The following is a 288358-nucleotide window of genomic DNA, read 5'->3' as shown; positions in this document are numbered from 1 at the left end:
CCCATCTCCCATCATCCATTTACTGCCTCCCCTCTTCTTTGCCCTACTTCCCTTTTCCTTCACCTCCCCCTCTCTTCTTCTCGCTTCTCCCCTTTTCCTCCTACCCTTCCCCTCTTCTCCGTCACCTGCCCCTCTAGTCCTTCACCTCCCCTCTTCTTCCCGCTTCTCCCCTCTCCCTTCACCTATCCTTCCCGCTTCTCCCCTCTCCCTTCACCTATCCTTCCCGCTTCTCCCCTCTCCTTCCCGCTTTTCCCCTCTTCCTTCACCTCCTCCCCCCCGCTTTTCCCCTCTTCCTTCACCTTCTCCCCCTCTTCTTTCCCCCACTTCCTCCCCTCATCTTTCCCTTTTCCTTGACCTCCTCCCCTCTCCCTTGACCTCTCCCTCTTCTTCCCGCTTCTCCCCTCTTCCTTCACCTCCTCCCCCACTTCCCTCACCTCCTCCCCCCTTCTTCCCGTTTCTCCCCTCTTCCTTCACCTCCTCCCCTCTTCCTCCTCCTCCCCTCCACTCCCTGCTTCTCCCCTTTTCCTCCTTCCCCTCTCCCCTTCCTGCTTCTACCCTCTTTCCGCTTCTCTCTTCCATCACCTCCTCCCCTCTTCTGTCCGCTTCTCCCCTTTTCCCCCACGTCCCTTCACCTCCTCCAATTTTCTCCCCTTTTCCTCCTCCCCTCTTCCTCCTTCCCCTCTCTTCTTCTCGCTTCTCCCCTTTTCCTCCTACCCTTCCCTTCCCCTCTTCTCCTTCTCCGTCACCTCCCCCTCACCTCTCCCTCTTCTGCCCGCTTTTCCCCTCTTCCCTCACCTCCTCCCCTTTTCCTCCCCCCCCTTCCTTCACCTCCTGCCCTCTTCTTCCCCCCACTTCCCTCACCTCCTCCCCCTCTCCCCTTCCTGCTTCTACCCTCTTTTCCGCTTCTCTCTTCCATCACCTCCTCCCCTCTTCGGTCCGCTTCTCCCCTTTTCCCCCACGTCCCTTCACCTCCTCCCATTTTCTCCCCTTTTCCTCCTCCCCTCTTCCTCCTTCCCCTCTCTTCTTCTCGCTTCTCCCCTTTTCCTCCTACCCTTCCCTTCCCCTCTTCTCCTTCTCCTCCCCCTCACCTCTCCCTCTTCTGCCCGCTTTTCCCCTCTTCCTTCACCTCCTCCCCCACTTCCCTCACCTCCTCCCCTTTTCCTCCCCCCCTTCCTTCACCTCCTGCCCTCTTCTTCCCCCCACTTCCCTCACCTCCTCCCCCTCTCCCCTTCCTGCTTCTACCCTCTTTTCCGCTTCTCTCTTCCATCACCTCCTCCCCTCTTCTGTCCGCTTCTCCCCTTTTCCCCCACGTCCCTTCACCTCCTCCCATTTTCTCCCCTTTTCCTCCTCCACCTCTTCTTCCCTTTTCCTTCACCTCCCCCTCTCTTCTTCTCACCTTTTCCTCCTACCCTTCCCCTCTTCTCCCCTTTTCCGTCACCTTCCCGCTTTTCCCCCTCTTCCTTCACCTCTTCTTTCCCCCACTTCCTCCCCTCATCTTTCCCTTGACCTCCTCCCCTCTCCCTTCACCTCTCCCTCTTCTTCCCGCTTCTCCCCTCTTCCTTCACCTCCTCCCCCACTTCCATCTTCCTTCACCTCCCCCTCTCTTCTTCTCGCTTCTCCCCTATTCCTCCTACCCTTCCCCTCTTCTCCTTCTCCGTCACCTGCCCCTCTAGTCCTTCACCTCCCCTCTTCTTCCCGCTTCTCCCCTCTCCCTTCACCTATCCTTCCCGCTTCTCCCCTCTCCCTTCACCTATCCTTCCCGCTTCTCCCCTCTCCCTTCACCTATCCTTCCCGCTTCTCCCCTCTCCTTCCCGCTTTTCCCCTCTTCCTTCACCTCCTCCCCCCCGCTTTTCCCCTCTTCCTTCCCCCACTTCCTCCCCTCATCTTTCCCTTTTCCTTGACCTCCTCCCCTCTCCCTTGACCTCTCCCTCTTCTTCCCGCTTTTCCCCTCTTCCTTCACCTCCTCCCCCACTTCCATCTTCCTTCACCTCCTCCCCCACTTCCCTCACCTCCTCCCCCCTTCTTCCCGTTTCTCCCCTCTTCCTTCACCTCCTCCCCTCCACTCCCTGCTTCTCCCCTTTTCCTCCTTCCCCTCTCCCCTTCTACCCTCTTTCCGCTTCTCTATTCCATCACCTCCTCCCCTCTTCTGTCCGCTTCTCCCCTTTTCCCCCACGTCCCTTCACCTCCTCCCATTTTCTCCCCTTTTCCTCCTCCCCTCTTCCTCCTTCCCCTCTCTTCTTCTCGCTTCTCCCCTTTTCCTCCTACCCTTCCCTTCCCCTCTTCTCCTTCTCCGTCACCTCCCCCTCACCTCTCCCTCTTCTGCCCGCTTTTCCCCTCTTCCTTCACCTCCTCCCCCACTTCCCTCACCTCCTCCCCTTTTCCTCCCCCCCTTCCTTCACCTCCTGCCCTCTTCTTCCCCCCACTTCCCTCACCTCCTCCCCTTTTCCTCCCCCCCTTCCTTCACCTCCTGCCCTCTTCTTCCCCCCACTTCCCTCACCTCCTCCCCTTTTCCTCCCCCCCTTCCTTCACCTCCTGCCCTCTTCTTCCCCCCACCTCCTCCCCCTCTCCCCTTCCTGCTTCTACCCTCTTTTCCGCTTCTCTCTTCCATCACCTCCTCCCCTCTTCTGTCCGCTTCTCCCCTTTTCCCCCACGTCCCTTCACCTCCTCCCATTTTCTCCCCTTTTCCTCCTCCCCTCTTCCTCCTTCCCCTCTCTTCTTCTCGCTTCTCCCCTTTTCCTCCTACCCTTCCCTTCCCCTCTACTCCTTCTCCGTCACCTCCCCCTCACCTCTCCCTCTTCTGCCCGCTTTTCCCCTCTTCCTTCACCTCCTCCCCCACTTCCCTCACCTCCTCCCCCCCTTCCTTCACCTCCTGCCCTCTTCTTCCCCCCACTTCCCTCACCTCCTCCCCCTCCTGCTTCTACCCTCTTTTTCGCTTCTCTCTTCCATCACCTCCTCCCCTCTTCTGTCCGCTTCTCCCCTTTTCCCCCACGTCCCTTCACCTCCTCCCATTTTCCCCCTTTTTCCTCCTCCACCTCTTCTTCCCTTTTCCTTCACCTCCCCCTCTCGTCCTTCACCTCCCCTCTTCCCGTTTCTCCCCTCACCTCCTCCCCTCTTCCTCCTCCTCCCCTCCCTGCTTCTCCCATTTTCCTCCTCCCCCTCTCCCCTTCCTGCTTCTACCCTCTTTCCGCTTCTCTCTTCCATCACCTCCTCCCCTCTTCTGTCCGCTTCTCCCCTACGTCCCGTCACCTCCTCCCATTTTCTCCCCTTTTCCTCCTCCCCTCTTCCTCCACCTCCTTCCCCTCTTCTTCCCGTTTCTCCCCTCCCCCTCTCTTTTTGCCGCTTCTCCCCTCTTCCTTCACCTCCCCCCTTCTTCCCGTTTCTTCCCTCTTCCTTCACCTCCTCCCATCTACTTCCCTTTTCCCCACTCATATCCGGGAAGTGCCGATTACAAAGGATATCAACAAGTCCTATGAGCTGAAACTGAATAAATCCATTTCTAGGGGCAGTGATAGTAATTTATTTCTGAGCAGCACCTCTCACAATCTACAAATGCATTAATAATAGTAGTATAAGTTACAGAAACAGTGGTATTCAACAGCAGAATAAATACATTGGGAACAAAGACATGAAACTAAGGATTCCTATTCCATCCACATTCCGCAGTGAAGCTCTCATCTCAGAAATGTAAAGCCCCCCATTTTCCTGTGGGAGCTCGCACTTATATAGGATCAACAGTTCCATACAGGCTAAGAAACAAGATCCACCTGTATGGCTGCGCAACAGATGCTAGATAGAAATTGCTCAGTCTTTTTTTTTTTTCCTCTACACATTTCCATTACTTTGCCTGCTTCATTATTCCAGCATTATAGTGGGTGGAATACAACGAGCAGTGTTAAAACCAGTGCAGGCTTCTAAGGATTGCAAACCAGGGCAATCAACTGAATCTGTGTATGTACTGAATCAGAAATCAAGTCATCACACCACTATTGTCCTCCTGTCCTTAAAGTGACAGACCATAAGATGTTTCTAAAATCTGTATTTAAACAGGTTATGGTCAAACACCAAACAAGAGATTCTGCCACCAAAACAATATTCGGTAACAGATGCAGTGAGGCCTGCTGGCTCCCTGCCCGTATCAGACCCCCTCTAAAGCCTCCTGAGGGGGCATTTAATGGAACAACAGCTGTGCCGATGCTATTTCTCATTTAACTCACTTAGAGGCTGCCTTCTTATCACAGCCTGAGAACAAAACCACCAGGTCGCCCTTCCAGCGCTTCCTCCTTTCTCTACAGCTCCCTAAAGTGATTGTAAACTTTTAAAATTAAATTGCAGTTCCAGAGAATTGCTCTGAGAATTTGATCGAAGCCCCCGCTAGAAAGCAAATCTGCCAGTTTCCTTGGAACACAGCTCCCCCCGGCCGGCCACTATCCCAGTACACAGGCAGCTAAGGAACACTGAGCACTTTTCACACATAATCATACACACGCCCAAGAGGGCACTCTAATATAATTAGGTACAAACCAATTATTCAAGCAATCAGTCTCAGTTTGATGATGTGTCAACACTCCTCGTCAGTCCTATTTCCCAAACTGTTCTGGAGCTGCATCACTAATTTTGTATTCATACCCAGCACCCATAAAATTGTATACTCTTTCCTCAATTTTAATCGTGATAGTCTCTACAATCAAGAGCGAGGAAACTGTTGACAAGAGGTCAGAAGTCAACTTAGGAAATATTGCAACTGTGTGAATTTAAATGAGCCACGCTGCTGGCTATCCTCCCACAGTAAATGCCTAAAATGGTATACTTAAGTGTATATTGCCGCCTTATCAAAGCGGGAGAGAAGGCTGAATCTATAAGCAGGGGCAGAAACTTGGGAGACAAAAATAGACATTGTAAGTCCTCGGAAAGTAGAAATGAACTGCAGGTGATATATTGTAATGTACCGGTCAGCGAGACAATTTTTTTTCGAAAACAGAAGAGCAGGTGCATGAGCCAAGAACCCAATACATTGTTTTTAAGACTTTTTGGGAGTGTTTAAAATTAATGTTTAATATTTTTTGAGAACGATAATAGGGATGATGTGGCCCTGTGAGGCTTACAACAACACACAAAATGACAATGAAATTACATGAAACGCCATACAAAAATAATAAAAATGAAGGGATTTTAATAAAGACACATACACTAATTAAATAGTTATCAAAAAGGCCTAAATAAAAAAAGAAAACACTGATCCCTGACAATATGCAGCAGTCCCATCTCTAAATGGCTCCCTCCTGCTGAAAGCAGCGCATTACGCACAAAGACCAGGAGCTACTTGTTGAGTAATTAGTAGCTTCACTTGGGCAGAGCTGGAGACAACAAAAGGGGAGGTGTGCCAAACAGTGCAGTAACATACGCCTGTGACATGCAAAGTATCTAAAAATGTAGAGACAGTATCATTGCCTCAGCTGAAAACTTTTCAAGCTGATGATGTAATCAAACTTCATACATATGATTGAATTCTTTGAGCTTTTCAACTATGTTACAGTCCCCCCAGTAAAAAAGATCTGGTTGTCTGAGGCCGCTAATTGAGGGACTACAAAATACACTGCAACTTCACAAAAAGGTACAATGTAAGTGGGCCTTGGGTTTTTTAACACCCCCACAAAACAGAAGCTCAATGGGAGTCAAAGGGCAGAGGGGTAATGAAGGGCCTGAAGACAAATGTCTTTTCAAAACACCCACTAGCTGAGGGCTTTATTCAAAAAACAAATCACAGATAGCCAACTGATGGTGTTGACTCTCTCAATACACACAACCAACTCGAAAGAACAGCGCCCCACCTCCCTATATAACCTCCCAGCCCAGCTGATTGTCAACAGCCATCAGGTGAGGAAGAACATCACAGGTGCAGTCAATAGCTTCTAACGAGGAAGGAAACCTGTGACCCAGTTTTTATTCAGACTGCCATCCAAATCTGTTTTTCCCCAAATTCGACAAATTCAAAGTGACCAGATACGATCTACCTGTCCGTATTGACATAGTCTGATCAACATTGATTTCTATGGTAACAGGTTGCACCGAAAAAAAATACAACAGCAAAATGGATGACAGAGAACTTTGTCTATTTCTGATGCAAACAATTTCACGGAGCAGTCTGTCCGTGGGCTTGTTTTACTACGTTTGTTTGGATTTTTGCTGTCTTCTTTCACTGACCAAAGTTAACTTCCGGCTTGCTGGATCTACGTCATTGTTGTGACTGTCAATGGTGTCGTGTTGCGAGTGACGCAGAAGACACATTGAAGCGACCAAGACTTTCAGATTGAGTCGGATCCGCAGGAATCAGATTTAAATTGTGTTCGAAAACACCTGCATATGTGGTTTGAATCAGATTTGGAAAAATCCGATCTCATGTGACTTTTTGTGTCCAGACTGTCAAAAAAAAAAAACTGCATGCAAGCTGGATGCGCTAAAGATTTGGAGGTGCAACGTGATCAAGGCTTTAGTGTTCTACTACAAATTCACCAATAAAATAGTAGCACATGTGAATAGAAAACATAGTTCCGTTTAAAACAAAAGTTTGTCAATCCTCAAAACGTTTTAGTGTTGACACCAGATCAAAAATAGGGTGGTTTTACCCCAGGGTAGAAGCATTGTGTGATACTGTTGCTATTGAGTGAGAAGGTACGTGATGGGATGACACCTTGAAACATTTGGTAATACTGTATTGAATGAGAAGGTAAAGGCCTACTGCTTTTTCATTTTCCTGAACAGGATTGAGGTCAGTGGTCAGCTGTCAGCAGATAAGGGTCTTGCTGACGGATAGGGGATAAAGCTATGAAAGGGAGTTAGGCAGCCAAACACTTTTTTTAGCATGAACAGCATTCCAATGTTATTCTTCCTTACATTTGTGTGTTTCAGCCTCTCAGTTTAAATCTGAGGATCCGGTGCAATGTCAGTTGGTCTGTACTTTTTTTTTAATCGTCATTTAATATATTTATTGCAGCAGCACATACTTTTTGTTTGGCGTCTTGGCTCTGACCTTATCCCCCCTCCAGGCTTATTGACATGCACAAATGTAAGGAGCCTACTGCTGGTTGTTGGCGGGGTGGTGGCTCTGAGCAAGAGTGCAGTACTGGGGCCGTATTCACAAAGACTCCAAAGTACTAAAAGTTGTGTCAAAAAATAGTGTCAAAATTCTAAGAAAATTCATACAATCTGGATGTTTTTTACAATTTCCCCTCAAAGTTCAGAATCAATCCTTGGAAAGATAAAAGTTATTCACAAAGTGTCTTTGCCCTTAAGAGAGCTCCTAAGGTGTCAAACTGTAAAGAGTAGTGAGGAGGACACTGAAGAGTAGTTTTGACTCCTAGTTGGGCAGAACAGTCACGAATGAATTGTGCAGACGTTTCAATCGGTCTATGATGGGGTTTTTTTTAGTTCACAGTGAGACATGCGTCTCTGTTTCTCTTCATGTGGTCCACAGGTGTATCAGATCACTAATTAAGACTCTTAACCTCCTGATGTAACGACGAGCATGTAAAGAAGCTGCTGCAGAAGTGGGCGTGTGATTTCAAACATCTTGTAGACTATATGCTTTTGAAATACGTCTTAAAAAGAAACACACAGATGCTAATTTCATAGTGTTATTAATTACACAATGTCTGAAAAGATTCTATAATTAACTTTTTAAGCTACATTTTTTTGTTGATAAACCAATCACAGCTTCTTAAAAAATGTGTCATGGTCACCCCCGCTTCCTCACTGAGATAAAAGTTTCTGTCCATTCCTTGCTGCAGTGTTGATATATTTGGATAAGGATTCTCATAATTGTGAATACGGACCCAGTTGCTCACAGGAGTGCATTTTTTTCAGCCTCAGATGGACTTTGTCCTAATGAGCCATTGATAGGATGCCAACAAGCTAAACAAAGATGTTGAACTTTGACCTGCAATGATCAACAACAACATTGTGTTGGCATAGTAATGTCAAAATGTTTACATGTAATGTTAGCATGCTTACATTTAGCTCAAGCATGTCTTCGTACAGCTGCTTCTATGGCTGTCTTGTTTTAATTGGATGTAAATATTGTCTTAATAACTTACAACATAACTTACATTAGTTGAAACCCTGAGTATTACACAAGTAAGTGAATTTGACCTGCTTCCTCTACGCGACCTCATCTGGCCGTTATATCTAGCAAACATACTATTCGCAAGTGACTCCAACTAATGATGAAAGCATTCCAGCAAGCTATGTAACCTTTCCTTTGCATGCTGTCTAGCTAGGAAGTTATTAGCCCTGAAATAGGTTGCTTTGGAAATCTTTTTTCAAAGCGTCCTGCTTCTTCAAGCATCACATAACTCACCTGTCCTGATTTGGGAGGTATAAGATCTTTAAATAAAGTTGTGCATAAAATCAGTCAAACATAAACCTTCGAAAAAGCAGCTAAAGTAAGCTTGTTGGGGTTGGCTTGCTAACTTTTTTTCAAATGAAGCACAGAACATGGTGACACTTCCACTAGAACAAAGATTCTTGGTTCTGTTTTGGTACCAGCCAGCAGTCTAGCCTTGTTTTCAACAACACAGCCACCTCTTTAAATCAACAACTGTCAAGTTGGGTTGCATGCAGTCACTGCAGCTCCATGTTTTTGTGTCTTGTCAAGAAACACCAGCATTGCCATTCTTTTGAACTGACAAGAGCACACGATTTTTGCTCATCGCTTTGGAACTGTTCTGGGGAGTCAAAGAACCTAGACGACATCAAAAAGCCTCTCTAAGACTTTACCATAGGGGCTTTTTGTGCCTGATTTCTATATCACTTTGTTTTTTTTCTTAACTGTACGCTTAACTTAAGGCCCATTTTCCAGTAAATAATGATGAGGGGGAAGACAAATGATCACAGAACGTATACTGCAGAACATGAAGGTTTTTAAAAGACCAATTATAAGGCAAAACTTTCCATCTGTATTTTGCTCATGAACTATTACAATTCCTAGAATAGAAGGTGATAAATCTAAAACCGACAGTGAGATCTCATTGACATGCCACAGCAGCAGTACAGGTGAAATACAGTTCCTCCCCAGCCACTTTACACCACATTCGATGGCCTCACTTTCACTTTGAGTGGTGCAACCCCCTGCATCACCCATAACCCCCCCTGACACACACACACACATATCCATGCACACACTAACTCAGGCCATCTCATAACCCATGCCCCTCTTGCCATTTCTCATTCCATTAAACCCTGAATTATTCAAAGCAGATGAAATTGATTTCTTGATAGTTTAATCGCAAATCAAAACCGAACCTTGGGCCCAGTTCATTCCCCCAGGGCAATTTTTGACAATCAAATATTCATGGAGAAATGAAATGTTAGCAGATCATTTCTGCTTCTGGCTGATTAGGCAGACACAATGAAATTCAGATGGAGAAAAAAGGAGGCATGGAATTAATTTATGCCAATATGCCGTGGAAAAATAGAAAATGAGATAAGATTTTCAGACTTGATTCGGAGATCCAGGGAGAGCCCCCTCATAGAAGGCTTGGACCTCTCTGTTACATCCAGCCAATCTGCTGCATAGAGTGGCTCAACACTAGATCAAGTTGTAAAACCAATATTTGATTTGATTTAAAATAAAACCTTAAGCTTTTGTCAAATAGATGACGAGAAAGAGATGAAGAAAAAACATACTCAGTGAATTAGTGTGAACTGTTACATCTTAGACAGTGAAGTGCTTAATAATGAGAAACAGGAAAATATTCAGCACCTTCTTTGTGGATCCCTTAAGAGTTTCCCTTTGACCTGCCACTGACCCCAGTCCTAACCCCAACTCCAGGATTAAACCACATGTGACTCAAACCTCCATACATTATTCACCATGGTCTGTTGGCTACACAAAGCCATTCAAATAAAGATGAGGAATGATAAAACTCCACTTTCACTTGTATTTCAATTGCATGAAGTGAAGTGGCTTTTTAGACTGATTCAAGAGGCTATCTTACTTTTTACCTAATTCACAAAAAAACGTTACTGTGTAAAAAGTGATCAGACCTTCCCAGCTGACATTTGGACAGTTTTTCTTTCCTCGACGTGTCAAAATATTCTGTTAAACAAGTCAATGGTCAGCCCTTGTGCTTCCCTGTAAACAGTTTGTCAAATGAAGCTGAATTGCACTAAAATCCTTCCTGATTTAAAAATCTATTGTGTGACTCAAAAACGGAAACTGTTTAAATTTGCACAGTGATTGTCTGGCCTTAGAAATTCTGGTATAGGATTTTCTTTGAACTGGCTCGCTTCCTCCTTCTGTTTCCAATTGTTTCCAGGCTAAGCTAACTGACTGAATGAGGAAGCATCCTGCAAAAGCATGAGAGTAAAGTTAGAGGTGCCCTGAAGGGGCGACTGGTGAGAGAAAATAAACCAGAGTAAATAGCTATAAATATAGATTGTATGGTTAGATAACTTATGCAATGTGCGGTAAAATGGTCTGTTTTTTTTAGTCACTACATAGAAAGAGAAGACTGAGAGTTGTTGCAACTCCTCAAAAAGGCTCTACAATCCTTTTACTCCCTTCTACTCTTTTTAGCTGTGTGAGCGCTGTTTGTTTTTGCATTTTTAATAATCAAAAGCAAGTATCGGTCAAGGATAAAGGTGCATAATCTGCATTTCCTTTTTTTCCTCAGTGCATCAACACATGAACCCCTAATGTACAATACAGACACAAACTAACTATTCCCATCAAAAGAAGAGGTGTGAATGGGACTACAGTGGCTCACTGTGTGTCCCTCATTCAAAAGGCAGTTACAACATGTCAAAATGTCCTTTGGCAAGACACGAAACACCAAAAGTTATCCCACAATCTGGGTCTCTAATGTTGTCACCACAATTTGGGATTTTCACCAGTGATGCAGTTAATGTGTATGAATGAAATTAGTTAATAGTGATGGACAATTTAAATGGTAAATGGACTTGAGCTTACTACTGGACTTCTGACCACACAAAGCACTGCATGCAAAGCAACCACTGATGGCAGTGGTTGCTATGTACCCCATGGAGTTCCAGCAACCTTATGCACAGTATTCTGGCACTACTACCCCCCGAAATTGCTGACGCCCAGCCACCACCATCAAACTGTGTCGTCCCCGCAACCACAGCCGTCTTCATTCATGCATCTACTGCTCTGACCTCCACCTCAGCGGCAAGGAAGTGTAGAGGAATACAAAAGATAAATCCTGCCTGCATGGTATCCCATATCCCTCTCTTTGTAAAGCATCTATGTATTTTCTTGACAGTAATTGCAGTTGCTGCTGTGACAGAGTAATTTCCTGCAAAGGATTAAAAAAAGTATGACAGATAGACAGATATTAAACCTATCTGTCTGTCTATCTATCACATTTGTTATGAATTTGCACTATACAAATAATGATTGATTGATTGATTGATTGATTGACTGGAAAAAGTGCTAGAAGAAGCTCAAGTCCATTTATCATTTAGCAATATATGGCAAAAATGGCCATTTGTTTTGCAGATATGAGTGAAACAAACATTAATGTGTTCAAGAAGTATTCGAATTCAGTAAAATTGCATCAACTGACTATAGCCTACAACATTTTCTTTAAGTTTATCAACTTCTCAGAGTATTTATGAGTGCAGTTTAAGATTGTCAACAGTTAGTTTGAGATTCAAGTCTCATATAGTTTGGGCATGAATAAAAGGGAAGACTTGAATAAGACACACCACTATTTTTATGTGATCGTAAAAGATGATTACAGATACTGAAAAATATGTTTAATTTTTACAGGAAAAAAAAAATCAGTGAAAGGTGTGTTAAAACCCCTCCTCATGAGGGCCCAGCTGTCTTAATGTTCTCTCAGGGAAGCCTCTCTTTATCAGACTCTAAAAACCTCTACGCCCCCTCACATCCCCCCCTCCCTGTGTTCATCGCTGAAGGTTATGAAAAGAAAAGACTCTTTTAGCGGACCTCAAGTTAGACTTACTTTGTTATAGCTTCTTCTCTCTGCGTGAAGTTAAGCACCACTTTCTTGGACAAAGTAAAGTATATCAACATTGCAGATTCCAATCCCAGAGTGAACATCCTTTTTAAATCGGTATGTGTGTTGTCCAAGGCCAGACACAGAGGGTGTTTCAGTATGACTCATCCCTTGATAACAGTAGGTGCAGATGTTCAGAGTTATTTTGTATGGATTGAGGGCGGACAATTTTTGTTTTCCTTTAGAGAACAACCATCTCATCTTGTGAAATCAGTATAAGACCTTTAACCACAAAGAAGAATAATAAAAGCTGTGGTATTCAGAAATTGTTAAGATGCATAGATTTACAATTTCTTTAAACTTTCCTTTTTTCATTGCTCATCCTTCTGTTCAATTATGTAATGAAAAACATTTCAAATAATTAACAATTTAACAATTAAATTCCCGATGAAATAAAAGTTACATCATTCTTCAAAATGATGAATCATTTGCTTGACTTTTTAAAGGGCTAACAAGAATGCAATTACAATTTTCACTGCTTATCGAATGAATGAATTACCTGTCCATTAGCAAACAAAAAGGAAGCCAGATAAAGCTGGAAGTCCCCTCTAAGGTGTGATCCATAAAAGATAAGTACATTTGAGAATCCAGGAATAAGTCTTTGTTGGCGTCAAGAATTCTTTCTTCAGGTATTAGTGGAAATTGAGATAGAGTGATAAAGTTGATGAACAGGGCTACAGAGAATAAAAGGACAAGATCAAACGGCATCACAGGGAATGAGGAAATGAGGAGGAATTTTTAATACAACTCTGTGTGCAGCGTGGCTAATTCACTCGCAATCTTTCTCTGCATAAAGCAGCTCGATCTTTTTTAAAAAGGGGGGGGGGCTGTATCTTTTCAAACCGAAGTACGACATACTCACACTGACATGGAAGAACAGTAACATCAGATATGTTGGTCTGACAGATTGCATTACCGCGTAGAACATACTTCAGCCCAGCTGCTTCCTGCAACATCCCTCTCTCCTATACCAGAGGGGTTTTGTTACAAGATTTACAGTCTCAAGATAATTGCAATAATCCTTATCATTTATGATAACAGTATCTTTTGGGGTTTCCGTTTGGGGAAGTCACAAAACTCTATAATAGCCATTGTTGTTTTTCTTACAGAACATCTCATCATATAGAAACATACTTCTATTTAAAACATTTTTCTTCTAAAGCATTACAACAAATGATTTAAATAATAAAAGTAACCTCTTATACTATGTAAAACCCCTTCAATAATTACAGTATTTAATTAACAGTGTACCATTTCCCCTCCCACTAAGGCTTCTGTGTTGTAAGGCCCTTCAATAATGCAGGAATCCACAGGACCTGTAGGGTTAGGCCATGCAATGCCTATGGGATCATGACATGCATTAAAGGTAATAAGCTATCTCAATGTGCCCTCTCCAAGGTCAACATACTGTATCATGCAACAGCAAATAGGCTGAAATGAGCAATAGCACTTGAGACTTTTAAGTTCCTCCCAGTGCTTTGTAGGATGAGAATTCATTATTAATAGTGTGTCCCACATGGGAACTTTCTTTTATGCAGTACGTACTGTATGTGCATTCCTCCTGCTGCACCTATGCACAGTGCAGGAGTAGAAGCAGCAGCAGCAGCAGCAGCAGCAGCGCAGTGTGATATGAATGCACTTGAGACTGTGTATTCTACTCTCGAGCACCAGGGGCTATGTCTCATACTACCATACTAGCATACACGAGACACGCTCTGGGTGCATAATTCTCTATTTGCATAATTTATTAATGCTTTGAGTTTACGAAATTCATATTTTCTAATATGGCACAAGAAAGCTTGTAGTCCACTTTATAAACGGGGAAATAACATTTGTTCTGCTCAATCAAGAGAATTTCTGAGAAAACAAAAGTGTTTTTTTAACAGCTTAGGTGCCACAATGCTGTCCAAACTGCCTTTAGCGCCTGGCAAAGGACTTACAACCAGCTGTTAAAGTTCTCAACAACAAACATCATTTGCTCATATTCTGTCCAAGGTTACAGAAGTGCTTGCGTTTGTGGAAAGTGTTTCACGAGGCCCTAACAACCGATTGAGTCAAAGCCAAAGCCACAAACACACCTGTGGGCTGCAGGCCAGCGCCATTCTGCTGTTCATTATCAAGAAGGTACAGTGCTGTCTTTTATTACGCTTGTGTTTTGTGCAGGAACTTTATGATGCACCATGGAAAAGAGGCTTTTGTCACTGTTATGGCTGATACTCCACTGCCATCAAGTGGAGCTTCGGGAGACTGCGTGCAAAGACAAACATGCTGGGTGTGTTTGCTCCAGCTTAAACAAGTTGATCCTGAGTAAAACAAAAAACGATAGGAGTTAAGGCGTTGTTCACAGAAACCTTTGATTGGCAGACTATTAGATTAAATAAGACATAAGATATACAATTATAATTAAATCATACAACTCACTGCTGATAAAATGATCCACCTGTGTCTGTTCTTTAACTAACTTCCATCAGGATTCATCTGAAATCCATAGTTGAGTGCTGTAAAGGTGTGTAACTTTCGTCTGGATTCACCTGACCGCTCCATTGCCTGTCCAGCTGTGAGCATCAACCCAAAGATTTTCCTTTTTTGCTGCTCACAGCTGTTAGATGAATGGCGCTGTAATTTCTAAATTGGGACACATCTGGTTTTGGAATATCGCTGACCTTTAGGTGAACCAAAGTTCCCCAGAGGAAGAACTATTCAAATTCAATCTTTTAGAAGGGGGAAGGCATTGTTTTGGTGCAGTCATATTAGATTTTTTTTTTTATCCTCCACTATCTAGAATTTATCAGGAGAAAGCAGTTCCCTAACCGTAACCCAGTTCTAAATGATGAAATCTGTAAAAACCGTTTCAGTCCGACAGGAGATGCAATGGCGACAGGGATGAGAAAAAGGTCAGATCAGCTCCTCAAACCTCGAAACATGAGGAGCTGCTTAATTCTATTTCAGATAAAACAAACGTTTAGACACAGTGAGTAGCTAGCAAATCCCAGTATCTGTGGCAACACATTGATAACAAAGTGAGGATGTGATATGAGGAGGTGTTTCTGATGTGATAGAGCAAAACAGGACATGCAGGATTTGGGGGGGGGTTTAAGCACAGATGGATATTCAGGCAAGTACGAAAAAAAGAAAAGGAGTGTCTCTCAATTCCAGACATGGAGAGTCACTGTCCTATGTGTCCCTCTTTCATCACAGCTAATTCAAATGAATAGGTAGTTGTTAGGCTTCGTGATGAGCTAAACATTTAAATCAGATGTGCTGGAAAATATAAACATATAACATGCAGCCCAACGGGTTCCCAGGTCCCAGATTGAGGACCACTGCTTAAGGAGTTGAAATAATTTTGTGTACCAAGTGAACACGATGTTTGTGCTATTATCTGGAGCATAACTGTGGTGTAAGTTCTCTCAGGTGAGTGTAGTTCCAAAACACAGATTGGGTTACAGCAGGTGACAATAGCAGGTGGAAATATTAAGAAAAAGCAACATGAGTTGCTTTTTTTTTTTTTTTTTTTTAATGAAAAGAAATTCACGCACCACTTTGCTTTCTTGAATGGGCTGAAATGATGCAATAATATTTAGCTGTATCTTATACAGAGGCTCCTCGAGTCAGGAGGCGTGGGTTTGAATCCGACCTGTGGCTCCTTCAGAGCATGCCACTGCATTACAATCTACTGTCCTGCCTCTCCTATTAAGGCATTGAAGCCCACAAATAACACTAACACCAAAACAAGATTTGTGTTCTATTACATTTTGAGCTCTGCCTTTAAAATTGTTCATGTGTTGTTGTATTCAACTAATTTAAAGCCAGTCGATGGTCTTACATAGAACATGGCTGGTTTGAATAATTTTGCTGTTTTGATTTCTACTACAATTGAGGCTGCAGATATGTTTCATATCTATATGACATACATTATTTATTAGATACAGTACATTATGCATCATACATTAGTGAACTTACAAACGCTTAGACCTCTGGGGAGTTTTGTTTCACGCAGCACACTCCACGTTTTCTTTGCTCATCTCATGAACTTCATAGCGGCACATGCAGGATATGTGTATAGTACAAAGGTAAAAGAGAATGCATATTTACGAGTTTATTAAAGGTTATCTCCTATAGAAGCTCATCAACATATGAAAGCTTGTTACTGGAGCACTTTAGTTTTTAATGAGTGTCTCTATGGATATAACATCCCTTGTTTTATTTCATGCATGAACAACGTCACAATGACACAATTACCTTCGCTTTCTTTGTGTTTGGACACCTGGTTAGTTTTTCAGGATATCACTTTTCCTTTCATCGTTTTGGTTATTAAAAAATGGACATGAAGAAATTTAATAAGATGTCAGAACATCTTTGGCTGTCTTCCTTTTTGCTCTGCCTACATTATTTTTATACTTTCACATTATAATTCAAGTCTTGAGATCTTTTTCAAAAGTGACTTGAATATGTGCTATTTTTCATAAATCCCTCTCCATGGAAACAATATTGTTTTTTCTCATTCAAAATCCATTGTTGTGAATATATTTAAACACAGGTATGTTTGCTCTTTTTTGTTCAAACTAAAAGTTCTTTATTTAAGGTTAAAGATATGTTTAAAGGATACTATTAATATTTAAGATTTGTTTGATTGAAATACATCAGGGGTCTCCAACAGGTAGCTTGGGAGCAGGTTTTTAGTAACTTGCCTATATGTTTACTGACTGTAAACATTTTTTTAAAAATAAATCCGATGACAGTAAATGCACTTCTTCATGGCAGAGTAAGAAGTGTAAAATATTCATGTTTTTGTCTTGGACTTTGATGTGAATTTAAGATTATTGATAAGCATTGGCTTATTGCAATTTCACACATGTACAATCACTTTCTGAATTCAGCTGATGTGTGCTATGTAAATACATCCAAGCGATGTGATGCAACTAGCTCTTGGCCACTTTTATTTATTCAAAGGAGCCTCTCAGATGAAGAAAGGTTGGAGACCCCTGATATAAAAGAATGGTGGACAAATGCCGAATATAGTGCATTGGGATTTCCATATTGGGTATGTAAAAAATAAAAATAAAAAAAAACTTTTCCATACATTTATGTGCACAAATCGCGATGTGCTATATGTAGATGAGGTTTATAAATAGGCTCTGGAAGCAGTTTGGGCACAAATATGGCCCTGTACATGACTTAAAGGGGATGAAACAGCCTGAGCTTATGTGTACCAGATAAGTGAGGAAAGACAGGTTGGCATTCTGGTACTGCTTCTTCACCCTGCTGCAACTTCTACAACTGAAGAGTCTCAGGTGTCCCTGCCGCTGCCTTGACCCATACTGAGGACATCTAAAGGCCCCCTGGCACAAACTACAGGAGCTAAGACCCTCAGCTGTTATCTCTACACTACTCCCGCTCGAGCCTGGGATTGCAGTGGTAGAAACATGGCAGTAAGCACACACATCTCTCGCTCCAACACCCCCATTGAGCCAGCTGCAAAGAAAAGATTTAATATTCTTGATCTTGATTTCACTAATCTTTAAAAAGAAGCCACTCAGCTATTGTGGTAGTGCAACAGTGCAAATCTCACCAGTCAATCTTGATTCCCCAGATCCTATTCAGCTAAAAAATGATGTGCAGGCAGTCACTACTTCGTTCAGTCTGCTGAATGTAACATGCCATGCACTGATTATATCTGTCAGACTGCAGTGATCATCACTAAGCTTTACATTTTTATGACAGAATCATATCAGGAGATCTTAGATTTGAGGTTTCCTAACCTCCGGGTAGAAATTGATTACATTTCATGTGAGCATGAAAAGCCGCCTCCAAGGATTTAAAACTCTCTTGACAGAAGTAAGAAATCACAACGTACAATAACCTTTATATACAATGTCTCATATTTCTAAGAAGTTGTGATTATTCAAAACTCTTTTTAATACATTCTGATTCAAATTGTAATATATTTATACATATTTATTTATACACAAACAGAGACTGCCTCTGTTACAGGTATAGAGAGAAAAAATCTATTTGACATGCCACTTGCTACATTAGAGAATTAATATGTTTGTTATACATTTTTGAATGTCTCTGTGCATTCGCATTATATTACTGCTTTTCATCGGTAAATCTTAAGTTACTTTTTTCTTTTTCTCCTGGGAGCTCCTGAGCTCTCATGTTTTGTAGGTTCCTCTGGATCTTTGGTGGACGGCCTGCCCCTGCACGTCCCTATCATTCTTCCTGCATCTTATCCCATCTCCTTCTCATGTGTTTATCCTGGTGCAGTTTTGGTAGATTGCTGTTCATCATGAGTCTGGTTTTGCCTGAGATTTCTGCCTTTAAAAGGAAGTTTTTTTCTTGACACCGTGACTTTTCTTCAATGTTGTGAGTTTGGCCAATATCTAAATTTGTCTGGGAAACATGTCATCCTAAATTGCCAAACATAAGCAGATGCAGGTGTTTGAACGTCTTCTTTAAATATCCACATGACCATACACAACCCAAACATTCACTCCTGCTGTAGGGCTGCATCTGTGTGTGATATAAAGCTCCAACCACCTCAACTTTGTGAAAGTGGACGACACCCTCCCTAAACAGGAAAGGTCGGGGTTTGATCCCCAGCTCCTGAAAGCCACATGTTTCCTTGGGCAAGACACGTAACCTCTCACTGCTTCAGCAGCAGCATAAATGTGCATGAATTAATTAGTTAATACTAATGAATATGTTGCATAGCAGCCTCTGCCATCAGTGTGTGTGGTCTGCGGTGTAAAAGCGCTTTGAGTTGTCAGAAGACTAGAAAAGCGCTGCACAAGTCCATTCATCAGATTTACTTCTGAGATTGGTTGGGTTGTAAAATAATAACCTCATTACTAAATGTATCTTAATGCAATCAGTAGACACCGAAAATAAACAAAGAAAAGATGACAGAAATGGTCTGCATTCAGGAAAGCATAACAAGTTCTCAATACATTTGTTGCTTTGACTCATCAAAGCGCCCAAGCGGCCACCCTTCCTCTCACAGTGAGGAGAAGTCCTCCCTTCTCTTCCCACAAGAGGGTGCTCCTCCCTCATCCTTTCCAGCTCTACAACAAGTCAAACAGCAGAAATGATGATGGAAGTCCTTCAGGGTCCTATCTGCAGTGAGCATAGGGTGGTAATAGGGTTACATTGTACATTTTGCTGCTCTATCCCCGCAAGCTTACATCAGCCTCTCTCATCATTCTTCGTAAAATAAGAATCCTAATCGTTCTGACAGCAGAAATAAAATCTGGGCTTTGAAGATTGTATTTCCCCCCAAAAAAAATGAAATAGAGTTTTGGCCTTGAAGATACAATATATATTCATTTATTTTCAAGCATAAAAAAAGTGACTGAGGCGTTTGGAATTGATATTAAAACTGCAGAAGTATTTAAGCAGCTATTACAGCATTTACTTAAGAGCTTCTGATTCTCAGAAAAATTTACCTCTTTTGAAATCCATTAAATAGATCAATGTCTGAACAATCTAAATTGCGAAATTCATTGATAGTCATTCAGTAGTTTAAAAAACAGAATGCAACTATTCGATTTTTTTTAATTTATTTTTTTATGATTCACATTTTATTATCATAGCATCGCCGGACCCCTCCAAAAAAGAAAGGAAGCATTCCATCTAAATGTAACCATTAACTGATTGTCTGCCACCGTGCAGGTCCACACAGCAGCAAGAGGTGGAAGAGAAAACTTCTTGTGTAATTGATGAGGTTATTGATGTGTGAGGTTATAAATTCAGTATTTCTCTTCTTTATCATTTTGTTCTATTACAAGTTTTTTTTTTCTTTTTCCTGTTTGCAATTTTTTTTTTTTTCACGTGACATTTTGCTTTTCATTCAAATAGTGCCATAATAGGAATCCTATGGCTTGTTACTGCATGCATACAGGACATATCTGTATAGATTAAAAACACAATAACCAACTTCCTCTATTGGACATTAAAAACACATGCAGTTGTAATTTACCAATGCATTTGGATAGTTTGATAGATAGTTTGGATATGTAAGTGTTAATGGGTATAACATTTGATGTTACATTTCATGTAAACACACACTTATTGCAATTATTAAGCAAGTACAAAAGCAAATAAAAGTTAGTTGCCAAGTTAGTCTTGTGCTTTATGAACTTTTGTCCTGAATTGAACATTGGTTTTGTTTGGCGAGCTCTGCAGGGAACACCCAACATTTTATGAATGTTGTGACAACTGTAAAACATATAATTATGCATGCTCCACGTGCAACTTTTTGAAGTCATGTCAAAGCTCGCAGCGCAAAGTAGGGCAATCTTGAGCCCTCTAGCATCATGCGGCAATTAGCACAGAGCACATGATAGCACAAATAATAAACATGATAATAATAACTATAAAAACAGCTCTCCCATAATATAACTCTCTAAACGTCTATAAAAGTCCAAATGAAAAAGCATTGTTTTGTACAAAAAGCTATGAGACAGCTCCCTGCAGTATAAAAACAATCAGCTCAGCTAACATATACTCATAAAGTGTTATTGACACATTAGTGGCATTAAGTGATGGGACGTGTTTATGAGGCATAAGGAGTGGGTGAATTATAACTGATGCACACAAACTGTCTTCTTAAGAGCAGAGTCACTAGCTTTTCCCAAATGAATAGACTTATTCAAAAGTAAGCTTTCAGTGTAGTTATGAGCAGTAAACCTACACACTAAAGTCCTGCAGTTGGTGTGCGCTTCTCGTGATGAGACCAGGGGGATATTGCATGAAGCAGGGTTAAACTGAATACTCTCTTATTTCGATAAGCCTGGCTCATTTAAGTGGGAGTTTTGTTCCATCAAAGTCATCTATATGAGTCCTCACTGAGTTACCATGGCAACTTATGCTGGTGTGGACCAGACTAACTGTCGAACTGTGTCGCTGTGTCAATGACTGTTCCGCCAGGTAAGTTCCCACGGTAACATCATTCATAAAGTTACATGATTAAAAAAGATCATAAATCTCCAGTCTCAGCTTTGTTCAAAATCAATCACGACTAAAAATCTTAATTGTGTTGCAAAAGTCACACATCTAATGAAACTACACGAGGACATTTTTAATTTTAAAAAGGTAAAACAAATGTAATTTTATTACAAGCCTTATAAACAATTCACATCTCACAAGGACCCACTCTACTCTGTCTCTGATTGGCTGGTGAAACAAGAGAGACGGGCAGACAGATGAACAGAGAGACCAAACAGAGAATGAAAGAAAGAAAACACTATTTTCCTGCCTCCATTGCATCTCCTTATTATTCTGAAAAATATTATGGCAGTAAAATTGCCATTTTATCGTAGTTACTGACCACTGTGTAGTTCAACATTTACGTAATTTGACACAAACACAGACGCTATAGGGCTTATTAACAACCCAACACTTACGTCTAATACATACGTCATTTGGTATCCTTCTGTGCAGCTGTAACAGAGGGCTGCCTTTATTCTATGATTTACATTGAAAAAGGCTTTTATTCCTTTAAGTGTCCATTTGCTTTTGAATGGTGCATGTCTAGTTTTTTATTGTAGGCAATACTTAGATATTGACATTTGTAGGGGTTTCTATCTATCTATCTATCTATCTATCTATCTATCTATCTATCTATCTATCTATCTATCTATCTATCTATCTATCTATCTATCTATCTATCTATCTATCTATCTATCTATCTATCTATCTATCTATCTATCTATCTATCTATCTATCTATCTATCTATCTATCTATCTATCTATCTATCTATCTATCTATCTATCTATCTGTCTGTCTGTCTGTCTGTCTGTCTGTCTGTCTGTCTTTTTTCACAATGACATCTCCCTATTATGACCATTTTAAACAAAAAATAGATTTAAAAACATGAGATCAATTTTGTACATTTACAAGAATAAAGGCCTACATTTACTAGTTTGATCTCAAAATGTTGTCGTACATGATTATTTTCCCCTCTGTGTCAGTCATTTTATCGTCTTTCCATTCATTCATTTATTTGGACTTCATGTTAACCTTGGGTGAGTGCACAAAGCGAGCCTATGCAAGCCTGTCTTGAGTCAGCCCAGACTGATAAAGGCTGGACTGCATTCATTCAGTCAGTCTAAAAACACTGACTCTACTTTAAAAGCTGCTACTACAGACAGACAGACAGACAGACAGACAGACAGACAGACAGACAGACAGACAGACAGACAGACAGACAGACAGACAGACAGACAGACAGATATGCAGGCAGCCAGAAAGAGGTGCAAGTAGACAGTCAGTCAGTCAGACACACAAACAGACGATCAGACAAACTCAGAATTACGATACGTACTCTATGACTTCATGTGATGAGCTCATTGAACATCTGCATGGAGAAGACAGCAGTCAATGAGTATGTACTGTATCATGCCTATTAGCAGCACTTTCTCTGGGGGGACTGACTGGAAGATATCCCTATAGACCCATTTAAGGTATTACTCTAGCCTATTCACTGCTGGTAATAGCATGTTTTTAAGGTAATAGTTTGAAATGTATATGGGGGTGGATTTAAGATAAAGTCTTAACAACTATCATACAACAAATGTTAATGACTTGTTTAAACTAACTGACTTGTCCAAAGCTTGGGTTGCATGTCCTTAAATTGAAAAAGACAATCCCCCTCTTTCAAATTCCTCGTATATTTACTTGTGATATATTCAATAAGCTTTTTATTCCCAAATGTGTTGGCATACACGTTATCATGGTTTACACTTTAAGAACCTGTTTTCTGCATTACATAAGTGGAAACAGTTGATTTGAGTATAATACAGGTTGTTTATTCAGAACATGTCCTATACAAAACACACACGAGTAGTTTAAAACAACACCAAATAAGGATGATCCCTTTACATGTAAACAAATGACCTATATGATTGTATCATTTTAGTGTTTGTTGAAAGACGGTGAACTCTTTAGCACAGTTTAGATAGTTTAGAGCAGCTGGAGAGCAGACAGAACGGTAAGCTAAGACTGCCGACAGAACTGGTGACAGCAGAGGAAGGTATGTGCAAAGACTTACTCATCGCTCACCTCGCCTCGGCTCACCTCAGCTCACCTCGCCTGGGAAAGTCTGCATGAAAGTCACATCAGATTGTTGGCATCCACCTCTGTAAACAAGGAACTCCTTTATGACTTGTTTTTTTTCTAAATAGAATCTAAAAACTTAATGAATACGTATAAACTTAAAGCTTATTAGGTAATGCATATTTATTATTGAGTCACAATACAAATATTAGTTGTTGTGATTAACAGATTGGCTTTGGTGTTTGAATTAGTCAATTTTGCACAAACATTAGCATGCTTTAATTAATTATTATCACAGTTTACAGCAATACAATATGATTGTTGAATGTTTGTGTAATTGCTGTCTAACAACATTTATTATGAATAGTAATTTTCCTGCTTGTTGAAGTCACAGCTGAAGCCAAAACTGTGCAGGGCTACTTAGTTGACGGCCCAAACGTTTACGAAAGTCTTTACTGAATAGAACGTGACTGTTTGAGCTTGCTATTATTTAGACAGCCCTTGGCTGTTCCTTGAATGACATTCTTCGGAAATCTCAGCCTGCTGAAGGAGATCCAACAGTTAAACTGAAATGATTTGTTATGACAGCCCAGGGTAGCGTGATGGAAACTCCCAGACTCGTCTCAGCTTGAACACGGATCCTGTAATTTACACATTTTCACTTTGCCAGATAAGCCATGTTGATTCTGAAATCTACACTATCACACACATAAACAATGAGGTGTTAGTGTATCTTAGGTGGTAGAGCAGGAGCCCAGTATACAGGAGCAAGGTTCATTGTGCATTAGCAACAGGTCTGACACATGATCTCTGTCCTCTGATTCAAATCAAGCCCACTCTCTTCTTCCCACATTGTCTTTCTCCAGCTGTCTTATCTTGTGGAGGCTAAACGCTTTCTTTTCGATGTCCCAATAGGTCTTTAAACAGATACTATAGGACTAAGGACAATGGGACACCTATTGACGTGCAGAGTAGTTGGCACAAACCGCTGCACCCAATTTTTTTATTTTTTTTGTTTTACTTATGATAATAATTGGTCTCCCCACACCTAACCTAACAGAACTCAGCGACAGGCCCATAACACGCCTTGCAGCCTCAATAGAAAAGTACATCACACATGTACTAAAAATCCACCTCATCCCACACGCCTCAGGACGGACGTACAGAGCCCTGAGGGGCATCAAGGCTCACCTTGGGAAAAGCGTGATCCCTGCGGTTTTTAGCTGCACTAAACAAAAGGCCTCGTTGAACAGGCCAGAGTGGAATCTTCTTTGATTGTTGTTTAACTTTCTTAGTTCTAAACATTGTGTTTTGTCTATGAACTGTTCTTTGGCTGGAATTGTATTCTCTTATGTGCAGCGGGCACGGATGGCAAGTGCAGCCTTGTGCTGTGCTCATGTAGGCACATCGCAGATGCGCTCTAGTGCCACGAACAAATAGACAATGAATGAGTTAAGAGTGGTGCGCATTGACCAGCGCATCCTATCAGACAGGTCATTTATACCTGCCCCATGGCAGAGATTACGTCTGTAGAAATAACTTCATAAAAATTATTAATCTTGTCTCCGATGATCCTGGGTGCCAATGTAATATAGCTTAATATTCATTTTAATTATCTTTACTGTCTTGAACATTGAAGTTCTGATCAGTCTGTCTTCACAGTTTCCTCTGTTTCAAAGGACGTTCGTTAGAAAAGCTTGTATGTTTTGTGTCCTTCTGATTGGAATAAGCTTTGTTCCTTTTCATCATTTTACTGATTTAAAACAAGTTTGTTTTCTTATCTTTAAAATGATTGTGTATGCTTTCAGGAATGTCAGCACTGTTTCTCTGTGTATCGACTAAACCCCTCCCCTCTCATGGTGTCTCGTCTAGAGCTGTAACAGTTGTTGTAGTTTTAATGTTGTATCTGTTCTCTGTTGCATACATACTTTGCTTTTGTCTGTTTTGTCCTTACATTACTGTGTTGTACTTATGTCTTTGTAAATGTTTTCTGGGACCCCATGAAAATGAGGCGATACACATCACGGCGCTTCTCCTAATATATAATAAATTTTATATTAATGTGCCGCTTCAGTGTAAATCAGTGCAGAGGACAACTATAAAAGATGTATACCAATCTCAAATTTCAAAGTGGTTTAAGTCCTGCCATCCAAGTCTTTTCAATGTAGAATTGAAAACCATTGAGGAGTTTATTTCCAAACTGGTGGCCTGTGGTTTACAAGGAGAAGTTTCAGAGATGACAAACTGACACAGGAGTGAAAGCACACAGACACTAAAGCTATAGGACTGATTGTATACAGGTGTGACAAACAAGGCACTGGTGAAACTGGTGAGGACAATCAAAATGGGGGAAAATAAGACAACGCAAGGAAGTCATACAAGAAACACGAAAAAACTACAAAATAAAACAGAACACCCTGAATGATAAACTTGGAAATAAAGCAATACAAAATACACACAAGGGAAACAAACAACACAAAGGATATAGAAGAAAAAAACAAAACAGAAACTAATCTAGAGAATCTAATACAAAATAAAATCAAAACTCATGACAGTGTGTCAGCACATGTGTAAAACATTAGGTTGCAGACATGAACATCCACAGTTTGACCTTTCCTTATTTTTTGAATATATTTGTTGAACCCTGCCATATAATCCTGTCTCTGGGTGACAGTTAAGATGAATAACACACAGTCCAGTCATTCTCTTAATCACAAAATAAGATCCTATGCCAAAGTAAATAAAAAAAACATTCTATTGTCAAGGGAGGAAGATTAAAAAGGTACAATTTCCTGTAGTTTAAATTTCACTTTGAATCAAAATTCAGGACTTTTCCTTGTTCAAGTCTTCACTTTCTATCTGGGGTTTAATCTACACAGTTTACATGATTTGAACCTGTTATTCAGTGAATAAAACAAGTGTTACTTCCGGAAACATCCTTTCCCTCCTGAGCAAAAGTTCTTCAGGGGCAGGAACAAAGTAGTTTCACTCCATTGGCTGAACTCTGCTGACATGCAAATATGGTGTGAAAGAAGGTTCAGCCTCCAGCTTACACCCTGCACATAAACTCCAGTGAGAGAGTGGAGACAGCTCAGACCTGCAACCCTTTCCTTGCTTCAGAAAACAATTTAATTAGATATGAAGAGCATCATGAAGAGCACTTACTAATTGGAAGGACTTGACGTTCAGTTCAAAGGCTTTTTTTCACATTAAATCTACATCTTGCTCGTAGATTATTCTGATTTTGCTGTTGCAATCTAGCAAAAACTACAGACGCCGTAAAATCTTCAGTCTGAAAATGAGCTTTACGAGGTAAGTCACTGTGCTTAAACTGTTTTAACTGTATTTCTACCTGTGCTGTTGGTTTAACAAAACACCTCCCTCAAAATGGCAAAACAGTATATATTCATGTCTTATAGTAGCAATAACTGCATGCTTGAATGTTGCTATTGTATTCTTTGGCATGCATTTAACGCCACTATTTCTCCTTTCGCAGAGTTCTCAGTGTCCTTGGGAGTCACCCCCAGCCAGCAATGATACCTGTTGACCTCGCCCTGTGCTCGAGTCAGCGTCAACCGCTGTATGAACTGCTGTCCAATGTGTCTCTGAAACTGCCACAGCAAAACTGTCAGAGTCTGCAGAGGACTATCAGCCGCCGCTCCCCTTCTCATCGTTACTCCTCGCTGCCCTCGTCTCCTGTGTCCTGTGGGCCTCGGAGCTGTTTCCGCAAAGACAGCAGCGGTCAGACCAAGAAGCGTGTAGTGTTTGCAGATGCTAAAGGATTGTCCCTCACCGCTGTGCGCATGTTTATCCCTGACTCCTCTATCCCTACTCCTACTCTGGTGATGAAACCTGTCCCGGTCAGATTTTATGGTCAACAGTCGTCCATAAACAAACTGCAGCTGCAGTCCATCTCAAACAAAGTGCAGCAGCAGTCCATTTTGAACAAACTGCAGCAGCAGTCCATCTCAAACAAACTACAGCAGCAGTCCATCTCAAACAAACTGCAGCCACAGCGCCACAAGTTGAGGCTGGGTTTCCCTCAGCCAGTTCTAGACATTTCTCTGGCACGTCTGCGAGAGATGCGCGTACAGTTGGAAAGCTGCAACATTTCAGAAAAAACCTTAAATGGCAGAGTGCGTGTCTCTCATGTCAGTACTGAAAAGGCTGTGCATGTACGGGTGACCTTTGACTCTTGGAGGAGCCATCATGATGTCCCCTGCACGTTCCTGCAGCAGCAGCGATTTGGCGGTTCGGAGGTGGATGTGTTTGCCTTTGAGTTAAACTTACCAAAGAACATAGATCCAGAGGAAAGAATCGAGTTCTGTGTGTCACTTAAAACTGGAGCTGGAGCAACAACACACTGGGATGACAACAATGGACAGAACTACACAATTAATGTGGAAAAGGACAATACTAACCTGGCTACCGCCAACTTCTTTTACCCTACGCTTTCAAAGTATCAACCAGCATCTTGGTCCTCACGTGTCCCGCAGTTTGCAAAAACATGCTGATCCCTGGTACTTTCAGAGTAACTTATCAAGCAGGGTCAAAGCGGACTAGACTATGTTCAGTTTGGAAGTGTATGTCCAAATGTTGTGAACAGAGCCATTTGAATATGTGAATACTATGAAACCATTAATCAATCATTTTATAAAGATAGAGCTTTTTTTTTTTCCTAAAGCATGAAATGTATGAACTTTAGAAATGTGGGTGAAACATTTCACCCACCTGAGCACAACTATCCTGCTAAAATGTGAATTAATATACTGCAATAAAGACCTGATTAAACATTTTAATTGAAAAACAAACATACCTTTTCATTATTTATTTGTTTCACTCTGTAGAAGTTAAATCATTAATAATGTGCAAATGTACAAACGCAGGTCAGCTTTTTTGAAAGTAAAACGTGTGACACAAAATCCCAGATTAAGATACAGAGGGCCTTGCAGGGAAAGTGTAAAAGGAGCCATGTGTTATTGAGAGGGAACACATGCATCAGCACACAAAGAGACCTTTTTATCCAAAGAACCTTTTGAACTGTAGCCTGTAACCTATTTTCTCCAAGCACAGAGAAAACATGAAACAATGATCTATACTTATGATGTACTTTCAGACATTAATAGCTCAGACTCAGATTTCCGGTGTCTTTTCACCAGGTATGTCATACATACCAGACAGATCAAGTCAACAAACACATGATTTGCATATAGACACTCCGGAATAACACGTTGGGAGTTGTTACACCTTGTTCTGAACATGATCAGTTTGGCAAAATAGAGTGTAACCATGGCAGCATCAAGGCTGGCATGTGCTTTGGAGAACACATAGGCATGTGCTTACAGGCAAGGGTGGAGTCAAGGTTGGATACTGTCGGACAAGATGTTAAAATCACTGTCTGCCTCCCATTTCCCACACCTTGTGAGTCACGTTTCAGTTACACTTGTTCTTTCTTTTTTTCATGCTTGTCTCCTCCCTGGAACACTGCCCAATTCAAATTGCGAACTAGTGGCATCAACTTTAGCATTCAATGTGAGCCGATGGCACATGTGGCAAGTCTACATGGCTTTTAGCCAAAAGGTCCCACGTGTTTATGACTCTCAACAATGTTTGACTTCTGTTAAAAAGTATTCGATTCCTCTTCCTCTTAGCAGCACCTGAATGTTGAGCAATACAGAACCTTGGAACAAGACACGAAACCACAACTACAAGAAGCTGTTTACACCTGAGAGTAGGCCTACAAACTATACAAACTATACAAGGCCTATACAAACTCCTTCCAATCTAAATTCCATATGTGCAATATTTAAAACTGTTTTGTTTGAACAATTTAGTTTTCGTCATGAGAAACTTCAACCCAAACTTTAACGAACGCTTTAACAATAGTAATGCGGCCTACATTTGAATGTTTAACTTTGTGAGATGATAAAGGGACAATCAAATTACGCTTGAATTGTTTGGTACATTTTATTCAGGACAACTACATGGCAGCATTCCAACAATCATAACAAACAGAAACGTTACAATAGCAGTTCAAGAGGCCCATTGTCAGCTAATCGTCAGGGTGTATACCACAGTGGTGTAATGTACATCACTGGAATCAAGGAAGGAAAATTCATATCAAGGCCATCTTTCCCACTTTCCTTGATCCCTGGTTACTTTTTTACTGTCCTATGTAATTTAAATACCCCCAAAAGTGAATGACTATGAGAGATCATAAAAGACTCAAAGGGAAAGAGTAACTCAAATTTCATTTTATTTTTTTTAATTTGATGCAGCAGCTGTGATATATAAAGTGTGTCTCTATTACATAATGGTTAGCAGGATACGAATAGGTACAAAATTTGGAAATTTCAGTCCAGTTCATCCCTATATAACTCCACCCTCGTAACACAACAAATGTATTTCGAAAATAGATTTTGTGTGAATTCTGTGAGTGAGTGTGTTTGGAATGAGCCTAACAGAGTTTTGTGGTTAACTTCAGAAACTGTCCTTTGTAATAATAAGTTGAGCTGAGGTAACATGCTTTAACAATTGCAAAAGCAAGCAGATTATGAATCATTTTTGTAACTGCATTTAGACATGATGTCATCCTGCTAACAGGGATGACAGATCAGACAAGACTAACGTGGGTTAAAGCAAGACACTGAAGAAAACTAAAACCTTTTGCAATGTTGTGTGGAACACTGAAAGACCTGGGGCAAAAAAAAAAAAAATGCAATGACTTTTTAAAAAAAATTTAGCTCATCTAGTCAGTGTTTGTGTGTGGAACAGCAAAATGCTTTTTTTTTTTTTTTTTTTTTAGCAGGCAACATAGAGAATATTTAATTTTATTTCCTTTTTATTCTTCCAGCAGCAGTCACAGGTGGTGAGTGACCAGCTGCCAACTACCAACAGACCGGAGCTCAGTGTGAGTGCTGATGCTTGGTATGTTTAAACAATAGCCTGAAGACAGAGCCAATGCACCAAAGCCACAGCTGCAATTACCAGTACACAGAGATTCTGGGAGCTAACAGTAATGGCTAGATGAAAACAAATACATTAGGCTGAAGTGACCAGATTAATTTTATTCTGGTGCCAAATAATCTCAAAGTAACAAAGATCTATCCTCCAACTATAGGGCCTTGATCATTTTGTATAAGTATGAGAGAGGGCCTTTTTCAAACCAACCCCTACACACTCCCCCTCCGTGATGTCACACTCGCAAATGAATGAAGTCCCCTCCATCCAGGTGTAGGGTAGAAATACAGCCACAGGCTTTGGGACAAACTTCGCTCTCTCAGGTGGAAACAGGAAGTGTGTGTTACCATGGTTACTCAGCGGCATCCTGGGGGAAAGGCTTATTATTAATGTATGTAATACATTCTGTAAAAGTCTTTATGTAGATTATTTTTCTCTTGTAAATTTATATTAGCGTAGACTTATAGCAAAACGATCAGATGGAGCCCACATTCTTTATTGTAATTTATAATTTAATGTTTAGTGAATTTATTATAATATCAAAGAACAGGTTGTCTTAAATGAAAGCACAGACAAGGAGACTGTAAATGAACATCACAGCTGCAAGACGTTTATTTTTTTGTTGTAGCCGAAATTAAGTTTTACAAAGAAATCAAAAGTAGAACAATGATAAATAAATAACAGTGAGAAGTTGTCTGCAACACAATATAATTTTCTTTAGTTTTTGTGGACGCGCAAACGGAGGGGTAGTGGGTAGGGCTAGGATGTAGTGGACGGTTTGAAAAAGACCCATAGAGTAAGACATACTGGAAGTGTAAAACTGTGTTGTACTGAAGCCATGAAAAATGTGTTGTCTTTTCTGAAAGATTTCGTTTTCTGAAAATAGTCTCACTTACTTCCTGTTATCAGTGAAAGCATTTGGTGAAAACATTTTGCAAGATTGTCTTTGTTGTTATAATCCTCTGACCACATGAGACTAACAAACAAGCTGTTTTTTTTAAATTGATGGAAGTTTTCCACTATTCTTTGAGGTTGTTTTTAATTTCTACAAACACCTACATTAACAGTCAAACAGCATTTTTTTAGAGAACATGTTTTTACCATATTATATTGTACTTTTAATGTTTTTTCTCCAGTTCCTCTCACACAGATCAACACTATTATATTTATGTTTCAATCTGTACATTAAGAAACATGTATGACTATGCTTACAAATATATATATATATATATATATATATATATATATATATATATATATATATATATATATATATTTTTTTTTTTTTTTTTTTTTTTTTTTTTTTTTTCCCCACCTGTTCATTAAAGGTCCAATATTTAAGATATCTACTGAATTATGACTTTACTTTCTCATCAGACACTAAAAAAACATGCTGAAATGCTGACTTCTACATCAAGAACACAGCAGCCAGTATGCTCTTCTCAAAGTTTCGATTTAGGAATGCTTGGTTTTTTGTTTTGACCAGAGACGGTAGGCGGGTTTAAGGCACCCTCACACAGCTGTTCAAGTCGTTTTTGTCCCTCGGTTTGCAAGGCACAACAACAACAACAACACAATCAGGTGTTACAGAAATAAAAACTGGCAAATGAACTGATTCAGATATAACTGATTCTACCCAACCTGATAAGGCTCTGCATTTTTGTAATAACCTCCAGAAACATGGTCCCAGAAAGGATCGAGTGCAGAAAGGTTTCAAGGCCGATACAGAGCTAGTTAAACAAAGAGGCTTCTGTGTCAGCAACATGGCAACTTGTGTGCACGTTGACTAATGAGTAGTGGGTGATGGGAGAATTTGGTCTACAGCCCCCATTTTAAACACTAGGTGTCACAATTACAAGTCACTCCTTTAAACATAAATAAACAGAGAAAACTTCAGGCTCAGGAAATTCACCAAAAGATTTCTTTTGTTTTGGTCTTGCTGACCTCTCATGGTTTCAACACTATTTGAATTATGGCATGCTTTGTGTTTTTATGAATTGTGTGATTATCGTATGACAAGCAACATATACTGTGGTTGTAAACATGCAGGATAAATATCCAAGTGAATTCTCAGATAACAGCAATGACATAAATCCAAGTGTATTTATATTTGGTGGAATATTTCTGTCTATTAAATAAAATGTAATATTTCTGCCTATTAAATAAAATGACACCTGAAATAACATTTAACAACCTGCAATGTTAATATGTGTTTTGTGTTACAATGTATATCACTTTCTTGTCTTTAAATGTATAATCATCTTAGCACATGTTTTACAGTTCAAAGCATAGTTCCATACTGTAGACCAAGATAGAACAGGTATTGTGGTGCCCTCTTGTGAATTTGAGTGAGTTACCTTTGTATAATAAGTCATCAGTGAAGAGCGAGTGAAAATTGTGTTTATTATTACAATTTTGAAACAAACATGAATACTGTTACACATTGAGGTAATAATGGAATGTAAGCCAATGAGTCGTCAACAAATTGACACTGTGTGTTCAATTATTTTTAACCAAATATCTTTACAACCAATTAAATGGTTTGTTTTTTGTTTTTGTTTACTGACATTGGTCACTGGGCAGATGTTCATGCTCTGGGATCCAAGGACTTTTGGCGAAACACTCGGCAGCCTTTCTGTCACACTCGCAGATGAACATCTCACATTCATCATTCTTGTCTGAAGAAGATAATAAAAGAGGTCTCTGTGACAACAATTCCTGGGAACTAGCAGCATCAATAGTATTATAACATAAGAAGTCTTATCAAATTGTAAATGTAATTAAATGGACCCTCGATGACATTAATCTACGACAGTACTCACAGTGTAGGAATGCTTGCATTTTATCAGCAGCTTACTAAGTACTTACTGCCACAGGTGACCTTCTTGTTTGCCTCGTCACAGCTGTAGTGGTACAACTCGGTGTAAGGATTGTCAAGGATGGGCCAGCACTCGGAGTGCTGCATGGCAGCATTGTAACACAGATCATGCACCTCACAGCACCTATGGGTCAAAACAAGACAACATATAAATAAATGTTTTTTTTTTATCCCTTCAATTTAGCAAGCTTATGAACTGAATTATGACCTATCCAGATCATCCACAGGTGTGCCAGAGCCTCCCTTCCCACAGAAGCAGCCATAGTCAGCGTAGTCTAGTACAGGCCAGCTGTCAGGCATCACACACAGGATCATGTTTCTGAACTGGTTGAGTGCTTTGTAGTCTAAGGACTGGGCTGAAGTAAGAGAAAGACACAATGAGTAAGCGCCACACGTGCAGATGCAGAATAGTCCTGGTCAAGCCACAGTACTGTATACTCACAAAGAGTGAGGCTTAAAGCCACGAGAAGAAGAGTCTGGAGGGTTTTCATCGTGTCAGTTGGAAGGCCGGTCGCAGAGTAGCACTCCCTCTGATATCCTATTCTTTTTATATATCAAGTCAGAGACCTTGGGACTTCCCTCAACAGCTGATTATACCGCTAAAGGTCACAAGACTCATAATGTACAAACTTTGAGATTATTGCAGGGACCTGCATATGTAAAACCAGGGAGTGATTCCCACACTTTGGGAACATCTGAGAGCTCTGTGAACCCTGTGCCCTGTTGTTAACATGTTTGATTTTCCCCTGTAGAGTTACTCAACCCTGGAGATAAGGATCCAAGCTAGGTCTGTAACACAACGATTAAAAAAAGATTGATTTTAAAACAGCTATGATTTCAATTCCTTTTTTCTTTGACTTGTGTTCTATGTTTTGATGTGGAAAATTCTTCACTGATCTGCACAGAGCCTCATCTTCTAACATCAGCAGCTGAAGTCTTTTTCCCTTTTGAGGAAGATTGGAATACCTTACCAGAAATTTGAGGCTATTATATGCCTACATTTCTGAATGCAATGTTCAACAATCTCATGGCTGTTTTTTTTCTGCATGTTTTTACTAAAGTATGGATGTATTCATATTTTTTGGGTTTTGGTTATTGATAGGATCACCTGGTATTATTTGAATGTGATTGAATGCAAAATGGCCTCTTCAAATGCAACCAACAGCTTGATTTGATACATTTAGTTGATTAAATGGTAATGTGGACTTTTCAGATGGAGGAGTGCCTACTGGGCCTACAGTTTGCACTGGTCATGACTTGAACCTTGGTTGTAGCACTCCACCCGTTCTAAATCTGTGCTGATCTTGTCTTCTTGTTAAAACGCCCTTGTCTTGGTCATGACTTGTTTTGATGGTGTGGACAACAAAACTAACTGTAAAGCTTGTTTGTCCACATTGTAGCATTTGGGTACACTCAACGATCCACTATGAAAATGCAAATAGTAACCTGCAAGTAAGCTTTTTTTCTGTTCAACAAAGACATGGTTATAAGAACTAAGGAAGACTGAGTCTGCTCTAAATCACATTTATTTCATGAAGTGTATCACCACGACATGTGACGTTTGATACCACATTTCAACAAATAAACGCTTCAAAGGAAAATACCCCAACATTTGTAAAGAGGCAGACAAATCCCGGATCTAAATGGTGGCGATTTTACAAAACATGTAGGGAGCACAGTTCTCACACGTTAAACATCAGCATGAAGGTGAATGTCTTAGATTTACCTTCACATCTGGAAATTCAGTACAGTTGTTTTGTTATTTTCTCTCAGACATGACTGTTACTATATGATTGTATGTCGTTTCATGGAATCATTCATATGGGTCAAACATTACCTGGATTCAACGTACCCGTAAATTTTGTGAAATACATGACAAATTTAATAACGATGCTTTGAAAATTATCTCGTGTAGTGCGGTTAAAAAGGTGTGAATTATTTTTCGCTGAAAATACTCAGAATGTTTTTCTTCTCATCAGGGTACTTGAAGATAAATTGTTAAAAATGTTATTTCCAAGGAGCTTCATGTATATATTGAGTGCCCCATGTACTGAGGCTGTAGTCCTTAATGCATTAGTCTGACCTCGGCCTTTTCCTCCCAACATTTCCTGTTTCTTTTCAGCTGTCCTTAACAATAAAAGCAAAAATGGCCCCAAAATACTACTTTTTTTTTTTTTTTTAACGGTTAAAGGATTTGTTATAAACCCTGACGTTTATGATGCTTGATCTTAAAATTGATTGGTACAGACTAAACGGGTTTTGATGTCACTGCAGGAAGCACTAAGGTGAGTCCATGTGAAGTAGCGAGCCCTTGCCTTACAGACTCCTGTGTCGGAGAATGATGCTGATAAACACAAACATATACGATACCTAAAGTCATTTATTTTCTGTTGACCTGCAGAGTTGAAGGTTGATTTAAAAAAAAACCCACACATGTTCATTTTTAAAAGAATTTTAATACAAATGTTTCTCCAAACAAAAAAAGCCTACTTAGACATTAGAATGTTAGAATGATCAACAACATTTGAAATGATACTGCACTTCATTTGAAATACAAATATTCAAGCATAAATACATCCTTACTATAATATTATGACCAAACAGAAGAAGTTGTCTTTTCAGTGAGGAGACTGTCATCCTCTACTGGCCTGTAACTCACAACAAAAAATAGATTAGAATAACTTCTTAATTCTTCTAAATCTTAAATGACACTTTGATGTAAATAGCTGCTACATGTCCCAGCTTTAACTGAAACTAATACAACCCGTCAGACTTCATGAAATGCACACACAGACAGAAACTAATAAAGAAATAAAGTCTACAGCAGAACAGCTCTGACGCGTGATCCCATGATGGTCCTTTCAGGTTTTAAGTCTTCAAACTTTTTTTCCATACTAAATCCTTGGACACTTTCTCTCTGCTTTGCATCTGTTTTTCATCAATCAATCTAGAAAATCTCCAGCACTGCAATCAAGACTAACAACATCGTATGTCTCCCCCACTGACGCCGAACTGACCCAACCATCTATGACTATATTTTTGAAACGCAGGGACTCAAATGGAAAAAGGAAGATTGTGTTTCTGAAATACGATGTCAGTGTAAAGACCACGTGACCTGCTTGGACGATTAAAAGGGTGAGATTTACTCATTGTCGTGATTTGAGCGTACATACATTGTATGCATATTCTTCGAAATAAATGTGATCATTGTCATGCACAACCTATAAAATTATTATTTAGTAAAAGGCAAATTTATTGAAAAGGGAAACAAGGTTGTGTTTTTGATCTTAACATAGGCTTTTGTTAAATCAAAGAATGTGCGACATGTTAAAAATAAATACAGCAGAAATCGAGCGTATTCGGTAAATGTCCCTCTGAGTCATGACTGTCTACAGCGACTGAGAAGTGTGAGTCCTGCCAGCTGTACTGTTGTCAGCGCTCTGTTTGCAGCATGTTTACATGGATGGATAGAAGCTGTTTCAGTCAAGGACTACAGAAAAATGGACGCTTATTTGGATGTGACTAAAGTGTTTAGATCACAGCCGCTCCCTGTCAATTCATGTGCAATGTGAAGCTACGAGTTAACCAAAGTGTGCTAACATTAGCCTGCCAACACGACAGTGCAGGCCACAGGTGACTGCAGCACGAGTAAAGAACATTTTTATCTGCCGCTTGCGCCTTAATTTCGCGTTCAAATTGATCACGCCTTTGTGTGCACGCGAGTGGAGATCTACTGGATCTAAAAAAAGAAGTCGCACATCCTTCCTTTAACCCACACCATCCACATGCTCGGACATGTTTCCCTCTCAAGTCTTGAATGGAATGGTCATGGTAGGAAAAACTGCATCATAAGGTGCATAATAAAGTGTGTTTGACACTAAAACGAATCACATCATCAAAGACTGCAGAATTCAAATAAACATCACTCAATACTTCACAAAGGATATACATGTTCTATTGTGCGCTCTGTGACTATAAATAAACATTTCTCAAGATAATCAGTGAAGAACTACTGCAGTGCAATTTTTTTTTTTTTTTTCTTTCTTTGACCTTCATATTTACCTTCATGATTGTACCGCTGCCATGTTGCCTTCATCATGGAAATTCATGATTGGACAACTTTCAGTCAATCCTCTTCACAACATGTCTGATTTCGTCTCAGACATAGATCACCGCCCTATTATAACAGCCTTTATCTCTAATAAGCAGTGTTGTTGTAAATGGCAATCAGCGAGTGAATAAAGGCAGGTTACAAAGGATTGGGTTAACTGAGTGGCATTTATCCTCCTAAAGGCGTGTATAGTAACTGGATATACACTGAGTGTACAAAATCTCAGAGCTTCTTAACAGTGTGACAACGTTTGGGATTCCCGTTATGATCACATCTGGCCTTCTCAAGTTTGGATAAAGATAGTCAGATTCCTGGACATGGTGTAGTAAAACAAACAAACAAACAAACAAACAAAAAACGCAATTTGAATGAGCTCTACAAGCAGATTTGATCCCCTCCAGGTCAAGGTGTGGATCCAGCAGGTCTAAGATTCACCTGCTCCGTCCATGTTCAGGAGGAAACGGGCCGAGCTCATGTGTTGTACACTCAGTGTACAGTTAACAAACTTGAACATACAGGTCTGTCCTCGCTCAGATGGGCTTGTATAATAACGTGGTCACATACTTCTTCTTGTAGCGATGCGTCGCACTGAGCACCATCACTCCGTCCTGTGAGAGAAAATGGGAACACACGGGACAATATGACTTACAGCAAACAGACAAGTGGGCCACTGGCAACAATGGTATCAGTCGAACCATGTGCAGTAAACATAATGTCAGCCTGAGAGATTAGAGGGAGGGCCATGCGCTAATCTCTACAAATGTGCTCCAGCTCCACCCGCGGATCCTCGACAACATAATGTTCCTCTACTTTATCCCCCTTTAGAAAAACATGTCAGCTGCAACGTCTGCAAGAACAACCGTTCAGCAGCTCTGAACGAAAACATGTATCACATCCAGTGTTTTAAAGCCACTTATTGAAGCAAATCTTTTATTTCCAGTATGATTTACGACCTGTTAAAAACTCCTCATAGGACTGACTTCAAATTATCTTCCAACAGACTTCAGCAGCAAACAAGGACTTCAGTTTTGTGTCCCCCGTGTCTTCTTTAAGAAACATTTGAGATTAGTATAAAGTGTTGAATGAAAACAATATGTCAGGCTTTAATAATTGTTCTTTAAGAGAACCGTTGACATACTTTGAACACATCACTTACAGCAGGGCTTTTATTTTGAAGCTACAGAAGGTGAGCCGTTATTGTGGATGTTAGCATCTCCTTTTTCTTTGTTCAGAAAATCACTGACTGTAAAATATGTAGATCCCCTGTGCTTTGAAGCTCCATTTATTTTGCTCTACTCTGATGTCCACGCCCACGGGTGTGACTTCAGGATTTTGATTAATAACACCAGATGAAGTGTAAAGTACCTCATGAAGAGCCCGCTCGGCCCTGAAAAGCTGCGTTCTTTAAACGCTCAGAAGCAAATAACTGAGTATATCTTCAGGTGCCGGGGCGTTGCGAGTGTTTGTGCATCATCCCCATGTGTCTACAGAGCAAGCTACACCTTTAAGCACTGACTCATGCTGCTCATAGTTTGACTCAGCTGTTCAATAACTAGAAGAATTAATCCATCTTTTTTTCCCCCTTGGAACACAAAGTTGTGTTCTGAAATTTCCAGATTTCGTCCAGATTTGATCAATAAATAGAGTTTGAATACGGAGTACATGCAGCTGTTCTGTGTGTAGAGCCTTAATCAACGTCTACTCGCAATTTTTTTTTGTTTTTGTTTTAAATGACATCTGTTTCCTGTTTAACTTTAAATCACAGCTATGAAGCCCACATGTATTTACCTTTGTACCATCACAGGGAGGGACACCCAGCAGAGTCAATAACTGGCCATCTGAGCGGTTACAAAACGGCATGGAAAATAATGCGTCTTGTTTACATGGAAATCCAAGTGTGTACTCTTCCCACAGGTTTTTTTTTTTTTATCTGACACTGCAGTTGCTATTAATATATCACACTGACTGTTTTTCCACAAACAATGTGTGGAAAGGAGGCAATCATCCTGACTTCAGCTCCCCTTTCGCCAGCTTGTTATCATTGTCTGTGCGACGCAGACGTAATATGCTCTGCGAGTCGTGTGAAAGTTTCCGAGCAGCTGCAGCGGCTCACAGTTTGTAATGAAAGTGCTAACAAAGCTGGACATTTCTCAAGAGTCACCAGCGAAAGTTTTCGCACATCTCGCCAGCCCACATGGCACTCCCACCGTTTCTTTGTGGCGTTATGCAGTCAGTGCGGGGGGGGGGGGCCTTACCTTAATGGAGAGAGCGTAGAGGTGGTTTAGCATGACGTGGTTGGGCTCAGGGAGTAATGCAGGGTCACACTGTGAAGGTGGAAAAGAAAGTCTTTGCATATAGTAATATGTATAATAATCTGAATGAATTGCGTCACAGCTACTTACAGAAATGCCGGTGTCTTTGTTGAGGATGACCTGCAGCAGGTGAGGTGGGAGTATGGGTGGAGACTTAAATTTCTCTTCTTGCTTAGGAACATAAGCGTCCTGATGATAAGGCCCAGGAGGGGAGCTGGAGAGGTCTGATGACAAGGAGGACAGGCAAGAACGTTCGACTGAGGCAAAACATCCCAAACAACATTTTCAAATATCTCCATAGACCTGTTTTAAAATCAACACCTAAAATCTCAACGATTCAACACGGTGTGACCTGGGGGTTTAAATACTAAGAGAACATCCTTCAGCGTGTTTCTGAGCATCTTACAATGACACTGCATTACAAATCAGATGGTTGGGAAATTGAGGGTTGTTGGTTCAATTCAGAGGTTGGACCAAAATATGGAAGTTGATCCAGTAGCTGGAGCAACAGCAGCAACACGCTGTCATCTCAGTGGTAATGGTAAATGGACTTGAGCTGGTGACTAATCTGTGAAAGGTACTCTATAAATAAACGTTACTTACTTACTTACTCACTTACTTACTCAACCGCATGTCACACCTACCCATTCACACGCTTTGTATATGTATATTGACGATCAGAATTAATCCCATTCAAACACCCTGACGCAGCCCAAGGACACATCAGACATGTTGCTCACAAGAGCTGGGGATCGAACCCTCGACCTTCCGTTTAAGAGACTCTACCAACTGAGCCACAGCTGCCCCATGTCCCAACTTAAACGTCTCGACAGGTCCTAGTGTGTGCGGGTGTGTGGTACAGGCCGACTGTGTGTGTGTGTGTGTGTGTGTGTGTGAGAAGCACGTCTCTCAATAAACACAGCGTCAACCAGAATTTCCCCTCGAGGATTAATAAAATATGTGAAGAAAAACAAACGAGTTACCTGACATGTCGGAGCACTTCTGAGAGTCGACCATGAGAGCATCGAACACCTCAAAGTCAGTGTTCCTCACCTGGATGATATTGTTTACCGTCCCCAACTGGTTTGTTACAACGGGCTGTGAGAAAACATACATTCGTTAACATAAAGGCAGAACATTTGAGAAACCAAACGATTCACTCATCGTACAAGGAAAAAGTAGTGTCCCATCAAGCAACGTACATGTGAACAACGATCACACCGAGAAAAAAATAAAATAATAATAATAAATAACATTAAAACATTTAGAGTCTTTTGTTACAAATGTCCCCATTAAATTGTGAAGTTAACTAAATGTGATGAGCATCTTAAAGCCTTTGGGAGTTAACAAACTAACACTTGAAATCTAAACATGCATATATGAACAAAAGTGGAGGAACTTCCTATTTGATCCCACCCAGTCTTGACATAATTCCCAGTTACATGGAGAGCTGACCACACAGCTTAGTGTCAGAGCCATATCTAACCTCGGCAGGGTCGTGGGTCCACTGGCCATCCACGTAGAACTTGTACTGGTGCTCCCCTTCAGGTAGATCCACGATCGCAACAAAGGTGTTCTGACTTTGAGAGATGACATGGGAGAGCATTCGGCACAAAGGTGAGTTAACGCAGTGCTTCTCTATGAGCCTTTGACCTCATCACCTAAATGCATGCCGAAAACCTCACTCACACACACTTGGGCTTTTAATAAAAACATAAAAGAACAGATGCATGTGAGTTGTATTTGTCTACAAATGGAACGGTAAAGTATTAGTATGAAGTAGCTAGACATCTCTATAACAAACAAACAGTGACACTGCACTGATAAAAAGCCACAACCACATAGTTCAGCATCCTCTAACCTTCTTGTTAGTGGAATCTTGTTGGCCCAGTTGTTGAAGGATCCAGAGAGGAAGACCTCTTTTCCATCTCCTGTCCAGCGAAATACTGTCGGCCGGTCTAAAGTTGGCCCTTTGTCATCAGCTTCCAAGTCTTGCTGCCATGCAAGGAACTCTTCTTTCTCTGAAGGAGCCTAAAATATCCATGCAACAACAACAATTATTTAACCCTTTGTGTGAAGATGAAGAGGCAGGAATGTGTAGGTAAATAATGACCTTGACATGAGACAGTAGAAGAACTGACCTTCATGTCTTCAGAATGAAACATATCTGCATCCTCTGGGCTGTCCATCAGGATCTTTGGCCTCTCTCCCTCTTTGTTTCCTCGGCTATCCCTCCTCTGGGCCTTCTCTCCTTGGCCCATGGCAGCCCTCTCACTGCTTGTATTCCCCATGGTGTTGTCTTCTTGTACACTAGTACAAGGTCAATGGAAGAAGGAGGCCAACCAGAAACTTAAAAAAAAAACACACTTCACAGTATCTGACATTTTACCAATAAGGTCATTAATCATTACTAGCTGCTACAGACAACAACAGTTCTTGTGAAAAGACCTCGTCACTCCGATAAGAGCAAAGTCTTAGCCCACGGCACAGACACTAACATTCCTCACTACAATGATTAACAATGAGTGCAGAAGAGGAGTAGGTTCACTAAGTGCAAACAGAAGGGGTTAGATCCATGATGAAAGGCATGAAAATACATTTACTCCACACATACTTCAGTATGTGTTTATGTACTATCCTAACATATGGAATTCAAACAGTACAGTCTATGTTAGACAGTGAACAAATGCAACTTCAGTCAGGGTCAATTCATTCAGCAAGAAGTATCGTTTCCAGAAATAGCCAGAGGGGGACGTATTATGAAGTGCAAAGCTGCCAACAACTTTATATAAACTTTATTTACGCTGTCACATAAGCTGACATTACCTGTCAAAGAAAGTGACCCTCCATCCCAGGCTAACGTTACGTTAGCTCACCTTAAAACTTGACGTTTGCGATAATAAGCTTTATTTCAGACTCTTTTGAGGTTGTATCTTGATTCAAGTAAGTGGATGGAAACTAATTTAATATATGACTTTAATTGCAGCCATTTGTACCTGAGTACTATAAAATAAGACTACATTTTTACCAAAGCTACAGCGTAAGGTAGCAGCTAGCATCACTGTGTCGTATAGCCGATTGGAGGTCTTGTTAACTAAACAAATGACTGCAACATTTAAGAACTACAACTCAAGCAGTAAACATACAGACTAAAACAGACTTCTGTAGCAGTCTTACTGTTACCTGGGGATATTTTACAGTCACAGCTGTCCGTGTTGTCGGCTCAGGAACCCCATGTAATGAACAGAAAACAAAACATATCGTCATGCAAAACAAACCCGCCCCCGGTTCGCGCACGCGCAGTAGATGTGGTGAGATCTCAACAGAACGTCACTTCAAAGCACCTGAATAAACCACGATAAATTTCTCACTTTATCGCCACATAATCATTAATAAGCGTGTTGACTTGTAGTATTATGAAAATTTGTATTATATATGAGGTCCTCTGTTATGGGAGATGTAATGTTACTTATTTAACACTAGATGGAAGCGTGAGTCAAGAACAGTGAGATATAGATTACTGTAGGTATAGACTGGAGGACAACAACATGAAGCTGTACAAGCCTACTTGTGAGATTAAATTGTGATTAAGTTAGATGCATTCTTGTTTCAGTAAAATGTGTTGAATTCGAATTCATATAGTTTACTTTTCAAAGCTGTTAACATAAGTTGTCTTTGTATTCTATAGACCAATTTAGTAGCCTACAAAGACTGACATAGCCTAATTTGTATCCAGCTAAATAGCCCAGGCTCATATAGTTTAGGCCTGGGCCCATATATTTGGCATAGGGCAATGAAATAATTGTGGAAACACATAGGCCTTACAGTAACCTAGGCCTTGGCCCTTGATTATCATATATTAGCCTATTCAAATTCAGATTGTCAATTTACACAATTTAAGTTTCTTGACAGTACTGTTCATTTGTGTTATGTTTTATTTAAGGCAGACATTCTTTTATATGCATAAACCAACGTGGCATGAAACCATTTCCGATTAATATGAAGTGTAAAGTAAAGTGCACCTTCAAAAAACATACTGCATCATGGGTCGAGTTGGTAACAAGGAAGTTTTTGTCCTTTTGTTCCAAAAGTCATGTCAACAGTTGATAGAAGCTGATAGAAAAAAAAGCACAATAGATCTTGTAGTTGTCAGTGTGTAATTTTATTTTGTAGTTGTTGCTCTATTTTTTTTTTTTTCCAGATTTTTGGCTCTTCCCAATCTCTCGCTTTCTTCATCTCCCACTTCTCAGCCCAGCCAGCCGCAGATGCTGCTCACAATGCACATGGTTCTATTCAACTCTGTGTTAAAAAAAAGTTGTTTCTTACTGTTTCCAAATGTTATCAAGTGCTTGCTCATGGTTTATGTTGTGTCTCTGTCATTTTTGTTCAGAGATTTCTTTACCTGTTTATATCTCAAAATGAAATAACTGATTGATTGATTTGCGCAGAACTTCTAGTAAGTCTGCTCATCAAAGGGTCATATGCAGTGCAATGCATTTAACAACCTGCCTATTTCAGGTCATCTTCAAGGCTACAATGTGTTTACCTCAAGTGTTGTAATGCCTCAATTATAAAGCTCTATATGTGAAATGATGCAGCAAATCACAACTCATCATGATAATCAGTTCATTGCGATAAGTGCCAGACCTCATAGAGCTGTTGTCTTAACTGTTGTTCCAAGCAGCACTGCTCATGGTCCAATGGCCAGTTTATAATCTTAATATCAATCGTAAGAAAGGTGCAGGTAATTATAAGCATTATCCCCTACTATCTTCCAATCTAGTTGTACGTGTTCATCAGATAAATGACCCAAAATTCAGAATATCAGAGCTCTGCAAGAGACACACCCAATGGAGTCAGCAATAATGAATGTCATTAGTACAACTGTGCTGGACTAGTTTGAGATATATCGTCTTTGTCAATGTATATATTACTTAACATTTTCAATTTCTTACTCATTCAAAACAGGCAGAGCATTTAGGTACTTTGAAAGGTATTTGTTTTATTTATTTTTTGTTACACAGCTTTTATCAGCTGCTCTGATAGTTTTGGTAACTTGTATTTCCAGAGTCTTTAGGTTTTTCATATTGAGGGATACAGTTCAGCACCTTGCAACTGCAAGCAATTTACTGTTAGCAGACCTATGATCACCTGCACCACATGCTGAAGAAAATCTTTTCATCTGTGTTGTGTCCCTTTGCAACCATTTCTTAACTCGAGCAATTATTTCAACTCAAACTTGCACACAGATTTAATGGAGCTAATGATGTGACCTCCTAACAGCACTCAAAAGCCTCCAGACACAGAGGGGCAGCGGCTGCTGGAGGTTTTGGAACATAACGAGGAGCTACATTAAAAAAGTGTCCAGCAGAGATGAAGGTTAGATTTTACTGGACCATTTAAACCAGAAGGATCTAAAGTTAATAGGGATCTATTAGCAGGAATGACACAGCAGACACAGCCCCACATTATAAGCATTGTCACAGTTGATTGCTGTACACAGATTCTGCCACACACTGGGTGTTCAATTACAGAGATTTAATTTATCCCTTCACAGCCTTTATGCCTTGTAATAACAATCTAACATTGTTGGTATCTCTTCTGATGACATCTTTTAAAAAGGAAAACTTGAATTTTAATGTGTGATGCAACAATTTACACATGTATGTTTTCATGCAGATAAGAGAAAGCCAATCATTTCAAAAGAGCACCACTATATTTCATCAAATTCAAGTTTTAAAAAACAGAAACCAGACCATGACGACTGTCCAAGAACCAGACGCCTGTAATGGCTCACATCAGCTTAGGAGACTGAGTGGGCTCCAGTGAAGGAGTAAGCCTGGCGGGTGGAGGTGGGATGTGATGTTTGTGCCTGTACTTGTGGGTGGATTTAAAAATGGATTCGGTATACAGAGTTGGATGGTATGACAGGTTGGTTGTCCTCATGAACTGAAGATCTAATGGCAATGAAAGAACAAAGAGTGAGAGGGGGCTGGGTAATCCCTGATTATGGATCTTTCTAAGACATTAAACTCTCCCTTTCTTTTGTTTCATCGACTAAACTACTATACTCTCTTTCCTCCCATTCATGTCTATCTATACCCGTGTAGATTTATTCTAATATGAAACTTTGACCACTCTTAAGGGGGAAAAAAGCTGTAGCTAAATTCTAAACACATCTCTTACAGTCTTGTCAAAACTCCTGTGTTGGCTTACAGACCTCATGATGAACTCCAGGATGTGAGTGATGTGCTAACACTTTATCTTGGCTCCATTCTGACACCACCACCCAAGAGCAATAACCACTCTGCCACTGTTGTTTACCAATTCCTCTTCCTGCTGAGTGAAGCCATCACAGACACTGCATCACACCTCAGCCAGCAGCTGGCCTTGATATACTCTCTGTAGAACATGCCAGATAACCTTTACTCTGAGCTCCTCTGGATTACACAGGGGGGATGATGACTCAGACTCACACTTGTTGCCTTGGCACTCTAATATGATCACATCTGTGCATGCAACACACTCAAACACACCTGTATGTGTGCACTTCTTTCTCTGTTAAAGAAAACAGTGTAAAGCTGTGTTAGTGATAAAATGGTGACATCATGGAAAAGGACTACGTTTCATCAGGGCATAAGGGATACATTCTGCTTCTTCCTGTGTTTTTTTATGTTTTATAAAGACCATGAACATGAATGTAAGTCGTTCTACATTGCAACACAACCTGTATCCCCAAGCCCATTGTTTTCTAATGAAGACGCAAACATTATCGCAAGAAACTTAGAACATTTGTATTAATTTTATAAAGGCCCAGTTCTGTAGTACAAAAACAGACAGTCATTTTGCACTCTGTTTGTGGCAGATTAATTCTCATCAATTGCCCAAATGAATGTTCAGCTTCTTGTTTATGTGTGTATAAATGCTTTAAACTGACCTGACTAGAATCTTAGTAATAACATGTCATCCGTTGAAACATTATCTGGGGTTAATCAAAGTGTTAATTGCATGTAACATAAAAATTACTGTCTCAGACTTTTGCTTATTGATAAAATGTGATAAGATTTATTCATTGTCATTTTTTATTATCATGTTTTTTTGGGTTTTTTTTTTCCACTTCAGCTTTAAAGAGCCTTCAAGTACATCTTGAACACAAAGCCATCTATTATGCAGCTCTAAAGGTGCATTTTAGCTGGGTTTTTATCTACAAGTTTCATATTGCTTGATTGCAACTTGGAACCAAGGATCTTAGGCTGCCCCACTGCCCAGAGATCTTCTGGGATGGTTGCAGTGGGCCAGTTGACAACCCTACAGCTGACCCACTGCAACCATCAGAGGTGCGGCAGAAATGCCTTGGAGGTGACGAATACCTGTGCTTCCATCCAACTCCCTGTGTAACCTGTCAGTATTTTCTATGGATAATCCCTAAATGAAATGGAAGAACATGTTTGGTTAGTTTCTCTAATCCTGCCATCAAATTGAGTCATATTCATCACTGCAGCTTAACTCCTTGTTTGTACAGCACAAAGTTACATAAAAACTGTGCTCCAGTAAATGGTGAATGGACTTGAACTTGCATAACATTTTTTTAGTCGTCTGATTATTACACCGCAGGTCACACCTACAGTACCAATTCATGCCCATCCACACGCTGATGACAGAGGTTTCTGAGTAAAGTGACCAGTAGTAACTAATAGTTATTCATACAAACATGTTCACCACCAACAAAGCAGCTGGAGAAACTTGAGGTTGTTGGGCGGTATAAGGTCTTTTTCATGAACTGATTCTCTCAAAAGACACGAAGGCTGCATCTCAGGGCTTACAACTATCTTTCTCCAAGTGATTTCTAAGGTTACTTGGGCGGAACAACCTTGGGCTAATTCAGAGCTCAAGTTGTACATTTGACTCAGAATTTTAAGTAGCAATTAGCCGACTCAAGATCACCATCGTTGAATCTGTTACGTAACAATGACATAACATCCTCATCTAAACCCTATTCTGGAGGTAATTAAAGTGTTTAAGTTACATGTACCATAAAAATTACTTTCTGAGACTTTAGCTTAATGAGAAAATGTGTTATGATTTATTCATTGTCATTTTTTATTATTGTGGGTTTTTTTTGCCACTTCAGCTTTAAACGGCTTCCACGTACATCTTGAAAACATAATCTATTATGTAGCTTCAATTGCACATTTTAGCTAGGTCTTCATCTACAAGTTTCACATTGCTTGATTGCAACTTGGATCTACGGATTGTAGGGCAAGCCCCAGGGAGAGGTAGGGAGATGTCCCTGCTGCTGCCCCACTGCACAGAGATGTTCCGTGACCGTTGCAGTGGGCAAACTGACGACTCTACGGCTGGCTCACTGCAATCATCAGAGGTCAGAATCAGTTTTATTGCCAAGTACATTTACATTTACAAGGAATTTGTGTTGGTGTACTGGTGCTAAGAAAAGAAAACAAGTCTAAAATAACAAGTACTTACTTAGAAGCAATTACCAATATATAAAACAGAATTCCAAAAATGTCAAATACGAAGAAAAAATAAAAAACACAAAATGTAATAAAAAACACAAAATGTACAGAGGGTGCATGAGAGAAAATATATTTAAAGTCCTATATAACCATTTAACAAATTACTGTAATGTTAGGCCAATGTGCCTCTTCCGTATATCCTTATATGGGCCTCTTCCTTTTGCTCTAAACTTGCAGCATAGACTCTCTATTGTCTTCTCCAGGTGCAACAATTCAAGGACACTTTCTTTATCAGAAACTAACACACGAACATCACCCCACCTCTGCTAAAACTTCTGCTGACACAGCACACCAACATTTTAGCGGAGGCACCTTACTACTCCATATAATCCTGTGATTTCTGACATTCCTTGTTTACTCTCTGGTTTTGGTAGCTGACGTGCGATTCAGCGAGGTAGACCCTCAGCTGAGACAACGCCCTCAGTATCTGCATTGTATTTCCTTGCTTCATTAAACTTTCTGGTTTGTTCAATTTGAACCTTGAGTCTCTTCGCTCCCTTCTCTAAGAAAACCAACATGCACAAGGTGACTTAAAAAACCCTGAACAGTCCAGTGGGCTTTAATGTAACGTGTAAAGAAACAGTTTCAGCCTTTACATGACTGTGATGATTCCCCATTGGGGATCAATAAAGTTATATCCTATCCTTCTGACTGTGGGGCTGATGAGAGTCTGTGTTATGTGGGAGAGGAGGGAGGGCAGGGATATTGTTCATGGGGCTAATAGCTAAGGTGAAGAAACTGTTTTTGTGGCGAGATGTTTTAGTCCTCATGGACCGCAGCTTCTTACCAGAGGAGAGAGTCTTAAACAGTCCATGTGCAGGGTGAGAGGGGTCAGCTACAATCTTACCTGCACGCCTCAGGGTCCTGGAAGTGTACAGGCTGTGGAGAGACGGTAGATTGCAGCCGATCACTTTCTCTGCAGGGCGAATGACACATTAAGGCCTGCACTTTCCAATTGCTGTGGTTCCAGCGTACTACTGTAGGTGCGACAGAAAAGCCTTGGAGGTGACGAATACCTGTGCTTCCATCCCACTTTCTTTGTAACCTGTCAATATTTTCTATGGTTAATACAGAAATAGAAATTAGAATAGAAATTCATGTTCAGTTAGTTTCTCTAATCCTGCCATCAAACTGAGTCATACTCACCATGGCAGCTTAATTCATTGTTTGTACAAAACAAAGTTACATAATAACTGTGTCCTCAGGTAAATGGTCGATGGACTTGAACTTGCATAATAACGCTTTTCTAGTCTTCTGACTACTACACCGCAGGTCACACCTCCCAATTCACGCCCATCCACACTCTGATGACAGAGGTTTCTATGTAAAGTGACCACCTGAAGTAACTAATCCATTAAAACACATACGCAACCAACAAAGCAGTTGAAGAAACTTGGGGTTGTTGGGCGATATCATGATCTGATTGTCTCAAAAGACATGAAGGCTGCATCTCAGGGCTTACAACTCAATCTTTCTCATCAGCAAAGTCAGTTGTGAGGCTACTTAGGTGGGACAGCCTTGGACTAATTTAGAGCTCAAGTTTCACATTTGACTTAAAATTTCAAGTAGCAATTAGCTGACTCAGAATCACCATCATTGAATCTGTTATGTAATAATGACATAACATCCTCATGTATTCTGGGGTTAATTATAGTGTTTACGTTACATGGAACTGAAACATTACTTTTTCAGACTTAATGACAAAATGTGTTAATGTGATTTATTCGTTGTCATGTTTTTATTATTGTGGGTTTTTTTTCCATTTCAGCTTTAAACAGCCTCCAGGTACATCTTGAACACAAAGCCATCTATTATGCAGCTCTAAAGGTGCATTTTAGCTGGGTTTTATCTACAAGTTTCATATTGCTTGATTGCAACTTGGAACCAAGGATCTTAGGCTGCCCCACTGCCCAGAGATCTTCTGGGATGGTTGCAGTGGGCCAGTTGACAACCCTACAGCTGACCCACTGCAACCATCAGAGGTGCAACAGAAATGCCTTGGAGGTGACGAATACCTGTGCTTCCATCCAACTCCCTGTGTAACCTGTCAGTATTTTCTATGGATAATCTCTAAATGAAATGGAAGAACATGTTTGGTTAGTTTCTCTAATCCTGCCATCAAATTGAGTCATACTCATCACTGCAGCTTAACTCCTTGTTTGTACAAAACAAAGTTACATAAAAACTGTGCTCTCATAAATGGTCAATGGACTTGAAATTGCATAACACTTTTCTAGTCGTCTGACAACTACCGGTACATTGTGGGTCACATCTACCAATTCACGCCCATCCACACACTGATGACAGAGGTCTCTAGGTAAAGTGACCAGTAGTAACTAATTAATACAAACAGATAGAAACTTGGGGACATATTGGACATGTGGGTGCCGGAGCTAAGGATGGAAACGCAGACCTTCCACTGTAGGAGACGACCGACTCTACTTACTGAGCTGTGGAACAGTTCATGGTAAATTATATGGCAACTTTCTAGTCTTCAACCACCCAAAGAAGTTTAATCTACATATAAACAATTAAACACACAATCATGTTGTAGGAGCAATTTTAGGAACCTGTATATTGTCCAAGGACAGCTTAATAATTGCTAGATATATCACTTATTGTATGAAATTGTTCTGTTTTGCCTTAAACAACATATTTTAAAGACTGAAAAGGAATGGTGCAAAAGGTGACTGAAACAAAAAATGCACTTAACACAAACTTGTTTGCTCCTTGAATACCTCAATCTTGACGCAAAAGGATTCATAAAGATTTTTTTTTTTTGACAGAAGAAACATACATAATGTAATTACTTGTGTTGCTTTACGTGTAGCTATTTTATATTCAAAAGACATAGATAAAACCTTTAATTGGCACCTTAAACTAGCAAAGCTGCTTTATTTTCAGCACTTTTTGAATGTTATGTTTTAGCACTTCGAAGCGAGTCATATGGGAGATATAAGCTGATTGTCTCAAAAGACATGAAGGCTGCATCTCAGGGCTTACAACTATCTTTCTCATCCGCATCACAGGGCTTACTTATCTTTACCATCAGCTAAGTCATTTGTGAGGCTACTTGGGGCGGGACAACCTTGGACTAATTCAGAGCTCAAGTTTCACATTTGACTCAGAATTTAAAGTAGCAATTAGCCGGGTCAAGATCACCATCATTGAATCTGTTATGAAACAATTACATAACATCCTCATCTAAACCATTTCCCTCCCACACACACTCCCTCATCCTTTGTGTCTTTTTATCTCTATTTCCTGTTTTGCTTCTGTGAGTCTTTATCTTTCCACAGCATGTCTCTGTCTCCCCCCCTCCATACTGTTGACCTTCAGTTAAACATTCAGGGGGATACTGGACTCAGCAGGGGCTATTTCTGGTTTTACTTACAGATAAAAAAGGAAACACAAGCTTCGGGGCACTAACATGCTTCATAGCTACGGTGTCTGACTACTACAAGTATTCCATTTTACTTCTGAAAGCCTGGCAAGCCTTTGGAGGATGAGTCTTTCAAACCACTATTTCTGTTACTCCCTGCATAACTGAAGAATGAGGATGACCTTTTGGGTGGTATGAGAGACAATCCTTTTCATTTTCCTGATCGGCAGGTGCTGTAATTCAGTGAGAGCCAAGGTTCCATCATATACGTTTAAAGCATACTCTCATCTGACTGTGCCACAACCCTCTTGACACCTACACTGTACTGTATGCCTATTCCGTTTTATAAAGGTAATTTATTCAGTAAAAGCCTTTAAATATTGAAGAACTTTTATTATGTGTATTATAAAGTACTTTGATGGGTTTCTTTTCTGCCTCAGTAACTAAAAGATTATTGGTGTGGGATCTATTAACTTCACTAGTTTTAAATAAAGTAAATGTAATACTGTTTTTTTTCTGCATGATTAATTGACTATCTCCTATCACAGAGTTATGGTTAGTTTTTTCAAGTCTTCCAATCAAACATGGTAACTGTACAGTCTAACATATGGACCATATGCATTTCAGTGATAATGATTGCATATTTTAAAAATGTCCTTTTTCCCCAGTCTCATTTAGTCTCATACAAATTCCATTTTTTTCCCTATTTATCCTTGTGGATTTGCATCATTGGTCTTGTTTGACCTCAAACTCAAGTTAAAACAACCTTTAGATCTCACTTTTTCATTTATTTATCTCATTGTCTTTCTAAAAGAACACCCGCAGGATGACTACAAAGATCCTTAACAGCTGATAAGATGTTAAGCAGACAATAAAACAAGAGTTTTTAAAGATCAATAATTTGTAATATGTCAGACTTCATTTTTGGTCATAATTATTGGGGCATGACCAAGTTACACATAGAGGTGTGGAATATAGTCATCATTTGACTAAACCACTAGTTTAATTAGCTATGCAGGAGTCCAACAGATATGGATATGTTTATAGTTTAAAACTGTTAAAAGAAAAACCTTTAAGAAACTAGTTTTAGTAAACCATCTCCAAATAAATAGGCTTGTGCCATGTAGAAATGCGTTGGCAAGAAATAATTATGGGCTCTATGTTAAAGAGCACATATTATAGCTCTTTTCCACCTTTTCAAACAGTCACCCTGTGGTCTAAATGACACATCTGTGCTGTGCGTTGATCAAAATATAGCATGAATAAAGAACCAGAGGAGGTTTGTGACCCTTTATGAACCACATCTCTCAGGACACTTCGTTTTGGTGTGTCTCTTTAAATGCAATGAAGCTACTCAGGTTACCTTAATAAATCACTGAGAAAGTGGATGATCATTTTTACCATCAATCTCAATTAAATCATTGTATATGCCAGTTTTCATACATTTTCAAATATTTTTCTCATTCTGTCTATATAACACAGATATATTCATATAATTATTGCCTTTTGGGATTTATTTCAACCATATTGAACATAGCGACTGAATGTTTAAACCTTGAAATGAATTTGTTTATTTGTTGATTGTCAGTTGAATTAGAAAAAACAATGAAAGGAGAAATAACACACAACACAATTCTCTTGAAGGAGAGTAAATGCCATGCATTTATTTCAGCACTGTGACATATCCTTCAGACCATCATCAAACATGTCATGAACATCATTCATACACATCATGGCGGAGCCTTCAATACAACTCATCAGCTGTTACAGTATGCTTCCAGTGATTCTATGAGCAGGTGATGTGCCTTTCACTTGTATAGACTTCCAGTCACAATTCTTAAACAGTGCTTCAGTATATATCAACAAAAGGCATGTGTTTGCACCACATTGTCCACTGCCCTTCAGTATATCATTAAAGTGATTATGTCCATCTACAGCTCATTCCCTCAGTGCAAATAATGACACCAGAACCAGAGGGTGGATGTTTCCACCTTGTCTATGTGCAGCTCTGAGTACAACAGGGACAAAATGTACTATATGGCAGTATATATACACACATCGATTAATGGGTTAGCTTTCATTAACATTCACTTCACATCCCTTCTTACAGTTAGTACTTTAGAGGAACACATATTCTTAAATGAGAATGGGAAGAAAGGAATATATCAGTGGATACAGGAATACATACTGCTTTTAATGCATTAGGATAATTTATACTAGGATGAATTGCAGTTCTTATAATATGTACGCGGACAGCTTTCATTCCTGTTTGGTATATGCTCTGATAATGGCAGCTGCAGGGTTCATCTCCTCCCGAAAGCCTATCCATGTTTCAAACAGTACAAATAATGACTTTACATGTGCCTCTGTGTAGTGTGAATAACCACTTAGAATGCAAATAACACAATCCCATTACAGCAGCATGTAATTATAATTAAGACAAGATGAGGCCAAAAGGAATGAATGCTGGAAATAATAAAGTGCCACATGAATGTACCCATATAGAGAGGTGTGTAATGAAGTCAGAGGGGCACAGAGTGCAGTATTTGTTGTTACTGAAAATACAGAGTTTCAATTTGTCTGATCGTGTGCATGATTTTTGTTCTCAAAACTCTTCAAACTGACTGACTATTCATGAGTAGGTGGTTGTCTTCCTTTGCTTCCTATCTCTCTCGTGTTTGTTGGAAGTCGTCAGATTTCGAGTTTGGTCCTGTGACAGCTGCTGTCACTTGCGTGTCAGTCAGCGTGTGTGTGTGTGTGTGTGTGTGTGTGTGTGTGTGTGTGTGTTGTAAGTGTTGTGGGTTTTTAGGTAACGCAGAGGAGGAGAGATTCTGTCGATGGCTTGATCTGCTGTCTCTCAGTGCTTCATCCGGTTCCTTCAGTTGCCGTCACTACGTCACCGTGCAATCACGTATACCTTCCTCCACTCTTCTGTAGACTGTATAGGGCTCACCCTCTATCTCTCTCCTTCTCTCTGCTGGGTGTAGTAGAGGCTCCTGGACTATAGAGGCAGACGGATGTGCATGGCAGAACTATTGGGCCTCGCAGCCACAATATAGATGGCGCTCTCCCTTAAAAAGTCTGCCCAGGTCACTGGCCTGTCGAATATAAAGAAGTTTTTACTTGCAAGTGAAAAACACTTTTGGCAATTGACTTAAAAAAGGATAGGGACAAGGTTGTAAAGTGAGGACAATAAAACACAAAAAAATATTAAAAAGGAAAGGCTATGACTTGTTTAACAACAGTTTGAAGTTTTTCTATATTTTTTCTTCTATGCCTAAGCCTTCTATGGGCTATTCCTCTGTGGGTTAGAGCTCTATTGTGTTGAATACACCATTAAAAATTCATCAATGAGCCACAGTTGGCCCTTTGTGACTTGTTCCTAAATGACAATAAAAACTGCAGCTGAATAATACGAGTTAATTGTGTATACCTTACTCCCCCCCCCCCAGATATGTGTATTTATCAAAGGCTGAAAAATGTAACAAACAACAAACGTTACTGTTTACTATTGCTGGCCTATTTCAAAGCATGTTAATGCTAATTAGTATTCAACTTACAATAATAAGACTCTCTTGTGTAGCTTTCTGTAATTGTGGTTCCCTGTGGATGGCTGACTGTAGTGCTGGGGCATTAGCATCAATTATTGGAAATTCTTGTAATAGGGCATGAAGTAAAGTCTCAGAAGTAATGATATGCCAAAGAGGATTTGTCTCCACTATTTGGCTAAAAATAGAAAAGTGAGTTTCAGGTCATCTGCAGGGGCAAAGAAGATGTCAATGCTGGAGTTTTATTGCAATGCTAAACTTGAAATGTAGTCAATAGTGGCTGCCAATGAAATATTTACTGCTTTTGCACAATGAAGAACTGTCAGGTGACAGGAGGCTGGTCCAGGGGAAACGTCTTTTAAACAGGGGGAATACTGATAGGAGGCTGCTGGCAAAGAGAGTCTTAACCAATTGCTCTTTATTGCAAGGCGGTTTTACACTCAGGTACTGTAAAATTACATGTTGCCCCAAAATGAGGGATGAACGAAATAAAGAGAGGACAAACCTGCTGTCATCGGTCTTGCTCCGTTCACTTCCAGAGCTGGCAGGACTGCTCTCACAAATGGGGCCAACATGACTTATACTGCAACAAGGGGACATAAAATTAAAAACACAGAAAAGGACAAGTGAGATATTTGGCTACAACAACAATCAACGAAGGGTCAATGCATTTATTGGACCAAAAAAGGGAAACCAATTATGTTTTTTTGTTTCTTGTCATAAGGAAAATGTCAAGCCAATCTCTTGCTAGCTTGGCTCTCTATAAGTTTCACTATCAAAATGTTAGTGCACAATGCGTTTTAGGTTTTATTAAAGTATGCATCTGTCCAAAATCAAAAGTAATTTTAAGAGTTTGATTATCTTAACTATTTATCGCAAGTGGCCCTGTGGGGGAGCCAAATATCTTGGGGTGGCTCAAGAACTCAAACTTAGATTTGCACATTTTAAATAAAATCACGGAAAGGTGTTTTGGTAAGAACACGTGTATTGGATCAAATACATGTTAACCTTATACAAAAAAAAGGAGATTATTATCAATGCAAATGCTTGAACTGATGCTAAATTTGTTTCCTGTATTCCTTTGTCTCAGCATTTCCTTAAGTCAAGGTGGGAATGAAAATCAGGTGAGGAAACTATTGTTTTAAACCACAAGTTTATATGAATTTCTTCATTATTTGATGCGATTAGCTACACTGAAGAGTGTGTTCGACCATAATCTCCATGAAGATCATATTGCACAAAACACAATGTGTTTTTACCTCCATATCCTTTTTTCCTTCACAGTCCTACAGACGGTTGGCGACTGCCAACAGTGATTAACCCAAACATCTCCCAAGCATCATATTTCAACTTCTCTTTAATTATTTTCAGTTCCCAACTGCCAGTGCAGTAATGGAGGCAGCAGACGAGTGCACCTTATGCGCTTCCTGATTTGAACCTTTTGCATGATGGCACATTTAAAGCTTCATTTCACTCTCACACTGTGGTTGGTGAATGTCTATGATTCAGCGATCAAAGAGGAGTTTTCTTCCACTAATTTGACATTTGCTTTTTTTAAGAGCTTGAGTGAGGCTGTACTGTATTATGGCATTAATTGTGGACCTTATCAGCACAGTGTGAACACTCTCAACCTTCTGCCCTGTTGCATCCTCTTAAAGTGATAAATGGGCTTTTCAGAGGAGCTTCCCTGAAGAGAACAAAAAGGCTTTCGTTTAATCCCTATAATGAGAGGCCAGCCAGAATCTTTATTCATGCCTCAGAACAGCAAGACCTGATAATATATAGGTCTCCCATTCACCTCATAAACCGAAATTCAGTGATGCATGCACCCTTCATTGCTACATGATGAAGCAGCTCCAGTGTGGGGTTAAGAGGGCTCCTTGCTTTTCAAGAGGAAGTGCTACGTATACGCCGCATGAAATCAAAATTGAGAGGTTGTCTGAGAATACTTGAGGACTGCAGCATGCCAGGTGATGTTAATTCGAGGAAAAAGGAGAGACGCCATGCAGTGCAGAGTCACACTCACCCACAATTAATAGGAGAGCAGAGTCCCATGAGTCTGTGGGGAATGCCATGTGTTGGATGGATGAGAGGAATGATATGGTAGAGCAGGTGAGAGCAGGTGAGATTTCACAGCAGAGGAGTTTATAAGCAGTAATGAAACACGTGCACACGTACTGTATAAGAAACAAACACCATAACAGTAGTGAAAAGTAGTGTCGACCAACATTTTGAAAGCACAAAATTCACTCAGTATTTGTGTTTCAGAATGAGGATCTGAACACATATTCAGCCAATACACAGTGAGCACATTTACATACAACCTTAGAGTCAATCAGAGTTTATTTCCCTTTCATGATCACTCTGAGGAGGTTTGTATGGGAGTGTAAAAGTGATAAGTGTGCACTGCAGTGAGGTCTTATTTATTTATTAGCCTCTCAGTCGTTGTTAAATTCTGCTTGTATAATGTTTAGAATCGATGCAACAGGATGAAACACATGAAAACAACAGCTGTGCGGTGAAATCCAGCACAAAGAGCATGAAGGAAAACAGCTCTCTGATGGTTGTTAGGTTTTGGATTTTATTCCGATTTTATCAAAGAGGAGTCGATTCATCTGTACGGCCAGGCTATTCTTTGTGTTGAAGTTTCACCAGATTGCGTTATAAAGTGTCTCCTTTGATCCAGTGTAAAAAAAAAAAAAGAAAACACACACAGTGTGTTTGATGCAGAGTTGTTGTATTAGATTGCCCTGCACTGTACAAAGGTTGAAGCTATTTTGTGTCTATACCCGGTAGCAATTTTTGTTGTTTAACACTGATTGATCTGAAAACACAGACTACCTGAGGAGCCTCCAACAAAATAAAAAAAAACAATACAAAAGAAAAAGAACAGTTCAATAGATTTTCAAGCAAAGCAATCAACATCATCAGTCTCATGTCTGACAATACAGCCACTGCAAGACTTCTGTCTCACCAAGCACAAACTGACAATAACTAAGTGCCTGATACACGAGTGGAAGTGCCAAAGACATCCTTGAAAACGTAACATTTTTGTGCATTTCCTGTGAGCAGAAGAACCTTTTTTTCAGTTCTTTTAAAATAGCTCTTGTAGGCATTACTAACTCATATTTGAGGTAATAAAGGGAGGATTGTTGTATAATTATAATTAATTAATTTCTTTATTGGAAGACTCAAGGTTCATTTGAAAGACACACAGCAACACACAGGTATAAAGTCGTTCTGTGTTTCACTGTTTGTTTCATTGCATTCTTCCTGCAGACCCACTGCCCTTCATTCTTCCATTGATTTTCCAAATTTAAAAATGTGAAGTAACCATGAAACAAAACTTTGAGAGCATGCACAGTAGCTGCCTCATGATAGGAGTTCGGACCGATCATGAAAGAGAAGGCAGGACATAATGTTGGGATGAATTCGATTGGATTTGATTGAAGCTTTTTGATTCGCACCTGAGTGCAGTCATCAGACATTTATAAACTTTTACAGGAAGAGAAAATGTGGTTATTTGGATGCAATTACTCCAAAAATGCTTCATTGACGTATAGTTGGCAGATAAATTAAATTTAATACAGGAACTCTGCAATAAAACCAGCAACATTATTTTTTTATTTCAAGAGCACTTTAAGTAACTCAAGCAACATGTTAGACAGTGTGCAGCATTAGCATTTTCTTTTTACAGACATGCCCCAGAGTGTTATTATAATCAGAGAAACTCAATGTCCAAATCAATGTGTCGATAAAAAAGAGCTTCAAAAATGTATCTGGGTTGTGCTACACGACCTTGAAATATATTAGTTGAAACAGATACCTTAAGAGTCATAGCTATGGTTGTGATTTGGCACACTGGGATATATTTAATATTTAACTGAATGCTAACACCAGCTCAAAAAACCTTAAGGAAAAAATGGTTGGTTTAACCCTGAACTTTCCAGGGGTTCATGCCTGACTCATGTTCATAGTAAAATCTGTGCATACTTGTAGTAATTCTGTTTATTTCCTTATTTGAATCATAAATTGCTGTCTATCCTTTTATTGTCTTAGAAGCAAGATTGCCCTTAATTGAACAGAATGTGAGATGTTATTTTTTCCTTTAAATACACCTGAAAAAAGTACAATCATCTTTCATTCTGGGTCTTCACTTTTAAATGTAAATATACGTTCATACGAGTACGCCCCACTTATCTGAAAAGTGAGTGTGCCGCTCATGACTGAGGTTAGCTGTTCCTCAAAGCTGCAGCAGTACTAGGGGAACAAAGTGGCTAAATAGTAGGCAAAAAGATGGAGGCAAGGATTTGATTCTATATTCTAGAAAAAAAGTCTTTAAAAAAGAAGGGTTGTCTTATAATCAGGCTCTAGGTATAACAACATGCTACAACCAAACCATGTTCCTCAATCTCCAAATCTTAAAGAAGCTTTCCTTGTTTCATTTATTTTTTATTTTTACAGACAGCAGCAACAGCTTGAGCCCTGCCCTTCTGCAAATGTTACACAATGTTTCACATTTTACAGCTCATTCATGTTGACGCAAGATTGACTTTATTGGGGTGATACAGCAAAAACTAGTAAATGGATGCCTTATTGACTCCCAGTTCACATTTTCTAAAATGCACATCGGGAAAGTACAATTAGCTGATTGGCTCCGGTCGTGATTTAAAACCTCGTCTCCTTGAAGAGAGTCTGTCGGTGTAGATTTACAACATAAATGGGCTGCACATTTATCAACATGCCATTTATAGCAAAGTGATAAACAATCATTAGACATGCAACAACTCTACTCTTTCAAGATCAAGATGTTTAAGTAACTGAAGAGCAAGTCCATTATTTACTTTCTTTCAGTTCTTCATTTTGTTCTCTTACACGGCAGGGAAATAGCACTTTTTTACATGATAAACACTTTATCATGTCTCTGCTATTTGAAGCAAAGCAGGAAGTGTGCAGTGCTTTTTAGAGTTTCATGCTGCAAAGCTGTCTAATTTGCACAAGCTAAAAAAAAAAAAAAAGCAATGACAGCTATGAGAGATAATCACAACAGTAAAGTTATTGGGTGAATAGGTAATAAAGGAGGTGAAAAATTCTGGTTATAATTATTGATATTCAACAGCAGAAGCAAATTCTATTGTTTTTTTTTTTTTATTATTATTCCAACAAACAGGGCCATAACTGTGTTTACTACAATTACTCTGGTGTTTAAGAAATGTTTTAGAATGAAAACATTTCTGAGAAGAAGAAGAGTCTTTAAATTTGGATATCGACATCTCTTATTAAGTCTTACTGTATTTCTACTACATAGGCCTTATGTTGGTAAGAATCATTCCATGTCCTATGAGACAGTTCTCATGTTTCAAAGTTCCGTTTGAAACCACAGTTCAGCATCCCTATAAATGAAAAAGTGGACCTGTAACTCAATCACTGAGTGGTGCTTTAACTTAATCAGGCAGCAGAGAAGATCTTAACAAAATAACTTAGACTTCATTACTTAATTGGCTCTTGAAGAGTTGGAGCCAATACGCCTGTGTATGACGGCGTGAGTAGTTTTCTTTCGACTAAGATGGATGCTGATGACACAGAATACTTTTTGAACGTAATAGCATTTGATATACAAGGCAAGTACAGCAAAGTGTGATCTGCAAAGCAATGAAAATTGACACTTTTGCTTTATAATTTTTAACCAGAAAAAGAAAATGTAATGGGAAAAGAAGCTTGTTTTTTGCTACCAGTCGCTCTTCCCAATGTCTCTATTCCCTAAGCAGAAAAAAACCTTTTTTCCTCTGCCAGCTGCAGATGCATACTTATGAGCTCCTGACTCCTCAAAATGCTGCAAGACTTGTACATAGATATCCCCTTTAAATCTTGGTCGAGACATAGAACCTCTGTATAGTGAAAGTCTTGACACTAAGTTTGAGTTGTGTATTTCTTAGTGTATGATGGCTCTCCTTTGGTGTGCTTACCTCACATTGCAAGACTGCGAGTCTTTGTTGAGCTTGTGGAACCAGGACTGCTGGGCCTGGCGGCATTCTGCCCTTGTGATCACTCCATCTTTATCCAGGCCCTTGAACACTGACCGTGCAGTGTCTCTCTCCTTGGCAGTCAACAGACGCACGAGTGAGTTCTGGGGCAAATGATATCAAAACAGAGTGTTTTTTGTAGAAAAAGTTGACTGCAAATACGTCTTTCATTTCCAATGAATTGCTATCCTCTTTCATGATTTTCATTGCTGTTATTTTTAGGGACCTGGAAATTGTACTTATAGGGAACATTTCCTTGGCTTAAATAATTCTTAATCATTTAACCACAGGTCTTATATTCTAGTTTTTGGGGTGCCACTAGCACAGAGTTGCTGGTTTAAGTCCCAGTACCGACCAAAATATGAAATTTGAGTAGATTGCTTGAGAAGTGCCAGTTCTTTTCCATGGACTGTACAAGCTGCACTTCAGTAAAGCACCAACCCCCCCCCCCCCCCCCCCCCCCCCCAACTGCTGGGGTGGGGTCTCTAGAGTCTCTATGTTAGTGTATGTCCTTTGGATTCTGATTGTAAATTATAAGTATTCCTGGTCTATGTACTGTATGTGTTGTATCTTCACAACTAATGAAAGAATAAAAGAAAGATGTATGTCTTCATATTATTAATATTTTAGACAGTCGAAAATCAGCACATTTTGATTTGAAAGATCTGTGGAAGAAAACCAACAAATGATGTAAAATGTGAAAAAAACAGATATCATTTTCAGCTGTAGGTCATGGTTCATTCTTACACTGTACTGTACCTCTGTGCGTAACTTCCTCAGTATTGCAAGGGACTCAAAGTAGAGGAAGTCGGACCACTCAATGTGACCCTTCTTCTCGGGGTCCAGTGCTGCAAACTGGGACAAGACTTCCTCTTCCTGCTCATCAGTCAGGTCCTTATCGAATAGCTGTTTGGATGCAAAGTGGCGGTACTGCAGCAGCTCATCGGACACCAGGCATGACTCTACAGCAGCAAGGAACAATTCATCCCATCAGACCTGATTAGTTTCAAGTAGTTTTCCTGTTATAATTAACTTACGATGACTCATCCTCTGCGAAGGCAAGACCACCTCCCACTGATTGTATTTAATCCAACAGCAGAATAATACCACACACTTGGATGAAATAACATAACAACTCTCATTGGGCAATGTGATACAAAAATACAAGGGAGCAAACATATGTATACTGTAAACTACTCTGTGTGCTTAGTATATTTCTGGCCATTGTTTCCTCTGCCAACTGTGGCACTGGAAGTTCATAGGTATGATAGACTGTGTTTTGTGTAGAAAGTAGATGATTGCAAATGCTTAATGCTTACCAAAAGAAAGATAATATTCAAGAGAACATTGGTCCCCTCACAACTCAATCAGAACATGGTGGAAACAGATGTACAGTACGGATATGTGCAGGATAGTGGAAGAAGGAAAAACAGGAATGGGACACAAACTGTTTGAGTCAGAAATTCATACAGACTGACTCAAAAAAGGGAGGGGGTGTAGTCAGCATTTTCCAAGTATTGTGCCACCAGGTGTTTATGCATGAGGGAATTTGAGATTAAGGTTAAGTGAAGAAGAAACAATATGAGGCTAAGTAAGGCTTATGGATAGAGAAAAAAAAGACAAACAGTCCACAGCCATGGAGCTGTACAGTCAGTGTTTTAGCATCGCAGTTTGAGCTAAATGCTAACAGTATGCTAAGAGGCTTTAAAGGACGATGCTAACATAACCGATGGAATGCTTACCATGTAAATTTGTGTTAGTATGTTAACATCAGGTTAACATTAACAAAATTACACTTAATACAAAGCGCAGCTATGTCTAACCACCTTTCGGCACACTTAATCAAAATGTATTTTCTAACCTTGACTCACCTGGAATAATCTTGCACTGTTTGAAGCTCTCCAACAGGCTGTACATCTCCTCCTCTGTGAGAAGTAGATTCAGATTGTCCTGTACATAAAAGGGTGAAATGAGGGCAGAAAAATTACATTTGATAAATATTTCCACCTCACACAATTTCTCTAAAGTCAAGTGACATATTACTTTATGTTTATTAAATGAGAGTGCACTAATTGTTCAGATAATGTCCCTAATTAGTTTTTAGATCACAAATCCATTTCGTGGACGACACTGTGTCCAAGGTGATTTTCATAAAATGCAGTTAGATCCCACTCTCTTTTCATAGTTGTACAATTATGAAATATAATTAGTCAAAGGAAGACAGAAAAAGGGTGTTTTTCAATTCATTTCAATTAAAACATTTAAGTACAGCGTACCATGAGGCTTGTTAATTTATCAAAGTCCATATAATGGGACAGAAATTAATTTAAAAAAAAAAAAAAAAACAGACCCTGCTTGCATAAAATAAAAAATACATAGACACACACACAAGTTCATATGAAATACATACATGTCATATAAACATTTCTGTCTGCAGGGCACATACATCGACAAATCCTAAGGCAATACAAATTACAGGAGACACAAAGGTTGTTTATTTCTATATAATTTGTTCACTATTCATCAGATAAATAGTGTGAGTTTCCTAATATATCCACACAACTAAACTCTAAAATAACAGCTGCAAGTGTCAGCCTTTTTTATAACCAGAGAATCTAAACGGTTCCAAGGGACCTCCACACTGTCATCACACAGAAACAAGGTAAAACCAGGATAACTATTGGAGATGCTTTTGACAAATTAAGAGTGGTTAGAAAGCAGAGACAGGTTTCCAGACAGATGCAGAGCTATAGCTTTAAACTGAATCTTCTGTGTCCGTGACATGGCAAACTCCATAAATATCGACTCTTGAGAGGAGGGGGCAGGACCCTCCAATGTTTTGAATTTGGACTGTAGTACATATTTTCAATCCCGTGCTAGAGTTACATGTTGCTCCTTTAATCTATGAACTTTATCAAATCCAAATGAAACCCTATATTTGGAAGCACATGAAAAAACCCTATTGAAATTGGTGATAAAGAAAAGAATAGTAAACTCATATGTCAAAGTTGACACAAGGTTGAGCTCATTTTAAATTAGCATTATTTGGAATTTTTTGGAAAACCTGAAACAGAGGAGACAAATACAATGATTGCTGGTGCTTCTATTTTATTCTTGGAGTTCATAGAGACACTTCTTAGTCTAGCTCTCGCTACGTACAGTAGTGCCCCTAACTGAACTCCACAGCTTTTTCTCTGCAGAAAAGTTTGATTCATCTGTTAACAAACAGGGAACATTCCCTCAATATATGAGACACTGGGAGGCAAACATGTGTGCTAACAAGCTGCATAATGTCCTTCAGCATTACGCCAACCTGTCATCAAGATCAGAGTAACTGCCTTACTACTGTCTGCAGCATTTATAGATGAAAAGAACTACTGTATATGTGAAGATTATTCAGTCCTTTCAGCTAATATCTGCAAGTGCTTGCCTAACTTGATATATTCTGGAGCATCCTTATGGAAACAGGAATAGGATTGTATCATTATCATTTCCTTCCTTATTAATTTATTAATTTGTGCACTGAATAATCCAGCATTAACCTACACAGTGTGGAATAGAAATGGAAAAAGAACTCGACTGAATTAAACAGACTTGTGTCCTGTCATCACCCCCAAATAGTAGAAATTTAGGGATCAATTTGGAACGCTGTTGTGTCCTTGTTACAATTTTGAAATGGATCATTTTAACAGAGTGGAACTGTTATTATAAAATGCCGAAGCAGAGTGAAAGCTATCGCCACAGAGCAGCCAACAGAAGGCTTTCACATTAAAGAAACCTGCATGCTTTCTTCCACATACTGTAGCCGTACTGGCCCTCTTGTATCTGCTCCCTGCAGTTGTTCAATCACAGAGATTTGTTTAAAAGACCTGCATGGATACAATTCAAGAAAGCAAAGGCAGTTCATAAAGAAACAGTACATAAAATCGAGCTGTTGCATCTCTGATGTCTCTGTATCTGTTGTATATTTGTAACCTTTATTGTCTGCAATGTATCTTTATGATAATAGCCCTGAAATAGTAAGTGCGTGTCTGTGTTTCTGCAATACACAATAGGCTACATCATTATCTTCAATGCAGCACATGTCTCATAGCGTGGTTAATGCTTGTCTTCCATTTATCAACTAGTTGAATTATATTTTCAAAATATCCACTTTACCACTCCATACTATCTCTCCTATCGTGTAGTTGATAATATGTTTAGGTGTTTTTCTAAATGTGCGGCATCGCCATTAAATTACATTTTCACAGGAATTCAGAAAGTATCCATACATGACTGTCAATGTGAGATAGTCATGGTGAAGCACAAAAGAATAATCATACTGGAACGTGCTCTCTTCATTGCGCTATGCTAGACACGTGTTCTGTGCATGTGACATCTGCAAAATCAGGTTCATCGATCATAAGCTTTGTAAAAACTCCCACAAAGCAACGAAACAATCCTTATGCTACGGATGCTATAATTACTGCACATTCTCGTGTCAAATATGAGCAGCCTTCAAAGAGAATGAAGAGTTTATACAACACCTAAAAAAGAGCATCTGAAGATTAGTTCTTAGTGACTTCACAGGCCCCTTTGGGAATAAGTATAATAATAGCTCATTCTAATCTTGATTATGCTGCATGCAAAAATACATACTTCAGTCAAGTCTCCTTTCAGAAAGATGACATCGTAGATCATGTTCAAACAGATGAGCCAAATTTAGACTTTAGGATTTGTTTTTTAATATTTTCAAAACTGATTCAAGTCGATGTGATCAGCATGACTTATAAGGTAACATAAACCAAAGAATAGAATATCTGTCTTGTCATTGTACCAGGTAAAACCAAGCTGAGCGTGCACCACGCCATCAACCCAACATTTAAAGAAGTAAATTGATAAATTCTAATAAGAAAATAAATGTAAATGAAAATACAGCACAGTAGAGATTAGATTAAGGGTCCTTCAGCAACACAAAAACAGCTTCAATGTAGCTTTAAGTTCCTGTTATCTGCAAATGTGCCTATAGTGCCACTATCAACATCTCCTGTTCATTCCCTGAGAAATCTGCCACTAAAAAGCAGATAGACTAAAAGCAGAAGTATTGAACTTGCATGGCAGACGTAAAAAGATCTTAAATCGATGAATCATTTGCTCCATGTCGCTCTTTGAAGGGACTACTCAACTTTGAACTTGGCATGACCCCGGGAATGTAGCCCTTAGGATTGCTACCAGTTAGCATGGAGCATAGATGTGATTTGCTCTGAAGAAGGGTGACACTTCATGAACCTTCTCCTGTGTTTGACTGGATGCTATTGAGTCATACATGGAGCCATCTACTTTAAGGGTTGACTGTAAATCTATATTCAAGGGAACTCGGTCCTTCTGGCAGCAGCAGTCTCCAATGCATGTGTGAAATGAAATGTCAGATACACAGAAGGGGGGATTTGTAACTGTGACACCCCCCCCCCCCCCCCCCCCGCCACCAAAAAAAAAAAAATGCAGGACTCACTTGAAAAATAGGTTTTTAACCTCAATTGGACTTTTCCTGGATAAATAAAGGTTAAATAAAAAAAAAGATTTTCTCTCCCCCTCACTGAGTCGTCCCATTCCACCCTCGTTCCTCTCGCACACCGAAGGAGCCAGACAGAGACAGAGAACCCTTCAGTGTCCTTCCTCAGATTGTGTGAAAACGCCCCCATCCCCCAAGTGTAAATTTGGCAAGTGATTTCGCCTCTCAGGGCTGGCGAATGACAGAGAAGCACCTACTCTGCTCTGAAGAGTCCTTAAGCAAAAGCCCTCTTCAGCTTTTTATGTCTGAATTAAAGCAGATCTCGTCACGTGTCAATGAGGTGGCGATCAGCAGAGAAGCATCAGTCATGGCACGCCGCCTTGAATTTCTGAGGCACTAGGTGTTTGCTTTATTTTTTTCTGTCTGTGAAAGAGTTCTAATTTATTTGTTTATTTATTAAGTTTTGTAAAGCATCACAGTTTTGCAGAAAAACGGCTGCTGTACGTCTTTATGTGAAACCATTCAACAATCACAGTTGCCTGATGCAAAAGACTGGATCTACAAATCCATGATTTCATTGCTGAAAACAGTAATACAGTACTTACGTTACCAATTTTAATGTTGATGCTTGTAGCCTATGGTTTATGAAATTCTCACCGTCCCGGTCAGTGCAAGGAAACAACAGCAATTTTTAATGATATTAAATGCACCTGCTATGTCAATGTTGGCTGTGAAAACATTTTCTATAGGTTGTTGTATAGTTAATTTTCTCTCTGCATGTCAATGCACGGATGTTCACAAGTGGTGGCTATATACGCCTCTCTGTATAATGTGATGATGTTTAAAAAAGGAAAAAGGAAATGGCTCTGCCTGACAGGTAGCTAGCGAACAGTCTTGACCTGTCAACATTACTTGCTGTCAGTCAGATGTCAAAACCCTGTGACTGCTTTGATTAAACAGCACTTAGTCATTACTGCCATAAGTGGCCATTTAGACTTTATCAAATGGAAAAATTAACTGACTTCTTTTTTAAGTCAAAACAAGATCAGCTTTGGTGAATTAAATAAAGACAAAAAAGGTGACACTTGTGTTTGTCTCACACCATAACCTATGTGTATTTTGTTTTTTTGCATATATGCTGGCAGTCGGCTGTGATGACTTACACAATAGTAGCAGCTCCATCCAGTAACAGTGTGGGCTGTATCTCTCATCTCTTGCAGGGCCTCGGCACGCAGATAGCCCAGCTCTCTCAGACAGCCATCGTGGAACACTCGAGTGCAGATCCTGCAGGGATACAGGTCATCTGCCGTCCACACCTCACACACATCACACATCTCGTCGCTCGGTGGCTGGAGCAGGGAAAAAAAACAACAAAAAAAACAGGAGTTGTCTATCAGATAATGTGTAGATTATTTTTTGAAAATTTGATTTAATATCTTGGTTGGGTAGAACACACAGACGAACAAGCAGAGCTGGATCTCCTGTCCATCAAAGCTCTGAATGACAGGCCAGAAAGCAAGAATTAAGCATCAGTCGTAGGAGTGTGGTTTGATGGTGGGATGGGCTTTGTACAATGTATAAATTGTCGGTGTGATATTCACTGCTCATGGTTTTAGGTAGATTATAAAATTATCTCTGCCATATATATTATGATAAAGAACTGTATATTAGCCTCTGTCTGACATGTGGTCATTGTTTGTATTTAATAAACTTGTCTGTGGACTCCATTTACAGCCACAGTACACTCAGAAGTCAAGTCAGGGAAGATGACGTGGAATGCCTGGCTGGATAAACAGATGAACACAGTGAGTTTATACCTTGCTGGTGTTTTTTTTTTAATCTTTATTTCAGGAGCAAAGAACAGGCTTTAAGGCTGTAGACACATCTCAGCCAACATGTCTAATTTCCCAAGTCACAGCTTAACCCGAGAGTGATGGCCCACCTCTTGTGACCTGATGGCTGAGTTTAAGCATTTAAATTTCCGTTTTCATAGTCTCATTCCAAATGCAATCTCAGTGTTTCAATACGGACGAAAACTGGCAGACATGTCCATTCATCAACTCTCTAACATGCTGGGAGTTATCATACAAAGAAGACTTAAAAAGGAATCCCTCCAGGCTTAAAGTTTTACTCTGCCACACTGTCTACACAGTATCTGTGTGTAGAACAGCATACTGATTTTAGGTGCTCTTAAAATTTGGCATGTGTTCTATTCGAGCAGCTTTTACTCATGAAAATGGGAGTGTTCTGGCCCTCAGGTGCATGATAGTTCTCAGCTACGTTCCCTTAAAATCACTTGTTGAAATGGGAGTTATATTTTATACAGATTTGCATGGCCTTATTCTCAACAGGACTCTGGAGCTTTTGTGCCTCTGTAGCTTTTGTGAGTCAAAAAGGCAACGGCGAATTCACAGAGCACATGCAAATTGAATAGAATCCCTGAATGGCTGCAAAAGCATATACACATCTCTGTGTGGCAGTGCTATTCACATGTATTTTAATGAGCTGTTACGCAGTTATTTAAGGCAAAATACATGTGGCTTCCTTCTTCTATGTAAATGAGCATCAGTGTGAAAATCCTCTCATTCATAAACCAAGGCCAATTTGGAGAGATGTTGTCATCTGCGCCATCGTTTTTGAAAAAGATTTTACAAGCAAACTTTCCAGTGATCATGACAACAACTCATAAAATGGTACATCTATGTCTAATTGTCTACTCGTAATGTCATAAGGGGTTAAATCACTTCAGGTCTGCCAGAGGCTAAACCTGGCACATACACACATACCTTTTCCATGTTTGGAGATGGTCTGGATCGTAAACGCAGGTCATAGGTTTAATGTGTTTTGGTTTTAAAATTGGACAAGCTTCTCTTGGTGCTCATTTCAGGTGGTGGAGAGAACACTTAAACATCTATAAAGACTGAACAATAAACAATAAAGCCAGCTCCTTAACTCTGACTAAAACTAAGAGCTAACTGCAAGAGAAGGACAACTCAACAGGCATGTTTGCACTTGAATATCTGTAAAGCGATATGCTGTGTGTACTGGGCCTTGAGACAGAGCGGATAGTGGGAGCAATTGATGGGCAAAGTAGATGAAATTCCATGGAAACACATATTTAACATGATAAATTGATGTGAAAGATTCACTGCTTCATCAAGATGGGCTGAATACACATATGATCACAATACAGAAAAAATACCTCTAACGAAAAAAGGATTAACCAAAGTATAAGAGCAGGGTGAAATGAGAGCAGAGCGTATGTTTGTTTCAGGTGGGGAATTTTTTTTTATTTTGGGATCCTACCTTTAGCATTAACAACTAGATATAGCTTAGTGTCATCAGCATAAAAGTAATCATGACAGCAATGACATTTGGGAAGGGGACTACATGGAGATAATAAAGTTGAAATAAAAATGCCTGCAAATACCATTTCAGATTTTGTTCCCGTCATTGGGGTGACTTTGAGGCTTCCCAAATATTATTGCAAAGTGGACTCTTTTAATTCTCTACCTCGTGCTGAAGTGAAACACTGACAGTACAGCAAGTTGCCAGGCAATGTTTACTCTTTGCAAAATAAAAACCTTGATGGTGTCAGTGTTCCTTTAAACTCTGTCCCCTGTTACTCACCCTGAAAATGGTCCCTCTCTCTTCCAGCCAAAGCAGCCCGCCCACAAGAAGCACACTGTGAAGAGTCCTTGTGCACAACAACAAGACACCTCACAGATAGTGTGTCTGTGGGGGGGGGGAAGCCTGACAATAAAACTTGCACTTTCTCACCTTCAACAAGGGTGTTTCGATAAAGCTTAAGCGTCCCATGTCAGCCTGTCTGAACTGCTTTATCATAATGCCTAACTTGAGGGGAGGAGGGTAACAGGCTGCTGTTGCCATGGAGATTCTTTGACATATTGCAGACATGTCTCTAATCACAGGGTTTGGGACTTGTGTCAAAGTTTTTTTTTTCTTTAATATATAATGGATGTGCCTGCATTAAATCATGAATTGTTCTTAATTTGTTGTGATACAGACTAGGGTTAAAAGCAACCTCTCTTCTTAGATCATCCCATAATACCTGCTCTTTCTTTTCCAGCTCAATCTCTACAGGCTGGTCATCATCAGCTTCCCTTTTGGGTCGCACATAAGCAGGCGGTGTGAGCTGATGGGTCTTGTCGAGATCTTCAGGTTCCACTCCTTTCCCATCCCGTAACCTCGACCAAGCCTCCTGGTTGACTTTACACTCATCTCTGGCTGACGCCTGCTGGGAGGTTGATGGACCTGCGTTATTGTCTGTTTCCTCTTTCTCCGCCTCCTCTGTGTTCTTTTCGTCAGGACTGGCTGAAGATTTGGCTTCAACTTCCTCCACTTCTTCTTCTGCCTGTTTGAGTATGGCACGCTCCTTAACGGTTGCTTGGAAGGCGGAGACGACAGCATTGCACTTCTGCACCTTCTCCACCTGCTGCTTCTTTGACATAAGCACTCCCATGGCTAAAGAGAGATGGAGAGAGAAAGACACAGAAAAGTTATTCTAGTGTGTTTAGTTTATGATTACCCTGAATATAATACTGTTTAATATTCATATGGTAATATCAAGCAATTAAAATAGAGGAAATGTGCAGAAAAGATAAGATCCAAGATTTAGCTAATCTGCTTTACCAGCAGTGCACGGCTATGATTTGATCACATTTGCATGACTGGAAATGGAAATGAAAAACAATCCAAAAGCCATCATTAAAATGTGCTTCACATATTGTTAGATCAGGATGGACCAGTAGGAGAACAAAACTAAATGTCAAACGCATGACCTTACCAAAACAATTCTCAACATTTTTTTCCCCAGACATCATAGTATGACGCTGACTGAGCAATATTACAAGAAACCAGGTTTACGTTTCAGCTCAAGAAAAGAGAATGACGTGAAATGTTACTGTTGTTTTTAATTTGCTTCGTTAGGCCAATAAAGGATGTTTTGCCCAAGGACACATCGGACATGTAACTGTGGGGGCTGAGGATCTAACCCCCAAACTTCCAGTTGAGAAAGGAAGGACCTAACCAACTGAGCCACCTCCCTGTTGGCAGGCTGGGGACATGCCTTAGAAAATATGTTAGAAAATACTCTTAAATGAATTTGGCATAAAATGTGACCTTTAAAATCATCAGTTCAAGTGTTTGACAAGCTCTAGCATGAATGTGCTACAACATAAGTTGTCATCAGCCTTGTTATTTAGACACATACATAAGATTGTGACACTATATGTCAATGGATGCATTCACCACAGTGGTATCTGGTATTGACATGTACCAGACCTGAGGCCTATAATCATATCCAGGGTATCTTTTGTTCTGGCTTTTCCTTAAAAAGGAGATAGAACTCAGTGGTCACAAAGCGCTGTTTATCATACAGTATTGCATCACATATCAACCCAGGGGGTCCATGATCGCGTTCAACCAATCATAAACATGAGCAAATATTTAGTGAGAAAAAGGACATATTATACCCAAAAGCAAACTATGATTTAACACAGACATAAAAAAGTTAAAGACAAATTCTAGACTAAAAGTATCACAGCTTGCAGCATCTGAATGCAGAGAGATAAACGGACAAAAATGACTTAGTGTGTGACTACACTACTTATGACTTATAACATCCCTTTTCCCTAGATCACTGCATGCATGCTCTGACTATAAAATAGTTTTTTTTATTGAATAAATTAGCCTTTCAGATGTTTTTAAAATTGAGTATGACAGTTTTAGACTTCCAACCCAAATGGTGCCAAATAAACTTATGGAGCCTTTTAAAATGATTTAAAAGAAATCTTCAGTACAAAGCTGATATTTTTTTTAAGCAGATACATAGATATAATGTTGGCTCTATGTACTAAAGTTCTGCAAAGTTTTTTTTTAATTAAAACAATTTGTTGCCATAATCCCCAAATGTGGTGGATTATGTTGAAAACATGTTTTTTCCTTGGAAAGACAACATGTTTTATTGGCCTCCCCCTTGCTCCAATCTGCTCAAAAACCTCTGTGACAAAGATAACTAAATGCTAAGTGGGCGGTGTTCTGCACAGGCTGATCTCTTATTCAGTATACAACCTGCTCCAGAGCAGGTTGGGAGTGCAGTATAAGTGACCATGGTGATGTATCTTGGTAAGAACACCCTTGCAGCAATACAAATACCTGAGCAGTACAGAACTTATTTCAATACCTTAAAGGAAAAGTTAAACACTTGCATAGAAAGTTAATAGAAATAGCAAAAAGCACAAATAGTAAACCACCTGGAGAACCAGAGCATTTTTTTAAAGATATATATATAAGAATTTAATAAGGAAAAAGTGAGAACTTGCATATTTCAGCCAAACACTGAGATGAGATTATCAGCCAATGAAAATAAGTACTCTCTTTTCACTTCATTCATCTTTATGTACCCACTGAACACCTTGGGCCCTTTCAAATCTCCCTTATCTCATTTTTTCAGCAACACATCCCAGAACTCCTCGCCGCATAACTTATAAATGCAGCTCCTCTGTTCCTACTCCCACATTTGAATAGGCTCAGTTGTAATATTTCACTAAACATTTCAAACCTCAGGCGAATGTAGATATTGAACAAAGTGATCCTTTTTTGTTTAGATGATTCAACACAAATGTTTTTGTCACTCTGGCATTGAAAAACAACATTCATACACACATTGGCCATAATTACTAAAGCACAAACAAGACCTATGAACATGAAAATGGAGAGATGTTAGAGTAGGGCTGCTACACACTGCTAAACAGGCAGTGCACAAGAAACTCACAGGGAGTGTGTCTCAGCCATACTCAGGAAGTGACCTAACACCTCACCAGCAAACACTAAAGACCCGTTAAGATCGGTTAGTCTCGGTACGGCACGCATTTTGCGGTGTTTCCACACACTAATCCGGGAAAAAATTCCCAAATAACCGATTTGTACTGTCCTATTTTTTGAGACCCTTCCGTTGGGGTGCCAAGAATATTGAGCCAACCCGAAAAGGTGGCGCTAAACACTGCAGTCCGCTGATTGGCGGAAAGAATCGTCACTTCCCGTGTGACAGACAAAACTCTGCCGTGTTTAAATAATAGACTGTAGACACACAGACATGTATTTCTCCTCGCCGCACACAGCCTTCTTTGAAACAAAGCTTGATTTAGTTTTTGTAATAAAGAGTCACATGTCAGTGGCAGAGTAGATGAATTTGTTTGTGTCGCGTTTTTCTCCTTTGTGGAATTTGTTAGCGGTTAGCTGCTATCATGTGATGCTATTACGTAGGGGCTATCATCATCCAGCTTACACGCCGCCTACCAAATATAGGGCATTGGTGGCTATAGAAACACAAACAGTATCAGGCTTAATCGAACCAAACTGTACCAAACTGTACTGATCCGTTCCGGACTGCTGTGTGGAAACGGGGCTTAACTTCAATACTTTCGTCCAGACTTGAACCAGCGACCCTCAGATTCCCAACTCAAGTCCCTACAGACTGATCTCCTGCCACCTCTTGACACAAGTATGTTCTTCCTATCTTAATGAGAAAATGATTGTACATGTAGTGGAGCGGCTTATTTTCTTCAGAATATTTCAATTTTTGATACAAACATGAACATTGGCATAAGCAGTCTCCATAGATAACTTGACAAGACCATTTTTCAAGATGGCCGACACCTTAGTGGAGCAGTTAAGTTTTATAATGGTTTAATTTGGTGATATCAGCAGTCTCTGTGGGTCACCTGACAATGTGCCAGCTACTTGAAATTTCAAGGTGAAGATTTTGGCCCCAGGCCTCATCAGATGGCATATTTCGTTCTTTTTTTTCTTTTTCTTGTTAGCGAGGGAGACCTATAAAAGCCTGACTATTCTCTCCAAAAATTTAGAACACAACAGTTTCCCACTGCAATTAATTATTGTGTATTTACATTATTTTTTGAAGAGGTCAAAATACAAAAAGTTCCTTCCAATATTTTTAAAAAAACAAAACAAAAGAACCCTGTGGCCCGTTAGCGATTCTAACGCGACAATTTTGGCCCGCAAGAAAAAAAGTTTGGACACCACTGCTTTAGAGTATCACGAATGAAGAGCCTGTAACCAACTATTCGTCAAACTGACAGTTAGTGCTCAAAGCGCAGCACTTCCGAACACAATTGTCTAGATTTTTGATGGTCTGGAAGTCCTTCATCTTGGGTTTCAAACCATGAATTTATTATTTTCAAAGGAATTGTAATATTACGCCATGTCAGGTGTTTGCCATCTTATTCATCAAATTGTCTTCATTGGCCAGGGATTTGTACTGATGTGTAATCCACACAGAGGCCCTGTGGACCAGCAAGACAGATCACTTGTTTTTTTTGTCAGGTAAATTAACTTGCATAATAATGTCAGGAGGCCATTGGTGTGTGTATGTTTGTGCATGTGTGTATGTGTGTAGAATGTACACTTCATTATAATGTTTCCACAGTAGAATACTTGTAAGCTGTATCAATCACCACATGAGTTCAGCTAGTTTCCCTTTTCAATTGCGTCTGTTCACCAAATGAAATGAGTTCAAGATCAGATGAAATAAGATCATTTTCATTGGTTCCTGGGGAGATTATTACCTGCAATCTCCCTGCAGGTTTTCAAGGACTATTTGCTTGAACAGCTGGACAGCTGAGAATTTGTTTAAAAAGCCAAGAGAATTTCAACTGAAAAATGTACCAACAGAAGCAATTATGGAACTCAAAAAAGGACAAAATTCAAGTTTATTACAGCTAGGTATAAGACATCATGGATTAGAGAATAAATAGTTTAAGGTAATGAAGGAAGGATTGTGAGTTTTTTACTAGTATATGATTATTATGTTCATGCTGTAACTATGAAGACATTTAAATTGTTCAAAAAGTGTGCTTTTAAGTTTCCTTGTGACACATGTATTTAGTTATCTTTTTCAAATGATCCTTTGTCAACACAAAACTTTTTTTTTGTAAATGTTGAATGTCAAGGTCTCACATTATACTCCTTTTTAAGAAGTTTAAATAAGTCTTAGAGGTCACTTAGAAGTTTCTTGCAGAATTTCACTCCGATCCTATAATCTATCATGCCTTTCAGTGCAAATGAGCGTTGTTCGACCATGCACTTCTCTGGAAGGGGATGTTTAAGTGAAAAAGGCAGAACAAAAACCGAAAGCTGTAGGAGTGTCACCATACCTGGGGAAGAGTTCACAGCCCTTTGTAATGTCACAAAAGGAAAGTCTCCAACAGCCTGTTTCAGCGTTCATTTTCGTAAAAGTGGAAGAACAAAAACACGGAGAGACTGACTTTTCTTATGATTTTTGTGGTTCATAGACAGACAAGGTACATATATTAATGTTTGAGTAACACAGTTAAATGATTTGCATATTATGTGCCTTTTAAAACAAAATAATGACTGGTCCTTTTTGCTCCTTCTTCAATGCTCCAAAAGGCAGAACAATTTTCTTAACCTTGAAGTGGTATCTGAACAGCAGCTGAACTCTGTAGCAAATGGTCTCATGTAATGCATTATTCATCAAGAAGTTAAGTGAAATCCTTAACCCTGAGATGGTGCAGCAAGGTTAGAAAAAAACAGCAGAATCGGACTTAGTCCTAATATCGACTTAAGTGAAGCACAATTGTGAATTTAATTATTTTTAAAAAAAGGTGCCTGTCATGGATTCAAGTTGATTACATAGTACTTATGGACATGTGTCTTTTGCACTCAAATGCAATTCCATTCATCCATGCAACTCGTAAGTGCTTGTGTGAAATTTGATCGCATTTATCCAAAGTGAAATGGGAGTAATTCCCTCTCTCTTCCTCCCAGACTGAAACTCTAATAGCCTGCCAGGCCGTATGTGCTCATGCTGCCTGTACACTTCATAGGCTCTGGAAGACACAGCACAGAGGCTGCACTGTCTCTTGTTTAATGCATTTAAATAAAAACCCTAACCCTAAACACCAAGAGTTAGTCACGAAGAAATGAAAACAGAACAACAAATCAAAGTCTAAAATATATCTGTCTCTTGTTTGGTCAAAAAAACACAGAAAGAGTAAATATCTATTTTTGCAGCTGTCTCTAAAAAAGGAATCCAAAGGTAGAAACAGCTGCAGGTGAGCACTCCTTCAGCGGTTAGGGCTGAGTTTTGGGTGTGTTGCATAGTCACAATGGAAAAATGAAAACATGAAGTATACTCCAAAAAAACAAAATGTCCACTGAAAATCCCTGAAGTGTGTTGTTGTTGTACTCTATTGTTCCACAGGCATTACAAGAGGTGCTCAAATGTGTATAAAAAGGGAAAATTGTGCAGATGATGGTGGAAAGTATTCTGTTACAGGTCAGAAAATAGCTTTTCATATGCATACTTGCAGCCAAGCTTTACTCTGTGGGAAAACACTAGCACACTAATTATCCTCCTCAAGGACATCCACTTTATTTCAAAGGTCAGTCCTCCTAGTAACAACGCCCTCCTGGAATGTTATAAATGACACAGACATGATGAGAATGTACAATGATTAAAATACACATTTGTAGGCCTCTAGAAGGCTGCAGAGAGTGCTGGGTTATCCTATCCACAGGAATGACAATCAGCTCAGGAGGTTGTCTCTTAGCATAAAGTTGTTGAGGCTGAGAAGCTCTGCTCTGTTATTTTAAACCAGGAATCGTTTGGCTAAAATGGAAAAAAGGCTATCAAACTAAGAATTTACAGATTCAACCTTTTTTTTTTTTCCTTTTCAAACATTGTGAAATAGAAAGCAAATAAACAACATTGTTACAATGAACTAGGCAGCAAACATGGTGGGATGCAACACAGGGCCCCTGGCTTGACTCCAAACATTGACATTGCTTTAACATTAACATTAACTAAACTTGTATTTTATAGGTTCATACAGCTCTGTATCTATTTTGGGTTTACATTAAGTCGAAAGCAGTGCCTCTTACTCATAGACCAGCTATAAAAACCGTTGCATTGTAAACAGGATAGGAAGTGAGAAGAAAGAGAGGGGCGACTGCAACATTTTAAGAGGGGATCATCCGTCATGATCAGTGGTCACAGATGGACAAAGATCACAAAAGCTTCTCCAAAAAAAAAAAAAGTTTAGGACCTGTGAGAAAAAGTACAGTGGAAATAGAGACATACACATTTTCTTTCATAAGCCATTCAGTTGTTAAAGTACCTCCACTCAATAGCAACAACTCATGTCTGGTCTTAATTTCATGGCAGATTATCAAGTGTTTCATCACTTCAGTTTAGATCAAAATGGCAAAAGCGACAGAGACGAGATACTGCTGGCTTCAATATTGTCTGATCCACTTAATAATGATGCGGTTGGTAGAATTGGTTTTCTATGAGTCCAAAGCTCAGGGGTTCTATCCCAGCTTCAGTGGCCACATGTCAGTCTTGTCTTTGGGTAAGACACTTAACCTCTAGTTGCTGGAACTGCTTCACCGGTATAAGTAAGTTAATGTGTGTGTCTGGTGTGAATGGTTAGGTGTCACCTATGGCGTAAAAGCACTTGTAGGCTTGTAAAGCATGAAACGTCCCCAGTCCCCCTCATTGAACATTTTTTGTTGTGACATCACTAGACAAAGATGTCACTGATCCAAGCCCAATGGCTCAGCTCCCCTCGGACTGACTGTAGCATTCCCAATATGGTGAAATGGGCGGGACATATCTGAGAACAAAGCTGAACAACTGATCAATTACGAGAGAGCAGTTTGGCAGTGCATGAAAATAGACACTTTTTTTTGAACATTCATGATTGTGAAGGTACTTTAGTAGACAAATAAATCAGATATATGAACCCAAAAAAGGCACAATATGGGACATTTAATGTATACAAAAATCTCCAGGCAGAACTTCACAAACATTTTATTCTGTCAACACAGACAATGTGGTCTCCACAGTATAGGATGGCACAATGATTATTGTAGGGACATAATTATCCACTCAAGTGACCTTTGCATTCTGGCTCACAGCATCGCTGGCACAGACATCACTTAGATGCCAGAGATGCCTGCAAGGACCAGCTCATAAACTGCTGCCTCTTTCATACGAACCCCACACGTAAAAAAGAGAGAAAGTCTTGGTTGGTTGATATATTGTTTTTGATTCTCAATTACTGTGCAGTGCAGATAATGGACCATTCCATTTTAAATGAGATAAACGATAATGAACAAATTGTTCTTTAATGGCCAACAAAGTGGATTGGCTTCACAAACAGTTGGGCCAAAGTAAGATGCAGAACAATAAACCAAGAGCTATTAAAAGCCCCAAGGTCATTGCATACTCCATCAAATCATTCCCAGCAGAAAAAAAGGCTCAAATTTACTGCCGTTATCCTTTGACAGTAAAGCACATCTTTTACTCAAAACATAATTCCTCCGCTGTAACAAAAAAATATATATTCAAAGATTAAGAAAAAAAGAACAGGGGAGCAAGGGTTTGCATTCTTCAAACAGAGCTTTAAGTGAGGCAGGACATATCTGAGGGCACAGAAGACCTTGTCATTTTCAGGTTACCTTATGAATTTTAAATAAGGGCTTCATGTTTTTTTTCTCCCTCCATGCACAAGTCGATTCTGACACAAATGGGTCGGTGCCTGGCTTTGATACCTCAGTTTATTACATAGCGTTAGAAAACCTGCCACTTGGTTGCCTTGCAAGTCTGTGATTCTAAAGCTTTGGACCACAAACCTGTCAAACTATGGAGCCGTTTTCCTGGATGACTGACAGCAACATTTGTGAAGCATAACACCTGTGTGCACTCTATGCTCACAAGAGATAGCTGATGTGTTTTCTTTATATCTATAGGAGCACTTTACTGAGTATGTACACCACCAACATGGATACCGTTTGATGAACAGACAGATCAGTACATGTCAATCAAACAGTTAATTACAGCTTGGCTCCTGCTTTTGTAGTTTCAGTGTTTATATCAGCAGGCTAACAATAACATTTTTTTTTTCTTCTTATATTCACCAAGATAATAGTTGAAATCTCCTTAAAAAGGGCCTGAAGTGACCGGAAGACAAAGCGGTCTACTACTTGTTCTAAATGAATGGAATATACAGTCAGGATTAATTTCTTTACTAAGTATAGTTTTAAAGTAATGTTTCGTCAGTTGTGCATGTTGTAAAGAATTTTTGTTTAAAATATAAGCATACATCAAATGTTAAAGTTCTTTGCTGTTCTTGCGTCTATAATCTGAGTTTGGCTTGTGCTGTGTTGTAAGCCTCTTGACAACCGTTACATCGCGCCTGCCTGTCAATTAGGTCAGCTTTATGCCTAATTGAATACAATGCGTATCCATCATAAAATCCAAACTGAATTATCATAAAATGTGACCCCCCCTTACAGTGTGTGCTGCTCAAGCCTGAGCTGACCAGGCCTATACTGTACATTTATTCTTTTAACCCGGCTGTAAACAGGCTGTAAAAAGAGCATGTCTGAACAGGTATATAGTTCATTTCGTCAGCTTGACGCAAGGACTTGGAGAGTGGAGGAACAGCTATCCTCTCTGGCGAGCATCAAAGGTGTTGTTTTTTGTATTCATGATGAGTGGGTGGGGGGATTCTTAAGGACTCTTTCCTCATGCTGCCAACTTACAAAAACATTATTTTTACATTCTGTGTGTCCTTACTTTCAAATCGAAATAAAGGTATAAATACTCCAAATGTTGGCTTATTATGTCTTGGATCATCAATCATATGATGGTGTAATATTTCCATATTAAAATATGTAAATTTCTTAACTGGTAACTGATAGCCCATTTTTCCTCAAGTGCCAAATGTTTAAAACAAATGTATGCTGCTAAGGTGACCATACGCGCAATTTATTCTCCACATTACATTTGAGATCAATTCAAGTTGAGGATAGGATGAAACTCCCCCAGGCCTGTCGACATTCAAAGTGTTTCAGCTGCAGCTGTCTCAGATGCTCTGCTCTGCTTCCAGGACCCCTCTGAATGATTTAAAGCCCCTGGATAAAAAAAGAACTGGACCAAAAGAGGAAAAAGAGGGCCACTCCTTGGGGCAGAACTTGACATATTGAAAAGTAAATGTGACGCTGCCAAGCTGAAGTGCCACAGACTATATGATAATGATGGGTAAGAGAACCAGAAACTCAATAGTTTTGATGACCTGTTTTACAAGTGCCATTTATTTTCCCTACTCTATTAAACTTTATATACCTTTTTATTTGACTCTGCATGAGTCTATTACACGTTTTAGACTCAAATTGCTTTCATTCTCTTGATTCATGGAAGCATCTAAGCGTGAAGAGATCTCAGTTGATGAAGCTCTCAGGAGAATCTGGGTTTGATTAATAATTGATAATTTCAGGAGGTGGGGGGGGCACCAAAGTGCTCTTCAAATACTTGTGATTCTTTTCCTGCTCCTTCAAGTAATGCTTTTGTAGTCTTCTTACCCTTCACCCATTTATTTATCACAACCAGACCATGTCGGGGGAAAAAACGTCTTCTACATCAGTTCACAATAACAATAGCATCCATTACACTGAAGTGGCATTGCTTCACTGTGTTTCAGACAAAAATGTAATTCCACCTTTGGTTATTCTGTGACTGCTATGATCTACATGGGAGGACAAATAAAACATCTCTTTCTGTCACGTTTGTGGCAAGAGGTGTGTATACAATGCTTAAGAATTAATCTCAGTTTGAATAGGAGCTGTTTTCTCTTGTAAGCAGCACGATGTTTGAGGTCAGTGGGGAAAGCTTGAGGTCTATATTAGTATTCAGCCCTCTGCTGGCAAAGTGTCACCATGGGGATGTTATTGAGATCTACAAGAGCTCATAACAGTCATTTATCAGATGCAGGAACGAGTCCACTGCGATCAAGTAATATCTGTAATAACAGTAACTCACAGTTGGCTTTTCTTACAGCTAAAATAGTACATATGACGGTGCCATTCAGATAAATGTCTTGCCGTTGCATAAGGTCACTCTGATTACATGGCAGATGGGCCGTTTCAAGACTTCAGGTGGGGATCGATTCAGTTCCAAAGAGAGTGTAATCAAGTCTGTCATCAAAAGAAAGACAAAAATAGGGATAGATTATGTTCCTTATGTATAAAGCTCTATGGCCATATACCATCTTATCTTAAAGAGCTAATAATGCTGTATTAGTCTTTGAGAATATTATGCTTTGGCACCTATGGTCTCTAAATGTACTATGGGAGGTAGAGCCTTCCGTGATCAGGCCCCCTCACCTTGGAATCGTTTATCAGTCAGGGTTCAGGAGGCAGGCAGTGCTTTTAAGAATAGACTTAAAACATTCCTTTTTGATAAGGGACCACAAACCTGTGGCTCAGTTGGTAGAGTCGGTCATATCTTAACCCAGGGGTTCAATCCCCAGCTCCTGCAGCAACATGTCCAATGTGTCCATTGACCATTTACCACCAAGCTTATACTGTATTTAGAGCCGGTGCAGGTGTGGACCAGATCCTATTTATGCTGCATTAGGCTTTGAATACTGGAACCTTAAACTTCTTTGCCTCTCTCTCTCTCTCTCTCTCTCTCTCTCTCTGTCTCTCTCTCTGCTATGCTATGCTTTGCAAAAATAGCAAGAAAACAAGTATTCTAACGGGTGTCATGACGTTTGTGGTTTTCATTTAATCATTCTGTATCATCTTTACCATTAAGATAAGTGACTACATCTGTGTGATTTCTGATCCCTCATAACTTAAAAATTCTACATTCATGCAACCATTAAGATTATTTATTATCTTGCTTTTGTTCGAGTCTGAGGGGATGCATCGAGTGCTACATAACGATATAGGAAAAAAGGTGTGAAACTAGTTTATTTATCATTCTGATCCTTCTGGCAATCACATGTTTTTTTTTCCTTTTATAATGCTTCAACCTTTAACTCCTTTCCACCCCCATCGAACACTAATCCACTGCTGTTGTCTTCTTCTTTCACCCAGCAGTCAACCTCCTCTCTGGCTTACTCTGTTCATGTTATTCTTGTTTATGCTTTACCAACTGTTGAGGAGTCGTGGAGTAGAGTCAAATTGGCAGGAATATATTGATGCCTTATTGATATTTTACCAATGTTGACACAGCTGATGTTTATATGTTTTTGAATGCTTGAGCCGCTCATGACCGGATTACGATTGGAAAAACTAATTCACAATTAAAAATCGAATCAGTTGTTTTATTTTGACCTGACATCAGATCACAAGACACACCTATTTTCAAGCCACACTTTCACAACACTGTATCATAAAGGCATAAGAAGGATGCAAATGTAGTCTTTCAAACATGTTACATGTAAAGTATGAATAGCTTCTCCGAGATGTTGGATGTCACTGTTATGCGCTGATTAGAATCCAAACCAGCCCTCCTTTTCATTCCTCGTTTCAGAGGAGAGGGGGGTGGAATTTTTTGAAAGGAAGCCCCACAAAGCATGCCTTTTCATGAGGATGAATCCCCCTTTAGCTGAAGATCTCACCCACAGACCAGGGAAGCAGAGACCTAGAACTAATTACACTAACGAGTTCACCGTGATCGCTGTAATAGTGAGTGGAGGGAATCATTAACAGCCATTACAAATGGACACAGATGGACGTGCATTTGGACACACACAGAGCCAAACAAATCAAAAAGAGCTGAAGTATTGTTATCTTCTTTCCGTCTGGTTACTTGATTTCTTCTGAAAGAGACACTCTTATGTGCTTAAAACAACAGCCCTCCCTTGACATTTCCCTGCCTCTTCTCCAGCCATCCAGTTTGAACCTGAGCAAAACAACATTCTCCACAAAAAAACATGATATGCTCAAGGCTGAGCAAATGCATATGGGGGATTGTGAATGGACAAACAAAAAAAAGTGCCTGAATGGAGGAGGAATTTAAATCTCAATGCATGGTGAGGCTGGAGACATCACGTTGGCATTCAGGCGCTGCCAGGCAGAGAGCCAGTGCCAGCCAAACACTCTGAGAGTCTGACAATAACCACAGAACAGGCGGCAGTGAAGCAGCTCAGGCTGCAGGGATCTGTCACAGACTGAGGAGCAGGACTCGCTCCAAGGTTAACACTGAAATTGGCTTGTTTGAGGACCTACATGCATTCGCTAAAAGATAAGCACACTCGGGGTTATAAACAAAGACTGATGGAGGGCTTAATGGACAGCAGCACTCTCCTATGGGACAGTTCTGGAGGAAGTGGACAGAGCAGCTGGATAGAGAGCAAACTACTTATGCCTGCTGCAGATATAATTTTGACTCATCCAGCCATGCCATTAGTTGCAGAATCTCTCATTGGTACAACTCACTGTGAGGTTGCAGGTGAAAAAAGCCGGCTGCTTTACCTGTTATCCTCAACAACAACGTCCCACGAACTCCGATATGTTTTGTTTATTCAACAATGCACTGTTATGACACAAAAGAAAGACAAAAGATAGCGATGGAGCGGAATGTGAACTCCTGTAGTTTTCTTACAATCGCGACGCGCATCCACACCCATGTGGATGTTGACCTAAATATTCTTCCAGGCAAGCGTTTGTAATGAGGCTTTCTAGCATTATGCACCTATGTGCATCGCGTTACATCTCACGATTGCAACATAATCAATAAAAATAACATGTAGACCAGCACAGTATACAACATGATAGTTGTCAGTTTGTTATGTAACAATAGATAAAGCCACACAGGCTGCATGTTGACTCACCGTAAAGAGTAAAGGGCTGCTGTTCTCACTTTATCCTCTCTATCTCAAGCCCGGCCGTCCAGCATGGCAAGACTTTGCTAGAATGAAGTATGTGCGCCTTTCCTGGCCAGTCGGTAGCCCCGCAGAGAGATGAATGGCAGAGCAGTTTATTATTCCTTCCTCCTCACAGTCCACAAGAGAGAATTTACAGTCGGAAGCAGTTTCCCCCCTTGGCAGGAATAGAGACTTCTTCAAGTGCCGTGGACAGCTCCGGTGCTGAAATCTTGATCCTTTTTTTTCCTGTCCTCTCTCTCTCTCTCCCTCTCTCTCTCTCTCTCTCTCTCTCTCTCTCTCTCTCTCTCTGTCTCCACCCTCCCAGCTTAATCTCTCGGCGTCAGGGGAGACAAACACTGAGGCAAAAGGGGACCTTGGTGCACGCTCACTGAAGTTACACGTTAGATCACATATTTATAACCATTTTTTTTGCAGCCCCACCCCCACCCTAGAAATGTCGATGAGTTATTCATATAAGTTGTGGATTACTCAGCGAACCTGCAGACTCGTGTTATGCCATGACCACCGAGATCCTGGTGTTCGACATATATATTCGGGGAAAAAAATGCTTCCTCTGCAGGCAATTGTATAATCAGATATTTAAATTGTCACGCGGGCTGGTTTGGACGACGGGCGACAGCTTCAGCGTTTAAGCCGAATAGAGTCACATTGGGGATGTCTTCACAGCATGTCTTCACAGAATGGGAAGCCTCGAGTAACACTAACACTATAGCTCAAAATTAACACAATAAATGGGTGTGAGATATATTATAATTAGGTCAACGTTTCAACTAATTTTGTTTGGCATGCTTTGCCTTTGTGGGTCATTCTGGCTTAAATCCAACATAAACGTTATCTATCAGGATGCTTGTTAACAGGCAAGGCAGGCAACTGCTCAGGACCCCAGGCCAGTAAGGGGCCCCTGAGGGCTGGCAAACTTAAACCTAAACCACAGCAACAGCATTAGGAAACCTCCCTAAGGGGGCCCCATCTTACAGCATTCACTCTTGTTGCCCTGCTAATCATTGCATGCATTATTGCTGTTAAAATCAAAGTTTGGAGATGATAGAAACATGTAGAGGAATTATCCATCTATTGGGGAAAAAGGAAACAGGAAAAGAGAGAAGGAGGAGTATGTGTCAGGACACTGGCAGACATGATGGTGATGGGCACTGTTTGGAGGGCCCCTCATCAATTGATTTTTTTTTGCCTCAGGCCCCTACGGACTCTATCGTCTATTTTTCTTGACATTTCTGCTTATAAATAACAAATACTGTACATCTTCACATGCCAGCATCATTCAATAAAATCATGCCTCAAACATGATATCCATAAATACTGTAGGTATAAATCCCTGAGCATATACAGACATAGATTAATTACATGTTTATGTGGTGTGACAGGTCGTAAAGCTAAAAGCTGAGTCAGTATCAGCAACATACAGCTGAGGGTTACGCTGTATGGTTAATGTATGAACAATGGTGTATGTCCCATTGTGTTGCTCCATGGCTCTCAAATGGAGAGCCATGGATTATTAATGAAGACGGAAGTGCACACTGACCCACCGATCCTGAGGTGCTTGGCCTCTTTTCTCAGTGGGAGGGGCAGCGAAGAAATGGTCATCTATGGCATGTCACAGGGGAAACCTGACCCATCACAGGACTGCATGTGACACGTTTTCCCTGCGCTTTACAACACTAGTATTGATTTTTGTTTTTCCCATGTTGCTTAGTTGTATTAGGTTACTTCAGACCTCTAATTCTTGAACAAAATAGTGTAAATGCAGTGGTTAACATAAATAAAAGACATCAATGCTCACGGTCGAGAGAAATAGGATCTAAATGAAGACAAGTAGTGAATCCAAAGCCAGGCTTTTCAAAGAACAAGTAGGCTGGGAAAGTAAATAGAAGGCCACAGTCACTCTTTCAGAATTGCTGAAATGGTCTCAGTGGAGAAAGTCTGTCACCATTAACAGTCTATTCACAGTCCAGTTGCATTCTTGCAGCAATCACATTCCCATGGATTTGGGGTTGGATTTTGGAGCCCTGCAATCAGTGCCTTTTCAGCACTGAATAACTTCCCCAATAGAATGAGAACAAGTGTCCTGATGGCACCTGACTGGTCCCTTCAAGTGAGCCGTAATTATACATTATCTTTGTATTCTGCCACTTGTTCCTGTGGTGAAGGGATTTCACTGCAAAAGTACCAATTAAAGAAATGACCCTTATTCAAGAACTGTCATGCTAATAATCCTCCCTCTAATCTCGCTCCTGGTCTAATATGGTGGGAAGCTTCTAACATTGTTACTGTCATTTAAGGGTCAGGATTGTAAAGCTTAAGAGGGGCTGCTATACATGGATTGCTCTGAACTGGCTGTTTCCCTCTGTTTTCATTGTTTATGCTAAGCTAAGTTTAACTTCTAGTGTATGTACAGAATGATATGAAATTTAAGAAACATGGGACTTCTTTATTTCAGTAAGAAAATGAATGTGTTAGTCTTCAAAAGTCAAACTATTCCTAAATATTAGTTCGAGTTATTATAGCTTTTGCTTTGAGAAAATGAAAGTGTTTAAAAGAGCAACATCTTTCAGATTGTATGTTTATTTACATTTGTAAAACCTTTTGAGATGTGACATGTTGTGTCCAGAGCTGAGCAAGTATGATTATCCATGCTTCGTTTAATCTCAGCTATTGTACATTGTACCGTTTTCACACGTCTCATCATCACATCCTTGAACCACCTACAAATGGTCTAGAATGCTGTCACCAGTTGCTTTTATCGTTGTGCCTTTGTTTTGGTTTCCCATCGATGCTGTGTAGAGTGTTGCACTGATCGTGCAATCTATCAGCTGTGTGTATTAAAGAGCTGCTGAAGCTGCAACACCAGCAGGACCCTGAGGTCTTCTGATCAGGATTCAGTTGTTCCCCGCACCACGCATAAAACTAAAGGCCACTGTGCCTTTGAGGTTGTTGCTGCTAAACTTTGGAAGTGTTCCCCACAGGATCTGAGAAAAGCTGTGAACTCTGAGGACATTTTTAACAAGCAGTTAAGGCTCATTTGACTTGACCTGCCTTTGACTGATAATTGACATAAATACTCTTTGTTTATATGTGTTGTAAACATTACACTGTGACTTACAAAGCCTCCATTTTTATGTCTTGCCTGGTGGTGAGACACCCCCCCCCCTTCTTCACACAAGCAGAACAAAGCTCAAATTTCACTCCAAACACTCCTGTTTCATTGTATTTGTTGTTAATTATTCATGACTTACTATGGATTTCATGTTCATACGGAACATACTCTTCTTGTTTTGCTGTAGTGCCTCACAGCCCTTTCTGGTGTCCTGCTGTAATCATGAAGCTATTCTGTCTTTTAGGCAAACCGACAAACCTTCATTTCAGGAGGACACCTGTCCTAAATCATATGACTTTTGAGAGACACAAACAATTGTATTGTCTTTTGTTGGACAATTGAGAAGAACAAAAAAGTACTCCAGCCTTTTTCATGTGGTTCAGGACACATTTTACACCCTAAAAAAAGTCATGTGTTTTTCATTAACATCTTGTAATAATTAAGCCCAAACATGTTGTTGTTGTAGTGTACGGGAAAGTTTGTTGGTAAGTGCACGCAAGTGTGGAGAATTGATGTCAAAAAATGTCTGCTAAAGAAAACGGGGGCTTTACTTATCTGTTAAAACGACTTTGGGCTGGACCAAAAAAAAATAGTTTCTTTACCCGTCAACAAACTGATCTGATTAGATGTTGTTGTTTTTTTTTCAAAATACAGTATATCCAATATGTATCTATTTTCCTTAATTACCTGAATAAATTTACAATTTTTTCAGGACGTAAGCACACACAGCTGACTGGTCAAGTTAAAGCAATAGCTGTGGTGTTGTGAAAAATGGTGTCATAAAATGAAACACTTAAGCAAATTTGAAACAAATGAAACGAACAGAGCATTTATTTGCTGTAACATATGATGCAGTCTGGTTCTTGACGGGTACATTAATAGAACCTGTTTCATTACATGCTTGAGTTGTTTTATCAGGACAATTGATGAAAGAGCTAGACAGCTTCACGGACTAGAACACAACAAATGGTGGCACTTTCAAGGAGCTATATGTAACTCTGACACCTAGTGTTTAAAGTGGGTACTGTAGTCAATATTAGAAACACTGAAGAGAGCTGTCTCCCTCCCACCCCCTTCTCCCTTGAGTTGAGCAGGTTGTCATCTCACCAACACTGAAGCTTCAGTATTTATCCAGCTCTGCATCGGTCTTGAAACCTGTCTGTGTGTTCGAACCTCTCTCCAATTAGATTTACCATGTATGCAGGGATTTCGCTCATTTGGGTAAAATCCGTTTTGTCTGAACCTGTTTGCTTGCCAGATTCCATTGCTGTTGTTGCACTTGTTGGTTTTGCTGGGGAAAACAAGGGGTGTGGAAAAACAGCCGCGAGGGGTGCTTCAAAAGCGCCTATCTTCACTGATTTAAACAAATACAGAAGATTCCAGACTAGAATAAAAATTTCGGAAGAGGACAAACTGGCTGCTATGTGGTTGGCGTGTAAATGTCATCACTTCAACTTAGAATGTTGCCCCATTCCTGATAGAGTAGATATCTTCTACATATTGCTCCTTTAAGGTTAACATACTGAGATTTTTGTTTTTGACCAAAGAGACCAGCAATGTCTGCCTATGACGCTTTCTGGTTCTAGAGGTAAAACTGAATGTCTCACACTGTCCAAAAACTACGACTGTTTTTTACATTTTTGTCTTTAGGCATTGCACGTTAATCTGGGAAAATTATCTTTTGACCTATCTGACATCTGGCCTTTGCTAACATCTGTCAGCAGGGGGAATCAGGGCCAGAATGGAAACAATTTTCTCAGTGTGTACCCAGCTTTATTTAAAATTGTCCAGCATTGTCTGTGTGCAGCTCATATCAAAACCTTCACTTGAGGAAAACTCATGCGGAAACGTGTTCTAACTTGTCATGTCAGTTAAAGACACATGGCACGTTGTTGTTCGTTACAAATTCACATATGTCTGCCTGTGTCTTTAGTGGGGCTTTAGCTGTGTTGTCATCAGAGGCTCCTTCCTCTTCCGTTACACTTGGCAGTACCCTGGTGCCAATTATGCAAATTGAGGAGTAAGGCACATATCATGCTGTGCTGAATAAACACCAGATCTCATTCAGAGGGGGTTTTCTTCAAGATGACAGGCTTTTGCTTGTGTTGGTGGTGAGCTTTAGCCTTTACATAAAGGCTACTTAAACTAGCCAACCTTGATTCATGTCATCAATTTAACCAGCATGATAATAATTGTCATGTAGGCAATGCTGGCTTCTTCTTCCATCTTGTAGATTATTTTTGACACTTTACTCTGCAATAGTATTATTTTTCTATCTGTCTAACCGACTTTGATACTGCATGATATACTGTATTTTATGTATTCAGCCAAATCAAATGGCATTATTTATTTCTTGTACAGGAGCATTTCAGTAACTTACATGTGGGGTTACAAGTCATGTATTGTTTACAACTAGTTCAATCAGGAGAGACTTAATTAAGAATGAACAATTATTTATTACAATGAAATGTGCAACAATTGTAGAATGAAATGTGCAAAGTCTTTTGGGGGCTAGACTCCGTCATGACGACTTCATGAGCTCCGAGGGGTAGTGAGGCCGACGCGGGATAGGATGCCCCCCTGTGGAGTCTAGACACTGGTGGTGGTGAAAAGGATGGAGGTTGAGAAGAGGAGTGGGTTTCAGCCGGGGCCTGGACTCTGCTGAGCTGGAAGGAGGTGACTGGGGTGGAGGAGGGTTGTGGCGTATGCCTGCAGCTACAGGATGACTGGAAGAGAGAGAGTTTTTAAACTATTGACAGCAAGCCATTGATTGGTAGAGAAAGTTCGTGGCAGAGTCTGGTTGGTTAATTCCAGGATGATACACGCCCATGATCACCTGCTTGCCAGAGAGAGAGATACAGGTGGTAGTAGGGGGTGTGGTTTAAGAATGAATGAAGAGGTGAATGAATGAAAGAATAACACCAGTCTTCCTGTCTGAACTTACGCTGAGCTCCATTAAATGTACTCTTGTGGAAATGTGGCCCAGAATTAAACCAGACATTCTAAGCTAATGTATGCATGTCTGACCTATACTTTATTGGATTCAGGATAAGTCTAGGCTACAGCAAGACAGTGTTGCAATCAACAACATCAATTGTTTTGTTCTGTGCCTTAAAAGCCTTCTGTAAAGTAATGTAAAGTTAAAAGTAAATAAATCAATAAAAAATCTTGAGCAAACAGTTTTATGCAGGACAGTGATAACTGTCTATGTGTACATCTTTGAATAATTGCATTGCTAAGGCAAAGGTTCTTCTTTTATCCCTTTAGAAATAAAAACTAATGTTAAAAAAATAATAATGATAATGAATCTTAAGTCACTTTAAAAAAAACTTTAACAGCAAGGGTTTCCGATAAGCCAGAGAGAAGGCTATTGGAAGGTACAGCACAACCAGATTAACAGGAAGATGACTCATCAGAGAATCAGAAGAAAAATGTGATTTTGTAAAGAAAGATAGAGGGAGAGGGATGCTTCAATGCAACAATAGACAGAAATTCTAATGTGTGTTACTCGTTATTTCTATTTATTTGCACTTTGTTTGTACAAGCTGTCATGTTCTGTATTTTTACTTTCACCAGTCATGGAGCAGCTGTTGCTCAGTTGATGGAGTTGGTCGTCTCTCAACAGGAAGGTAAGCGGTTTGATCCCCAGCTCTTGTAGTCTCATTCTTATGTCCAATGTGTCCTTAGGCAAGACACATAACCCCATTAGTGTGTGCATTTCTATGAATGAGAGTGGTTACCTCTGATGACATTTTACATAGTAACCTCAGCTATCAGTGTGTGCATGGGTGTCAATGTGTGGGTGTGACCTGCAGTATAAAAGCGCTTTGAGCAGTCAGAGAAAGAGACTAGAAAAGTTGTATTATGTAGGCCTATAAGCTGAAGTCCATTCACCAAGTCCATTCATAATAACTTTCAAGGCTGAATGTGCAACATTTGACACATAAAGGCAGAAATCAAGTAGGCCTAAAGTATAATCATGAGTGACGACACCTTAGTCTCGCTGTCTATAATGTCGTCTGAACGTTGCACAACTGTTTTTAGATCATGGTCCTAAATTTACATGCAATGTAGACAATGTGACAATTCAGCTCTAGTTGTTTTGGTTTAATGCTGATGCTCAAGGGCGACATCTACTTAATCAAAAAAGTGGCATATTCCTTCTTTAAATGTTTAGCCTACAGTGAGGACTGGTTATGAAAAATATGTAACCTGCAAGTGGAAAAAATTGAAGTATTAAACAAGGTTAAGTGCATAAATATACACATGTATACATTACATCAGAGCTTTGCATCATGCAAATCATGCTAATTGTCATGTGGAGCATGGCATTAAAGGCCTCAGGGTTTAACAACCTGTTGGTGCCAATACCAACACTGTTGCCAGGCAACTGATCAGCCATGCTACTGATTTAGCTTCATTACTAATGATCCACTTTTTCTGTTCTAAAATTTAAAGTGTGGGTTTAAGAATTTGAGAAAATGCATGATCAGACTGTCAGACATCATATACACAACTGTGTCTCTTGGAAAAAAGATGAATAAATCATTGAATAAGCCTGCCATCAAAACATTTTCTTAGAAAATGTTGTTCAATGCTCTTTCATATAATATCATTGTATTTTATCTGTCAGGGGAAAAAAGTGTTTAGTTACATTGTAAAATGAGATTTTGTTTTGAATACTTGCAACTTTGGTGTAATTTACAGGCTAAAATAATCTCGTATTCAAAGGGCAAGCACCTCAAATGTGACAAGGAAAGCATAAACAGCAGTTTCAGGGTACACAGCTCATCAATATGAGCAATAAGTGTTGGTGCAGGTAGGCCTACTCAAATATGTGTGAGGAAGGAAGTTGTGATTATCATTCACCTGAACATTTTGAAACTGTTGTAGCATGTGCATTCATCGCTCATATTCCTTAAACTACACATCACTGATGCAGGTTATTAGAGCGACATTCAGGGTACAAGGGGGTGGGGGGTTTGTTTGGTTTTTTTTTACATTTTTGCCACTGATTTTCAATAATTAAAATGTGTCTTTGAAAGCTTGATGTGCAATTATTTATTAACACTGAAACTAAAATGCAGTGTGGCACAAGCAGTTGGGGATTTCTGAGAACAAGCATGATTGCATTAGCATAAATGGATGACATTAATATTAGCTGTTATAAAAGGTGTGTGACATTTCTTCCATGTTTTCCTCTCAGTGAATAAAATAAAAACATCCTTGTAGTGACATCCTTCTCTTCAGCATGGTAAGTTTAAAACCCCAAATGACTGTATGTTAACATATGCCGTCTGACCACAAGTCTTAAAAATCAGCATGTACTGAACCATCATATTTGGGTTGAAAAACGAAATAGAAAAGTAATGGTGTCAAAGAAAAAGCTGTGACCTTAAAGATGTGTAAATGTAATCAAAAATGATTAAAAATGATAACAGTGAGCTTTTGTACTTTGTACTACATGATTTTTTTTCTTTTTTCCTGCTGGCCCAGAATAGTTGTTTAAATCAGAATCAGAGTCGGGTTTTATTGCCAAGTAAATTTACACATAGCCTACAAGGAATTTGTCTTGGTGTACTGCTGCAAAAACGGTTAACAAGGGAAATAAAGCCAAAAATAGCAAAAACTTGGCACAAGAATGAGTTCTAAAACCTGGAAGTGAGTTAGCATGTTAGCGCCATTGGTTCTAAAATTCAATGGGGATTTTGAATGGGTTTGTGGTTAGACAAGCTTGAGAGATTCTGACATTTTGTTAGATGAGATGAACTACATATGTTTGCTTACATCCCTACTTGTGAATTTTAAAGTTTTTATGCGTAATTAAAACAGCAGTTGCTATGAAGTGGCTAAATGAGACTACAGTGGTTGCCTGAGACATACATTGTCATCATGCCACAAACTCTCTCTCTATAGTCCGGCTTACAGCCTAATTTTTTGTTAATGCTCTTAAAAAATAACTTATTAAGCTATGGTTTTGCTAGCTTGTCAAAACCGCTAATTAGATCGATGAAGCATAGCGGTCGAGTCAAAATCCACCGATAGATTGCTTTTAGCATAACGTTAGCTTTTTACTTCTCTCGGCTGCATTAACGCTTAAAACTTCATATAAATGTTATTCATTTGTAGCCTAAAGATTATCCTGCTGAACAAAACATCTACAAATGTGGCAAACACACATCAGAAACGTGTGTTTGCCACAGAGCTTATTTTCTGCAATGATCCAAAATCTACTTCCGGTTGGCCAACTAAAATACGTCATCACTTTTCCAGTCTATAAATGAACAGTGCCAAGCTGTCACTGTCCAGATACTCGAAATTTATAAAGTCATACTGATCGCTCATTTGTTTTACAGAGAGATACATCCTACAGTGAAAGCTTTTTTATTTAAATGTAAATTAAATTTGTTATGGAGCTTTAAATGTATTATTTCCTCCCTTTATTACTACTTAAATGTCTCTTTTCTCGTGAACCCCACTGCACAATCCTACACCCCTGCATGATATGATAACTGAAGTGGTAATTTGATTTCCATTCTTGCGCAGAAATCCGATAGACTGCTGCCAAATGCTAATCTCTTATCTACCTGTCCATCAGTGCACAACAGCATGGCAAAGCAGAGCTAAAGAACACTGACTAATCTGGAGCACAGCTGCTCTTTGTCACATTGTGGGGCTGATTCACTGACATGTGGCTTACCTCCTGACTAAGCACAGTTGGTGTGATTTCATCCAGATGCTACCTGCCATCTGAAGCTGCTCCCATTAAATCAAGGCTTTATCCAAATGCTGTTCTGTCTCCTCTTCATCAGACTGGATTGGAGGATTTGCTCTCACATACATTGTTTTCCTCTATGTTTAGCAAATTGCCTGTCACGTGTTACATGCTAAATTTAATTCCATAATGCACATACATGATCATTCCCTCAAACCACAAGTTTGATTTATGTGTTTGGAGATGTTTCATATGGAATAACTACCAGATCTGACAGAAAACCCCATTATTTAACATCACTCTCCCAAATTGACACAGGGGATCTGGCACAGATGCATTAGGGACCACAAGCATCCATTAGGAACCAAAGAGGGAAGGGCATAACACAACGTCTGACAGCTTTAGCCTTTGAATTTAATTAAATGTGTCACAGGTTTCTGCCTATTTATGGTTTGGATGGAGTGATAAGGACAGGCTGTAAGTCCTGCGAGCACAGCAATACATTTTTACTTCATTTATCTGCCACTGTGAACAAAGAAGTTCATATTTTCAAAATGTGGTTACTTGGAGCTGTAGCTTTGTAGCTTTTTTGAGAAACAGACAGTAAATCAAATTTTATAGAGAATACCAGGGTGATTAAAAAAAAATGTATTTATCATTTTGCAGATTGAATATTGTTTGCTTTGGCATGATGACAAAATTAATTTACTATGAAGAAATGTGAATTCACCAAGGGATTTAAATTCTTTTAAACTAAGACTCCAGAGCCAATTTTTATCGATATGAAACATTTAAATCCCCTGAGCCATGTCCCACATTTGCACTGTTCTTCAGATTGTGCATGGAAGCTGCTCAGACAATCCTGAACACTGGAGGGAAAATGAATTGATCAATAGTAGAATTGTCTGAGCATTTGCAATGACATTAAATTTACTTTCATGCAGCAATATCTATGCAGAAAGAGTACACATAATCCCATTTTGGAAAGTACAAGCACTTGTCTCTGATAACAAATTGATCCATCAGGAGGTACACATGCTGGATCAGTAATGTATTTGAGGACTCAAATGATGTATATATTCTTTTATATTATGCAGTGCTCTCAATGGTGGAATTTGATAAGGAACTATTTTATACTTTGCACTTTGTTGGATTGAGTTTGGAGGCTGAATTCTTCACAATATGCAAAAAATCCAATGAATGTTGATTCAGTGCTTTCAAACAGAGCTGGCAGCTGTGGGCAAACAAAAGGCACTTACGGACCAGTGCCATATTTGTATGATGTTCATGTATGTGAAAAGGATATGGTCATTATGTAAACTAAGTCACTGCATCAAATACTATATTTACATTTAATCTTAAAATTATTGCGAATTTAGAAAAACATAATCTCCAAACGAAGGTACTCTGTCTTTTGTATGCATAGCATCAACTGTGACTTCCCCCTGTTAGTTGCTGTTTTCAGAAATGTCGGAATGACTATAATTACCTCAGTAAATAAAATATTTGTATGTACTCAGCCATCACCTTCCAGAATGTCCTGCTTGTGACTGCACACTTAAAGAGATGTAGCATGATCTTTAGCTACCAAGGTAGCCCGCATCTGCTGCCGAGACCTCTGAAAGGAAGAGGCTGGGGTTAATTAATTAGACATGAGGAACAGAAACAACATCCGAGACCACCAGAGACATAGGGAAGAGTCAGTTTATAAACTCATGATTTCCACCAAGAATAGAGTGCCTGGAACTTTCCAAAGAGATGTCTCTCACTTGTTTATTTAAAAGAAACTTTCAGGATAATTTCCACACTTGGCATCTTCATCTTTTAATATGAGGACGTTAATTTCTGTGCACTCTAAGGGAGTAATGAAAGGAAAAGCCATTAGCTGTGCATACAAGAACCACCTCCCGGCCTCTTTTGTGATTCAGATCCCAGAAATCAGAAGAGGCTAATGTTAGAGTACAAATAAGTCCATCATTTCATGGCAGCAGCCCAATAGAGCCTTCTAGCATGATTTAATATTTGATAGGACTCTGTCCTGTAATGGAAAACTTTTTTTTTTTTACTGTTTCAGATGCTACTAGTGGGGGGAAACACAATAGACAGGATGCTGTCAGCAGTTTGGATGCTGGTTACAAAAAATGAGAAACATGCAAACTAACAAAAAGTCATACAGGAGACAAGACACATTTGTGGAGAGTGATGGTGGGTGGATTTAAGATTAAATATGCAACATGTTGTGCTTTGAAAAGCACAAAAGGCAAAGGCAGAAACTCCCCCAGTTTGACATTTTCCAAAAAATTTGAACATCACTTTGTTTACTCTACTGTGGTGAAAAGTAACCTTTGGGTATTGTTTGGAATCCATTTCCTTATGCATAATAACCAGCAATCATTCAATGCTTAGTGAATCGTCCATTGCAAATAAAAATGCAATTTGACTTCTTCTTATTGGACAGAAAAGGAGGGATATGCCAAAGCCATTTAGAAAAGAAAAAATCTGATGAAAAACAGACAGCTGCAGGCAAAACACAGCATCACAATGATCTAATTACTTTCTTCCGCACATCCTCCACAATTACAGTACAGCTGCCACCCCAAATCACTGGGTTGTTAATAAGTAAAATATCTCATACTGCAATTCTATTACAGGGAAACACAGTAATCATTGACTGAGCAGGCATGTCTATAAGAAGTCATCAGGTGTATTTGACAAATTGTTTTCTATTTGAGATACATCAAGTGTTACTGGTGTGTTTCATGCTCAAATAAAAACAAATATTTTTTCCCATGCTAAATGACTATGGCTGTATCCAAATGAGGAAACATGCATGCCCCCTGCAAACATGACAGTTATAACATTATAATTCAAAGTATATAAAATATTTACCATGTACCCCATCTTGGTTTAGCATATTAAGCAAAGAGGCTTACATTTGCTATTTGCTTTAGACTAATTAATTGCTGTTTGTATGACACATGGGATAGACTGCTCACAACACAATCGCTCTTTAACTTGCTTGTGTGTGAACAGGCAACTGTTTATAGGAATTAAAATGCATCTGTGGAAATACTCAGACTTTGAGGTTGTTTCGCTTTTGAAGGTGATATAGAGGGACTGGCATTAGTTTCAGTTGCATTGGTATATAAAAAAAATTGGTTACAACTGACAGACTTTATAATGAAAATTGCACAATGAATACACAGTAAAAGTGAAAAATTCAACTTCCTTGGACAATATTGAAGTGTATCATTCAAAACCGGGATGCTTAGAAGTGGTATCATCAGATTTCATTGACTGCAGCCTAAAAGTAACTTAAATACAGTGCTGTCTCCATGTGTTCTTAATTGGATGTTTATACATTTTTTTCATTTAAGCTGATACCACTTCAAATTGGCTTATCAGGCACAATGTATGGATTTTTCCTATGTAGACATTTTCTGACTGCAGGAACTTTTTTAATAGTTCAAGGGAACTGTTATTCCTAGAAATTCCATTTAGAACAGCCTCTTTAGCACCTGCTTCAGAATAGGTCATCTCCACGCACAAGAGGGACTGTGTGTTACGTGACAGCCACTCTATGTTGATTGGTGGAACACAAGAGCCTAGCCAATATAACCAGGCACCATCATAAAAGTAACAGTCTTGAAATCAAAATAAATCTAATTTAACACAGATAAACTCTTCCATCACTTATATTCATTAACCCAATCCCATTCAACAAACACAGCTCCCACCACGGTGTTCTCCATATTTTGTGGTGTGAAGTGTAATTGACCATACTCTAGCAACTCTTGTTTTCCGACTTATGTCACTTTGAGGTTAATATTTGCTATTACAATGGAGGTGCCAAAAAAGACTACATGTTGAGTAGTTCTCAGAGAACTCCCAGTGGATAATTCTTTATCAAAAAGTCCCAAGAATTGTCCAAAAACACCACAACTAAAATCCATATACAGCTCCTGCAGTTGAAGTGTCCTTTGGCGAGACACTGAACCCCAAACTGCTCCTTATGGCATAGCCAGCAGCATTTGTATGGATGGGTCTAGATGGCAACATTAAATATCCTCTTCTTCTTTAATTATGTGTTGTGATTGGGGGAAGTTGACATGTAATATAAAGGTCTTTCAAGTTGTCTGAATAGGACATGCTCTTTATAAGTAAAAGGGAAATGGACTTGCACTTACTGTATATAGCACTTTGATAATCTTCTGACCACTCAAAGTGCTTTTACACCACATGTAACACCTACATGGTGGAGGTCTATGTAAAGTGGCCATCAGAAGTAAATGAAGCTTAGCGAAAGTTCAGTAAGGAAGACTTTAAGTGATCCACAATCAGGTTTCTCAGTCACTCTTTTCACGCTGTCATTTTCGAGCTGTCAGTCTGGGCCGTCCGTGGGTTAATCAGCTGTTCTGTCACCGGACCTCATCTAACCAATGGCGCAGCGTTCCTCCTTCGCTTTCGGCCTATCATCGTTCAGCTCTCCTTTTAAATATGATTCTTTTTCTTCCCTAGTTCTTTCAAGCTGGCTTCGTGCACCCCTCCACCTCCCCATCACCGCCATCTTCAGAAGCAGAGTCAACTCCCATCAATTCTTCTCCAACTCGGTCTCATCAAATCATCAGTCCTCCACCACCAGGGTCTGGACTCCATGGGGGGATCTATCCTAATGACGAGCAGGACTTCATCACTAAATCGCATCTTCCACCCCATAGAGTCCAAGCGCCAAAACATTCTGTCAAATCTCATTCTGTCAATCACTTTTTCACTGTAATAAATTCATTCTTAATATCACTTGTCTCTCCTGATTGAACTAATCTCATTCACACATATGCATACGTTGCCACCAATGAAAGAGCAATTTAGAGTTCAAAGCAGGCTTGGTCATTTCCTCAAGATACACTGTTACGACTGTGCGTCGTAATTTGTAACCTATGTTAATTTGTGCGATTGTTGTTTGTCCTGAAGAGGTGTGCAGGACACAGGAGCCGATTGGCTGGAACCAGCAAGTGAGCAACCAATCATATTGAGGACTCCCCATATAGTTTAAAGCTGAATACGACATTGCGATATTGTCACGAACACAGGTTCAAAAACAGGGGAGGAGGACCCAAGTGCAGCAAGAAAAGATTTATTGAAACTAAAAGAAGGCAAAACAAAACTTACTATTCAAAAACAAAATCCAAAATGAGAAAACGCCAAGGCACAAGAAAACTCAGGGAGCCACGAGGAACAGTAAAACTGCAACGTCCGAAATGAGACAAGAGGTCACAGAAAAACAAATGAGGGAGGGAACACTGAGACTAAATACCTGTCACCTGTCTTTCCAAAGACAGGTGAGACTGGTTATCAAACACAGGTGAGACTGGTTACATAGGTGAGGACAATCAGGGCAATCAGACAGGAGGCAAACACAGAGGGGTAAAGAACACAAGACCATCAAACACTGAAGAAATCTACAAAGTAAATCCTGACATTGAAAACACAAAACTCAAGACTGACAGAGTAAAACATGAGATGACAAACTAGCATGGAAACAAGGCACACAAACTAAACAATATAAACAAATCTAAACCCTGAAACACAACCGAAACAAGAATTTACAAAATACACAGGAAACACTTAAACAAGTAAACACAACAACACAAGACTAGGAAACATTCACACACAGAAACACTTGGGAAAATGAGAACTAAAACAAGACAATAAATCATGACTCAGGAATTCAAAAATAAATCATGACGTGCAGAATTTGACCACATGAGATTTTGGTTGACATTGTTTATAGGTCCTGACAGACATTAATAATTCATGTGCTTTGAAAAAGGGACAAAATAAATCCATCATCTGTAGCAATTGTAAGCATGTAAAAACTTTAACCAATGTCTGTGCTTGGTTCTATCTTTAGGAATCAATCACATCTCCCTGTCTCCCTGCTAGTTCTCTACCTTTTGCATGCACAAACCGATCAAAGCATGAGCTGAGGTCTGCTTCTGGATCAATTGAGCTTGTGCATGTAAGTGAGGGGCGTGGCTTTTGAGGTAGGAGAGGAGAGGGGGTGGGTGACGAAAGAGCACTAAGAAAATGCTACTTTCAAAATCATGCTAGTTTTCGAAAATCCCTGCTCTAAGTGTCTTGCTCAAAGACATCAGACATTTTGTTGCAGGAGGTATTAAACCCCCAATCTTCCAGTTGATACAAGACGGACTGTACCAATTGAGCCACAGCTGCCCCATACCATCCATGTAACATTTTCAGTGAGCGTATATACTTTGGACTGCAAATAATTTTTTCATCAAAACTGTTATCAGTTTTTTTGTACATGACAAAAACTTAAGTTTAAAGGATCTTGATCACTAATCTATTTTGGAGATATTTCAAAGGTACAATTAGGAGCACAGAATCTGTTAAAATTCTAAATTACAGATACTCCAAACTTTCCTCTTGACACCTGTTAGGTGAGAATGGAACAAAAGCATGGGAGAAAAATGCAAAATGAGGACACCCTGTTTTTGTACGCAAACACCTCGGCACCTTGCTTTCGCAGTCGTGATGCTCTCATGTACTCGAAGAAGAAAGGCGTGCTTAGCTTGCATGCATAATTGATCAAGTCATCGGGTTAGATAAAAGACGGATACGCCATTCAGCACAATAAGAGGCGGAAAAAAAAAAGTTTTCCTTTGTGAAAGGAAATGGACTGCCACTTATCACAGATGCGCCCTTATGGATGTTTGTTTGTTGTGTGAAGCTGCTCCTGCTGTTGCTAAATTGGATACATGGTGGTCAAAAGGTTAAGGGGAGAATTTATAAATAGAACTTCATATCAGGTCATATTGAGAAGATTTGAGCTCTTGTTTGATCTACTAGAGTGCTCACTTGGTGATGCAAGCGGCATATTGGCCTTGAATTTGAATATACACTCAACAAAAATATAAACGCAACACTTTTGTTTTTGCTCCCATTTGTCATGAGATGGACTCAAAGATCTAAAATTCATTCCAGATACACAATATTACCATTTCTCTCAAAAATTGTTCATAAATCTGTCTAAATGTGTGATAGTGAGCACTTTTGCTTTGCTGAGACAATCCATCCCACCTCACAGGTGTGCCACATCAAGATGCTCATCAGACACCATGATTAGTGCATAGGTGTACCTTAGACTGTCCACAATAAAAGGCCACTCTGAAATGTGCAGTTTTGTCTCACAGCAAAATGCCACAGATGGCGCAAGCATTGAGGGAGCGTGCAATTGGCATGCTGACAGCAGGAATGTCAACCAGATCTGTTGCTCGGGCATTGAATGTTCATTTCTCCACCATAAGCCGTCTCCAAAGGCGTTTCAGAGAATATGGCAGTACATCCAACCGGCCTCACAACCGCAGACCACGTGTAACCACACCAGCCCAGGACCTCCACATCCAGCAGGTTCACCTCCAAGATCGTCTGAGACCAGCTACTCAGACAGCTGCTGAAACAATTGGTTTGCATAACCAAAGAATTTCTGCACAAACTGTCAGAAACCGTCTCAGGGAAGCTCAACTGCATGCTCGTCGTCCTCATCGGGGTCTTAACCTGACTCCAGATCGTCGCCGTAACAGACTTGAGTGGGCAAATGCTCACATTCGATGGCGTCTGGCACGTTGGAGAGGTGTTCTCTTCACGGATGAATCTCGGTTTACATTGTTCAGGGCAGATGGCAGACAGCGTGTGTGGCGTCGTGTGGGTGAGCGCTTTGCTGATGTCAATGTTGTGGATCGAGTGGCCCATGGTGGTGGTGGGGTTATGGTATGGGCAGGCATCTGTTATGGACGAAGAACACAGGTGCATTTTATTGATGGCATTTTGAATGCACAGAGATACCGTGATGAGATCCTGAGGCCCATTGTTGTGCCATACATCCATGAACATCACCTCATGTTTCAGCAAGATAATGCACGGCCCCATGTTGCAAGGATCTGTACACAATTCTTGGAAGCTGAAAATGTCCCAGTTCTTGCATGGCCAGCATACTCACCGGACATGTCACCCATTGAGCATGTTTGGGATGTGCTTGACCGGCGTATACGACAGCGCGTACCAGTTCCCACTAATATCCAGCAACTTCGCACAGCCATTGAAGAGGAGTGGACCAACATTCCACAGGCCACAATTGACAATCTGATAAACTCTATGCGAAGAAGATGTGTTGCACTGCATGAGGCAAATGGTGGTCACACCAGATACTGACTGGTTCTGAGTCCCCAGACCCTCAATAAAGCAAAAACTGCACATTTCAGGGTGGCCTTTTATTGTGGACAGTCTAAGGTACACCTATGCACTAATCATGGTGTCTGATGAGCATCTTGATGTGGCACACCTGTGAGGTGGGATGGATTGTCTCAGCAAAGCAAAAGTGCTCACTATCACACATTTAGACAGATTTATGAACAATGTTTGAGAGAAATGGTAATATTGTGTATCTGGAATGAATTTTAGATCTTTGAGTCCATCTCATGACAAATGGGAGCAAAAACAAAAGTGTTGCGTTTATATTTTTGTTGAGTATAGTTGCAACTCTTTCCTTTATTCCACTCCAAATAAAGGCCACCCTGGCAAGACAAATGCGATTTTCTCTTTGCGCTGCTAGATGAAAGAAACATTCTCGATAATATGAACGCTAATATCTTTCAATGAATGTTGGGCAATATATGTTGGACTTTCACAAGCTGATGTGACGTGTGCATATAAATGTGACAACATGAGAAAGCTTGGCTGTCCTGCATATTTCCAGAAAGAAAGTCATATTTTGCTTTTGTGGTTTCTTGTTTTTAGATAAGAGCTCACACAGCAGTACAAAACTGTTCATCTTGTTTTTTCCTCAAAGTTTCTTTTGATATTTTATTGATGCTGCTTTATTGCTTCTCTGTGTAATCTGTCATCTTTTGCGCCCACCAGCTCTTTTTAATCTGTCTCTTTAAAGCTGAAGAATTGATGGTGGAGACAAGTGAGACAGACAGCTACTTGAGTAACCCTCAGTAGCATCAAGCTTCAAGGCAGCGACACACACATGGTGCACAATGCCTTCATTGTTTTAACTATATGCATATTTGATCATACTCTGTTGTGCTTTTTCTATAAAAGATGATTGACTCGCTGTAGTCACTCATATTCTCTTTATTTCACCTGCTTTTTTATTGTTATGCACCAATGTATCAAGCCAAAATCACTACTATGTGAACCCATTTTTGGCAATATTCTCTTGCACTCATTAAGATACTTAATCCATGAGGGGAAATTAAAATGTTCACTTTGTTAAGATATGCTTCACAGACATAATCTTATGGACATGCACTAGTGTGAAGATATCAGATTGAGGGGAATGCACACAAAAGAGCACCGGTAGTAGGGGGTTTGGTGCCTTGCTCATGGGAGTCGTTTCAGCAGTACTCAGGGAGTCAACTGGCACAATTCTTAGACACCAGCCCTGTTTCCAAACTTGGTCAATAACAGGACATGAACCAGAGTTCCAGTTCCCAGCCTAAGTCCAAACAGACTGAGCTGTTGCAACCCTAATGTACAATGTTTTACAGTTGTGTTTAGGCATTGCTATATGAAAGGTTTGTATACAAAGAAATTGCCTTTTCAATAAATTAATCATTCAAACACACACACAAAAAAAAGTATTTAGCAAAAAATAAGGTGTTCAAGCATTTTATTGCTCTCAACCACCAGGGTCATATACATTTGATTAATGATGAGTGGGTTTACTTGTTCAGTGGGGACAAAGGTCTTACTGCTCCAGGAGGGCTGCTTTAATGGAAATCAATAGAGCATCACAATTATCACATACTGAGCTTTGTAGCTCTTTGACTGGCTCTCAAGTCAATATGAGTCCTCAGTGGATGAGTACACATTTCTAAGTGGAAGCTTTCACCAGAGTGCTTCCAACTAAGCAGTAATGCAGCAAATGTCCCAAATTAGGAGCCACAAACAAAATGAGCATATTATGTGAAATGGAATTGAGACTCAACCCTTTGTCAGTTTCGTGTGACGTCACACCCTTGTGAAACCGCCATGCAAGAAGGAATACCTACTGCTTTCAGCAGCAGAGAAATTCTCAGTTTCAGATGTGTTAACCAGTTTTTATAAGACAGTTGTTGCTGGATGTGATGCACTGACCAACAATTAAACAAATCTGAGTTAAAACCCACTGAGCAGGAGATTATAGATTAATACTATGAGATGTTCCTCTGTCCCTGTGTGGGAACAACAGAACAGACTTTTCCTCAACCTGCCATAAAATGTTGAATTAAAAAAACTTAGATTTTCATTAGAAAACTTGATCAAAATACTCCTGCCTTTTACCAACCATTACCCCAGTGCACTGACAGTTGCACCTGACAGTGATTCCCATACTGTTAGTGATGTAAACTAGCGGACGTTTGCTAATTAGCACTTACTTGTGCTCTCGATGAATTTCTGGTGCTAAATTTCCCAAACGGCAAGCATTATTGACTCATCTGTTATGGATTGTCTTGATTTGGACCCAAAAGCACGACAGAGACTGAGGGGCTACGTGAACAAGATTTAATTACAAAGTGACTCAAACAATGGTGCCAAAGGGGAGGGGTGGTGAGAAGTCCCAGGATCCGGTGGGTAGGAGTTGTGAGCAAAGACAAAAAGTTAGCTCCACACGCTAACTGAAAAAAAAAAAAAAAAGACTCAAGGTTATTTCATGGGCCGAAGTTGAATTCCTACACGTGGCAGACGGAACAATCTGGCACTGAGTGAGAGACAATCTGGAGGTTTTGTACAGCCCAGGTTGATTGTAGATGTGACACACCTGGTGCCTCCTGAGCAAAGAAACCACACCCACCACACTCAATCAGGGAGAGAAACATGAGGATTAGAGAGACTGGGAAAGACAGACAACCCACAATAGGAGAAGGAGGGGCTGCCCTGAAGAGAGACATGACATCATCCCTATTGAAAATACATTAAAGCTGTCCAAACGTTTGAAAGATTTCCTCCTACTATAATGTATGTATGTGAAGGATTCTCCTTTAGATGAATGTAAACATCACTGAAGTTAATTTCTGGTGAGGACTTTGTTTGTTTTTAGTGATAGTGTCCTGTGTGCTGTATATGGGTTGCAAATACCTGAAAATTGCACTTTATCTTAATATCTCAGTTTTTCTGTGGTTGTCAAGTGATGAGAACATGTGTCTACTGCATTTAAAAAGAAAAAAATGTATGTCTGAATGGTGCCCAATACACTGTATCTTTTATGAACTATTCTTTGATGACGTTCATTAATTTGATTATTTAGATATGTGTGTGTGTGTGTGTGTGTGTGTACATATGTTATATAAATACACACACACAATATCAATAACATAAACAGTGTGGAAACAGTAGTTTTCCACGTAACATAGGTCTAACGAAAATGAAAAAACAAAAACACTTCAAATACTTTTGACAAAGTACAGACAACACTGACTGAAAGAGAAACATAGAATAACGGCCCTGCCCTCATAGTAAACAATATCTCTAGTCCTCACTGTAGTGAATCTCGCCAACTGTATTGATCTCCCCTTCATCTGGAAATAAGTGGCTGAGGTGAGAGAGCCTCCAAGATGTTGTTTTTCTTTCACATCCATCAGTGTTGTCTGCTGCCTGCAGCCGCAGTAATAATATGAATGGCCATGTTGGCCCCTTTCCCCAGTGCGTGGACTTTATTCTGATTATAGTCTCAGGAGGGCATGTGAAACTGAGACCAGCTCAGCCTATATGGAAATATATTGTCAACACAAGAGTTTAGAAACAACCAAAACATACTCAGTCTTGAAGTTCTGAGAGCACAAAGAGCTCTCCGATTTGTTAGACTAGGATCAGTGTTGTGCTGTGCAATCCCACTAAAGCGCAAACTCATCTGTGATTCTGTTTCTTTGTTAAAAAATGTATACAAACAAGAAAGGGGGAAATACAGGGGCGACAGTAGCCTCGTGGTGCATGTGCCCACCTAATGTAAAGAGGCTTAAGTCCTCAAAAGTGGGCAGATCCAACCTGTACCTCCTTTCCCACGCCATTCTCCGCTCTCTCTCTCTCTCTCCCATTACTAACTCTATACACTTTCCTATCTCTCCAAAAAAGGCAGAAATGCTCCAAAATTACTTTATATGAATTGTTCTGACACATATAAGCAAATAACAACTTTGATTTAAATAGAGGTGAACAAAAAACATTTCTTCCAACACAGTCACAGTAGATGGCTGTTCAATATGAGTCACTGTTTCAGCCTGTCAAGTTTTTCCTTGCTACTGTTGCTTGCAATATTGCAAAGTGCTTTGCTCATGATGGATTAATATTGGGTCTCTGCAAATAATAGAACCAAGAGCACAGTCTAGAACAGTCTGTTGAGATAATGATTTTTAGCGAGTTGGCAATATGAAAAATAAAATTGTATCATGAAGAGATTTTTTTTCTTCAAACTGAAAACTGTTTGGATTTTTGCATTAGATTTTAAGAAATAGTGAGAGTACATAAGTGTCCAAAAAAATAGTTTTCCAGAATCTGTTCCAAAAATTGTCTAGCGGTTAATGCTGTTCTGAGACAAAGAACTACAAAGATTACAAATCATCATGAAGAGTTGCACATTGTTTTTTACAGACAGAGGAAGAATTACATTTTTTAAAGATGTCTCATATGTGTCGTAAACAAATAGGTCAACTTCACAGAACTATACTTACTGACACCCAGAATCCAAAACATTCAGCCACTTAGCAGTATCGTTGTAAGAACGGTTTATTGTTTTAGGTTTGGTGAAGTGAACACCAACATCGATCCATCAGGATATGCAATGTCTATTTGGCACCTCTCTGTAGTTTGACCATCTTTAAATGTGGTCTCTTTGATGTGGATAAGTCTGGCACACCGCATAAATAAGCAAAACGGGAGAGGGAAATAACATGTGAGGTCCTGCTCTTAGAGTGATTTTGCAGATGGAATACAGACCACATGATTATTAGACGCTTTGATCATCACAGGCATGAGAACTGAATATTTGATGTCTCAAGATGCATTTTCAAATCAGTGCATGTCCACCAAAAGGTTTGTTCTGTTTTTTTGCTTTGTTTTGTTTTGTTTTTTATTGCTGTTATCCGTGTTGCAGCTCAATGAAGGGACAAGTAACTAAGTGATTCTTTTCTTTAACTTGCCTTGTAATTCACCAGTTGGCGTTGAGGTGAAGAGTATCCTGCGGGCTACTAACCCCCTAACCTTTGACTCTTAAGTGTAAGGCAATCAGTGGTTCTAAAAAGGCCAGCAGTAATCTAAAAGCTAACAAGCCTGACTAACAGTGTGCCAGCTGGATGAGAAAAGTGTACTCTGAAGGTAAAGAAATGCCAGCCCTTAATGATGCTGGGCAACGGAAGCAGTCTATTTGCGGATTCAGTCTAATTGGGACTTTGCTAATTAGTCACATCAAACCATGGTACACACACAGTCACCCTCACCACCATCAGGAAAAGCTGACAAGCTTGATAATGAATTAAGAATCTTGTTTCAGTATGCCATGGTGGACGTTTTTCTCGATGCGTGTGCTGCCCAATTTGGTTAGCCACTAAAGGCAAAATGAGAAGGAATTGAGAAGCCTTCATAGAATGAATCCAACGCAAAACTCCAATTCAATTCTTGCGGCAAATATTGTTCACCTTCATGGCTCAATTAGCAACTTTGAGAGAAACTGCCTTTGAATCGTGGACAGATAATTTTTTTTTTTTTTTTGTTGTTGTTTTTTTTTATTGAATTGAAACTGTCTCAATTGAGTATCTGTAGCAAAAACCTGCTTCTTGAATCAAGGTGCATACACTTCTTTAAAGGTATTCGTTTTTCAACAAAAACGTATAACATGTTACTTAAAATTGTATTTTTATTTTCAAAAACAAAATCCCTTGAAACTCACAATGAAAAAATAACAAAAATTAGGACATGGTCAGTGTATTTGTCACGCACATGACCATTTTGGATTTTGATACAAATTGTTTGTATCTCTTTAAATGTTGGCATGAAGTAGTACTTGGCCCAAACCTCCCTCCAGTAGTTCTTTTAACAAATTAAGTGCGCCCAGTGTTTTGCCCCACCAGTCCCACAGCCTGTCAAATCTTTGTTTCCACAGAGATATTGAAACCAATAAAGGATTACTCTAAATCAACACCAAAACGCTAAAGTAGCTTTGTTTTACATAATTGGATTACCAAGCCAGTCGCACAGTTTGTGTACAAATAATAATAAATAAATAATACAATTGTGGCGTTGTGCAATGCATACGGCAAATTGCAATTTTGCGTGCATATGATACGCATTGCAACTCATACCAACTGGATAAGGTTAGGAAAAGGGGTTGGGAGAGGTTAGAATAGTTGTCTATGGGTAACCCCTTGACTCCTCCTGACGAAAGTTAGGGATTGGCGCATCATATGCAAGCAAAAGTGCAATTTGGCGTATGCATTGCACAACATTACAATGTTGTGTTATTTATACGCAAAACTATGAGACGGGGCTGGGACTACAGTTGTAGCTTTTTGTCTGAACAGTGGCTGAACTGTGCAGGCATTAAGTGTTATGTGGACAAACAGATGAGAATAATTCTTTATCCGTTTTCTCTGTACTAATCATATACATGTTAATGCCGTACTTTTAAGTATCCCAACTACTGTATGTAACGTAAGTGCATAAAAATGCATGGAATTTGAAACGTAAGAAAACGCATCGTCAAAATATGTATTTTCTTAGCTAAATTCTCAATATGCTAAGAAATGCGCTTAAATAAAACAAAACTATCTCCCATGGAAATAACAAGAGGAAAAGGGCTACATTGAAAGTTTCTGTTTATCTGACTACAATTGGTGGCCATGAAAGAACATGAACTTTTCAGAACCAACAGCCTTCCTTTGATAAGGAATCTGGAACTCGGATGATAGATTTTTGTTGTATTATTCCTTTAAAATGTCAACCAAGAAGAGTGTGAAACAACAAGAACAGCAAAGACAGGAATGGCCAATGCCTTCATTTTCTCACGTACATCACATTGTGTTTCATGAAAATATTGTGTTGGGTTATTCTGACATTTGAAAATATGATGTCAGTATGAGCTTTTCTCATACCTCAGACTCAAGCTCCATTATGTCAGTCTTCTCTTTCAAAATAAACCAATAAAAAGCCTCTCACATAGTCTCTTAAGGAAGTATGCAATTGTCAAGTACACCCTAACAGGATTTATACATTAGCTTCCTGATGTTGTAGATAGTTTTCGGATGATGGAAGAGCAGTCCGCTGGCTTCATCCATTAGCCTAATGTGTTCTTTTCCCCTCTCAATAGGCAATCCCATCAATGCCCCGATGACCACTTTGTCATGTGCTCTTCTCCATTCACATCTGTGTTGTGTTTTCGAAAGATGAGACCGAAAATATTCACTGCCTTATGAAGCTGTGCCTGCTCAGAAGTCCATCCAAGTGTCATACCCATGGGTATTAGGGCAGCCTTGAGTCATTTTTGGCCTATCAGATGGGACAGGTGAAGGGAGACATGAACATAGGAGACTCTTGGGGATAACATGCTGCAAAGGGCCAAGATTAGATTTGAAGGTCAGATTTGCCCACTGTGAAGAGGCCTCAGTACATAGGCCATACAACACCACAAGGTCATCTGGCTCCTCGTCATTTTGACAAAAAATATTCTAACCTATCTACCTTTCCACATCTTGATGACTTGCACATTTTAGGAAACTCTGTCAGTGCCAACAGAGGCTCCAGGCTGCAGTGTGTTTAAACAGTTGACTGATGTGTGTGTTTGTTTGTGTGTGTGTGTGTGTGTGTGTGTGTGTGTGTGTGTGTGTGTGTGTCTTCCTCCGTCTATCTCTTTCTTCAAGGTGCCATGAGAGTGTAATACGTTTCCATTATTAAAATAATATTCATTGACCTGACATATTTGCTTACAGTGAGATCCTTGAAGTGACAGTCAAACACCTCAGCATTTTAAAAATGTAAAAACTGGAAAATCTTTGACCTGTGAGATGAATCACTTTGCAGGAAGTATTTTAGACTAATCCATATTTATATTTTTTTTAAAAACACTGTGCAACGACTTTTTAAGAATAAGAAGAGGTCACATCATATTTAAATACTTCATTCACTTGCTATGATTTCAATTTCATTCCAACACCAGTCATTTTTGTCACAGCCCGGCTGAATTCTACATTCTGTTTTACATTCATTGCACTCAGTCAGGCAGGCTTCTCTCACATATGGGCCTTAAATACTCAAATACTCACCTCTGCAGTACTCAAGAAGTGACCTGGCACCTCTTCAGCTACCAATTTGGTCCACATCGAGACTTGAACCAGTCGTACGATTTGTTGTCGGAACAGTTTTTCATTTCGGATAAATTAATATTTTTCTTAATCTACTGGAAAAAAAATGACCTAGATTCAGACTGTGCATTTGCTCATATGCCAGTGGAAATATCGTTAGTCTGTGTCAGTATCCAGCAGATGTGTCACTGTTTGCTGGCATCTGCACCATTCACAACAACATATGTCTCACAGCTGTCAATGCAGCCAAGGTTCTAAGTTCACGTCTCCAGATTTGAACTGTAAACAAACATGAAGGAAGGGAAGGGAATTAGTGAGAATATCCTGCAAAATTGTAATTAAACTGTAAAAAATTATGCATGTAATTATGCATAATTGCCTAAGATATTCTATAAAAATAAAACAAGAACAGAAAGAACACATCAGAGAATTAACTTTTTGTTTTTTTCATATTTGCAACTGAGCTATTCTCAATGCTCTTTTTGTCATTATTAATTTTATGATTCACTGAAACCTTTTTGTAAAATTTCACTTGCAGATATCGTCACACTGACCCACAAGAATGAACCCAAATGCATAACTCAGAGACCAAAGGCTGAGGTGTCGAAATGGAAAGGCTAAGGGGTAACAAAAAACGAGAAACAGGTCCGATCCTATGGCTATCAGAAACACGAGGAAAGTAACTTCCAGGAAGGTGAGTTACAAGACAAACTGAGACAGGAAGAGGGGAACACAGAGACAATACTGGACTAGACACAGGTAAGACACGAGGTAATCACAGACACAGGAGACACTGGGGCTCAGCCAGGGAGGATCAGGCCTGAAACGAGACACAAGGTAAGTAACAAAAAAATAAAACAGAAAACACAAGACATTACAAATGCGGGCCCAGATTAGAATCCAAGTGGCTTTGATTAGTTTATGACTTCTCTCTTGCCACAATAGAAGAAAAAGCTATTTTCCTGATTGCAATTAAATGGAGTAGTCCTTTATGTTTCTCTGCGAGAAATATTTTAAGCATGGTCAGCTTTTGACTAGCCAATAGTTTTATTATGTACTTTAATAACCAATATGTTGATTGAACACTATATACTTCAAAAACTGTATTACCATCAGCCTCAGGTTTATTTGGTATGTCAGGCTAACAGGCAAATGTTACCATTAACATGCTAAACTAATGGAGTAAACAAGACGGCTATTTAAACTTTCATTGTGAACAAGACACAACATTTAAGCTGAAAGCACCTCAGGGTGGGTAAATGTGTAGATCTTTAGTGATGTACGTTCACTGAGATTTAAAAAAAAACACACACAACAGGAGACATCCATCAGCGACCAAGCCAATGGAAACCTAGCAGCAAGAATCTCCAACAAAGTATGTGTGAAGATAGTGAATTCCTTTCACTTGGACCAGCCTCTCATTACAACCCACTTGTCCAGGTTGGCAAGACATGGGTTTCGGAAATTTAAAAAACCCCTTCATGGATGTCATTATCAGAGAGCACAGTCTTATTTCTTTGGTTGCATTGTTGGTTGAGACCATTCCAGCAAACTTCCTCCTAAAGCACTGAAGTGAGGAAGATTTGTCCTGGCTGAGCATCAAAGATGGATGTGCATCTCACGGCAGACATAGTGAAATCAGGACAACCCTCCTGTTAAACTGGAACATATCGCTTCTAACTCTGCTTTTGAGTTTGACTATGCTGTTTGTCTCAGTCCCTGAGTCAGTTTTTATTGCCCATCAGGTTGCAGTGCCTTATTTAATTATCCTTTTTTAATGTGGTCCTTCAAACTAGTTTAGAGGAGATGTCCCTGCCCTGTATGCCTCAGGCTGTGGGTAGGCATCAGAAGTGTGTATATGTTTGTTTGTGCTGAAGAAAGCCTGGGGTCTCTGGAGCAACAGAGAAGAAAATACTTCCTCAGGGACACAGAAGGGACTGCTGAGACTAATTTGTCAGATTACGAGACAGCTAGGAAAAAAGAAATGCACCACAGAACCCAAGACTTTTTTTTTTTGCTGTGTAATAGCTTTCATTTGCAATTTATATTTTCGTGTGGGGGCATATCTCTTCACTTTGTCAAGCTCAGGAGTTTTCTGCTCGCCAGCTTGATAGACAGACAGTGGAGGCAAGCAAATTTACAACATCCACCCGAATGAGGCAAAAGGTTGTTTCTGCCAGAAGAAGTAAAGCAGCTGCATGCAGGTTTGTTTGTACCCACCATGTGAGATTCCTTTCATCATCTTCCAAGGACTGAGTAAACTCTTTAAAACATGATGTTTTGAAATACGAAATCTGGGTTTAAAAAGGAATCCATTATAAAAGGATACAGAAATTGCAAAAGTTGCTCCAAAGCCAAGTGAATATGTTTGGTTTCTGGCAACATGGCAGTGACATGCATGCTGGACTGAGACCTGCTCATGTTGAAGATACAAAGAGCTCATTCATGGGTTAAAAAAATGTCCTTCTTGCAGTCAAGTGACTTGACATTTTGTAGCACACATTAATGATTTATGTCATTTCTGCACTGGCACTTAAAACACATCATAAAATGAAGTTTTTGCATCCATCGTGTTAAGAGCCGAACAATATCATTATCAGTCTGACAGACTGATAGTAAAAACACACCACTGAGCTCTTTGCAATTTTGCTTCAACCATTTATTCCTAGCAGAGTATTCTTTTCCAGAGAGCAATTCAGGAAACATGTGTAAGGATTTGTGTATATCACAAACATTTCAAAATGATTACATACAAATATAAAATGATCCTTTCAAATTGATCATTTTCACCCAGCTACTACAATGATAAAAAAGTAAGAGCACTTGAGCATCTTGAGTTATGAATGCTCAGTCTATTTATTAAGAGGATGGAGAGGTCTGTGTCCTCAGGTTTAGAATCAGAGTCTGTCTGTCAAACATCCCAAATCAGAGTTACTGCCTGAATTGTTTTTAGAGCGGTTGTTGTAACACAGTCTCTAGCACAGTCCATTGTATTTTAAAAAAAAAAAAAAAAAAAAAAACGTACTTTGTATGAGTAGTCTTACTCTCTGCTGTCAGCTTTTTAAAGAAATCTCTTTTGAATATGCCACAGCATCCATGCATGACAGGGCCATTGAAAAAAAGAGGATATGAACATACTGAAAAAGACAGTGATGGGAGGGAGGAATGTAGAATATGAGTGTGAAAAAAGAGGTGGTTCAGTTTAATAGAAGTGCTAATAAGGCCAGCATGAACATTTCAACGGTGGAAAGGCAGACAGTCAATGAGGGACATTCAGTTTACAGTGGTTCGCTAAGTAGTCTGGCAAAAAGGATTGTGAGGTACAGTATATCCAGGCTTAGCAGGACTATCGTGTAGTCCTTTCATGCTAAAATACAATAAATAAACCTTTGTCAATTTGTCTCAAATATAGAAATTTCATCTGTTTTCTTTCAAGCAACCTTCTAATTCAAACATCGTAAAGTTTCATTTGTCAGTTGCTCCCAGTGTCAATTTACTACGAAAGTTCTTAGAATCAGGACCTTTTCTAAGAATTTCCCCTCGAAGTTCAGACTAGATCCTTGTAAAGATGAACGTTATACACAAAGTGTCTTAGCCCTTAAGAGAGCTCCTAAGATGTTAAACTGTTAGGACTAGTGAGGAGGACTTCTACAGGATGAAGAGTTTCTCAATCTGAGGAGAAAATGAAGAAATGTTCTTTAAACACTAAATGAAGAAGTTGGGCTCAACAGGCAAAAAAAAACATTTTGTGCAGACATTTCAATCCATCTATGATGGGGTTTTTTTTCAGTTCACAGTGAGTCATACATGTCTGCTTCTCTTCATGCGGTTACCACTACATGTGCATCCAATCACTAATTGAGGCTCTTTACCTGCTGATGTAACGATCAGCATGTGAAGAAACTGCCACACGTGATTACAGGGATGGGCATGTGATTTCAAACATCTTATACTTACACATTATCACAAATATGTTAGTTCCAAAGTGTTCATAATCACACAATGTCTGACGAGATTCTATAATCGACTTTTTATCTCCATTTTTCTTTGAGCTTCTGAAAAAAATGTGTCATACCTGGCAAAGGGGTCAACCACGCCTCTTCACTAAAATAAAAGTTGCTGCGTCTTTCTTGCTCAAAGTTGCTCTAAAAATTAAATCATTATTATTATATAGCACATTTAAACAGTGAGTAGCCAACCAAAGTGCTTTACAGTGAAAGACAGTAATCCCCCCCACCACGAACAGCAGAAACAATAAGCACAACAATAAAACCCAATAAAAGTGACTTATACACTGTTAAAAGCTAAAGAAAACAGATGTGTTTTCAGCTGTGTTTTAAAAGTTGAGAGGCAGTTCGCAGTGCACACAGTCAAAGGTAAGGAGTTCCACAGAGTGGGGGCTGCAACTGCGAACACTCTATCTCCTCTAGATTTTAAAAAGGAACGGGGAATGTCCAGGATCATCTGGTTAGCTGACCTCAAGGCTCTGGATGGCTGGTGTACCACAATAAGGTCAGACAAGTATTCTGGGGCCAGCCCATACAGAGATTTAAAAACAATTAAAAGAATCTTAAAATGAATCCTGTACCTAACCGGAGGCCAGTGCAGTGATGAAAGTACTGGAGTTATGTGCTCACGCATCTTAGTCCCAGTTAGGAGACGAGCTGCTGCATATTGGACAAGCTGCAGACGGTTGAGCTCAGACTGGCCAATGCCGACATACAAAGAATTACAATAATCTAAACAAGATGTAATAAAAGCATGGATCACTTTTTCCAGGTCCTTTTGGCTTAAGTAAGGTTTCACTTTGGCTAAAAGCCTCAGCTGAAAGAAGCTAGACCTTACAACCGAGCTGACCTGTTTGTCCAGTTTAAAAGCACTGTCAATAATCACACCAAGACTCCTGGCATGGGGCTGTAAGTAAGGTGCTAATGGGCCAAGGGAGTTGGCGAGGACCTGAGTCCGATCAGGGCAACCGCACAGGATCACTTCTGTTTTGTTTTCATTTAGTTTCAGATAGATAGATAGATAGATAGATAGATAGATAGATAGATAGATAGATAGATAGATAGATAGATAGATAGATAGATAGATAGATAGATGGATGGATGGACCTCAACTTCTTCAATTTCCCTCGGGATCAATAAAGATCTATCTATCTATCTATCTATCTATCTATCTGCCTGAAAAGAGTCTTTGGTAAGGGCCTTTAATGGCTGATAAATCTGCACGTCGTGGAAGGGAACACCATGCTTTCTAAAAATAGACCCCAGGGGTAGCATATAGAGTGACAACAGCAGAGGGCCCAGAACTGACCCCTGGGGGACCCCACAAGTCAAAGGGGCCACTGCGGAGGAAAACTTTAAACTAAGTTAGGAGCTCTCTGAGAGCATTCTAAAAATGTTTGTGAATAAAGGCCCACAAAATTATGAATAGTCTTGATGAACCACTAGAGTAGCTTGAAAAAAATACACTTTAATCATTAACCACTACCTCTACCACATGTGGTAGTTTACTTGTTTATCGGCACTAAATGGAAACGTTTGACTCGTAATCACAAACGTTTTTATGTTCTACCTTTCAGCTATGATGATGTGCAACAGCAATCATATTTTACATTCAATGCAACAGACACATTGAATTGTGGGATAGACGGAGAAAATAGTTAGCATATAAAGCACTATGAGAAGTCACAAGAGTAGAAATGCCCTCTAAAAGTGCAAATTCATGAGAGCTTAGGAAAATATGTGGTTAATAACTAAGATGTACAGATAGCAATATGAAGTAATATGATATGATGCACAAAAGACTGAAAAAAGAGAGGGAGAGACACAAGCTCAATATGCAAGTACCCCCGGCAGTCCAAGCCTATAAAACCAGAAGCTGTTCCATAACCTGAGCCAGCCCTAACAGGCTTAAGTGGTGCCGTAGAAAGGCAGAAAATGTATGTACAATTTTAGAGGCACATGGGACTTTCTTTACAAACATTTTGAATTCTTGTTAAATCAAAACATATGTTCTGGACTAACCATCAGTGTACTTATTGCCTTCAATCTAGTTTATACATTCCTCAGGATATACTGTATATGCCTTGTAGCTATTTTTCTTTGTAATATTGTCCATTGTGTGATCCAAGCTGTATTCCACTCTACTCAGGCTGTTATTCTTCTGCCTCTTTTGTGGTTTTCGATCTTTGCCTGTCCCTTTGGGGTTTCTCTGCTCTTTTGACACCTTTTTAAATTGGTTGCCTTGTGGGGACACAGTCAGGTAACATTTAAACTGACTCAGTACATTGACAAGATGTTAAAAATAAGTAGATTGATGGTGTGAGTCAGACTAAAGATGGAATTTTAAAACACATAAAAAAAACACGTTATTACTGACTGAGATTGTACGTTGTCAAATTTCTGGAAGTTGGACTAACACATCCAAATCCTGCAGTTGTGGGTCAACTGGACTCTTTGGACTCTTTATTTCATAATGTACCTCAATCGGCCCCAAACTGGCCTGGGTGTTCTGAGCATGATCCATAGTTCCCACACAGGGCTTTGAATTAAACAAAATGCTTAGAAGAAACCACAGGAACAAAACAAGAAAAAGTTATCTATATGGCAAGTAATTGGGTGAGAATGCATAAAATACAGTATACAGGGCTGTAAAGTTGTCCATGTATTAACCGTGAGACAGACATGCTTGACAACCTTTATAACTGTTGTTTGGTATGTAACATGATTGGTCGGGCATATTTATGTCAAGAAATCGATTCTCCCTCAGGTATTAGGGTTCTCCCCTAAGTGTTTTCTAGTACAAGGAAAATATAAATGAGCTATGACCAAAGCTCAATTTAAATGTCATTGTACTGAATGTGTGACCTCTTGCAGACCTTTTGATTTTCCTCCCCCCAAATAAACAACTTTACTTAACCTGCCTGTTTGTCAATCTGTGGTACACACACACACACACACACACACACACACACACACACACACACACACACACACACACACACACACACACACACACACACACACACACACACACACACACACACACACACACACACACACACACACACACACACACACACTAAGCCTTAAACTGTATTATGTGTTGATCTGTGAACTGAAACAGTGAGTATCTTTACAGTGCCTATGATAAATGGTTTTCTGACTACTTAAAGAGATTTACACCACAGGACACTCTGATGGCAGAGCCTGGTATGTAATGTGCCCATCAGTATAAATGAATCCATCCATACACATTCACACGCCACTGATGAAACGGTGGGAGAGACTTGGGTTAAGTTTCTTGCCCAAGGAGACATCGGACATGTACTGTAGCTGATAGACGACTGACTCTACTGGTAAACCACAGCCAACCCGCTACTCACTAATAGCAGATGCTAATCATACATTAACTTCATCCATTAATTTATATTTTTAAAATCACTGATTTTTGAAGAACTGATTGATACTGACACGTATTGACTAAATTAAAAGAACTTCTGATAATCTTATTCTATCAACCATAGAAAGCTTTCTAGTGTTGTGTAAAAATGGCAGTAGCTCAACACTTATGTCCATATTTAGACATTTCTGTAAGGCCTGAGGAAGACACGAACAGAGCTCAATATTTCTATCTAAAGTATCACGAGTCAGGAAATCCTTGGAGCATTCTGAATCATCACAGTGAAATACTAGGTTCGATTTTAAGATGGAAGTGTTTTGATGTTACCCAAGAAGTGACCAACGTGTAGGTGTCTTAGCTGAAAGGACATACATTATACTTTTTGGATGATGTATTCAAAACAAGTGGATTATTTGTCATTTTATTAAGTTTAATCCAAACTTGGAGCTTTTCTTTATTTCTTAAGAAATGTTTTCACCTTACGCAAGATAAAGGTCATTGATGTGCATTAATTAAGTTCTGATTATGTTTCACATGATTCAGTAAATCCAGTCTGTAAAGCATACTGGTGTAATAGAGCACATTTAAGACCATGTGAGAACTGAGCTCAAACCTCATGAAGCTGACCTTTGATCTTTTGTTCCATTGGATCAATAGAAAATCACAAAGTCATTGTGACGCCAGAGTCTAATCTATCTGGTCTTTCTTCCATCTCAGAACATAAATGGCGAAATAATATTGCATCAGCTGCTCATCTAGCAGCTGTTCCAATTCTTCTTAATATCTTCTCAGCTGTGTGACCTTTCAAAAGTAGGCCTCAGACATAACAGAAGCTGAGCTTTCCCATAGGCATAGAAACCTTCGCCAGCGTTAAAAGCAGCATAATTTTCTTTCATATTTACTCAAAAACATTGGATGCGATTTTTTTTTATCTGATCACTGCCAATACTCCTCTTTCACACCTTAAACGCCTACAAGCATTATCTGGTCCAAGGACTTAAACAACAACTCACCCGATCTGAAACCTTTTGTCTGTTATATGTCTATTTCTGTGTTCTTTCATTATTCGATGATATCACCCTCCTGGGAAAATCCATTTTTAGAAAACAAAGAATACTCTGCAGTAAAATGCATGACCACTATGTCGTTAATCCTTTACGAAAAATCTAGGAGACATTTAGAGGAAGAAAGAAAACTCACACTCACAAACGAGAAAGTTGAAAATGACACAGACATGAAGCTGACTTTAATTTTCACAGTAGGAGCTGTCATGCAGTGTCCTAAGTGCTTAGACATCAAAGGTTTTCACCCTGATAATGGAAAAAAAAAACCCTCTTATTGTCCATTTTCTAGCAGCAGTCTGTGGCCTTGTGTGTTTGGCGCCAACTGGGCAAACAGGCATGGGTATTATACTCCCACCCATCTGTGTTTGCCATCTGTGACATTGAATTCACACTACATTACCATGCTCAAAAACACACTGTGATTTGATCCATTGTTAATGTAGAAATATGGATGTGTTGAATGCTATTTTTTTCCAAAGAGTTGGATAGGAAATTATGTTTTCTGGCATCTGAAAAACTCTGAGCCATTGCGGAATGTGTGGAATTAAGGCTTTAAAGATAAACATAACTGAACATGACTTGGGATAATTTCTGGTGAAATATTCAGAAGAAGAGTCTTAAACTGCCCTTGGAACTTTAATGGCAGAGTTGTCATGTTTTACAGTATTTTTCGCTGTCACAGAAAAAAGGATCTTCGCTTACTTGAAGCGTTCAAGCAACAAATTGTGTCCTTCAGTGTATCGAAGCATGTGGCATTTGGAAAAGAAATCTCACCCTGGCTTTGATACAGCTTGCTGAGGCAGAAAAGTTTGACAACACTAAAGCATACAGACGTTTAGATGTGTGCCTGTTCATGAGTTCTTAAAGCTTGTCGGTCTCCACTTTCTGTGAGAAATCTTTTCATGCTGAAAACTTTACCCTTTGTGGATTTCAGGTGCTAATATTGTGGAACATTGTCTCCTAAACTGGACTGTTGTTGTTTTTTTATTTTTTTTATTCAAACTCCATTTAACCAGGTCAGTCCCATTAAGATTAAGAATCTTTTTTCAAGCACGACAGGTCGCAGCAAAAAACACTAAGTTACAGAAAGTACAATTTAAAAACACAACATTTTGCATTATAAGAGAACCATCTATGAGTCACATCTGAGCATCACTATTGAAGCATTCGAGCTGAAAACATCGGCCACCTAGCATCTGATTCAGATTTTAAAACATTTAAGGACACCAGCTTGTAGATTTAAGTCATTCTGCAACCGATCCCAGGCTGAAGGTGCAGAATACACATTTCTGTTCGAGCGTTTGGGACATAGAGCATAACAAGTTCCTGAGAACACAAAGAATACTGTCCAGTATTTTATGCAGGAAAAAAAACACAGGTCGTGGGGAAGCAGACCAAGAGTTTGTGGTTGCCAGAGCAGGCTATTCAACCCGAGTACAACTCACAATGGTGAGTCAGCGCTTTACAGTTTGTAATGAACCTCAACAATTGCATGGTAAATTGTATCAACCATATAGATATAGATATAGAGACACTGAGCAGAGTCGTGCATGTACAAAAGATCACCATCGTCCAAGACAGGTAAAAAAAAGTTGCAGCGACAAGAAGCTTTTTTACATGAAAAGAAAAACACAACCTATTTCTAAAAAGAAAGCCCACTTTTACCCTGAGTTTTTTTTACCAGGCAACGTACTTGTGGCTTAAAATGAAGGGACTCGTTGATTAAAATCTGTCTGTCTGTCTGTCTGTCTGTCGGGAAAAAAAAAAAAAAAAAGAATTTTGCACAACAGCTTGAGCAAGCGATGCTGTGCAACGGTATACAATAGTGTCATCAGCATAACAATGTAAAGTAGCATTTGATACAATACAGATTATTTACACAAACGGTAAATAAAAGCGGACCTAATAGAGAGCCCTTGTCTGTCTCCAGCTTTAACTTACATAGCGTCTCAATCAGTATAGGTCTGTATTTGAACAAATAATTATGAGCAAATATCCCTTCAACATTGGCAACATGTTTTTCTGTTAGCATCAGTTTGTCATAAAATGTTGCAGTATTTATTTAGTGTTTAAATGGACAATGTGCTTAGTCTTCCCACCACTCAAGCACCTTTCATTACATCTCCAGATTCACCCATCAACACAATGCATTAACACACTCATGACACAACTAATGATTTAAATGCTCTTTTACACACTGATGGCTATGCCCCTGGGATCAATTTAGTTTCGGGTTTCCTGCCAAAGCACTCTTTGACATGGAGAAATGTGGTTCTGGTGGGTTGCTCTTTGCATTTTGCAGCTTGGCGTTAATTTGTTTTGTTGCTCCTCTTTGTACGCTACTGAATCCTGATGATGCTTTATAGTGATTAGTGACTATACTGAAGTTGTTGTATAAAGGCATTTATGTTTGTCCTATGGTAGGGACAGTGCATTATCAGTCCACATAGTCATATCCGTGCTTTAGGGATTTCTGTCCATATTGTTGCTGACCCCTTCAAAGGCAATCAGTCATCCATTCATGTTCCCTTTAAACATGTTGCCTTTCTTCGCATGTTGAGCCCTCTGGCAGATGTGTTGACATGGTTAACTGAAATGGTATTATATACAACATCAAGAATACTCAATTTGGGGAATATTTCAAGGCCATAAAAGACTGCCATATAGAAGTGCAGAGGTACAACTGGAGATCTCCACACAGGTTGATAATCAATGTCTTCTGAGATGTTATCACAACAGGGTCCAATGTCTCTAACTAGAATCTTCTACAAACGCAATTATTTTCTTTTTTCTTCAAGTGTTGGATCCAAGCAATGTTGATTATTTGTAGGGTGGATCCAACTCAAGTTTTTGATTTCTGTGTAATCCATTCTCCATTCTTACACCTCGCCACAAAACTCAATGAAAGTGTTATTACTTAAATCCTGCAGAGACACAAAAAACTGAAATCACGGCCTTCTAAGCAGAGGCTATACTTTAGCATTACATGACTTACAATGTATAGCATAAACAAGTAACACTGTCATTCACTACACTCTAAAAAGAGACTTACAGAGAGGTACCTAAAGTACATCAAAAGCAATTCAGAAGCTCAGGCTTCCTGTGATTTGAGACTTTCCTGGTATTGATTGGGGGGGGAATAAAAAGAGCTACAAACAGATTGTTTACTATTTTTTGAAGTAAAATTCCTCTTTATAAAAGCAGTGGAAATCTGGAAGCAGATGAGTCAGTAAAGTCCAAACAACATTGAAATATGTATTTTCCTTTCATCTAAAATCCATCTTTATTCAAAGATGAGTTCAAACCACTGCATACCTCATCTGCTTAAAACTGATTGACCTTCTTCTGAGTGAATTCAACATTGGAGATTTGTTTTCGCCCTGTACTCACTCTCTTATATCATGTCATTGAATGATAGGACCTGTGTTAGTTTCAGAGGTTCAAGAGGGCAGGTTCATGCAGGTAAACAAAGATTGGAAGACAGATTTCTGATTACATACTGCAGAAACAGAGCCACTCTGTGAATGAAATTTCTATTAAACACAGGGCTTGCTGTTAAAGCAATAACATTGTAAATTCATATTCAATTATAAATATGGTATGTGACAATAATGTTCTGCTATTTAAATCCTGGAGATTAATGAAGGGATTTGTGTTTTTTTTATGATAGCATAAATCAAGGCATATTTATAATTTGGCAGTTCGTGCAAATTAATATGTTTTCTTTTCATCTGTCTCATCTGATAATTCAATTTGTGTGGCATTTAAAGTCTGTTGGGGCTTGCATTGGAAACTGGAGGTTTAGTTCAAGTCCTAGACTTGCATTTCCATAACCTGTGTGCATTATGTAATGCTGCCTATGTTTGTGTATCATGTCTCAACAACAGAGTGAAAAACTGAATGTCTTCTTCTTCTTCCTCGAAGCACCCATCCAGAATAGAACATGATGTACTTACTGCCTAGTCATAGCATTTAAACACCCTGCTCACTTCAGATGTTTTTTTTCATAATGCAATGTGTCATGGTCTATCTGATTGTACAGCATTAAATCCTTTCATTAAAACTAGATCAAGAAGGCTTTGATAAGGCATCAACCTATCATAGCATTTAAAAACCCATTAAGTTTTCATTCTGTTTTTTTCTATGAGGTCTTTACTTTTCTAGTTATAGTCTGTTGCTGTATTCATGTTCTATATTACTTTTTTCTTTCAGAGTTTTTCTATGTGGAAACAGTCTCTGTGTCAGATGTAGATTGCTATGATGTCTACACACTGTAGCCTATAATCACTGTAGATGGCATCCATCTGTTGTAAAATGGATATGAACAGTTGGTGGACAAGTAGTTGTACAGATGAAGTGCTTTGCCCTGAAAACACTGACTGAAGCTTTTTTCTCCTTGAAATATAACTATAGCAGCAGATATCACATCTGTATAAAGTTGAAAATGAGACTATAGGTCATAGGACTTACAGTTATCATCACCATATTGATAACCCGCTCCTCTAGAGACATTCTGCCAAGGGGTTTATCAGAGACGGAAAGGCCGTCCGGTTCATGACAAACTCATGACTGCACTGCTGAAGTAAAAATGTTCATATAAAAATTAACAATTGCATTTTTCAATCACCAATAATGGCTGAATTGTTAACTTGTTAATTACCATTAATCCCATTTATAATCACAAATATGAGGGCTGGGGAGAATCACTGCCTTGCTCAAGGGCAACTCAGCAGTCCTTAGGAAGTGCACTGGCACCTCTCCAGCTATCAGACCAATATCCAGTCCGCACTAAGACTTGAACCAGTGACCATCCCAACCTCATTCCCGACTGAGCTACTGCTGCTACCCATACCCAATCCCTAACCCTTTGCATTTAAAAACAGGCTTTTATTTTGATTTTGAAGTCTATCTTACAACTGTTTACTTTGCTTTCTGTTTGAATACAAACCTGCAAATATTGTGCAATAAAATAAGGAACTTCCAGTAGATCGAAGGGTGATTGAACATTTCTGATTTGCTGAAGGGGGGCCGACGTGTCATTGTTTAGTTTTATGTTTTTTAGAGTTTTGATTTCTTGTCATGTTTAAGTTCTCATTTTCCCAGGTGTTGTTTTCCCGTGTTACTTTGTGTTCTTGTGTCCTTCTATGTTGTCTGTGAAGTGTACTTGACATGTGACACAATGTAATATGAACAAGTATGTGAATTGTAAGTGTGCTGCTGTAACATGTGAACTAGTGGTAAAACTAGTGTTCTTAAGGTTAGAGATTGGTTTAACATCAAAAACAATGAAGGGGTCTATTAGGGGTCATTCCTTAAGACTGTGAAAGATAAACAATTTGGTATTGAAGTGAGAACAGACCCTTAGGATACATTGGGGGAGATAAGAAGTCACCCCATGGTGAACTGTATAACCTTTGAAGTCATATGTCCTAAGGAACCACAGGGGGTGCAGGACTGTAGGAGATGCACACCTGAATGATCAAAGCCTAAATGAAGTCGTAAATGTCCTGATGTTGCTTTGACCAATACTGTATAAATACTAGCGTCTTTCTTTGTTCATGAGGGTTCACATTTGGCTGGTGACTCTCCCAGGTACCATGGCTAACCTGGACTGATGCTGTTTCTTGTCTTTGTAAATAAATGTCTTATATTACAAGCAAGTCAGTGTCAGCGGATATTTCTTCATCATCTACACATCATCATCAAAGGAGGAGTAACTGCATTTGTAATATTGTTGCCTGTGTTAATGTTTCCTAGCTCAGTCTTCTGTGTTTCCTTAGTAACTGTATATTACAAGTCTCGTCTTCATTGTTGTATTGTTTCCTGCCTTTCTCCGTTTCCCTCCTGTCTTGATTACCCTGATTGTCCTCACCTGTCTCATTAGTCTCACATGTGTCTGATTAACCCACGTCTATTTAGTCGTTTCTTCCCCTCTGTGTCTGTTCACTTCATTGGTTCATATCCTGTCTTTTATAACCTGTTCTTATGTCGGATGTGAGTTCCTAGTTTCCTGTCCCTTGACTTTCTTTCTGCTTTGGTGTTTTACTTTTGGGATATATTGTTTTTGTTTGTGCGTTTTTGTTTAAACAAAAACATGTTTTGTTTTTCTGCACTTTGGTCCTCCTCCGTGATGTTCATTACACCCCCCCCCCCCCCCACACACACACACACACACACAAATAAAAAATAAATTGGGTTCCTGAATGATCTGTCTGCCTTAATTGAAATATAATATATAGATGGCTATTAAGCTATTTTAAGTCAACATCATTGCTCATCATAAAACATATTAGAGAAAGAAAAATGTCATTGTCAAACACTAATTTCTCTTTAAAGATAAACATGTTTGTGAGATTTTGTAAAGCAAAGTTGGAAACTGAAGGAAACCTGAAATGACAGACTAGATCATTATCGATGTCATAAAAACACAATGTCCACGAGCTGCAGTTTATCAGCACTGTTGCAAAGACTGTTTCGAAAAAAAAAGAAAGAATCACAAAACACAGCCACGGGCTGCTTTGTTACCAGGAGGAATGGTTTCATGTGGAATAGTGGTTTCCCAGGCAACATGCTTCTGCCACAGTGCGCATAATGAGCTACCCTTTACTGTACTAAGCTTACTTGGCATCTTTCAGAGGCCTTTGCTGAGCCCCTTACAAATCCATTAACTGAACTCCGTACTCTAACAAAGGGGCATTTTCTGCCCATATATATTTTTTGATGAGTCCAACTCGGCATCTCTTTCATTCATTTTCAGAGCCCTGGAAAGTGATGATGGAGATCATCAAAACACTTTTATGTCAGCTTTTATGTGGAAAGTTCAAGCCCTTCTCTCTGAGCTAACAGTATAAACATCAGAGGGGCAGCCAGACGATTTTCCATCTCTATGATGAAAATTGGTGCAGGGTGGATGCGGAGATTGTTGTCCAAAGGGCCTTTAAACTGATAATGATGAGCAATTAGAGAATAACTGATGCCTTTAATGAAAGTTCTGTGATCTGCTCTACAACTTCACAGTTCTTACATAATGCAATAATAAGAGTTTTAAGGCTTCACACATCAACAGCTGGAAAAGTTTTCTTGGTCCTTACTGTATTCTTCAAGTTGTTCCAACTCCTAGAACCACTTAATGACATGTCAGTCAGCAAAAGAAAACACAGCATATCTTGTTGACGTTAGTTTGAACAGCATTTACTTGTGGTTGATGTCAGTGACTTTTTCAGATTGCAGAAATACTGATAATGTTCAAATGAATACTTCATGATATCCCCAATCACACGTACTGCACGCTGGAATTAACCCAATATACTCTGAGAACTCAAATTTTGAAGCTGTTTAGCTGGGCATCAACTTCCTTAAGTTAAACAGCGATAAAACTAAGATCCTTCTCATTGGCACTAAATCCATATTATCTAAAGTTGGCACTTTCTCCTTCACTAGATCGCTCCTTAGTTTCCCCCTCCCCACAGATTCAAAGTCTGGGTGTCATCCTCGATAGCACACTATCATTCCAATCCAATATCCATAACATTTTCCGCTCTGCATACTTCCATCTACAAACCTTCAAACGACTCCGCCCTCCCTCCCCCCAAATACTGCCTTCATTCTTATCCACAGCTGCGTCACATCCCGGATTATTTCTGCAACTCCCTCCTCCTCGGCCTCCCTCAAAAGTCCCTCCACAAGATCCAACTGGTTCAAAGCTCTGTTGCCTTGACTGTCACCAAACCCCCTAATACCAGCACATCACCTCCATCCTACTGCAACTCCACTGGTGAAACAAAGGATCGCTTTCAAACTCCTCCTGTACTCCTTCAAGGCCATCCACAACCTCGGTCCCTCCATGTCTGTCTAACCTCCTTAACGTCGTCACTCCTGTCCGCTCCCTCATATCCTCCTCCTCCATCCACCTCACTGTGCCATCTGCCTGCCTCAGCACCATGGCGGGGAGAGCCTTCAGCAGCTCTGCTCCCCAACTCTAGAACTCTCTGCCACATACAAAACATTGACTCTCCCCATTTTTAAATCCAGAGTCAAAAAGTCCACCTGTTTAAGATCCATACTGGTAATTACATTGTCCTACATCTCATTTATCCTTTTGCATGCTGATTTTATCCATTGTCCTTTTTTAATGTTGATTGTTGTACAGTGTCCTGAAAGGCACTTATATATGAAATGTATTATTATTATTATCAAGGTCAAGGTAAACTTTATTATCCCTGAGGGGCAATTTGCTGGGGACAAATGATTTTTTATATTTGTTTGTCCTGCACTTAGGCAGAGTATATCTATGACCAGATGGCAGCAGCTTGTACTCATGTGTTAAAGGGGCTGAGTGCAATTCCCAAGGACAGCTCTTTTTGTTGCCCTTGATTCTCTATACTGTAAGAGGGGGAGATCATCAAAACTAGAGCCAGCAATTTTACTGCACATTCTCACGGTTTGCTCCAACCTCTTCTTATTTTTCACATTGACACGCCCAAGACAGCAGATAAAAGAGAAGGTTCAAATAGACTAAACAAGAGTAAAACATTCTCATAAAAACACGATCGACATGAACATTTCTCAGTTTTCGATAAAAGTACTTGCTTACTGACGTACCTTTGCACAAACAACATCTGTTTGCCAATAATTGATTGTCCCCAAGTATTTGCATTTGAGTTGATTCACAGCCTGCCCATTAATTGAGGTAGAGGTAATGAATAACTACCCTGTCTTTAGTTGATATTTTGGATACAATCCAAAAACATGTTGTGTTACTATTAATGCAAGAATATACTGTATATATGTTTTATATAAGTCATCGTCCTTGCCTTTTTCATGCATTATCAAAGGGTCGCATCCATGGCCTTAGCTGTGACCCAAATTGTGTCTGACAAACAATTTCCAAATGTTTACTTTCTCTCTAAAAGTGCAGCTTTGTATGATTTCTGGAATTCCTTTGTAAATAATGCAACATCCTGTAGTACTATACACTTTAGTAATTAACCAGCTTTTTTTAAAATCAGGCTCAACCAAGATTTGAAGTCAGATCCACGCAGTGAAATTCACCATAAAATCCATAAATATAGTTTTGTCAGTTTTGGAAACGTTTCTGAAATTGGATCAGAGCATACAGTACGTGCTTAGTTTTTTTTTTTTTGGAGAAAACCAAACCAAATTCTGGTGCTAATGTCTTCAATAGAAAATGTTGAGGTATCCATGCTGTAAGCAAGTTTCATCTGCCAGCTAAATCTAACATGTTCTGCTGGGTTCTCACGAAATCAATGGAGTAACTGCAAACACTAACACCTAAAGAGATGGTGATTCATTCAGAAAAAACGACTTCTTCTGACTTGAATACGAGAATCTGAAATCTATGATGACTTTAAATGTGGTGCTCAACAAAATTAAGAATGTGGTTATTTGTATGTATTTTTCTTCATGTCAAAAAACATACAATGTGACTTGTCAAAATTGCCATGCAGCTTTTACCACAGTGGGAATCTGAAGCTGTGTGTAAAGATTGTGATGGGCATGTGACTTACATACTCTGAATAAACTGAAAAAACTTCTGACAGTACCCCAGGTTGTAAGCATGGTTTAATTTCCACAAATTAAGGCCTTTTTTATTCTGTCCGATTTTAATAAGATTTGCAATGTTGAAACTGTTTTCATTACCTAACTGGCTTTGCAGTTCTGTATCTGTGCCGGACAAGATATCTGGTTCGGGCAGGGTGATAATCAGCTCTGTGCCTCTGTTGCTTGAGGCATTAAAACACACCATGATTGGTTTTGTACAAAAATGTAGCCTTTTTCAACCTTTCTCATAAGTGCCCCTGTTGCAAAATAAGGTCCCATTCATAATACCTGGAGGTCGAAGTCGTATATTTGTTTCCCCATCTGTGAAGAGTTGGTCAGCATGGTCAGCGGCTTGCTTAATTATTACTGGCATAATATTTTGAACTGAATTATTTTAAAGCAATGGCACATTTCCTTCAAACGCAAAGCTGACAAAGTTGATAAAGTCAGTCAGAACAGTAATCCCATTGTTGTCAGTCTCATTGGTGTAGCTGTATGCCCCCTTTATCAGATTCTCTTTATGGACAGTTAGCAATTGTGTTATCATGTGAGAAATTGTTCCAAGACACTTTTAAGAAGCAGACTCTGAATCTACAAATGTTGATGTGATGTGAATTTCAGGCCGATGGTAACATGGCCTAATGCTATTCTTACTGGAAACAACACTAGTGCCTCCATGAGTGGTTGTGGAGCACGATGTTCTAGGTTAGTAAGACCAGCAGGAACAAAGGAGCCCTTTGGACTGACTTCATGTTGTTGTTGTTGCTTAGTCACAAACACAGCAGCTTGGAAGAACTTTCATTTGCTGTTGATTTTGGCATTTTAATGTTGCAATGAAGCTTCTTGATTTGGTGTGTGTGTATGTGTGTATGTGTGTGTAGGTGTGTGTGTGTGTGTGTGTGCGCGCATCTGTTTTAGAAGCAAGTAGAAAATAAGAAATCTAACTTTTTGAATCACAGCTCTTTCAGAATGATTATGATTGAGGACCTGTGCTGAAACACAATATTGTGCCAATCAACCACTCGCATAAATGAATCAACTCATCTTGGTTAAACAACAACACTCAGTTGAATAGAATGTGCTTTAATGTAATTTCAGGGTTTTTTTTACAATTACATTTTGGTAATAACATGTTGTAGTGCTACATAACTTCATATATGATGATGGTACAACAAATCAATCTCTTATTAACAATTCTTTATTCACAAGTCTAATATAACATAGGCCTCGCTCTTCTCCATAATAATAATAATAATCCACAGGAATTTATCGCTCAGGATCAAGGCCAATATAAAATGTGATGTCATCAAGCCATTATTGTAATTGTAATGTACACTACCAAAGAAAGAAACCAATTCCGTGTGTAAAATAGACATTAAAGGACCAACATACAGCAAACAAAACTGTTCACATATATCTGATTCAAACTGACCTAAAAAGTTTCGCCATTTTGCTAATAAGCTCCACGACTAGACACGAGGTAAAACTGGAATAAATATTAGAGATGCTTTTGAAAATGGAGAGAGGTCAGAACGCAAAAAGGTTTCTCTTTTAAACATACTTAATAAAGAAGAGGGCAGATAACATGCAGGTGCCTTGGACTTTTTTCTCGTTTTTACCCCATGTACCTGTATCAAATATCGAATTCTTAACCTGCCCACCAACATATCCATCCATCCTGTTTTCATGAGAAAAGAACGTTATAGAGGGGTGTCCAGAGGTTAAAAAAAAAAAAAAAAAAAAAAAAAAGCAAAAATATAAATTGAGTTACTTTACGTTCAGCTGCATTGACTCACATGGTTCATGGTTCGAATCCCTGTCAGACTAGAGTCTTTTTGTGTGGAGTTTGCATGTTGTCCCGTGCATGCATGGGTTCTCTCCAGGTAGTCGGGCTTCCTCCCACAGTCCAAAGACATGTTCGTTGGGTCAACTGGTGACTCTAAAATGGCCCGGACTGAATGTCAGGGTAGATGGTATATCAGCCCTGTGATTGATGGGCGAGGAGTCCAATGACAACTGGGATCAACTTCAGGCCAGACGAGAAAAAGCGGTAAAAGATAATAGATGGATAGTTTAGGGTGAAATTGTCCTGACATATCGTATATCAACAACGTATTGTTTAAATGTTTGTTACTTCTGTCTCTGAGAACATGATTCATGATTTTCCACTGCTGATACATTTGGTGCTTTTTAACACACTCTTACACCAGAGATCCGTCAGATGGTGTAAAATAATGGGGGGAAACAGGTTTTTAATTTGCAGTTCATTCTCACTGTTGTGGCACAAAATCACTTTAGTGTGATCCAAAGGTGTCATGTTTTAGGTTTACTCACACATCAAAAGTGGCTGAATGGAAATGAGCACTTGCGATACCAAACCACTGTTCACACATCATCTGAAGGTATGTCAACCTCAAGTTTAGTTTTTCATTGAAGTTTCTACCCATCAAGATCACACTATCCTTTCTTCTCGAAGAAATGTCTTGAATCTTATTTGGTTCTGTGTTTTGCACAAGTGAGAAATTTGACGACTTACATGGTGATGGGAAGTGGAAATGTGGAGAGGCCAGGTGAATAATGAATGAGGCTTCTTGACTGATGGGCAGTAAAAACTTATGGCAGCACCCATCTCCTCCTTCGAGTCATTGGATCAATAACATTAAAGCCTACTTTTATGCTCTGTTTTAATATTTAGCACTTCAACAATAAATAATGTTAGAATTTAAACATGAATCACTGAAACAAATCTTTGTATTTCTCAAACCTTTTAATTATTGTGAGGCCAAAAATGTCAAGTAAAAAAGTTTAATTACACTTTTCACATATTGTCAAACCATATTAATTGATCAGTTATTTATATATTAAACATTTTAGAACAGAAAACAAAATGTGTCCTATCACATAACCCAGCCAAACAATCACTATGGCTGTGGTCAATACAGCAGCTGCTATAAATGACCAGTCACTCCCAAACAACAGCCTGAGATATGCAGTACTATTGCATCGTAGCTAATTCAACCTGAGCTCAACCTCCCTTCAATATAGTGTATTAGCTAATGAGCCTCAGCTGCTGACTGCAGCTGGCCAACAGTAACCGATCTTACACTGGACACTGACTCAGACGTCCTGCAGAAATAAATTAACTCATAGTGTTTGTGGAGGTCCTGGATTTAATGATCCAGCCAATAGGATGACATCATACATGGAAAAAAAGGCATTACTGAAAGCTAGGCACCTGTTCCAGGAAAATAGTCAAACGGGGCCTGATAAGACAAATGCTTCATTTGAGAAAAAAAAAAAAAAAAAAAGTATCAGTGATTAAAAGAAATCTATAAATAGGCATTAGAGTTACAGAATCAGTATCCACAAAATGATAGAACATGAAAGATTAAGAACCCAAAACTGTGTTAAAAATAAAAAAGAACTAAAAAAAAGATCTACTATATGAATTGGCAGTAACCAGACACACTGGCTATTTCAACATCTTTAAAAAAAATACAAAAATGTGTAAAAGCTCCTCCAGCAAACACTAAGATGACAGACAGGCTGAAATGCACTTTGATGGATTTCAGCACAGTACAGCTTCTTCAAATTGATCACGAAGCACAGCTCCAGACATCGTCCTCTTCAGTGGTCAACCTGCGGCTGAAGACAGGCTGAATTTAAAACTATACTTGTACAGCTGTGAGAAAGGATCAACCAGCTGGTCAATGAGTACATACAGTCATTTAGGTTTTTTTGTACAAAAGAATGCTGTATCAGGTAGTTATGAAGTCAAAAAAGAAATCCTTATATTTTTGAATTGCTGGCCATCTATGACAGACATGCAGTCGGTGTAAACTATACGAGGTTTTTTTTTCAGAGAACATTTTAACCGCTGGACTTTACATCGCCTGCAAACTGTTTTTTTTTTTTTTTAGGGGGGAGGGGGCTTGGAAGGTTTCACCTAAACTCTAGGTTAGAGAACAGGTGTTAAGAAGGAACATTCAGGAAAAAAAAACAACAGCATGTTCAACTGATTAAGAAATTTCAACATCCTTCAACCTCATCAGCTGAGTGAGGAGCTTATTTTCTTGACACTGTAAAAAAAAAAAAAAAAAAAAAGCAGAGCTTGTTCGGGCCACGTGTCGTCTTTAAGTCCGGTGGTGAAAAATGAGTCAATCAGTCAATCCCCGCTTTCCCCCAAGTCAGAGGCAGGTTCGCACAACATTTCTGTCAGGGTCCATGAGCTTGACAAAGATAGCAAATGTTCTTTTTTTTTTTTTTTTTTTTTGTAATACAGTGACCTTTATGTGCATTCTCTCTGTGGCACAGTGAGCTCTGGTGGGCTTCATTGGTAAAGCAGCAGCAGCAGCAGCAGCAGCAGCAGCAGGAGTGCCGTCGCTACCTAGATGCATCAGGGATGAGTCTCTTAAACCATTGGGCCACAGCCATGTCTACTCTCATCACCAACGTGACCCCGATCAGAAGAGACACGCTGCTCACCAGGAACCCCGAGGCCTCGAACATTAACCTGGGAGGAGAGTGATGCAGACAAATTTGAAAAGACGAAACATTTGAAATTCTCTCTAGAAGCAGATGTAAATATGGACTTGGACAGAGAAGCAGACTTTTACTAATGTGCATTAACTCAAAAGCCTACATCAGGTACGTGGTTGGCAGTAACTACGGGTCCATTTCCTCAAAAGCATTTACTGTTAGTGAGTTTATGTGAGCTGGAAAATCTATTCAGACACTTACTTGGGTGCAAAAACCTTCCACACCATTAGGTGTCTCCTGAGGATAGCAGCTGCACACACTGAGGCGAAGACCTGGGGAGCAGTGCACAGATAGTGACTGGAGGGATGGGATACTATTACAGATGAAGATGAGACTGAACAAAAGGAAACAAAATCATCACTCTAAAAGAATAAATCAAGTCATTGGTTTCTGTTTAGCTCTTTCGTAAAAAAAAAAAAAAAAGAAGAAGAAGAACAAACCGCAAATCCTTAATGAATAATAACAGTGTGTATAGATGTAGGAAATACAAAAGCCTTGTGTGTGTTTTTTTTTAAGGTACCTGAGCCCCGAGTATAAAGAGGTAGCGTGTTGAGAGTTGTAAAAGTGCAGAGCTGAAGTGTTGGGGGTTTTCTCTCAGTCTCATCTCCATCACAGCGTCGTCTCCTTCTTCTCCACACGCTCTGCTTCCCCTGCTGCCGCGTACCTCGCACACCAGAGGCCAGAAGAGCAGCAGCGGGCAGCTCACTGAAGACACGGACACATGGACACCACCACAGATCAAAGAGTGAAAACTAAACACAAATACAAATTCCACATTTCTTTTCATTTTCGATGTGGCAGAAATTGAGGTGAACGTATAAATCAGAATTTTTTTAATCACGTGTATTCCAAAAATAAAGATGTTTTGAATTAGGACTGCAAAACATTTTTCACTTTTAAAAAAAAATAATATCAAAATATATTTCTCAATTTCTCCCGGTTTCACTTAAAGAAATAAACTACATTCACTGCTTCGATATGTTACATCACTTCATCTGGACATCTTTATTTCATTACTTTAAATGATCAAATGTGCATTTTGTTCTAAATTACTATTCATTTCCAGATAAACTTTATTCCTAAAAAAATAATAATAATAAAAAATTGTATCACTTTTTAAATAACTAATTTCACCATTTATTTCAAGCTGATAACAAATGTACCTGCGAACAAGATGTGTGAGGCAAACGTGTTGAGAGTAACCAGCGAAGCAGGCAGTACGGTGCCAGTGTGTCCATCAGGGAATCCGACGAAGGCAGCACTCCACTGGATGGACGGGAAGGTGGGAAGGTGACCTGTTGCATGGAAAAACTGGGTGGCAGCCAAAGACCACAACATGACAGGAGTCCAGGGCACAATGAAGCCACCTGAGGGAAATAGTAAGAGGAATGTGAGAAGGGTAAAGATGACATTGATGACATCAAAAAGGGAGAAAAAAAAGCAAAGGTAAATCTCACTGGAATTTGTTCCATGCAGGCCACTGAGGGTGATGGAGGAGGCGTGGATGTGCAACAGAGCTCCCATTTCAAGCAGCAGCAGTAGAAAGGAGACAGCCATGCCCTCTGGGTGCAGCAGCAGAAGACCGATTCCCAGCAGGCCACAAAAGAGCAGCAGAGGGGCAGAGTAAACGGTTCCCAGGCCATAGGCTTCCACCGCAGGCCGGCCGTCCACCTCGCCGCCCCCGCTCAGCTCCCCGTCGTCCAAGGAACGACGCATGCGCTGGTAGATTTGCGGGATGAGATGGTGCAGCTCAGCTTGGGGGCTCATCCCGGTACTGGCCCGATAGCTGGGCGGGGGTAGAGACGAATTTCTGGCTGGAGCTGCCGTCCTCGTCTTCACGAAGACAGTGAGGGGGTCGAGCCAGATTAGGAGCAGGCCCAGTCCGAGGAGGAGGAAGGCGGTTCTCGGGAGGGCCAGCTGGCCCAGGCTGATCAGCTCGGCGAGATTCCTGAAGCTGTCCTCTGGAGTGGCGCTGACGGCCCAGTGGAGCCCGAGGCTCACAGACAGCAGTGGTAGGATCCAGCGGGCAGCGAACACGGTCCCCCCTGAGGAGTTGAGGTTACCATAGTGACGGAGGCAGCGTCTCAGCAAGTAAGTCCACAAGCCGAGGGAACAGACGGAGAGGATGTAGTGGAGGTTCTTCCGCTGGGCATCCTGCAACCGGGACAGAGGGGCGAGGAACGGGGATGGGCGACAGGAGCCCTGTTCTTCACGACAGCCGTGGAAGGAGAGGGAGAGGTAGAGGCTGGCAACGAGAACTCCTAAGCAGGCCAGGAGGGTGCCGCTCTCTTTCCTCACAATCGACGGGGACAAGGTTGCAGCAGGAAGGAGGCCTGCAGGTTTCAGAGGGTCGTGGCTGGGGGGCAGGAGCAGGCCATCCCAGTTGAGATGGATGGGAATGTAGAGGGCGAGAGAGAGCACCAGAAAGGTCACAACGCGGCCTTCGGCGATCACATAGCTATCCGAGAGCAGGGAGGCACAGCGCAGGAGCGGCACCAGGAGAGGTGGGACGAGAAGGTGGCGCAGGGTCAGCCAGCTGGCAAACTTTTTGGACCCGTTCTTAGCAACGGTTATAGTCCTGGATTGACGTGCCCAGCGGAGAAAGAGCAGTTCAGAGCAGAGGGCAGCAGCTGCCAGGCACCACGCAACCTCGACGTAACCCTGGGTGAAGAGCTGACCAGCAGCCACGCAAACTCCCGCTGCCAGAGCCACCGCGGCCGGGGCCTTAAGTCCCGGACCGTTCTCACTGGTCAATACGAGGGACAGCTCGGAGAGGAGGAAACAAGTCAAGCAGGCGAACGCCAGGATAGCTAAACCCGCTGCCATCTTGACCGGGTTGAACTGAGCCCAGGTGGCTCTGCAGGTGTCTCTGACAGAGGTGAGGTAGGCCTGCAGGGAGGCGGCCAGCCGTGGGGAGGAAGAGCGTCCCTCCCTGACTGTGCTGAGGTACTCAGACGAGAGCTGGGAGAATTCCTCCTTCAGCTTCGAGAGGCTCTCTGGTGAGATATCTTTGGCCATGCTCGAGTATGTCTCCAGGAAACGGTTGACCTGCAGAAACAGCGAGGGGTGATATGTGATTTTTTTTTTTTTGTTCCCCCCCTGTGTGGAGACATTAAAACGCTTCCATCTGAGCAGAGTACCTGTTTAGCATTGATCCACAGCGCCTCCAGCTGGCTGAAGCCTCCAGTTGCACCCTTTGTCTGCTCATGAGGAGGGAACACAGGCAAGAGAACCTGACCCACGCTGCTGTAAGGGATGGGAACTCCCAGCAGGAGAGCCAGTGTGGGCACCAGGTCTGTTTGAGGGACCACATCTGGTTCACTCTGTAAACAAGATACAAAAGTTAGATCAGTGCTCAGATTTTCTGACATTTAAAGGCAGGTAGGTCGTTTCTCTCTCTCTCTCTCTCTCTCTCTCTCTCTCTGAGAGAGGTTTAAGAGCATCACTTCGGTGGAGTCGTCTCTAAACTGTCAGCAGATTTTTAAATAAATAAACTAAAGCAGCCAACCTGTTCAGCCTCCACATATATTTATCCAGTGAGTGGAAGTGTTTGTCCCCGTCTTAGTGAACAATCATCTCCCTTTCCTTGTTATAGTGATACATTCTGCGTACTTACTCGACCCCCGTGGTTTTTTGCAGTCTTCTATATAATACCTCAATTACACTGCAATTATGAAAATGTCCCTTTTTGCTGGTGGGAGATCCACTTTTATTCCTGAAACGACTGCGACCTCCTGCCAGCATCCTTTGATAAGATTCAGGGAAGCAGCGGAGCATGAAGAGAGAGATCAACGTGCACGGAAAGGAAAGGCTGATGTTTCATCTTCGAACGGCAAAAACTCGGCTGACTGAGTGAAATGTGGAGGATGTATGTGGAGTAGTGGGTAGTTCCTGTGGGTAGTTCCTGGATGACAAAGGCATTGGTGCTACAGACTGTCTGTTTTGTTCCCCTGACCTCAATCCAACTGGACTTTACAGAGAGCATTTTCGGTTTGAATTTGAATCCAGTCCTCAAATGGATTCATGACTTTAGGATCACAGGAGAGAGTTTTACGTCTTTATTGAAGGGCTTCATTCATACAAACAAACAAACATTCACTGACCCGAGAAGGTGGTCCAGGAAACAGCGGGGAAGGACTATAGAGGAAAATAGCAGCATCAGTCTCCTTCTGACTTTCTCCTCCATGATCCCCGGTGTCTGTCATCCCATGATCTCCCATCACCACCAGGAGAGTGTCGTTTTGTAAACGGTCAATCACAGATCTGGAAGAGGAGTACGAAAATGTAATGTTTTGGATGAGTACGTCACGTTTTTCGGATGATTTTCGTTCAGCATCTTACAACAGCAGTGCTTGGTGATGTCTACTCTATGACAGCACAGGATGGTGATGCAGCTGAGGGATGATGTGAAACACGCTGATTAGCAGCTGCACTGGTGTCTGACCTGATGACTTCGTCCATCTGGGCGAGCTTGTCTGCCATGGCCGGGTGGTCGGGACCAAACCTGTGACCACAGTGATCCACTCCAAGGAAATGGGCAACCAGGACATCCCAATCATCCCCCACCACTGTCAAAACCAACAGCAAGTGACGGAGAGATGTGAAGCACAAGTAAACGACGAGAACAAAATCCACTAATACACCCCTTTGAAGAGCACACAAATCAAAAATCACACTGAGTAGAGACATACTAGTTGTGTAGAGGTGCTGGAGGATCCCGTTGTCCACCGTGTGTAGATCCTTAACATTAAAAGAAGGGAATGGCAGAGAGCGGTGGAACTTCTTGGGAAAAAGATTCTCCCAAGTGTCATCGCCCATGAACACAACTCTTTTGCCTGTCAGAGAGTACACAATGAAAAAGAACTCAATGCAACGCTCCAAATCCATTCTCACTCCTTTTTATTCTGTGTGGGAATCCCTAGAGAGGCCCCATCAGCCATCAAGCTTTTTTTTTTTTTGCTGTATTCTGCTGGTATTGCTGTGTAACTACTCACCGACTTGACCAAATTGGTGGATGAGATTGTCCTCCAATATGGCACTGGATGCAAAGTTATTACCCACATCCACGAAAGTAGGCAAAGAACCTGTAGTAAAGCCCTTAATCCTCTGCATTGTGGTCGTCGGCGGGTCAGCACGAAATGGGTAGAGGCGGCTGTTTAAAGGCCTGGATGACACCGTCTCCTCCAGCACGGGCAGCTTGTTCTCGTATGGACGGGGCTCCGTGTTGTTCGGGTCAAAACGGGCAAAGTCAATCTTGAGGGCGTCAATAATGAGAAGCACGACCTTACGGAAACGCGGTTTGGCGCGGCAGAAGTCCACGGGCTCCTCTCCGGGCTGCAGCACGTCTTCGCAGGTGCTGGTCCTGTTCACCTCCAGCCTCACAAGCAGAAACCCACCCACGAACAGGTAGAGGCCAACAAAGTACACCGCACACAGCCAGAGGAGGAGGGACAGCACCGGGAGTCTCTTCATCCTTCACAAAGAACAACATAGTTTGTAATGGTGATATTGGAAAATATTGATTCTCACCAACAACAAATTCAAAATTATGTTAAATGAATACACCTGCAACACAAGAGGTTAATGCTATTTACGCGTATCATTACAGAAACCTCAACTCCCACAAATAGCACACGTCCCACGTCAATCTGATATTATTAATTAACCCATGAGAAAACACAGGAGACGCTTTTCCTTAATAAGTTAATGCAGTTAGCCACAGCTAGCGTGCATAGCTCTTGTCACTGACCTTGCAGCCGTCGGCTTTTCGTCCTCTCCCGGCCGGAGGGCGGACGTTAATGTGTCTGTTAATAACACAGGTGCAGGTGTATCAGGTAAACAGAGAACAAGGGTACACAGCCCTCACCTTCATTGGAACTCCTTTACAATGAGATAAGAAACCTGGTGACAGCTCGGAACCTAAGCGTGCATGCAACGCGCCGGATACGTGTGGCGGTCGTTTTTAATGTAACACATTTTTTTGAGAGCCTTTTCCTCCCTCATTTTGAATTTACAGGCAAAATTTGCGCTCAGCTGTTCACAGTCCAGGGCTGTGGTATAGGAAAACAAAAGTCCAATATTGCAACGAAGACTGTGTCCCACAAACATTTTTTTTTACTAACTAAACTGGGTTATGACAACCCTAAAACATATTAATTTAATTGTTCAGGAGGTACGAGCACGAATAGGGTGAGGTTATAAATTGCGAACTTCAATCTAAACTTTTCGATGTATTAATAACATTATCAATTTACTAATTTATTTTCATTAAAATTCACAACGCAAATATTTTCACTCGGCGTACGGTACATATCCCGTCGTCAGATCGACATCATCTTAAAACAAAGTTGAGGGCTTAATCCCTCAAACACTGACAGCAAAGCAGGGGCAAAGAAGAAACGCTGCCTCTTTATGAAATGTTCTTTGGGCAAACAGACTGACTTTACAATCTTTATTTTTTTTTTATTTTTACGGTAATTTAACATTGCTGAACTTAAACGGTGACCTAAATCTTACCGGGCAACTTAAACATTCTTTTCCAAATCATCCTGAAAGTGAAACTCTCAACTGAATACAAGGACTTCATAACTCCAATTTTGTTCCATTTATTCATCTATACAAAATTGTCTTAGCTTTTTGTTTTAAACGCAAGTGCTTCATTTCAGCATAGAGTGTAAACCTACTGAACTCCGTGAGTGTCAAAAGATTGCCAGTTTCACTTTTGCATTAGTTTTTTTTTTTTTTTTTACAAACCTTTACGCATCATTGAAAATGTCAAACTTTCTACAGAGAAGCATGAAACTTAATAAATACATCCCAATAAGACATAAGAGGTGGAAACAAAAAACAAAAACATTTTCTCCTAAGGCCGACTTCGTATACTCGTTTGTGAATGGGACTTATTTCTGAATGATTTCAAAGCCATTAACTTCTTAAGAATGTCCTGGGACAGGTACTGGAGTAGGTTTTTCAGGGAAAAACTATATAGCAATCTGACATGGGCCAAGTTTTAAATAAACTACACTCTGGGAAACTTTCTACAATTCTGATGCATCCAGTCTGAGGTCTTACGTAGCGACATGAAGTTGCTGGTCCCAATGAAGCTGAAGATGGTTGAAAAATGTTAAGTGCAGACGAGCCGTTTCAAAGCAGATGGCTCACCAAAGCTAGGATGAATTACCAAAGTAACACTAATAAGCCTAAAGAACCTCAACACAGTTATTTGGAAATTTCCAACCCTGGAAAAAAATGCAAAAATAATAATACGGTTTTATGAAGAACAACATATCCAAAGTTCTAAATTGCGCAAAAATAACTTTATGCTGATAAATCAAATCCTGCTTAAAAATCCATGGCTTACATGTTCATCCACTGGCATCAGTGAAAGGTGAATCCCTTCAAACTCGTAATTGTGTTAACCTACCAAAATCTGGGGTAAGACTTTATTTGACTGCTGTCAAACTCCAATTGAACAATTCTGAACACAAAAATATCCTCTTTCAAAAGATGTGATTTTCCTGTGACAGTAAAGCAGAATCATCCCAGCAGTTGATGAGGTGTCTCCGTTTGCCTGCGGTCAGATGAACTCTGCTCACACAGTGATGCCTTTTGGCCCCAGTGACTGTAAAACATAATCTGCGTCGTCTGGCTCTTCGTCATTTCTCTCTGCTCTGAGTTCATTCTCTGAGTTGCTGTTATTGGTTGGATGTAGACTGGTTCACATGCTCTTCGCTCTTTTTCTCCACCACTCCTGGAGCTGCTGTCTGGCTCCTCTTTGCCAATGTGCTGTAAATGCTCATCGCCTGCATTCGGGGAAAACACAATATAAGCCATTACTGCTGACTGGCTCAAGACACTTAAAGTAAGAAGCAGTTTATGAATTCAAGATTAAAACACACCTGTGTGACCATTCCGGTAATGTCGCCGGAACTAGAGGGCAGCAGGATGGTGTTGGACTCTTTGGCAAGTTTGGAGAAAGCAGACACGTATTGCTCTGCCACACTCAGAGAGGCGGCTGCATTTCCATTCTGTATAACAAACATTAAAAAAAAAAAAAACACGTTGAAATGAAAAAAAATCTTTCACTTATTTTAACAACTGAAAAAAATAAAATAGTCCTCACATGGGCAGACAGAGCCTCTGACAGCAAACCAATAGCCTTTGCCTTTGCCTCTGCTTTTGCCAAGATGGCTTGGGCCTCACCTGGAGAAAAAACAGAAAAAAATCAGTGACGAACAACAAAACAGAGCAAGAGACACTTAATGCTTAGATGTACTGTTGGATGAAAATCTGCAGTTTTAAAATGAATAAGCTAGGTTTCTAAGTGTACCTACCAGCTGCTTTATTGATGTTTTCAGCTTTTTCACCCTCTGACGCCAGAATCTGAGCTTGTTTTTGACCCTCTGCGACGTTAATGGCTGCTTCTCTTGACCCTTCAGACTCCAGCACTGTGGCTCTCTTCTTCCGCTCGGCCTCCACCTGTACAGAAGAAATGAAATGTGCATCGAAACTTTTTCTTGGATAATCATCTCTGCGTACTTTGAGAGCCTAATCAGTGGAGTGCTTGATTTCAGAGTGGCTTGCAACTTGTTACCACAGTTAAAAACAAACATTAAAGCGTGTGATGCACACTCTCCGCCCTCACCTGCATCTGCATGGATTCCTTGACACGAGGTGGAACGTGTATATCTTTGATTTCATAACGGAGACACCGGATTCCCCAATCGTCTGAAGCCTGGTTGATGGACTGGACGATGTTGGAGTTAAGGCACTCCCTTTCCTTCAAAGTAAACATACATTTTAACCATGATACCTTTCCTTACGAGTCTACAGAAAAGAAAAAGAAGAAGCGAGATGAAGCTGCAGGTGGTCGTTACCCTGAATACTTTGTCCAGCGTGAGTTTGCCTAGTTCTGACCTCATGGTGGTCTGAGCCAACTGTGTGACTGCATATTCTGGATCCTCCACACCGTAGCTAGCCTGGTAATAAACAGAATATATGAAGAGATCAAAGCAGTGTCATTGTGATGAGAGTAGAACAAAACAAGGGAGCTGACAATTATTCATGCATTTAAAGGAGAACCAAACTGCATACCTTAAAGGGGTCCAGGATCCTTAAGTAAAGCACTCCATCAATCTGTAGTGTGACATTATCTGAAAAATAAGGCAGAATTAATTTACTGGTACATACTTTAAACAAGCTCATGATTGAGAATTTGGTACTTTAACAATCCCTCACCTAGAGAAACAGCAGACTGCTCTGGGACATCAATAACAATCTCTTTGAGACTTTGCACATAGCGAACTCGGTCAAGTAAAGGTATGAGGAAGTTTAAACCCTAAAAACAAAAACAGAGTTATTTTGTTCATTTTCCACTCTGAGATATGACTCTATTGCTTGCCTCTTTGAACTGGAATTTGTGAAAATAACGCAGTCGTACCGGTTCTAAGATCCGATGGAAGCGACCCATTCTCTCGACTACCCAGGCCTCCTGTTGGGGCACAAACAGGACCACAGTGTTCATGGGAAGGCTGGACGCCCATCGCTGCTGGGCTGGTGTAATCCACAACTTCGGTGCTGAGCGCTGGCTTTGCTACAGAGACAAACAGACAACACAACGCCATCCGATTATCAATGGATAAATCGTATGTTCGTAAGTTATATGCTCGGGTAAATCCTTGCAGTTAAATGTGTGAAATAATGCGTTACCAATATGTATACCTCTTTAACATAAGGACTTTAAAGGGGATATATTATACCTTTTTTATTATCCTTTTCTAACAGTCCCATGTGCTCTAAATGAAACATCTGTGCTGTGCATAAATCAAACACCAGAGCAGGTTTGTGACCTTGTAGAAACCAGCTCTCTCAGTCAGAACGCTCCATTTCGGTGTGTGGCTCTTTAAATGCAATAAGCCCCCCTTAGTTTTCCCAGTAGACATCACTCCTCTGTGGAGACAATCAAAATGGCAGACCTGTGCAAAAGTTTTGCTCTAGTGAGGGTGTGGAGTCCATGGGAGGAGATACCAGGGGAGGTGATTTTCTTACCAGAATGCAACTTGTGATGTCACAAACTGAGAACATTTGAAACGGAGCGTTTTTCTCTGTGTGGTAAGACTTAAGCAGACCACAAAGGACTGGATGAATTTATTTTAAATGTTATGGGTCTATAGACACTCAGGCTGCCCAAATATATAAATGTTAATGTAAATAAATGTTCAGAAACACTGAAGTGGATTTTTTTAAGATTTCCCCTTTAACAGTACTTTTAGCTGAACTATTTAAGCAATAAGAACTTTAGTTTGTACAATGACGTTGTTTTGTAAGTTTAGCTTGTGCTCATCGTGTTTGTTGCAGTGTTTCTAATTTACTAGTTTAGCTGAAAGTCACTGTGCATACATTCCCCTTTTCAAATGTATGCATTGTAAATATAGGCCTAACTGTACACGTTTCCGGTTAATGTCATTAAGTGATACGCTCATAACTAAATAATTCCTCTTTGTTTTTGACCTAGCGAGCCCAGCTTTTAAAGTGATCGCTTTAACATGTGACAGTTTAATGAATGTTAACACACAGATGCTGTGTGAATGACAGCCTCCTCTCTGAGCCCGAGAAGAGAGCTGCCTGCAGGTTGAACCATACATCTCTATCTCTATGTGGGGTTAAACGAGCACACTGTGATATTACCTGCAGCAGAGCTCCGCCAGCCCGACATAGCGACCGTAACATCCTTTCTATATTGTACAATGATAGTTTGAAAACGGTTCAGCCTCGTTTACTGGACACTTATCAAACTGTACTCATGTGTTTGACCCTTGCTGGTCAGGAAATGAAAGTTACATCAGTGGCGCAACGGTAAAATGTGCCCTGATGGAAACTAGAACTGAACGAAAATGGTTCCTCTTTCAACACACACTACTGGCTGTATCTACCATAAACTGTAAAAAATAATCTACGGGTACACTGTTACAACCTTAGACATTAAAAAAGAATGGATGAGACCAGCTAAAATAAATGTCTCTTAAAGTAATGGAAAAAAATAGACTATATACTGATGGTCTGAATTATTACTAACATTAATTTAACATGTCAGTCTGGTCAGTTTAAGAATTACAGGGTGTCAAACTCCAGCCCTGGAGGGCCGGCTTCCTCAGACTGTTAGATGTCTCCCTGCTCGGACGCAGCTGAATCCAATGAGTGACTCGTTATCAGGCTTCTGCAGAGCTTGATGACAACACATTGGTTTAAAGCAGGTGTGTTAGAGCAGGGAGACATCTAAAAATCTGAGGAAGCCGGCCCTCGAGGACTGGAGTTTGACACCTGTGTGAGGCTCGACTTTCTTCCGCTGCCGCTGCCATCGACAATCAAAATGAATATTTGGAAAGGTTGGAATATTTGAAAGATTCTGGAAAGACCTCGAATCCCATTCTCTTTCAGCTGCTATCCGTGGTTATTCTCTTAACCTCAAAGACGTTGTTTGATACTATGATAATGAAGAAAATATTACTCTGCAAAGTTTAATTCACAAACAGAAATTCTCAGTCACTTCTAACATTTTCAGTTTTTTCATTATAATCATAAAATCACTTATTTTAATCAACAACCAAAAAATGCATGAAATTACAACAACTTAAATTGTGATTTACTTATTTATCTGTCTTTGTTGGTGTATTTATTTAAATATGCTGTGTATACAATTGCGTCGTGTCTCCAGTAGGCTATGTACTGTGTCTGAAATTGATTTGCATACTGTTTTCTGTTACCTGTATATGAACATCCTTATTCTTGAATAAAGTAAACAAAACAAAAAAAAAACAATAACAACAAAAAAGACATCTAATAGCAACTTTCCTTCCTGAGGAGTTGGCAACCATATATATGAGTATGTGTGTTGGCAACGCCCCCAAGAAAGCTGTAAAGCCTACCACTAAATGTGGTCAGGTCATGCTATAATTTTTTGATAAAGGACACATCATTCAACTTAAATAGTCATAATTCTTTTTACTTGAAACAAGCCCATCGATACATCCGTGTAGATTTAAAACAAGTATATGGAAGAAAATTAAAATCATGAACTCTTAACTTTTCAAATTGACACGAAGAGAACGTCAGTCTTAAATATCAGAGACCTTTTAAAGCCACTCAAGCTATCAAAGTTATTGTAAATGTGAATCACTAAATGAATCCATCAAAGCCCAATATTTGATGAAAAAGGAAAACACCAAACAGTAATCTGAGTAACGTATTGCAAAAGCAATTTGCCAAAGTGCCAATCATCAATTTAGTTAACATTAAGACCGGTACAACAAGCGTATGTAATGACTCACTAAATGCGCAAGGTGGTGCTGTTTTTTTGTTGTTTGCTCTCTAACAGCCCAACAGTGTAACTCCTTAAGAGGGAAAAATTACTTTATGAGATGTACTCAAATGCATCGTTGTTGGAGTTTTCTTGGTATATTGATACAATTGCAAAACACGTTTGTATCAGGCTTATCAATAAAGATGTCAATGAAGGCATGGATCACTTTCAGAATTCTTATGTTATTTATTTTTTGGAATGGCAAAAAAGGTGAAACAGTCTTCAAATGATGTAGTAAGACAAATAGATAAACGTTACACAAATTCAATATGTACTTTTATTGATTGTTGATTTTCAGGATAGTGGGGAGAGACGCTACATGCATATGCTGCATTCACGTGCTGTGAGACACATCGGAAAAAACAAGTTTCAAAAATTTTAAAACGCACATGAATGCCTGCTCAAGTCAGAACAACTCGGAAACTCGAAAAAGAAAGTTTCCGACTTGACGTCAGAATGGTCATCACATGGGGGCAAAATATGTTTTGTTAATTTTAACATTCGCGTATTGCACATTTGCTGAAATATAACTTGTAACAATTACATTTAACTGTCGTATAGCATCAACGCTGTTGTGTGCTGTTGTTACAATATACCGACTTTAAGAGCAGAAATCACATGAACACACTGAAGTCAGGAGAACGATTACAACACTCGGAGTCTTGAACCACCCGAGCAGCACATGAAATCCGACCTGGCTTGAATAACTTGTACAGCAACTGAAGCTTGAAAGAGTAAGAATAAAATCACCATAAACTGAACTATTGAAAATAAATAAAATAAAATAAAACAAAACATTTATATATATATATATATATATATATATATATATATATATATATATATATATATATACGTTCTATAAAGTAAGGAAAAGACAACATGAAAGGTCAAATGCTTTGATTTGTAATTCTTCTAACAAAAATATTTATTCTAAAAGCATGTAAGTTGCGTGGTTAGAGAAGGTTGACTACTTCAGTAAAGTTTTTTGAATAATAAATGAATAAATAATGAATAAATGTTTTCTAACAAAGTCAGGAAACTTGTGAATGTTTTAGTCTTAAAAAAAATAAAGATATCAGGGAGTCGTGTGCGTCACCCGTTCCGTCCTCAAACATGTCCCTCTCAGCTATTGGCCCCTCGAGTTGTGAACGCCCCCGCCCCCTAACGCGGTTCTGTAGTCTCATTGGACACAGCAAACATCAGTAACAGGTGCTTCGACCCCTCCTTCCCCCACTCTGTGTTCCCTCAGGTTGTTCGACAGCCTGTAAATCTCAAATGATAGTTTTTACAATGGCGTGGCATTGGAGGGGGGCTGCCGCTCTCTGCCCAACTCCAGCATCAGTAAACCACCTGTAAACTTCACTTTGGACGTAATCCGTGAAACGAAGAGGTGATATTGCGGCCATTATAATGATAAGGTTACCGGACGGAGTAAATCTTCGCTGAGAGTTTCTTCTACAAACTGTTGAAAGTACAGGATTGTCGCTGGAAGCGCTTTGCCATGTCGCTACTGTGTGTCAGAGGTAAGAGTTATTCTCCTTTTTTAATAGTTTCATCATCTACATTAATATCAAATTTTGTTTTTCCATGCAAGCAAGAGGTTATTCGATTCAAGGCGATGTAGCTCAAGGTTAATTACAATTTACAGGACAGGTTTTTTTTTGGCAGCAAGCGTCCAGAGTAATGGAGTAAATCTGACAGATACTTAAAATAAATAATTAAATTAAAAATACAGACTCTACAGAGGCTGATTATTTGAATAAAACCCTACACATTTTTGAGCTTGCTTTATAAATGAATATATATATATATATATATATATATATATATATATATACATTTCTGATTAATTGAAGCGTCCCATAAGGTTTCACACCAGCTGTTCAAGGCTTACAGAAAGGAGGCTGATCTGATGTAGCTACATTCACTGATATATTACTGTCTGTGTATAGCCTACTTTCCTTGGTGAGAATAAAGACAGTTTAGGATGGAAGACAAATTACTCAGCCTTTAGCGTTGTTCATACATCCCTTATATAAACATGGCTCTTCCCAATACAAACAATATTACATTTTAAAATGGGCTCGAAATATCAACCACTTAGTTTATGTGCATGTCAAATGTCTCTTATAGACCCAATGAAAGGCAACAAGTCTTCGTGAAATCAGGTTGGGTTCCATGACAATTAAGTATGAGGACAATTTTTACCTGCTGTACTTTTTCTTTTTTTTTTTTTTTTTTTACAGCTGCAAACCATATTATGCAATATCCTATTCTGTGACAACAAGGATGATGCCCATAAATGTGGTCCAGTTATGCCAGGAGGAAATACAATAATTGAAAATTGTGTAAATAACAGAGCTACTTCCTTCAGTTTAATCAAACATATGGATATGACATAACAGACTATTATCATTTAAACTAATTACCAAAACCCTTGCCTCATCATTATGTCTAATTAGAAACAAGACTAAATATTGTAGTGTGTTCTGACCTTCATGTGCTGCTAACACCTCCAACTGAAACCCATTAAATTGTCTTCCCCCTGAGAAACAAAGTTTAAGAACAAAACAATTCAGAACTGTGAGGCAGCCTTTCTAATGAGCAAGAGTGTGAAGTATTCTGTTCTGCGTCGTATCTTGACATAGACAGCTGATTCTGTGCAAATACCCTTCTAATACCATCATTTATGAGTTTGCACAGTCAAGCGGACACCTTCTGTCAGGTTGCTGTAAAACCTTTGCAAATGTTGTCCAAGCCAATGATGAGTAATGTTGTCACAGCCAACATCTCAGAAATACTAATAGCAGGAACCCTCCCTATAGTAATTAACCAAACTAAAAAATCCTCCCATTTCAAGTCTGTGTTTGAGCATGCCTTCTGCTAACAGAGCTGGAGATGTAATGAATACAGAATCTAAAGTATGACCCAACGTTTCACACGAAGGTTCAGTTAGGTTCAGATGATCGAGGGTCCTCCTGGGGTGGGCTCAAGTAATCCCAGAAGTCACATATGTACAGCCGTTTCTAAAGTAGAACATCCTGGGACAAAAACTGTCCTCGCATGCAAACACTGTACTGGGGATGCATTTCTTTTAGAACGCATCCGTTTAGATTTTTATGCACAATACGTGCTATTCATGGTTAGGCTCGTAGCTGACCTGACCTGAGCCTCCGGAGTCCCTCTGCCGTAACAGATGGATGACATCACTCAGGCTTCGTCCAATAATAGTCATCGCCTATGGCCATAACGTATCCCTACAGTTTAATAGGACTTTTATTTAATTTCGTTTTTTTTTAAAAAGAATACTTATTTGGAAGAAGGAAACTTTTTTTGACTTCAGGTAAAATGTGGTCTCTGCTGTGAAATTCAGCTGGATATCTTGATATATAGTAACTTGTTGAAAACTATAGCTATTTAAAAAGCATAGATTGCTGCTTCTTTAAAAGAGCGCACCTGAAAGCAATGACCAAAGAAAGGCAGCCATTAATCAATACAACAAGCTCCTGGCAGGGAAAACGTGACAGAGTCAAATCAGTGCAGTCCCACTTCCTTCTGAAAGTTCAACCTAAATGGGACATTTTCCTATCCAGCTTCTACACAGTCCCTTTTTTTTTGCAGAGTGAGTAATGTAGCCCACAGATAACAGATAAAAAAGGTGCTGGGGCAGGGGGCAGTTTGATTAGTCATCTCCCTGACAGCTCGACTTGACAATGTTGCTTATTTATTGCTAGCCGAGATGCTTCATCTCCATGGTGACGTCTTTACACAACAGATAAGTGGTTGCCCTTACAGGCGGACATGTGGGGGAGACTCCTGCTGTGGATAAAGGCAGGGCTGAGTGGACTCATGGCTCACATGGACCCCAACATGCTGCAGTCAATGAGGTGTAAACATGCAGTTTAACACATGTGATTACATAAGTGACAGAATCTTTGATGTTTAACAAGAGGAGAAATCAAGCTTCGTAAGAGCTCTTGAAGAAGAAGGCTTTTTATAGTAAGAGTGGTTGTCCATCACTCCGTGTGTCCTTCAGAACTTCGATTGAGGGCAGCTGAAAGACGAAGATCTGATCTGATGGGGTCAACATAGATGAAGATGATGTTATTGCTGTGAGCCGTACAGATGTTCTGATGCCATTTTCCCTTCCCTGATATTGATTAGGATTCCTGCATGTTCAGATTGACTGATACCAGGGACTCACTTTTATATCAGTGCATTTCTAAAAGAAATACATGCTGCTGCTGTCTTGACCCTGTTAGTTTAAAACATGAGAGTTCTGACTGTTGTATATTGTTATAAAAATAAAATATAAAATACCTTGACAAAAAAAGAATTTGTAACTGACTGCAAACATAAAAGTTCCTCGAAATAAAAAAACAATTCCATGTGGAGCAGGCGTTCTGCACAGATGAAACAGCATGAGCATTGTTTTTTTTATCATGCTAATTAAGTCCTTGAGTCCTTTTTTATGGCTGTGTTTTAGGTTAATTTGGCTCCTCCTTAGGAATTCAATTGAGAAAAACTTTATTTGTCCCCGGGGGGCAATTCAATGTAACATTGTCAACCTGAGAAGTGGAGCGTTTAAATAGAAGCAGAGCCAATATAGCTACAGCTCAGCTTGCAGTACGCAGACACGTCGTGCCACTGTGCTCACATTTTAAATCACTTTAAATGTTCTTCAAACATCTGAAGTGACAGCAAAGATCTGAAGCCAGGATCTCTCGTTGCTGGATAAGTGAAACGTTGTGTGTAGGGTTTTGTTTTGGAACGGGAAATAAGATGTTTTGTGTTTTCTCCCCCTGAAAGAACATTTTAAATATTGGATTGCATCCTCTCCTCACTGCATGCCATGTGAAAGCAGCGTGTGTGTGATCTGACACCAGTGTTGTCAGCTTCTCACAAACCATGCTCACATTGATTGGATGTTAATTCGCAGCCGGACTCTTCCTCTTCCCAGTGTGTGTACCAAATGGTTGTTGCATTTCTAAGGGACACTGAAAACAACAAGAGCGCTTTGTCCAAAGTGAATCCTTGTGGCAGAGGTTTGGCTCAGTTGGAGGGGCGAGCCTCCCCCCCCCCATTCAGTTGAATGTGCTGACAACAAAATCACACAAAAATGATCAATGGAAATCAAATTTATTAACCAATGGCGGTCTAGATTTGGAGTGACACTCAAAATTAAAGTGGAAAAACACACTACAGGCAGATCCAACTTTGATTGAACGTCTTTAAAATAAGTCAAAATGAGGCTCAGTAGTGTGTGTGGCCTCCACGTGCCTGTATGACCTCCCTACAACAGCTGGGCATGCTCCTGATGAGGCGGCAGATGTTCTCCTCAGACCTGAACTAAAGCATCCGCCAACTCCTGGACAGTCTGTGGTGCACTGTGGCGTTGGTGGATGGAGCCAGACATGATGTCCCAGATGTGCTCAATTGGATTCAGGCTTGGGGAACGGGCGGGCCAGTCCATAGCATCAATGCCTTCATCTTGCAGGAACTGCAATTATACCGTAGAACCGAGGGTCAACCGCACCAGCATATGGTCTCACACGGGGTCTATGTATCTCAGCTCGGTACCCAACAGCAGTCAGGCTGCCTCTAGTGAGCAGATGGAGGCTGTGCGGCCCCCCAAAGAAATGCCACCCCACACCATTGCTGACCCAACGCCAAACCGGTCATTCTGGAGGAGGTTGCAGGCAGCAGAACGTTCTCCACGGTGTCTCCAGACTCTGACACGTCTGTCACATGTGCTCAGTGTGAACCAGCTTTCATCTGTGAAGAGCACAGGGCGCCAGTGGCGAATTTGCCAATCTTGGTGTTGTCTGGCAAATACCAAACGTCTTGCACGGTGTTGGGCTGTAAGCACAATCCCCACCTGTGGACGTTGGGCCCTCATACCACCCTCATGGAGTCTGTTTCTGACCATTTGAGCAGACACATTTGTGGCCTGCTTGAGGTTATTTTGCAGGGCTCTGACAGTGCTCCTCCTGTTCCTCCTTGCACAAAGGCAGAGGTAGCGGTCCTGCTGCTGGGTTGTTTCCCTCCTACGGCCTCCTCCACGTCTCCTGATGTACTGGCCTGTCTGCTGGTAGCGCCTCCATGATCTGGACGCTACGTTGACAGACACAGCTAACCTTCCTGCCACAGCTCGCATTGATGTACCAGCCTGGATGAGCTGCACTACCTGAGCCACATGTGTCAGTTGTAGACTCCGTTTCATGCTACCACGAGAGTGAACGCACCGCTAGCATTCAGAAGTGACCAAAACATCAGCCAGAAAGACTTGGAACCGAGAAGTGGTCTGGGGTCACCATCTGCACAACCACTCCTTTATTGGGGGTATCTTGCTAATTGCCTATAATTTCCACCTATTGTCTATTCCATTTGCACAACAGCATGTGAAATTGAATGTCAGTCAGTGTTGCTTCCTAAGTGTACATTTTGATTTCACAGAAGTTTAATTGACATGGAATTCCATTGTGTTGTTTAGGTGTTCCCTTTATTTTTTTGAGCAGTGTATTTTAAAAATGTGATGTAAATCTTTATGTTCATAGTTATTGTTTTGCATGGATGTCTGCTTAGAACAAAATACAATTTATTTTCTGCTTTCATATGATACTGTTCGATTAAATTACCCACAATTTCCTGTTAATTCCCATAATTCCCTAGGAAAATTTCCGATTTGCAATATTTCCAAGCTCCCAAGCTTAACTTTCCATGGAAAGTTTCCGGAAATTTACCTAAAATTTCCCACCCCTTTGTAACCTTAAGAGTAACACTGACTGGTCCGCTGCTTGTTGAGGGTCCACACCAACATCCGTTTGGGACGTTTGGTCAGTTCTTCGTCTTTTCGCTGGTGGTGGAAACCATCATTTAGTGTTTGGACGGTACAGGTTTAAATCCATCCAACTATTAATGAACATTTATACTATTCACTTTGGGAAGAATAACTTAACGGATCTTAACTATCTTTGGGGTTTTATCACCCAGGGCTGAGGTGACTCAGAGTTCATCAGTGTGTTATTTGGCCATTTGACTGTTACTTGATATCTGAATGAATACAGACGAATGCAGCAAACCTTAATATTCAAAGAGCACCTTTCCACCTCTTACAGATCAAATACATAATCTATGAATGACTGTAGCAGTGACTGAAGGTGAAAAGCTACACAGTTGAATTATTTGATTGGTGAATGGCTCAGTGCTTCTTAAATCCATGGATTTCCTGCCAGCTGAATAGTCTTAACCCGGGATGCTGACTTTGTTTCATGCAGCATCATTCCATCCGAGTGTCTGCTCCTCCTGTGGTGATGATGAGGTATTTCTTTGGCACACTGAAGGAAGCACACCATTCAAACTCTACACAACCCTAGTTATTCCAACAACCCAGAAAACTTTTTTTTTCTTCTCTGTCTTCTCACATTGAACAGGTGAGGAGTTTATTCTGCATCTTCATAGAGGATGACAAACTGAGGCCCTGCAGGACTAACATGATAGAAGTGCAGGCAGAGTGTGGTGGTTGTGTGTCGTGAGCCTCAGAGTAGTGGAATTATGAGGGAGAGAGGAAGAGAGAGCGCTTAGAGATTGTGGGAGTAATCCCCTGGCCATCTGTTGCTCGCTCTCTCTCCTCTCTCTCTCTCTCTCTCCCTCGTCCACTGGCCCCTCTTGATCAGATTCAACAGCCATGCAGCACAAAGAGCTGCTGCACCACTAACTAACTGCACCAGCAGCAGATTCTGATGTCACTTCCTGTTCCCCTTTTGCCATGGATCTTCCAGTGATGACGTCACTCGACTTAAGCTCTCCCACATTTTGTTTGCTTTTTCTAAGGCCCTGAAAACTGATTAACTTTTTTTTTTTTTTAAAAACCCTCAGATTTCTGATGAAATAACAGCTATGTTTTTTATACAAGATATGTCTAGGATTTTTGCTTTGCTTGCCTTAACGCCGAGTAGACATATGTTATAACATATATTTTCTTATACCAATAAGGATTTAAGAATCACTGCATCCAAATCAAATCAACCATCAAAGTAAATGTTTTTGTTTTTGTTTTTTTTTTACCTTTTTTTCCCACTTTGCAGATGTTTTATTTGTGAATGTGAAATACAATTTGTTTTTATTACTTACGTTTCCTTTCATTGCCAACATTCTTTTAATATCAGTGAGTGTCCTCAAATCAGTTTAGATCAAAGCATGCAAGTAAGAAAGAAACAGTAGTTTGATGCTGGGATTTCACGGCGCCCTTCCAAATAGGGAGCTAAATTGCATCTAAAGGATCCAGGACCAAAAAATGATAAGCATCAGTTTCCTTCATTATGGCCTCTGCTCCGTGTACTGCAGCTCTAAATAACATCATGCAAATGAGCACAGAGGGCTCCTGTGACAAACTGTTGCAAAGCAGAAAATATTTCTCTGCACATTTCCACTGCTCCCTTTCCGTTCCAAAGCGAGGTATGTGCAAGACAGGAAACACTTTTTGACTTTTTATTTTTTCAGCCTTTGTGATAACAAAGTTCCTTTTCCCTATTATCTTTAAAAAAAACTCTGCAAAAACCACTTTCTTCATCTCACTCTGAAATGTTTGTGACTCTTTAATGGCTCAGCTTGCGGCCCGGAGGAATCCCTGTTGTTTGTTGTGGTGGACTTATAAAAAGAGGTTTGATGTCTGAGGCAAAAAGTGAAATAATAAATGCATCGTTCTTTCACAAACGACGTGCACAGAGAAAACGGAGGATTTTGCATGAAAATATGGAAGTGCCGTTTGCATCCTCCATCATCCCGTCCTGCCCATCTGCCAGCTCCGGCTCCAGAGGTTTAGTAGGTTACATGCTTGAACACATAACCCTGCCACAGCAATCACAATTAATCCCCTCCAAAGCGCTTCACAATCCCATAAAGGTTATTGTATATAAGCATCACGAGGCTAAAGATGGTGGGTCTAAATATACACTGAAATGCATTAGCAAGCATTTTTCTCCCTTCATTTTTTTTGAGGTTTAGGGACTGCTCGCATTTTTTTTTTCTTTTTATCCACTGTCCTCATCTTTTATTTATTTATTCATTTTTGGGTGGGGTTTTGAGCTGTTGTCTTTCAGTTTTACCACTCCTACCTTTTTATAATTGTATTTTCACAGTAGATGTTTTGTGCAACGGCTCTTCAATTTCCTAACAGCAACATGTCAAACATTTCCAAGCTGTCCATCGCTGATCGTGTGTGTGTTTGACTTCTGATAATATGATCCTCCCAAAGCAATTTTGAGGATGATGTAATACTGAAATAAATCAACAAACAAAGAAACCTGACAAATATAATGATGTCAGAACATAAATTGTCATATATATTCCTCCTAAGCTCAGGCAGAGGGAAGGATTATTACTCCACAGGTTTTTTTTTTTTTTTTCCATTGGTTTTATATAAGAAGAGATTAGATAACGATCAGGTCTTCAGTCATGGTTAGTTTGAAAAGAAGTAATGGAGGAAATGGAAATGAAGCAACTTGTATCAAAAGGGACTTTTCTTTTGTTCATGATCACATAACCTCACACACACTGATGTGACACATTCAACAAAAACATTAGATTTTTTTTAATCTTTTTTGGTTTTTGCAATAACAGTTTGTTCAAGAGCTGCCCGGAAAACAAAGAGCTCATGTTTTTAATCAAGCCTCACGTGACGTGTCGCTGCTCTTGTAGACAACAGCATCGTGAGCCTGTGGATGTGTTTGTGTGATTCAGCTGTCACGAGTCCTCAACTCCCGGCTCTTTTGTCTGCATACAAATGAATTATTTAGGCTTCAATAGCATTACCTTTCCATGACTCACGCTGTAATATGTTTGGACTTAGAGGTGATAAAAAAAGGATTTCTGTAAAAATCGAGTCTGCTCTTCTGAGATTTAAAATTGACTCATAATTTCTAAAAAAATAGATTTTTAGTCTTCAGATTTTTATTTTTTGGAGGGCGGGGGGCTATTAAGTCACTCCCTGCTCTTTAAATCAGTACAATGCCGAATAGGGCAGCAAGAAATTCAGCCAGTCTTACAGGGGCCTTGAGTAGATCCCAAGGATGCACTAATTCAAAAATAGACTGAATCCATTGATCAATGAATCCAGAATCATTTCGAATTGAAAAACGATTCTGAATCGAATCGTTACAGCCCTATTTTTACTTACTGCTTTGTTTCTCTTACCACCAGTGAACTCTACATTTCAGTTGTTCATCCACCTTTACAGTGCTGCTGAGCTGTGACACTCAATTCATTTTCAGCTGATACCAAATGAGCGAACACAAATTCAATGATTCTAATGATTATTTTTTTGCTCTGCTTTGCAGTGAAAAAAGCCAAGCTCCAAGGACCACCGGGTGAGTACCACCTTTACTTTTTGAGTTTTTTCTTTTTTTTTTTTTTTAATTTGGTTCATATCATCAAATGTGTCTCATCGACACTGTTACTAGTCCAGACTTGGACTTACTAGTCCTTCCTGTTTTCCGACTCCTCTCACCGTCCAAGCAGGTTTACGTCAATCGGCAAATCTCAAATCTTGACGACCTGTCCCGGGTGCACCTCACTTACACTGCCAGCTCTTGTTCAGTGCCAGCTGGTATTGGCTCCAGTCTCCAGCGGCCCTCTAGGATAAGCAGAATAGCTAATGGACGTGTGTTTGAAAACACTCAACACGCACTCATCTTCTCATGTAGTTTAATCAGTGAAAATTTCAGGCATGTCACTGAAAAATGTAGGTGGACTTTGCATTATGTAATCCTGTGTCCTTCTAACCCAGACCCTACACAGGTGAGCTTAGATCATTGGCTGATTAGTCCAAATCCCCTCGCTCTCCACCTATGCAAATCCCTCTAGTGTTTAGCCTCACGCCTTTTTTTTAAGCCATGTGACATTTTTAACAGGAGCAGGCAGCATGGGGAGAAAGTTAGCTCGGCTTTAGATCAGGTGACTCTTACTCTCCGAATGACCCAGTGTACACTGAGGATAATTGCTTAAGTTATTATCCTACATGTCTTTACATTAGTTCAGTTGTTATCCCCTTCCTTCCCTCTTTCTTTTTTTTGTAATGTGTCTGCATGGTGTCATATGTAATCTGTTGTTCTGAGATATGGGTTTTAGATAGGTGCTGGTCCTCTGTGTCTGTGTGTGCCCTCTCCCTCAGCACATCTCGTCACACCTGCCCCAGAGCAAACATCAGGGATCATTCACTTGAAGCTTGTCGTCTCCCTGAGGCAAAATGTAAACATACTCTTTATTTATTCATTTTCACTTCTGCTGGAGGCGCAGGGAAGGATTTATTTTGCACTGAATGAGATTTTTTTTTTTAAAAACACGTTATGTTGGAAGTTGTAGGTTGTTATTAAAATGTGCATCCATGTGTGTGTGGTCAATGAGAGGGAGGTGTTCAGGTGAAAAAGCCTAAAAAGACTTAAGCTTGGGGAAGTCTGTAGTTAACCTCAACCTATGCTTCCTTACAACCCTCTGACACTGAAAATCAATAAAAGAAGACAGTATTTGTCCCTCATTCTGACTCTGTTTGTGCTTTACTTTTAGCATTACATACCTTAAAGAGTCTACTTGCTAATTGAGTTCCTTAAAGGAAACGTCAGCAAGAACAACATGCACCTTTTTCAAAGATGCACCTATATAGTGCAAAACTCCTGAAGGCAACTTAAAGTTAGCTAAAGTGCCTCGAAAACGTTCCGAACAAATGGGAAGACACGTCGGACACAATCTTAACATTTGCTCTCTTCGAATTCTTTCCTCGACCCGATCAAGTCTGGCAATGATTGTCGAGCTCAGATTGCTGCATATTTGTTTGGCCCTTTCCTCGCCCTGCTTACTGCTCTTGTGGGGATTTTGGAAAGAAAACGGTTGTTGATTCAGGTATAAGGAAATAAGTGAATGTAATGATAAGCTCGGGTCATGGGGTGTGTGATTTATTAGAGGAGTTGACATAAGGCTGGTCTGGAGTGTGTTTGTGCTGTGCTGTCACCACACCTTTAGATGGGTACTTTTGACGTCTTACATGGAAACCATCTATCTTGGTGTTAAATTGTTTCTGGAAAATATTTCATGTGTAGCTACAGATCAGCCCCTGGTTAGCTGTTTCCATTTTCACTGGTTGCTTGATAAAGGCTCTGTTCATCGTTCCCATTATGTTCTTATTAGAGTCTTCTGTACTCTTGAAAGCTCTTCTGTGGTTGTCCCACACATGGCAGAAAAGCCCTCAAATACGTTGACGTCTTCTGCTGCATGAAATATTGATGCGTGGTCTAAATTTGAAATGTCAGCCTTCCAACTGTGTGCATTTCCTGACTAATTTATTGAAAAAGTCCTCATGAGTCAATAATGGATGAAGACACTTGACTGAGGACTCAGGGGTGAGTGGGTGGCAAGTCCTGTCAGGAAACATTGACAGGACGAGGAGCCTGCGCTGTCCCACAGTTCACCTCGACTGATCCATTCTCTTTACAACCACCGCCACACTGTTGTGCTTTCACTATTCCACTTTTTGTGTTTGCTTTATGTCACTGTGTGTGTTTGCACAGTGTGTGTGTGTGCGTAATGAAGAGAGCTGGCAAGAGGTGTCCACAAAGACATGCATGGATTTCAAGTTGTGTGGGACAGTTTTCCTCAGATAGAGGAAGGTCCAGGTAAAGGTTGATGTGCGATCTCACGTTAGCCAACACCGAAATTGGCATGGCTACCTTTTTCCCTTTTTTTTTTTTTCTTTTTCTGTTGCATAATAATTCAGTATCTCCTTAAAATAATGCCATAACTACTATAAATTAAATCACTACTAATGCTCGTGAAACAAGAAATAAAGACAATTCAGAGCCAGGGATGGTGGTTTTGGGATAAGTACAGTGGCTACATTGCTAGACAGTTAGCTTCCATTGTAGAATTTTTAGTTCCCATCATATCAAATGGCCAGATAATCACAACAATTTCTTTTCAGCTGTTTATTAATGTTATTTAACACTTTCCTGATTTCCTGGCTGGAAAACATTGATGTGTCATCTTGCTCTCAGGGGCAGGAAGTCATATTCAGTCAAATGAAACACAGCTGCTTCTTTTCATTCATTCATTCATTCATTTAAATATGCATACATTAAAAGCTACTGCTCGAACCTTTGAAATAAAACACCTTCTGACCTGACACAGTGATGTTGGAACACATGTGAACCCCTTGAGCATTAAACCCAAAGCCTGTTGACATTATGAAAGGGCTGACTTATTCTATTTCTCATTCGCCTGAAACACAAGTCTATCAGCTTGACTCGGGATCGAGTGCAGCGCTCTTCTTATTCACGAGGAACACACACTCAGAGGTGCACAGAGGTTCCTGGTACACAAATGTTTGTGAGCCAGCTTGTAGATTTGTGGGCCTGTAGTGCACCCATGGGACTTTACATCACCCAGTGGTGCACGTCCGTTACTTATGCAACATTACTGCCTCAGTTTACTGAGGTCAAGAGTTCATGCAATAACCCAAATTACTCACAAACTCAAACTACTTCAGACAGCGTGATGTGCTGATTGACTGTATATTTTAAAGTCAAACTCAACACACTTTAAATGTGAGTATTTCCCCTTATAGGTTCCAATGGATGTTCACATTTACAAGAGTGACAGCCCTCGTTACTACACAAAAAATGACTTCTCAGTGCTCTGTAACATCTCTTTTATATTGACCCTGAAATTAATTTACCAGTATAACAACTAAGAGATATTGTTATGCTTGATTCTCTACCTGTGAACGTAAATAATGTACTAATCTACTGTTCTAAGTGTTACTCTCAAAAAGGACTTTCCAAATCTTGTGTTCCTGTTCTGTCTTCATTTTATCTCGATGTTTGTTAGGGGAAATAACTCTATTGGCCTGTATTGGTATGGGCTTATATAGACAGGTATACTTAGTGTTTTTCCGAGCTCTTTCTGCTGCTTCCTTCTCAACAGTGCAGATAGTATCAGTGGACGGCACCTGCTGTAAAGGGCCCATAGCCACTAAGTGGCTCTTATCTAATCCATACATCCTCTTCCCTTAACTCAGCTCTTCTATTCATGGGAGTAGGCCCAAATGTGGCACAAGGCACGGGCTATCTAATTAGGGAAAGGCTTGAGTATCCCCCAGGCTACATTTGTAGTAATGCCTGTTTTGTTGCTACTGTCCCCTCGTTTCACTGATTAGCTCTGTGTCCTGTCACTCAGGCTGCTTGCAGGATAGACAATGCACTTAGTCAGTGTCTCATTAGGGTGTCCTCTGGTGCTTTCAATACACCTTTGTGCTTTCGGGGCCTAATTTAATCTGTATGTACGCAGTGTGTCAGGGAAATGTTTTAAGAATCCACCTGTGTAAACGCTTTATTGTCCCATTGTGTCAAGAGTTACATGGACTTATCTGGCTGCTGTGTCGAAGCCTCCGGCAGAGTAAATGTTTTAATATGTTGCTGGGGTAACCAGGGAAATCTTTGTTTAGGGTGGTCAGGTGATTGGTCTGTAAACGAGCAGCTGATGCCTTGCTTTTATTTCCCAAAGAGCAAAAGGGGGATTTTGTGTGTGTGTGTGTGTGTGTGTGTGTGTGTGTGTGTGTGTGTGTGTGTGTGTGTGTGTGTGTGTGTGTGTGTGTGTGTGTGTGTGTGTGTGTGTGTGTGTGTGTGTGTGTGTGTGTGTGTGTGTGTGTGTGTGTGTGTGTGTGTGTGTGTGTGTGTGTGTGTGTGTGTGTGTGTGTGTGTGTGTGTGTGTGTGAACATCTGTGTTTAGACGGTGTGTGTTGGTCCCGGGGGGAGGGGAGGGGGGAAACAGAAAGTATGACACAATTGTTTCAAAGAACAATAATAGAATTGCCATTCTGTAACTTTTACCCTGAAAATGAACCTTCATATAAATCTAACCCAACCGATAGCATTAGCCTGCCGATAACATTAGCCTGCTGATAACATTAGCCGATATTAGCATATCAAGTGTCTATTGATATCGGCTGATTATATCACAGATATGTGCCGATGTTACGGCATTTATTCATTTAGCTCTTTGAATGAGTATTATTGCATTACTCTAGCATTTCTCTTGTGTGCTTTATGTATTACAACTAGCATTATCACTCTCCAGAGTGAGTATGGATGTATATCTTCATCTAATTTTCCTCTACAGATTGATGATTGATCTTAGAAAGAAATCGGCCTGATATCAGCATCAGGTTTTTTCTTTTTTTCTTTTTGCAATATTGATGTTGGCCCCCAAAACCCTGTATCGCTCGGGCCCTATATTTTATGACTCCTGTTGGATAACAAAAGCCCTTTATGATGATGGCTTGTCATTTTTCACTCCCCCAGCTAATCAGCTCATTATTAAAACAAAACAAAACAAAACAGAAGTTTCAGGACTTTTGATTTTATTGGGTGATTTCTTTTGGAAGCTCATGGGTCAGTATGTTGTGCAGTGCTCACATACAGTAAGTGATAAATGAAGATCTTTTAGAAAACTGAAATCATTTTTATTTTGTTAAGCTGGTCTTTATTGCGCTCTACTCCCAAGTCAGCATTTAATTAAATACTGTATACCTTGTAAAAATTTAGAAGTCTTCATAGAACATAGAGGGTGACATATTTGTTATTTATAGGAGGATATTGATGGTGTTATATAGGCGTCTTTTTAACAAAGATGTGATACATTTAGCATTCAAAAACACAGTGTGGCTCCTTTTTGGCCAACTCAACACAAAGACACATTACCAACCAGCAGAAGATGTTCCTGCAGCTCCTCGTGTTTCCAGGCAGGTGGTCATATCTAGCCGGCTAGAAAATGAGACCTGCAGTGAGGACCACCAGTGACGCAGTTTTAGTAACCACCAGAGTGAACCAGAGCACATCAGGCGGCACGTGTCAACGCTCCCTCAACCTACTGCTGGAAATGAAAAGTGGTGGTTGTGTCACGGGATGTTTAATCCCCTTCAACCCCACTCACCCCTCGCCCCATCCAGCACTGACAGCTGCTGCAGACGCTTGTTGTGGCTTCAGTGTCTGACATTACCGACTGAGAGTCGGCTGACGGGGATCACTGGGTGTGAAAGTCGTCTACACACGCTGACAGATATTCACTGCCAGTTTGAACAAGCAGAGTTCACAAAGATCATTCACTACAAATGATGTGCTTCATTCTTACGGCTGTGCATGTACAACCGTTTTCAAAGGTTGCCCTCACCTGAGTGACCTCACTGATTTGCCTTTTGCAGCCATGATGGTATCAGGTCTGACACAGACCTTTTGTTTAAAAGCAGGTCACCAGTTACTCCCAGTTCATAACATCCTCAAGCAAACCTGCCTTTCTGTTCCAGGCTTTAAGTCTAGAGAGCATTCATCCAGAATCTCTTCAGGAGAATCTGTAACTCACAGTGCACAAGAGGCAAACAGTCAGTCGGATCCTTCCTGCCTCCTCTCTGTGGAGATTATCAGGGTCAGTTTGATGGCCTGGCCTTGCCTGGCTCGACATTGTGTGTGTGTGTGTGTGTGTGTGTGTGTGTGTGTGTGTGTGTGTGTGTGTGTGTGTGTGTGTGTGTGTGTGTGTGTGTGTGTGTGTGTGTGTGTGTGTGTGTGTGTGTGTGTGTGTGTGTGTGTGTGTGTGTGTGTGTGTGTGTGTGTGTGTGTGTGTGTGTGTGTGTGTGTGTGTGTGTGTGTGTGTGTGTGTGTGTGTGTGTGTGTGTGTGTGTGTGTGTGTGTGTGTGTGTGTGTGTGTGAAGAATCATTCATCATTGGAAAAAAACGACTCTAACAAGCTGAAAATGTTTATGTCGAGATACCGTACTTGTTCTCCTCCTTTACAGTATGCTACCAAATGCTACCTCACTTAAATTAACTCTGTTTGTTTTTTCCTCTTTGTTTCAGACAAGTTCAACAGCTATGTGACGCTGAAGGTGCAAAATGTCAAAAGCACCACCATCACTGTGCGGGGGGACCAGCCCTGCTGGGAGCAGGACTTTATGTTGTAAGTTATTAAACACAAACACTGACGCTTCCAGTTTTATGGACCTCATTAAGTTTGAATCGCTTAACCACCAATCAGGACAAATGTTTGACAAAAGTTAATATTCGACGAAGCCCCTTCAACATGAACCTGGCAGGATACACCATATGTCACCATGCAAATTGTGTCCAACAGGCAAACTGTAAACAAGAAAAGTGATAGTGACAGTGTCCTGGGTAGTCTAAGGTTGCATTAGAAATCTTTATTCACACAGGATGTAAGCTCTTATTCAGGTTTTATTCAGTCAAACAGAACCCAGAGTGTTGTAACAGGCTGTTCGTATCACTGGTTCTGAAGTTGTTTTTTATGACTTCTCCGACAGTCATGCGGGCACGTTGCACTTCCGTTTCATTCAAAGTTACTGTCAGCTAGGCGTGGGACAGTGTTATGCAAAGTCACAATGTGTTGATGGCTGTGAAGATTATCCTGCCAGAATTTCCAGCAGTGTGGTAAGAAAGATCCAATCTGCGTCGAAAGACACGAGGGCCGCCCTGATTCACAATCCTAAATCTCCCGTTGTGTGAACGGTGAAGCACTCTGTGGCTCGTCACTTGAACGGAATGGTGGCCAATTGGAAAGCAAGCTGACTGAAGAAGGAAGCAAAAATGAGTGCAGCCAATCCTATTCGTCTCACCTCTAGCTGACACTGGAACATGTTCAGCTCATGTTCATGAGGTCTTCTTGTCTTTATTCATATTTTTACTGATGTATTAGTTCATTTTCAGAAGAAAAAAAAGTATTCCTGTAACTGTCATCTGCCATGTTTGTAGAGTCACATTTGACTGTGATAGACTTCATAGAATGAACAACTTTAAATTTCAGCACTCTGGATGTTGGTGGGTGATCTGGTAGGTGTTGGGCTGTTTTCGTCATATCGTTGGTTTCCACCCACGATTGGAACAAAAGTGTTATCTATGATGATTATGGTTTATTTGTGAGGTCATTTTAAAGTCTTTTAATGTGTAGTTCAGGTTTTACTTTTGTAGTTTGTGGTCCTTTTGTTAAAGCACAACTCTTGCCATTCACTCATCATCTACCACTGAACGGTACAACTTTCAACTTTTCTGTCCTACACTGACACCACATCACTATCTCTGCCTCGATCTGTTGTTCTAATTTTAAAAACCGGCTGAGCAACCTTTTTCCAGGAAAACTACCTTACAGCAATAAGTAGCTGCTTTTCATTTCCTCCTTTTAATTTATTGGTTGAATGCCTCATTTTACTCTCCCTGGAAAGGTATCTATGGTGACCGGTGAGCGATTGTGTTGTTTCACGTGTGTCATTGTTTGTCTTTTGTTAACTCCCTTCATTGCAACACTGTTTGTTTTTCCAGACCTTCATTCTCTGTCTGTCCATTAATGATGCGTTGACCAGGTCAAATTCTCCATAATTATTCATCTGTGCTGCCAATACCACCTGTTACAAAACAACAACCAAAAAAAAAAAAAACGTTTTAAGAGGAGTTGGTCTTAAAATAGAATGTCCAAATAGTGAACCATGGCAGGTTGCTTGCAAATCAATCTGCTTGATATTTAAAAAAAAAAAGGTTTTTAAAGTCATTGAAGTAGGAAAAGCTTGACATTTTAGCTGAACATGTATCCTATTTCTTGCCATGAAGGTCAATACCATTCTCTCTCACTCTAAGGTTGATTGTAAAGTAGCAGTCAGAATGGTTCCACACAAGTCCATTTACCATTAAGTAAATAAACAAACAAGATATAATGGGTTGAAAATTGAGTATTGCTGGTTGGTGATTTTTGATTTCTCAGAACATACAGTGTTTCCTCTCTGTCCTTTCTCTGTTATATCAACCAAATCTCTCTGGCAGGAGCTTGCAGCTTCATTTACACCGGTCAGACATAAGGTTATGTAATCGAAAGTCAGAAACCAAGGTGTATGTTTCTTATAAGAAATGCAAGATTGTGTCTGAAAGTGTGCGTCAAGTGTTAAAGTCTTATATATAAAACAGGGATGAGATTGTTCTCTATTTAAACTCATGACTTGATAAGTATACTCCAATAATTTGATGATCCGTGAAAGTGAATCCCCCTACATAGACTACTTTGGTGGTCTCTCTGGGTATATTCATGACAGCACAAGTATATGAGCCAACTGTTTTTACATGTTCATTATATGCGTAGTATGCGTCCAATGAGAGGCTTCCTATTATTTGTAAGTCCCTCCCCAGTGATGACAGCCAGCAGCTGTTGTTCACCACTGTCATACTCATACCTGTTGTTATTGTTCTTACATTCATCTGCTGCTGTAAAAGCCAGTTCATATCCGTAATAAATCCCTTACCAAGCTTGCTTCATTGAATAAAACATTATAGTGACTGAAATAGTGCTCTGTTCGCCATTCTATGGGAACTTTAATTGTAAAGTGGTTTGAGATAAACTCGGCACATCATAGTGGAATAACTAACAAGGGAGCATTTGCAAGTAACAGATAAAGAACATAGAGGGATTTATAGTCTTTCTTTATGAGGTTTTCATCCAAAAATGCACATTATGGTCCACAATGGTTACATAAAAATAGACATCTTTGGATGACATGAATTAAATATGAGTCCAAACATCAGATATCTGGAGAGAAATGAGGCCCAGTCTGATTTCACTGCCTTGCTGCATTCATGTACTCAGTGCCATTTTGAATGACTAAATAATTCCGAGGGCTTACATCTCCGCACCTGGACACTCGAGCGTGTCTCAATTAGGTGTTCTCTTTGATTATCTTTTCTCTCATCCTCGCTTTGTTTAGCCTGTCCCTAGCTATAACTGCTGCGGAGGAGAATATGCAAATACCCTGGAGCCCTTGTCACAGGGCCCCTTTCAAATTTGATATGCCGTTTTGTTGCTGTCATCAAGCTTTTTTTGAGCTCTTTGAATTGCATTCTGAGTGACAAAACAAGACCTATAACACCCTAATACGCAACAACAACAGGCAGTGGCTAGTGGAAGAGCCTGGCAGTACTTATGTCGACATTTTATGGTGCATTGAGGTTGAATTAAATGGCATTTTGGCACCACACAGACAGCGTATGTCTCTTTGATTCCAACTGACGCACACGTTTTTTTTTATCAAGCTTCCCCTCCCCCAACAAAATGTGACACCGTGATACCTTAATACCACCTTTTCTCCTCAGTGAGATCAACCGGCTGGATCTCGGGCTCATTGTTGAGGTGTGGAATAAAGGCCTCATCTGGGACACCATGGTGGGGACAGCGTGGATCCCTCTTAAGAGCGTCCAGCACTCGGAGGAGGTTAGAATATGCACAGAGTCATACATGTGTATGTGTATAGTGTGGAAACGAATAAATGTCATTTTTAAAACATTCTATGAAAAAAAATTGTTTCTGAAAATGGGTTACTTTTGAATGCTTGACATAAATAGATTTTTTTTTTTTTTTTTGAGGAAAATAATCCCGGCTTTGCAATAAACTTGCTTTACCAGCTTTTGCTCACTTTGTATCTCTGCTGCCTTGGTTGACAGTGCAGTACAGTGGATTTATTCAAAACAGCAATGCAATGCACAAAACAGCAATGTTCACAGGCACATTGATATGAACAATAAATCTTGATGAACTGCTTCAGGAAATTGCCACGGAGCGATTAAGAATAGACCTGAGAAGGGTAAATATTAATAAATGTGTCTTGTTGTAGGAGGGCTCAGGCGACTGGATCTTCCTGGATTCAGAGGTCCTGATGAAGGCCGATGAGATATATGGCACAAAAAACCCAACACCTCACCGGGTCCTGCTGGATACTCGCTTTGAGCTACCTTTTGGTGAGTCATCCGAGTTGCCAGTCACTCCGTCTGTTGCTTTATTTTTCTTTTGCATGCTTAACCTTCAGTAGACTGCGACATACCGATGAGTAATCGGTGCTTTCTAAAAGTTCACATGCTTACGTAAGTTCACGTGCTCATGTACCTGCTCGGGCTACACTGGGTGCATTAGCGACACACAGACCACATTAATAATTCTGGTTACCTCGGGCCAAACATTGATCTACTGACTCAGACAAAGGCCACCCATGGATTCAGTTGAAATGTCACCAGGCAGTTTTCTGACAAACTATTTTCCCTGCAGCATTTCATCTTATGCAAGGATAGTTTACATTGATCTGACAAGTCAACTCAAATCAAAAATAGGAGGATTTAACATGAGAAGAGAATGGGGTCACGTTTGTTTCCTTTGACTGGAATTGAATCATAAATGATATAACTTATGCACCTGCATCGTGTGAAGAAGAACCCTATATTCAACAGCTTGAAGCGACACAATAGAGCAGGAAAGATGTCTAATTTAATCTGGTGAGAGGTTTCGCTGATGATGTTAAAAGTTAGGGTTCGAGATACTGAATAAATGGGGCTGGGAATATTTGGGTGTCTCACGATTCAATTCGGACTCTTGGGGGTCATGATTCCATGGAGAATCTATTTTGGATTCAAAATGAATGTGGATTCATGATTCAAAGTCTATGAGTACATACTTCAGGATCTACTCTATTCATCTGTGAGACTGGCTGAATTTCTAGGTGCTCCATTCGGCATTCGACTGAGTTAAAGAGCTGCGAGCCTTCTAAAATCTCAGCAGATAAGAATCTTGATTTTTACATAAAAAGTTGTTTTTCTTTCCCACCTGAATATATCAGCCTTGGAGAAACAAGAGTGACCTCTGGCTGATTCTCTTCTCGGCCTCTATTTAATACAAAATAAAATGCTGAGTCAACATGGAATATAACAGGAGACTGATATTCACTGAATTAAGGAAGAAAGGGTTTGAATGTAGTCATTAGATGCATACAAGGCATTGTGTTTCTGTCAGTGTTTCTCCTTTTTTTAAGTTGTTGGTCTCCTAAGTTGTTATGTAATAAACTTGATTGACCAGCTTTTGCTCACTTTGTATCTCTGCTGCCTGGGTGGACAGTGTACAGCGGAATTATCTAAGGTCTTTTACTTTAAACAGCTGCCTGCATTTGGACAATTCTGATAAAAGCATTGAGCATCACAATAGATGTATTGATTTGGTTTACTGGTAATAAATCATTACTGTATGGGTGGAAATAGCTTTCATGTATTCATTAACAGTGGCCACAGCCAATGCAGTTACACCAAATCAATTGAATAGCAGACCATACAAATGGCTTGAATAACAATAAAAGGATGATTCCAGATGTCATGATTGGAAGTGATCACCAGCACCAGTGACGGGCTTGTGGTTAAAGGCCATCAAAGTTAAAGTAGGGTGTCTGCCCAGTGAGTGGGAGAGATCCTCTTTGCCTGTTTAAAGAGGAAACCTTTCAAGATTGCAGGAGGCCATCAGGACTGCCTGTGCCACCAGAGCCATTCATTACAGCTCAGTCGGTTTGTCTTTGAAGCCCTGGCCTTTGTGCGCGTGGCCTTTAATGTGCATCAGTCGACAGAGCGGTGCAAATCATAGCAGTGGGCATGGATGAGAGTACCTCATAACAGCTTTATTAAGTTTTATTTTGAGAACGCTGTATGCTGTACAAGTCTCCACATCCTCTGGCTGTTTGCACAGGAAACTCTTTTTTTTGTGTGAGTTTATTGGAGAGATGGGACAGTGGATTGAATCAGAAGTCAGGGAGAGAGTTAGGAATGACATGCGGGAAAAGAGCCACAGGTCAGAATATCGACTCAATACATGGGGCTTACGCACTAATCACTGCGCCACCAGCATCTCTGGAAACGCAGTTTTAAAACGTTGAAATATACTGAATAAGTGATATCAGCTAATTACACGACTGTGGTGTTGAGGGGATTGCTTTTAGTTCTTCTGCCGTTTTATGAATATGGTTTGTATGTTTGCATTATGTTGAATGCTTTAGTTTGATCAAATACAAAAACATAAATCTAGTCCTGGGTTATATAGTAAGTCTGTCCTTGATTTTTAAATTTGCCACTTGTTTTTTCTCAAATATATTTGATGGGATTGTTTCTTTTAAATCTCAACCCTCACATCTTTCTGTTTTTATATCCTTTACTTTTTCATAAAAAGAAAAGAAGGATATGTCTGGTCCTTAAACCAGTTTGAGGCCTTGTCTAACTATTTATTTTTGTAAGAAGCTCATGAGAAATTAAACAGGCGTTAAAGTATAATGAAGCCATCTTGATTCCAGATGTTTGAATACAGATGCAGGTTTGAACACAGGATGCAGTATATTGCCTTATCCTTAGTGCCGGACCATTAAGCAGATTTCAATGTCTTTGGCTTCCCACAATCATGAAAAACAAGAAAATTTAGATTTATCATTGTGATGCAATATTCGATTTGTTTTGATCACAGGTTTTGTCATGTGTTGTGAATTTTTCAAAGTGTTTGTTGTTATATTTTGACCACAAGAGTATGCTCAACAAGTGCGTGTGATGCAGATGTTCTAAAGTCAATGAGTAATCATGTTTCAGAATCGTAATCTCAATATTAATCAAAAGAATCATAGTTGGGATTTTTTTGCCACGAGGGAGCAGCTCTACTTCTAACACAGGTTGTATGTTTGTGGGTAACAGACATCCCAGATGATGAGGCGCAGTACTGGACTGGCAAGCTGGATCGCATCAATACCATGGACATCCATGATCAGGTGAAGGCCAAAGCAGTGAGATTTGTCCCGCTTGGACTGTATGACGTCATCATAAACATACTGCATACTGCTGGTTTATGTTTTGTTTAACGGTTACAAAAGCTTAAGATGATATTTGTTGCTGTCCTTGTTTGATTTAAAAAAAAACAAAAAAAAAAACATACAGTATTTGTGTGTCCCTGTGTCCACTTCCTTTTGAAATAACATATCCATATATTTGTTTGTAATCGTTATTGTACAAATAAATTCAACATCTTTCTGGATGCCTAATTTCTTTCTCTCCCTCTTTTCATTGTAGTACCCTCTGCAAGATGATGTTCAGAGTCGCCCACTGCCATTTGCAACCTCCCAGTGCTGTGAGTTGTGCTTGAACATACAACTCTCTTCCTCTAGATGGAGGCAATTCTCCACCACTGTAGCTCTAAGGCTTTACTATTATTGTTATTTCCTCTCATTTCCTTCACCCGTTTGTATTGCCAACCGTAGTAACAGTCTAATCCTCTTCATCAGAGTTGAAAATGAAGATTATATCGTTTAAACCCAGACGCTCTCATTTATTGACAGTATGAACCCAATTGAATCCTTCTTACTGTTGTGACAGTTTGTAAGTTTCTTTTTCCACTCTGAAAACTCCAATCACAACACATCCACCTACTATTTTAACATAGAGGCACTTTTTTTTTTGTTTTCACAACCCCTACATCCTCTGACTCTACCTCTCACTTGTAACATCTGCACTTTTACCAGGCAACTATTTCGGATGGGCTGACCCACTGAGTATGTAACACCCACTTTGATCAAATTCTCCCTCTGACCAATCCTATGCTCCCCTTGCATGTACTTATGCCCCATATTCTCCGATAAAATGATTAAACCATCAAGGTTACCATGCAGTGTATTCTCATGTCACTCTAACACATGATTTCCCCTGATCTTTTCCTTAATCCCATTCAATCTTTCTGCCTTCTTCCTATTCTTGCTGTTCCCCTATTTACGTTGCCCTGTGCTGATGGCAGTATTTTCATGACCCATCTATAAAAACTGCTTAAGCACAAATCTAGGTAAATTGTCCTGGATGAGTTATTGACAGCTTTTGCATCATTCAAGTTTATTCATGTTTGAACGTTGCTAAACTATAGTTTTTGCCACAAATGTTCCAATTTTAAAAGAGTGTTAAGTAAAAATCAACTGTACTTAATTATTTTATACTATTTTGTTTTGGAGTGGCTAAACAAAGAAAAACGATATACTGTATCTGTGAATGCTGTCTATTAATGCAGTAATGATACCGTGGTTTCGCCTTGTTCCCCACCCAAACTTGAATCTCCTGGCTTCTCTTTGCAATTTGGTCCAGATAGTTAAAACTCTACCAAGGGTGCATCCTCTACTTTGGGTCAATGATGAGCAAACACATGTAAAGCTTGCTGTTTCACTTAAAGATTTACAGATGAAGATAATAAACTCAGCGATTTGCCTGTTGCAGCTCTGGATGACCAGGACAGTGCTGTAGATGACCGGGATAGCGACTACCGTAGCGAGACAAGTAACAGTCTGCCCCCACGTTACCACACAACTGCTCAGCCCAACTCGTCACTGCACCAGTATCCCATGGGTCCAAGGCAGCAGCACCACCCAGACTCCTGCACAGACTCTGTCCACAGTTTTGACCTGGACTACAGGGACCAGAGAGGAAACAGGTAGACAAATATCCACAGAGTCATCCATAGACGTATCCACTCGCTCGGTCCCATTCCTCAACTACTCTAGATGGAACTGCAACTTTGTTATACTGTCCCCACATTTACAGTATGATAGAGACAAAAGGTTTTATTTCACACAGCAAATAACTGCTGTCTAAAAAATGATCAGAGTTGAAACAATGCCTTGACAAAAGTCAACAAAATCTCAACTTTATAAGCTCGATGAAGGTTAAATGTATTGTAGTGGAACTGTTTTCACTATGGTGAACAGGTGTACAATAATTAACAAAGGTAAAAGCCTTGAATGTTATTTCCACATCTTACCAATTTGTTTTTGAGTTTTTCATTTTCTCTATGTAATCAGTGACATCTATTTGAAATTGAGACTGACAGAAGAAATATCAATTATCATGCTTCCTTTTTGTTTTTTAATCATTAACATAACCAAGAATGTGAACATTTTGGTGTTCCCGTATCCTTTTATGTTATTTTGCTTGTAGAAAGGTCCTCTGTTGTTTACCCTTTACTCTCAGCCTAAGCTCTGGAGTATATTCAGCTCTTGCCAACTTTTATTCTTAATTACCTGCGTGGACTGTAAACAAATGCATGTTTTCTGGTAAGACTGCTTGAAATGTGTCTGTATGGACTGTTAAAGAGTTGATCCTAGTAATTCTGCTGCAGATAAAAATAGGATACAGCTCTAGGAAGATCTTTGTCCACGCTTGTCTTTGTCTTAAGGGGTTGAAGTGCTGGTTAAATTCCTGATAGACAAGGCTACTTTCTTGGTTAAGAAATTCCCTCCATCACACATCATGGGAGTGAGTCCTTTTGGTGATTTGAATATTCTTTTCTATACATTGGTGGCAATTTTACTTGCACTTCTAATAAACAATATTGCTGGCTGAGAGAGAGTTAACCTAAAGATAAGAATGATAGTTGTTGGGATTTACAAAATGTAAATTCACAGAGGAATATACAAACATAGACGCAGATATAGTTTAACACTTTCATACATTTGTTAATCTTGCACATGCATCGTTTATCAAAATGCTTTCGTTGTTTTCATTTTTTCTTGTTTGCTTGCTTCTTTTTTCTGTCTCTGTTTCCTTTCCCATCCTATTTTTACTCCTTTTTTTTTAACCTAAATTAGATCATTAAACCAGAAAGGAAGGGTCAGAATTATACCAGTAGATTCTGGCATGGGGGTTGAAGATTGGGAAAACAAATACAAAGGGCAGTGCAAGCCTCAACTGAGTGACTTCCTTGATGATGAAGAAGACAATGTTATCCTTCGATTGGGAAGACCTTACCCTGAGCCATCACACATCAGTCAAAAGACTCAACATAGTGGTTTTCTGCCTGCCACATACCCTGAAGGGTATGACACTATTGATCGGCGAAGAAAGAAAAAGATAAGGGACCCGGGAGGGTTGTTAGGTTCAGAGTTAAACAAGACGAGAGAAAAAGCTTTGTCTTCTAATGTTGCACTGCCCCGGGAGAAGAGAGGGGAGCTGTTCATGCGACAGGTTGCAGAGATGCAGGAAGAGGAGGAGCGTCTGAGTTCATGCCTCAGGCCATACAAGAATGGGCTCCTCTACAAGACAAGGATGTGGGCTAAGAATGAGCTGAACAGCACTTTGGAAAACTATGTGGCGTACAAGAAAGAGCAAGATGCTAGAATGAAGGAAAGGTTTGATTTTGAATTTGAGAATTCTGATGACATGCACTTCTCTATGGGTGCTGAGGAGGATATTGATGATTTTTCCTTTAAACCAATTGATTTTCAACCAGAGAATGCAAGACATTACAAAGACAAGTACTTATATTCATACGATGGTCACATGGAAAATTCTCAAGGTATCAGAGAGAAGAAGTGTGGTAAAGCTAAGATTGGTGGTTGGGCTTCAGAGGCAATGTTGTCTCCTGTGGAAGAACCCAGTGATGAATATGTAGACCCAATGGATGAGCTTCAGTGTCTTGTTGAAACGGTTTCTGAATACCTTGCTGAAAAAGAAGAGGAGATAAGCAAGTACGGCTCTCTTCCTAAATCAAGCAAATCTAGACTATCTTCTCAAGGTAGCAACAGAACTGATTCTTTTGGAGAGGACCATAATAGTTTAAAAGATCCAAGAGGAGATGCTCAATCAAACACTCCATCCGACCAGACTAATCCAGTAAAGAATGCCATGAGCTCACTATTTTCTTCTTTCACTAATAAAGTTGGAGGAGGCCTGAAACAGCCTGTACAAAGTCCCCAAGCACCATCTGCCCAACCTCCACAATCTGGATTTACAAAAATATTTTCCTTTATTCCTAAATCAAATAGCACAGCCCCTGTAGCTGTTGTATCTCCGGTGGAACCTTCTCCGGAAAAGTCATTTAGCTCTGTGCCCTGTCAGCCATCAAATGATGCCAAGACACAAAGTCATAATGAAGAAACAAAAGCTCCCATGGGGAGTCAAACTCGAACATGTAAAAATGACTTTGTACCTGAATTTATTACAAAATCTCAAAGCACTCCGGGAAACTCAGTCTTGGGGAAATTGAATCCTTTAAAGCTTTTTTCTGCAGGTGATAATGGAAACTCAGCAGAGTGCAAACAGGAAACCGAGTCTGCAAATACTCAAGGCCATGCACAGTGGGACGAAACATGTGCAAATCAAGGTAAACAGTTTATAGCAGCGGATGACAGTACACAATCAGAAAAGCTAAGAGAAGAGAAACATTTTGGACCAAAACAAGATGAAAACGTATATGGACGGCAAAAACATGCAAATTACAAACAGGGAACTGGACCTGTTCAGGAGCCAGCAAGGACACGAGGCACAACACAATCAGCCAATCCTAGATTCATCAGTTCATTTAGTTCATTAATTACTCCAGCTGTTCCTGTGGTACCTCACAGAGCTCCACCTGTGGCAGTTTATCCAGTCTTCAGATCAACTGATGAACCTCGACTGGAGAAACCAGTCGAGGTCCCATCATTGAGTAGTAAGTTTAAACTGCCTTTCCTATCTTCTGAAAATGTCTCCACTCAGCAACATCCAAAAGCAGAAGGAGGAATGCTGTCTGGCTTTTTAAAGTTTGCCTCCAGTGAAGATGTTAGTTCCACAATGAACACACAAAATGTTGAGCAATCATATCATGGTTCAACTTCGACAGCCTCAGCCACCTTTACACGGGAAAACTCAGAGAAAGGATGGTTGTCCAGCATATTTAACCCTACTTCTGGTTCCAATCAAAATGTAACCAATAACCAGCAATCTCAGAACAGCACAGTGCCATCTTGCTCACAACATGCAACACATCAGAATCCAACAGCAGCCCATCATGGAATGCAACATCAAGCTCCTAATCAGACTGAAGGTGTTTTTAAAAGAGGCTCCGCTGAGGATGTCTCACATTCAGGCTCCAATCAGCCTAAACAAGGAGGATTGCTATCTGGACTTTTTAATTTAGGCTCTACCAGTGACCTAACAGGCAGTCCGCCACAGCAGGTATTAAGTAACAATCAATCACAGAGGAGCAGCCCCTCACAGTTTCATCAGTATCCTTCCTCACAACAACGTGCATCCTCTTCACAGACTGGGGGGCTATTGAAGTTCTCATCAACAGAAAATTTACCGTGTAACACACAGCTTTCTGAAGCTGAAAAGCAAAGGAAAATTCCTGACAATTACTCTTGTCATCAGCAGGCCTCTGATGAAACTCAAAAGCAACCTCAGAAAAAGGGGCTGTTGTCAGGCTTGTTAAAATTTACATCATCTGAGAATATATTAAGTGCACAAACAGGTGATCACCATCAAAGCAATGTTACAAGTAACGTAAAAGATTTTAACCAACAGAATACTCCAAACCGAGGGCCTCACCTTAGGAACACAGCATTGAGTCAGCGAGTTGTCCAACAGGAGACGAGTAAACCAGGCTTTAACCGTCAACATACGGTTCCGCTCCAGCAACCACCACCCCAGCAAGGTTCTCTTGTATCTGGTCTTTTTAAATTTGCTTCAGCAGACAACATAAACACACAAAAACAATCAACAGTTCAACTGCATGCAGTTACCCAAAGCAAATCAAGCTATGAGCAAGCAAGAACAAGAAACAACCCATCATCCTTCCAAAGTCAACAAAATAGCTCAGCACAAAAAACAAGTCATGGCCTACTCTCTGGACTATTCAAATCCTCCTCAGAAACTATGGCCCAACAACAAAAGCCCATAATCATCCAGGAGACACAACAAGATAAAGTGCACAGTTGCCACAATAATGCAACACAGTCAGAGACCGCAAGTGCTGGAGTTCTCTCAGGATTGTTTAACAAGTTAACTAGATCTTCTGAAAATATTGAAACAAGTAGCCAGCCATTGACAGGACAATTACCGCATCAAAATGCCAAAAATACAGTTACAAAAAAGACCCCACTTCAAACACAGTTGCACACTAGTGTAACCCAACAGTCACAAGAACATGCACTTAAAGAGAAAATGATTCCACAGACTGCCAAGCAAGGATTTTTATCTGAACTCTTCAGCAAAAATGTTTCAGAGAGTCCTTCTAATCATAAACAGGACAGTTTGTCAGGTCAGAGTACAAAACAAGAGATAAAAGACACAGTGAGCATTTCTTCTGACCTTAAGGGGGGCAGCTGTCAAAGACATCCACCTGTTTCTCTCAATCCAGGACAGACCAGACATGCTTTAATCAGTGCACCTGCTTCAATTGATTCTGAGAGTTTAGACCTAAGAACATCAGCTACTTTTGCAAGATCTCTTCAGTCTCAGGCATCATACTCTTCAATAAGCACTGGCAATTTATCACAGTTATATTATACGGGCTCACTTCAGTCAGTTCGTCCAATGGCTTATAGTACAGGAAATATTCATTCACTTTTACAAAACAATATGATGAACACACAGCCATGTATTAACAGAAGCAATTCCTCTATTTATGGTGCTACAAGACAAAGTCTCCACAATGGTCCGTTTTCTCCGAATGGAATAAGTCCTACTTATGATGAAAATCAGTGGATCCGTGAAAGTACACTTTGGCAGCAGTTTCAGAATGAGTCTCTGAATTATCAATTCAGAGATGATGAAATGTTAAGGAAAAGCAGTCAAAGTGGATTAGTACAGGCTTCTGGTCTTCAGTACAGGTCATCAGATGTATATCAGTCATTTAAGTCATCTATGCCATGGCAAAATGTTGTTTGTCACCAAGAGCAAATTGGACAATATCAGTTAGATGGCTCAAGGAATGAGGATTCTTATCCAAGGAGAAAATTGTGGAACAGTTATGAAGACTTGGGAAACATGAACTATTTCCCCACTGAGGATGGTGTGTTGAACCTAACTACCAAACAGACTAATACAAAGTTTGGGAAATGCCATTCATTTAATGATGGTAGTACTTACAGCCTGAATGGTGTTACATATCATGAAGGCTATTACGAGGAGACTGCGCCAAGCCTATCATATTCAGCTAACTGGCAATATAACATGGATAATCCAGCCCTACAAAATGTTCATAATGATGGCATGATTCATCAGAATCGGTTAAACTTGAATAGACAAGTAGATTTAAACTGTCCTCCAGGTGCAAAGATGGAGATGGAAGATTCCCTGTATCTCGAAGACATAGAATGGTATCAGCAGTGGCTTTCACTTTTGGAGCAAGGAATGTGGTGGCCAGCAGAAGACGGTGATTGTGGCTATTTTGTTTACACAGATCATGAGTACATTTATGCCTTGCTTACAGATGCTGTAGGGGAATATGTGTATGCATGTACCCCTGAGGGGGAGTCGTGGGAAAATGCCCAAAAATTAGATAGTTTTCCCAGTGCTTGGCTGCAAAATGAAATGGTTTGTGTCTGTGGTTTTAAAATACCACTGTATAACGAGGATGAGCTTCTTTGGTTACCTGGTCAAGAGCACAGTGATTCTCAGCTTTTAAATGCTCCCCTAGATTTGTCTGCTGCCTATAGGAAAGGAAATCAGATTATGAATTTAAATCTGGAGCAGTTCTCTGAAATGTTTGAAAATTCATTTCTGTCACAAGGGCAGCACAGTCTTGATTTTACATCATATCGGTTGAACAAAGTTAGGATGGATCCAGGACAGCAGTGTTATGTCTATGAAGACCAATATGAAGATGTTATTGACCTTTCTTGTCACAATAGAGACCACATTGGTCCATTCTGGAATAACCGGGAAATGAAGGCATTTCTTGCTCAAAAGGTTGCTGTTTCTCTAAACACTACTCCTACTGCAACCTCAAATCAGCAGTTGCTTCACAACTGTTACCAACCTTGCCAACGGCGTCGCTCATCTTCTGGGGTTACAGTAAAGCATGTAGACGATGTATTAGAGGAAGAATGGAGGAAGAGAGTGTCTCCAGGAGAAGAAAAACCTAATATTAAAGTAAAAAAGATGTCTTCTTTCATATCCTCTTTTGTTGGTAAAGCACCACAAGTGGAAACAAACAAAACTGGCATATCATCCACTGATCAAGCTCAAGACAAAAATTCCAAAAACATTATTTCATCAGGTTTCCAAAGTCTAAAGTCAAAGATCATTAAAGAAGATTATATTGCCGCTGTGACTCCAGAACCAGAAATTGCTAAAAAAACTATTCAAAGGCCCATTACAACACAAGGAAGAATCTTGCCCACAGTGCCAACAGCTGCTCAAGTGACTCATCCTCCAATACAATCACATGCAACTTCACCAAAACCAAGACTTTCACGCCAAGCTACCATGTTACAACAAGCAACTCCACCACCGCAGCCAGATGTAACAGCACCTTTAGGAGCAAAAGAATCTCTTGTTAAACCAGAATTTTCTGGACATCTTAAATCTGAAAAGCCACTGGAAACACCAATGGAGAAATCATCTGAACAACCACATGGAGGTTTTATGAACTTTCTAAAATCTGCAGTTAAAATAGAAGAACCGAAATCAGATCTACAGAAATGTTCCCAAACACCTACTAATCAGCCCAGCAAAACTGGGAGCACAGTTTCCTTACCAGATAGTGCTCCTACAGATAAAGAGCCTGCCGGAGTCTCAAATCTCTTTGGATCAATTAGCAGCCTATTTAACAGTGACCCCTCTCCATCTCAAAAACAGCAAATTAAACCAAGTGTTACAGATGGTTCACTGTCATCAGCATCTAAACCCAAGGGTATACAAAGACAACAAACTATGGATCATAGTGGTAACTCTCGGCCTGCTCAGAGCCTACCCCTTGGAAAAAGTACATCTCAAGCATGTTCTCAAAACTCTTCCAAAGGCCCAAGTATAAGCCAATTAGAAACTGTGACAACTACAGAACAATCAAAACAAGAATCTGAAACTAAACCATCTGGTGGACTGTTTGGATTTTCTATTGGTGAGATGCTGACAGGATCAACAGCAGCCCGTTCTGTGCCTCCAGCTCAAACAACCGAATCAACCCCAGCTCCTCAAGAAGAATCACTTGGAAAGAGTATATTATCAATATTTAGTGGGCCAAATCCCCAGCAAGCTTCCCCTAAAACATGTCCAACTGCTCCCCAACCTCCTCAACAGGAATCACTTGGTAAAAGTTTATTGTCCATGTTTGGAGGATCAAGTCCTCAGCAGCCTTCTCCGCAGACCAAGCCTTCTGCTGAGGTACCACAACAGAAAACTGTTCCTCCTAAAGATCCCCCAACTACAGGATTCCTTTCGATGTTTGGTGGTCCAAGCACCCAACAGTCTCAAGCAGGATCACTCTTAGGAGGTATTTTGCCTGGGTCATCAACTTCAACAGAGAGCCCAATGAAGGGACTGTTGTCCATGTTTGGTGACTCCAATGCCTCTCACCCACAGCCACCAATGTCCTCATCGAACCAAAGTGTAGCACAGTCACAAAATCAACAACAAAAGGACCCTCAGACACGATCTAAACCACAAGTACAGCCTCAACCACAAGGGCAGCAAGCCCCCTCGGTTCTTGGGGGAATATTTGGTGGCTTGTCTACCACTAGTGAAAGTCCTGGAAAAGCTTTGTTTTCAATGTTTAGTGGCCCCAATACTCCTGAAACAACAGGAGCTCGCGAATGTAAGAATGTGCCCCCATCTGCAGGAGCTGCAGCACCCAAAGAACCTGCAAAGGGTTTACTTTCTGTTTTTAATGATGTTGTCTCCTCTCCACAACAACAAACTCAAAATGTATCATCCTCTACTTCTACCAAAGAGCTGACTGTTACTGATGCACAAAAAAGTCACTCCCAAATGCCATCTGATTCGGATATTCATGTCCCCACAGCTGCAGCAAACAGTGAAATATCAAGTGAAGTTCATGATATAAAATTGACTGATACTACTATAGATACTACAGAAACTACCACAATTAAAGGCACTGCTCTTGCATCTATTCAACCAAATCAAGAATGTGTCACTGTTCTAAAGGAAACAAGCACAGAAGGCACAGCTCAGGACCCTGTTCACTCTCAAGAATCAGCAGCTTCAACAATTTTGTCAATGATCAGTGGCTCAAGCTCACCGAATTCATCCACACAATCTGTATTTTCTTCAGATAGTCCAGGAAAAAGTTTACTTTCATTGTTTTCTGGGCCCAGCAACGTAGGTCCTTCACCTCCAGGGTCTACAACTGTATCATCAAGCCCTAACGACCAACCAGCAAAAGGTTTATTTTCTGTGTTTGGAGGTTCTTCCACTCAGCCTTCTTCACAGCCTGGAGGTTCTCTATTGGGGACAATGTTTGGTGGCCCATCACCTCAAACAGCTTCTCAAACAGGAGGATCATTACTAGGTGGTTTTTTTGGAGGGGCTACTCCTCAGGCTGCTCCCCAATCTCCTCAGGTTTGCCCCACAAAGATTGGAAGCTCTACTTCCCAGACAGCAGGACCTCAGACAGGAACATCCTTACTTGGAGGCTTATTTGGTGGATCTGCTCCCCAGGCTGCTGGATCTCAAACTGGTGGGTCTATTTTAGGTGGAATATTTGGAGGATCAGCTACTTCGGTTGCAGGACCCAAGACAAGTGGGCCCTTTGGTGGAATGTTTGGTGGGTCTGCCAATCAGACTTCTTCCTCCCCAAACAGTAACTCTTTATTAGGAGGTATTTTGGGGGGAACATCTTCTCAAACAACTACAGTGAAAACTGCTTCACCTCTTCCGAGCGATATTGTTCCTCCAAATCCACCGACAGCAACAAATGCAACTGTGCCAAAGTGTAATGATGAAAGAAAAACTGCAGCTATTACTAACACTTCATTTGTTGAAACTGATCAATCAAAACAATGTGATGACAGTAAAACAAATACATTTGAACTTGGGACATCTGATATTGATACTACTACCAAAATGAAGAAGCAGGCAGAAACACTGCAGAGACCTAATGATGCAGTTCGGGGTCCTGGGGAAATTATACCCAAAAGTGATGGCATCATCATAGAAGAAGTTTGTTGCCAAGATGCAGAAAAGCCAGCTTTGTTAGCTAATAATATTAAGTCTAAAGAGTCTGAACTATTGGAAACACCGCAACCTGCAACATCAGAAAGTGTCAATAGTCAGTTGAATCAAGATACAGTTGAAGATAAAACACCTGTCACACTGCCAACAACAGCTTTGGTCCAGGAGCAGGAAAAGCCCCCAGAGCCAGAAAAATCTGTTAGTGATACATCAGCAGAAACAGTTACAGGCTTTATGTCCTCCCTTTTTAAACCAACAGTTGCACCAACTGAGGTTTCGCAGCAGCAGAACTCACCAGCACCCCAAGCTTCTACTGCTCAGGCTGCAGCATCATTATTAGGAGGTATTTTTGGAGGATCAAACACAGAGACAGCAGCTCCCCAGACAGGGGTGTCCTTACTGGGAGGTTTATTCAAGGGGTCTGCTCCTCAGTCTCAAACAACTCCACCAACAAGTGGAGGGTCGATATTAGGCGGGATGTTTGGAGGAGGACCTACAGCCAAGTCTCCAGGTCCCCAAACTGGTGGATCTTTACTAGGTGGTATGTTTGGGGGATCTGCAGCAACAACACAGCCTGGTGCTTCTTTGCTTGGAGGAATGTTTGGAGGAGTCCCTGCTCAGACTGCAGGATCACAGACCGGATCATCAATACTTGGGGGCCTAGGAGGATCTTTATTTGGGGGTATGGGGCAACCGCCCAAGTCATCTGAACCAGCACCACCTGAGCCCAGACCAACACCAGGGACTGCTCAGCAGTCAAGGGTTAAGACTGAAAGTGTACCACCAAAAGTACCTCCACCTAGCATAGAGAGTAGCCCAAATACAACTGTGGATACCCTAGCAGATAACAAAGTCATATCTGAAATCCAAACATGTAATAGTGCCCTGGAATCAGAGGCAGCCTGTCCACAAATGTCTGCTGTAACAAAGGCTTTAGAAAGCCCTGCATTTGAAAAAACAAATGAAGCGGATAATACTGAAAAAGATAAGTCCACTGTTGATATAGAGATGATACATGAAAAGCCCATAGTCATTGAAGGAGAGCCTCAGAGTAAAGACATTGACAGATCAGTCCCTCCTGATACCCGTGCTGAAAATATGAATACATCACCTCCAGTTAATCAGTTGCCAAACAATGCAGATCAAACTCAAGTCAAGTCTCTGTTTGGTTTTATATCGACACAGAGTGATGCAGGAAAATCTCTTGGATCCCTGTTTTCACCGACAATACCATCAGATGCTCAAGCAGAAGGAGGCAGTAGTTTGTTTTCTGGATTAAAAACTCTTTCTGGGAGCCTGTTTCAAGAGGAAAAGCCAAGTCCTGGGAAACAAGAGCAGCCCACGACTTCGTTATTTGGGACTAGAATAAGTCTTCCTTGGCAGGCAGAGCCACCCAAGCCTCTAGGTGTCCAAGTGATAACAGCTCAACCAAAAACTAGCAAGCCTACAAGTGTTGAAACACATACTGTAAAAAAGAGTGCAACGTCTGATCCCCCAAAAGATGAATCGGTAGGTTCTGCTGATGGTAAAACAAACCCCCAGATTTGCATTTCCACCCCTCAAGTAGATCCTTCAGCCTCCCTGGTCCCAAAGGAGGAGGAAAGGCTTGTAGAACCATACCCTTCTGCAGGTCCTACCTCCGGAGTGCAGCTGGACAACCAGGCCAAGAAGGATCTATTGAATGCCAAAAGGCTAGTAGAACCATAATAAATGGCATTCCCCCATACCATTTATGATGCGTTGACATGTTGAAAAAAACTTGTTTTCCCTGTCCAGCTCCGCGATTTATCCTCACTAGTTTCATTTCATATTTAGTTGAACATTTGTATCTCTGTTGTAAGTGTGTATTCTTGGATATGTGTAATTGTGTGTAGTGTCTGAAATCGTCCTGGTAAAAAAAACAAACTCTGAAAAAGTATGGATGTTGTTTAAACAAAAATAATCACAGAATGTTCCACATGAAGTTCCAAAAAATAAGACCGTATTTAATTGAAAATAGCACAAAGACAACAAAGCAAGTGTTTAAACTGAGCAAATTTCGCTATTTTAGGAAAATTAGATAACTATTTTTCAAATTGTGCCACCAACAACTTTTTAGAAAGGTTGGGAAGTGGTCTTGCTTACTAACCTGTTGCCTCCCTCTTATTTTAAAAACAACGAGTTTGGGAACAAAGGAGATCAGTTCCGGAAATTTTGAAAAAATGTCCTGTTCATGCTTGATGTAGGATTTCAGCTGTTCAATAGTTTATGATCTCCTATGCTATTTTATGATTTAAGACGATTCAAACATTTCCAATATGAGACAAGTCAGAACTGGAGAAGGCCAGTTTATTTTATGGGCACTTTGACTACAGAGGTCTGCTGCTGTGATTGGGGTAGAATGTGGTTTGGCATTGTTTTACTCGAAAAGAAAAGACCTTTCCTGAAAAAGAAGTTATTCACTTGGCAGCATATCTTGCTTCAAACTCTGTACGCATGGTTCAGCATTAATGGAGTCACAACAACTTGTAATAGTTTCCTAGGTCTAATAATAAGCCTTTTCTGAAAGGCGTTGCTGGCAAAATTTTAAGAATAGGCCTATTTTGCTATCATGGTGAATTTCCCAGTTTCAACATTTCATGACATTCTGTCTTTATTTTCCTTTTATGCAACATTCCAACATTTGAAGAAATAGGGTTTGTTATTTGAATTCAGAATTCCAAGACAAATTTACATATTTCTAAAACCAGAATTTTCCAAGTGAATTTAATTTGCCAAACAGTACCGTAAATTCCGTACTATTGAGCGCACCTGGATATAAGCCGCAGCGGCTAAAAATAAGTAAATAAATGTATTTGTACATATATAAGCCGCACTTGATTATAAGCCGCAGGTGTCCACGCTATAACAAGAGCTATTTACACAGACGTAGGCTACCGGTAACATCCGCAAATACTGTAGCGTCCATACGGACGTTAAAGGACGACGAGAGCGTTCAAATAATAACTTAATAACCCGATCACTGTCGGCCGTGACCACGCCGTTTACAGCAGAGAACAACACATAACTTGCCGTAACAATCGTACTCTCTCCCCCAGCGTTCTCTCATACAGCCACTCAACACGTTCTCGCTGGTGCATTCACTGACTCTCCACATAATCGGAATTATGAACACATTATCAACTACTGACTTTACAACATGAACCGTTACAATACGAAGCCTAGCCGACGGTGTCTGTAACACGGCTGATGAAAAAGATGACCGTAATACATTTCACAAGAAAAAGTCCATCCATTCACTGCCTCAGAATGACTTCATTACTCACTTCCTCAGTCTCTGTTGTCGCTGTCAGTGTCATCTTAACGTGCAGCAGCTCTGTTAGCTTCTTTGACAGCCAGGTCGATCGCCTTTAACTTGAAAGCTGCATCATATGTATTTCTCCGTGTGTTTTCCATGATGAGGGTGCGTGCATGAAGCGCAAAATGACTGATATTAAGATCCGACGTGACGAAGTCAAATGTTTTTGCGGCAGAAGCTCATTGTCCCCCATAAAAAATCCATGCATTAGCCGCACCGGAGTAGAAGCCGCAGTGCTCGAAGTGTGAGAAAAAAGTAGCGGCTTATAGTCCGGAATTTACGGTAGTTATTATTGACATGATTTATTCAGCTATATTTGCTACTTTAAGTGAAAACACATTATTTGAGATCAAATATATTAACTAGGGTATATGGATGTTATGAATTATGTAAAATTTGTTTTAGCATGGAATTCTGAGTAGTGTTGTATTTTATTATAGAAAATGGAACTACTATTTGTTTATTAACTTCAATTTGATTTAGAAGTGAAATAACTACATTTATTTAACCACATGTAAACCTTTTTAATGCTTTTCTTAAAAAAAAGTAATATTTCATACACACACAAGTCAACTCAGTATATATTATTGTCCACATCTTTCTGCTTGTCAACCCTGTGTCTTCTTTAACGTGTTAACCATCGCAGACTTTATGCTTTCTGTCTTGTTGACAGATTGAATAAATAATTGACAAAAGAATACACTGATATAATTCTGTACATAATAATGACTACAGAGGCAGTTACAATGGGTCTTTTTTTAGCTCACACCACAAGATAGACCAAACCTTATGTGAGTCGTTTCTATCTGAAAATGTAACTGGAATAATGGCAAAGCGCATGCACTATATAAAGCAAATGCCTACATGTTTATACATATTTACATTTTCATTGTTTTCCAACATGCATCAGCCTCCCAGCAAGGTTGGGTATTGTTTTTAGGGAAATAAGTGGTGTGCTTTTACTTAACCAACTAATTGTACAATGTAAATGGGTTTTTAGTACAAGTAGTCATGTTCTTAAAGCTTAGTGTATATTTTTTTTCCTGAGATAACTTTATTTCTGTATTCAGCCCAAACACAAGTTATTGAGAGAAAAATGTAAACCACAAATATTTGTAGAAGATGTACGAACCTGATTTTGTCTAAGAAATATATTCTAACACTGAATATTTTCCTCACTCCTTTTACATCATTGTAGTCCAGTGGAAAGTAGTCGCTTTGGGTCATCAGGAAACCTGAGCCAGACCAGTTCCCAACTTAGTGAGACTGGCCAGGAGAGCACTGGAGGTTCAGAACTGGAGGAGTCCTTCCACTCTTATCACAGTACTGGCTTTCACCCCTCCACCAATGAGCAGCCACGCACCAATGGACATCCTCCCACAAATGGACACTCTTCTGTTAGTGAGCTGGGGATACAGAGGCCATCCCCTGAAGTCGGACGGGGCCTGAAAAATGAAACTCTAGAGAGACAGTCTTCTAAACTGAAAAGGTATGGGTCTTTTTTTTTCTTTTAATGTATTTAAATATATTTAAGTGTATGATATGCTTGGAAACGATTTTTGCCATATATATTTTTTTTGAATTCATTAATCCTAGGTTCCATTATGATGGCCCACCACTACCCTTTACCCCTTCCAGAGTTCGGTGGTTGAAGGCAATTAATAAAGTCAGAGTTCAACTAAGGGAGGTAGGCATTGTTATACTTTGGTTCCTCCACCAATATCCTGCTATCTCATTACCTCCCATGTCCAACCATTTCTTTGTTTGTCCTACCCTATTTCAAACACATGAAATATGGGGAGGCTGTGGCTCAGTTGGTAGAGTCGTCGCCCCTCAATCGGAAGGTTGAGGGTTCGATCCCCAGCTCCTGCGAGCAACATGTCCGATGTGTCCTTGGGCAAGACACTTAACCCCAAATTGCTCCCCCTGCTGCGTCTGGGGCGTATGAATGTGGCATGAATGTATAGATACTGGATGGGCCACATATCCAGCCCATCAGTGTGAATGGGTGTGAATGGGTAGGTGTAAAAGCGCTTTGAGTAGTCGGAAGACTAGAAAAGCGCTATACAAGCTCAAGTCCAAGTCCAAAATATTACACTTGCAATTCTCTGAAAATGGTTGAGTTTAACATCTTTGATCCATATGATGTTGCTTCAAAATTTCATACAGAAATACAATTGCATTTTTTTGTCTTTTCTTTTTTGTCCGTTCTTGCTAGATGTTTTATTTTGTATCATCCTTTTGCTTTGAATTTCAACATTGTGGAGACAGGGTTCTTTCACGAGATGAATGAGAAAACATGATATGAAAGCAATTTTTGTCTACCAGAATTTGCATCCTTGACATGTCAACAGACGTTGAATGAATAGTACTTCTAACTCCACTCAGAAACCTTTAGAGGGCGGTCACAAAAATATCATCAGAGTCTTTCTGCCCATTTGTACTTCTCCCCTTGATTAGGGTTTTTACGGCAGTAATGGAGTAGCTTGTGTAGAAGCTCCATTAGTATGATTGCTTTGTAGTGTTTGGGGCGAAGTGATGGCTGATGATATATATATATATATATATATACACGCACATACGTAACATGCACGCACATATGTAATGAACTAAGGGTGAAATCTGTCATTTATTACAGGATGAAGCGAAACACTTAGGACACACAACACTTAGGACACACAACTATATGACAAGAAAACAGTTATGAATAACAGGCTATTAATCTGTTTAGCAGGGACTCATTTTTCTATGTCACATACTTTATTTATCCCTGAGGAAATTCTGATTTAAACTATGTTATTGATAGACATGCTACTCAAACAGATAAATCTAAAATTAACACATTTACAAATAGGACCTGTGAACATGCATTAGTGGAGAGATGTCAGAGTTGGGCTGTTACACAGGGAGCACATCAGGGCTGTTGGGGGTTAGTGCTTTGCTCAAGGGCACCCCTACAGTGTTCGGTAAGTGCTTTTACACCTCTCCAGCTACCAAACCAGCTTCCATATTTTGGTCGGCAGTAGGACTTGAAACATCGACCCAACCCAAGTCCCCACAGACCGAGCTATTGCCACCCTAATACAGTACAATAAGTATCCGACAACTGACATAGTACAACTGTTTCCATTGCTTACTTACATGAACATATTTGACAAATAGAAAGTCAGACTGACTACAGAAACCCCTTAAAGTATCAGTCTCAATATATTTTATATGACAAAGCTGCAATTTTTGAATAGAATATGCATTCTCTTTACTCTTTCTGATCATTAAGGTTTTCACTTTTAAAGAATAGAAAGAGAAAAATACCAATAACTGGCAGATGTTTACACAGAAAGGAGTGAAAACAACGGAGAGCTGGCAGTGGTACAGTGTCAGCTTAGCCTTGTGCTGAATGCATTTGCTGAGGATTGGAAGAGAGAGAGTGAAGAAAGCATGCAAGAGGGTGGGAGGGAAGGAGGGATTGCTACTTAACTGAAGATGAACTGCTGTATAATCGTGGTCTACCCTTTCGCACTGACCATTCCAGTTGTAGAACTGAGGGAATCAGCACTTCTGCATTTGTGTCATTTAAAAAAGATTGACTCAGGCAGAAAGAAACATTTGGAAAAAAAAGATCAAGGTAGACATCTTGTAAAAAGACAACTTTTTTCTTTTTACTATTATTCAACCCTCCATGCCGATTTTATGGCTCTTGCAAGATGATAGATGCAGATTGTTCTTGATTATATTATTTCTCTACACGGTAAGTCTCACCTTTTAATCTAAACATTGTAAAATTAGCAACATTTACATTGTGTGCTTTTTTGCACTTCAGTTGGAGAGTTTGTAGACTTTGAAGTATGCATGGCAAAATGTGTATACTATATAATGGCTTGTAGTACAGTGTAGCTTACATAGTCTATTTATTTTTGAAGCAGTGACAAATTGACAAAACATTTAAGTTTATATTTCAGTGGGAAAAGTGATCATCCTTAGTAAAATTCTGTATGCCCTGTTTTCCATTTTTTAAAATTGATTTAACAGTTAATTCCTGATGGGGAACATAGCCTGGATTATTCTTTCTGCCTACCAAAGAGTTACATTCATTTTAAGTGCACAATGACGTGAGGGGCTGTGGTATCAGCAACTATTACTCTATTGTTTTGAACAGTGCCATTACATACTTAAATACTCATTTTGTAGTTCTATTATAGCTCTAAATTGAGGTCTACTTAAATACAAATCCTGTTGAGTCAAATTAGTTTTTGACTCAACTCAATTATCCACACAGTTTATTGTTTTCTGTGTATGTCTCATCCTTTTAGCAGGACTTGCTTTTGGGAGCAACCTGTGTGATATACACTATGACTAAATTTAAAGAGGTTATATGTGCCCTTAATATGAATCTCAACAAATGGTGGATATCCAGTAGTTCAACTTCCCTTTGCTGTATCATGCTATTAAACAGACAGTTACATTTTGGAGTATCACATTTTCCGTATGGGGGTGGGACTCTCAGGATAACTCATGATAAGAAAATATATGATACATGGATCACGTTAATGATGTTATTAAAAAAAACAGGGATTATGCAATAACTAATGTAAGACACAATAATAATGTGTTGTCAAAAATGTCATTAACAGAGGTATAGAAAATTCCCCTAAAAAGGTAAAGAGACATGTTAATGTATTCATTCACTGCAATTTGGTCAGTTTCACCTCTGTTTACAATTCATCACTTAACTTATTTTTACTGCTGTACAAAACTACTGCACTATTTTCTTCTTTTATCATGCTGTCAACTTCTTAGAACAATGAACTTTAGTTTATGTTACCCTCATTCATATCATAAGAACCATGATGAGGAGTTATGAAGGAGTTATGCAGTAAGTCATGTTGGCTGGGAATTCTGTTTAGAGCACCATGTTGTTTTTGAATGTGTATTAAATACTGATTGTTTGCTCAGGCAATTTGATAATTGTATCACACAAGTCAAGATTACAATATTTTGCGGGCTTGATTTTGTCCCAATTCCTATAGTGTGTGTTTTGTATGTAATGGGTCAGATCTATCAAGCAGTGCAGCTGGCATGGTTGTAGAAGAATGACATAACCTCAGAGTAGACGAATGACATGTCATCTAATTACACAGCTGACTTTCCAAGCCATCCTAATTAAAGATCGAAGCAGCTGCATAGTGTTCACTTTGCAAGTTGAGACTCTTCCTGAAATGAATTGACTAATTGATGTGCAAGTCCATTTTTGGATATTTAACAGTTTTTTAGATAAAATCTCTCATTGTCCAGTTTTATCCTGACAGTCATTATAAAGACACTCAGTGATTTTCAGTTTTTAACACTGGCTTTTGCTCCCACCACCTAAAGGGAGTTGTTGTTGTGGCTTGGCGAAGTCTTGGAAATGCTGATAAATAGATTGTCTTCTCAAGTATGTTCCCAAGAGGACACCTCAGTGGACAGGATGAGCCCTACAAATCAGAACTACCTCCATTCTCGCTCGAGAGGGGAGACCTGCAGAAGAAAAGATCACAGAGCCCCAACGCTGGGAAAACCCTGCACAGGAAGCTGCAGATGCGCCTGCCGGGGACAGAAGATAACTCCCTTCATGATTTTCTAGCAGTGAACACTGCCTGCAATGCTCTTCTGACCACCAGTTCTGATTGCCAGAATGGTATTAGGCTTGTGGAGGATACTATTCCCAAGCTCATCGAAAGTATCAAAAATGAGGACAGGAAGGAAAAGATGGGGGATGAAGAGGCAGAGCAATGCTCAACTAACTTAGTGGAACATATTGTAAAAGAGCTGAAAGGCATCAACAAGATCCAGGAGGAAATTTCTGACCTAAGGCAGTATCTAACAACTGTAAAAGGCTCAGTGGATGAAGTATCTTGTTGTGTAGATGCAGTACTCAGTGAAATAGGTGATTTGTATGCTGGGACTTCAACTTTATCTAATTCTAGTCCTGTTCCTCAAACACCCTGCATCAGGAATGGAAGCCTGGGTAGACTGGATGATATCACATCTCAAGGGAGACACACCAGTCCATTGCTGAACTACACTGACTGTGGAAAAGAATCAACATGTATACCATCTCACAGAACAACCGAACCATGGCATTTAAATAGAGTCACAATCCAATCAGAACAGCAAACAGATCTAAGACCAAACTCAGAGCAGAATTCAAACATGCTTTTTTTAGGCTCTTCTAAACCTGATTTCTGTTGCCAAGAACTTCATCATGGCCATGACTACCAGAGTACTAGCTCCTTGTCATCATGTCTCAGTTCCAACTATCCTGAAGCAGGCATTCTGTCTAGTGACACAGAATATCCAACGTGGTCTTCTATTCATATGCTCCAGAGTAGAAGCCGAGAAGGAGTGTGGAGTGAAGAGGAAATCTACTCTTGTGCAAACAGTCAAGATGAGTTGGAAAATTGCCCCGGTGTTTGGGACAGGTGTGCTACTGAGGAGACTCAAAGCATCACACCAAGTCATTCTTCCCACAACAGCTCTGAGCATCTGTCTATGCTGTTTGGACACCATTTAAACTATCCTTTAAGTTCTTCCAACATGGTGGACTGGAGACGTCCCAGGCCACAAACCGATGAAGAGAACTTAGAGTGTGACTGTTCCACAAACTGCCCATACTCACGTAGTTCTGGTTACCACACCATGGATGCTTGTGCAAATGAACTTGGTAGTGAGCCCTCGAGGAGTATAAGTTGCTCCACTGTGCTATTGACAGACTGTGATGATGGTTACTTAGAATCACCTTCACTGTGCGACGACTGTCAATCATCTGGTGACACCCTTGATCATGGGTCTGCTGTCAGTTTGGACAGGGAGTGGACAGACCAGAGCATTTCCAGGGATGAAGCAGGAGACTCAAGGTCACAGGAGTCATCTGAAGTGGGTTCTTTAAGTACACCCAAAACCCCAAATGTAGCTTTTGATGTAACCACTTTTAGCAATGCTGTGGTCACTTTTCGGTCAGCTTTGAAAGGGGCACTGAAAAAGTTGGATGGATCTTATCCTGATTGTGTGACAGATGATTGTGGCTCTGAAGCATCACAACCTTTAGTCAGACAAGCCAGTGAAATGGAGCAAAGCAGTACTGAGTATACAGATGGAGAAATTAGTGGTACAGACAACCAAACTGCCTGTTCCATTGTTAAGGAGGATGAGACATCAGTTCACGTGGATTGTAGTGATTCACAGGATAAGCTGCCATATTACCTTCAAGCATCCCCTCATAAAGCAAGCCACCCGCCTAGCACCCTGTCTGAATATCACTCTGTAGAGAATGCACAGGGTAAAGGAGAGTGCCCGACAGGTGGGGAGTTGTCTCAGCATGACTTAACACCAGACCGATGTCCAGCAAAAGAGAGTGTTCATTCACTGGATCCTGTCCTCAGTACAGACAATGTACCATTAAGTCCAATAAGGGAAAACCACATTCTTGATGAGGTGAATCCAGGAAAGCCTACTGATGCCAGTCACAGAGAGCGTATAGCTAATTTCCAGCGCATTCTGAGGGAAAAGAGGCAAACTCGGCATAGACTGTCAAGATCCGCTCAAGATTCCCAGGGTTCCTATGGCTCTCAAGGATCTCAGGGATCCCAATCTCAAGATGAGTTTGTTCCAGGTATTGTTGGGGAAATTTAATTTGACTTAAATTACTCATTAGTTAATGAAATGATTTATTGATTTGAACAAATCTATGTATAATAATTATGGAAATTAAATGACAACATGATCGTAGGTCTTACCTGAAAAACCAAAACGGTTGGTTGAATTTGTATTTTACAGTGTCATGAAAATGTGCTTAAAGTATTCTTCTTCACTACAGTTTCTGAAAACTGTTATTTTTGGATTTTTCTTTGCAGATTGTGGAAGAGAAGATATTGAGGTTTCAATTATAAAACACTTCCATTATTCAGATGCAGTTGTTTGTCTGTTGTATTGATTTTTGTGTCACTGTTGTGTTTACATTTCCACCATTACTTGCTTTATCAATTAGAATGTTTATGTGCACTATACATTTTGGAAGCATATTGCATTATAAAGAAAAAGTACAGCTTGTTATCTGGGTAGATAGTACAACAAGTTTGTACAGAGTTTGTACAACAAAAAATACTGTGACTTTAGTTATTCAGTGTAACAAATAGTTTATCGTTGGTTTTCTGTGTTTTACCTTTGAGCACAATTCCATGATTATCATTCTCGTTCACTTGCATGTGGTTAGAAAATTCACTCTTTCGTTTTGTATCTGTATAATGTTGGTCCTCCATTGCCACCATGCCTTTCACCTTTTCATCTTGAAATTAAGGTTTCAGCAACACTTATTTAATCTGATATTTCAAAGGCATCATTGCCTGTTTGTTTGTTTGTTTGTTTTTTGTTTTTTTTTACTCTTCATCTTCCTTAGCATCAAAGAGGTTAAACTCAACCATATGCAACTTTACATTATTTTCTTAATACATTCAGCTTTTTAAATATCTACCTAATTAGTTTCCATTCCGTTTGTTAGTCATTAGCTTCATTTCTAATCTTCCATCTTGTAGGTTCGAGATGACCAACCCAATGCCAGACAAGCCTGGGTCAAACCAGGGTAAGTTGACCTACACCGGCACTGGTTTTGCATGAATTTGAGAACGAGGCGAAATTGACATCTTATGTTATAATAATAAGCTTTATTGCAGACACAGGTCCATATCAAACACATACATAATAAATAGTATAAAAGGAGATACAAAATTCATAGGAAATCACATATTAGCCTATATGATATACAGGCAGTTGTACCAATGCCTTCTTAACTTAAGTGAATCTGTAGCAGATTTTCAGAGGGCTGACTAGGGCTTCAATTATTAGGTTCTCTGACTTGTCCAGGCGGCACATAAAGCTAAACATCAATTGTCTTAAGAGTGCCTCACAGGTAGGCACTCTAGTGGACACAAATAGTTGGCTGGCACTATGCCACCTAGGAACCTGAAGCAGCAACCTCATTGCATCATTGTATGCTACCATAAGCCTCTGCATGCTCTTTTTCTTATAGTTTGACCACAGTTGAGCAGTATATAGTGGTGTTATGTAGGTTCTAAACAAGGAGCACTTCACAGAGTCAGAGAAAACTTCGTTATAAGCATGTTAGCTTGAGAATAGATTTTACAGCGCTGTTGGTAGAAGGCACTGTATAATTACTGCATACTTGGGTCAATGTATTGTAAGTGCAAAGTAGTATTCTGTTTTCCTGTGGTGTATTATTGAACATGATGCCATGTATGTTTTTATTGGTGCTCAGTGGCGGATCTGGTCTGTATGGAATTGACAGCATGCCAGACCTACGTAAAAAGAAGCCTATCCCCTTGGTCAGCGATGTGGTCAGTATTAATCTGTCAGTCCTTTGCTGTGTATACTTTGTGCAATATGTCATCCTGTTTGTTTGGGTTTTTTGGGGGGGGGAGTTTGTTTGTGTTTGTGTGTTTTCCATTTGTAAGACCTTTCCAGAGGTCAAAGTTATTTAACCTTTGAGCTGAAATTGGGATGAGGTTGTTACCAGAAAATGGAGACAAATATGAAATTAGAATGCTAATATCTCTCTCCCTCCTCTCTTAAATCTGAAACTATTTCCCACAACTCTCTTGAATGCATTCACTCTCCTTGGTCAGGCTATGGTAAGTTCATAGAACCCAGTTGCCACTCCCTTTCCTAGCAAAGTTCAAAATATCAAGTAGGACCATTAAAAAAGCAGTGCCGAAAACACATGTCTAAAGCATGTGGATTTATTTGATCACAAACTTCTTGTTAAGCTCAACCTTTAATATTTGCATGCTTGATCTCGGGTAGCTTTTCTTCCTACTTGATATTATTGTTAAAACAATTTTTTTAATCACTAACTCATTCAAACACATTTTGGTTTACATCTTTCTCCATCTTCCCAGCCATATATCAAATACCATCACACAATAAAATTCAGCACTAACAATTATAGCCCGACTGATTAATTGGCTACACCGATAACATCGGCCGATATTAGCACATACAGTGACTATCGATTTTCGCAAGTTTTATGATAGATGCAGATATGTGCTCATATATATTGACTAAATTTACTGACTAGTCAAATAGAATTTCATTTAAGTTTAATTTTGTTACACTCGCAGTTGTTTTTCACCAACAGTGTGCACCATGGATTATAACAAGTGTTATCACCCTCCAGAGTGTGAAACGGTGATGCATGTTCATGTGCAGTTACTTTCCAGTTGAGTGACCGTCTATTCTTCACGAAATGTCTTTTCCACAAGTGCTGCAATCGAGAGATAAACACAATGAATGTGTTTATCTATATTTATCTCGAAAAGATAGATTGAAGAAAGATGTCAGCCAATATATCGGTATACATTTTTTTCTCTCCCTAATATCGGTATCAGACTCTAAGGTCTCATATCGGTCGGGCCCTACTAACATTCCCACAAATTTTGTGGGTATCGGTTTTGTTTTCATTTTATAGAATTCATACTAGTTTAACTTTTTTTTCCTTTTTCAGTTATAATCCTATAATCCCTGAGCCCTAACATCCTCATGTTTACTGATCATTTGTTAAGATTTCATCAATGGGGAAAAATGCTACGATAACCCTACTTACCACTCTCACAACCTCTGGGCGACTTTTTAACAACACTGACCTTTATTGTAATGAAATATCTTTGAGGTGATCTTGGTTGTGGGTTGTAAGTCCGTTTATACATTTTTAACCTTCCTCTGTCACCTGTTGTTCAGTCACTTGTCCAAGCCAGGAAGGCAGGAATCACATCCGCCATGGCTGCACGGTCCTCCATCAAAGATGAGGAGCTGGTGAGTATAACATTGTGAAATTATATCTTCAGTTTTACAAAAAAAAAGATTCATATTTTTAAGTTGAGTGTAATCTGCTTTCTGTAGAAAAACCATGTGTACAAGAAGACCCTGCAGGCGCTTATCTACCCTATATCCTGCACTACACCCCATAACTTTGAGGTGTGGACTGCCACCACTCCCACATACTGCTATGAGTGTGAGGGGCTGCTGTGGGGAATAGCCCGCCAAGGCATGCGTTGCTCTGAGTGTGGGGTAAAGTGCCATGAAAAGTGCCAAGAGCTGCTGAATGCGGACTGCCTACAGCGTGAGTACTAATCTTATGAATGCTATAAAAAACGTATTGTCACAAGTCCTGTATATATGCACAGTCAAAACAACCTATTCGGCATCTTTCCTCACACTGAAAAAGTTTCATTAATTGACAAAATGTTTAACGCTGAAGCAAGTCCTCAAATGCCTTGCCAACAAAGAGAAAATGTTGTATTGTAACTTTTGTCAAATGTTTAGGTGCTGCGGAGAAAAGCTCCAAGCATGGAGCTGAAGACCGAACTCAAAACATTATCATGGCTATGAAGGACAGGATGAAGATCAGGGAAAGAAACAAACCAGAGATCTTTGAACTTATCAGAGAAGTGTACGTCATCAGCAAAGCAACCCATGCACAGCAGATGAAGACCATCAAGCAGAGTGTACTGGACGGCACCTCAAAGTGGTCAGCCAAGATCACCATCACAGGTATCCCACCAACGGAAAACCGATTCACTAAAGTGCAACCAAGACTTCTGTCCTGTGGGTCTTATTAGTCTAACATGTGATTATTGTTCAGGCTGATGTTTGGTCTTTTTCTTTTTGTTTCTGCGTCATTGCAATAGTGGTTTGTGCCCAAGGACTTCAGGCGAAGGACAAAACAGGATCCAGTGATCCCTATGTGACTGTTCAGGTGGGAAAGACTAAGAAGAGAACCAAGACCATTTATGGCAACCTCAATCCTGTCTGGGAGGAGAAGTTCCATTTGTAAGTCTTTACAGTTTTGACCAAAATGTCCGTCTATCCTTTATGTGCAATGTTCTTCACAATGATATGAGTACCTGTTAAAGAAGGCCATAAGGTGTATTAGCGATGAGCTGAGTTAAGTCAATGTGAGCGTTGAGCTCTTTGAACCAAAGTTTTTCGAGTTAAGTAACATTTGTCCTGTTAATCATAAAAACTTCCATCTCGTTCATTTATTAGTCTGCACTAATGTTAATAATTGTTCTGTGCCAGTGAGTGCCACAATTCCTCGGACCGAATCAAAGTGCGCGTTTGGGACGAGGATGATGACATCAAGTCGAGGGTGAAGCAGCGTCTGAAGAGGGAATCTGATGATTTCTTGGGCCAAAGTATAATAGAAGTCCGAACACTGAGCGGAGAAATGGACGTCTGGTACAACCTGGGTCAGTATGCTGTTTTTTTGGAGTAAGATGTGTTCTGTTTTTGCAAACCTATATAGTAGATTACAATGGCCTGTTATAGTGTTATATTTTGAGACTGTAGTGTGCATGAATAAAGCCCACACAGTTTAAAAAAAACGTACAGTCACTAAATCGATCTCAGAACCAATAATGCTGTAGCCAATGATTTTTATAGCTGCATGTACTGTAACACCGTCAGTGTTGAATTGGTGGGAAACAAAACCTATGTCATCAAGAAAAGACCAAATAAAAAGTCTCTGTTTTCGTGGCATTGGGAGAAATACATTCCTCCTTTTATGATTTTCCTCCCCTGCCTGTAAGTGAATAAACTCCAACTGTTTAAATAAACACATAATGTGTTTGTTTTTGTTGCTAAGAGTTCTGTGTTCAGTTAAACCAGTCAGTGGCTTGTTTGACCTACATTTCTCATGTCTTGTTTGCACTTTGTAAAGTTGAACAATGGGGATGATTAGCCCTGAGATCCATATTAGCCACCATGAGAACAGTGGCTTTACCCTGAGAGCTCTGTTTATGAAGTCCCTTTGTTATTTCTGGCAATTGTTCCCTTTTCCTAGAAATAAAACTTGTTTCATGATAATCCTCTGTACCATCCCCCTGAGTATGAAGATATTTAATCAGTGCAGGCCAGAATAGAGACACTTACAAAAACACATAAGCTGATAAATTGGGTCGTTTTTTTGTTTATTTTTTTATTTTCTATAAGCACTTGTTGTAGAGTGCAGATAAGAGTGGCTTTGAAGATAAAGTATGCTTCAGTGTTGTATAAGTGAATTAGTATCTCCCTGTGAGAATCTGTCTCCTGTGTTGTGGGATGCTGTGAAAGAGCTTTTATCAAGACATCAACTCGTTGTAGGTCCACAAACCCTCCCTGGACGTTAACTGATAGATTTACTAACCCAAGACATCGTCTCATATTAAATGACGTCCAATTTTACTTGATTGAAGTGCACAAATTGACATCACTGTAGCAATAATAAATCAGTCACTTGAACAGTAAGACACTTTCACTTACTATAAATGTGCATATAAATCTGAGGAGATAAGCAGCTCAATGAGATACCTCTTTCAATTATTGTACATGTACACCAAAACTGCTTTAGTTAGGTGTCATAAGATTTTGTGCCTGATTTAGAATCAGTCATTGAATATGCTCTATACCTTAAACAACATTTCTTCTTCTCTTATCTCTTTCCTGTATTTTCTCCAAAGTGCCCCTCCCCTCCTGTCTCTGTCCCTTTTCTCTTCCTGATGTGTGATTATCAAGCAGCAGCACTCTAGTCGGAAATCGACCGCTCCTCCGACATGTACAAATTACCCCTAATGATGAGCCTGTCAGGGAAAATAGCAGGGGCGCATGGCCAAGCCCTCCACCCCTCGAGAGGCTTAAGTGTCTTCTGTGATCGGGGCACAGATCTATACAACCCACTGCCATTGTCTTCTTCACTATCTTGTCTATCTGCTGGAGGATTTCTATTAGCATTGCTGGCTCTGAGCTGCTGTCAAGCTGTAGCAGCTAAACCACCTACAATAGAGCTGCCACGCTAATAGCCTGTAATTAGTGTTGTGTTAACAGACCTTGTTACAGGTGTCTTTGGTTTCACATTCCAATCCAGTTCTGATTCAAGAATGTGTGTGCTTGTGTTTGATTACAGAGAAAAGGACGGACAAGTCGGCCGTGTCAGGGGCCATTCGCCTCCAGATCAACGTAGAGATCAAAGGAGAGGAGAAAGTGGCCCCCTATCACGTCCAGTACACCTGTTTGCATGAGGTATTTGATCCCATAGAAGCCATATAGGGTTACGTTATTCCATTTCAGGTCTCTTTCAAACTGTATCTCATCAGAAGTGTAATTTGTTTTAAAACAGATAATGATTGCATTTTCAATACAATATCACTGCTATACATGATTTATTTTACAAAGTTGTCACTCTTTTGCATGCATCTTTGCAAAAGTGTTTTCTTTTGACCGATTTGATCGTCTTAAATGTTTATACCTTAACTTGAGTTTTAAGATGGCCAAAGATTATTACCTCCCATGGGATTAAAAGTGCACACACCTTTTTATTTGGAATCTAGTTAGAAAATAGAAAATAACTTGACAAATGATTTTAATGTTTTTTTGGATAGAATTAGAATTAAAAAAAAAAAAAAAAATTAGTTAAGTAAAAACTGCTTTATAGAAATATTATTTTCCAATATTCCGAGGTTTACAAAGGATGGGAATAGGAGTGAGAACCATAGGCTACAGGCTTATAATAGTTAGTCCACCTCAAATGGTTATTTAAGTGGCATTTACTAATTTTTTCATATTCCCTGCAGAACCTGTTCCATCACTGGACTGATGTGCTTGGCCAAGGCGTGGTCAAAATCCCCGAAGCTCGTGGGGATGACGCATGGAAGGTTTACTTTGATGATGTAGCTCAGGAGGTAGTGGACGAGTTTGCCATGCGCTACGGGATTGAATCAATCTACCAAGCAATGACGTGAGTCTGAGATGGAAACGCATACACACACACACACACACACACACACACACACACACACACACACACACACACGCACACACGCACACACACACACACAAAAAGGGTTCACATCCATGGCTCTGTCTCTTTATGTCCATGTGTTGTACCCTCTTTGCACCCCTTCTTCTTCTTCCTCACTCTTCTTTTTGCTCCCCCTGCCTGTCAGAGCTGTTGCCCTTCGCATGTTGTCCTCCAAGAGGAGGTAAATCAATTCTGATCGGGCTCAGAAGGGGTTTGTCCCTGTCAAATGTCATCCACATGCCTCGCAGCTGAACCCATATTTCACAGTCGCACATGGAGCCATCCATACTTTAGCTGCGAGGTGATGGGCAGATGGAATAACTGTTCCTTATCGGGATCATAAGGTGAAAACCAGCCCCTAAAGAGAATAAGTGCTGAACAAATAAAGACCCAGCTATTCACAGTCTAGTGGAACATTGTTTCGCTAGATCCTCATGTCTCTGGTAATAGACGGTCTTGTTTGCTTTGATGCTTGACAAATGGGAGGAGCAGTAGACATGCTACCTGTCTCTTTCTTAATTTTTGCTTCTGCTTTTTTTTTTAAGGCACTTTGCCTGTCTTTCGTCCAAGTACATGTGTCCCGGTGTCCCTGCAGTGATGAGCACCCTGCTGGCCAATATCAATGCCTTCTACGCCCACACAACCGCCTCTACCAATGTGTCCGCCTCAGACCGCTTTGCTGCCACCAATTTTGGGGTTTGTATTTGTAATGCACGCACACAAGCACGCACACACACACACACACACACACACACACACACACACACAGAGACACAAGTCTTTCTTGCCTTCTATCTTTCTTTTCTAATGGTTAGATATAATCATATTCTGTCTTCTCTTTGTTGTACGTATCTGTGTTAGTATTTCCTTCACTTTGGATCTCATTAATTTTTTATTTTTTTTTATTTTTAACCCCCCTGCAGAAAGAGCGCTTTGTGAAGCTTTTAGATCAGCTGCACAACTCCTTGCGCATTGACCTCTCCACTTACAGGGTAAGATTGTTATATTACACTATTACTACCACCGCCATGTGTGACTGATGTTAGAAAGGAAAAGTCAACGCGCAGTAATTATGTTTTATTTATTAGCTCTCAGTATTAAGTCGTAGTATTTCTCTGGGATTTTTTTCTTGATCGTGATCCATAAACCTGTTTGTCCGTACATGGACCAATATTCTTCTGCTCCTGTTGATGGTGTTTGCCAACGGCAACATAAACAATGTTCCAATCCAATTCCAATACACGTTTACCGCTACCAATACTGATTCAGATGTTTTTATTATCATAACTAATGACAGTATTATGTGTTAGGCTACACAAAGCTGTGTTAAACCAGGCATTACATTGTGCTGGCTTCACATACACAAACGGAAGGAAGCAGCAACAACTGGTTTCAAATGACATTTTTTAAAGTGTAAGAATTTAGATCATATAGAAGGAGCTGTTCCATCTTGTCTGAATGTCTTGATGTTGATGGTTTGTAAACACTTCTTACAGTTCAGTATGAACGTCCTCAGGGTGACTGTGCGAGTTAGTCCAATATCCAATCCGTACATTTTTGTCAATATTGGACCTGATACTGATATAAGATTGGATCTGCCCCATCTCTAACTTTCATTCTTAAACAGGAATTAAAATTGACATTTCCATGCTGTATGCCTGTAAGGGTTATTTATTCTAGTTTGCAATAAAACCTCCCCCCTCCCCTTCTGCAGAATAATTTCCCTGCGAGCAACAAGGATCGCCTGCAGGATTTAAAATCCACAGTGGATCTTCTAACAAGCATCACCTTCTTCAGGATGAAGGTAGTTTACAGTGTTTCGGGTTTCAAATTTGTACTGTTGTTCTCCTCTAATGGTAATCAGAAGTGAGTTCAATGGTGTCTTTTTTCTTATTGAACATGTTTCCATGTCTTGCCGGAGAGTTGCCTCTTTAGGACACACTGTACTTGATGGTTTTACTTCTTGATTGCACAGAACCATTTTTATGCAGTGCAATCCGGGTTTAGCAGTCATTCTCTCCCAATCTGGTGTTTAGGTTCAGGAACTACAGTCTCCACCAAGAGCCAGCCAAGTGGTGAGGGACTGTGTCAAGGCCTGCCTCAACTCCACATATGACTATATCTTCAATAACTGCCATGAGCTGTACAGCAGACAGTACCAGCCTATGGACACTGTAAGTCCCACTCTTTATCTAAAGATACTTTATCAGAATCTTCTCTGACCAACTGTATGTGTGGGATGATAGTATGCAGTGTCGTACATGGATTTGGAGTTGATTGTTTTGATTGCTTTTAACCCTGTTGCAGTGTATTTTTTAGAGACTGACTGTTGTGTTCTTATCTAGAGCAAAGAGGAGCTCCCATTGGAAGAGCAGGGTCCAAGCATCAAGAACCTGGACTTCTGGCCCAAACTCATCATGCTCATTGTCTCCATCATCGAAGAGGACAGGAACTCTTACACACCTGTACTCAACCAGTAAGTGAACTACACACAACTCCTTCCTCTTTTCTCGTGTAAGATGTAACATTATGCAGAGCTTTGAATGAATCGATGCAGGCAGTTTCTGCTACTTGTTCATAACACGTGATCTGGCTGCTTCAGAGATATTGGTATTGGTTTGGTATTGTGTTTTGGTCGGATTCACGTCATATTTGTCAAAAACGTTGCCTTTCCTTTAGATTCCCTCAAGAGCTGAATGTAGGGAAGGTGTCAGCAGAGGTCATGTGGACGTTGTATGCTCAAGACATGAAGTACGCCATGGAAGGTAGGTCACATTCATGGTCAGTCTGCCATCACACACAGTTAGGTTTCAGGTTTTTTCTGAATAATTATCTGTTGTGTTTTTCACTGTCAATAAATTCAGAAGAAATGATTTCTATAAATGGCTTCCACCAGTGTCTTACAGCATGGTATTACATGTTTTTGTTTTTACAATACTGTATTGATTCCCCTGCCCCCCACATCAACCTATTCATTATAATATAAATGTCCTTTTTTTCCCCCTTAAATTCTTGTGATGACATTGACCTCCTTACCTGTAGATGCTGCTTTTCGCATGCTTGACCCCAAAAGAAAGAAATAGGATGTTATTTTGTGATTGTTTCAAAACAGCTAGACTAAAACGTTTCTCTACAGCTTTGAATAAACAAGGAGTTTGATTTATGGGAAACAAGCTGCTCTTCATTTGAGCGCTGCGTCTCTGTGTCCCATCACTCAGAAAGATACACAGCTACAACAGAGTAGTGTCCTTAAAATGAAGATGTACAAATTACGTAAGTGTCTGTTATAGACAGACAAACCGCAAAGACAGGGATGTAACTCGGATGACAACATTTTCCGTTCAGTCCCGACCTGGCTCTAATCTCTACAGTACTGCACAATAACTGACCCACAGAAATGTCCCAGACAAATACAGAAACTTGGTGAGAAAACCCAAAATACGGACAGGGCTGTCCTAAAGTTTAACATGTTGGTATTGTGAAACTCGATATGTTAATTACCGGTAAATGGATTGAGAATTCTGAAAAAGATAGTTTCGACTTACAACACAGCAACGTGTTTTCTAATCTCCACTTTAAGTGGAGTATGGCAAACTACTGCATTAGGTATTGTATCATATAGTATCAGGGTGGGCTTGCCAATACCCTGCTGTAGTAATATATGATGGTCCTTACATACATTTGTTCTTCCACACAGTCAGCCCCACCATATAATCACAGAAGCATTATTCTGAACTTGAAATGGCTCAAGAAGAAGGAAAATTCTAGGGTACAATTGGTTCAATTGCAAAGAAGTGTGAAAGAGTGACATAATAACTGTGCAGAGTTTCAAAGCTGCTTATGTCTCCCAGGGGACTCTCTGTGAGTTTTCACTGCTGTTATGTGCTGTACAGTAGAGCAGCTCCAGTTCCCAGAGGAAGTCGGCCTTTATCCCGGCCCTTTCCTCAAAATGAATCCCCTACATAGACTTTGGGCTGTGAAATATCAGGTTCTCATACTACACCACTGACACTGCAGTCCCTTCACTTTCAATTTGCATTAAAAAAAAGTGAGTGAAATGTGCTCAGAGATGGAATAAGTCCAGAGAGATTTACAACCATAGAGGGCTTTGACTGCTAAAATGTTAGCGCTGACCTCATTTTAAGTAGGTCACTAAAAAGTAAGTCATTGCCAGCCTGGTTCGAGCTGAGCTATTTTCTGTTTGTGGGCAATGCAAAATTCTCCTTCTACTTTCTTTAAGGCTAGTCCGTAGCTTGAAGATTAAGACTTAAATACATTCGCTTTATGCAGCCATTGTTTAAGGAAAAAAAAAAAGTTTGTCATGACTCTTATATTGATGTTAAAGAATAGTGCAAGTTAATCCTTGACTGGATTAATAATAAAATCAGTTTAGTTTGTTGGTAAGTGTCTTGTTTGTTATGAAACCTAAAACCATCAGAGAAGATGTTTAGTCGAAGAAATGCTTTGTTAATCCCTCGATGGGGAAATAAAATGTCACTGCCTGTCGTTGAACATGCTACACACTCAAAGGCTGACGCACACATGCACAAACATGTAGGTGTGTTGTTGTTGAGTTAGGGTGGAAGGATAAGAAAGAGAGAATTTAGCAACAAAAACACTGCTCCTGTACTCCAGGTGATAATCAGAAGCCAACACAAAACCTGTTGATGTTTTCCCCTTGCAGCTACAAAAACCGACGCGTGTCTCATTGTCTATCTTACTTTACAAACTTGAACCTGTGCTGTGATACGTTTCTGTTACCTCCTGAGTTTAATTACAAAATGATTAAATAATACATCTTAAATCCCTATATATTGCCCCATCCTACTCTTTTGCACCTCCATTATTTGTGTAGCCTCTAATAGAAAACCTTGAAAAGTAAAGTATTAACAAACACAGCGGAGAGATAACAACAGATAAACCCGCCTTAAAGCTGACTTAATGAGTTACAGCACAGATTCCCTTGATACCATCCTCCTAACAATCAACATCTGCGTATGGCCTGAGTCTCTATGTCTAAGTCATCCCAATGCTCACAGGCTCTTTGATGTCTTTGTGTCTGCAGAGCACGAGAAGCACCGCCTGTGTAAGAGCACCGACTACATGAACATGCACTTCAAGATCAAGTGGCTCTACAACGAATATGTCAAGGAGCTGCCCAACTTCAATGGGGTTGTCCCAGACTACCCATCGTAAGTGTTTGAAACGCATTCACTTGAAGCTACGTTATGATTCTTTTAGAATAGCTTCCCTTTTGAATATGTTTATTGAATTGATTGCACCTCAGCTCAGGTACAAGAACAATGAATGAACAAAGTCAGACTTTAAAATAACTTTTTCAAATAATTATTTTGTTGTCTTTTCTTCCCCGTGTAGATGGTTCGTACAATTTGTGCTCCAGTGGTTGGATGAAAATGAGGACGTGTCCATGGAGTTTATGCATGGAGCACTTGAGAGAGACAAAAAAGATGGAGTAAGAAAACAGAATGTTTCCTCTTCTAATCAGTTTTTAGATTTGGTTCCTTTCTTTTTTTTTTCTTTTTTTTTTCATTTATTGAGATAGATCAAATTGCTGAGTCCATATTTAGAGATGCACAGTATTCGCATGTTGCGCTTTTAAAAAGTTCAACAGCTTGTGGAGATTTTTTTTTAACCATGATAAATGGATATGAAAAAAAAAAAAGGCTCGTATTTATTTTGATTTCTGTGTCTGTGTGTTTCCACCCCGTCCCACACTGGCATAGTTCCAGCAAACGTCTGAGCACGCTCTGTTCTCGTGCTCCGTGGTGGACATCTTCACCCAGCTCAACCAGAGCTTCGAGATCATCAGGAAACTGGAGTGTCCTGATCCAAACGTGTTGGCTCAGTACAGCCGCCGCTTCTCCAAGGTAAGGCCAGAGCTCCATGTGGATTTGGATCTCACATGCTATCGTCGGTTGTCACAGATTATTTGGAATTTACGCTTCTCTCTGTCGAGAGGGATTGTATGATATTTAAAGAAAAGAAAAAAAGGGATAATATTCCCCTGCTTTGGGACAGAGGAACAGAACAGTCGTGTCATCGGATTTTGCTTTCATGCATGCAGAGGAAATACACAAAATAACAAACGTTTCAAATAATGGAATTGGGGAACAAGTTGGTCTTTCATAAATATTTCCAAAAAGTGTCAATGTGCTGTGTTATCTGCTGTTTTAGTATTCCATCCATTTATGTAAATAATTTAATAGATTTTAAACGTGTGTCATGTTGTGCAAAGTGATCATGTATTTCTTCCTCTTCATCTTCACAGACCATTGCCAAAGTTCTTCTTCAATACAGTGCCATTCTGACCAAAAGCTTCCCCTCTTACATTGACAAGGAGAAGATTGTAAGTTTCAGCACCTCAAAGGGGTTTTCATTATTTTTGTACTGTTATAAATTCTGTATCACAAACATGTTGTCTTTTAGAGGCCAACACGTTGTTGAGTTAGTTCTTCTCATGACTTTGTGTTAAATGTGAAGCTTGATGCAAAGGCAACTGGACTGGTTAAATATCTTGGAAGATGTTTCACCTCTACTCCAAAAGCCTTCTTCGGTTCTAGACTATCTGGCGGACGGAGCTAGAAATGTAAGCCTCTGTGGATTTTTGGATGTGTGCCATCCTTGATCATTAGCATGCTAGTGAGCCACTTGAGGCTTCAATTTGTAGCTCCGTCCACCAGATAGTTTAGCGCTGAAGAAGCCTTTCAGTGGAAAAATGTCTTCAAGATCTTCCACCAGGCCAGTTGGCTTGGGAACAAGCTTCAAATGTACCATGACCTGGATGTCTGAGAACCTACACCTTGTGTTCATTTTACAAAATACATACCCAAGCAAAGTTCAGATTAGACTTGTGTCTTCTTTTTTCAATTCTGTCTTCAAGGTTTAACCTTTGATTTAGTATCAGTTTTAAATTCTGAATAGGTCCAGCTTCATGTCAGCCAACCCTCTTGTCTCTCTTTTTTTTTGTCCTGTCTCTCTTTGCAGCCATGTGTCCTCTTGAATAATGTGCAGCAGTTAAGAATTCAGCTGGAGAAGATGTTTGAGTCGATGGGTGCCAAACAGGTATGTTTAAAGATGGAGGCGTGGACGACAAGAAACCTATGCAGCCGTTGTAATCCAACTAATCGGAAGTCATCGTCTTGTATTGACATTGCTGGTTCATATTTATGAGCCATTCATTTTGAATCAACTAAACCCCACTGAAGTTCCTCTCTGGATCGATAACAGTAGATGTTTAGGATTGGTCACTTGTACAACAGTCGTGTTTTTGTCCCCTGTAAATCAGACAGCAACAGAAGAAGCGCGGGTATGTACAGTCACGGTTGTTTTAACCATGAAGTAGGAGTAGATGGCTGTTAGAGCTAGGCTACAATAGATCAGTAACGTCTGAGGAGTTAGACCCTGTACTGTCTTATAGGCTCGAGGATATTAACACAGAGACTACGTTGAACCATGTCCTCTGTTGTAGTTTTCTTAGCGTAGCTACTGAAGGACAGTCAGTTGCTCCTCAGTCACCTGTAACCTCGTCTTAGCTTTGAACTTGAATAGAATACACTATGTTTTAGAAGTGCTAAGTCCACTAGCTGTTTCGTAGCTGTTTAAAGTTGTAGCAGAAGTTTTAATGAGTGTGTTCACTTTGCAACTAAAGCAAGATGAAGTGGAGGAAGAGGAGGAGGAGGCAGGAGAGGAAGAGGTAGGTTTCCAACATGGTGTTAACATTTCTGTAATTCACCTCAATATGTAGAGTATTACACTTGTGACTCCTCTTCCCTTTGGTTCGCACAGCAGGTCGTTACCATGGAAGAGGAAGCAAAGACTCTGGTGGGCAGCGTAGATGGTAGCAGATTAGATTTCTCTGTAGTAGTGAGTGATGTTGAGAGACTTCTAGATCCGTAAACCTACATAGACAAACAAGCCTCTCTAGCATGAACAGTAGCTTTAGTCTGGTGACTTTTCTTTTCTTTTAGAGTTTCAACATTTAACTCCAGCCACGGTTGATAAGTCCGAAACGAAGTGCTGAAGTACATTACATAGAAACCCATCCAGTTATTGAAGGTTGGCTGTGGCTCAGTTGGTAGAGTTTTTTGTTTTTTTTCCTGATATGGAAGGTTGAGGGTTCGATCCCCTGTTAAGACGTCCGATGTGTCCTTGGGCAAAACCCTTAGCCACTGATTTGGTGGCAGGGTGTGAATGGATATGTTACTTTTGATGGATGATATTACATAGCAAGCAATCAGTGTGTAGAAGGATATGAATGTGTAGGTGTGACTTGCGGTGTAAAAGCGTAGACAGTGACAGTGAAAGTGTGATTGTGTGTTTGAGCTCAAATTTATCCACAGGGTGTTGAGATATTTCAATGGATTTGTGAATACAAATCTGCTGGATTGCTGATGTTTCTTGGAGACATGGAAAAACGTTAGAGGACAATTTGTCTTCACTAAGAACAATCTAAAAGGTAGTCTTATTGGACCTGACTTCTTACCTACCCAGAATGATACACAGCGAATGAAGGAGATCCATTGGATATTTGAAATGTAGTTAAGCACTTAATGATGTAGTGTTTTATGTAATTTTTTTATATTGCATTCGTCTGTGTGGTCCACAGTTCGTCACGATAGTCACAGGGTGTTGTCGCATCATGTTATCATGGAGTTGAAGTGAAAATATGTTGTTTGTTGGAAGTTAGTGGGCAATAAATCAACTCTCATTTGCAATTTTGGCTTCTGACCATCATGAAAACATAATAATCGAGATTAAGACGATTACTGTCGCGCTCATACTGTCCAGATGTTTTGTCATGTGTGATCATAGTTTCAAAGTGTTTGATGTTATTTTTTATCAGCTCTACCTCAAATAAATAGTTAATTACTTGTATTTTTTAGATATATTCAAGTGTTTAAGTGCAATACAGGCATGTGATGTAGATCTGATGGAAATCTTGAATAATCATGATCTCGATATCAATCAAGACCCTCGTCATTATGATCTTTGCCCTAATCCAGCAGCCCTAAACTGTCTGCCTGTGCTTTATTGTTCCAACAAGTTGAGTCCTCCAACTGAATGCCGTTTAAGTTTGTTTGAACCATTGGAATGATTGTGTTCTTTAATAGAAAAAAAAAACACCTTTAAAAGCTTTGATATAATGGTTATTGGATCAGTATTTACCCAATCTAATTTCCCTAAAATCTGAAAACGTGTTGAATAAATCTTAAACTGGAGCATACCCACAGCAAAACTCATTAAACACAGTTATTGAAAGCTAAGAACGCATACCTGTTTCTCCCCTAGTGTTTAGAACTAGCTGTGCCTTTGTTGTTAATGTGTTATAAGAAACTGATCTGGCACATTGTCAGTAGTTCCTCTTAATTACCTTTTTCTTTTTTTTTCTTTTTTCTTTTGACAGTATACCCTATTACACTATCCATAAATTAAAAAAGTTATGCTAGGCATGACAAGCTCACTGTATTGCTCTCTCTTGATGCTCTTTTCTTCAGTCGTCTAATCGTTTGGTGGCACAGAGAACACAAATAGATACATAGTGCAAACAGTAGCTCAGTCTGTAGGGACTTGGGTCCGCAACCGGAGGGATGCATACCAAAAATATGGAAGTTGGTTTGGTAACTGAAGAGGTGCACCACTTCTCGAGCACTGCCAAGTTGCCCTTAAGCAAGGCACCAAACCTCCACCAGCTCAGGGGACGGCTCCTGCGGGCTGCCACTGCACTCTGACATTTCTCCAGTAATGCCTGTCCACAGGTCCTGCTTGTTCATGTGTGTGAGAAGCATGTCTCTAGAACAACAGAGTACAAACGAGAATGAATAAAGTACATAAAAAAAGACAATGATAGCAGTGTGTAACCAGCTAAAGCCAGTTCAGGTCTTAACTAAATCTTTACACGATATCTACTCACAACATTCTACAAGTAAAATATGAGACAGCGAAGTCACAATGGTGTTCTCTCCTCTCTTTTCTAGCGCAACAATAGATTGCTAGCATGGCAGGCAAGTTCAATGTATATGCAAGCATGTATTTATGATGCATGGTTGCATATACTCCGCAAATGAAATTGTGCTTCTTTGTACATTTTGATTAAAAGACTTTCTGACATTACTGTAGCTTTTCAGACTTTATGTAATTGTTGTCTTTTCACTGCACCTCCTAGTTTGAGGAGAGTGAGGAGGAGGAGGAGGAGGAAGTAGGGGTGGAAGGGGTGAAAATTGAGCTTGAGGTTTGTGGTGGTCAAATGTTGTTTTGTTACGCATTTCAGTCCGAGCCATTCTTTGCTCTCCCTTTTCATACTCCCACTGTCACCAGTGATTTTAACTGAAACAGTACACTCCCTTCGTGTTCAGTGTGGAGTTTTTGTGTGCCATCATCGGTGTTGATTTCTACTAAAGGTTATTCTTTCCTCTGGCCTTTCCTCAAAACTGGTCACTCATTTCCTTTTACAAAAAAAAAGCTTTATCATGAACTTTTTCTTGTACCGTTCATTTAATTCGTTTTTGTTTGTTTTTTTTCCTTTGAAATTTTTCTTTTGCTATAGACTGATCAGGAAAAGGTGGGTGCCAAAGTTCTTGAAAAGTTATACTCCTTCCAGTTTGAATATCTTCCCATATGTGCCGTGTTCTGCGTGTTTGTAACTCTCCTAAAAACCTGCAGTTAGAAATCTTGTAAAGAGTTGTTTTGAGCCTGTTTGTAAAGGAAGCCCCCCCCCCCCCCGGTTATGTTGCACCAGAGCTTTTTGTTTGACAGCTTTTAATTTTGACTTCTCTTTTTAAAAATCAAACTCTCCCTCCACACAAAGACGGATGCCCCAGTAGAAAAGGTACGTTACATGTACATGCAAAAGCACCTTGTGTGCAGTGATGGGTATTGGTCATTTGAGGTTTCCCTCTCGTATTAAAAATGCAATCAAAATCCAAAATGGGAACGACTTTATCAGTTAAATGAGGTTGTCCTGTGTTTACCTCCACCTCTCTGTGCTGCCGTAGACTGAAAACGCACTTGAAGACAAGAAGGTGAGCCTCAAACTCATCAGTGTTATCATGCACAGGCAAACGGAGTCCAGGGCATAACGAAACCCATTCTGCACATTCCAAACAGAAAACCATCCATTCCCAGCTGACTTTCCACCCTGAAGCCTTCCCCCCCCTCGTCTCAGTCTCTCCTCACGCATAGTGCTATTGGACTCTGACAGGCCATGAATCAAATGACCATTCAGATCATTGACTTAATGAGCCAGCACCATGATTCCAGCTAGCTTCCCTGCAGGCAGTGCTTATTTAGATGATGCCGCAGTATACCTGTGTTAGGTATGCTGGAGGTATTTCATGTCTCTTTCACTCCTACTTGTTCCTTCACCCTGTGTTTGTTCGCCTCTGAATATGTGAGACAAGTCTCTAGCAGTATTAAACTTTTTTTTTGTTTTTCAATGTGCTCTCTCTCGAAAGTTGGAGACGGCTGGTAAAAAGGTGGGTTTTCTCCACTGTGTTCATTCTGTATTTTCTTTCCTTTTCCCGTTTAATTTATAAATAGGGTCGTGGTTATTCGACTGAAAATTCATTTTTTTTCAGTGCCCAAAAACACAATAACCACGTTCAGTTTAACATAGTGCTCCACAAACTGCTGGTTACTGTCGTTCTTTTTTTCTTTTTATAAATCTCGCACTCAAACTTCTTTGCTGTGCAGCTTAAGAAGTAGATGTTTTTGTCCAAGGGTTGAACATTTGACGTCTTCTATAAACAGAAGGTTTAGTCTCTTATTGTTCATTGCGTCGACATACGTCTCTCCCCAGTTGAATTTTACAGAGAGAAAATCTGCATTCAAAAAGTTTGGGACATTTTCTCGATTTGATCCATTTTGACCTATGTGGGACAAACGTATAAAAGCTGCTTGTATTCTTTCTGCCTGTCTTTCTAAAGATGGACACCGAGGCCGGAGAAATACTGAACGACCTTCAGGTGAAACTGAACAATGTGCTGGACGAGCTCAGCAGAACGTTTGGGAACAGGTAGAGTAATCCACAAGCCTTAAACAAATACAAAATCCCCAGAGACACATGTACACAACCAACAAGCATATTCACTTGAACATCATTACCCAAATGCGTTGTTGCTGACTAATTCTTTGCTTTCTTTTTTTAGTTTCCAGATCCGGATTAATGATTGCATGCGACAGATGTCGTCTCTGCTCTGCCAAATCAAGGGACCTCTCAACGCCAGCAACAAAAACCAGGTGGACGCCGACTCTGACAACATGCTGCGTCCACTCATGGATTTTCTGGACGGGAGGTGAGGGGATTCATTTCAATTTGGTACAGCTCTTCCCTATGCCATCAACGTGAGCTGTGTGAGGATGCTTCTGCTTGTACAATCCTCTCCTCAATTCCAAACTGCAGCTCTGAACATAGAATAAATTCTCAAAACAAAACTAGTGAAAATGAATCTACTGTCTTGCTTATGATCTTGTATAAATCGTTAGATGTCAGATTCCACTTCTAGCTTTGACTAGGCTGACCCACCTAAGCACCGTTTGTTTTCCATCATCGCATCACCTTGAGTTCATCTGTTTTTGTTTGCTTGAACATATTTTCAGGCTGACACTGTTTGCCACTGTATGTGAGAAGACTGTGCTAAAGCGTGTTCTGAAGGAGCTGTGGAGGATTGTGATGACCAGCCTGGAGAAGACTATCGTCCTACCACAGGGCAACGACACCTTTGTAAGATTAAAACACTCTCTTTTGTTTGTTTGTGTTTAAATCAGCTTCCATTGATACTTCAAAAAGACATTTAAAGTGCTAACAGGGCGCTAAATCATTCCTCCCCTTTTTTTGTTTTGTTTTTTGTTCAGGGTGCACAGATTCTCTCAGCAGCAAAAGAACTGGGTCAGCTTTCAAAACTCAAGGTATGTTAACACTTTATAACGCTGTGAGAAATTCACTACTGCTTGAAAAAAATATGGATTTTTTAGGGCTGTAACTCATCTCTTCTCCATTTCAATTTGCAGGATCACATGGCAGGGGAGGCGAAAAGCTTGTCTCCCAGGCAGTGTGCTGTCATGGACGTGGCACTGGACACGATCAAGGTCAGTTAATACTGCAGCTTTGGGTTTCATGAGGCTGCAGGGCGGGTCGGTCACATTTGCTTCATCACCTACCCATCCAATAAACAAAGAAGCTTGTGACATTGGGCTTACCGGTAAAAGATTAAGTGGACCAAATGGGGGATGGATTTTATCAATCAGAAATAATTCTAGGAAAATTTCAGATCGGCATTGCTGCTGTTGCTTGTCTTTGTTTTTATTCTATGATCATAAGGTAACACACTGGTCTTTTTTTTTTTCCACAAGAAGAACTCGTCCAACATGTTCATGAGTTTCTGCTGGTGCCTTCAATGCTGACTCATTATGTATGTCCTTTGCAGCAATATTTCCATGCAGGAGGCAGTGGACTGAAGAAGGCTTACCTGGAGAAGAGTCCAGAGTTATCCTCACTACGCCACGCTCTGTCCCTCTACACCCAGACGACAGACACCCTCATCAAGACCTTTGTGACCACTCAGCATGCACAAGGTAGTCCAGATCACTGCCTCATCATGACACATCGAAGAGGGCTTAGCAGGAGTGCATTTCCTATGTTTTACCAGCAGAGGGCACTAGGCTCTGTATATAATACGACCTCTTTCATTTTTCACCTGTCTTGTGTGCAATGTGTTGGGGGTTTTTTTAAGATGGAATTTTGTGACATGTTATTGCTTTCTTTCACTTTATCTCCTGTGCTGCCTGTGTGCCAGTGCACAATGGAAAGGGTATTAGGTTTACTCCTAATGAAAAAATACAGCCCAGCAGGGGTAGGTTTCATTGAACTCATCTTCTAGCCCTCCTCTTTATTCTCAGCCGTTCTCCTTTTTTCCCTTTAGATTACCCACTTGGGGTTGGGAAGGTCAAACCTTAAGCTTATCTATTTTTCTATATCGTCTCCTTAAGTTGACTTTCTTTTTTTCCTGGCTAAATGTAAGCTCAATGAATGTGTTGGGGTTTTTTTCTTCTTTTTAACAAGGTTCTGGCATAGACAAGCCGATAGGTGAGGTGTCTATCCAGATTGATTTGCACAATCCTGCCAAGGGGGATCGAAAAGTTACCTCCAAAGGTTTGTGTTAGCTTTTAATAACACAGTGTTTAATTTGTAGGAAAAAGGTTTGAATCTAATTATGTCCCCCTCTGATTCTGTTTTTTGTCCGTCTTGTCCTGTGTTATTGTGGTTTTATACATTTAGTCATTGGAGCTAATGACTTAAAGTGGCAGACATCCGGCATGTTTCGACCCTTCGTGGAGATCTCCATGATTGGACCAAACCTCAGCGACAAGAAGCGCAAATTTCAGACCAAATCCAAGAACAACAGCTGGTCTCCCAAGTTTAACGAGACCTTCCATTTGTACGTACTCCCAACACTTGTTTGTGATTGATAATCAATATAGAAGGAATGTTTTTATTCTATTTAAAGAACAAGTTGTCATGTTACCGTAAAACAAAATAGTTTCTGTTTTCACATCATATCCATGTGTTACAGGTACAGTTTGTGTTTGTCATTAGCCCTATTCAGATCCCACTCTTCTACTGTCTTCAGAGATAGTCAATTCAATTAAAAAAACTTTATTTGTCCCAGGGGGGCAATTCAAAAGCACACAGAGCAGTAAAAGAACAACAGTGCAGGTATACTAAAATTTCACCAAAGATAAAGTGTCAACAACAGAATCAAGTGTCAATATGCGCACTTGCACAGGGTGAAATCCTTCATGTTAACCATTGTCTTTACCAGACTCATTCCAAAACTGTTGAATGACTCAGCCAATCAGACATTAAGACAAACAAAAAAAAAAAAAAAAACGATCCAATTCAAATTTACAGCAAATTGTCAGACATCCTCTATTTTCATTCCAAACGTGTCTCTCTAATATGACCGTAATGTGACTATATTCAGGTTTAGGACCATCAGTCAAAATAAAATCTTTGAGGAATTAATTTTCTTTAATTATGAATGGCTCTTTGATTTCTTTAATCTTTTGGTCCTATTGAATGTTAACAACAAAGAAGAGAAAATGTAAGTTTAATTTTATATGTAATAGTATTTATAAATCACTGTGTTCTGTCTCCACAGTGTTCTGGGTAACCAGGATGGCTTAGAGTGCTATGAGCTGCAAGTCTGCGTCAAAGATTACTGCTTTGGCCGTGCCGACAGAGTCGTCGGCCTGACCGTGATCAAATTAAAGGATGTCAAGGGCAACTGCGCGTGCTGGTGCCCACTGGGCCAACGCATCCAAATGGATGACACCGGTCTCACCGCCATGCGAATCCTCTCCCAGCGCTCCAACGATGACGTGGCCAAGGAGTTTGTGAGACTAAAATCGGAGACCCGCTCAGCTGAGGAGGGCAGATGAGGAGAGCTGGAGGAGAAGGAGGGAGAGAGACGGAAAGGGATGGCCTTTGAGTTTCAGGATTAGAGGAGGGATCTCATGTGACAGTCTTGATAAAAATCAGGGAATTAGTTCCCATAAAAAGCAATGTTAACTTTTGTATTAGGTATTTAAAGTGTCTTACCTGCTGTCTCCTTGCCAAGATCATTGGCTCACTGTCAAATTTCCCCTCAGGGTGTTTTTGGACCAACACTCACTTTTAATGTCACATTACTTACACAGCCTGCTGTACAGCAAACAACCACTTATACACAAGCTCCGTCAGCCTTCCCACTCACCAGCTGTGTCACCAGGCACTCACAGCTTTTTATATTTAAACCCCATCTCTTCACCAGTCTGACGCAGACGCCACGCTGCACTGCCAAAAGAGTCCCCACACCTCCCCAGTGTGTTCGTGCAAACCCCCCCCCCCCCCCCCCCCCCCCCCCCCACCATGAACCATTCACCATGGGCCCTGTTTTAAATGCCTTACACTCTGCAAACTGTGAATGAGTGAAGTAAACAAGTCTTTTGAATGCTCTTTTCTGTATCTGCTTATGATGGTTTTGAGACAATGTGAAAATCTTGTACGTTTTTGCTTGGCCACAGTCTTACTTTAGGGTCATATCATTAATAAATGAAGTGGAGGTAAAGCTGTTAAAATAGTGTGCTGGTTACACAAGTTGATCCTGTGCAGCACATGTTTCAGTGAAAGGTACTTAAACCCCTTGATTTGACCCCTTCAACTCAACAATTCTTCAGTTAAATGTGTGCCTTGCAATGTTACATCATCTGTGTTTCCTATTCACCCTGTATGTTAAAGGGGAACTCTGTTTAGGCCACATTTATTTATTAGCTTCATCACCAACTCTTGGCTAATGTGGCCTAGTGTAACCATGATGTTGCAAACGTTTTATTTATTTTTTATACATATTTATTTGTTACCTGTGCTTTACAAAAAAAAAGTGATTTAAAGTGTTGTGTATACCACTGGTAGCAGGCATGTGTTGCTGCTTTACATACAGTATAATGTTCCACAGAAGAAGAGTTTCACACATCAGAATAAGCAAACAACCCGTCTTATGTCATTTAGATATCGACAAAGTTGACAACTCTCGTCCTTAACTTACAACTGAGCTGTTTATTGATCCTAAAGAGAAATAAGAGATAGCAACAATCTTTCCTAAAAGAATGTTTGAGCATTTGAATATGAACGTCTTAGTGACTCAAGTGATCCAGAGTGTAGAATAGCTCATGGTTTACGTAGATCTTCCTGCTTAATTTTCTTCTACTCTTTTATGAGTGGCCTTATTTTAGAATATATACAAAAAAAAAAGCTTTCTCTAAATTCTCGTATTTGTTTTTAGCTTTGAGGACTACCATGATGTCAAATAATGTTTCCAAGTGATGCTCCTTATATTTTGTACTTGTTACCTTTGACGATGATGAACACTTTTAGGTATAAGGTTCAGTGTTTTTTTGGGGTTTTTTTGCCATCTGTTATATTTGTGTTGTGTGTTTTATGAATGTTTCCGTTAATCTGATGAAATCACTTTAAATAATGGTGATGGTTGTAATGTATGATACGTTTTAAGTTTTTATTTCATTTAGAGATGAGATGATGAAAGTCAAATTTGTAAGAGAACCTCAGCGTGTGCTCTTTTTTAAACCAATCACTGTCTTGCAGAAATGATAAATTCACATTCCTCTTTGTGAAAGTTAATAAACCCTGACTAATAAATAGTTTTGTTTATTCTTATGAGAGGGGAAATGTTACATAGCCAATTTGTAATATTAACATTCCTTGTGCCAAGTTGTATTTATGTTCATTTTGATTTATTTATTTTTTACTTCCACATTTTCTAACCCTTGCACTATCATGAAGTCATTACCACGGTTAACCATTATAGAAACGTTTATTATTTGGTGTTTTCTTTGGTCACTGCTTTGAAATGTTTTTGTCAACATGTAAGCATTCCAGTCAATCATTTTTGTATAAAATATTTCTGAAGTAACCCTGCGTGTTTTTCTCATGCATTTATTTTTTACAGCACAAGGTGAAATTCATCAAAGATTTTTAGTTAGTGTTAGTTTAGTACTATAATACATCATTCATTAACACTTTGGTTGCACTTAACCATCGACTTATGAATCAGTTTATTGCAGGATGTATTTAATTCATATTTGACAGACATGATTAAGGCCGGGCATATAGAGGAAAATAAAGTTAGGGTGGAATTGTTTATTCATTACTCTTCAAAGGTGAAACTGCACAATTGTGTCACACTTTAGGTTAAAGTGCAGGTAACAATAATAATACATTTTATTTATTGGCACTTTTCATGAAACTCAAGGTCACCTTGCGGAAGAATAAAAACACAATACAATACAATAAAACAAGTGTATCAAAAAAGGATTCTTTTTTTTTTACAGTATGAAAGTTTATTTCAAGTGTTATCCTTAACCTCTGTTTAGTTTTAAAATACAGGGGAAAAGGAAGTCTCAATTTTTGTTCTTTATGCAAACCATTTGGAATGAATTCAGAAATGTTTTCTTGACATTTGGATTTAATTCTGAAAAGTAATGTTTAAAGTTCCTTCACCTTTTTTTGTTATACCATTTTATCTCTTAAACATCTGCTGTTTGACTACACGTAACTCTTCTTACGAGGTTTAAACTGTGCTCGACTTTTTTAATCTGCACACCGGCACCTAAACAGTATTTTATTCTTACTTTATTTTGCTAAACTAAACTGTCATCAACAAACTTTTTCTCCGTTTTTCTACTCTTGAACCAATAAAGGATCTGAAAATGTCTTCCATCCCTGTTTGAAGAAATCTTACCAAAACTTGAAGAAGTAACTGTGAGTCCGAAAATGTCACTGTGCAGATCTCAAAAGTCTAATAGGCAGAGGAATGAAAATATCTGCAGTGATGTATTTCTTTTAATTACCATTGCAAGATATATTTTCAATTTCCATGAGCGGTCTGGAAATAGATGCCTATAAAAATCTTAAATTGTGTTACATTTTAAAATACACAATCTCTGGAAGTTTCTGGAACTTTTTTTTTATATATACATTCTGTGTCTCTGTGCATGCATACTGTGTCAGTGCATACATGTATTAATGTCTCAGTGGATGCAGGCACAAACCCAGCTCACACACTGCTGTGCTTTCATACACACAATAGCTAATTTAGCAAGCGGTTCATGTTGAGGTCCCCTGGACAACAGTGTTCCTTTGTATAGAAGTCCAGGTATTTAGTTTCATTTCAGAAGCTCATGGATGTGCATATCAAAGTCAAACATTCAGAGATAAGACTCACTCTCAGTAAGTCATTAATTCATATTTTTCCTTGAGCATACAACAAAGGTGTTGCTTATTGTACACTTCTGATACAGGCTTAATGATAATGGGACTAAAGGAGCTGATATTGAAAATTAGAGAAAAATGTTGTCAGTCGAAATTTGCACACCCATCACAAGGTGTGTTACAAAGCCTAACTGACTGCTCAGATCACAACCAACATGCTGTCTCTGATTGGCTGGAGCCATTTACCTGTACTGTTGTTTTACTGCCCCTCCACTCCTGCCTGTCTCACCATACAGGTCCAAAGATCGCTTCTCTGTTTGTTCAGGCCCTGGACTGTTAGGTGCAAAGCTGAGCCCAGCTCTTCCTGTATAAACCTGAAACCTCCCCGGCAGGTGCTTCTCTCACCACAGCACCGCTTCACCTGTCTTCTATCGTGCATGTCTTTCATTCAGCTGGAGGCCCCAGCTCAACTACTTTCTCTGCCTTTGGACTAAGTTGGTGCCAGGATTTTTTTTAAAGAGACTCAAACAAGGGACTGGGTTTACTTTATCTGAGACGGAAACCAAGGGAGGATTAGAATTATTGTCCCTATTTTGTATGTGGCCCTCTGGCCCACTGTGTACGTGTGATCGGGATTTTAGGGCACAAGAATCCCATTTTTGTTTGAGGTATGTTGCTGACTTTCTCTCATTTTCAAAACACTTAGAAAATAGCAATTTTGTGAACGAAGATCCCGAAGGAGACTCAATGCCAAGGCCTAGTGGCTCAGTCATGCTACATTTGCATGATTTTAAAGATGTGAGACAGTAATGGAACAACAGAGTGAGTCAAACCTTATGGTTTTGGGGAAAGCTTAGGTTAAATCTACATCAAACCAAATCCATTATTGTTCAAGTAGCACTGTTGAAGTTCACTATTGGTGTTGGATAATCTTCTGGTTTACATTTGGTTAACATGAGCTTGACAAAGTGGCATTAAAAACACAAGTAAGAGGGGGAAAATAGATGTTCTGCTATGTAGTCAATGTCTTATATTCATTGTTGTATCACTATCTTGAGCTTAGTGTTTATCTGCCGAGGATCTTTCTCAGGTACAAAGGGTTGAGAAGGGAGTGGCTCGATGCCTTTACAGCTCTACAGCACCAATAAAGAATAAAGGATGAAACCTCATAGTAGCACAAGGGAAACTTTGACTTGTTTTGTGTAACTGAAATCATATGTAACCTTTTTATATAAAATCCACTGAAGTGTTTCTTGAATTCTGTGGCTGTTGTGGCAAATAAGAAGCATATCTTTACAGTCAAAGCTCAGTCACTGTGGTCATGCTTTGTTTAATTTAACTTAGTTTGTAGAGACTCTCAAAAGTGAAATTATGCTCTACAGCATATAGTGAAGTGAATTTACTCCTCACTGTCTCATCTTTATAATTCATATTAATTGACCTCAATGCTTAAAGTTATCTCCCTTCACTTTTATCCTTTCCTAACAAAATCTGCATCTCTTTCTCATGAATGTATTTCATCAGGTGCTCATTGTTTGCTGCAAATCACTGCATTGTCCAAAAACCTTGATATACAGTGTTGATTTAAACAAGCATGATGCACTGTAAATATTCTAGTTCCCTGTCACACAGTTTCCCCTTTCTGTTGCCATCTCGATGAGGTCTGACTACATAAAAATGACTCTTTGCTTTACTTACTGTATAACCACCTGAAATGGGTTTACAAATGCTCTTTCTGTAGGTGTGCAGTATGAAGAAACTGAGCTAAAGATGGGGTCGGTAACGTCATATTTTGGACAGCTGTGTGGGAAAGAGGAAAAAGGAGGTGAGCTATGAAGCATGCTATCTTTTTGAAGTTGTTAAATCACTGAATGAATAACCTAGAGTAGCTGGATTAATAGCATAAATGTAGCATGTACAGTACATGGCAATGTGGTGATAAGAAACTTAACTGTATAGCCTAAAAGCTGCTGCAATACCTCCATCCCTACTTTTTTCTTCACAGAGGAGGAGAGACGCTTGCGAGCTAATGACAGACCTTTCAACTTGTCTTTCCGCTATGTCGTGAGTGTACACACAAACACTCTCTGTGTATGGGAAAAATAAATTGGTGAATGGATAATATCGCTTTACTAAAATACACTTTCACTCTGTCAGAACAATGCCATCAAGACCTCCAAATACAACATGTTCACCTTCCTGCCTCTCAACCTGTTTGAGCAGTTCAGGAGGCTCGCCAACGCCTACTTCCTCTTCCTCATGGTCCTCCAGGTACACTTACAGGAGCAGAATTGTAGATGTTGGTGTTATCCATGTAACTCTAACAGACACAGCACTGATAAACATAAGTGTGTGTTTTGTTGATAGGTCATCCCTCAAGTCTCCTCCCTCTCCTGGTTCACCACGGCAGTCCCTCTTCTTTTGGTGTTGTCTATAACAGCAGTAAAAGACGCCAGCGATGACATAGTAAGCTTGATTAGTAAGATAAATTGTGAGCCTGAAACTAAAGAAGAATCCCACACAACATCAAATATAAAGAAAAATAATCAGTCATCCAATGACTGACCAGCATTGTTTTCCTTTTCATCATTTGTTTAGAACAGGCATAAAAGTGACAATCAAGTGAATAACCGCACGGTCACGGTCCTGATCGATGGAGAGTAAGTCACTGAAGCTGAAAATAACATTTTTTTTATATTCAGAAATGATTTTTGATAAAACTACACTCACTGCTACACATTTCTCAGCTTTAAATCATGACTTTTTTTGTTATTGTGATCTCACGTTTTCTGCTTATATTTTTTGTTAGACTGAAAACAGAAAAATGGATGAACGTTCAGGTTGGAGATATAATCAAACTGGAGAATAATCAGTTTGTCACAGTGAGTATCCACTGTTGCATTCAAATAGCCTGAGTCCATAAGTGATTGTTAAGATTCTATTTTTTAATTTCTTTTGATACGTTCAGTTTGTTTTCTGTGCTGTAATTGATCCGTTAACTTCTAGGCAGATCTTCTGTTGCTGTCCAGCAGTGAGCCTCTCAATCTTATCTATGTAGAAACAGCTGAATTGGATGGGTGAGTGTGCGGAACTGCGCGTGCGTTTGTGCGTCCGTGCATAGCTGAAGTGCTGGCGTCTCTTATACTGTTTTGATTTCCCTTCAGTTGCAAACTGTTCGTTTATGTCCTCTTGATCTCCTCCAGTGAAACCAATCTGAAGGTGAAACAGGCCCTGACTGTAACAGGAGAGTTGGGGGACAACATTGAGGCACTGGCTGGCTTCAATGGTGAGAAGCTGAAAAAAAGAGAGTTGACAACACATAGTTCTGAATCAAAGGAGAATAAGAAACCAAACTATCACAAGTTGTAACTTTGCATTTATTCCCCATTTTAACTGTTTGTGTGCATGATTTTGCTAATCCTTAGCCTCTGTCTCTTTAAGGTGAAGTGCATTGTGAGCCTCCAAACAACCGTCTAGATAAGTTCAAAGGAGTCCTGACTGTAAATGGTCAAACGCACTCTTTGGACAACGACAAGGTGCTGCTCAGAGGATGTACTGTAAGGAACACAGAGTGGTGCTTTGGACTGGTTATCTTTGGAGGTAAATGCAGCGCTATGCCATGAATGAGGCACTTAAAGATCCAAACAAGTGATAGGAAAAAAACAAAAAAAGAAACAAACACAAGTGTCTACAAACTCTCCGAGAAGCTTGAAAGGCCTTGACATCCTAATCTAGAAGGTTCTGATTGGAAAACAATTTGAGTAACTGTACATCAATCTTTCTGGAAGATAATGTTTGATTGGGTGTTAACGAGCTGCTTGATAAAAACACCAAGAGACATGCCGTGTATTTTATCTGTGTCTCGATATGACTATGTTAGCGATGGCTTATCTTCAATCTGCAGAGGAAGGTTTTATATTCAATCACCGCTGCCTCCATCTGCTCGATTACAATGTGTAATAAAGAGATTTCACATTTGCAGGTCCTGACACCAAGTTGATGCAGAACAGTGGAAGGACGATATTCAAGCGGACGAGTATTGACCACTTAATGAACGTCCTGGTGTTGTGTGTAAGTTTCCATGCACACACACAAGTGCAAAAACTGCTGATGTTAGATGTTACATATTTAACTCAAATTGGAGAACTGTGTTACTTTAAGGCTATTCCTAAATATATGTATATCAACCAAACAACTAAACATGTTTCTCACTTTCATAAAATCATTTCTTTTTAAATTTAGGTGGATTTTTTTTAAAATTGCCTCTTTCTTTACTGCAATGTTTTTCATGACTATCTTTATTTTGCCAGATATTTGGTTTCCTGGCATCTATGTGCAGCATTTTGGCCATTGGTAATGCGATCTGGGAGACGAGGGAGGGATCAGTGTTCACTGTCTTCCTTCCTCGTGAACCAGGGGTCAACGCTTCCCTCACATCCTTCCTAAGCTTCTGGTCCTACGTGATCGTCCTCAACACGGTTGTGCCAATTTCTCTCTATGTCAGGTATGTTCAACGACAGAAAGGCAAAACACTTTATTATGAAATTTAGAGTATAATGAGGTTGTTTTGTTTTTTTTCCTGAATATTGCATGTCTTCATATCAGTGTGGAGATCATCCGCCTGGGGAACAGCTTCTACATAGACTGGGACAGGAAGATGTATTACCCCAAAAGTGACACTCCTGCCCAGGCCAGGACCACCACCCTCAATGAGGAGCTGGGCCAGATCAAATACATCTTCAGTGATAAGACCGGCACACTGACACAGAACATCATGACCTTTAACAAGTGCTCCATCAATGGAAAAGCTTATGGTTAGAAACCCTCCTTATAGGAAAACTAAAGCGTTGAATAGACACATCAGCACGGGCTGACTTTTCTTTTTCACTCAGGGGAGCTGTTTGACTTCTCTGGACAACGGGTAGAAATAACAGAGGTAAAGAGAAGGATTCTGTATACCCTGTAACTGTGTGTAATAAATGAATCAGTCTAACTCTTCTGTTTTATTTTTTCTGCAGAAGACAGAGAAAGTGGACTTCTCGTGGAACCAGCTGGCTGATCCAAAGTTCGTCTTTCATGACCACAGTCTCGGAGAGACCATAAAAGAGGGAAACCTGGAGGCTCAGTCTTTCTTCCGCTTGCTTGCTCTGTGCCACACGGTCATGCCAGAGGAAAAGAAAGAGGGTGAGCACACTCTGGTGGACATTTTCATTACTGCTTGTCAAGGGGCTCTTATAATGTTTTTTAAAGCAAACGAATGACGTTACTCATGTTCTTTCTGGCTGTTGCAGTTGTTTCAAAATAAATTATTAAATTTACCGAATAATAATCATTTATCTTTGATACTCTCAGATGGTTTTTTTTTTTACTCAAGTTAATTATGCCATGCCTTTATGAAGTATTGAAATCTCAATAAGTATGATTTAAAATTGTCAAGCCCTTGGACTCTGAATATGAAGGAGCACATTGCCAAGCATCCCACTGTGGACATTTTTACACGTTTAATGTTTTCATTCTTCCCACTATTTCCAATCCGTTAGGTGAGCTGTTTTATCAAGCTCAGTCCCCCGATGAGGGCGCTCTGGTGACCGCAGCAAGAAACTTTGGGTTTGTTTTCCGCTCGCGCACACCAGAGACCATCACGGCCTGGGAGATGGGCAAACAAGTGACTTATGAACTTCTGGCTGTTCTTGACTTCAATAATGTCCGCAAGAGAATGTCAGTGATAGGTAAAGCAGCAGCATAAAGTTTCATGTTTCTTTTATGTTGATGCAGACAACAGACTACGTTTGTGTAGAAAAACAAAGATGTTTATTATAATTTATGCAATTAACATTAATATGACACGTTTGTTTAATCTGATGACTTTGCTTCCCCTGCTGACTTTAATCACGATCTCCAGTGCGAAGCCCTGAAGGGAAGTTGACACTATTCTGCAAAGGAGCGGACACCATCATCTTTGAAAGGCTACACCCCTCCTGTAACAAGCTAAAGGAAATAACCATAGGACACCTCAATGTGAGTCGAAGTTGGATTATTGTAATGTGTATGTTAAAAGAAAGTAAGTGTACAATTATTATTTATAAATTAACTGCTTTCCTCTGCCAAACCAACACAGGAGTATGCAGGTGACGGCCTTCGTACCCTGGCTCTGGCCTATAAGGACTTGGATGAGAACTATGTGGAGGAGTGGAAACAGCGCCATCACGAGGCCAGCACTGCCATGGACGACCGAGAGGAGAAACTAGATGAACTTTATGAAGAGATAGAGAAAGATCTAATGGTTAGATTATTGACTAAACACTTTGTCAGAAAGTTTGATTGACTCAACAACTGGCTGGTTAGCTTCTTGGTTTGTAGAAAAGTTGCCTGTTTACAATTTGTCTGTATATCCTAACACATTAAAGGATATTAATAGGATGTCATGAAAAGATAACACTGCCTGGGAATACCACAGATTTGTTGTGCAGATTTTAGCACTAGCCTGTGTTTTGGGTTTTAGTTGATTTTCACTTTCAAGAAAATAGTGAGAAAAGTAGTCTAAAGTGTTCAGTACTCAAATTTATAAAATAGAATGTAACTGTTCATGATAACCTCTATGCTCTCTTTTTTCTAGCTCTTAGGAGCTACAGCTGTGGAGGATAAGTTGCAGGATGGCGTGCCACAGACCATAGAGCAACTCGCTAAAGCTGACATCAAAATCTGGGTGCTGACTGGGGATAAACAGGGTAAGTGTCACAAGTTAAGTTATTTTTTTATCCAAATTACACACTTAATATGTCACAGAATGAATGTTTTGCATGTTATTGCATCACTGTGACTGTTCTTAACAGAGACAGCAGAGAACATTGGCTACTCCTGCAACATGCTGAGAGAGGAAATGAGCGAGATTTTTATTGTGTCAGCAAATACAGCTGAAGGAGTCAAAGAGGAGCTACAGTAAGTCTGACACACTTTAAATAGCCAGTTTAACAAGTATCTGGTGATTTGCACATGTATTTCATAAATGTTGAGCGATCTAGAGAAAAACTAGTGTTACATGTGCACATGACAGCTACATACAGTTTAAAGCTACAAAGACACAGATAAAGCTATAGCTGCAGGACACTCCTTGCCTTCAGAAGTATGGCTAACTCAGTTTGGTAAACAGTCAGCTGGACATGGTAACAAAAACAGCTTATGTAACACTATTTATAAAATATATAGTTTAACAAAAAAAAAAAAAAAACATAATACCAAACTCACACAAGCTTCTCCATGTCCTCCTACTTTCAGAAACGCAAGACGAACAATGTGTCCTGGATCTGCAGATGAGCCCTCAGTGATAAAGTCTCGTTCAGGCCTGTTTTGGCTGAAAAAGACTGAGAACGTGCAGGATGAGAAGGTGGATGGACAATATGCCCTCATTATAAATGGACACAGTTTGGTAAGGCTTATTCAGGCATTACTTTCTGGAGCTGCTAAGGCAACAGATCTTTTTAAAAAATGTATACTGTCTGTCTTCCTACTGGACTCTAGAGTCCTTTTTTATTTTTATTTTTTATTTTACGTTTGTCTAAAAGTTTAAGAAAGTAATTGAACTTCATTCAAACTATACACATTTGTATTTAAAGGCAGTACATTATTTAGACTTGTTTACATGTACCATTGGATGAACTGTACTCTCACAGTTGAAAGAACCTGTTCTCTTTTTGTGTTCTTAAGGAAGGAAGGCCTAAGGAAGCTTTTTGGGGAGTTAACACGTCACCTTACTAACATTGTACTGTAATCCCTTCTTACCCTTTGTCCTCAGGCCTTTGCTTTGGAGAATAACTTGCAGCTGGAGCTGCTAAGGACTGCTTGTATGTGTCAGACTGTAATTTGCTGCAGGGTCACGCCTCTGCAGAAAGCCCAGGTGGTTCAGCTGGTCAAGAAATATAAGCAGGCGGTCACTCTGGCTATCGGCGATGGGGCGAACGATGTCAGCATGATAAAAGGTCAACAAATAAAAAGATCCACAAAGAACAACGAGTTGTATTTGTATTCAAAATAAACAGCAGTAAAATAATTATTTCTATTTATCCTTCAGCTGCTCATATCGGTGTGGGAATCAGCGGTCAGGAGGGCATGCAGGCAGTTCTCTCCAGTGACTTCTCTTTTGCACAGTTTCGTTACCTTCAACGCCTCCTGCTGGTTCACGGTCGCTGGTCCTACCTACGCATGTGCAAGTTCCTTCGTTATTTCTTTTACAAGAACTTCACCTTCACCTTGGTGCATTTCTGGTATGCCTTCTTCTGCGGCTTCTCTGCACAGGTGAGAAACATGCACTGGAACAGAATTACTGTATTACATTTAAGGCAAAGGCCAAACCATAGGAATCAAGTGAGACTTTTCCATTTTTTTTCAAAGTTGAAGTTATCCCACCATGTCAAATAAGAGTCTCCCCAGAGGGTTTCAATTAAATGTCATAGACAAATACAGTTTGTTGACACACTGAGCCATGTAAATAAAATACAACTGTCAGCTAATGCACCCTGAAAGAGATCAAAATTTACCATCTCAAAAATCACGCAAACAACTCTCTCTCGTCGACACACCTGTTGTACTGTAAAACTGAAAACCTCCCACACGTAGTTTATTTGAAAATATATAAACATGAAATTTAGAGTCAAAAGGGTTCTGATCCATCCACAGAACAAAAATGAAAAATGTTTTTAACATGACATTTTTGTGTTTTACGTCTGTTTTCTTGGTTATAGACTGTGTATGACGAGTGGTTCATCACTTGTTACAACCTGCTTTACACAGCTCTTCCTGTCCTTGGCATGAGCCTCTTTGACCAGGTATATATTCAAATGAAATTCATCATCACTCTGAATGACTCAGATCACTCAAACTCAAAATGTACAATCATTAACATTTTAATTATCAGGCATTTTTACTGTGGCATGTATATCCTGTAGGCCTACTCATCTCACTCTATCATCCTCTTCTATTGCAGGATGTGAACGACCGCTGGAGCTTCCAGTACCCTCAGCTCTACACCCCAGGCCAGTTAAACCTGTACTTCAGTAAGAAAGCCTTTGTGCGCTGTATGATGCACAGCTGCTACAGCTCCCTCATCCTCTTCTTTATCCCATGGGCCGCCATGAGTGACACCGTCCGAGATGACGGGAGGGACATTGCTGACTATCAATCCTTTGCTTTATTGGCACAGACCTGTCTGCTGGTTGTGGTGATGCTACAGGTAAGTTGCATCACACAAAGTTTCACAGGACACTGCTTTCACACATTTCTGTTTCAGTGTAATACAGGTTGACATACACTGGGTTATTGAAAGACAGACACTCTCTTGAAGATCCTCTAAAATTAGTTGAAAACTATCTTGCAACAAATATAATTAACCCCTTGACGCCGATTGTCGCGAATTTGCATCAAACCGCTTTCGTTCCAAATGCAGCCAAACTAGCATTTGTATTCCTCCACTGCCGGTTGTTGCACTTTCAATACATACCTCGGAAACTTTTGCACGCATTAGTTTGTCATAGGACCAGTCAGAGACAGAACAACATCCGTTTTATGTGCTATGTATGTTCTAATTTTATGTACTATCTATTTGTATGCTATTTTCAAATAAACGTTCTCAACATAATTTAGCATCGACTTGAAAGCAGAAACACATGTAAATAAAAAAAAGTTTTAATACTTGGAAACAAATTCAGGTGTCAAGGGGTTAAATAATTACGTCTACCAGATTGAAAAATGTGTTTTTTTTGACTGAAACAACCTTTTCAGCTTTGTCTGGACACTCATTATTGGACAGCAGTGAACCAGTTCTTTGTATGGGGAAGTCTGGCTGCTTACTTTGCCATCACATTCACCATGTACAGCAACGGCATGTTTCTCATCTTCACCTCAATTTTCCCCTTTACTGGTCAGTACTTTTCCGCTGTGTAGAGTCACTTAAATCCCCAATGAAAAACTGATAAAGTGATTTTAACTACTGGTCTGTCTTTTTTTTTTTTTAAACTGCAGGTGTAGCAAGGAACTCTTTGAACCAGCCTAACGTGTGGCTGACCATATTTCTGACTTCCCTCCTCTGTATTCTGCCTGTGGTGGCTTTCCGGTTTATCCTTATTCAGCTCCGGCCGTCAATTAATGACAAGGTAAGATACCACATGACATAGACTCTAGAACCATCCGTTATGTCTTCCTGAATTGTATATCAGGTAGATCAAGATATACCTGTGTTCTCTGGATGATCAAATGTGTTACATGTAAATGTGTACTTTAAACACAGCTTTTTGACATTTACCTTCAGATTGACCTTCTGACACCTTGGATTGTATTAAGGTCAAGCTAATGAGAACGATTGAGCTGATACTTGTTATCTGCTAATGCTTTGCGGTGTTCAGTGAGGTGTCACGGCACACCTGTTCAAAAGGCACTGGAGGAGGTGCGTCAAGCAGCAACGCCCAGCAGGAAAACCAACACCTGTATTTTGATATGATATGCACTAGTTGTAAAGTCGACACTTACACGTTGTAAATGTACAAAATTAACTGTTAAAAGAAACTAAATTACATCTATATATACAGAATATAAGCTTTTTAAATATTGGTATTTGTTGGTGCCTTGATGTGTAATAGAAATGTGCAAAGTAGCCTAAATGTGATACATTTTATTTAAAAAATACTGACGACAGATTTTGATCAATGTAAATGATATTTTCAATGTGAAATAATATAACAGTACTTCCTAAATAAGAAATTACACTTATATTAGCAATATCACAGTGCAGTCTTGTCTCTCTCTCCTTATTCCAGGTGAGATATAAGGTGCGAAAGGAGCCACTGCCAGTACCTGCACCTCGCCGCCGACCTGCCAGGCGAATCAGCACCCGTCGGTCTGGTTACGCCTTCTCACACACCAAGGGCTACGGTGATCTGGTGACATCTCGGAAGTTCCTGCTGAAACTACCGCTGAGAACTCGACCGGCCTTGTTCACCCAAACAGACTCTCCCCTGGCGCAAAATGAGCCGCAACATTACCGCACCATCGCAGAGGAGCGGGAGGAGCCTCAGAGTCCTTCACAAGAGGTACGCGGGGACTAAACACTGTATCAAGCCTCAGCTCGGAGCAGCAAAACAAGGTTTTATGTTGGAATCCAGCTCACATCTAAAAAGAGATGCACAGGGTAAAGTTTACTGTTTGAATATTATTATCATTTTTATTTGAAAGGATGAAGTTTTACCTCTCTGTTCATGCAGTCAAGCGTTTTCTTTTCAAAATTGAGCAACCTGGGAAAAGATCTGCAGAGAGATTTACATGGTTTTATGGGGGGGGGGGGGGGGGGGGGGGGGGTGCACGACAACTAAAAGACTAGAAGAAAACAGAACAGTCAGCATGCAAATGTTCTTTTATGGGTTCTGTCTCTGGGTAAGAGCCAATACCATGAAATATCTTAAACTACAGGCTGACCTTTTTACCTTACCATTGTTTGTGAACTATCAATGTTCTTAAATATTAAGTTAAACACGCAAAGGAAGAAAACCAAAGTGCCTGTAACGTCATGATGAATATGATGACTTTTAGTCTCACTTGTTTTTCCCGAGTGATTGTCAAAACTCAGGGTGTCATTCTAAAAAAGAGATTGACACGTTGACAAGGTGATTTCCCTTTCATTTGAAATCTATAATGAACCTACTTTCACCTACTTTACTTTTTATTTGCATGATTCTTTTTTTTTATTGTTTTTCTCTAAGTTCACTAATTAATGAAAAGAAGGTATGCTTCATCAGTTTGAACCAGTTAGTCTCAGTGCTTCAGCAGAACAGCTAGAGGTCAGTGTTGTCTCTCCCACTGTGTTAGTGCAGAATGGTTTTAAGTGTCAAACAGGGGACTTTGCATGGACCAACACATTACTCATAGATCCTGTTTGTTCAATCGTACAGCAAAGTTAGCGATTGGAGATTTCATTTTATTATGTTGTTAAGAGTCCACTTTAAAAATGTGTGAATAAAACAAATAACTTGAGTCTTTTATGAGGCATTTCTTTTATTATTATTACATCAAGGTAAATATTTTAAAAAGTTGTGATAGGTACAGTAGAAATATTTAAAAAATGTATTTTAGTGTCAACATTTTCCATTCTATTTTACCAGATCATTTAGCTCAGAAAATGTAAATGGACTCCTTAATTGGAGTTTTTCTGGTTTTCTCACTAACCAAATTGTTTTTAGATGTCATGTCACATTCGCCAATTCATACAATGAAGGCTGAGGATGCTATTTAAAGTGCTAATCAGTATGAACTAATCCCATGCGTACACATTCACATTACTTGAATGTTACTTGCTTACTGGCTATTCCATTGGGAACCATTTAGGATTCAGTAACTTCTCTTGAGATAATAATAATAATAATAATAATAATAATAATAATAATACATTTTATTTGTAAAGCACTTTACATTTTTAAAATCTCAAAGTGCTACAGAGATACTTTGACATGTGCTGGAATCAAACCACAAACCTTTCCATTGAAAGACAAACAGCACTTCCTCTGAGCCACAGCCGACCCAACACTATGCAAACATGCAGTAAGTAAGTCATACATATCACATATGCATATCACTTCTCCAGCATTAGGGTACATTTCTAACAGAAGCTAAAACCAGAGATTATAATGATTCTAAATGGAGCACGTCTGTACACTTCCATGTAATGTAGTTTGAAAATGTTCAAGTTTCATAAATGTACATTTCTAGCTTTTACAGATATACAAGATGACAAAAAGCTAAATTACTGTATTATAAAATAATTTAGCTTTTTGTCGTCTCATGAGATCTCAAAATACATATAAAATATTTTGTGTGGTTCAATTATAGTGTACTGTTTTAACCTAAACTTCCTTTTGATATATATTGTTGGAGTAAATAAGATGCTGCTTGTAAAACTCACATGTACACTTTGTTTATTGAAACAGTACACACCTGTATATATAGACACTGTAAAATGCTGCACAGAGGTGTCAGAGTCTGTGAAGGAAGAAATGTATAATTATGTAAATATTTTATATCCTGACCTCTTTTTGGAAGCCTCAACTCAAAGCTCTCCCAGATTTGCTTGCATTACGTATGCAGCCGTGTGCAGTGTTAATCTCGTTCTGCCTGTCGTCCTCTCCTCCTGAGCTCTCTATTCAACCCCATTTCACATACAGGGCACCATTACATCTGCACACATGCATACTGCATTCAGCCCACAACTGCAGTGTCCTCAGGGAGAGTTATACGGATGACATCACCGGTGAGAGGCTGTCCCTTCATGGCATGGATCCAGAAAAGCTGGGTTTGCCTCTGGTCCAGATAGCATAGAAGATATCATCCGCATGCTGAAATGCGCACTTAGGACTGAAGAGTGTAAGTGTTCTTAAGAAGCAGGACAGGATGGGTGTTTAATCACATGAAAAAAAGAACATTTGGGGGGAAGCCAAGGATTGAAGGGAGGAAATAGAAGAGTAGCATTTGTGACAGGTAGATTTTGATTTTCAGGCAATTTAAAGTCAAACTTTTGCTTATCAAGATCCCCTCACTTGCAGATGGAGTAATGCTTGGAATGATGCGCCTGAATGAAAAATACATAAACACATTTAAAAGCTAACCTTGTTCTGCTCCACTTTAAAACCTCACTCATTGCTCCTCCCCCTTTTGGCCATGCAGCATAGTCAGCAGGCTCCACAGTCTTCAGTGAAGGTCACTGAATGATCCCACAGTGTGGAACAGGAATGAGACTGGTATGCTTTATAAATAGTCTCCCTGTGTGGCACACCCAAACCACAACTCATCTATTTTTGTCTTTTCAAACTACCTTTGATTATATATCTGATTGACTGGAAAATCAGCTACGTTTATTATCATTTGAATATTCCCTACAGCCTACTTTTCTGGCTTGTATCACTGAAGAAAACAGCAAGTGTGGGCAGAAAGAGGTACTAAGAAATATTAATCATGTGTAATCCTTCTTACTATTTATAGAAACAGGCATTTTTTGGGCCAGGAATGAGAACAGTAGCTTTGTCACAGAAACTGGGCAGAATCAGGGACAGTAAAATCAGAGCCATCATTTCCACACATGCTTACACTTTGATATTGTCATGCTATCTCCCAAGAGCAAAGTTCAAGTAGAAAACTGCATCATGCTTGCCGTCTGTAAGAGGAGACAGCCGGCTTAACTTAAAGAGAATTTCACACTTGCCGCTCCAACGTGGGCTGAGTATCACTGTGTGTTTCAGGCTCCTGGGCAACCCACCGCTGCTCTGTGGAGAGAGGAATCTTAAAAACGTTTGGACAGTTCTTTATTGCTGTTTGATAACCCCAGTTCAGAGTAGCGGTACTTTAGGGGAAAGTTCAAGGGGAACCAAACAAATAGTAGATAAACCAATGGTGCCCAGCTGAATGGTATATTTCCACGATTTTTATTTTCCCTTTTATGACATTTTGATACATCAAAAGGCTTTTTGAGATCCACTCAGCCATGGTACTAATTAAAATAGCTTGCAGTACCATCTCATTAAATTGAAACATGACAAGAAAATATCCTGATATTCAAGAAATATTTCAAATTCTAATTTGGCTATTGTTATGAAAATTACTGATCGCGTTCATGTTTAGAAAAGCAATAGAGTGTTTTTTTTTTGTTTTTTTTATAAACGCAGGCGCAGGTGGCCTAGTGGTGAGGTTGGGCCCAATGTTTGGAGGATTTAATCCTCCAAGTGGACAGTCGGGGTTCAACTCCTACTTTGGCTACTTTACTGCATGTCAGTCCCCATTCTATCCTGATTTTCTTCAACCTCACTGTCCTAATGGATGAGATCATAAAAACAAAACTAAAATAAATCCTTCAAAAACAAATGCTTGCCTTTGACTGTTTTTGGTGAATTTTGGGGCAAGAGATGAACACATTGAAGTAAAAGTTTGGTACTTTAATAATTGTTTCTTAAAATGTGAGTTTCAGTCATTAGTTATAGTACATTATGGAGTCATCACTAAAAGTCACATTTTTTAACTATGTCACACTGTTTTAATAGAATTATTACACTGAAATATGATCAACATTACATACAAACCCATACAAAGATTGTATGGGTCTGTTAAAGACACATTATGTAGAATAGTACAATTGTTTAATATTCAATAAATATTTATTTTTTCCAATTATTGGATTTGTGGGACAAACCAGAGCGACCCGGGGAAAACCCACGGTGATGGTGTTGAGAGGAGAGGAATTCTTTGGGAGGTAAGGTGGAGTCAGAAGGATTAGGCGCTGGTCTCCTTCTTCTTCTTCCAAGACTTTGGCTTTCTCAGTCCAATAGCATGTCTGAACTTCTTGAACCATGAAGCCTTCTCTGGGACCTCAGCCTGGAGTTCGGAAGAGGGATGCTCCTGCTCGCCCAGCTCAGTCTGATGCTCCTCTAAACGTTTCTCCTTCTCAGCCTTGAGCTCATTGGAAAGCTCAAAGTTGAGCGAGGCCTGGAGACTGAGCTGAGCTTTAACTTCCTTAAGCTCTCCGACATAAATGGCCTCCTCCATACGTTGCTCCTTCTCAGCCTTGAGCTCATTGGAAAGCTCAAAGTTGAACGAGGTCTGGAGGCTGAGCTGAGCTTTTACTTCCTCAAGCTCTCTGATACTAATGGCCTCCTCCATACGTTTCTCTTTCTCAGCTTTGAGTTCACTGGAAAGCTCAACATTGAGCGAGGTCTGGAGACTGAGCTGAGCTTTTACTTCCTCAAGCTCTCTGATACAAAGGGCCTCCTCCGAAGCCTTGTTCTTCTTCATGTCGTTCTCCTTTGCCATCTTTCTATTGAGGGCTTGTAGCTCAGCTTTCAGGTTCTTGATAACTTGTTGGTCCTTCACCGCCCTGTCTTCATTCGACTGGACCTCCTTCATAAGTCTACTTTGCAGAGTGTCAGCCTGATGTTGGACACTCATGACATCTCTCTCATAACGTTGGCTGAGCTCAGTGAAAGAAATTTGGAGTTTCTCCATTTCTTCTTGAAGAAGCTCGTTCTTCTCTCTTTCTACCCGGAGCTCAGCAGCGACATTCTTCTTGCTTTGTTTCTGTTTCTGTTCGAGCTGCTTGTCCTCTTTCTCAACCTCTTTCCTGAGGAGCTCCTTCTCCTGCTCTTCCAAGAGATGCCTCTCCAGTGGACTTAAGGGGTCTTTTTCAGCTCTCAGGTCGGAGATCGCTTCTTCATCTTCCAGAGACTGTATTTTCTCCTCGAGCTCTGGCTGAAGGATGTCGGCCTGCTGTTCTTGGACGACATCGTCCTCTCCCCTTGGCATGTTCTTCACAGCTTCCATCTCCTCGGCTTTCCGTTGTGTGATTTCAGGAAAGTCATCACTGGAAACCTGCTGTTCCTCCACATCCACTTCTTCCTCGGATTGTGTTCTTGTCAACTCCTTCTCCAACTGATCACACACCCTGATTCTCTTTTTTCTTTCTCTCTTTTTCTTTTTGCAGCTTTCCTTCTCCGTATTCAGGTCTATAAAATTTTCTCCAAATCTATCGACAAAGTCTTCCTGCCGTTTGCATTTTCCAATGACCACTTTTTTCGAGGTCTGAGCCGTTTTTTCTGATTTTCTTTGTCGGGGCATTTTGACCGGCTGGTTGAATCAGTGTTGAAAGGAAAGCTGATGTGAACAGTTGCAGTTGATTCTGATAAGGTTCAGTTGTCTGCCTTAGTTATGAGTTGAAGATATCTCCTTGTCTCAGTAATGTTACCTCTGACAAATCTGAAATCTGAATGACTGAAGAGCTGATAGCCAGCATATATACACTCTAATCATTGCTTTGATGACACGTTCAGGTTCTGTTTACCTTTGATGTGAGTTCCAAACTTTCCTCTATTTTACCCTGCTATACTTATTCACGTTTTCAAATCAAACAATAACAAAATACATGAGAATTTAAAATGGCCGTAAACAAGGTGATAGTTCCAATGGAATGTTACCACAGCAACCGTTGCCACAGCAACCTATCTGCAAGCCAAACATTCTCCTCTCATGAGTCGCTGTGTTTTGATATTTCAACCAAAATGTAACAGTGTTACATCCTGAAAGCTTTAAAAGTTAGTCTGTGACTTTTACATGAACAATAAATACAGACTCAATCATCACCTAAGAGCCTCCGTACGTGTGAGGCGGTGACTTTGCTTGGAGTTTGTGCTCAAACACGATATCGAGTACGAAAATGAAAAATAACCACAGAGCCACCACCACATGAAGACGTCCAGTTATCATTAGTTACACTCAATATTTATCAGAATATACGAAACTTTAAACTTTTTTTTTACACTGCAGATGTGCATGTTTGATAGCTAGCTTGTCTTGCATTAGATAAAGCGCGACTTATCCTTATCCCGCTGCGTACAGAGCAAAGGCGAAGCGAACACACATCTGATGGAAGAATACCAGAACTTTGTGTCTGCAGAGATGGATGGATGGATGGATGGATACGTTATTGATCCCGAGGGAAATTCAAGGCATCCAGTAGCAGTATACAGACAGGCAGGACACAAGACATTAGTTACAATACACACCTGCTGTCCCCCCTCCCCTCTGTATACAATAATCCCCAAACAAGATTTAGGAGCCCCCTATGTGAGTAAGAGTAAACATAATTAAAGGTTAAACCTGTGCAGTTAGCATTAGCATTGGACTAAAACTTATATAGCATAAATGTACATAACCTGTGAAGGTGAGAAAAAGAGAAACCCGTCCTCTGCCTGCATTTTTAGCTTTTGTTTGACACGGTGCGTTTCTGAGTGGTGAGCTGGTGTTTGATAACCCCAGTTCAAAGTAGCGGTACTTTAGGGGACAGTTCAAAGGGAACCAAACAAATATTAGATAAACCAATGGTGCCCAAATGAATGGTATATTTCCACGATTTATATTTTCCCTTTTATGACATTTTGATACATCAAAAGGCATCTTGAGATCCACTCAGCCATGGTACTAATTAAAATAGCTTGGAGAACCATCTCATTCAATTGAAACATAACAAGAAAATATCCTGATATTCAAGAAATATTTCAAATTCTAATTTGGCTATAGTTATGAAAATTACTGATCGCGTTCATGTTTAGAAAAGCAATAGAGTGTTTTTTTGGGTTTTTTTTTTATAAACGCAGGTGCAGGTGGCCTAGTGCTGAGGTTGGGCCCAATGTTTGGAGGATTTAATCCTCCGAGTGGACAGTCGGGGTTCAACTCCTACTTTGGCTACTTTACTGCATGTCAGTCCCCATTCTATCCTGATTTTCTTCAACCTCACTGTCCTAATGGATGAGATCATAAAAACAAAACTAAAATAAATCCTTCAAAAACAAATGCTTGCCTTTGATTGTTTTTGGTGAATTTTGGGGCAAGAGATGAACACATTGAAGTAAAAGTTTGGTACTTTAATAATTGTTTCTTAAAATGTGACTTTTAGTCATCAGTTATAGTACATTATGGAGTCATCACTAAAAGTCACATTTTTTAACTATGTCACACTGTTTTAATAGAATTATTACACTGAAATATGATCAACAACACTAAAGATTGTATGGGTCTGTTAAAGACACATTATGTAGAATAGTACAATTGTTTAATATTCAATTAATATTTATTTTTTCCAATTATTGGATTTGTGGGACAAACCAGAGCGACCCGGGGAAAACCCACAGTGATGGTGTTGAGAGGAGAGGAATTCTTTGGGAGGTAAGGTGGAGTCAGAAGGATTAGGTGCTGGTCTCCTTCTTCTTCTTCCAAGACTTTGGCTTTCTCAGTCCAATAGCATGTCTGAACTTCTTGAACCATGAAGCCTTCTCTGGGACCTCAGCCTGGAGTTCGGAAGAGGGATGCTCCTGCTCGCCCAGCTCAGTCTGATGCTCCTCTAAACGTTTCTCCTTCTCAGCCTTGAAATCATTGGAAAGCTCAAAGTTGAGCGAGGCCTGGAGACTGAGCTGAGCTTTAACTTCCTTAAGCTCTCCGACATAAATGGCCTCCTCCATACGTTGCTCCTTCTCAGCCTTGAGCTCATTCGAAAGCTCAAAGTTGAACGAGGTCTGGAGACTGAGCTGAGCTTTTACTTCCTCAAGCTCTCTGATACTAATGGCCTCCTCCATATGTTTCTCTTTCTCAGCTTTGAGTTCACTGGAAAGCTCAACGTTGAGCGAGGTCTGGAGACTGAGCTGAGCTTTTACTTCTTCAAGCTCTCTGATACAAAGGGCCTCCTCCGAAGCCTTGTTCTTCTTCATGTCGTTCTCCTTTGCCATCTTTCTATGGAGGGCTTGTAGCTCAGCTTTCAGGTTCTTGATAACTTGTTGGTCCTTCACCGCCCTGTCTTCATTCGACTGGACCTCCTTCATAAGTTTACTTTGCAGGGTGTCAGCCTGATGTTGGACACTCATGACATCTCTCTCATAACGTTGGCTGAGCTCAGTGAAAGAAATTTGGAGTTTCTCCATTTCTTCTTGAAGAAGCTCGTTCTTCTCTCTTTCTACCCGGAGCTCAACAGCGACATTCTTCTTGCTTTGTTTCTGTTTCTGTTCGAGCTGCTTGTCCTCTTTCTCAACCTCTTTCCTGAGGAGCTCCTGCTCCTGCTCTTCCAAGAGATGCCTCTCCAGTGGACTCAAGGGGTCTTTTTCAGCTCTCAGGTCGGAGATCGCTTCTTCGTCTTCCAGAGACTGTATTTTCTCCTCGAGCTCTGGCTGAAGGATGTCGGCCTGCTGTTCTTGGACGACATCGTCCTCTCCCCTTGGCATGTTCTTCACAGCTTCCATCTCCTCGGCTTTCCGTTGTGTGATTTCAGGAAAGTCATCACTGGAAACCTGCTGTTCCTCCACATCCACTTCTTCCTCGGATTGTGTTCTTGTCAACTCCTTCTCCAACTGATCACACACCCTGATTCTCTTTTTTCTTTCTCTCTTTTTCTTTTTGCAGCTTTCCTTCTCCGTATTCAGGTCTTTAAAATCTTCTCCAAATGTATCGACAAAGTCTTCCTGCCGTTTGCATTTTCCAATGACCACTTTTTTCGAGGTCTGAGCCGTTTTTTCTGATTTTCTTTGTCGGGGCATTTTGACCGGCTGGTTGAATCAGTGTTGAAAGGAAAGCTGATGTGAACAGTTGCAGTTGATTCTGATAAGGTTCAGTTGTCTGCCTTAGTTATGAGTTGAAGATATCTCCTTGTCTCAGTAATGTTACCTCTGACAAATCTGAAATCCGAATGACTGAAGAGCTGATAGCCAGCATATATACACTCTAATCATTGCTTTGATGACACGTTCAGGTTCTGTTTACCTTTGATGTGAGTTCCAAACTTTCCTCTATTTTACCCTGCTATACTTATTCACGTTTTCAAATCAAACAATAGCAAAATACATGAGAATTTAAAATGGCCGTAAACAAGGTGATAGTTCCAATGGAATGTTACCACAGCAACCGTTGCCACAGCAACCTATCTGCAAGCCAAACATTCTCCTCTCTTGAGTCGCTGTGTTTTGATATTTCAACCAAAATGTAACAGTGTTACATCCTGAAAGCTTTAAAAGTTAGTCTGTGACTTTTACATGAACAATAAATACAGACTCAATCATCACCTAAGAGCCTCCGTACGTGTGAGGCGGTGACTTTGCTTGGAGTTTGTGCTCAAACACGATATCGAGTACGAAAATGAAAAATAACCACAGAGCCACCACCACATGAAGACGTCCAGTTATCATTAGTTACACTCAATATTTATCAGAATATACGAAACTTTAAACTTTTTTTTTACACTGCAGATGTGCATGTTTGATAGCTAGCTTGTCTTGCATTAGATAAAGCGCGACTTATCCTTATCCCGCTGCGTACAGAGCAAAGACGAAGCGAACACACATCTGAGGGAAGAATACCAGAACTTTGTGTCTGCAGAGATGGATGGATGGATGGATACGTTATTGATCCCGAGGGAAATTCAAGGCATCCAGTAGCAGTATACAGACAGGCAGGACACAAGACATTAGTTACAATACACACATGCTGTCCCCCCTCCCCTCTGTATACAATAATCCCCAAACAAGATTTAGGAGCCCCCTATGTGAGTAAGAGTAAACATAATTACAGGTTAAACCTGTGCAGTTAGCATTAGCATTGGACTAAAACTTATATAGCATAAATGTACATAACCTGTGAAGGTGAGAAAAAGAGAAACCCGTCCTTTGCCTGCATTTTTAGCTTTTGTTTGACACGGTGCGTTTCTGAGTGGTGAGCTGGTGTTTGATAACCCCAGTTCAAAGTAGCGGTACTTTAGGGGACAGTTCAAAGGGAACCAAACAAATATTAGATAAACCAATGGTGCCCAAATGAATGGTATATTTCCACGATTTATATTTTCCCTTTTATGACATTTTGATACATCAAAAGGCATCTTGAGATCCACTCAGCCATGGTACTAATTAAAATAGCTTGGAGAACCATCTCATTCAATTGAAACATAACAAGAAAATATCCTGATATTCAAGAAATATTTCAAATTCTAATTTGGCTATAGTTTTGAAAATTACTGATCGCGTTCATGTTTAGAAAAGCAATAGAGTGTTTTTTTTGTGGTTTTTTTATAAACGCAGGCGCAGGTGGCCTAGTGGTGAGGTTGGGCCCAATGTTTGGAGGATTTAATCCTCCGAGTGGACAGTCGGGGTTCAACTCCTACTTTGGCTACTTTACTGCATGTCAGTCCCCATTCTATCCTGATTTTCTTCAACCTCACTGTCCTAATGGATGAGATCATAAAAACAAAACTAAAATAAATCCTTCAAAAACAAATGCTTGCCTTTGACTGTTTTTGGTGAATTTTGGGGCAAGAGATGAACACATTGAAGTAAAAGTTTGGTACTTTAATAATTGTTTCTTAAAATGTGACTTTTAGTCATCAGTTATAGTACATTATGGAGTCATCACTAAAAGTCACATTTTTTAACTATGTCACACTGTTTTAATAGAATTATTACACTGAAATATGATCAACAACACTAAAGATTGTATGGGTCTGTTAAAGACACATTATGTAGAATAGTACAATTGTTTAATATTCAATAAATATTTATTTTTTCCAATTATTGGATTTGTGGGACAAACCAGAGCGACCCGGGGAAAACCCACGGTGATGGTGTTGAGAGGAGAGGAATTCTTTGGGAGGTAAGGTGGAGTCAGAAGGATTAGGTGCTGGTCTCCTTCTTCTTCTTCCAAGACTTTGGCTTTCTCAGTCCAATAGCATGTCTGAACTTCTTGAACCATGAAGCCTTCTCTGGGACCTCAGCCTGGAGTTCGGAAGAGGGATGCTCCTGCTCGCCCAGCTCAGTCTGATGCTCCTCTAAACGTTTCTCCTTCTCAGCCTTGAGCTCATTGGAAAGCTCAAAGTTGAATGAGGTCTGGAGACTGAGCTGAGCTTTAACTTCCTTAAGCTCTCCGACATAAATGGCCTCCTCCATACGTTTCTCTTTCTCAGCTTTGAGTTCACTGGAAAGCTCAACGTTGAGCGAGGTCTGGAGACTGAGCTGAGCTTTTACTTCTTCAAGCTCTCTGATACAAATGGCCTCCTCCGTACGTTTCTCTTTCTCAGCCTTGAGTTCATTGGAAAGCTCAAGGTTCAGCGAGGTCTGGAGACTGAGCTGAGCTTTTACTTCCTCAAGCTCTCTGATACTAATGGCCTCCTCCATACGTTTCTCTTTCTCAGCCTTGAGTTCACTGGAAAGCTCAACGTTGAGCGAGGTCTGGAGACTGAGCTGAGCTTTTACTTCTTCAAGCTCTCTGATACAAAGGGCCTCCTCCGAAGCCTTGTTCTTCTTCATGTCGTTCTCCTTTGCCATCTTTCTATTGAGGGCTTGTAGCTCAGCTTTCAGGTTCTTGATAACTTGTTGGTCCTTCACCGCCCTGTCTTCATTCGACTGGACCTCCTTCATAAGTTTACTTTGCAGGGTGTCAGCCTGATGTTGGACACTCATGACATCTCTCTCATAACGTTGGCTGAGCTCAGTGAAAGAAATTTGGAGTTTCTCCATTTCTTCTTGAAGAAGCTCGTTCTTCTCTCTTTCTACCCGGAGCTCAACAGCGACATTCTTCTTGCTTTGTTTCTGTTTCTGTTCGAGCTGCTTGTCCTCTTTCTCAACCTCTTTCCTGAGGAGCTCCTGCTCTTCCAAGAGATGCCTCTCCAGTGGACTCAAGGGGTCTTTTTCAGCTCTCAGGTCGGAGATCGCTTCTTCGTCTTCCAGAGACTGTATTTTCTCCTCGAGCTCTGGCTGAAGGATGTCGGCCTGCTGTTCTTGGACGACATCGTCCTCTCCCCTTGGCATGTTCTTCACAGCTTCCATCTCCTCGGCTTTCCGTTGTGTGATTTCAGGAAAGTCATCACTGGAAACCTGCTGTTCCTCCACATCCACTTCTTCCTCGGATTGTGTTCTTGTCAACTCCTTCTCCAACTGATCACACACCCTGATTCTCTTTTTTCTTTCTCTCTTTTTCTTTTTGCAGCTTTCCTTCTCCGTATTCAGGTCTTTAAAATCTTCTCCAAATGTATCGACAAAGTCTTCCTGCCGTTTGCATTTTCCAATGACCACTTTTTTCGAGGTCTGAGCCGTTTTTTCTGATTTTCTTTGTCGGGGCATTTTGACCGGCTGGTTGAATCAGTGTTGAAAGGAAAGCTGATGTGAACAGTTGCAGTTGATTCTGATAAGGTTCAGTTGTCTGCCTTAGTTATGAGTTGAAGATATCTCCTTGTCTCAGTAATGTTACCTCTGACAAATCTGAAATCCGAATGACTGAAGAGCTGATAGCCAGCATATATACACTCTAATCATTGCTTTGATGACACGTTCAGGTTCTGTTTACCTTTGATGTGAGTTCCAAACTTTCCTCTATTTTACCCTGCTATACTTATTCACGTTTTCAAATCAAACAATAACAAAATACATGAGAATTTAAAATGGCCGTAAACAAGGTGATAGTTCCAATGGAATGTCACCACAGCAACCGTTGCCACAGCAACCTATCTGCAAGCCAAACATTCTCCTCTCATGAGTCGCTGTGTTTTGATATTTCAACCAAAATGTAACAGTGTTACATCCTGAAAGCTTTAAAAGTTAGTCTGTGACTTTTACATGAACAATAAATACAGACTCAATCATCACCTAAGAGCCTCCGTACGTGTGAGGCGGTGACTTTGCTTGGAGTTTGTGCTCAAACACGATATCGAGTACGAAAATGAAAAATAACCACAGAGCCACCACCACATGAAGACGTCCAGTTATCATTAGTTACACTCAATATTTATCAGAATATACGAAACTTTAAACTTTTTTTTTACACTGCAGATGTGCATGTTTGATAGCTAGCTTGTCTTGCATTAGATAAAGCGCGACTTATCCTTATCCCGCTGCGTACAGAGCAAAGACGAAGCGAACACACATCTGATGGAAGAATACCAGAACTTTGTGTCTGCAGAGATGGATGGATGGATGGATACGTTATTGATCCCGAGGGAAATTCAAGGCATCCAGTAGCAGTATACAGACAGGCAGGACACAAGACATTAGTTACAATACACACATGCTGTCCCCCCTCCCCTCTATATACAATAATCCCCAAACAAGATTTAGGAGCCCCCTATGTGAGTAAGAGTAAACATAATTACAGGTTAAACCTGTGCAGTTAGCATTAGCATTGGACTAAAACTTATATAGCATAAATGTACATAACCTGTGAAGGTGAGAAAAAGAGAAACCCGTCCTCTGCCTGCATTTTTAGCTTTTGTTTGACACGGTGCGTTTCTGAGTGGTGAGCTGGTGTTTGATAACCCCAGTTCAAAGTAGCGGTACTTTAGGGGACAGTTCAAAGGGAACCAAACAAATACTAGATAAACCAATGGTGCCCAAATGAATGGTATATTTCCACGATTTATATTTTCCCTTTTATGACATTTTGATACATCAAAAGGCATCTTGAGATCCACTCAGCCATGGTACTAATTAAAATAGCTTGGAGAACCATCTCATTCAATTGAAACATAACAAGAAAATATCCTGATATTCAAGAAATATTTCAAATTCTAATTTGGCTATAGTTTTGAAAATTACTGATCGCGTTCATGTTTAGAAAAGCAATAGAGTGTTTTTTGGGGTTTTTTTTATAAACGCAGGCGCAGGTGGCCTAGTGGTGAGGTTGGGCCCAATGTTTGGAGGATTTAATCCTCCGAGTGGACAGTCGGGGTTCAACTCCTACTTTGGCTACTTTACTGCATGTCAGTCCCCATTCTATCCTGATTTTCTTCAACCTCACTGTCCTAATGGATGAGATCATAAAAACAAAACTAAAATAAATCCTTCAAAAACAAATGCTTGCCTTTGACTGTTTTTGGTGAATTTCGGGGCAAGAGATGAACACATTGAAGTAAAAGTTTGGTACTTTAATAATTGTTTCTTAAAATGTGAGTTTTAGTCATCAGTTATAGTACATTATGGAGTCATCACTAAAAGTCACATTTTTTAACTATGTCACACTGTTTTAATAGAATTATTACACTGAAATATGATCAACAACACTAAAGATTGTATGGGTCTGTTAAAGACACATTATGTAGAATAGTACAATTGTTTAATATTCAATTAATATTTATTTTTTCCAATTATTGGATTTGTGGGACAAACCAGAGCGACCCGGGGAAAACCCACGGTGATGGTGTTGAGAGGAGAGGAATTCTTTGGGAGGTAAGGTGGAGTCAGAAGGATTAGGCGCTGGTCTCCTTCTTCTTCTTCCAAGACTTTGGCTTTCTCAGTCCAATAGCATGTCTGAACTTCTTGAACCATGAAGCCTTCTCTGGGACCTCAGCCTGGAGTTCGGAAGAGGGATGCTCCTGCTCGCCCAGCTCAGTCTGATGCTCCTCTAAACGTTTCTCCTTCTCAGCCTTGAGCTCATTGGAAAGCTCAAAGTTGAACGAGGTCTGGAGACTGAGCTGAGCTTTTACTTCCTCAAGCTCTCTGATACTAATGGCCTCCTCCATACGTTTCTCTTTCTCAGCTTTGAGTTCACTGGAAAGCTCAACGTTGAGCGAGGTCTGGAGACTGAGATGAGCTTTTACTTCCTCAAGCTCTCTGATACTAATGGCCTCCTCCATACGTTTCTCCTTCTCAGCCTTGAGTTCACTGGAAAGCTCAACGTTGAGCGAGGTCTGGAGACTGAGCTGAGCTTTTACTTCTTCAAGCTCTCTGATACAAAGGGCCTCCTCCGAAGCCTTGTTCTTCTTCATGTCGTTCTCCTTTGCCATCTTTCTATTGAGGGCTTGTAGCTCAGCTTTCAGGTTCTTGATAACTTGTTGGTCCTTCACCGCCCTGTCTTCATTCGACTGGACCTCCTTCATAAGTTTACTTTGCAGGGTGTCAGCCTGATGTTGGACACTCATGACATCTCTCTCATAACGTTGGCTGAGCTCAGTGAAAGAAATTTGGAGTTTCTCCATTTCTTCTTGAAGAAGCTCGTTCTTCTCTCTTTCTACCCGGAGCTCAGCAGCGACATTCTTCTTGCTTTGTTTCTGTTTCTGTTCGAGCTGCTTGTCCTCTTTCTCAACCTCTTTCCTGAGGAGCTCCTGCTCTTCCAAGAGATGCCTCTCCAGTGGACTCAAGGGGTCTTTTTCAGCTCTCAGGTCGGAGATCGCTTCTTCGTCTTCCAGAGACTGTATTTTCTCCTCGAGCTCTGGCTGAAGGATGTCGGCCTGCTGTTCTTGGACGACATCGTCCTCTCCCCTTGGCATGTTCTTCACAGCTTCCATCTCCTCGGCTTTCCGTTGTGTGATTTCAGGAAAGTCATCACTGGAAACCTGCTGTTCCTCCACATCCACTTCTTCCTCGGATTGTGTTCTTGTCAACTCCTTCTCCAACTGATCACACACCCTGATTCTCTTTTTTCTTTCTCTCTTTTTCTTTTTGCAGCTTTCCTTCTCCGTATTCAGGTCTTTAAAATCTTCTCCAAATGTATCGACAAAGTCTTCCTGCCGTTTGCATTTTCCAATGACCACTTTTTTCGAGGTCTGAGCCGTTTTTTCTGATTTTCTTTGTCGGGGCATTTTGACCGGCTGGTTGAATCAGTGTTGAAAGGAAAGCTGATGTGAACAGTTGCAGTTGATTCTGATAAGGTTCAGTTGTCTGCCTTAGTTATGAGTTGAAGATATCTCCTTGTCTCAGTAATGTTACCTCTGACAAATCTGAAATCCGAATGACTGAAGAGCTGATAGCCAGCATATATACACTCTAATCATTGCTTTGATGACACGTTCAGGTTCTGTTTACCTTTGATGTGAGTTCCAAACTTTCCTCTATTTTACCCTGCTATACTTATTCACGTTTTCAAATCAAACAATAACAAAATACATGAGAATTTAAAATGGCCGTAAACAAGGTGATAGTTCCAATGGAATGTTACCACAGCAACCGTTGCCACAGCAACCTATCTGCAAGCCAAACATTCTCCTCTCATGAGTCGCTGTGTTTTGATATTTCAACCAAAATGTAACAGTGTTACATCCTGAAAGCTTTAAAAGTTAGTCTGTGACTTTTACATGAACAATAAATACAGACTCAATCATCACCTAAGAGCCTCCGTACGTGTGAGGCGGTGACTTTGCTTGGAGTTTGTGCTCAAACACGATATCGAGTACGAAAATGAAAAATAACCACAGAGCCACCACCACATGAAGACGTCCAGTTATCATTAGTTACACTCAATATTTATCAGAATATACGAAACTTTAAACTTTTTTTTTACACTGCAGATGTGCATGTTTGATAGCTAGCTTGTCTTGCATTAGATAAAGCGCGACTTATCCTTATCCCGCTGCGTACAGAGCAAAGGCGAAGCGAACACACATCTGATGGAAGAATACCAGAACTTTGTGTCTGCAGAGATGGATGGATGGATGGATGGATACGTTATTGATCCCGAGGGAAATTCAAGGCATCCAGTAGCAGTATACAGACAGGCAGGACACAAGACATTAGTTACAATACACACCTGCTGTCCCCCCTCCCCTCTGTATACAATAATCCCCAAACAAGATTTAGGAGCCCCCTATGTGAGTAAGAGTAAACATAATTAAAGGTTAAACCTGTGCAGTTAGCATTAGCATTGGACTAAAACTTATATAGCATAAATGTACATAACCTGTGAAGGTGAGAAAAAGAGAAACCCGTCCTCTGCCTGCATTTTTAGCTTTTGTTTGACACGGTGCGTTTCTGAGTGGTGAGCTGGTGTTTGATAACCCCAGTTCAAAGTAGCGGTACTTTAGGGGACAGTTCAAAGGGAACCAAACAAATATTAGATAAACCAATGGTGCCCAAATGAATGGTATATTTCCACGATTTATATTTTCCCTTTTATGACATTTTGATACATCAAAAGGCATCTTGAGATCCACTCAGCCATGGTACTAATTAAAATAGCTTGGAGAACCATCTCATTCAATTGAAACATAACAAGAAAATATCCTGATATTCAAGAAATATTTCAAATTCTAATTTGGCTATAGTTATGAAAATTACTGATCGCGTTCATGTTTAGAAAAGCAATAGAGTGTTTTTTTGGGTTTTTTTTTTATAAACGCAGGTGCAGGTGGCCTAGTGCTGAGGTTGGGCCCAATGTTTGGAGGATTTAATCCTCCGAGTGGACAGTCGGGGTTCAACTCCTACTTTGGCTACTTTACTGCATGTCAGTCCCCATTCTATCCTGATTTTCTTCAACCTCACTGTCCTAATGGATGAGATCATAAAAACAAAACTAAAATAAATCCTTCAAAAACAAATGCTTGCCTTTGATTGTTTTTGGTGAATTTTGGGGCAAGAGATGAACACATTGAAGTAAAAGTTTGGTACTTTAATAATTGTTTCTTAAAATGTGACTTTTAGTCATCAGTTATAGTACATTATGGAGTCATCACTAAAAGTCACATTTTTTAACTATGTCACACTGTTTTAATAGAATTATTACACTGAAATATGATCAACAACACTAAAGATTGTATGGGTCTGTTAAAGACACATTATGTAGAATAGTACAATTGTTTAATATTCAATTAATATTTATTTTTTCCAATTATTGGATTTGTGGGACAAACCAGAGCGACCCGGGGAAAACCCACAGTGATGGTGTTGAGAGGAGAGGAATTCTTTGGGAGGTAAGGTGGAGTCAGAAGGATTAGGTGCTGGTCTCCTTCTTCTTCTTCCAAGACTTTGGCTTTCTCAGTCCAATAGCATGTCTGAACTTCTTGAACCATGAAGCCTTCTCTGGGACCTCAGCCTGGAGTTCGGAAGAGGGATGCTCCTGCTCGCCCAGCTCAGTCTGATGCTCCTCTAAACGTTTCTCCTTCTCAGCCTTGAGCTCATTGGAAAGCTCAAAGTTGAATGAGGTCTGGAGACTGAGCTGAGCTTTAACTTCCTTAAGCTCTCCGACATAAATGGCCTCCTCCATACGTTTCTCTTTCTCAGCTTTGAGTTCACTGGAAAGCTCAACGTTGAGCGAGGTCTGGAGACTGAGCTGAGCTTTTACTTCTTCAAGCTCTCTGATACAAAGGGCCTCCTCCGAAGCCTTGTTCTTCTTCATGTCGTTCTCCTTTGCCATCTTTCTATGGAGGGCTTGTAGCTCAGCTTTCAGGTTCTTGATAACTTGTTGGTCCTTCACCGCCCTGTCTTCATTCGACTGGACCTCCTTCATAAGTTTACTTTGCAGGGTGTCAGCCTGATGTTGGACACTCATGACATCTCTCTCATAACGTTGGCTGAGCTCAGTGAAAGAAATTTGGAGTTTCTCCATTTCTTCTTGAAGAAGCTCGTTCTTCTCTCTTTCTACCCGGAGCTCAACAGCGACATTCTTCTTGCTTTGTTTCTGTTTCTGTTCGAGCTGCTTGTCCTCTTTCTCAACCTCTTTCCTGAGGAGCTCCTGCTCCTGCTCTTCCAAGAGATGCCTCTCCAGTGGACTCAAGGGGTCTTTTTCAGCTCTCAGGTCGGAGATCGCTTCTTCGTCTTCCAGAGACTGTATTTTCTCCTCGAGCTCTGGCTGAAGGATGTCGGCCTGCTGTTCTTGGACGACATCGTCCTCTCCCCTTGGCATGTTCTTCACAGCTTCCATCTCCTCGGCTTTCCGTTGTGTGATTTCAGGAAAGTCATCACTGGAAACCTGCTGTTCCTCCACATCCACTTCTTCCTCGGATTGTGTTCTTGTCAACTCCTTCTCCAACTGATCACACACCCTGATTCTCTTTTTTCTTTCTCTCTTTTTCTTTTTGCAGCTTTCCTTCTCCGTATTCAGGTCTTTAAAATCTTCTCCAAATGTATCGACAAAGTCTTCCTGCCGTTTGCATTTTCCAATGACCACTTTTTTCGAGGTCTGAGCCGTTTTTTCTGATTTTCTTTGTCGGGGCATTTTGACCGGCTGGTTGAATCAGTGTTGAAAGGAAAGCTGATGTGAACAGTTGCAGTTGATTCTGATAAGGTTCAGTTGTCTGCCTTAGTTATGAGTTGAAGATATCTCCTTGTCTCAGTAATGTTACCTCTGACAAATCTGAAATCCGAATGACTGAAGAGCTGATAGCCAGCATATATACACTCTAATCATTGCTTTGATGACACGTTCAGGTTCTGTTTACCTTTGATGTGAGTTCCAAACTTTCCTCTATTTTACCCTGCTATACTTATTCACGTTTTCAAATCAAACAATAGCAAAATACATGAGAATTTAAAATGGCCGTAAACAAGGTGATAGTTCCAATGGAATGTTACCACAGCAACCGTTGCCACAGCAACCTATCTGCAAGCCAAACATTCTCCTCTCTTGAGTCGCTGTGTTTTGATATTTCAACCAAAATGTAACAGTGTTACATCCTGAAAGCTTTAAAAGTTAGTCTGTGACTTTTACATGAACAATAAATACAGACTCAATCATCACCTAAGAGCCTCCGTACGTGTGAGGCGGTGACTTTGCTTGGAGTTTGTGCTCAAACACGATATCGAGTACGAAAATGAAAAATAACCACAGAGCCACCACCACATGAAGACGTCCAGTTATCATTAGTTACACTCAATATTTATCAGAATATACGAAACTTTAAACTTTTTTTTTACACTGCAGATGTGCATGTTTGATAGCTAGCTTGTCTTGCATTAGATAAAGCGCGACTTATCCTTATCCCGCTGCGTACAGAGCAAAGACGAAGCGAACACACATCTGAGGGAAGAATACCAGAACTTTGTGTCTGCAGAGATGGATGGATGGATGGATACGTTATTGATCCCGAGGGAAATTCAAGGCATCCAGTAGCAGTATACAGACAGGCAGGACACAAGACATTAGTTACAATACACACATGCTGTCCCCCCTCCCCTCTGTATACAATAATCCCCAAACAAGATTTAGGAGCCCCCTATGTGAGTAAGAGTAAACATAATTACAGGTTAAACCTGTGCAGTTAGCATTAGCATTGGACTAAAACTTATATAGCATAAATGTACATAACCTGTGAAGGTGAGAAAAAGAGAAACCCGTCCTTTGCCTGCATTTTTAGCTTTTGTTTGACACGGTGCGTTTCTGAGTGGTGAGCTGGTGTTTGATAACCCCAGTTCAAAGTAGCGGTACTTTAGGGGAAAGTTCAAGGGGAACCAAACAAATATTAGATAAACCAATGGTGCCCAAATGAATGGTATATTTCCACGATTTATATTTTCCCTTTTATGACATTTTGATACATCAAAAGGCATCTTGAGATCCACTCAGCCATGGTACTAATTAAAATAGCTTGGAGAACCATCTCATTCAATTGAAACATAACAAGAAAATATCCTGATATTCAAGAAATATTTCAAATTCTAATTTGGCTATAGTTTTGAAAATTACTGATCGCGTTCATGTTTAGAAAAGCAATAGAGTGTTTTTTTTGTGGTTTTTTTATAAACGCAGGCGCAGGTGGCCTAGTGGTGAGGTTGGGCCCAATGTTTGGAGGATTTAATCCTCCGAGTGGACAGTCGGGGTTCAACTCCTACTTTGGCTACTTTACTGCATGTCAGTCCCCATTCTATCCTGATTTTCTTCAACCTCACTGTCCTAATGGATGAGATCATAAAAACAAAACTAAAATAAATCCTTCAAAAACAAATGCTTGCCTTTGACTGTTTTTGGTGAATTTTGGGGCAAGAGATGAACACATTGAAGTAAAAGTTTGGTACTTTAATAATTGTTTCTTAAAATGTGACTTTTAGTCATCAGTTATAGTACATTATGGAGTCATCACTAAAAGTCACATTTTTTAACTATGTCACACTGTTTTAATAGAATTATTACACTGAAATATGATCAACAACACTAAAGATTGTATGGGTCTGTTAAAGACACATTATGTAGAATAGTACAATTGTTTAATATTCAATAAATATTTATTTTTTCCAATTATTGGATTTGTGGGACAAACCAGAGCGACCCGGGGAAAACCCACGGTGATGGTGTTGAGAGGAGAGGAATTCTTTGGGAGGTAAGGTGGAGTCAGAAGGATTAGGTGCTGGTCTCCTTCTTCTTCTTCCAAGACTTTGGCTTTCTCAGTCCAATAGCATGTCTGAACTTCTTGAACCATGAAGCCTTCTCTGGGACCTCAGCCTGGAGTTCGGAAGAGGGATGCTCCTGCTCGCCCAGCTCAGTCTGATGCTCCTCTAAACGTTTCTCCTTCTCAGCCTTGAGCTCATTGGAAAGCTCAAAGTTGAATGAGGTCTGGAGACTGAGCTGAGCTTTAACTTCCTTAAGCTCTCCGACATAAATGGCCTCCTCCATACGTTTCTCTTTCTCAGCTTTGAGTTCACTGGAAAGCTCAACGTTGAGCGAGGTCTGGAGACTGAGCTGAGCTTTTACTTCTTCAAGCTCTCTGATACAAAGGGCCTCCTCCGAAGCCTTGTTCTTCTTCATGTCGTTCTCCTTTGCCATCTTTCTATGGAGGGCTTGTAGCTCAGCTTTCAGGTTCTTGATAACTTGTTGGTCCTTCACCGCCCTGTCTTCATTCGACTGGACCTCCTTCATAAGTTTACTTTGCAGGGTGTCAGCCTGATGTTGGACACTCATGACATCTCTCTCATAACGTTGGCTGAGCTCAGTGAAAGAAATTTGGAGTTTCTCCATTTCTTCTTGAAGAAGCTCGTTCTTCTCTCTTTCTACCCGGAGCTCAGCAGCGACATTCTTCTTGCTTTGTTTCTGTTTCTGTTCGAGCTGCTTGTCCTCTTTCTCAACCTCTTTCCTGAGGAGCTCCTGCTCCTGCTCTTCCAAGAGATGCCTCTCCAGTGGACTCAAGGGGTCTTTTTCAGCTCTCAGGTCGGAGATCGCTTCTTCGTCTTCCAGAGACTGTATTTTCTCCTCGAGCTCTGGCTGAAGGATGTCGGCCTGCTGTTCTTGGACGACATCGTCCTCTCCCCTTGGCATGTTCTTCACAGCTTCCATCTCCTCGGCTTTCCGTTGTGTGATTTCAGGAAAGTCATCACTGGAAACCTGCTGTTCCTCCACATCCACTTCTTCCTCGGATTGTGTTCTTGTCAACTCCTTCTCCAACTGATCACACACCCTGATTCTCTTTTTTCTTTCTCTCTTTTTCTTTTTGCAGCTTTCCTTCTCCGTATTCAGGTCTTTAAAATCTTCTCCAAATGTATCGACAAAGTCTTCCTGCCGTTTGCATTTTCCAATGACCACTTTTTTTGAGGTCTGAGCCGTTTTTTCTGATTTTCTTTGTCGGGGCATTTTGACCGGCTGGTTGAATCAGTGTTGAAAGGAAAGCTGATGTGAACAGTTGCAGTTGATTCTGATAAGGTTCAGTTGTCTGCCTTAGTTATGAGTTGAAGATATCTCCTTGTCTCAGTAATGTTACCTCTGACAAATCTGAAATCCGAATGACTGAAGAGCTGATAGCCAGCATATATACACTCTAATCATTGCTTTGATGACACGTTCAGGTTCTGTTTACCTTTGATGTGAGTTCCAAACTTTCCTCTATTTTACCCTGCTATACTTATTCACGTTTTCAAATCAAACAATAACAAAATACATGAGAATTTAAAATGGCCGTAAACAAGGTGATAGTTCCAATGGAATGTTACCACAGCAACCGTTGCCACAGCAACCTGTCTGCAAGCCAAACATTCTCCTCTCATGAGTCGCTGTGTTTTGATATTTCAACCAAAATGTAACAGTGTTACATCCTGAAAGCTTTAAAAGTTAGTCTGTGACTTTTACATGAACAATAAATACAGACTCAATCATCACCTAAGAGCCTCCGTACGTGTGAGGCGGTGACTTTGCTTGGAGTTTGTGCTCAAACACGATATCGAGTACGAAAATGAAAAATAACCACAGAGCCACCACCACATGAAGACGTCCAGTTATCATTAGTTACACTCAATATTTATCAGAATATACGAAACTTTAAACTTTTTTTTTACACTGCAGATGTGCATGTTTGATAGCTAGCTTGTCTTGCATTAGATAAAGCGCGACTTATCCTTATCCCGCTGCGTACAGAGCAAAGACGAAGCGAACACACATCTGATGGAAGAATACCAGAACTTTGTGTCTGCAGAGATAGATGGATGGATGGATGGATACGTTATTGATCCCGAGGGAAATTCAAGGCATCCAGTAGCAGTATACAGACAGGCAGGACACAAGACATTAGTTACAATACACACATGCTGTCCCCCCTCCCCTCTGTATACAATAATCCCCAAACAAGATTTAGGAGCCCCCTATGTGAGTAAGAGTAAACATAATTACAGGTTAAACCTGTGCAGTTAGCATTAGCATTGGACTTAAACTTATATAGCATAAATGTACATAACCTGTGAAGGTGAGAAAAAGAGAAACCCGTCCTCTGCCTGCATTTTTAGCTTTTGTTTGACACGGTGCGTTTCTGAGTGGTGAGCTGGTGTCTTTCCCCACAGCTATTTACAGCTCATACGTGAGTTTACGCATTTTATGACAAAGTGCTGTGAGTGCTTTTCATTGCCAGCGTGGCGTCCACTTCAGTTATTTCCTGAAATAACATACTCAGAAGACTGTCCTAAAAGCTGTTGCTTTTGTTTAATGTACCGTAGTAAAGCTAACACACGCAGAGATCTGTATGTGCTCCTTTAGCTGCATCATTGAGGCATCTTGTTATTAAGCTACATCAGAATGTATTCAGGATTGTTTTAGAAATCAGGTTTCAAATGAAACCAAGAAAATCTAAGATATGTCAATGATCTATTCATTCAGCAAACACGGATTCTTCATGACTTTCTTAGATTGCATCATGTCCTATTTGGTACGAACAGAAATTTCTTGAGTGTTGAGTTTCAGGACCAACAAATGTTTGCTTAGTGAGATCACTATCTTTGTATTCTAACCTCTCCTTTTGAGCTCTCTTAGGTTCCTTGAGCTCTCTTAGGTTCCTTGGGACTGTTGGTGAGGATGGCCTGCCCAAACAACCCCCCCCCCCTCCCCCTGAGGATGGCCTGCCCAGACCCCCCCCCCCCCCCCCAACCTATCCCATCCTATTCTTCTTTCTGCATCTTGTCCCATCTCCCCCATCCCATTTTCAAGCCCAGCACAGTTTAGCAGATGGCTGTTCCGTCATGAGCCCGGGTCTGCTGAAGATTTCTGCCTGTTAAAAGGAAGTTTTTTCTTGCCACGCCATGACGGATTAAGCTGGGCTCTTGTAATATAGCCATCAGTAAGGTCCTTTACCTGCTTTTTGTAAACATAACAATGAGCATGGTCTTGTTACCTGCCCTTTTGTTAATGTTAACAGACAAACAGTAAGGTCCTTTACCTGCTTTTGTAAAGTGTCTTGAGATAACGCCTGTTATGAATTGACGCTATATAAATAAAGATTGATTGATTGATTGATTGATTGAGATGTTCTCCTCTTAATATATATGAACACTTGTTTCCTGTTTTCCTTTTTTAATATCTCCTGATTTGACCATTTCTCATTTAAAATGTTTCGTAGATTTAAATCCCTTGAGGTGGAAAATTTTGTATGAAAAACAAACCAACTGGACAAACCGATTCTTAAAATGGAGGTCTGATAGATCTTGTTATTTAATTTTTCTTCACGTCACTCTGAAATTACTCTGAACCAAAAAACAAGATTTCTACTCCTGATATTAATCTCATGAAAGCACATCCAACATTTGACAACAGGATTTTTTATGAACTAGTCTGATACAGTTCTTAATGGAAAACTGAACCCATATTAAAAGGTAAGGCATTAAACAATGATTACGGAGTGAAGAGACTCTGATCTGAATCATACAACAAACAAATCAATATAAAGGTTAATGAAGTGCCCGTCAATTAAATAATCATCTATAAGTTACCTGCTAAGAGTATTTAAACATAAGATATTCAGGCAGTTAGTTACTTCTCTTAAAGAACAAATCACAGTGTTGATTTGAAAGCTTTGTTAGACTTAGAAGACAAAATACTCTGAATGTGAATAATTTAACAGAGGGATGAAACATCCCTCTGGTTTTGACTGACTACTCCGTGTTAAGACTTTTGTCTTAACAGAGATCAAACATCAGTCCATCAGTGGCTTAACTGTTTAGATGTTTGACATAATGATGTGTGTGTTTGTGTGCATGTGTGCGTGTGTGTGTGTGTGTGTGTGTGTGTGTATGTCCTTCTGAAGTCACTGTGAGATACCGAAGACACACAGTGAGTTCGCAAGAGTTATAAGTAGAGACAGTATGTGGTGTCAGTTGTAAGCCTCGTGTCTAAATAAAGGTTTTACCTTCAACCTTAGAAAGTGGCCACCTCCAGCTGCCACATTAGCACCAGTGAAGGGAGAGAGTGCAGCGTTCACATGAAACATTCATGGCCCAGGAGCTCATATGAATATAGTCCATAACATCCTTAACTTGTTAGGAATTTTACTCGGGTATTTAATAAAAAAAATAAACTGAAAGTATGAAATACTATTTCATAATAAATTGATATTTTTCTATGCTTAATGCATTTTTTAATTATTAACCGATTTTGGGTTACACTGTTTGAATACGAATCAGGTGCATGAATAAAACATTTCACTGACATCACTGAAAGAGAAGGCCCTAGATAACATCATCTGTTGTTATATTTGGCTCTCTGCACCAGGGTGCAGAGAGCCAAAGTTCCTTGAACTGTTGTTTCAAAATCTAAAAGACCAGAAAGCCAGGACTTGCAGGTGACCAGTGTTCTGTTGACCCCGATTTCAACTGAGTCCCAGAGGCCCTGTTTGCCTAAAAGGCTCATTGCATTATACAGGAGAAACCTGAGCGAAGGCTACCATAAATAATTGTCACTTTGGTTATAAGTGGTCTTCCAAATGTGGAGAGAAAGCTTGGATCAGGCTTCAGTTATCTATTACTACAACAGAATGTATGTTACATTCTTAGACTTGTTAGTTTGATTCTGTCTGTCCGTTTTAATGTGTTTTTGTTTATTCCTCATAAAAGCCTTATTGTTCATTTAGCCTAATTGTTTTGTTATTTTAAATCCTTTTGGATAATCAGCGTCAATGACTTAATCTTAAGTCCTCTTTTTACTGGACTTCCAATGAACCATTAATGTCTACTGAAGTAACCACACATAACCAGTGCTATGCATTTACAGGCAAAACTGTGTTTTTTTGTATGCACAGTTTTTACCATTCACCATCACAGCTCTCTGTGCTGCAGGATAAAGAGCAGCTTCTTTTCACGTACTGCTGAGTCACAGTCAGTGTGTCGCTGAGTGGAACTGACAAGCTGGCATGAAAATACTCCTGCTAATGATACTTTCTCTGCTGGAGCCACCTTTGAGCCAGCTGGACTAAAAAAAGGTCATGGTTTTGGATTTAGGTTCAGAACACAATTGAAATTCAAAGATTTAGGTCAGGTACTGGTTGAAGGGGAAAAAAAGAACTGAGGTACCTCGTGGACTAAGCATGTTTGTGTTATCTGATTATTGAAACCCCTGTTAATAATTCACAGGATTTGAGACAACAGCGGCACATCAATCGAACATGGTGGGTCTGGATGTTAAAATATGAGAGTGGACCAACCACACTGAATTATGAATCATATTCATTCCAAAATAATAACGTTGGAATGGAGTACTACACATCTGGTACGCACAAATATACACATATGGTCCAAACTGCGCTCCCTGATTCATCCAGCGTTTACAGTGGGTACGGAAAGTATTTAGACCCCTTTACATTTTTCACTCTTTGCATAGAGAAAACCAGGCACTTCACCTGCCATGTATAATTCCAACAGTGAAACATGGCACTGGCAGCATCATGCTATGGGGCTGTTTTTCAGCTGCAGGGACAGGATGACTGGTTGCAATTGAAGGAAAGATGAATGTGGCCAAGCACAGAGATATCCTGGAAGAAAACCTGTTGTGCTCAGGACCTCTGGAGAGAGCTGAAGATGGCTGTCCACCAACGTTCACCATCCAACCTGACAGAACGAGAGAGGATCTGCAAGGAACATGGCAGATGTTCCTCAAACCCAGGTGTGAAAAACATGCATCACTCCCATGAAGACTCAGGGCTCTACTAGCTCAAGAGTGCTTCTACTCAATACTGAGCAAAGGGTCTGAATACTTATGACCATGTGGTATTTCAGTTTTTCTTTTTTAATAAATTTGCAAACATTTCTACATTTGTTTTTTTTTTCTGTTAAGATGGGGTGCTGAGTGTATATTTACTGTATAAGAAATGAATAACTTTTTTTTTGGATTTTAGCAAATGGCTGCAATGAAAGAGTGAAACATTTGAAGGGGTCTGAATACTTTCCATACCCACTGTATGACTCTATGGAGGCTACAAAATTTTAGATAAGATTTTATTTTTGCCAATCACAATCTTAGGGTGTAATTCAAAGTGCTCTCTATAAAAAAATGTTTGCAAAACACTACTGCCTGATAAGTCGAAATATAAGCTCAAGTCCATTTATAATGGCCTTTGTTTTTTTAAATAAATAAAGGCAGTCTCTTAAACTTGAGATACAAATGAATTTGAATTGTTTTAAACTTGAAATATTGTATTTAGCAGTTTGCAAAAACTAACCATATACTGTATGTATATTCTTTATGTATACATATGAGACATGTGGAGTGATGTTTTCTTACAGATAAAACACAATCCTATAATTTTGAAATTATTAATTATAGAATTATATTATTGAAAATTAATGAAGTTACACTTTATCTATCTTCAAGAGATCAATAGATTGTTTTTCTTCTAAAATATAGTAAAATACACAAATGAGGGTCGCTGTGGTTCACGTGGTTAAGAGTCCATCTCGAGAGTTTTGATCCCCAGCTCCTGCAGCAAAATCTCCCATGTGTCAAGACACTCACTTAAACCCAAGTTGGTTCCTTGCTTTGTCGGTGTCTGAGTGAGTGCAAATGTGATCAGTTACTTTTTGACTGCAAAGCTTGAACATACCCGTCCAGCTCCTCCATTGCAGATTCTGTGTATTTTTATTTTATAATAAAGTTTCTAATTGCTTTTATTTATTTTTATCTTATTCTATTTCACTTGTTAGCAGGAGCTCTGCTGTTTTGACATTTACTTTAATTGTTTTGCACCATAACACTAAGTCAAGTCTAATAATTACAGATTCTGATTGTCACTTGACATAGCAACTTCTGCCATCAGTGTGTGAATGGGTAGGTGTGACCTGCGGTGTAAAAGCTCAAGTCCATTTGCCATTTAGAAATAACCGACATACATCTGGTATTTAAATGAGAACATTTACAAGAAACATATTCCCAGATATGACAGAAGATTCCTTTATTAGTCTTTAAACAACATTACCATAACCACATTCAACAGTAGCATTGTCACAGTATTGCATACAAGATACTCTGATGGCCTCACTTTCAAGGCAACCATTAAATTAGTTACAGACACAATATGTAATGAACAAAAATGGCCTCAAATGTTTTTGAAGGCATGTCACACCGTTTGTCTGCATTAGTAGAAAAATTATGTTTTGAAGGCACATTTAAGGATCAACAACATTATTGCATGCAGTCCCAAAAGACAAAAAGCAGCAAAGTTACAACTATATCACAGTTTAGTGTTTCACACGTAAGAATACCTGATATAACAGCATACAGAAATATTGCTTTGCTTTGATTATTGCTGTAAGAAAAGTGAACTATGTGCATTTATTTAAATAGACCGTTGGGAGTATTCAAGCAGCATACAGTCAATCTAAGGAACTCTAATAATACATTTGAACAGTTATTCATTTTTAAAGAAGTGTAGTTTGCATAATAATAGATACTGTCACATAAAAAAAGAAACAGTATTATGTATTACTTCTCTGTTTTGATGGCGACCCTCAGTTCCCTGAAAGTTCCACTAAATCACTGACCATAACAGGGCAATCCCATTAGATTACCGGTTTATCCCACTAATCATGGTGCAGTAAATTTTACAGGTCAAAAATACATCCGGGAATCTAGGCTAAATAAGATTTAAGATTAGAAGCTTCACACTTTCCTTTCAAGAGGCAATTTCACTACAAACAGGCGCCACATCATAGGGCTGCACTGTTCGTTTAATCAATTTAAATGTCACAGAGTGGGAAATAATGCCCATCACAAGTTCTGAGAGTTTGAAATTAAATCATTTTTGTTATCTGAACAATATATTCTGTTTACTTGTAATATCCGATTACAGCTGTTACTATATAAGCAGAAACATATGAACAGGAAAAAAGCATTTGTTGTTACAAATATTGTTATAACTCTTCATGACATTGTTTTACCCCAAAGATAAGAGCTTAAATCGATGTTATTTTCTTGACACATGAGAAATGACCACATGTGTCACTATGTGGCTCTTGGCTATAACAGAAAAATCTCAGCTTTAGTCCAACATCCAGTACTATAAGGTGACTGCACGTTCCATGATTATTATTCTTCCTCTCACCTACAACAATCCCCACCATTTGTGCACGAGCAGGTCGTCTCCAGAGCCCGTCTCAAGGAAGCGGTTGCCACACTCCTCCCAGCGACACACCTCCCCCTTGTTCAACAGCACAAACTTCCACTGCACATGGCACTCAGCGGGCAGGCTGACCACCGTGGCCCAGTGCCCATCCTTGGCTCGCTCAAGCGGGATGAATCCCTTCCAGTTTCCGAGCTCCTCCTGGTCTCCGGTGACGGCCACCGTCTGGTACGAGGACTGGGTGCAATAATGGACACGGAAGGTAACGTTGACATTCTGCGGCATGGGCTGAACTGCTTGCACCTTTTTGCTATTTTCAGAGTTTTCCTCAACGAGGGAGAGATCGCTGGTGTGTTTGGCTTCAGTGGCAGGTGGCTCATCTGTCGTGACGATATAAGAGACGTCAGATTCAACAGAGCTGTCCTCAGTAGCCGGCTGGTTTTGTTTTGTGTGGTCTTGGGAAATAGATGGGGCAGAAAGGCTCACCCAGGGAAGGACTTGGTAGTTACTATCCGTGATCCATTCATTATTGTCCATCGTTGCCTCCATTATACTAATCTCAGTCTTGTCCAAGTCTTTTGCCACCTCCTCCTCTTCTGCATTGTCTTTCTCAACACCTACTTGTGCCTTCTTCTCTATCATCTCTGCGACTTCAACGACAGCTTTTAGGTCTTCCTCCTCTTTCAGTTCATCAGCGAGGCTTGTAACACTGTCTACAATTTGTGCCATGAACTGATCCATCTCACGGTGGTAACTTTCCTCAATCTCAAGGCCAAACGTGTCTTCATTGGCTGCAAAGGATTCATAATGTCCGTAATCAATCAGCTCACGACGGGGTGGCTGGGGCTGTGATGGGAAGGGCCCAAATATCATACCTGCTGTATTTTCAATTTTGTTATATAGAGCTACATCATCAGAAAAACGACTGTATTTGGATTCTAACTCTGCAGCAGACGGTAGATCATGATCCATCACTGGTACTACAATATTTTCCACTGTGACATCAAACACATTACCAGCATCTTGCAAATCTGGGCTGACAGCCATGCTTGAAATCCCACTCTCTTTACCAACGCCTGGAGAGGATAAGTCATTCTCCCCCAGCTCACTTTGCTTGAAAGACGGGAAGCCAATTGGACACAAGGGAGGGCTACAGTTTGCAGTCATGACAGGAGCCGCCAGAGTGGCTCCTTCAGGAAAACCATCATTGTTTTCCACTTGGTTGCTAAGTATATCTTGGAAGGAAGGCATCATGTCTGAATGGGATATTTCTTCAGATGTTATAGTTGACTTAATGCTAGTCGGGTCAAAAGCAACTACACGAGAGGCAGAGTTATCCCTCAATTTATCAACGGTTTCAGTATTTTCCACGTTGTCTCGTAATTGGTTTTGGGGGGAAGGTAACATGTCAGGATGAGATTTTTCTCCTGGCGTTAAAGGTTGAGTAAGGGTAGCATCATTGCAAGCAGGTGTATGAAAAGCTGCAGTAACGCCGCTCTCATCAACCGTTTCACTATTTTCATTTGGATTGCTTTGCTGGTCTTGCGAGGGGGGCAACACACCAGGAAAAGATACATCTTCTGCCACTGAATGTGCAGAGAGGCTAGCATCCTTACAAGAAGGTGTGTCGACCCCTGTTTCACCATAATCTTCTGTATTTTCCATGGGGTCACTTTGCCGGTCATGGAAGGATGACAACATGTCAGTGGTAGATACTTCTTCTTCTTCCATTAAAAGTGCAGTAGCATAAGAATGGTGGCAAGCAGGTGGATCAGATTCAGAAGTAACCCCGGTTAAATCTGAATCGTGATCTTCAATGTGGTCACTTTCTTGGTCCTGGCACATCAATGGCATGCAAGGGGAAGTTTCTTCAAGTGTTTCAGAGGAAGTTGCTATTTCAACTGTATCACCATCAGGGACACTCCCCTTGTCACACACTTCATCATTTATTATTTCCCAAATTTGCTGTTCACTTTTGCAGGGTGACACATGTGGAAGAGGTACATCTTCAGCTATTAAAGGGGAAGCAATGTTTTCACCATCGCAAGAAGCAACGCCACAAATAGTTTTGACACTTTGTTGGTCTCTGAAGCAAGACTGAACATCAGGCTCACACACACGGTCAGTACATGTTTCAGCTGACAGCTCTGTCGGGTCTTTTTCATTGTTTTCAGCCTCGTTGCCGGTGTCATGGGAAGGCAATTGAGATCCAAGAATAGTGAAATCAGTGTCTTCAGTTAGAGAAGGGTCAAGTTCATCTTCGTTTAGTGGTTGTTTGGAATCAGATGAAAAGTCGGGGGAATCTGAAATTCCAGAAGTTTCAGCTTTTACATCAGTGGTTTTATCAGAGACACAGTCGTCAGTGTGTTCAGCACTTGTGGGCAAACTGAAACAGGGCAGCGCAAGGCTGGTTTCAACACTCAAACTTTCACATTCTTCAACACGGGTAACGCTGTCGTCACTTGCTAGCTTTTCCTCTTCCACTTGATCCTCTTTATCACTGAGAACGCCAACCTCTTGACTACAAGTCGGACCATTTCCCTCCTCCTGCTCAATCTCTACTTCTCTCTCATTGCACTGAGCTGTATGCATGTCAGCAGCTGGAGGATCGTTCATGTGATCTTCACAGGTGACCTTTTCCCCATCCTGAATGGGAAGAATCCCCTCATCCGTAGCAGGATCACTCTGGCCCTGCTTGGTCGACGGCTGATTTTCTGCTTCTTCTTCAAATGTTGAGGAGTGAATCACAGCTTGTTGAGGAATTAGCTGGTAATCTTCACACTCCTCTGTCTCTTCACACTCTGCTTTCTTGTCCTCCTCTGTAGAGAGGTGATGAATGTTAATATTACTGCAAGCAACACCTTCTGTATTCTCTTCGTCGTTGACGTTACAGACAAAGGGGACAGGTGCATCTTCTTTATCGACAACAGGATCTTTCAAGTTGGACCCCACACTTTTTGACTCCGTTTGACAACAAGTAAATGGGGATTCATTATTTTCACTTGTGTGATTGATTTCCTCGTCTTGTCTGGTTTTCCCATCGGATGCGTCCTTGTATGTGGTCACGACCTCGGCTTCCTGGCATTCTGCCTCTAATACCTAAACACAGAAATAGAAGGTAAAATATCTCAGGGTTAGCACTTTCCGACAGTATAGTCACACATAAAGGTCTGCAGACTAATTGGCAGTGGCAGATCTCATTGGCTGTGCTACTTTGCAAACACAATGAGAACAAGGTGGATCAGAAACGGATTTAGGTGAGATAAATATATCCCCACTGGGTTGCTTAATGTGGGAATAGTTTAGAAGTTGGAAGTAGACTAGTTTGCATTAATGTGTCATATTTGCTCTCTTTTTAAGAAAAATCTTCTCTTTTATTTAGCTTCAGTAAATATAACACTTGTTTTGCTTAGACTGGATAAGGGGGGGGGGGGGGGGGAGTTCACCTCTCATTGTCAAAGGAAAAAAAATCCTCTCTTCTAAACAATTAAAATAGCTTTCAAATATGTCTGCTAATGTAAAACTACAGCCCTTAAACTGTTCAAATACATAGCGTATTAAAAGACAGGACAGATCAAAGTTAAAAAAAAAGAAAAAAAAAAAAAGGAGGCCACTGTGGAAGTGCAAAAAACCTGCAGTTTCTAGAGGTGTCCACTACATGCTTGATGCAAAAGCTTTCGAAGTCACATACACTCCAATTCAAAAATATTTACAGCCTGGTTCAAAAGTTTTCAGCAAACATTTTATGGGGTGGTCGTTTTATTCTTAAATAACTTATCTGATTTGATGATTTTGAGAGTATGAATTATTCATAATAAGGCACATGTGACAGACAGGCAGGTTGTTGTTGCATGTCAACAGGCTTATGGCCCAACTCAGGTGAACTTCTTTGCCCGTTTCTAAAAAGTTAGTTAAAAGGTAGCATTTAAAAAATGGCAAACCATGTTTTGAACAGTCAATGCTTTAAACTCCTCTGCAACTAAGTAAGTGACAAGTTGCAAATCATGTGTAAAGCTCATAAATTGTGGTTTTAAGTCTCGTCAGCCCAAAGCTGAAGGTCCATAAGCAGCAAACAGAATGTGTTTCTGATGGTCATTTACCTTGTGTTCATCCTTATGGTTCTCCTCATAAATCATGTCCGGCTCCGTCAGGCAGCTTTTCATATCATGGACTTCTTCTATTACATCCTCAATAATGTCATTTGTTGCACTGTAGTAGCAATCAACTGCATCCTCAACCACCATTTCAGTGTAAGTATGACTTTGCAGGCTCTGACTGGCCACTTCTGGATGAGTCTCAGCTACTCTGTAAGAATCCCTCATGACTGCCATTTCCACCGTGTTATCTGAAGAGGGGGGCTTGCCTACAGATTCTTGGAGGTCTTTCTTAGTAGAAAAATAAGGTGAAGGCTCTTTCCCAGCAGGAGAAAAAGCAGCAGCAGCAGCAGAGCGGTGCCTGATTTTGTGATCACTTTGAATCAGATCAAAATCCTCCTTCACATCCAGTGAGCCTTCATAACTCAAGCCTGTAACAAAATATAACAAAAAAAGACAAGGTGTTATACATGAACAAAATTTCAACTGTCATTTCTAATTGAAATGCTCTCCACATATTATACTCATGATTGTGTTAGAATTATAACTGATTAGTTGGCATATATCTGAACTGGTTTATAAATGGCAGACATCAAAACTACATCAGATGTTTCCTGTAAACTTTACATTTTAAGTTATCAATCAATCTTTATTTATATAGCGTCAATTCATAACAGGCGTTATCTCGAGACACTTTACAAAAGCAGGTAAAGGACCTTACTGTTTGTCTGTTAACATTAACGAAAGAGCAGGTAACAGGATCATGCTCATTGTTATGTTTACAAAAAGCAGGTAAAGGACCTTACTTATGGCTATATTACAAGAGCCCAGCTTAATGGACCTTTGTAGTTTTGAAGAATGATAAGAAATCATGCATCATGTAAAATGCTCCTGCCCCCAACTGCTACAACTAGAATATCAGCCTTACATCTACTATCATTCTTAGAGCTGCTAAACTTCAGCCTCTATAATAACATAAGTCATCCACATTTCATTATTAAGTGGCTTACATTGATATTAGACTGATCATTCTATTAACATACTTAAGTCACTTCTATACTTCTTTCTGGTTTTGCTGCCTCCTTAAAAAAGGATTTGCTTCAACTTTGCTAAATGTTGCTAAGTGCTGTGCTCATTGTCGAGGAAATGATCAAGACCTGACTCCATACAATAAGACTCTGTAGAGTCAGATGGTTTACGTTGATGACAGTTTATACATCAGATGAATAGTCGAGGAGACATGATTCAACATCACACTTGTGGTTCAGTATCACAATTTGGCGGATTCTTCCAAAGACTCAGCATATCAAAAAGATATTATCATTATCAGGGTTGTGTCACATCAATCCATCTAGAATAATCTGTGATGTCTGGGAGCTTGGAGTGAACAAGTTTTCCCAAACATCCCTGCAGATATCAGGGAGAGCTGTGGACACACTCCCAGCTGTCCTTGGTCTCTAGACAAAGCTGAACCGTTTCATGATGCATCAATGTTGAGTCTTTGTAACATAACTAAGACCAACGTCTTTTACCTGCTCTTCCGTTTTGTTTTTTGAACTTCTTTTTTTTTAAAATTTAAAATACAGACAAAACAATGTTCAATTGTTGTAAGCAAAATACATGAAAATAAGTGTTAAAAAATACAGAAAACAACTTCAGGAGATGCTTTTCAGTTACACTTGTCCAATTTCTCACGTAATCTTTGCATGTCATGTCACCAAATACATCCATATCCATTTATTCATACCCTGCATTAGATAGACATACTGTAAACTTACTGTAGATGCACATAATCACACATGACAGCCCTTTTACAATCTTTTTTTACAATCTTTTTTTCTAGACTGACAAACAACTTCTGCAAACATACAGTATTGGTAATTTGCTTTACACTAGAAGTGCATTTAAAGGAAAATAAATACATTGAAGTGAATTTAAAAAATAATGAAGATATATTATGAGGTGAAAAGAGGCATCACCTGGATCACTGGAGCCCATTTTATATCAAATGTGTTTGTTTTCAGCTGTAATCTGGCTGTGGTTTCTTCCATGATAAAACCATTTTTTGTTCTCCGCCTCTACTGAGTTACCGTAAATTCCGTACTATTGAGCGCACCTGGATATAAGCCGCACCGGCTAAAAATAAGTAAATAAATGTATTTGTACATATATAAGCCGCACTTGATTATAAGCCGCAGGTGTCCACGCTATAACAAGAGCTATTTACACAGACGTAGGCTACCGGTAACATCCGCAAATACTGTAGCGTCCGTACGGACGTTAAAGGACGACGAGAGCGTTCAAATAATAACTTTTAATAACCCGATCACTGTCGGCCGTGACCACGCCGTTTACAGCAGAGAGCAAAACCATAACTTGCCGTAACAATCCAACTCTCTCCCCCAGCGTTCTCTCATACAGCCACTCAACACGTTCTCGCTGGTGCATTCACTGACTCTCCACATAATCGGAATTATGAACACATTATCAACTACTGATTTTACAACATGAACCGTTACAATACGAAGCCTAGCCGACGGTGTCTGTAACACGTCTGATGAAAAAGATGACCGTAATATATTTCACAAGAAAAAGTCCATCCATTCACTGCCTCAGAATGACTTCATTACTCACTTCCTCAGTCTCTGTTGTCGCTGTCAGTGTCATCTTAACGTGCAGCAGCTCTGTTAGCTTCTTTGACAGCCAGGTCGATCGCCTTTAACATGAAAGCTGCATCATATGTATTTCTCCGTGTGTTTTCCATCATGAGGGTGCGTGTATGATGCGCAAAATGACTGATATTAAGATCCGACGTGACGAAGTCAAATGTTTTTGCGGCTGAAGCTCATTGTCCCCCATAAAAAATCCATGCATTAGCCGCACCGGAGTAGAAGCCGCAGTGCTCGAAGTGTGAGAAAAAAGTAGCGGCTTATAGTCCGGAATTTACGGTATATTGGGAGGCTGTGGTTTCTGCCAGGAAGTTGTTATTGTTTTTTTTTCTATTAGCAAAATTCTAAGCAAGGAAATCATGTTTCTGTCCATGTTGGTGTCAGGAACTTTACCCAAAATAAAGAGTGATGGATACTAGATTAGACTGATGCCCGGAATCTGATTTATTTCTCTTTATACATTTTTCCAATAGTCAACAACTTCCGGGCAATTCCAGAATATGTAACCCCCCCCCCCCTGACAAGTCCACATCCTCTTCAGAAGTACTGCTGTATTCTGAAGTGTTGGATGGGGTGTTAAAGTATCGCATTTTGACTCTCCAGTCAAAATCCTACTGCACTGTGTTAATGTGTGGCCCTCTTTGGATGACTCCACCCATTGTTAATCTTTTATTTTAATGTTTGTATCGTTTTTCCATCTTTTAACCCCTCATGTTGTATTGCTATATATATATATATATATAAAAGTTTTAAATAACTGTCTTTGTTTGTTTTTCTGAAAATAACTAATACTTCTATTTCAGAGAGATCTCTGCAAATGTCCAATCCTATTCCAAGCTGCCATGTGACACGAGTAATGATGATACCTAAGTATCTAAATCCATTGTTAGACCGTTTGAAATGTACCCTATTCTATAGTTCTGATGGATATTTGCCTGGGAGTGTCATCGCTACAGATTTAGACGAGTAACCTAAAAAACCTGATATTTCTACATACGCAAAGTTATTTAACAGAGCCGGAATAGATGAGGAAGGTTCACCTCAAGAGGTTAATATGTCATCTGCAAATAAAAAAAATGTGTGTTCAAAACCCCCCATATCTTTCATTCTTTTTATGTTTTTGTTCCCCTTTACTGACTCTGCCAGGGGTTTAACACTAACAGCAAACCGTAGTGGACTAAGACAAGCTCCCTTTCTGACCCCTCTTTTAAGAAAAAGTCTGAGCAACATCCACTTACTCTGATTCTTCATTTAGGATTATTGTAAACTATTTTACCTGATCCATAAATGTGTTAAATCCAAACTCTGCAAACGTTTGGTATATAAAAAAAAACCTCCACTTTAACTGGTCGAAAGCTTTTTGGGTGTCCAGACTCGGTAGCATAGTAATCCGTCAGTTATTATTAGTAGCATGTTGTAAGATTTAATGTTCAGTGTGTTTGATCCGATTTAATTAGTTTTCTTTATATTCTTCTGCATTCTCTGTTAAAATGTTTGTCACTATATTTTAATCATTTTAAAGTAAGATAACTGACCTATAGATTTCACAAAATCTTAACCGAAATGTTGAGGGTTCAATCCCCAGCTCCCGCAGCCACATGCCCTTGGGTGAGACATTTAACCCTAAATTGTTCATGTTAATGGGATTAGTTACTTCTGATAGTCACTTTGCATAGCAACCTCTGCCATCAGGGTGTAAATTGTAACCATTTACCATTACAATATTTCATTTTTTGAGGTAGTCATTTCAATCTATTCGGTAGGTTCAGATGAGGTCATTCTGTAAAATCTAAAGCTTTATGTACAGAAAACCCTGCATTTGGATGAATGTTGCCTGATAAAAGTTAAATGCAAACGTAAGAAACAAGAATATGTTGATCTCCTTATTCAATGTAGTAAAATACCAACCTATGATACCCAATGAGGCATTATAGTGCTCAGACTTGAAAGTTTATCTATTCATTTATCCTATAGAAGGCCTATCACTGTAACATTACTCAGCTTAGTAGGCTACTTAGATGTCGTTTGCATCAACCTATCCATAGCCTAGGTTTTATTTTAGGCCATTGAAGTGCTCCGTTTAAAGTTAGATTGAAAAAGGCAGAGGACTTATAAATTATCATAACCCAAATTGACCTACACATTTGCAACACCCAGCAGATTGCAGTTAATAGCGTTATGAATGTATCTTTTTTTTATTTATTTTTTATTTTTTTACCTGTTGCCAAAACAGAGCTGTGGGACTCCTCTGGGCTCGACTGGATCCCTGATGCGTCTCCCTCCGCTCCGGGGGTCTGAGCGTCACTCTCTGCGGCAGCAGCTGTGGCCTTCCTCCGCTTCCTCTTCAAGGTCCTATAGATGATAAAACCGGCCAGCACTGACACCGTGGCGATGACGGCAACAGCAACGGCGGGACCGTGCCGCCCGATCATGCAGAAAAGTGAGGCCAGATCCATGCGTCTCTCCGCGGCCACTGTGTTGCCGTTTTTCAGCGACATCGCTATCGATTCGAGTGTGAACAAAAAAAAACCACGCTTCTGTTCCAGTGTCTTTGTGTGAAGGCCTGAAGGTCCAAACGAGGCTGCTGCGTGCTGCTCAGACTCCGGCGTGTTCTTCCCTCCACGTTTTCAAGTGTTGTGACCTCTTGTTGCTGCAGAGCTGCATAGGAGTGCAGGTGCAGCCTGCTGATTGGCTGATGGGATCACGGGGACGCTGCATTCATTCATAAAGAGAGTTTGATTTTGCGGTTTGTTTTACACAGACATTCACGACACTGAACATCATGACCATGGAGGTTTAACTGTTCTATCACAGTGATTGGATCAAGTCCCAGACAGTGTTTGTTACTTCAGGCTATACTGTTCATGAATGAGCCTCCCGTTTGATTGAATAATCCTATCAGACGAGACCATTTTCCCGAGACTATCAGTCAGGATCTTTGTGATCACAGTTTCCGTTTATAACGAAGTATACAGGCTACTCCATTTGTCCTTCTCAAAATCTTACAGAATTAGACATCAAATACAAGACGTCTGAGGTTAGGAATGCATATAAAGGCATAGGCGAAATAGGCACACTAAAACCATCTGAGGTTTTATTTGTTAATGTTTCAGTTTTCATACAGTATATCAGTACACATTAGTGAGACTGAATGACATCAATTCAGTGCTTAGAGACTAACAATTACTCTATGCTCCAGAAGCTATACAGAATATTTTTGTATTGTTAAAAAGAAAAGGCCGATAGGCTGATAATCGTAAAATAATAGATAATAAAAGATTATTTGATGTTAAGACTATAATAAAATATTATAGCTTGATTAATTTGAGAGACTTAAAGCAATGTATTTCAATAAAAAATACACTCCTAGATTTAAGTAAGATGATAAGATTACTTACAGCAAAAAAACACATTTCACTTTCACTGTCCCTTAAACATTATTTAAAATAACTTCAACATAGGAATATATTTAAAAAAAAAATTAAGCTTGGTCCTGTATTGTCAGTCTCTTAGATGAAATCTGTGATGGAAGATTTAGAATAATACAGAAAGTTCCAGCATTCTTGAGTAACAGCTCCTCCTAGTGGCAAGCTGTGGTTATGGAAGGAAAGTTCCTGAACACTCTGGATCTCATCAAGCAAGAGTATAAAAACTGAGACTGTCCCACTGCTGAGACAGGACGCAACACAACCACACAGAAGAGAACACACACTTTAACAGTGTTTCATCTCACAACAAGAGAAGATGCTGTGCACTCATGGACTCCAGTCTGCCCTCAGTCCATTCATGGACTCTTACTGGCCTGTTCGCAGTCTGTGGCCAGAGGTCAAACCTTTGTTCTACCAGCAGGATCTACTGCAGAGAAACCTACAGGAGCTCCACAGCAGGCTGCAGCTGATGGACAAACTTCAACACAACATCTTGGAGGAGACGGAGCCTTTCCAAACCAGTGTGGCCATGAAACCAGTCTCCTCCCAGCTGGACAAAGAGGGAGAGCACTTTGGCATGACTCTGGACACTCAAGGCTTTTCCCCAGAGGAGCTGTCTGTCCGGCAGGTGGGCAGGAAACTGAGAGTCAGCGGGAGGACAGAGGAGAAGCAGGAGGACGAAGAAGGCTGCTCCTCTTACACACTCCAGGAGTTCAGACAGGAGTTCGATCTGCCTGATGGCCTGAACCCTGAAGCCGTCACCTGCTACCTGGCTCCAGACGGGAAGCTCCACATCCAGGCGACAACAGCTCCATGTGCTGAGGAGGCTGAGAGAGAGCTGACTATCAAGAGGAGCTTAGAGGAGGAAAGACAGCAGAGTGTGTGTTCACACACAGACGACAGCAGAACAGAGACACAAAACAGCACACAGGACAAAGCAGAAAACATGGACTCATCTACATGATGTAGTTTCTATGTGGAGTAATTGTGTTTAATACAAGTGTAAAATGATGAACAACAGTTTTTGTATTTGATCATCGACTATAATCCAGACATTTATTGTGCCAATGTCATACAAGTGTGTTTTCTAAATGTTCCTAAGATTAAATACAATAAATATACACAACAATGATCTAAGTTCTTCTTCACCTTGTTTAATTGTACTACATGGTCACAAGTGAAGTACATTTCTAAAAGGTAGAAAATGTTCACTTTGGAAATGTGTCACTTTGCAGCTGATAAGTTTTTCAGAAAGGACATCTGAACACAAAACAGAGGCGGCTGTGGCTCAGTTGGTAGGGTCGGCCTCGGGGGGCTTTCAATTTCCATCTCCTGAAGCCACATGTCCGATGTGTCCATGGGCAAGACGCTCAACCTCAAGTTTCTCCCGCTGTTTTGTTGGTGGTGTATGAATGTTTTGACATACTGATGGTCCCTTGACAAAGAAACCTCTGCCATCAGTGTGTGAATGGGTGTCACTGGGTAGGCGTGACCTCTGGTGTAAAAGCTTTTTGAGTAGGCAGACGACTAGATATGCATTATGAAAGCTCCAGTCCATTAACCATTTACCAACTGGAGTCCATCACTTCAAAGTAAATCACCAAATAGTCTCATGGAGAGTTAACTTGTAGGACTGTGTGAACACGTTTTCTTCTTTGGAGTTCAAACGTTAAAAAATACTTTTCTATGAATATTTTTCTACTGGCTTGAACGTTTTCTGTTTCTGAATGTTGTAAGAAAGATCACTCAGTCTGTGGGAGGGTAATTATCTCTCTGTGCAGGGTCAGGTGTGTGTGACTGATTGGCCCTGATTTGGACCAGGTGTGTTATGATGTGTATTGCCTCTGTATGAAACTATGTTACAAACCAAATTGCCCCTCTGGGACACTAAAGATTTTCCAATCTAATCCAATATTGCAAAGTGTTCAATAGTAAACAAATACTGTCAAAATAAAAAAGTTCAAAACAAATGTTTATTTCATTTTCAAATCACATTATAAACATGTGAGGTTCAAAATAGAAACAGCTCACAAGTTTCCTCTTTGTTTGCGTGTGGTTGACTCTTGGAGATGTTGAGATCGTCGTTCAAGGATCTCCTTACTTTGGTCCACTGGAAAGAATTAAAGAGAACCTTGTCAGCTCTCAAAGGCTCCCTGGGTGCCAGAGATTGGCTAGAGGGGATGGAGGAGACGGAAGGGGAGGAGCAAGAGGAGGAGAGGGTGGGGGAACTAGAACAAGAAGGACTATAGGAGGAGGCTGGAGAAAGTCTGGAGGAGGAAGAGAGACAAAGGAGGAAGGAGTCAGGGAACGGGGGAGGCGCTGGGATCCTGCGGAGGATGAGTCTCGGGATCAAGACAGATGTCCAGGTCCAGGGCCGATTCATCAGCTAAAGATAAAAAGAATAACAACCTTCACGTCACAGCTCATCATCATACATGCAGACAACAAATATTACAACTGACAACTGAAAAGTCCTAAGGTTTAATATGAAATGTAAAGTAATGATAGCTCAGTGAGAGTAAATATCCTGGATTAAATTTGACACAAGCAACAAGGACATTATTATTCATTTATCACTAAACACAACAACAATTGAACACAGAAAGAACACACAGAAGCACAAACAATCAATGGTAACTTTCCTGACTATACATAAAAGGCAAACACAACAGTCAGAATATACTTCAGAAAACTCGCTAAAATAATGGCTTCATTAAAATATAAATTGTTTAGTTGTCAAAGTAAGCCTTCTTTTAATCAAGAAGAACTCACACACAGAAGGTAGCAGCACAGAGACACAGGACAAAACACAGAACATATAGACTCATCTACATGATGTTGTGGAGTAATTTTGTTTGTAAAATGATCATACATTTTAAAATAAGAGTTAAGCTGTGACAAACAATAACAAAAGTAATATTTTGAAAATATTTCTTGCAATATGTCATTTTTCTGTTAAGTGTTTGTCTGACTGCAGCTGTCAAATTTAGAATCACATGCAACTGGGGCAGCAGTAGCTCAGTCTGTAGGGACTTGGGTTGGGAACCGGAGGGTCGCCGGTTCAAGTCCCGGCACGGACCAAGTCTGGAAATTGGTCTGGTAGCTGGAGAGGTGCCAGTCCATTTTCCTGAGCACTGCCGAGGTGCCCCTGAGCAAGGCACCGAACCCCAAAACTGCTCTGGAGCGCTCGCTGTGGGCAGCCCCCTCACTCTGAGACCTCTCCATTAATGCATGTCACTGGAATGAGTGTGTATCTCGGCCTATGTGTGTGTCATTAGACAGAGTGTAAACCGAATTTCCCCTCGTGGGATTAATAAAGTATAACTTCTTCTTCTTCAACTGGAAAAGCTCCAGATCAAAGGTGACTCAGCAGCGACATCAACAACTCAGAGTAACAGCTCCTCCTAGTGGAAAGCTGTGGTTACGACAGGAAAGTTCCTGAACACTCTGGAGCTGCTGCAGCTAGAGTATAAAAACTGGGACTGTCCCACTGCTGAGACAGAACGCAACACAACCACACAGAAGAGGACACACACTTTAACAGTGTTTCATCTCACAACAAGAGGACTCAACTCACTGAAGATGCTGTGCACTCATAGACTTCAGTCTGCCCTCAGTCCATTCATGGACTCTTACTGGCCTGTTTGCAGTCTGTGGCCAGAGGTCAAACCTTTGTTCTACCAGCAGGATCTACTGCAGAGAAACCTACAGGAGCTCCACAGCAGGCTGCAGCTGATGGACAAACTTCAACACAACATCTTGGAGGAGACGGAGCCTTTCCAAACCAGTGTGGCCATGAAACCAGTCTCCTCCCAGCTGGACAAAGAGGGAGAGCACTTTGGCATGACTCTGGACACTCAAGGCTTTTCCCCAGAGGAGCTGTCTGTCCGGCAGGTGGGCAGGAAACTGAGAGTCAGCGGGAGGACAGAGTTCAGACAGGAGTTCGATCTGCCTGATGGCCTGAACCCTGAAGCCGTCACCTGCTACCTGGCTCCAGACGGGAAGCTCCACATCCAGGCGACAACAGCTCCATGTGCTGAGGAGGCTGAGAGAGAGCTGACTATCAAGAGGAGCTTAGAGGAGGAAAGACAGCAGAGTGTGTGTTCACACACAGAAGATAGCAGAACAGAGACACAAAACAGCACACAGGACAAAGCAGAAAACATGGACTCATCTACATGATATTGTAAAAATGTCAATGGAATTTTTTTCTGTGTTTTTTCTTGTTGGCTGCAATAAGACATTTTCCTTTTTTGTCATGAAATCGTTGGTCAAAAATCACAACAGCATATTTAAGGCACAGTATAATTTAAAAATTCAGAACTGATTATTGAATACTTGAAATTGTTTATGATGGTCTACACCAATACTGTCAATATGATTTAATTTTATATTGTCGTGTTCCTTCGATTTTTTTTTTTTTTACAATAAAGAGAAAATTTGGTTCCCAACTGTTGTTCCAAATTACACTTTGTGGCAAAGGTTCACACTGGGACGATGGGAAACTCTGCTCTAGACTACTTAGGTATTTCCCTTTCTATTCCAGATAATGCATATCAGGACTACTGTGCTTTGTGACATCATGTGATCATAGTCACAGTATAGTTTGGGCAAGGAATTACCTTAGGGTTACTGAAGAGAGAAAATTAAGATATAGTGTTTCTTTAACATCCACTAGATGTCATAATTCGGCCAGTGATTGGCTTGTTTCTAATTCAGCTGTGGGTATTAAGGAATCCTTATCATAAAGTATTTAAATGGGATTTTTGTCCTGTGTAATGACAGGAAAGTCTCTGAAATATGTTCTTTAAATATGTTTGACTATAATAATCATTTGAGTTTACAGCAAAAATGAATGTTTATGGATTCTTGATTTGAATCACGTTTACATACATTACCAAACAACAGTAAATATCCTGTAATTTATTTAAATAATTTTTATGATATGTCAAACAGTAGAGTTTCTCTCATCATCAGAAGCAGAAAATTAATCCTTTTCACATTAATTGTAAATAATAAGAAATACAGATTTTGGCATTAAGTGAAAAAAAAAGGACATTAAAATGCAAAATATATGAATACAATTAATTTTGCATGGTGACATTATCTTCTTAGCGTGCCATTATATTGATCTAACTTCAGAGTCTCATCTTCACAATGGAAAAACAGATTCACCTGCTGGTCTTAGCTAATGGAGATTGATTCTGGCTCACAGTTTGCTCCTTCTGTGTAAGGCACAGCCCTAAGGAACCCTGGAAACCCCATCCAGGGCTTCTGTGGTGGTGAAATCCACCAACAGTCATTACAGTTCAACTTTACACCAATTTGTTTTTACAAACCATTAATGGTTTGTGTTCTATCTGTCAACACAAGTGAACGATAACGTTAAGTAATAAGATCTGCGCTACACACAAGAATCCTGTGCTCTGAAGTCGTTGACCATTTACTCTCCTGACGGACACAGATTCACCTGCTGGTCTGTCCTTATCAAAATGGATTCTGTTGAACAATCCACTCCAGAACATCTTCCTGAGGATGTAGGGTTGTAGTTGAAAAAAAACATGTATTCAAATCTTTTCAGACCTTTACTTCTAGAGCGTCTACTGATCAGACAAACTGAAGAATTGGAAAGCAACAAAGTCTTTGGTTCACCTTCACAATGATATAACTCAGCCCCTCTGGGACCTCAGTCACTCTCCATGACATAATATAACATAACATGAAAAGCAAGGAGTCCAAACATTGTGCAGTTATACATTATTAATAAAACATTTGCCTCTGTTTCTTTCCCTCCATGTTGTTTGCAAGTTTATTTCAGCTATTACCAGAGGGTTTGGTCTCTCCCTGGCTCCCGTCTGGCTGTCAGATTTTTTTTTCTCCCAAGAATAGATGAATTGTTCAGAAAACGTGGCACACAAGGGTGGAGAGCAGAAAAAATCTTCAGGGACTCTCTCAGCTTTTGTTTGATTTTCTATTTGTGAAGCTGCTCTTTGTTTTTTGTTTTTTTCTGAAAAGTGGTGACAGAATATGTCAACGATGAATCTTTAAATATCAAAGGCTGTCCTTGTCCTATCCCCATCATTCCTCCATGTCTCATGTTTTCGCCGTCTTCTCTTATCATGTTCTATCAATTCACCTCTTTCATGTAAGTGCCTCTTTCATCTCTTCTTCTTCACTTTGTTCAAATAGCCCCCCCCCCCCCCCCCGAAAGTTTGGTTAGCTGTTGCCTTAACAACTCCTTAAGTCATCATGCTTTCCTTTCATCTCATGCACTTCTCTTATAGGATGCTGATTGCAGGCAACACATGTGAGCAGTCACTGACTCATTTTTTTCTTCTTTCCTCCAGGCCCTTTTTCCTTTCATTCAGTCCATACTGTATGTGTTCTCCTATCATCTGCGTCTGTCTTTCCTAACTCTAACTCTCTTTAATATTCTCTCCTTTTTCCTCTCCTCTTAACTTCACCCCATTTTTCCTGTTGTCTCAGACTAGTAAACTGTGTTTTAATCAAGAGGGTGTGTTTGGAGCAGACAGTTTTTATTGCCATTACAAGAAGCCATGAGTCAGTCTGTGTGGCTGTCTGCATCTGTTTATGTTAAACGCATTATAGAACAAATTCTGATGAAGTAAATAACTTTTCTAATTATTGGTAGAGTTGGAAATGTTTTTCTGATGCAGGTACAAAGATTGGATTGTACCTAAATCTTTTTTTTTAAAAGGCAGTAAAACATAAATACAGGACGCCAGTCCTTTCCTACTTCATGACTCGGATCACACCTAATAAAATGGTCTTTACACAAGTTACAGACATTGCTGTATACATAATAACATGTTAATTTAAACAGATTGCTTACTGAGATTAGAACTGGTATTTTTTTGTTTAGCTTTATCTCCTTTCCAGATCCTTTTACATGCTCTCAATAACAAAATTGAGCAGGGAAGCTTAGTTTATTTATCACGGGGAGTTCCACTTAGCTTGTGAAAACATCTGTAAAATGTCCTCTGTTCTTTGAGAGCCTTCCAAAGTCTATGAAAATAACCCGTAATATGATGTCATTATGTTGTAATCAAGGCTAGCTTGACTTAGATACTACACACCTATGACAGATGGCCTCTGTTTCCGACCAGAGTATAAATACTATCTACATATAAATACTATAGTAATAAAAACACAGTTGCATTATAGGAAACAAATATCCTTAAAAAAGAGACTTGAAAAAATTATATTTGAATCAAAGGTCAGGTCAGTCCCACAACATAATGTCGTTTCAAAGCAAAGGACTCTAAATTTTTCAAAGACAGAAACAAAGCCAGTGTTAGCAAAATTACAGTATTGGACATCTTGGACTTTTCAAACCAACACTGATGGTTGGCTGGTTTTTCATTTGATCCAAATCTTACTGTATCTATTATTGGATACATAAGTCTTATAGAAAGATTTCTTTCAAGAAAATAAACTTTAAGAGCTGTGGAGGATTTCTCTCTGCAGCATGTAATGTGCATTTACTTACTACCTGTTTTCTTTCTCTTTTTTAAAGATTTCTTTTGGGTCTTTTTATGCCTCTTTTTGATAGGATGATGGACATATAGTCATGTTATACTCAAATCGGTGCCGCTTGCCTAGAGCACTAATGTATGGCCTTCGATCATGAGGCACAACCTAACCACAAGGCTGTCTGCCCATTTGCAATCGTTTTCTTACAAAAAAAGGGAAAAGTGAACGCACATCCAGGGAGAGAGAAACACGTTGCGGCATGTTGAACACTTCCTTTTTTAGCCATCATCCACAACTTTATTGACTAAATTGAAAATTAATGTATTCCATTTTATAGAGACGATCAAAATAATATTGTTCCAAGAAATTGAAATTAAAGTATAGCACACAGAGTTAATTGCTTTTGTTGTTTTTCAACTTGTGCATTTACCAAAGCAGGGTAAATAAACATACAGCAATCAGTAATGTAACACTATAGATAAGTGATACTATTAATGATGCAACACAAAAATGCATTTATTCATTGCTTCAGCTATCAAAGACATGACCAGTGGACGTTCACGTTGGGAGAGTTTCCAAGAGTTGTTCTAAGTGGTTAGAAGCCCCTTTAATATTACTATACCAAACCATTCACTAGGTATATCAGTGTTTAGTCATTTTATTGTCTTAATTTTCTTTAAAAGGTTCTAAAAGAGAGTCCTGGTTATTAAGATAAAGCTAGAATAATAACAACACTGTCTGAAGGCTGAACAGGTACATGAAAAATGTTCCTCTGTTACTTATTGTGGGAACATGTTATATGCAGCAAAAAGGTCAAATATTTTTATAAAGTAAGCTCACAAAGAGCGGCTTCTGTAGCACGACACACACATGCACACACACTCACACATTATTTCCTGTGTGACTTTGAGGGTCTCTGGTATTTGAACAGATGTGGCCAGACTGAGCGTGCCTCGATCCCCCCCTGACCTGAACGTGCACTTCCTGCTCCGAAAGCTAACACCCAGGCAGAACAATCGTAGTCTGTACCCTCTGAACACACGCACGCACACACACACACACACATACACACACACACACACACTTACTTTGCGCAAAGGGTCAGCATGCAAGCCATAAACACACATAAAAACACATGCTCACAGATACTTCCAGGAATGGACTTTGTAGAGAAGCAACACGCACACACGCACACACACACACACACACACACACACACACACACACACACATACTCTTACAAAGCAGTCAATGTGTGTTGTTTTCATCTGATGTGGAATTAAGAATGGACCAGTGTCGTTGCAATTTTAGGGGACGTGATCACACATTTGTCAGCCGCTTTTATGTCTTTGATTTACCCCTGCAAAGCGGAACATGTCACACAGGAATTTTCTCACCAAATTGTGCATACATTTCAACAGGTTAAAAGTGTGTGTCTGTGTGCGTGTTACATCAACTGAAATGTGGCAACACGATCCAGTTCTCAGCTGAGAGATGCTGAGTGCTTTCTCTGTACGAATGTGAGACATCATAAAAATAAAAGCTGAGATGGAGAGTTGAGGCCAAAGGGTGAGGAGACCGACGGACCGGAGAGAAAATATCAAAACAGTTGGGAAAGAAAACGAGAATGAGATAGAAAAACAAGGGGAGAGAAAGTAGAGAACAATGTGTGACATAAATTGAGAAGCAAGAAATGAAAAAAAAAAGAAATGAAAAAACAACGTAAATAAATAAGAGAAAATAAAAATAAAATGCATGAACTTTAATAACACTCTGAGATGTGGAAAAAGACTAGAGAAAACAGTAAGCAGAAGAAAAAAAAGAACAGATGACGAGGTCATGGACTGTAAGCTGAAACTGTGCCAGTAAGGCAGAATGGAAAATAAGATCCAGTTTGGATAAGTACTACAGGGAGGAGAGCAGTTTAACAGAACACACAGAGACTATCAAAATGAGTCTGCAACTATCTGTTTTAAGAATTTGGCTTGGATCACTACGCATTAGGATAATATGATAATATACGAATATTAAAATGATTTAAAATGGTAAGAATCATTCATTTCCATTGAGATTTTGTTCTTCAGAAGCTTTAAAGCAAGCTGAAGACAACTACACCCCAATAAAATCTAGAATTATTGCAGTAATGTTCAACAGAAATTAAAGAAAATAAATCAGTTTAAATTGTAAATGTATCACATCAGGGATAGAAACAGAACTTCAATGAATTGCAGCCACAAATGGCTATCCAGGGGCCATTTCTAGCCAAACATTTTCTTTGACCTTGTTGTAGGGGGGATCAACTTTATTCCTGAAAACCATAACAAGAGATTTATATACCTTCTTCTCGTGAGCATACTTATTTTCCAAGAAAAATCTTTTCACACACAGACAGTGAAAATATTTGCAGTTTCAACTCTAGTTTTCTTTGGAGCAAAATAAAAGAACTGGACAGCAAAAGCCTTCACAACAAAATACACAGCCTGACTAAAACCAGCAGAGGTTTGAGACACGCCGCATTAGAGATGTTATTAGTTCGACACATACGTTTATGAAGAAACACATACAACATTAATGCCAACAGCTATTGTGTGTGAAAAAGCTTTTAGTTTCTGAATGGTGCTTTTGAAGAAACATGCCTTGCCCTGTCTAAGTGCTTTTTAGATAAAATCATGCTAACACACTACATTAAGAAAGTGCGTGTTGCATTAGAGGTGGGAAAAAAAATTAAGACATCATAATATAAAGATATTTTGCGTGATTATATCATATTGATTTATGGCCACCAAGTATTGATATTCTTAATATATTAAAAGTCAGTTTGATTGTTGAAGGGGTTGCACAATTCCTTTTGAACAACTTGCATTTTTATAAATTCATGTTCAGACTGAAATAGCAGTTTGGATTGTAGTGCAGCTTTTAAAAGGGTTTCACTTTGATCACAGTGTTGGTCAGTCTGTGGGCTTTACTTAATAGAAAATAAAAAAACAATGTGGGGGGAATAGACTGAGAATGTTTTCTTGTTTGACAAAACAGCTCGTGATTTAGTTTAATTTTGTCGACAAAATATGATATATATGATAATATATAAGTTAAAAAAGTTACATCGCAACATATTGTATTGCAATTTTCAGCATAACGTAAAATGTTTAAAATCGCAATAATATAGTATCATGACTGAAGTATTGTGATGATATTGTTGATATATGAATGCTGATTGGCATTGATGTTGCAGCCATCCAATGCTAGCAAGGCTGTAGGTTCTTAACATTGTTAAATCACCACTACCTTCTAACTGGTCACACAGGTTGCCAAAGGAAACACTTTATAATTAATTTCATGGATTAATTTAAGACTTTATTGGTGTGAAAAAAGCTGCTTATAAAAATGAATTGTCACTCTCTTGGGCATTATCACAACGAAGGCATCACAAGATTTTGTCACCCTTTTAACTGGCCCAAGCATGAAGTTTGTTTTACGGGATGATGGTTGAGATTTAGTGTCAAAAAGAGAAAATAATGTCCTGGACATTTACAATAAAGCTAGAGCGTCTCTCAATATTTAACACAGCTATGTATTCATTTGAGGGGTTGGTCTCCATTTAGTGAGCAGCTGTGGAGCCTTTCATGGAGAATGTCACTACTTTTCCAACACTCCTCAAGGGTTACTGGCCGAGTTCGAAAAAATGCACACAGCACCCAGACAGTGGCTCCGTTCCATGAACTCACTTAAAAAAAATGTGCACACAAATTACCTGCTGCTGAGCCTCTGTTGCCTCCAAAATGGCATTGTACTGGCACTCGAATGACTCCCATTAGAGGGTTCCATTTGTAATACTAGTTGAAGTGGAAACTCTTGCAGGTAGCATCTCTTGGTCCGGAGTTCTACTTTGTCATCCACCTCAGACTGTCAGATATCAGAGCACAAAGCACGGCCTGCTAGCTTGTTAACTGGCAGTTGAACAGAAAGCTAAGAAGCTTGGCTGGCTATACTTTGGCTGATTTACACTTGCTTGTTTGCAGCTGTATAACATAGAACTAGAAAGCGTAGTCACTACAGTGTCCGATAACCAATTAAAGAACAAAAAATGATTCGTTTTTCAATGAATTTATTAATAAACAACTTCAGGTACATAGACACATTTGGTGCCAAAGTAGTAAAAAAAAAAAAAAGACATTACAAAACAAAAGAGAACAGCTACCACAAGATAAAGACATTGCTAATGACAAAAACAGAGTACAAAAAAATCACCATGTCTTTATGTGTGTGTGTGTGTTTTTATGCATGTGAAAGACAGACATTCATGACATCACTGTTTCCACAGGAAATCATGTTTCCAAAACCCTGGTCTCCACTCTGAAACACAACTCATGTCTCTCTCTCAGCTTCTCTATGTCTCTCTTTCCAACACATGATACTGCATAGTGGCAGCAGTGAACTAAATCAGTTTTAATTATGCTGACCAGTGTTTGTGTTCCCACCAGAGAAAGAGTGATGTCATCATTTTTACGTGAATGACTGCTGATTTAAAGGAAAATTTGTGTTAATTAGTTATAACAAGTTGGATCTTACTTTCTGTTTTGGCAGCCATCACAATGGGTCATGGTTAGACTGTGCTCACCAAAGTAAACACTGACATCAGTGAAAACTGAGGCAACGATGAGTACATCTGTGAGTACACTGATATTATCATTTAGGGGAAAAATGGCCAAAACTATGAAAACAACTTTTTCTAAGAAACTAATTTCCCTTTGAGGAATATAAAACTCTGCTTTGAAAAAAATAAATATAAATATCCTGTTACAAACAATAATTATCACTGATAGTATTTGTTATCTAATGGAAGCTCTGTCAAGAGTTTATCATAAATTCAGAGAAAGAAAAGATTACTAAAGAAAATAAAGGCTGGGGTTAAGGGAAAGTAGTGGGTGGAAAGAGAAGGGAGCGACAGATTTAGAGTGACTGATGTGATGAAAATGATGAATGCAGATTGCAAACTGAAGCATGCAGCACAAACTCAACCTGCACAAAAACACATATACATGACATATCCAGATGACTGTGATGTGTGTTAATATCTGAAATAAAAAAAGAGTTTTACCAGCCTTGCAACTACTGCAGAGTATAATGAGTGGTTGGTGTATCACAGTGGAACCTCAGTGATTTATCGGGTTACCTTTCTGATGATTCAAACAGTCAGAGTGCTTTGTTTGTGATAAAACAGATGTGGTTGTGAATCAGACTGGGAAGCAATGGAAAATTAAAGAAACAAGAGGTAAGACAGTTATGCTTTCTCCCATCCGTGCTCCTCTGTCCTAAAGCTCCTGAGTCCTAAAATGGATCAGGGCTTGCCATTAAAGCATTTACACGCAGCTGAGGAAGCAGCGGGAGTTGAGGATTGAACCCCCTGACCTTCCAGTTGAGATGACAAACTATTCCACTAAACCACAGCCGAGGCCAAATTGTCAGGTAACTCCCAGAAACACTTCATTATACAATCTAAATGTTGCATTTTACTATCAAATAGAATAACTGTTCATATAGGGGGCTAAGACCAACACATGGGTGAGGTGGCTGTGGCTCAATGGGTAGAGTTGTCATCTCTCAAAATGGAAGGGTGAGGGTTCAATCCCCAGCTTCTGCGAGCATCATGTCCAATGTGTCCTTGGGCAAGACACATAACCCTCAATTGCGGCCCCAGCTCCGTCAGGGTGTATGTGGGTTGCTGCTGCTGTGGTCAACCGATTGGTGCGTGAATTTACCCATGGGGATAAATAGAGTTTCAAAAAAAAAAAAAAAGGAAGACTCACAAGGATATTGACAACAACAGGCAGAAGTTTTTCTTCTCTGTAGAGGTCTCATTAAAGATGTTATTTCACTTTCATTTTAATGAGAAAAGTTGCAAATGTCAATGTTACTTTATTTTCCATAACTACCTGTGTGACTTTATGACTGGTATGTCTTCTTAGTGAACATATAGGCGCTTTCACACTTGAAGAAATCTCCTGAAAAACTCAGGCTATATCCCAGTGGAGCTTTTATATGTGAACACAAACAGCCACATTTTTCGCTCAGACTTCACCCGGAGTTTCTCCTGCCAGATCAGATATTCTGCAGAGAATTCACCTCCTGTCAATGGGAGGGGCAGTGACGTATCTATAATGTTACTGCTGCACGGTGCATAGAGTGTCCACGACCACTCAGTTTAGCAGATGGCTGTTCCGTCATGAGCCCGGGTCTGCTGAAGATTTCTGCCTGTTAAAAGGAAGTTTTTTCTTGCCACGCTATGACGGATTAAGCTGGGCTCTTGTAATATAGCCATAAGTAAGGTCCTTTACCTGCTTTTTGTAAACATAACAATGAGCATGGTCTTGTTACCTGCTCTTTTGTTAATGTTAACAGACAAACAGTAAGGTCCTTTACCTGCTTTTGTAAAGTGTCTCGAGAAAACGCCTGTTAGGAATTGACGCTATATAAATAAAGATTGATTGATTGATTGATTGACTCAGTCTCTGCGGCTGCATTAAGTTTTATGTTTGCCAGTATGTTATTCTTCTTGCTCAAAGCAGATACTCCTAAATGTCTTTTGAAAGCTTCCTTATGGTCTTGGTGTCTGCTGGCTTTTTCAGGCTTATTTTCTGGTTGTAGTTAGATAGCATTAACATAACACTTAAACTAATGTCATTGGAAGGAAAGGATCTTTCCCTAAGGCTGGATTTTCTCTGCGTTGCATTTTAGTGCAATGAACTGGATGTTGTTTTAAAGAGAGAGAATCACATCTTACTCCCTTTCTCGCTCATCTGTTGCTTGTATGTTTTGGCCAAAAACCATGTTGTTTTAGGATCCCTAAGCTTGACTCAGCTTTCTTTCTTTGTGTAGGTTATCAGTTTTTGAATGCATCACCAGCATCCCATTTCTCCCTGCAAAGCAATCGTCCCTTTGCACGTGTGATTCACTTTCTCTTTTCTTTTTAATCATCTGCTGCCTGTGATGCATATTATGGCTTTTAAGAACAGTGATGCATATCAAATTTAACTACATGCAACAAAACACAGTCCTGAACAATCTGAACACAAGTCATTGGTAATGTACACAAAGTCAATACTGTGGAATCACTTGCAGTATATTTTCACAAGGCATACTGTACATTCCATACTTTAGACCACCAGTATTCCTACTTTTTCAAATGAAAATCATTTACATAAAGTTCCCCATACATGTTCCGTGAGTGTTTTTGATTCATCCGAGAAAATCAACAATACAGTTCTGAAGGAAAGCACAATTCTTGAAGAGCTGTAACAAACGGAGACAGACAGCTAGGCAAACATTCACAATCCAAACAAAAAAGAGTGCATGCAGAAACTAAAATAGTACAGTTAAACAAAGATTTTTCTCTGTAAATAATTACATTAGTAATGCATAAATCTGTTACTGTATAGCCACCATGAATTGTTTGGGTAAAACAGACATCCAGGCCAAATGCTGGTCCCAAACACAAAGCTTTGCTGACCTGGAAAAACAATTTACTGTTAGTTAAACAAACTTTTGTGATGGTAAAGATTGTAGCTCAGGGCCAAATAAAGCTGAGTTCGTCCAAACAGGACATTGAAGGTTCCATATTAATGAGGTCATCAGCCATTCATTGCTCTATCTCAATATTTCTCCCTCTCTCTTTTTGCTCCGGTGTTAAGGTCTTGTGAGGCCTTTGCTTTACAAAGCCAAATCAGATTTAACCAAAACCTCCATCAACCAATAACCCTGTGATTGTTGCAGGGTTATTGTGTCATCCTCTTCTAAACTAACAATAAAAATGTAAAATGTGGGGTCGCCGGTGGCGCAGCGGCAGTGCGCGCGACCCCATGTATTGAGGCTCAGTCCTCACGCGCGGGCGGCCCGGGTTCGCGTCTGGCCTGTGGCCCATCTCCCGCATGTCTCTCCCCACTCTCTCTCCCTGATTTCCGACTCTATCCACTGTCCTCCCTCTATAATAAAGGCATAAAAGCCAAAAACAAATCTTTAAAAAAAAAAAAAAAAAAAGTAAAATGTAAAATAAATAGTTGTTCAATCAAAAAAGAAGTATTTTCTTATTGATAACTATTTTGGTCTTTTATTATGCTCAGACATTTATCCGTGGCTTTGTCTCAGATGTAAATAAAGTGTACGTTGACATTAAGACACAATCATTATTATTCTTATGCTTTAACCCTAAAAATCAACTTAAAAATGATATTTCATCAGAAAAAAATACACATAAGCTTCCCTCTTTTGCAAGTTTTCCAACCTAATGTAAAAACAATCAAATGCCCCTGGAAGACCAGTAAAAAATGGTTCCAATGTATTTCTGTGATTTAGACAGAATACAACAACTTGATGGCTCACTGTTACTGCACTGTTAACTAATTCTAAGGAAAAGAGAAATAAGAAAAGACGTGACGTCATACAGGAAAATAGTGGTAATTATTTTCCAAATAAAAGAATCAATTTGTGTTACATCGCGTCTAGGATGCATTCCATTGCAATGACATGTTCTTAGTCAAACTTTAAATGGTGTTTTCAGAAAACATGGGCTGTATTCCATTTCCCCCACTTGGCTCTTCCTCTATGAAAGTACCCTACACTTGGCAGTGGGGCGTTTGAATGGAACTACAAGCCAAGTTTGTTTTTCAAGCTGCGCACACACTATTGGCATTTACTAAAGGTCATTTACACAAAGTACTATTGATGTGATAATATACAGTATCTTTTGTGCTTGTGATAGTGATTAAGTTAAATTCCTTACATGGCTTTAACATAGGTCATTCATAGTGGCTTATTACCCATAACAAAGGTCTTTTCCCTTTCCCTTGAAAACACGCCATTGTTAAGAGCATATAATTACTTTGAAGAGGAGATGGTTGCTCAGGACGGAGAAGTGTAAAAAACGGAAAATGTACAGTATGTCTTGTGTCTGCCATTAGGTGGCATAATAAACTTCAGAAAGGCTGTGTGACTCTATAAGGAGGGTTCCCTCCTCAGGTCACACAGCCTTTTTAAGGTTTTCAATTCAAATTCCATTCAAATTTTTTGAATTTGAATGGAATTTGAATTGTAGTGAAGTGAGTGTAGTGAAGTGAGTTGGAGAAGTATGTCACTTGTGGTGACTGGCTAACAGTGAAGCTGGTTAACCACCGCCAAACATATCACTATACAAAATGGCACTGTTTTAAAAGCCTGGTGAATTGAGAGAGGATTTCTGAAATCCCCATCCACCCTGTTGGTGGCAGTTGTGGTTAAGTTGGTAGAGTCGTTGTCTCTTAACCAGAAGGTCGAGAGTTTGATCTGATGTTGCAGCTACTGCAACAACATCTGATGTGTCCTTGGGCAAGTTACTTAAACCCCAAGTTGCTCCCCCTGCTTCATCAGTGGTGTATGAATTTGTTTGAATGGAATTAGTGACTTCTGATGTCTCACTATATAGCAACAATTGCCATCAAGTGTGTGAATGGGTATGTGTGACATCACCGTACCCCAAAGCGACCCGATTATTCTTGTCCTAGGCTGTCACTCTGATGAACGCTAAACAGTCACAGTCCATGTTTGGTACAGACGATGAAATTTTATCGACAAAGCTAAAGGTTTATTTTGGTCTATTAAAAATACAATGGCCACAAATAAATTAATACCATGTTTTTTTCCTGGAGAAAATAAGGCTTTGCAGTTTCTGTGATCATAGGAACCTACATATCAGTCAAAGTGTTTTTAATCATAAGGGCAGCTAACATGTTTTAGATATTGAATAGAAATTTAAATCACAGTTATAATCCTTTTTTTAATTCCTATCTGGTATCCTCATTAAAAACCTGTTGAGTTGAATTTTGATATCATACCAGTGTTCACACCATCTTCCCTTGCTTCAAGAGAGGTGTTAGTTGTTTCTCCCATGTATCAAAGTACATTTACATAGTCGTAACACTTCTAGAGTTTTCCCATGGGGATGTGAGTCATGAATACCAGCAACTATCCTGTGAGAGCATTTGTGAAAGTGGGCAAGTCAGCAGGTAAGGTCATTGAGAATCGCCTCTAACAAAGTTGGAGGACTCATTGACGTAGAGAGCCGAGAAACTCATTTGACCCCGTGACACACAAACACAGAGACATTTGCTCTCTCTCTCTGTTCCTCCAAACCTCACTTTCTGTCTGTCTCTCACGCTCAGATACACTTAACTACAGAAACAGTCACACCCACACAAACACATAAAACTAATACATGAGAGAAAGAGTGACATTCTCATCGCTGCTTTGACGGTGGGTGATCTGCTGTTGCTGACCTCTTATTGAAGTTGGGTGCTAAATGTCACCCCTTTGATGTAATAGCACAACAGCTCCAGTGTGGTGTGTGTGTTGAGTGTCTATCACACATTCTTTACATGCCAAAACAATGTCACACAGTTACATACATGCCCCCTCTGTTGTCATCCATATGTTCCGGAAGCACCCCAAATCCTATTCTGCAACAACACACACACACACACACACACACACACACACACTCACGCACACACACAAACACACCACAGACACATATATGTATAATGTATAACTGTTATTGTTTTGTCATTTGGGCTGCAGTAAACTACAGTAATCTTCATAGTGAGTCACTACCTAATCTGTCTGATCTTAATCCTTTATAGCAGTAAGGCCAGCTCTGTTCTCCATGACTCGTGTCATCCTTTGGAGTTTCAGCTTCTTCACTCTGGCTGTCAGTTGAAGCTGAAATCAAAAGGGGCTGCAGAAAATTTTCTGTACCTTCAGCCATAGCACTATTTAATAAAGTGAGCACAAGATAATTACATCTCATTAAATGTTTCAGTGGGTGTTTTATGAAGCCTCGTGACAGACTTCTTGTTCAACACATTTACCTTATGTAGAAACCAATAACAAAGAAACACTGGAGTTAGAAATCTAATATTTGTTATTTATCTTATCTGACACACAAACATACAATACAATGGACTGGCAACAACAGGGAATACATACAGATATTAAGGCTTTCACACTTATCGAAAAGTCCTGAAAAAGTAACTGATATTTCTCGGAGGAGCTGCCAGAATCCTAATATTTTCTCCCAGCAAGTCCCAGTGAGATGATGTGAGAATTGCCGCAAATTATTATCCGGTGAATTCACCTCGAGCAAATGGGAGGGTGGAGTGACAATTTTTACTGCGTCTGCTGCACGGTGCATAGAGTCTATGTGACTGCTACGATCTCTGTGCACATACATGAACGGCTGCATTATGTTTGTCACTATGTTGATAGTGTGATTCAAATGAACTGCATGTAGCAGGTATATAAAGGTAAATATTCCATAATAGCATTGTATAGCGGACTCTGTTGCTTCGCCCGCTACTTCTGCATCTTTTTTTTAACGTCACATTTTAGCCTACCTCAGGAGTCCAGCCCCCAATCCTGTTTCACAGGGATACTCCCCTCCTATGAGGTGCATATGTAAACAGCCAGGTGGACACGTAAAAAAATAATCAGAGGTAAGACTTAACTTCTGGACGAAGTGTCACTCATGTTTCTGCAAAATCTGATCTCTCATTTAGTACCATCTTGACTAAGATTTGTTTACCTTTCAGCCATTTAATTTTTGATTTCATGTCTCATGTTAAATTGTGTTTGGTCTCATGACTATAATGAGCCTTGATGAAAAAAGTCTGATAAAAGTAGTGCTGCAGTTCATGCCGCATATTTCTCATACGTTACCACATCTCAAATCTAATCCTCATCGGATGCCTTGTGTAGTTTATAATTTCCCCTTGAATAGTAAATATCTTTATTGTCATCGAAGGTACAACAACTTCCTGACAATCCTTACTTATTTTTATTGCATGTGATTTACAGTATATGATTTCTTATACGGTGGAGTGTACCTACTGAATCCTTAAAAATATGTGATGTCTGGGAACCTGGAATATATGACAGGCTGGACTGAACTCAAGAGACTGAACTAAAAAGAGTTGAATTGTGACTTTGTTGAAACAGACAAGGGGTCCTTTTACCTCTATGGGCAGGGACCATTTCCTCTCTCCCTTCCTCCCTCTCTCACTCACTCCCTCCCTCCCTCACTTTCTCTTTTTCAGGATCTTTGTATCTTTGCCTTTTTTTTGTGGCCATCACATCTCTCCCTTGCTGACTCTCTCTTTTCGGATTTTGGAAGAAGAACTGACAGTGTGTGTTTTATCCACAGGTCCTCTGTGTTTGTGTGTGCGTGTGTGTGTGTGTGTGTGTGTGTGTGTGTGTGTGTGTGTGTGTGTTTTAGCCAGAGGTCCTGTGGTTGCTGCGACTTCAAAGCTGAAACCAGAGTCTCTCCACAGTCTGCAGCGTCCCTATAAATCACACTAACCATGCTGCAGGGGAAACACATATACACGTATACACAGCCACAACAGAGCGAACGATGTAAACTTGGGTGAAACTTCATGAAATAACTATGAGGAATAAAAACATAAAGACAAACACACTATTTACAGCTACATAGGAAAGAGAGGAGGCTAAATGTAATAATATAATGCTAGAGAGGTTAAAAGTGGACTGCAATGAATTAAAAAAAGAGACCTTAAAAGAGAGAAGAGTGTTTAAAAAAAGGCACACTAACAGTAGGAAAGGGGCTCTC

The 288358-nt window shown here is 40.0% G+C and overlaps 12 protein-coding genes and 1 long non-coding RNA gene across 20 annotated transcripts; 7 read left to right on the top strand and 6 right to left on the bottom strand.

The window, feature by feature from the left end:
• Positions 1-26183: 26183 nt before the first annotated feature.
• On the top strand, positions 26184-27887 carry ppp1r3c2a (protein phosphatase 1 regulatory subunit 3C2, duplicate a). Its single transcript, XM_079364982.1, has 2 exons — positions 26184-26409; positions 26594-27887. Exons 1-2 carry the CDS (start codon positions 26396-26398, stop codon positions 27609-27611), a joined length of 1032 nt encoding a protein of 343 aa, XP_079221108.1. The 5' UTR covers positions 26184-26395; the 3' UTR covers positions 27612-27887.
• Positions 27888-32582: 4695 nt separating this feature from the next.
• On the bottom strand, positions 32583-33471 carry LOC306837218 (phospholipase A2-like). Its single transcript, XM_079364780.1, has 4 exons — positions 33378-33471; positions 33144-33291; positions 32926-33059; positions 32583-32735 (listed from the first exon to the last, which is right to left on the bottom strand). Exons 1-4 carry the CDS (start codon positions 33424-33426, stop codon positions 32617-32619), a joined length of 450 nt encoding a protein of 149 aa, XP_079220906.1. The 5' UTR covers positions 33427-33471; the 3' UTR covers positions 32583-32616.
• Positions 33472-35371: 1900 nt separating this feature from the next.
• prkab1a (protein kinase, AMP-activated, beta 1 non-catalytic subunit, a) lies at positions 35372-42661 on the bottom strand. 2 transcript variants are annotated; one of them, XM_079365319.1, is made up of 8 exons: positions 42542-42661; positions 41500-41707; positions 41220-41389; positions 40845-40938; positions 40342-40456; positions 39449-39582; positions 39302-39370; positions 35372-37654 (listed from the first exon to the last, which is right to left on the bottom strand). In XM_079365319.1, the coding sequence occupies exons 2-8, from the start codon at positions 41647-41649 to the stop codon at positions 37577-37579; spliced, it is 810 nt and encodes a 269-aa protein (XP_079221445.1). In that variant the 5' UTR covers positions 41650-41707; positions 42542-42661; the 3' UTR covers positions 35372-37576. The 2 variants fall into 2 exon arrangements, with proteins under 2 accessions (XP_079221445.1, XP_079221446.1); XM_079365320.1 differs by lacking the exon at positions 42542-42661 and adding an exon at positions 42185-42530.
• A 10232-nt stretch (positions 42662-52893) lies between these two features.
• Positions 52894-84323, bottom strand: phf24 (PHD finger protein 24). Of its 2 annotated transcripts, XM_079365193.1 has the most exons (9): positions 84030-84323; positions 83635-83731; positions 70409-70821; positions 67500-67685; positions 62717-62795; positions 61605-61807; positions 60789-60949; positions 55328-55405; positions 52894-54372 (listed from the first exon to the last, which is right to left on the bottom strand). In XM_079365193.1, the coding sequence occupies exons 3-9, from the start codon at positions 70817-70819 to the stop codon at positions 54276-54278; spliced, it is 1215 nt and encodes a 404-aa protein (XP_079221319.1). In that variant the 5' UTR covers positions 70820-70821; positions 83635-83731; positions 84030-84323; the 3' UTR covers positions 52894-54275. The 2 variants fall into 2 exon arrangements, with proteins under 2 accessions (XP_079221319.1, XP_079221318.1); XM_079365192.1 differs by lacking the exon at positions 83635-83731 and having other exon boundaries at positions 52895-54372.
• Positions 84324-131045: 46722 nt separating this feature from the next.
• Positions 131046-138794, bottom strand: pigo (phosphatidylinositol glycan anchor biosynthesis, class O). Of its 5 annotated transcripts, XM_079364712.1 has the most exons (12): positions 138402-138550; positions 137831-138309; positions 137528-137671; positions 137281-137404; positions 136940-137099; positions 135977-136159; positions 134294-135884; positions 134000-134203; positions 133357-133541; positions 133038-133108; positions 132685-132810; positions 131046-131942 (listed from the first exon to the last, which is right to left on the bottom strand). In XM_079364712.1, the coding sequence occupies exons 1-12, from the start codon at positions 138437-138439 to the stop codon at positions 131894-131896; spliced, it is 3354 nt and encodes a 1117-aa protein (XP_079220838.1). In that variant the 5' UTR covers positions 138440-138550; the 3' UTR covers positions 131046-131893. The 5 variants fall into 5 exon arrangements, with proteins under 5 accessions (XP_079220838.1, XP_079220835.1, XP_079220836.1 ...); XM_079364709.1 differs by lacking the exon at positions 138402-138550 and adding an exon at positions 138586-138794 and having other exon boundaries at positions 134000-135884; XM_079364710.1 differs by lacking the exon at positions 138402-138550 and adding an exon at positions 138703-138794 and having other exon boundaries at positions 134000-135884.
• A 631-nt stretch (positions 138795-139425) lies between these two features.
• On the bottom strand, positions 139426-143740 carry stoml2 (stomatin (EPB72)-like 2). Its single transcript, XM_079364540.1, has 10 exons — positions 143523-143740; positions 142276-142428; positions 142074-142173; positions 141930-141988; positions 141713-141814; positions 141481-141615; positions 141170-141314; positions 140959-141038; positions 140735-140863; positions 139426-140638 (listed from the first exon to the last, which is right to left on the bottom strand). The coding sequence occupies exons 1-10, from the start codon at positions 143562-143564 to the stop codon at positions 140531-140533; spliced, it is 1053 nt and encodes a 350-aa protein (XP_079220666.1). The 5' UTR covers positions 143565-143740; the 3' UTR covers positions 139426-140530.
• A 2654-nt stretch (positions 143741-146394) lies between these two features.
• LOC306836521 (protein unc-13 homolog B-like) lies at positions 146395-214116 on the top strand. Of its 2 annotated transcripts, XM_079363645.1 has the most exons (40): positions 146395-146720; positions 155535-155564; positions 162093-162192; positions 165378-165495; positions 165896-166019; positions 168765-168838; positions 169137-169194; positions 170322-170535; positions 184529-184819; positions 184927-185017; positions 191898-191944; positions 192638-192716; positions 194116-194190; positions 194278-194497; positions 194701-194928; positions 195066-195207; positions 195457-195626; positions 197318-197433; positions 197985-198148; positions 198757-198907; positions 199135-199203; positions 199926-200015; positions 200248-200385; positions 200557-200687; positions 200891-200976; positions 203277-203403; positions 203588-203684; positions 203956-204099; positions 204501-204578; positions 205217-205294; positions 210154-210242; positions 210376-210522; positions 210827-210950; positions 211082-211135; positions 211238-211315; positions 211654-211801; positions 212023-212079; positions 212289-212378; positions 212505-212664; positions 213388-214116. In XM_079363645.1, exons 1-40 carry the CDS (start codon positions 146699-146701, stop codon positions 213665-213667), a joined length of 4779 nt encoding a protein of 1592 aa, XP_079219771.1. In that variant the 5' UTR covers positions 146395-146698; the 3' UTR covers positions 213668-214116. The 2 variants fall into 2 exon arrangements, with proteins under 2 accessions (XP_079219771.1, XP_079219772.1); XM_079363646.1 differs by lacking the exon at positions 212023-212079.
• LOC306836556 (uncharacterized protein) lies at positions 189482-190998 on the top strand (the record flags this gene model as incomplete). Its single annotated transcript, XM_079363731.1, has 1 exon — positions 189482-190998. The coding sequence occupies exon 1, from the start codon at positions 189520-189522 to the stop codon at positions 190996-190998; it is 1479 nt and encodes a 492-aa protein (XP_079219857.1). The 5' UTR covers positions 189482-189519.
• Positions 214117-217626: 3510 nt separating the features above from the next.
• Positions 217627-219029, top strand: LOC306837276. Its single transcript, XR_013780908.1, has 3 exons — positions 217627-217663; positions 218737-218820; positions 219001-219029. It is a non-coding gene; the product is annotated as an uncharacterized lncRNA (long non-coding RNA).
• Positions 219030-219182: 153 nt separating this feature from the next.
• Positions 219183-231166, top strand: LOC306836612 (putative phospholipid-transporting ATPase IM; the record flags this gene model as incomplete). The annotated part of the gene is made up of 26 exons (XM_079363788.1): positions 219183-219266; positions 219363-219461; positions 219594-219655; positions 219805-219877; positions 220002-220072; positions 220199-220281; positions 220437-220595; positions 220978-221066; positions 221306-221499; positions 221601-221809; positions 221888-221931; positions 222014-222179; positions 222536-222724; positions 222898-223013; positions 223114-223278; positions 223612-223723; positions 223829-223934; positions 224067-224421; positions 224788-224971; positions 225064-225287; positions 225734-225817; positions 225976-226221; positions 226770-226908; positions 227010-227140; positions 227801-228073; positions 230195-231166. The coding sequence occupies 26 exons, from the start codon at positions 219183-219185 to the stop codon at positions 230270-230272; spliced, it is 3735 nt and encodes a 1244-aa protein (XP_079219914.1). The 3' UTR covers positions 230273-231166.
• A 25663-nt stretch (positions 231167-256829) lies between these two features.
• stbd1 (starch binding domain 1) lies at positions 256830-267415 on the bottom strand. The gene is made up of 3 exons (XM_079364376.1): positions 267003-267415; positions 262122-262546; positions 256830-261120 (listed from the first exon to the last, which is right to left on the bottom strand). The coding sequence occupies exons 1-3, from the start codon at positions 267280-267282 to the stop codon at positions 258004-258006; spliced, it is 3822 nt and encodes a 1273-aa protein (XP_079220502.1). The 5' UTR covers positions 267283-267415; the 3' UTR covers positions 256830-258003.
• Positions 267416-267569: 154 nt separating this feature from the next.
• Positions 267570-269328, top strand: LOC306836968 (heat shock protein 30-like). Its single transcript, XM_079364377.1, has one exon. It carries the CDS (start codon positions 268529-268531, stop codon positions 269174-269176), a length of 648 nt encoding a protein of 215 aa, XP_079220503.1. The 5' UTR covers positions 267570-268528; the 3' UTR covers positions 269177-269328.
• Positions 269329-271221: 1893 nt separating this feature from the next.
• On the top strand, positions 271222-272394 carry LOC306836611 (heat shock protein 30-like; the record flags this gene model as incomplete). The annotated part of the gene is made up of 1 exon (XM_079363787.1): positions 271222-272394. Exon 1 carries the CDS (start codon positions 271795-271797, stop codon positions 272392-272394), a length of 600 nt encoding a protein of 199 aa, XP_079219913.1. The 5' UTR covers positions 271222-271794.
• Between the last annotated feature and the right edge of the window lie 15964 nt (positions 272395-288358).

Source organism: Symphodus melops, assembly GCF_947650265.1.
Source record: "Symphodus melops genome assembly, chromosome: 16".
NCBI classification, from domain to species: Eukaryota; Metazoa; Chordata; class Actinopteri; order Labriformes; family Labridae; genus Symphodus; species Symphodus melops.
The sequence above is the reverse complement of the archived record's forward strand: the minus strand, read 5'-3'. Positions and strand labels throughout refer to the sequence as shown.

What these genes read in the sequence shown, in the direction of transcription:
- LOC306836968 (XM_079364377.1), top strand. Translation starts at nt 268,529, where the DNA reads ATGCTGTGCACTCATGGACTCCAGTCTGCCCTCAGTCCATTCATGGAC.
- stbd1 (XM_079364376.1), bottom strand. Translation starts at nt 267,282, where the DNA reads ATGTCGCTGAAAAACGGCAACACAGTGGCCGCGGAGAGACGCATGGAT. An exon ending in CAGCTCTGTTTTGGCAACAG is followed by an intron (nt 262,547 to 267,002) that starts GTAAAAAAATAA and finishes ATTTTGTTACAG; the next exon opens with GCTTGAGTTATGAAGGCTCA. An exon ending in ACCATAAGGATGAACACAAG is followed by an intron (nt 261,121 to 262,121) that starts GTAAATGACCAT and finishes TTCTGTGTTTAG; the next exon opens with GTATTAGAGGCAGAATGCCA.
- LOC306837218 (XM_079364780.1), bottom strand. Translation starts at nt 33,426, where the DNA reads ATGAAAACCCTCCAGACTCTTCTTCTCGTGGCTTTAAGCCTCACTCTT. An exon ending in CCTGTGGATGATCTGGATAG is followed by an intron (nt 33,060 to 33,143) that starts GTCATAATTCAG and finishes TTTGACCCATAG; the next exon opens with GTGCTGTGAGGTGCATGATC. An exon ending in CAAGAAGGTCACCTGTGGCA is followed by an intron (nt 32,736 to 32,925) that starts GTAAGTACTTAG and finishes TATCTTCTTCAG; the next exon opens with ACAAGAATGATGAATGTGAG.
- LOC306836521 (XM_079363645.1), top strand. Translation starts at nt 146,699, where the DNA reads ATGTCGCTACTGTGTGTCAGAG. An exon ending in CAAGCCTGGGTCAAACCAGG is followed by an intron (nt 191,945 to 192,637) that starts GTAAGTTGACCT and finishes ATTGGTGCTCAG; the next exon opens with TGGCGGATCTGGTCTGTATG. An exon ending in AGTACCAGCCTATGGACACT is followed by an intron (nt 200,386 to 200,556) that starts GTAAGTCCCACT and finishes GTTCTTATCTAG; the next exon opens with AGCAAAGAGGAGCTCCCATT.
- stoml2 (XM_079364540.1), bottom strand. Translation starts at nt 143,564, where the DNA reads ATGTTACGGTCGCTATGTCGGGCTGGCGGAGCTCTGCTGCAG. An exon ending in GCAGTCTGCTGTTTCTCTAG is followed by an intron (nt 141,989 to 142,073) that starts GTGAGGGATTGT and finishes CTTATTTTTCAG; the next exon opens with ATAATGTCACACTACAGATT. An exon ending in CGCTGGACAAAGTATTCAGG is followed by an intron (nt 141,616 to 141,712) that starts GTAACGACCACC and finishes TTTACTTTGAAG; the next exon opens with GAAAGGGAGTGCCTTAACTC.
- pigo (XM_079364708.1), bottom strand. Translation starts at nt 138,439, where the DNA reads ATGATACGCGTAAATAGCATTAACCTCTTGTGTTGCAG. An exon ending in ATTAACCTCTTGTGTTGCAG is followed by an intron (nt 138,310 to 138,401) that starts GTGTATTCATTT and finishes TTCTTTGTGAAG; the next exon opens with GATGAAGAGACTCCCGGTGC. An exon ending in CTCACACATCTTGTTCGCAG is followed by an intron (nt 133,542 to 133,999) that starts GTACATTTGTTA and finishes CCGTGTCTTCAG; the next exon opens with TGAGCTGCCCGCTGCTGCTC.
- phf24 (XM_079365193.1), bottom strand. Translation starts at nt 70,819, where the DNA reads ATGGGAGTGCTTATGTCAAAGAAGCAGCAGGTGGAGAAGGTGCAGAAG. An exon ending in GATGGAGCTGCTACTATTGT is followed by an intron (nt 62,796 to 67,499) that starts GTAAGTCATCAC and finishes TTTTATGTACAG; the next exon opens with GACAATCTGAATCTACTTCT. An exon ending in TCGCAGTCTTGCAATGTGAG is followed by an intron (nt 55,406 to 60,788) that starts GTAAGCACACCA and finishes CCCTTGTTGCAG; the next exon opens with TATAAGTCATGTTGGCCCCA.
- prkab1a (XM_079365319.1), bottom strand. Translation starts at nt 41,649, where the DNA reads ATGGGGAATACAAGCAGTGAGAGGGCTGCCATGGGCCAAGGAGAGAAG. An exon ending in AAGATTCCACTAACAAGAAG is followed by an intron (nt 40,939 to 41,219) that starts GTTAGAGGATGC and finishes CATCTCTCAAAG; the next exon opens with TCAGAACACCTTTGTTGCGA. An exon ending in ACAAAGACACCGGCATTTCT is followed by an intron (nt 39,371 to 39,448) that starts GTAAGTAGCTGT and finishes CCACCTTCACAG; the next exon opens with TGTGACCCTGCATTACTCCC.